We start from the raw sequence: 260,785 nt of genomic DNA on the forward strand, positions 1-260,785 counted from the left end.
CAAGGAGCGCCACCACCTCTGCACCCGCTATTTTTTCATTAGGTATGTTTACCATATATTTGAGTTTGATGATTTGTATAGGATATTGGGCATGTGTTTGGTTACACATTAGAGCGGCACCAGAAAAGCACCCAGCAAATTGCCAAGTGCTGGTTGCACTATATTGATTGATGAGGGTATGCTCTGATCCTATTTAGTCTGTGGAAAGGCCTATACATCCCTTCTTATTTGTTTTTTGAGGGAGCTACAGAGATGGTGTGCGGATGTTGTTCCCTGCCATCACGTTATATTATTGCAATGTCATGATTATTATCTTTTAATATTGTATCAAATAAAAATATATTTGTAATTATTCAGGTGTCTTTCGCACTCCAATTTTTGTAGTGTTTTGGTAACCAATTATAATAGTAAAAGGGCACATGGAAAAAATGGTGCATACCAAAAAGTCACCAGATTAATCCCAAAGTTTATTGATATTCAAAACATGATCACAAAGTTAAAAACAATTACACAGGAATCATGTGGCAAGAATAATCAGTAACCTGCACCTCCCACCACCCACACAATAAACCCCTGATATGGTAATGTATTAGGCCTCATGCACACGACCGTTGTGTGCATCTGTGGCAGTTGTGCCGTTTTCCGTTTTTTTTTTTCGCGGACCCATTGACTTTCAATGGGTCCGTGGAAAAATCGGAAAATGCACCGTTTTGCAGCCGAGACCGTGATCTGTGTATCCTGTCCATCCAAAAAATAGGACCTGTCCTATTTTTTTGACGGACAACGGTTCACGGACCCATTCAAGTCAATGGGTCAATAAAAGAACACGGATGCACACAAGATTGGCATCCGTGTCCGTGATCCGTGGCCGTAGGTTACTTTCATACAGACGGATCCGTCTGCATAAAAGCTTTTTCAGAGCTGAGTTTTCACTTCGTGAAAACTCAGATCCGACAGTATATTCTAACACAGAGGCGTTCCCATGGTGATGGGGACGCTTCAGGTTAGAATATACTAAAAGAACTGTGTACATGACTGCCCCCTGCTGCCTGGCAGGTGCTGCCAGGCAGCAGGGGGCAGGCCCCCCCCCCCCCTGTAGTTAACACATTGGTGGCCAGTGGGCCCCCCCTCCCTCCCCTGTAGTTAACTCTTTGTTGTCCAGTGCGGCCGGCCCCCCCTCCCTCCTCTGTAGTTAACTCGTTGGTGGCCAGTGGGCCCTCCCCCCTCCCTCCTAATTAAAATCTCCCCCCCTATCATTGGTGGCAGCGGAGAGTACCGATCGGAGTCCCAGTTTAATCGCTGGGGCTCCGATCGGTAACCATGGCAAACAGGACGCTAATGCAGTCCCGGTTGCCATGGTTACTTAGCAATTTGTAGAAGCATTATACTTACCTGTGAGCTGCGATGTCTGTGTCCAGCCGGGAGCTCCACCTACTGGTAAGTGACAGATCATTAAGCAATGCGCCGCACAGACCTGTCACTTACCAGTAGGAGGAGCTCCCGGCCGGACACAGACATCGCAGCTGGCAGGTAAGTATAATGCTTCTACAAATTGCTAAGTAACCATGGCAACCGGGACTGCAGTAGCGTCCTGGTTGCCATGGTTACCGATCGGAGCCCCAGCGATTAAACTGGGACTCCGATCGGTACTCTCCGCTGCCACCAATGATAGGGGGGAGATTTTAATTAGGAGGGGGAGGGAGGGGGGAGGGCCCACTGGCCACCAACGAGTTAACTACAGGGGAGGGAGGGGGGGGGGGGGCGGCCGCACGGGACAACAAAGAGTTAACTACAGGGGAGGGAGGGGGGCCCACTGGCCACCAACGAGTTAACTACAGGGGGGGGGGGGGGGGGGGGCGGCCGCACGGGCCACCAATGAGTTAAAAACAGGGGGGGGGGTCTGCCCCCTGCTGCCTGGCAGCACCTGCCAGGCAGCAGGGGGCAGTCATGTACACAGTTCTTTAGTATATTCTAACCTGAAGCGTTCCCATCACCATGGGAACGCCTCTGTGTTAGAATATACTGTCGGATTTGAGTTTCACGAGCTAACTCATATCCGACAGTATATTCTAACATAGAGGCGTTCCCATGGTGATGGGGACGCTTAAAGTTAAAATATACCATCGGATTGGAGAAAACTCTGATCCAATGGTATAAAAGGGACTCCTGACTTTACATTGAAAGTCAATGGGGGACGGATCCGATTGCAATTGCACCATATTGTGTCAATGTCAAACGGATCCGTCCCCATTGACTTGCATTGTAATTCAGGACGGATCCGTTTGGCTCCGCACGGCCTGGCGGACACCAAAACAACTTTTTTTTCATGTCCGTGGATCCTCCAAAAATCAAGGAAGACCCACGGACGAAAAAAACGGTCACGGATCACGGGCCCCGTTTTTGCGGACCGTAAAAAAAAATGGTCGTGTGCATGAGGCCTTATGGTGAGACCCAGGTACCTGAATCAGGCTAAAAATTTTAATAAGAAATGACTAAAGTAACCAGTACATGAGAAAAAAATCAACATGGGCAAAAGTTAGTGCTACATGAAATAATATAGAAATTCCTACCTGGTCATGACAATAGATACCGGTCTCACCAGTTAAGGTGGAAGGAACAAATCCCTATGCGTATAGCCAATGCCTGCGGCTTCATCAGGGGTACAGATACCAGTGGGACCGCACGCAGGGCTGTGTTCAGGCGCCCTGTGCGAGCTAATCTTGTGCCCCCCCTTGTTCACTTAAACATACACAAAGTGGAAAACTATTTTTGCAACAAACAGTTTTTTTTTATTACAGATAATTTAAGTGCAAGTGCAAGCAAGTACAATCTTATACCCAGTGTCACCCATAGCCAGTCTCCTGCCCGCCTTAATCATACCCTGTCCCCTTTGCCCAGTCCCCTGCCCCCCATAATCATATCCTGTCACCTTTACCCAGTCCCCTGCCCTTCTTAATCATACTCAGTGTCACCCTGACCCAGTCCCCTCAATTAGACCCTGCCCCCCTTACATTAAGGGTGACAGAAACTGGATATGATTAAGGGGGCAGGGGACTGGATAAGGGTGACACTGGGTATGATTAAGGGGAAGGGGACTGGCTTTGGTTGACACTGGTTATGATTAAGGGGGGCATGGTCTAATTGAGGGGGTTTAGATCCTGCCCACATTTAATAAAAGCTATTTGGTTAAAACAAAAACAATAAGAACAGGTACTCACTATTTGATGTCTTCAGCTCCCTCCCTATCTGCAGAGCACCGGCCGCCGCCCTCACACATTGAGCGGATCCTTCCGCGGCTCTCTGTGAAGGCGCAACACTTGGAGGCTGCGCCTGCGCCCCTAAGCTCCTCCTCCACCTGGCAGCGGAACCTGACCTGGCAGCTGCAGCGGCTCAGCTCGCCAGGCTCGCCTCACACAATCTCGGGCCGGCCTGCTGTTAGAGACCGACTGCGATCTGTGTCGGCCTCCCCCTGTTGCCACGGCGCCCTGTGCGGCCGCACAGCTCGCACACCCCAAAGGCCGGTCCTGACCGCACGGTAATGGTGTCAGCTAGATCACAATGCAGTTGCGCAATACATGCTACAACAAGGCTTGAATCATAAGTCAGGCGATTATTGATATATGCACATATACACATATCCAGAAAGAGGCTTGAATAAACAGTCAGGAAATTACAGCACATGCGCAGTGACATGCCATTGGTTGCCAAGGCGATAATCAACAAAAAAAAAGTGCAGGCGCATTTATAAAGTGATAAGTAAAAAGTAAAACATTGTATAGCGGATGTGCTTGGCATGGCAGCTCAGCCCTGTTAATTTGAAGGGGCTGAGCTGTGCCCAGGTCACATGACTGATGAACGTGACGTCGCTGGCCTAGGGTAAGCTGCGAGAAGGCCACGGTGCTCACAGAAGCGTCGGCACCTTCACAAGCAGCTGATTGCCAAGGGTTTCCAGTTAAAGGGATTCTGTCACCAGGTTTCACCCCTGTCAGCTAAACATATGCTGATGTTCAGGGCCTCATCAGGATTCCCAATGTGGGCTTCTAAATGTGATCCGTAGCCTTATTTTGCTAAAAAACAGGTTTTACTAACCTGTCACTCAAAGAAATAAGGTGCCCAAGGGGATGTCAAGGGATGCAAGGTGCCCGCTGCACCCACCGCCGTTCGTGCCCAGCGCCGCCTTTCCAGACTTCTGCACCACCTCCTAATCCTCTGTGCCGCCTCTCGCTCTCCCTCCATCCCCCCTCCTCCTGCTGTAAGATCTCGCGCGTGCGCACAGGGCTCTGCCTGATGCGCTCCGTGTGGACTTCTCGATTTGTCTTCTTAAAGCGAAGTGCGCATGCGCCAGCACTTCACTCAACCCAGGTATGACCTGCACTCTGGCGCCAGCCTCTGAGCCCTGTGCACACGCGCGATATCTTACAGCAGGAGGAGGGGGAGGGAGAGCAAGAGGCGGCACAGAGGATTAGGAGGCGGTGCAGAAGTCTGGAAAGGCGGCGCTGGGCACGAACGGCGGTGGGTGCGGCCGGCACCTTGCATCCCTTGACATCCCCTTAGGCACCTTATTTCTTTGACTGACAGGTTAGTAAAACCTGTTTTTTAGCAAAATAAGCCCACAGATGACATTTATAAGCCCACATTAGGAATCCTGATGAGGCCCTGAACATCAGCATATGTTTACCTGACAGGGGTGAAACCTGGTGACAGAATCCCTTTAAAAAGTGTTAGAAGACCTCTTTAATATTTTTTTTTATATTCCTGGTCATGAACACTGCATCAGCCAATCAAAGCCAAATGTTTTGGGGTTTCTGGTATTAAAGGGGTTATCCAAAGTCAAAACACATGCCCCCATATACATTATACTTACCTGCTCCCAGTCACCAGCGTCGCTCCTGATCCCTGCATGGCCACCGGTGAATCTCCTCGTCATGCGGATCAAAACATCCGGCAACGCGGGGAGCAGCCAATAGCAGGCCATGACGGGGACCAGCCTCCCTAGCATTGCGGGTGACGCTAGGGAGATGCAGCGGTGGCCGTGCAGGTATCAAGAGCGATGTGGGTGCTGGGGTAAGTATAATCTATATGAGGTGCCTGGGCACTGGGGCGCATGTGTTAGCCTTTGGATAACCCCGCTGGTGCTGAGTTTGGGCTGATGCACACAAATGTAAGGGCCCACCAGAGCGTTTAGCTTAGGGGACACATGGGGGCAATGACCCCATATTTTATGGCAAATTTATTAGGTAGTTTATGTTCTCTACCCCCTTTCTCCCCCTTTTCTTCCCCTTCCCGCCTTATTTTTTAGGTGAATTTACCTCAAGAAGATGAATCCGGTTAAAGCTGGTTCTGTTTAAGTTTGATTTTCTGGATAGCAACTGAAGCCGAGCTGTTAATTGGTTGCTACCCTGTTGCTGGGGGAGATTTCCAGCTCTGTGATTTGTTCCTGCCCGCAAGGCGGGAAATTTGTCCCCTTTATATTTCCAGGTTCGCCGCTACCTCAGGGCAGTCGTCGCGGATCTGGACAGGGCCCGCCCTTTCTCCCTTAAATTTTGTGCTACCTGTCGCTGTGCTTTATTAGAGGGGCTGTATCGCTCAGCTGATGCTGAGTGGATCTTGGTCTATATGGATGGTTTGAAATTGGTATTTATTGTTATGGTTGATGGTTTTAATTATTAATTAATTTATTAAATTATTTATTGGTTTTAATTTTGGTTACCTTTAATAAAGCACTTCGGCCATTTCTATTCCACTAAGAAAAATGTTGTCAGTGTTTTTATTTATCTAATCACATATGGTTGAGAGGGAAGTGGTGTCATTTGCCTCCATGTATTTTTGGTCCTCATCCTCAAACAGAAAGCCAAAACGCCAGTGTGAAAGTAGCCTTAGGGGCCGTCGGTTCCATTCCATCCTGTGTGCAGGAGCCTGAGGAAAGGCATTGCACTTTTGATGACATAAAAGGATTGTTTTGGGCTATTGTGAAGTACAGCAGAGCCGTTGATATCTCCACACAGTGAGGTATTTCTCACACCCTCTCCCTGGAGCTGAGGAGGTGGCAGCCCTCTCCCTCTCTCTCATAGCAGACTGCAGCCCCAGCCTCGCTCTCACAGCAGCAGCACACTGCCCCCATCCCCGGAGAACCTGCCTCAGCAGCAGCAGGCTCCACACTGCCCCCATCCCCGGAGATCTGCCTCAGCAGCAGGCTCCACACTGCCCCCATCCCTCAGCAGCAGCAGGCTCCACACTGCCGACATCCCTCAGCAGCAGCAGGCTCCACACTGCCCCCATCCCCGGAGATCCTGCCTCAGCAGCAGCAGGCTCCACACTGCCCCCATCCCCGGAGATCCTGCCTCAGCAGCAGCAGCAGCAGGCTCCACACTGCCGACATCCTGCAGCCCCAGCCTATCCCTCCCAGCCCCCTGCACGGGCACTGTGTGGGAGGAGGAGGAGACGAGGGATGCATCTTGTGCTCTGCTGGTAGCAGCCTTCTCCCCTCCTATTGATAGCTCACAAGCCTAGGTGCATGTTTGGCTGCCAGTGCACCCACCACACGGGGAGCATGAAGATGATTCGCCTGAGGACCCCCAGCATGAGGTCCTTAAACGTGGAGATGAGGTGCACGGTGCGCCTGCCGGACGACTCGGAGATCTGCTGCAGCATTCAGGTAGGACGCGGCGTTAAAGTTGTGACAGGAAAGTTGTGTGTGTGGCATTGTAGGTGGGCACTGGTGTGGTACCCAGCCGCTGGGTGGGAGCGGGTGACATTTCTCCTCGTACGCATCACGTCTATTGACATCCGTATTCCCCACACGTGAATGTGCCTCCCGCTGTCTGCCCTCCATCACACGGGAGGCACGGCAGGCGAGGGGTTAGTACTCTTCCTACCTGTGAGGTGTGTTCACACTTAGCAGCCCTGGCATCCAGCTGGTAAGCCACAGGATCCCTGGTGCCTAGCAGTCAGTAATAACCTGTCCCTGGGGTCCTGTGAGTTCACCTCATTCTCTTCCCTGGCGTCTAGGGAGTTAATGTTTCTACCCCACTAGGGGGGCCAGTATAACCTACCGGTGGCCCAGGAACAGCTGGAGTGGGATCAGATGCCATGGGAGTGAGAAACCGTCAGCAGGCAGAGGCGGTTTTATGTCACTGTGTCAGTTTTCTGGTTTAGGACATGTGATATACTAGATGGCGGCTAGTTACCGAGCACTGGGAGGACTGGTCAGTATTCTGCTACAACTGGAGTCATGTGACCATTGCTACCCTTTCTGAAGGCTTAGGGCTCATGCACACAAATGTATTTTCTTTCCGTGTCCGTTCGGAACCATTCATTTCAATGGGTGTGCATTCTGTTTCTGTATGTCCGTATTTCCGTTCCACAAATTCCAATTATTGTCTGCATTACGGACAAGGTTAGTACTGTTCTATTAGGGGCCAGCTGTTCCGTTCTGCAAAATACGGAATGCACAGGGACGTCATCCGTATTTTTTGTGGATCCGGTTTTTGTGGACCGCAAAATACATACAGTTGTGTGCATCAGCCCTAATTTACGCCCTTTTTTTAGCGTCAAAGGCATGTATAAAACTTGTATCAGTACGTTATGCCATCAGCATTGCTCATCAGTCTTTTATGGTGTGTATGGAGAAGTCAGGCCAACACTTTCACGGGATGAGTGTCTGATCGGCGGGGGTCCAGCTGCCGGTTCCCCCACCCACCATGAGAACGGGGTCGGTGTTCCTCCACAGACACACATGTGCACCGCCGCTCCATACATCTCTATTCTGCTGATCAGACACTTATCCTGTGGATAGGGGATACGTTGTGATATCTACTGTGTTTCGGACCACCTTTGTAGCTATTTACTAAAATCACATGGACTGTAAATGAAAACAGCCTAACAGAGCACATGTAGTAAGTTGGCGATGTAGTCAGTGTTAGGTCAGGTTTCTAATATGTCGCCACATATCACATGTACAACCTATGACTTCCCATCCACTCAGTATAGCGGTCTGCTCTGATCCCCTGGGCTGACCTCTCGCCAGTCCCGGCCGTGACAGTTGTAGCCAATCACGTGTGCGAGAATAGTGCATTCCTGCTAGTGACCGCAGAGGCCGGTGATTGTCTGCAGCCGTCACATCACCAAGCCAGTTCTGGTCCAGTGGGAACAGGTTGCAGACAGGTGAATTAAAAAAAAATTGGGCATAGGTTATGACCTTTGGAATTGTGGGTTCCTCGACTGGACAACCCCTTTAAATTCTTAGCACTAAAGCATTTAGGGAGGCATACACATTAGATGTAAGTTGGCCGGATTTGCCAATATCAGTTGAATGGACTGACTATCCCCACGGCAGATGGGTGAAATAAGGATTGGGCTTGTTGGTTTTTTACATGTTTGATCCTTTGTTTCTTGCTGTAGGTAGGTTGGACATGGGTGAGGCAGTCTGGAGGAATAGCTATTGACTAAATTAGCGTTGGTCTACCAGCTGTCTGTATGGGATCTTTACTGGATTTTCTTGTCTCAAGCCGGCCATAGACGTGATATTCCTCCACCACCACAGACAGATCTGTACATATGACACCGGCTGGCATGTTACATGTGAAGGCATCTGTGTTGGTGCCATGTTCATATGTGTCCGCATTACTGAGAAAAATGAAGTTTTAATATATGCAAATGAGCCACTAGGAGCAACGGGGGCGTTTCCATTACACCAAAAGGCTGTGCTTTCTCTGCCACTGCGGTGCCCTCTCCACTTGGATTGGCAGGACCAGGCAGTGTAAAAGTGATCACAGCTGGCAATGTCAATAAAGTGCAGAGAGAGCAGAGCCTCTAGGTGTAATGGTAACGCCCCCGTTGCTCCTAGCGCTCATTTACATATATTAAAACATCATTTTTCTCAGCAATGCCGACACATATGAACATGGGACCAACACAGATGTCTTCAGCTGCCAAGCGCACATGTAACAGGTCAGTGTCATAGGTACAAATCTGCTGACAGATGCCCTTTAAGATGCCTACACCCTATAGACAGCTGCTGAACGAACAGCACCAGCTTATTTCCTGCAGGAATCATGGACTTGGCTTGCTGAAATCCAATGTTTTTTCTGACTGATGTCAGGAGAGGGGCTAAAACCACACAAATTCAGGCCATTAGACCATTGTGTGCTAATGTCCGTTTAATATTTAATGTGCTCCATCTTTTACATTCTTGTCCTTGACTTATAAGAACAATCGAGCCCACGTCTTCCATATATTATTTACCGGGGCGAGCCTGTTTACTTTCAGCACTGGTTAGTTCCGATTCTAAGCAGCGGTGATAAGTGATGGGTGAGGACATGCTGTGTGCCTGATGTGGGACAGGGGTCCCTCCAACATGTCATTATAGGACGACCTCCAGCCGGTGTGAAACTACAATTCCCAGCATGGCTGTAGTGTAAGAACAGCTGGTGTTCCTGAAGTTGCTAACCCCAGGCCATACAACTCTATAGGAACTGCACAGTGTGATGGTACTTGTCATACGTGCAGTATCCAAATGGATGATATTGATTGATGATCACAAGCATGATTAAAAAACCCTCCAAAATCGTCAAGCTTCCCGAATCCTGTGCCATAATATACAGGTGAAACTCGAAAAATTAGAATATCGTGCAAAAGTCCATTTATTTCAGTAATGCAACTTAAAAGGAATTGCATTAATGCAGCTTAAAATTAGAATTTTGTGAAAAGGTTCAATATTCTAGGCTCAAAGTGTCACACTCTAGTCAGCTAATAATCCATACCCCCTGAGCAAAGGATACCTCAAAATTGGGACTTTGGGGTTTCATAAGCTATAAGCCATAATCACCCAAACTATAACAAATAAAGGCTTGAAATATCTCGCTTTGCATGTAATGAGTCTATCTCTTATGTTAGTTTCACCTTTTAGGTTGCATTACTGAAATAAATGAACTTTGCACGATATTCTCATTTTTCGAGTTTCACCTGTACGTTACTCACCAATAATGCCACCATCTGTAGTAATGCCAGGGTATGTTCTGGAAGGAGCTTCTACCACAAAGCTCCAGAAATAGCGTGACATTCCTTTTTCACCTCCTTAATGCCTATTGATCCAGTTGGGTGAATGGGCAAATTAGATTGTGACTGGTTTCAGGAACTGGTATAACTGGAAACATGTAGCGCTACTATATGTGACGGGTGCTTCTCTTTACTATGATGGTATGGTATGGATGGCATGTCCAGTGAGGCTGCATACACCTCTTTCCGCCCAGAGCCAGACACAACTGATGTGCTAGGGCTACACAGCGACATGTGTCGCACGAGAGTCTATGGTGTCGCACTGCGACATGCTGCGACTGCAAAACGACAGTTAGATTTTTGTGTGACTGTCACAGTATGTTACACGCGGCAGGGGAACACCATTGACTATTATTACGATAAAAGACGCTGTGGTGCGATATGAATGTCGCGCGATAAATGTCAGTGTAGTTCCCTTTTTGTCGCGCAACACATGTTGCCGTGTAGCCCTGGCCTTAAAGAGGACCATTCATGGGCTTGTAGTAAGTGAGATAAATATCTGTACCTGCCCGCTGTGCTGCCACCCTGCCCGTTTTTTTAAAATAGCGCTCCTGAGCCCCGTTATGGCCCCTTGCAAATTTCACTCAGTATACTAATACTGAGCATTGGAGCAATGAGGAGGAGACAGTCTCTCTCTGTGGGCGTCTCCTTCTCCCCTGGCTGTAGCGCTGTCCAATCGCAGCGGAGAGCGTCACAGCCTCGGACATGTTCTATTTTTTTTCGCGGGGCTACGGAACGGACATACTGATGCGGACAGCACATGGTGTGCTGTCTTCATTTTTTGTGGACCCATTGAAATGAATGGGTCCGCATCCTATCCGCAAATAAAACGGAACGGACACGGAAACAAACAGTGGGCATGATGGAATATAATAGATTTGAAATAAGCAATGCAAATATTTCACACTTTAATATTTCAGTCAGGATGAGAAAAGGGGATGGCAATTTTATGCTTTGTAATTGACTTTCACAAAGAGATGTGCCGGAACCTGGAATTTAGGGGGTCGTTTATTAAGACCGCTGCGCCGCAATCTGCCTAATATAGGCTTATTTCAGGCGAATAAATGACCCCCTTAGTCTTTACCCGATATTATGTTTGTCTTGAGGTGCTTTGGCGTCCATATACAAGTTCTGTTGCTGATCGGCAGTCAGATATACTGCAGCAAACCCGGCCTGTGCTCTGAATAAAGCAGTCCTGTTATCCCGGTCACTGCAATGGGCTTTAGGATGCAATGAATTTTCCATTATTTGTGTCTAATCCCGACTTGATGTCAGTGATCTCTCCAGCTGTTGTAAAATTGCATTTCTAAACAGGATGTCAGGGGATGCTGGGAGTCGTAGTTTTGCAGTGGCTGGAAAGCCACTAGTCGGAGATGACTGCTGTAAATGCTCACTGATGTTTCCACTAGACCATATAAAAGTAGCATTTCTTTCCTTGCACCAAGTTTATAAACAGCCACAAAATTGTAAGAATAGTTAACGTGTTGGAGTATTCTCGCTATGTTCATATTTGCTTTGGATCCTGAGTTCAGAGCCTCCATTGCAAATTCTAGCAGATTGCCAGTGAGAGTAGCGCAGCATGTAGTGCTATCTGGTCAAAGTGATATACACCACAATGGATCCTGATGGACCCTGTTATAAGTCAACGATGGACCGAGCACTGTGCTGCGTGTAGATACTTGTAAACTCCCCTGGTCAATATCATTCTCTATTGGAGAAGACAATCCTATGAAGACAACAGCTTTCCTTATTGATGAGAAGCCACAACTATAGTGTGTGTAGATACTGGTAACCTCTCATGGTCCATGTCATTCTCTGTTGGAGAAGGCAGTCCTATGAAGACAATAGCTTTCCTTACTGATGAGAAGCCACAACTATAGTGTGTGTAGATGCTGGTAATCTCCCATGGTCCATGTCATTCTCTGTTGGAGAAGGCAGTCCTATGAAGTAGGGCTGCAGCTATCGACTATTCTTTGTAATAGAGTATTCTACCGATTTAATCCAATGATTAATTGAGTATTTTAATAACCAAAAACTAATTAAAAGAACATTCTCTATAAAAACTCATGAGCCCCTGTGCCATGAGCTTTTCCCCCCCATACCATCAGGCTGCCTCCCCCAGTGCCATCAGCTGCCCCCCAGTGCCATCAGCTTCCCCCCCCCAGTGCCATCAGCTGCCCCCCAGTGCTACCATCCCTCCCCTAGCCATGTCCTCAGCGCCATTGAAATAAAATACTTACCTTTCCTGTAGGGGCGCCCCTCCACAGCTTGTCCATCTTCTTCTTTACGCGCTGCACTGTCCTCCTGACATCACACGTCAGGTCATAGTGCGCGCTTACGTGCACTATGACCTGACGATGTGTCAGGATACAGTGCAGTGCGGTGCGGGCTAGCGGGTGACCACGGAGTGTGAGTAATAGCAAGCGCTTCACTCACGCTCCGTGGTCACATGACACAAACTAATTCTCTCTTATCGAAGATTTTTTTGTGTCGAGTTACTCGATTCAATTGAGTAATCGTTTCAGCCCTACTATGAATATAACAGCTCTCCTTATTGCTGAGAAGCTACAACTATAGTGTGTGTAGACACTGGTAACCTCCCATGGTCCATGTCATTCTCTGTTGGAGAAGGCAGTCCTATGAAGACAACAGCTTTCCTTATTGCTGAGAAGCTACAACTATAGTGTGTGTAGACACTGGTAACCTCCCATGGTCCATGTCATTCTCTGTTGGAGAAGGCAGTCCTATGAAGACAACAGCTTTCCTTATTGCTGAGAAGCTACAACTATAGTGTGTGTAGACACTGGTAACCTCCCATGGTCCATGTCATTCTCTGTTGGAGAAGGCAGTCCTATGAAGACAACAGCTTTCCTTATTGCTGAGAAGCTACAACTATAGTGTGTGTAGACACTGGTAACCTCCCATGGTCCATGTCATTCTCTGTTGGAGAAGGCAGTCCTATGAAGACAACAGCTTTCCTTATTGCTGAGAAGCCACAACTATAGTGTGTGTAGATGCTGGTAACCTCCCATGGTCCATGTCATTCTCTGTTGGAGAAGGCAGTCGTATGAAGACAACAGCTTTCCATACCAATGAGAAGCAGTGTTTACTTTCTTCTAATCTCTATAATTTCTGTGTCACCCATCACAGCTTCTAAAAGACTACTTTTAGTATTTAGGGACACATCCAGCTTTCACCACACCCCTGAACTAATATTATAGCCAAAATACCAATGCTCATCACATCTGATTGTCTCCTAACATTTATAAAGAAACGTTAAAATAATGGCAAATTTCTTGAAATCTCATAGCCTAATATACATTGTCAGTTACAAGAACAGCTGGGTAAGTGTGCATACTGGTATTTTTTGACTTTTTAAACTTTTATTAGCAGTCTGTGGCACTTGCTGAAAAAATCATATTCACCTGCTGCCTTGCCCTTACCTGTCCCGAGGTCATGTGCACTGCGCAGCCAACGTCTGGCCTCATAGGTTACGTGTGCCCAAGCAGCATGTGACCCAGCAGTGATGTAGCACTTGGGGACATCACCACTGAGGCAACTATTGCAGTGACGCATGTGACCCCATCCATGAATATTTCAGGACAGGGATTAGAACATGATTTTGAAAGGTATGATTTTTATGTTTAAACAGTTTTTTATTTAATACTGATGCATGCGACATGTATACATAGCATTTGTTCATACATGTGAATTGTATATATAACAATAAAATAAGTATTCAATAACGGTACAGCCATATTCAATAAATTCTGTGTATCGCGGGGTATATCCCCGATTTCTGTCTTCATAAGGCAGTGACTGTCATAGATGAACATGAACTTTTAAGTTGTCAAGATAAAGGTAAGTATATAAGCAGTTGAGGAGAAGAGAAAGGAAAGAATGAAGAGAAGATAGAGCTAGCAATAAAGGAAAAGAGGGTAAGGAAAGGGGAATGGGCAAGAGGGGAGGAAGAGAAGGACAAGGGGGGTGAATGTCAGTGAGATCAACCCTTCAAGCTGCGAGCACAGATAAGAGATCTGGGGATTCTTAAAAGTCAATCCATTGTGACCATACCTTGTGATATTTGATCGATTGGGTAGAAACCTCTGCTGAGATCTCCTCCATTCTAGCGATATGCAACATTTCCTGATACCATTCTCTGATATTAGGCACATGTGTGGTGCGCCAATGCCTGGGTATCACGGATCTAGCTGCAGAAATACAGAATCTTAGAATGCTTTTTTTCTGAGATGCAATGGAGCCTGGCAGGATGGAGAGGAGCGCTATCTGAGGGGTGTTTTCAACTGATTTCTTTGTTATCTTTTTGTATATTTTGAAGACATTATCCCAAAATGGTTGGACCATGCTACATTTCCACCAGACATGAAGCATAGTTCCCTTTTCTATTCCGCATCGCCCACAAGATTCCGGAACAGAGGGGAAAATCCTGTGGAGTCTAGCTGGGTACCTGTACCATCGTGCCATAATCTTATAGTTCTTCTCCTGAGCTGAGCAGGCCATTGACAATCTGTGAGAGAATAGAAAGGCTTTTTGTTGGTCCTCTTTTGGTATAGAGGTTCCTAGTTCCTGTTCCCAGCCCAGGATAAAAGTCGTTGTGCCCTTATAAGAGTCCTCTAATAAATTCTGATATAGCGAGGAGATCAGGTGAGAGGTATGATTTTTGAAAAGGCTGCTGGTGATAGTTAAAAAATTCCAAAAAGCTGGACCCCATTACGTCCTTGATATGCCTAAGTTATTTAGCGGCTCAGGCCTCTACATAACTTAGGTGCATTTTACGGCGCTTCTAAATTTAAGACAGCTCCCTTGCTGACGTAGATCTAGATCATTTTGTACGCCTAAAACAGGCGTAGAAAATTATAAATAAGACGGGCCTGCCAGCCCGCCCCCTTCCCCTCCCATGCCACGACACCTTTTTTAGATCTGGGAAAAGTAGTATTTGTCCAAAAATGCCATGTTTTCTTTGTCAGCATTTTTTGTAGCAAAAAAATTAAGTTGGCCAATTAGAAATTATAAAATGCCCTAGAAATGCTGCCTTTTATATGGCATTTTAAGACACTTTCCTTGCATTTTTTTGCTCTCTTGGCATTTTTAGGAAATTGCAGCATTCTCTGGTTGTGGCATTTTTTCAGACATTTTTCCTTATGATAAAACCACATGGTCAGGGCCGTCTTTAACGCGGGGCAAAAGGGGCAGCTGCCCCGGGCCCAGTTGCTCCTGGGGGGCCCAAGGCAGCTCAGTGTCCCGATCCTATCGATCACTATGCGATCGGCATGGCTCGCATTGTGATGGACTTACTTGCTTGCTCCTCATGCCGACCTCCCCTGCCCTTTGCTTACGCCAAGCCACATCCTCCCACCTCGACTTGCAAAGGTAAGCGAGGCTGCGTCACCTCTATGGAAGTCGCTGGAGTACTGGCATCTGCCATATGTGTACTGGTCCTGTGAGGCAGGGGTGTCGTCACATGACCCTGCAGGGTAGTCCCTGCAGCACAGGTTGCTGCTGACAGGAGCTTGTAGCCACTTCATACAGTGCTGGTGCCTCATATAATGTCCCACACCCACTGCATTTACCTCAGCACTCTTCTGTTACTCCTTACTGGGGTCCAGTCCTTCTGACCTGTACCATACTTACCTTTTGCACCTTTCTTCATGTGTTACTGGTGTATAAAACTAGTGCACAGAAAGGAGCGCCATTGCTCCCAGCGATTGGACAGCGCTACAGCCAGGGAGACTACTCTGTGGTGTGTGGATTTTGTGTGTGTGTTGTGGTAGAGGGCGTGATTGCATGCAAGGGTGTGGGAAGGCGGGATCCAGGGGGTCCAAGTAAATTCATGCCCAGGGTTCAATGAATATTAAAGACGGCCCTGCACACGGCACGCTCTTGATCTGGTTGGGTAGTGGCCAGTTGCAGTCAAGAGCCACGTGGCCATTTAGGCCACAGCTGCCTGATATTTAACTAATGAAGACCTCACTGTATAGGCGATGTGAATTCATAATGGCTGTGCGGTATTGAAGTTAAAGGGGTTGTCCGGGTTCAGAGCTGAACCCGGACATACCCATATTTTTACCCAGGCATCCCCCCTGATGTTAGCATCGGGCTCTTTTGTTTACAATAACACACTGCCAAAATTGTGTTTGGTGACGTCACCGGCTCAGATTGGCGTGCTTTAGCGCTGCCCTAGCCGTCACCGGGCTTCTTGGCAGCCCCATGGAGAGCCCAGTTCATCGGAACTCCTGAAAATGTGTCACGACGGGGAATGGGGATAACCCCCACCGGGCAATGTCAGTGGCTGCAATGCCAGATAGCAGGGAACAGGGAGCAGGTCACCTCCTAATGTAACCCTGAGCTCTCCCTAGACTCCTAGCGCATGAGCCGCTTCAGAAGGTAAGGGGGCTCATGCTCACCAACCTAGGACCCTGCTATCCCTGCTATGCCCTAGGCCTGATGACAGAGCAGAGACCACCCATTCATCCTTCACCATGGATGAATGGTGTCTCCAGAGGCCCAGTAGGAGACAGGATGCAAGACCATGGGATAAACAGTATGGCAGGTAAGTTACATAGCAACATAACAATGCTATCCACACTTACCTGCTGCAGCCGTGATGGAAGGAGGCTCCAGGCTGGGAAACCCACAGTCTTGGTTTCGCTTAAACCCCTTTCGGGAAAGCAAGCCCCTTCCGGGGCAACACACCACAATCAAACCTCCAGGCAAGACCCACACCATTACTATATACAACAGGTGGGGGGGGAGGAGTGACAGAAACACACCGGAGGGGACACACAGACAGCGCAAGGTAAGCAAAATAATAAATAAGAGTGGCTCACACAGACCAAGACATACAGCCAGGGAGCAGAGCTCCAACACAGACTGACAACAAAATCAAACTGACCACAGGCTCCAACACACCAACATATAAGGAGGCCTGAGGTCACACCCACCACACCTAGCAGACACACCTTAACCCCGTGCAAACCAAAATGGGAAAATACCACATCCAAGGAAAAGTGCCTCACATGCAAACCACGTTGCCAAAGGCAACCGCATGTGCAGACACAGAGTCACGACCTAACTAAGGGTTGTGACAAAATGCCTTTGCCCTGCGCGATTTAGTGCAGGGCAAAGGAGAGCATCGGAGCATGAACTCAAGTCAGGGGGGCTGCCTGGGTGAAAATGGAGGTATGTCCGGGTTCAGCTCTGAACCCGGACAACCCCTTTAATTATCAGGAAGTTGCGGTCTAATTGGCCGCACGGTTCTTGACTGCAGCAGGCTGCGACCAGACTGGATCATGACCGCTCCGTGTGGTCTTACCCATAGATTTCTCTTTGGAAAAAAAATGCTGAAAAATGTTGTGTGACTAAAAAACGCCACAAAAAAAATATAAGGCCTCTTTCACACTTGCGTTGTTGGGATCCGGCATGCACTTCCGTTGCCGGAGGTGCCTGCCGGATCCGGAAAAACGCAAGTGTACTGAAAGCATTTGAAGACGGAACCGTCTTCCAAATGCTTTCAGTGTTACTATGGCACCCAGGACGCTATTAAAGTCCTGGTTGCCATAGTAGGAGCGGGGAGCGGGGGAGCGGTATACTTACAGTCCGTGCGGCTCCCGGGGCGCTCCAGAATGACGTCAGAGCGCCCCATGCGCATGGATGACGTGATCACATGGATCACGTGATCCATGCGCTTGGGGCGCCCTGACGTCACTCTGGAGCGCCCGGGGAGCCGCACGGACGGTAAGTACACTGCTCCCCCGCTCCCCACTACACTTACCATGGCTGTCAGGACTTTAGCGTCCCGGCAGCCATGGTAACCACTCTGAAAAAGCTAAATGTCGGCTCCGGCAATGCGCCGAAACGACGTTTAGCTTAAGGCCGGATCCGGATCAATGCCTTCCAATGGGCATTAATTCCGGATCCGGCCTTGCGGCAAGTGTTCCGGATTTTTGGCCGGAGCAAAAAGCGCAGCATGCTGCGGTATTTTCTCCGGCCAACAAACGTTCCGTACCGGAACTGAAGACATCCTGATGCATCCTGAACGGATTACTCTCCATTCAGAATGCATTAGGATAATCCTGATCAGGATTCTTCCGGCATAGAGCCCCGACGACGGAACTCTATGCCGGAAGACAATAACGCAAGTGTGAAAGAGCCCTAAGTTGGTAAAAAAAACATAACTTTTGTGTATCAAAAATCTGAAACTTTTCCCCACTCACTCCACTTTTCCATAGTTGCAAGAAAAGTGGTCATGGCATGGGTGGGGAATTGGGCGGACGGCAGGCCTGTCTTATTTATCATTTTCCACGCAGTTTTTTTCTACTCAAATCTACGCCAGAAAGGGGGCTGGCGTTGACTTAAGTCTGTCGCACAGCCTGCCGGAGGAAGCACCAAACTTGTGTAGAGGCCTGTGGCTCCACCTTACTTTGGTGCTTTCTCTGGCAGCACAGAAGGACTCATTAACACGACCATTGTGGATCTGCAAAACACGGATGGCGTCCGTGTGCGTTCCTGCAATTTGCAGAAAACATAGCCGTATGGTTTCCGTATATGATCCGTTTTTTGCGGATCGGAAACGGAAACAGTAACTTATTAATCACCAAACACATGAGCAATATGTGCTGGGCATAGCATTTCTACAGTATGGATCCGCAAAATACGGATGACATACGGATGTGTTCCGTGTGCGTTCTGTATTTTTTGCGGCCCCTCTGACTTGAATAGGGCCTCGGACCGTGATTTGCGGACAATAATTGGACATGCACTACTTTTTTGTGGAACGGAAATACGGAAACGGAATTCACACGGAGTACCTTCCGTTGTTTTTTGCGGACCCATTGAAGTGAATGGTTCCGCCTATGGTCCGCAAAAAAAAAAAAAGGAACGGAAGCGGAAAGAAAATACGTTCGTGTGCATGAGCCCTTAAGACCGGGTGGAAAACGCTGGTCTTAATAAATGTCATCGTAAACGTTTGAAAACAAAAATCCCCTCAAAAATGCTTAGAAAAAAGCATGAATTTCATGTACCCTAAGGGCTTGTGTGAAGCCCATGCTGTGGACCGCAAATTGAGGTCCGCAATGCACGGGCACTTGAATGGGTCCGCGATCCGTCCGTTCCGCAAAAAGATAGAGCATGTTCTATCTTTTTGCAGTGGGGAGGCACGGAACGGAACCCCAGGAAGCACTCTGTAGTGCTTCCGTAGTGTTCCATTCCGTGCTTCTGTTCCGCACCGTTCCGCATCCGTGATGCGGAATGCACACAGAACGGTGCCTGTTTATTGCAGATACGCAAATGTGGGCCGCAATATGGCAACGGGCAGCACACGTTCGTGTGAATGAGCCTCATGCACACGAACGTTGTTTTGGTCTGCATCCGAGCCGCAGTTTTTGCGGCTTGGATGCGGACCCATTCACTTCAATGGGGCTGCAAAAGATGCGGACAGCACTCCGTTGCTCCGTTCCTTGGTCCGCAAAAAAAATAGAACCTGTCCTACTCTTGTCCATTTTGCGGACAAGAAAAGGCCGTTATATTAATTGTTGTCTGTGCAATTCTGCAAATTGCGGAATGCACACTGACGCCATCCGTGTTTTGCGGATCCGCAATTTGCGGACTGCAAAACACACAACGGTCGTGTGCATGTAGCCTAACAAAAGGTAAGCCTACATAACATATGTTAATTGGCTCTAAATTAGGAAACGTGAAGGGGGCTGTACACAGGATGACTCCCACAGATCTCACTTTCAGTGTGTTTCTTGAGGGCATAAGTGCTGTGTAGAAAACCTCTGTGCATTATTTCTAGAAGCAGCTGCAGTAAATGAATACAGAAACCACCCACACGCAGCCCTAACCACAGTGATAAGCTACAATTATAGTGTTATCATAGATCATCCTTCATTAAGATATTGCTGTGGGTTTTTCTGCCTACATCCGGAGTGTGTTTACTGTAGTTATCAGATTGGATGATTGCAAAAAAGTGTCATCAAAATATGATGGTTGTACAGTTCCATGATGCATTTTCTTAGAATCTTAAAGGGGCTGTCCAAGATAATTAAAAATCTTGGACAACTCCTACAATGACCTTGCTCCAGTGCTTCGCTGCGCCTTCCGGTACTCCAGTTGCTGTTGGTTTACAAATATCAGTGGTAACATGTCGGGATACCACACATGACCTCTGCAGCCAGTCACTGTCCTCAGCAGTCTACATGCATCATGCCCCCTTCTGCCTAGTATGTGCATAGTGACTCAGATAAGGATGGCATGGCTCCTTCATGAGGTCTTGCGTTGAGAAGAGGGCACATAATAAGCACATGGAGTAGGGCGAGTTTGGGTGAGAAGGGTTAAAAGGAATTGCCACTTTGTTAAAAATATAGAAACATAGAATGTGTCGTCAGATAAGAACCATTTAGCCCATCTAGTCTGCCCAATATACTGAATACTATGGATAGCCCCCGGCCCTATCTTATATGAAGGATGGCCTTATGCCTATCCCATGCATGCTTAAACTCCTTCACTGTATTTGCAGCTACCACTTCTGCAGGAAGGCTATTCCATGCATCCACTACTCTCTCAGTAAAGTAATACTTCCTGATATTACTTTTAAACCTTTGCCACTCTAATTTAAAACTATGTCCTCTTGTAGCAGTTTTTCTTCTTTTAAATATTCTCTCCTCTTTTACCTTGTTGATTCCCTTTATGTATTTAAAAGTTTCTATCATATCCCCTCTGTCTCGTCTTTCTTCCAAGCTATACATGTTAAGGTCCTTTAATCTTTCCTGGTAAGTTTTATCCTGCAATCCATGTACTAGTTTAGTAGCTCTTCTCTGAACTCTCTCCAAAGTATCAATATCCTTCTGGAGATATGGTCTCCAGTACTGAGCACAATACTCCAAATGAGGTCTCACTAGTTCTCTGTAGAGCGGCATGAGCACCTTCCTCTTTCTACTGGTAATTCCTCTCCCTATACACCCAAGCATTCTGCTAGCATTTCCTGCTGCTCTATGACATTGTCTGCCTACCTTTAAGTCTTCTGAAATAATGACCCCTAAATCCCTTTCCTCAGTTACTGAGGTTAGGATTGTATCACTGATTTTATATTCTGCTCTTGGGTTTTTACGCCCCAGGTGCATTATCTTGCACTTATCAACATTACATTTTAGTTGCCAGATTTTTGACCATTCCTCTAGTTTTCCTAAATCCTTTCCCATTTGGTGTATCCCTCCAGGAACATCAACCCTGTTACAAATCTTTGTGTCATCAGCAAAAAGACACACCTTACCATCGAGGCCTTCTGCAATTTCACTGATAAAGATATTAAACAATATGGGTCCCAGAACAGATCCCTGAGGTACCCCACTGGTAACAAGACCATGGTCTGAATACACTCCATTGACTACAACCCTCTGTTGTCTGTCCCTCAGCCACTGCCTAATCCATTCAACAATATGGGAGTCCAAGCACGTGGGACAGTATCAAAAGCCTTACTAAGGTCCAGATAAGCGATGTCTACTGCACCTCAACCATCTATTATTTTAGTCACCCAATCAAAAAAATCAATAAGATTAGTTTGACATGATCTCCCTGAAGTAAACCCATGCTGTTTTTCATTTTTCAATCCATTGGATTTTAGATGTTCCTCAATCTTCTCCTTAAGTATGGTTTCCATTAATTTCCCCACTATTGATGTCAGGCTTACTAGCCTATAGTTGCCCGATTCCTCCCTACTACCTTTCTTGTGAATGGGCACAACATTTGCTAATTTCCAATCTTTTGGGACGACTCCTGTTACCAGTGATTGGTTTAATAAATCTGTTAATGGTTTTGCTAGTTCACCGATAAGGTCTTTTAATAGCTTTGGGTGTATCCCATCAGGCCCCTGTGACTTATTTGTATTAATTTTAGACAGCTGACTTAGAACCTCTTCCTCTGTAAAGACACATGCGTCAAAAGATTCATTAGTCTTCCTTCCTAACTGAGGTCCTTTTCCTTCATTTTACTTTGTAAAAACTGAAGATAAGTATTCATTGAGGCAGTCAGCTAGTTCTTTATCTTCTTCCATATACCTTCCTTCTTTTGTTTTTTAAATTATGAATGTATCTTACAAGTTCTATATCATTTGGACAGTTTTTGAGCCATGCCCCCTTTTAAACCAAACCTTCTAAACCCTACCACACACCGCTCCCATTCTGAAATAGAGAGGAATGTGATATGATCCTGTTGTCACATCTAATTAAAACCCACTGTGTCTGTGCTAGTTTCCTGCACGTTAAAAAGCTGTGCAAGCGCAGATGACAGCTGGCTGCGGGCCGGGAGCAGCATGTGGTTTGGACAGAAGATTTGGCTAACAATAAGGCCTGTATTAGACCAGTACATAAGGCTGACGATTGTCAGGAAGGAAGCGTTTCTTCTTGACAATCGCCTGCTCGTCAGTGGAGGAGACCATTGCATTTACATGCAGCAATGTCCTCCACAGTATGGGGAGGAGTGATTGCTAATGTCGTCGCTCACCCCCATCAGCAGACTGATTAGATGGCACGATCTGCTGCCGGCAAATGATTTTTTAGTGTGCTTAAAGATTGCATTTTAACGCTTGTTAATCGTGATCTGGCAGTGTAATCGACGGCAGTATTACAGTATTACACTGCCAGATCATTGTTAACGAGCGTTCCTACAAATCCTTGTTAGCGATGACCCGCATGACTATCTCCTGGTCTAATACATCCTTAAGGCATGGTTTCAGGGAGTCTCAAAACTACACAGAACTTATAATAAAGATCTACAGTATTAGTAAGTTGTTAGTAACATAGAAACATAGAAACATAGAAACATAGAAACATAGAATGTGTCGGCAGATAAGAACCATTTGGCCCATCCAGTCTGCCCAATATACTAAATACTATGGATAGCCCCTGGCCCTATCTTATATGAAGGATGGCCTTATGCCTATCCCATGCATGCTTAAACTCCTCCACTGTATTTGCAGCTACCACTTCTGCAGGAAGGCTATTCCATGCATCCACTACTCTCTCAGTAAAGTAATACTTCCTGATATTACTTTTAAACCTTTGCCCCTCTAATTTAAAACTATGTCCTCTTGTAGCAGTTTTTCTTCTTTTAAATATTCTCTCCTCTTTTACTTTGTTGATTCCCTTTATGTATTTAAAAGTTTCTATCATATCCCCTCTGTCTCGTCTTTCTTCCAAGCTATACATGTTAAGTTCCTTTAATCTTTCCTGGTAGTAGGGTTTCTAACACATTTGACAAGATTATATGTAAAGCAAGCCAAATTCTTTAAAGGGGTTCTCTGGGAATTAAGAAAATGAAACTACCTAAATATTACTTTATTATAAATATATTCCAAAATACCTTTCATTAGTTATAATGCCTCGTTTTGTCTGGGGAGCAATTATTAGGAGAAATAAAATGGCCCCCACCCTATTAGTACACACAAAACCTGTCCTAATCACACAGCAGGACACAGCCACATCCCCACCTCCTCTCTGTACTTCATGTCTCCTCATGAACTCCATTCCTACAGCTTAAGTTGAAGATTATATTAAACTGTATTCAGGACCATAACCCCTGACAAGCAGAGCAGAGAGTAGGATGAGGCAGCTCTTTACCTCAGTGCTCTGAAGTAAATTGTCCTCCTGCGTGATTAGGACAGGTTTTGTGTGTACTAATAGGACGACAGCCATTTTATTTTCCTAATGATTGCTCCCCAGAGAAAACAAGCCATTATAACTAATGAAAGGTATTTGGGAATTTATTTATAATAAAGTAATATTTAAGTATTTTCATTTTCTTAATTCCTGGAGAACCCTTTTAAGGAGGAGAATGGTTTTTCTCTTCATTGTAAAAAGAAAATCTCCTTTCATACGGCTTCTCTAGCAACTCTCTATTCCGCCCAATCTGACATTGGTCCTGGATAGACTTAGCAGCCTGCCGGGTGGGACAGTTGCTGAGGTAACCATCCAAGGTTCACCAAGTATGGTGCACAGGTCTTATAAATTAGAATAGGACACGTGCACAATGGCTTGCGACCATCTATCAGTGCTGAATGCATCTCTAGGAGTATGAAAGGTTGGGGACTACTGCCTTAGTACTTAAAGTGATTATAAAGTTAATAGTCTAGCTATGAAGGACTTGTCACATCCCAAACAACCCCCTTTAGTATGAGAAGGTTGATTTTGTTGAGGGAAGTTTCCTTAGACTGCTCATTTATACGACAGAAGCCACTGAAATGGAAATCTCCTTTTAAAAGCGGCCATAGGGCATAGAAAGCTAGAAAGGGATTATTTCGATGGGATCTTATAGGAATACCTTGAAATACTCATGGGTGAGATAACTTGATGGAACATTTACATTGTTACAGAACATGGTGGCTCACTGGTTAGCACTGGTGTATGTTCTGCTCATGTTTGTGTGGGTTTCCTCTGGGTACTCCGGTTTCCTCCCATACTTTAAAGACATACTGATAGGGAACTTAGACTGGGAGCTCCTCTGGGGACTGAGAGTGATGACAATGACTGTAAAGCGCTGTGGAATATGTCAGTGCTATATAAATAAGTAATAAATAAATTTAAAAAATTAAGTTGCTGCAAACAGTTTGTATGTCTCTAAGGGGATGTGTCTCTGATATCAAGAACCTCCAGAAGCTTTTTTCCTTTGAGGTTATGCTACACATTAAGGGTCCATTCACACGTCCGTAGAATGGGTCCGCATCCGTTCCGCAAATTGCAGAACGGGTGCGGACCTATTCATTCTCTATGGGGCCGGAAGAGATGCGGACAGCACACAGTGTGCTGTCCGCATTTCCAGAGCACGGCCCCAATCTTCTAGTCTGTGGCTCCGGAAAAAATATAACATGTCCTATTCTTGTCCGCAATTGCGGACAAAAATAGGCAGTTCTATGGGGGTGCCGGCCGGGTGTATTTCGGATCCGGATATGTCAGCAGGATTAACCCCAATAAACCTTGGCCTTAGCCTTTCAGGGGTCATCAGCGTTCTCTCTCCTCACCCTGCAATCCTGCACCTGCGCAGTGCGCCACGTCATTTAAAGCCTTTTTGTCAGTGCTTTAGCAGCTAGCAGGAAAGGCTGTTGTAACACCCAGCATGGTATAGTGACTTTTGTAGTTAGTTTCTTTTGCTACAGTAACCATCAGTCAGTCTTCACTGGTGTGCCGCGAAAAGTTGTAAATGACTTTTTATGATTTTGGATTTGGTGTCAAAGAAGGAAAATTTAGCGATTTAGCACCTAAATTCAGTTCTTTACTCACTGATGGTAGGCAGTAATGGGAAGTGACAACTGCTTTATTATAGATTTATTTAATATGATACCTGAATGCCTTATTATTGCATTTAGTGGTAGTGTTGCTTTTTTATTTCAGAATAATTTGTTGAAGAGGCTGCATTGCCTGGCCTGGGTTATAATAGTAAGTTTAGCCATTATATAACTTACAGTGTTGTGCTTGGTATACTGTGGAGGAGGCTGCATCACTCCTCAGCACCGTGGCCTTTTCAAACGGCTGATCGTGGCAGTGTCGGGTGTCAGACATCCCCTGATCTATCCGGAGGATCAGTATTGTACGTCTGGAAAACCCCTTTAAAGTATTTTTTTCCTTTATCACATATAGCCACCAAGCATACATACCAAGCACAGCGCTGTTCAGTATTGTAGCCTGGCTCATTTATCTGAATGGGACTGAGCTGCACATAGGCCACGTCATCAGTGACCGTAGTATCTCTCATCTAGGAAGAGCTCACTGGAGCGCCACATAGCCTCTTCAAACAGCTGGTCAGACCCCCACCGATCAGATATTAATGATGTATCCTGAGGTTAGGACATCAATATTTTAGTCCCGGAAAACCCCTTTAAAGGTAGAACGTGGGCTCATTTATTCATTAATTAATACATTCTGTGCTCGGATAAGGTCTCCTCATTTGGTGGAATGAAGGGAGCTGTCAAGGTGCTTCTGTTTTATGGATAGGTGGGGATTCTGGAGGTGTGAACCCCCTTTATGTCTGACATTGATAGCATGTACTGGGGATACAACAGAATATAATAAAATAGCTACATAGTATATAAGGCTGAAAAAAGACATTCGTCCATCCAGTTCGGCCTGTTATCCTGAAAGTTGTTCCAGAGGAAGGCAAAAAGAAAAAACTGTGAGGTAGAAGCCAATTTTCCCCACTTAATTCCTTCCCGACTCCAATCAGGCAATCAGACTAACTCCCTGGATCAACGACCCCTCTCTAGTAGCTATAGCCTGTAATATTATTACACTCCAGAAATACATCCAGGCCCCTCAGGAAGAGAGTTCCATAGTCTCACTGCTCTTACCGTAAAGAATCCTCTTCTGCGTTTGTGTATAAACCTTCTTTCCTCCAGACGCAGAGGATGTCCCCTCGTCACAGTCCTGGGGATAAATAGATGATGGGAGAGATCTCTGTACTGACCCCTGATATATTTATACATAGTTGTTAGATCTCCCCTCAGTCATCTTTTTTTCTAATAACCCTAATTTTGATAATCTTTCAGGGTACTGTAGTTGCCCCATTCCAGTTATTACTTTAGTTGCCCTCCTCTGGACCCTCTCCAGCTCTGCTATGTCTGCCTTATTCACAGGAGCCCAGAACTGTACACAGTACTCCATGTGTAGTCTGACCAGTGATTTGTAAATTGGCAGGACTATGTTCTCATCACGGGCATCTATGCCCCTTTTGATGCAACCCATTATCTTATTGGCCTTGGCAGCAGCTGCCTGACACTGGTTATTACAGCTTAGTTTGCTGTTCATTAAGATTCCTAGATCCTTTTCCATGTCAGTGTTACCCAGTGTTTTACCCTTTAGTATGCACGGGTGACTTGCATTATTCCTTCCCATGTGCACAACCTTACATTTGTCAGTGTTAGGGCTCATGCACGCGACTGTATGTATTTTGCGATCTGGAAAACACGGATCCATGGTCATCTAAATTTGTTTGATTGAACTATGTCACCTTAGAAATCTGTAAAATAACATTGTTTCCAGTATGGTATATAAGAAAACTCCACTGGAACCTTTTACTGACATTTTCCTCTCTTCATGATAGATCAAAGACCCTGAAAACTATTTCCTCACAGAGCATAAATCTCTGGCCATTAAAAAATAAAAAATGGTGGCACACAACCTAAAAACGAGAACTAGGACAGCCGGTAAATGGGATTATTTATCTCCTGGCTCGAATATATTCATGTTCTATCGACTCTTTTGTGGTTTCCTGGGAAACACATTATTTTGCTTTATCTGTATTATTATGCAGCAGATGGAAATGTTATGACTTGTGTGTCTGTCCTTTTTCATTTTCTAATGTATTCTGAACTTCCTGTAGCTCATTATTCTGTAATTCAATATCCTCATGTATCATTAGAAACAGTTTTTTATGCATTGCTTTATATTCAAAAAAAATCAAGTTATGTGTTTTCTTAACAGTGAAATGCAATCTTTGCCAAAATTCTCTATATGCATATGCAGAGTGGATATATAGGTATTAAAGGGGTTGTCCGGGGAAAAGAAATGTTTGCTAAAAGAGCCAGTATGACTTAAAAAAACATGAGTCCACAATCCCCTGCTGTTTGCCGCTGCTCCCCGATCCCCTCCGATCTCTGCTTCCTGATCCCAACACTGTGGATTGCATGAACCCCATCTCTAAAAGGTTTAATTTTTACTTATGGTTATTGACCATATAACAAATACATAATTTTATGTAGACTTTTCCCGTTACAAACGTATAACAGCAGGATATAAATCTGTAGTATGCTTTAGAGTTGTTGCGATACCAAATTTTTGATTCGGTTTCGATACCATGAAAAAGTATTGCGATACTCGATACCATTCGATACCACGCGAAAAAAATAAACAAAAAAAGCCACGTGCATTCCTCATTTTTAAAAATGGCGAATCGCGCAGTTTTTATTTTATTTTTTCTGTTCCGGCATTCACCACCTAGATTTTTTTTTTATATTTTAATAGTTTGGACTTTTCTGACGTGGCGATGTAATATGTTTATTTATATATTTTATATGTGAAATTGGGAAAAGGGGGGTGATTTATACTTCATATTTTAGTGTTTTTTTTTTTTTTCACTTTTTATTTAATAACTATTTCCCCCCTTAGGGGCTAGAACCTGGGATCTTTCATCCCTTTTCCTATTCACCCTGATAGATCTCTATCAGGGTGAATAGGACTCCACACTGTCCCTGCTGCTCTGTGCTTTGTGCACACAGCATCAGGGATGTTACCATGGCAACCAGGGCTTCTGTAGCGTCCTGGCTGCCATGGTAACCGATCGGAGCCCCAGGCTTACACAGCTGGGGCTCCGATCAGAAGCTGCCACTGCACCACCAATGAGGGGGAGTGGAGAGGTCCCTGTGGCCACTGCCACCAATGATTTTAATACTGGAGGGTTGAGAGGGGCCGGCGCACTGTGCCACCAATGATTTTAATGGGATGGGGGGATTGAGGGGGGGGGCACACTGCACCACCAATGATTTTACCCCTTTATACAGGAGGCGGGTACTAGCAGATCAGCGGCAGTTAACTGCCGCTGATCGCAGCTCCCTGTCAGGGGCAGGGTGCCGGCAATGCGATTCTGCTGCCGGCACCCGCCTCCTGTATGTGTTAAAGACTGACTACTGTATATGAGTCCAGACTTTCACTATTAGGCCACACAGAGCGGCGCCCAGCGATGTCTCAGCACTCACCATTTAGTCCTGGGCGCCGCTCCGTTCGCCCGCAGTGCCCCATTACTGTCTCCTCTCCTGCTCCACATGCTGCTGATTACTATCGGAGCGATGGGAGGAGACATCAGCTTCACTAGTGGGCGTTCCTTCTCCCTGGCTGTAGCGCTGTCCAATCGCAGCGCAGGGAAAAGGAACGCCCACTAGTGAAGCTGATGTCTCCTCCCATCGCTCCGATAGTAATCCTATCATTGGGGGCGCAGTGCGCCCGCCCCTCCTCCGCCCCTCTCTTCTCATTGCCGCCCCTCCTCCACCCCCTCTCTTCTCATTGCCGCCCCTCCTCCGCCCCTCTCTTCTCATTGCCGCCCCTCCTCCGCCCCCTCTCTTCTCATTGCCGCCCCTCCTCCGCCCCTCTCTTCTCATTGCCGCCCCTCCTCCACCCCCTCTCTTCTCATTGCCGCCCCTCCTCCGCCCCTCTCTTCTCATTGCCGCCCCTCCTCCGCCCCTCTCTTCTCATTGGTGGCAGCGGCAGCAGCACAGGGGGAGGGAGGACAGCTTCCTTCTCCCCGTGCTGCTGAGAGAGAACATGAGCGCGCCGATAGCAGCGCGCTCATGTTCAGAGATACTAGACTGCGCAGAAGCACAGCCCAGTATCGAAAAAACGGAAATCCCGGTATCGTATCGATACCGGGACAAAAGTATCGATTGGGTATCGAAATTTCGATACCCGCAACAACCCTAGTATGCTTTCAAGCCATGTACCTGGTTAAAGAAATTTCAGCTACATTTGTTCACGCCAGTGCTGTGGCGTCCGTACAACTCTTCCAGATCAACCACGTGGAAGACACTGGTGTTGACAGACAGTGCCCGCCGATTTATAATTGGGTTCACTAAGATAAGGGACAGTTGTCACAATCCGCCTGTGCCTTAACGATAATTGGTCAGTGTGAATGCAGAGGCAGATTGATAGTAGGGCTACTTTCACACTAGCGTTTTAGTTTTCTGGTATTGAGATCCGTCATAGGGGCTGTGGGGATTCGCTCTGGTAGTTAGGATTAGCGGGTGCAGCACAGAGGCAAAGTACGTTCTTGATTCAAAACATCAGTGTTTATTCACATGTGAAAGCAAAACAAAAATCGTTCACACACATGAAAAGTTCATATACAAAACAGTCACCTTTTCTCCTGGGTGTTACTTCACACCCTGTTGGAAGTTCTGCCTTGTCAAGTCCACAGGCAGGCGTTAGGCGGCCTCTTCACCCTCACAGGGGTCTGAGCCCTCCAGCCGCGGATCCCAACACAGCCCTCAGATCACAGCACACAGACCTCCTGAGCTCCACTGTCAGACTGAGGTAATCCTCCCCACCTGGCAGTGCTCGCTGGTTTTATGCCTGGCAATACCCGGCCTGGAACATGGGGAGTAGTCACCCACCCAGCACTTTAACTACTCCTAGCAAGAGACATCCCGGATCAGCTATACAACCATACTTAGTTTTAAGGTGTCAAACAGCAACTGCTGCTGACACATAAAAACCGGCTCTTACTCCACCGAGGCCAATAACCTCGGTGACACGTACCTATCATCCACAATGATTCCTTGTACCTTCTTACAGGGCTCAATACCGGAAAAAAACGCTTTTGTTTTGTCCCCATTCATTGTCAATGGGGACAAAACGTAACTGAACAGAACGAAATTCTCCAAAATGCATTCCGCTCCGTTTAGTTGCGTTCTCATATCGGAGAGCAAACCACAACATGTTGTAGTTTGCTTTCCGTCCTGACACACAATGCAAGTCAATGGGGACGGATCCGTTTTCTCTGCCACAGTCTGCCACAATAGAAAATGGATCCGTCCCCCATTGACTTTCAGTGGATGTTAAAGATAATACGACCGGATCCGTTCATAACGGATGCAGGCGGTTGTATGATCAGTAACGGAAGCGTTTTTGCTGAACCCTGCCGGATCCAGTAAAAACGCTGGTGTAAAAGTAGCTTAAGGCTGTTATCTATCAGGATGGATGTTTTCTTGAAGAAAGTTTGTAGCATTCGCATGGGAAGCTTTTGAAATATATAATTATGTGTAGAAGGGATCGGACCTTTCAGGAGACAAATGGTGCAGAGCAGAATTAGACACAAGTAGCAGTTTCTCTCAGAAGAGGGATATAATTTAGTTTAGAAATATTTGACTAATCACCACTTATATTGCTTAGAGATAGGCGGTGTACTTCTATATTGTTTTTAGACCAGAGAGTGGTATATTTAGACCAATAGCTTCAGATTTATCTAGGGTTATATTCAAGTTAGAAAGTGAACCACGTTGTTCGAATACTTTCAGAACTGCAGTAAAGGCCATCATCAGGTTGGGTTGTATAACGAGTATATTCTCAGAAAATGCCCCTGCGCTATGCTGCATGCCCTTCAGTTTTATATACTATATAGAGAAAAGTATTGGGACGCGACTCTTAATCATTGAATTCAGGTGTATCATTCAATCCATTGCCACAGGTGTATAAAATCCAGCCCCTAACCATGCAGTCTGCCTTTACATACATTTGTGAAAGAATGGTTCGTTCTAAATAGCTCACTGAGTTCCAGCATGGTACTGTAATAGGATGGCACCATTGCAACCAAACAGCTCTCAGGGTACTTTCACACTAGCGGCAGCACGGATCCGGCGGGTGAACAGCCTGCCGGATCCGTGCGCGCTGCCAGAGGACTGCTCCGGCCCCATTAACTATAATGGCAAACATGACAAAAACCGCAGCACGAGTGATGTGAGTGGTATTATTGCAAAGTGAAAGCGTTTCCAAGAGCCTAAACTTTTTATTTTTCCATCCATGTAGCCATAAAAGGCGTTGCTTTTTGTGGGGCAAGTTGTAGTTTTTAATGGCACCATTTTGGGATACACATAACTCGTTGATTAACTTTTATTAACTCTTTCTGGGGGGGGGGAGAAAAAAAACAGCTATACCGCCAATGACTTTTTATGTTTTCAAATTTGTCATTCACTTTGTGACATAAATAACAATAATAACTTTATTCTCTATCAGTACTATTACAGAGATACCAAATATGCATAGTTTTTAAGTTTTATACTGGAGTCTGTTTCTTGTGCTTTCCCTGGGGCAATGAACAAGGATTTAGATTTTCTTCCTGTATCTCATTGCATTGAACCAGAAAACTTTTATTGCTGTATTTAAAAGGATTTTCTGAAATTTTTCAAAAGTTGACCGTGAGCAGTGAGCTGCATAAGATAAAGGAAAAACTCCTTACTCCCCTTTTGTGTCCCGCCACTCCAACGCCATGCTCCTGATCACAGCAATGATGCCCCTTCCATCGTTCACATGACTGCTGCTTCCAGGCACTGGCCTCAGTGGGTACATGCCGTTCATAGTAGGTATGTGAACTATGGGGAGTGGAGGAACATATACATAGTGATTAAAGGGGTTTTCTGAAAGGTCTCTTTAAACAGTTGATTGGTAGTAGTGCAGGTTGTCGGACCCCCACCAATCAGATATTGATGACCTATCTAGTCATAGATCATCAGTATTTCACTACTGAAAATAAGAGGTTTTCTTTTATTTTCTAAGGCCCCCACTGTGGGCTGTTTTTTTTTTTTTTAAACTCCCTTTAATTAACATTAGTGCTATTATTGGATGGTATTATTATTTAATGGAATTCCATCATCATAGGAAATACATTTGAGCTAAAAGGTGATTACATGTGTAAGGTTGTGGGCACATGGGGCAGATCCTGCTGCGATTCTGCATGAAAATGAGCAGTGGATTTTGATGCCGATTATACTCTGCATTGCAAAGGGTTAAATCTGCAGGGAAAATCAGCTGCATAACGTGACATGCTATGCATAAAAATCCACCCTACAGGTCGGTTCATGCAGTATGGGGGAGATTCTTAAAGGGACACTACCATCAAACCTGTGTTAACAGCCTATTGTCTCATGCACACAACCGTTGTTCTGGTCCGCATCGAAGCCGCAGTTTTTGCGGCTCGGGTGCGGACCCATTTACTTCAATGGGGCTTCAAAAGATGCGGACAGCACTCCGTGTGCTGTCCGCATCCATTGCTCCATTCCGTGGACCACAAAAAAAATATAGCATGTCCTATTGTCCGTTTTGTGGACAAGAATAGGCATTTCTACAATGGGCCGCCTGTTCTGTTCTGCAAATTGCGGAAGGCACACAGGCGGCTCTCGTGTTTTGGGGATCCGCAATTTGCGGACGGCAGAAAAACGGAACGGTCGTGTGCATGAGGCCTAAATGTGAGGATGGTTTTCTGAATATACTTTTTTTTACGTCACCCCATGTATTCTACATCCTGTCCTGGCTCTATAACTTCTTCTATGTTTGGCCTTTTAGCATGACAACCATCCACAGTGACCAGAGAGGGAAGGTGGATGAGTTCCACTGCTAAATGCAGTGCTCTTCTCTGGGCCTCAGTCTATAAGCCTATGGTGCTGCACACTGATCTCCTATCCCTATTAGAAGGAGCTTAGGCAGGCTGCTGAATCTCCCTAAAGAGACCAGTCCTGTAGGGAGACTTACTGGCAATGCACCATGGGAAACAAATATGCAGAGAGGTATCTCCCAGCGCCACCTATTGGAGGGATACCATTCAGATATATTCCCTCAAAGCAGCAGTAAACTGACTACGGATTATCTATCTCTCTGTGATGACTGCTACCAAGGGACAATATTTTATATTTAAAGAGGACCTGTCTCCTCTCCTGACATGCCTGTTTTAGTAACCACTTGCATTCCCCATGTAATAACAATTCTGGAGCATCTATTCTTATGGCTTCATGTTGTGCCATTCCTGTATTATTTCTACTAGAAGTTATGAATGAATTGCTATTAGCCTTCAGTAAGGGTACAGAGGGGCGGTAACCAGTTGGGGGTGTGTACCTGCACAGTCTGACAATGGCAGCACTGATTGGATAGAGTGAGACTGTGCAGGTACACACCCCCAACTGGTTACCTCCCTCTGTACCCTCTGTTACATTCATAACTTCTAGTAGAAATAATACAGGAATGGCACAACATAGAACCATAAGAATACAAGCTCCAGAATTGTTATTACATGGGGAATGCATGATGTTATTAAAACAGGCATGTCAGGGGAGGAGACAGGTCCTCTTTAAATTTTCATTGGTATAGTACTGCCAAAATAAAAAATAAAAACAGCTAAAAATTCCCCAAAAAATTATTGAGTTTAAAAAACAGAACGGTCCCTTTAAAATCTCTTCCACTTTTATGATACTGTAAAATACTGCAGATTCTCCATTTCATAGCTCAGAGCTATGTCTCCCAAACCTTCCAAGCTTCCATGGGTACAAGGGACAACCTCTGGCAGTGGCTTATGTCTCCAAAATCAAAACCATTGGGCAGTTGAAATCAGAGAATAAGTTCTGAAATATGTATGACCCCATGACCCCTGCTTTATCTTCAATATTTCCAGTTTTGTTAACATACGGTATCTATATATCTACGGTCTATCTACCGTGAATAATCCTTGAGGGGGAATTTAGACGGTAAAATATGGCCCATTATTTCCTCTTTTGTCATGGTAATTGTAGCTGGTCTTCCGGCCAGCATTCCACCAAGTATATTAGTTATATTGGGGATACATTTGTAATGTGTTCATATATTTCATTCTGATTTATCCCTTCCTTCCAGTTTAACCATTATACTATACATTCACGGAGTTCAGGGCTTTCCCTGTGTGAACCTCATGGGGGAGGAATACATTTCCACTAAATGACCCTTATAGAAGATTGTGTGTGAACCGATGGGTTACGCTGCATGTGATGCAATCCATGTTTGTGTACTGCTCCACCTCATGGTTTATCCTAGGCTGGCCTATAAATGTCCCATTGCCTGCAGCATTGTGCAGAGGAGAAGTATGTGACAGCTCGATGGCTTCATTTCTTTTTCTCTTAGGAAGTAGGATTTGAATTGCAGGTAGGTGGTGAAGGCGGCTTATAGTCTGTTCCATCCTTGTAAAACATTTCACAGTGTTGGATCACCATGTATTGCTATGTCTTAGCCCATCCCCTCACCCCTAAAAATGTGTTGTCCCTAATGGCAGGATCCCTGAGCACCCTGTGGCTGGAAAATCAATCTGTACAGATGAGTTCTGTAGGAAAACATCCCGCTTATGGGGGCACTTATGAGACTGGTGCTGAGTGCAAATGTGAGCTGGACTGTGTTGGAGTAATAATAACTAATAATGACTGCTTCCTAAAGGAACAGAACTCAAAATTTGCACCAAAAAACCCTGCATCTTCTTTTCATCTCCTCCTTCCCTTGGTCCTATTTTGTTTCATGTTATAGTTGGAACTGAGAAATCTTTCAAGAAGTCGTATCTTTGTCTCAGAAGGTCATCCATGTCCCCTCTCCACCTGCCCTGTGACAAGCTGTAAGACAAGTGGCCGGAGCAGTAGCCTCCCTGCTGTGGCATGCTTGCAGTAGAATAAACTGTTAAGGCCTCTTTCACACTTGCGTTGTCCGGATCCGGCGTGTACTCCACTTGCCGGAATTACACTCCGGATCCGGAAAAACGCAAGTGTACTGAAAGCATTTGAAGACGGAACCGTCTTCCAAATGCGTTCAGTGTTACTATGGCACCCAGGACGCTATTAAAGTCCTGGTTGCCATAGTAGGAGCGGGGAGCAGGGGAGCGGTATACTTACAGTCCGTGCGGCTCCCCGGGCGCTCCAGAATGACGTCAGAGCGCCCCATGCGCATGGATGACGTGATCCATGCGATCACGTGATCCATGAGCTTGGGGCGCCCTGACGTCACTCTGGAGCGCCCGGGGAGCCGCACGGACGGTAAGTATACTGCTCCCCGCTCCCCACTACACTTTACCATGGCTGCCAGGACTTTAGCGTCCCGGCAGCCATGGTAACCACTCTGAAAAAGCTAAATGTCGGATGCGGCAATGCGCCGAAACGACGTTTAGCTTAAGGCCGGATCCGGATCAATGCCTTTCAATGGGCATTAATTCCGGATCCGGCCTTGCGGCAAGTGTTCCGGATTTTTGGCCGGAGCAAAAAGCGCAGCATGCTGCGGTATTTTCTCCGGCCAAAAAACGTTCCGTTCCGGAACTGAAGACATCCTGAACGTATTTCTCTCCATTCAGAATGCATTAGGATAATCCTGATCAGGATTCTTCCGGCATAGAGCCCCGACGACGGAACTCTATGCCGGAAGACAAGAACGCAAGTGTGAAAGAGCCCTAAGCCCCACCTCTTCTGTTGCAGAAAGTGGTGCAGTCTGACAATCATTGGGGCAACTATATTTCTATATTTTACCATTAATTTTTAGATTTAGTGTTCCTTTATGAGAAGCCAATTCCCAAAAGAGGTGAGGTGTAGAAATTCTCACAAATGAAATCTTGTTATATGCCCTTGTATGTTATTGGTAATAAATAAAAGGGGTTGTCCGAGTTATGTAAAAAAAAAAAAAAAGCACTGTAAATCGAATTTTTTTTATAGGGATAGTGACATAGATTTTTTTTAAAAAAAGCACCAAAAATTAAAAATAAATATGTTTAACATAAAAATAGGATTTAAACAATAAGTCATTTTCTGATGACACATTCCCTTTAAAAAAAAATTGCATCGTGGCTGTGCTTCTTTGTACGAAGGAATAGGTCTATTTGGGGGTTCTGTAATGTCTTTTTCAACTTAATTATTCCCCTGTACAGCCAGATGCATTTCTCTCATGAGCAGGGGGTGTCTCCCTTCTGTGGAATCGGCCAGCTGTGGTGTCCTTTCCCTTACTTCCCACTATGTTTTTAGCTCTGGGGCTCACAGAAAAGAGTACCCAAGCAATGGCTCATAAAGAAACAAACTGAAGGTTTTTGAGTGGCCAAGTAGAAGTCCTGACTTGAATCCCATTGTGATGCTGCGGTAATACCTTAAAGGGGCACTTTATGCTCCAAAGCTGAATCAAAACACCATTTTCCACAGTGATGTAAAAATAGTAATCACAAGTTATCCTAAATGACTGCAGTTGGTTCTGCTGCAGGAGGAGCAGTTACATATTCACATGCATGACATAGGTTTTGAATAAATCTTTATCTTCAGTAAATGAAGTAATCTTTGAAAAGTGGCATTTTGTGTTTACTTGCGCTGTCTTTATTATATATTAAAATTAGTTGGATGACTTCAGTTACATAAATGGGACAAAAAAAATAGAAGAAATCAGTTGGGGGCAAATACTTTTTGACAGCTCTATATGAGCCTTCTTTTCCTGACGACCCCCTAGCACATTACGTAGTTGCCCCATTCTGCTGACTTGAATCTCTTGTGTATGGCACACTTATTGTGTCTGATCCTTCAGAGCAAGTTATTAAAGTGTGTGCCAGTGTAACCATTTATACCAGATCAAACAACAAGTGTAATTATGTTTAGTTCTCTATTGCGGTATTGCATCTTTAGTGGGAGTCACCTTGTCATTGCATAGTGTCAGGTAGTGCCTGTACAGACGTTTAAACCGCTGCTTCTATTAGCAGAAAGAGTAGTTCGGAGCATGGAGGGCAGGCCCTCTCCGCACAGTTGTTTCTTCCCTCTGCATACTAAGCCGCTCTTATCCCTTGGTGATTGACACTACTAGCCATCTGTTCTTGCCTGGCTGCATAATTGTGCATCTGCACCAGCTTTTCGGCACCTGCGCAGCGTCTTTTTGGGGAGAAGTATATTGCGCATGCGCTGTAATTCTGGAGCATGATGCACAGGCGAGTTTACGCGGCCAGGCAAAAGCAGTTCTTAGAAACCTGATCCTGTCAATCATCAAGGAATAGGAGGGGTTTAGTGAATAACCGTGCAATGAGGGGAAAGGGCACGCCTACTGCTCTGAATAACTGATTTTAATATTCGTTCAAACTACTTTTTCTGCTGCTTGAAGCATTGGTTTATAAAAAAAAAGGTAACAATTTAAATGTCTTTACTTCCACTATATGCCACTATGCTAAGTTTAATATGCAAAAGTAAGATGACAGACTAGTCTTGAATTGTACGGAGAGCAGTCTCTTTTCAGTGCACAGTGACAAGAATCAAGATTATGAAATTTGTCTTCAGCAGCTTTGAGTATAGCGAGCTCTTTGAGGATCTGTGAGCCCTTCAGATTTGCCTTTAATTTCCCCCTCAAAACACACTTCTGGAGCATCTTTTCTTAGAGCTCAGCCTTGAGTCGCTAATGTAAATAAATTGACAACTGGGTGTTCTGAGCTAGGGTGTGTCCTTATACACTGACACTGTCTAATCATTGCCAAATTGTGCAAGGACCGACCCTTTGACATGGGAATGGTATCAGCTGGTTGTCAATTTATTGGAAAATATTAGAGGAATAACAGAGAAGCGGTAAAGCAGATTTGTAAGAAAAGATGCTTCAGAATTGTTATTCCATAGGAATAAAAGTATTTACTAGAAAAGTCTGTTAGGCCTCATGCACACGACCGTTTTTGTGTTCCGTGTCCGTTGTTCCGTTTTCCGTGATTTTCTGCGGACCCATTGACTTTCAATGGGTCCGTTGAAAACTCGGATAATGCACCGTTGTTCATCCGCGTCCGTGATTTTCTGCGGACCCATTGACTTTCAATGGGTCCGTTGAAAACTCGGATAATGCACCGTTGTTCATCCGCGTCCGTGATCAGTGTTTCCAGTCCGTCAAAAAAATATGACCTGTCCTATTTTTTTCACGGACAACGGTTCACGGACCCATTCAAGTAAATGGGTCAGTGAAAAAACACAGAGGCACACAAGATTGTCATCCGCGTCCGTTTTTTTCCTATCATTTGCAAGGCAAACTTGACTTAGATTTTTTTTTTCACTTTCCTTTATGTCTGGTGATCCTCCAAAAATCAAGGAAGACACACGGAAACAAAAACGGAAACGGATCACGGAACACCGAAACCCTGTTTTGCGGACCGTGAAAAAATACTGTCGTGTGCATGAGGCCTCATGGTTATCTCCACAACGACCAAGCATTGTAGATACACAATGCTTGGTGCTGGGCTTTAATCTGGGGCGCTGTACATTTACGGTGTGGGATTAAAGTTTCTGCTCCCGGAGCAAGTCGGGGGCCCAGCTGTCAGTGACAGCCAGGGACCTCGAGGAGAATACTGCTTCTGCCTTCCCCCTTACTTGCGCATAGCACACAGTGAATAGGAGAAGTGACTATGCTGAGATCCAGCAGCGGAGGCCATGCTTGCACACTATAGGAAAAGTCACTGGTCTCTCTGGTGTCTGGGATCGTTGGAGCACACATAGGTATACATGCACAGAAGCTCTCATCCCGGCCACCTCTTATCTGTGCTGCAGCAGTGCTCATAACCCTTGGAAAAAAGCAGTATCTAATGCAAATGGAAAATGAATCAAGCCAGCAAAGGAAGCAATATGGACAATTACAATACATTAGTGCTTTGTAGTAACTTTCTCTACATGACATTTGCTGAAGTGAGACAACCCCTTTAAAAAATAAGTAAATAAATGACAAATTAAAAAAATGAAAATGCACACTACGACAAAATTAATGCCAGGAGCGGTTGGATCGCACAGGCGCAGGCAGTAGGCGGTACTGCGCCTGCACGAGATTTCAGATGGACGAATTGAAGATTCCAGGTGCATGGCTTGGGGAGCTCTTTAACTTGTCCTCCTGTGTAATTAGGACGGGTTTTGTGTGTACTAATAGGACGGCGGCCATTTTATTTCTCCTAATGATTGCTCCCCAGACAAAACGAGCCATTATAAGTAATGTAAGGTATTTGGTAATATATTTATAATGAAGTAATATTTAAGTATTTTCATTTTCTTAATTCCCAGAGAACCCCTTTAACTGTCAGTTTGCATTTTTTAAAAGCTAAAAAACCTATAGTTTGAAAACAAAAGTACAGTTTTCCCCCAAACAGAACAAAAAAAAAAATCTCTAAAACATATTAATGAAAAGCCATAGTTGCCACGTGAAAAAAAGTTGCAAAAATAATTTTACCACGTGCACTAAATCCCTGGTCATTAAGGCCATTTCAGGCCTGGTCATGAAAAGGTTAAAAATACTATCTTCTGTATCTGGTCAATAAAGTTGGGTGGTGTACAGTGTATGTTTGCTAGCGCTTCGCTTTTTTTTCCCATCTGAAGAAAGTATATATGCCATATGGTGTACCTGAAAGGAATGCACAGAATATACTGAATCATTTCACACTTGGCCTTGAAGTATTGCACTCATGTAGATATCAAGTTGGAACTGGTAGTCTCATCTCTCACCCTGCAGGTCTACAAGAGTTAAAAAGCCATTATCTGCCAGCCTAGCAAACTGAACCACGCTAGACCAAACATCTCATGTGACAACTGCTCCATTTAACGTGTTAAATAATTGAACAGTTGCCGCTTTTCAGACTCCTTGTAGACTCTTGGGGGTCATTTATCAAACTGGTGTAAAGTAGAACTGGCTTAGTTGCCCATAGCAACCAGAGTCCACCTTTCAGTTTGGACAGCTCTTTTGAAAAATGAAAGGTGGAATCTGGTTGCTATGGGCAACTAAGCCAGTTCTACTTTACACCAGTTTGATAAATGACCCCTTGGTATCTATTTGACATGCAAATTCTAATGAAGAGAAATAAAAACTCTTGCACAGACATGGACTTCCCTGATGGACCTTGGAAACGATGTGCCACCAGAGCATTGCAGGGAAGGCATTAGAGCATTCAGATCATGGAGATCTGCCTTTCTCACCATGGGCTGTGGCTTTTCAACAACAGGAATATCTTCAAGAGGTTTTATATTCTAGAGGGCTCCTTTATGCATAATTTTAATGGAAGACTTCAGTTTAAAATATAAAATACAGAATTACTTATATAAGACCCTTTTCAAATGCCATAATATGGCAGCATTTTAGGGTCCTGCACCCAGACCTCATGCTATTCTACTGAACCATTGGACTCTTGTGGTCTTTTATTCTCTTCCTTCATTCCGTTCAGGTTTATTCAGTCTCTTCTCAGAGATTTGGATGACATCAATTCTGAGCACTTTGGACAGCCAACCATCCATATGTTCACAGACAGTCTGCAGATTTGAGTTTTCCACCCCTGTGTCGCCATGTTTGTAGCCTTGTATATTATATGTATCAGTTTACCTTCTTCACAAGGGTGTGAACATACTGTAGAAATTATGCAGAGAAACTCGATTTCATTTTACTGCTATACTGTTGGGGTGACCAAGCCAGCTCCATAGACAGTGATGTCTATACCTGCCAGTGTCTATGTCCGCTAATAATCTATGTGTCAGTATTATAATTACTAGTAACAAGAGTATGTCGCTCATATAGCCAGGAGTATGCAGCCAGCTCCTCTCCTTTGATTTTCTTCTTTCGTATGTCTCTATGGTGAAAACAGGCATCCGTTTATTATTGGCTTCCTATCCTGATTTTGTAGCATGACATGGCAGCCCTTCAAATAAAAAGCCAGCCATTAGAGGTGAGAGAATTGATTCTATAGAATCAAAGGGAGGGAGAGACCAGAATGTCATTCACAGCTTTTAAGGGAGATTAAAGCACTGTCCATTAGGATCGATTCAGGTCCAATTAAAATCGTATGCCTGATCGGACAAATTCCATTTCATGATTTTTTGTACATATATTTTAACATTTTATTAGTTATGCGATTAGCCTCACTAACCACAATGGTTCTGATGCTATAGTTTGCCCAAGGGACACCCGCTCATTCAGTCCCTGGTGACACTGTTTTGACACTCTTCCACATCATCGCCTCATGAAGTAAGCCGAAGTTGAGGACGGTGGTGAATTGTGGCGTAGCCACGCCTCCTGCCCTCCCATATGCCGGTTTAGAGGCTCGATCTGTAAGATGGGAGAGGCCTCCTCTATATAGTTCACACCTATCGGGCGCCGCGTTAAGCCCATTCTAGCGCTAATGGCGGGCAGCGTGCATGTTGTTTGTCTGTGTTAAAAGATACCCGGCACTCCTGATGAGCTTTCATAGCAAAACGCATTGCCTGTACGCGAGGGTATAGCTAGTTATATTTATGTCACAAATGAGGCGCAAATAGCTGCTTTACTGCTATTGTTGTGTGGCATATGTATGAGCGTGTATAGGAACAGGGGGACATACAGTGGATAGAAAAAGTCTACACACCCCTGTTAAAATGTCAGGTTTCTGTACTGTAAAACAATGAGACAAAGATAAATCATTTCAGAACTTTTTTCCACCTTTAATGTGACCTATAAACTGTGCAACTCAATTCAAAAACAAACTGAAATATTTTAGGTGGAGGGAAGAAAACAAAAAAAACTAAAATAATGTGGTAGCATAACTGGGGATGTAGCTGTGTTCAGAATTAAGCAATCACATTCAAAATCATGTTAAATAGGAGTCAGCATACACCTGCCATCATTTAAAGTGCCTCTGATTAACCCCAAATAAAGTTCAGCTGCTCTAGCTGGTCTTTCCTGAAATTTTCTTAGTCGCATCCCACAGCAAAAGCAATGGTCCACAGAGAGCTTCCAAAGCATCAGAGGGATCTCATTATTAAAAGGTATCAGTCAGGAGAAGGGTACAAAAGAATTTCCAAGGCATTAGATATACCATGGAACACAGTGAAGACAGTCATCATCAAGTGGAGAAAATATGGCACAACAGTGACATTACCAAGAACTGGACGTCCCTTCAAAATTGATGAAAAGTCGAGAAGAAAACTGGTCTGGGAGGCTACCAAGAGGCCTACAGCAACATTACAGGAGCTCCAGGAATATCTGGCAAGTACTGGCTGTGTGGTACATGTGACCACAATCTCCCGTATTCTTCATATGTCTGGGCTATCAGAAAGCTGAACATCAAGAGGAACTTCATCTTTCAGCATGACAACGACCCAAAGCATACATTCAAATCAACAAAGGAATGGCTTCACCAGAAGAAGATTAAAGTTTTGGAATGGCCCAGCCAGAGCCCAGACCTGAATCCGGTTGAAAATCTGTGGGGTGATCTGAAGAGGGCTGTGCACAGGAGATGCCCTCGCAATCTGACAGATTTGGAGTGTTTTTGCAAAGAAGAGTGGGCAAATCTTGCCAAGTCAAAATGTGCCATGCTGATAGACTCATACCCAAAAAGAAGAGTGCTGTAATAAAATCAAAAGGTGCTTCAACAAAGTGTTAGTTTAACCACCTCAGCCCCCAGTGCTTAAACACCCTGAAAGACCAGGCCACTTTTTACACTTCTGACCTACACTACTTTCACCGTTTATTGCTCGGTCATGCAACTTACCACCCAAATGAATTTTACCTCCTTTTCTTCTCACTAATAGAGCTTTCATTTGGTGGTATTTCATTGCTGCTGACATTTTTACTTTTTTTGTTATTAATCGAAATTTAACGATTTTTTTGCAAAAAAATGACATTTTTCACTTTCAGTTGTAAAATTTTGCAAAAAAAAACGACATCCATATAGAAATTTTGCTCTAAATTTATAGTTCTACATGTCTTTGATAAAAAAAAAATGTTTGGGTAAAAAAAAAATGGTTTGGGTAAAAGTTATAGCGTTTACAAACTATGGTACAAAAATGTGAATTTCCGCTTTTTGAAGCAGCTCTGACTTTCTGAGCACCTGTCATGTTTCCTGAGGTTCTACAATGCCCAGACAGTACAAACACCCCACAAATGACCCCATTTCTGAAAGTACACACCCTAAGGTATTCGCTGATGGGCATAGTGAGTTCATAGAACTTTTTATTTTTTGTCCCAAGTTAGCGGAAAATGATGATTTTTTTTTTTTTTTTCTTACAAAGTCTCATATTCCACTAACTTGTGACAAAAAATAAAAAGTTCTATGAACTCACTATGCCCATCAGCGAATACCTTGGGGTCTCTTCTTTCCAAAATGGGGTCACTTGTGGGGTAGTTATACTGCCCTGGCATTCTAGGGGCCCAAATGTGTGGTAAAGAGTTTGAAATCAAATTCAGTAAAAAATGACGAGTGAAATCCGAAAGGTGCTCTTTGGAATATGGGCCCCTTTGCCCACCTAGGCTGCAAAAAAGTGTCACACATCTGGTATCCCCGTACTCAGGAGAAGTTGAGGAATGTGTTTTGGGGTGTCTTTTTACATATACCCATGCTGGGTGAGATAAATATCTTGGTCAAATGACAACTTTGTATAAAAAAATGGGAAAAGTTGTCTTTTGCCAAGATATTTCTCTCACCCAGCATGGGTATATATAAAATGACACCCCAAAACACATTCCCCACCTTCTCCTGAGTACGGAGATACCAGATGTGTGACACTTTTTTGCAGCCTAGGTGGGCAAAGGGGCCCATATTCCAAAGAGCACCTTTCGGATTTCACTCATCATTTTTTACAGAATTTGATTTCTAACTCCTTACCACACATTTGGGCCCCTAGAATGCCAGGGCAGTATAACTACCCCACAAGTGACCCCATTTTGGAAAGAAGACACCCCAAGCTATTCCGTGAGGGGCATGGCGAGTTCCTAGAATTTTTTATTTTTTGTCACAAGTTAGTGGAAAATGATGATTTTTTTTTTTTTTTTTTTTTCATACAAAGTCTCATATTCCACTAACTTGTGACAAAAAATAAAAACTTCCATGAACTCACTATGCCCATCAGCGAATACCTTGGGGTCTCTTCTTTCCAAAATGGGGTCATTTGTGGGGTAGTTATACTGCCCTGGCATTCTAGGGGCCCAAATGTGTGGTAAAGAGTTTGAAATCAAATTCAGTAAAAAATGACGAGTGAAATCCGAAAGGTGCTCTTTGGAATATGGGCCCCTTTGCCCACCTAGGCTGCAAAAAAGTGTCACACATCTGGTATCCCCGTACTCAGGAGAAGTTGAGGAATGTGTTTTGGGGTGTCTTTTTACATATACCCATGCTGGGTGAGATAAATATCTTGGTCAAATGACAACTTTGTATAAAAAAATGGGAAAAGTTGTCTTTTGCCAAGATATTTCTCTCACCCAGCATGGGTATATATAAAATGACACCCCAAAACACATTCCCCACCTTCTCCTGAGTACGGAGATACCAGATGTGTGACACTTTTTTGCAGCCTAGGTGGGCAAAGGGGCCCATATTCCAAAGAGCACCTTTCGGATTTCACTCATCATTTTTTACAGAATTTGATTTCTAACTCCTTACCACACATTTGGGCCCCTAGAATGCCAGGGCAGTATAACTACCCCACAAGTGACCCCATTTTGGAAAGAAGACACCCCAAGCTATTCCGTGAGGGGCATGGCGAGTTCCTAGAATTTTTTATTTTTTGTCACAAGTTAGTGGAAAATGATGATTTTTTTTTTTTTTTTTTTTTTCATACAAAGTCTCATATTCCACTAACTTGTGACAAAAAATAAAAACTTCCATGAACTCACTATGCCCATCAGCGAATACCTTGGGGTCTCTTCTTTCCAAAATGGGGTCACTTGTGGGGTAGTTATACTGCCCTGGCATTCTAGGGGCCCAAATGTGTGGTAAGGAGTTTGAAATCAAATTCTGTAAAAAATGACGAGTGAAATCCGAAAGGTGCTCTTTGGAATATGGGCCCCTTTGCCCACCTAGGCTGCAAAAAAGTGTCACACATGTGGTATTGCCGTACTCAGGAGAAGTTGAGGAATGTGTTTTGGGGTGTCTTTTTACATATACCCATGCTGGGTGAGATAAATATCTTGGTCAAATGACAACTTTGTATAAAAAAATGGGAAAAGTTGTCTTTTGCCAAGATATTTCTCTCACCCAGCATGGGTATATATAAAATGACACCCCAAAACACATTCCCCACCTTCTCCTGAGTACGGAGATACCAGATGTGTGACACTTTTTTGCAGCCTAGGTGGGCAAAGGGGCCCATATTCCAAAGAGCACCTTTCGGATTTCACAGGTCATTTTTTACTGAATTTGATTTCAAACTCCTTACCACACATTTGGGCCCCTAGAATGCCAGGGCAGTATAACTACCCCACAAGTGACCCCATTTTGGAAAGAAGAGACCCCAAGGTATTCGCTGATGGGCATAGTGAGTTCATGGAAATTTTTTTTTTTTGTCACAAGTTAGTGGAATAGGAGACTTTGTATGAAAAAAAAAAAAAAAAAAAAAAATCATCATTTTCCACTAACTTGTGACAAAAAATAAAAAATTCTAGGAACTTGCCATGCCCCTCACGGAATACCTTGGGGTGTCTTCTTTCCAAAATGGGGTCACTTGTGGGGCAGTTATACTGCCCTGGCATTTTCCAGGGGCCCTAATGTCTGGTAAGTAGGTAAATGACCTGTGAAATCTGAAAGGTGCTCTTTGGAATGTGGGCCCCTTTGCCCAGCTAGGCTGCAAAAAAGTGTCACACATCTGGTATCTCCGTACTCAGAAGAAGGTAAGGAATGTGTTTTGGGGTGTCATTTTACATATACCCATGCTGGGTGAGAGAAATATCTTGGCAAAAGACAACTTTTCCCATTTTTTTTATACAAAGTTGGCATTTGACCAAGATATTTATCTCACCCAGCATGGGTATATGTAAAATGACACCCCAAAACATATTCCCCAACTTCTGCTGAATACGGAGATACCACATGTGTGACACTTTTTTGCAGCCTAGGTGGGCAAAGGGGCCCAAATTCCTTTTAGGAGGGCATTTTTAGATATTTGGATACCAGACTTCTTCTCACGCTTTGGGGCCCCTAAAATGCCAGGGCAGTATAAATACCCCACATGTGACCCCATTTTGGAAAGAAGACACCCCAAGGTATTCAATGAGGGGCATGGCGAGTTCATTGAAAAAAAAAAATTTTGGCACAAGTTAGCGGAAATTGATTTTTTGGATTTTGTTCTCACAAAGTCTCCCTTTCCGCTAACTTGGGACAAAAATTTCAATCTTTCATGGACTCAATATGCCCCTCAGCAAATACCTTGGGGTGTCTTCTTTCCAAAATGGTGTTATTTGTGGGGTGTTTGTACTGCCCTGGCATTTGAGGGTCTCCGCAATCATTACATGTATGCCCAGCATTAGGAGTTTCTGCTATTCTCCTTATATTGAGCATACGGGTAATGAGATTTTTTTTTTCCGTTCAGCCTCTGGGCTGAAAGAAAAAAATGAACGGCACAGATTTCTTCATTCGCATCGATCAATGTGGATGAAAAAATCTCTGCCAAAAAAAGAAAAAGGAGGGGAAAGGCGTCTGCCAGGACATAGGAGCTCCGCCCAACATCCATACCCACTTCAGCTCGTATGCCCTGGCAAACCAGATTTCTCCATTCACATCAATCGATGTGGATGAATAAATCATTGCCGGGATTTTTTTTTTTATATATACAAAGTGTTTGCCAAAGTATATGAACACCGCCACCTCCTCAGCTCATATGCCTCGGCAAACATATCTTTTACTGCAGAGGAGAAATCTCGTCTTGCAGCGCCGCATACACCGACTTGCGTGTAATCTGACAGCAGCACAATGCTTCTGTCCGAATGCACATCAGTGCTGCAGCTGGTCGATCGGTTGGTCCACCTGGAAGGTAAAAAAAACAAAACAAAAAAGAAAAAACCAGGCCGCAAAGCAATAACTTTATTAACTTTAGAACAGAACATATTAACTTTTTTAAACTTTTTTAACTTTTTTACTTACCGGTAATTTTTTTTTTGTTTAGTTTTTTTTACCTTTATAGAACAAACCTCTCCTTCCCCATGGGACAATGTGCAAAGCGCAAATCGCCCAAAGATGTGGCGAAGTACGTTATGCACTTTATCCCAGGTGAAAGGAGAGGTTTGCAGCAGCTGAGAGTAAAAGGGCCCTAATAGCCCTGTGTGCCTGTCCTGTGAGATGCAATCCCTATGCTAGGTGTACCTGTGTGTGGTACTTCCGGAAACACTCTCCATAGCATAGGGCAGGGTGGTCAGCACAGTCAGGACAGAAATAGCGGGTGTCACGCCTTATTCCACTCCTGCTACAGACACGACATCTTTTTCGGGGTGACGGTTGGGTTGAGGTACCAGGAACGACACTGGGGAAATGTCGCTCGTGTAGACGGCTAACTACACTGGGGGATGGGGCCACGGAACCTCCTGGGTAAAGGAGGTTCTCGATGATCTCTTCCTGGAATTTGAGGAAAGATCGTGTTCTCCCAGCCTTACTGTAGAGAACAAAACTATTGTACAGCGCCAATTGAATTAAATATACAGACACCTTCTTATACCAGCGTCTGGTTCTGCGGGAAACTAAATACGGAGACAACATCTGGTCATTGAAGTCCACCCCTCCCATGAGCGCATTATAGTCGTGGACACAGAGGGGCTTTTCAATGACACGGGTTGCTCGCTCAATTTGGATTGTCGTGTCTGCGTGAATGGAGGAGAGCATGTAAACGTCACGCTTGTCTCTCCATTTCACCGCGAGCAGTTCTTCGTTACACAAGGCAGCCCTCTGCCCCCTTGCAAGACGGGTGGTTACAAGCCGTTGGGGGAAGCCCACGCGACTAGTTCGCGCGGTGCCACAGGCGCAAATCCGTTCTAGAAACAAATGCCTAAAGAGGGCCACACTTGTGTAAAAATTGTCCACATAAAGATGGTACCCCTTGCCGAATAAGGGTGACACCAAGTCCCAGACTGTCTTCCCACTGCTCCCCAGGTAGTCAGGGCAACCGACCGGCTCCAGGGTCTGATCTTTTCCCTCATAGACACGAAATTTGTGGGTATAGCCTGTGGCCCTTTCACAGAGCTTATACAATTTGACCCCATACCGGGCACGCTTGCTTGGGATGTACTGTTTGAAGCCAAGGCGCCCGGTAAAATGTATTAGGGACTCGTCTACGCAGATGTTTTGCTCGGGGGTATACAAATCTGCAAATTTCTGGTTGAAATGGTCTATGAGGGGCCGAATTTTGTGGAGCCGGTCAAAAGCTGGGTGGCCTCTGGGACGGGAGGTGGTGTTGTCGCTAAAATGCAGGAAACGGAGGATGGCCTCAAATCGTGCCCTGGACATAGCAGCAGAGAACATGGGCATGTGATGAATCGGGTGCGTTGACCAATATGACCGCAATTCATGCTTTTTTGTCAGGCCCATGTTGGGGAGAAGGCCCAAAAAAATTTTAATTTCGGAAACTTGGACTGGTTTCCACCGGAAAGGCTGGGCATAAAAGCTTCCCGGGTTGGCGGATATAAATTGTGTGGCATACTGGTTGGTCTCTGCCACGACTAAGTCCAAGAGCTCCGCAGTCAAGAACAGCTCAAAAAATCCCAGGGCCGAACCGATTTGAGCCGTCTCAACCCGAACTCCAGACTGGGCGGTGAAAGGGGGAACTACAGGTGCGGCTGAAGTTGGTGACTGCCAATCAGGGTTTGCCAGCACCTCAGGGATTCTAGGGGCTCTACGGGCCTGTCTTTGCGGTGGCTGCGACGGGGTAACTAGTGCACGTGCCACCGTACCAGCTTCAACTGCCCTTCTGGTGCTCGCCACGTCACCATGTTGTACGGCAGTGCTGGTACTAGGTCCAGGGAGGGCTGCGCTGCTGGTGTATGCCTCACCACGTGATCCGGCAGCGACAGCCCCACTCTGCTGCTCTTGAAGCGGATCCTGCATAACCTGTGGTCTAGCGACATGGGGCCGGGTACGCCTGGTGCTGCCAGGGACCTCCACCTCCTCGTCCGAACTTTGGGTCAGAGAGCCACTGCTTTCCACAGGTTCATATTCTGACCCGCTAGATTCATCAGATGAGGGTTCCCACTCCTCATCCGACTGGGTCAGAATCCTGTAGGCCTCTTCAGAAGAATACCCCCTGTTTGACATTTTGGACTACTAAATTTAGGGGTATTCCCTGAGACTACCCAAGAAAAAAAGCAAACCTGTCTTACAAAGGGGAGGCTAGCGAAGTACCGGAGGCCGCTGCGGTTGATAAAAAATATCAAAACTGATTTTTTTATCGCCGCAGTGCGTGTAAAATGAATGTGCAGTGATCAAAAAATATATATTTTTTGTCACTGCGGTGGGGCGGGCGTGGGTGAACGCACGTGTGGGCGACCGATCAGGCCTGATCGGGCAAACACTGCGTTTTGGGTGGAGGGCGAACTAAAGTGACACTAATACTATTATAGATCTGACCGTGATCAGTTTTGATCACTTACAGATACTATAAAAGTACAAATGCTGATTAGCGATACGCTATTCAGCGAATAAAAGTGACTGCGGTGCGGTGGGGTGGGCGCTAACTGACGCTAACTACCTAACCAAGGGGCCTAAACTATCCCTAAAACCTAACAGCCAATACTAGTGAAAAAAAAAAAGTGACAGTTTACACTGATCACTTTTTTTCCTTTCACTGGTGATTGACAGGGGCGATCAAAGGGGTGATCAAAGGGTTAATTGGGGTGCAGGGGGGTGATCTGGGGCTAAGGTGTAGTGTTGGTGCTACTCACTGTGAAGTCTGCTCCTGTGCTGGATCCAACCGACGAAAAGGACCAGCACAGGAGCAGAGAAGCCATATAACAGATCATATTTACTAATATGATCTGTTATATGGCTTGTGATTGGATTTTTTAAAAATCGCCAGCCTGCCAGCCAATGATCGTTGCTGGCAGGCTGGTGACTAACTTGTTCTTTAACTTTTGCCGGCCCGCGATGCGCATGCGCGGGCCGGCTTGGAGCGAAATCTCGCGTCTCGCGAGATGACGCGTATATGCGTGACTGTGCGCAGCGCTGCCACCTCCGGAACGCGAATCTGCGTTAGGCGGTCCGGAGGTGGTTAAGGGTGTGCACACTTATGCAACCATATTATTTTATTTTTATATTTTTTCTTCCCTCCACCTAAAGGATTTCAGTTTGTTTTTCAATTGAGTTGTACAGTTTATAGGTCACATTAAAGGTGAAAAAGTTCTGAAATGATTTATCTTTGTCTTATTTTTTTACATCACAGAAACCTGACATTTTAACAGGGGTGTGTAGACTTTTTACATCCACTGTATGCACCTCGGGTGGAACTACTCGATAATGGGGTTGCTTAACGAAGTCTCCATTTCATGTTCATAATTTGCAACACGTTAGCAGAATCCACAGTTGAACATTGACACAATATAGCAGCGGAGTATCTACTTGGCTAATGGCGCTACAGTGTACAAGATATATACGGTATCATACAGTCTGCTGTTTTTATGTAGGCGTATATGTTGTTCAACTGATGGTAATTATTTATTTACCTGGTTTCTTATAAATAATTACAAGAGGGTACACCCTGGAGGATTGTTTTCTATAACACCCCGGGAGGTATTATTACTACTTGAGCAACTGCAGGTATTCATTTAGACTTGACACTTTTTGGTATATAGAGTTATTCCTTCCCATTAGTTTTAATCAAGATTCCCAATAAAGATTAATTGTTTTAGCCCACATTTATATGCCCTAACAGGACAGGGGTTGCCTTCATACGACAACTATTCCATGAGGAATACAAAGTTCAGTCCGCTCATTCAGCAGAGCAAATACAGTATTTGAGGGACCGGAGTCATTGTTTCAGAAAGTCCTGAAGACAGTAAAATAAAGAAGCCTCCTTGACTTCACAGCTTTTGGCTGGGTTTAAAGGGAACCTGTCACCTAGAAAACGCATTCTAAACCGCCAGCAGTACCTGATTACAGCCTGTAGCATGATTATAAAGGTGTCTGTGTCTTTTCTGTGCAATGTGCCAAAAGTCTGTAAAAAGACTTTTATTCAACCGGCCGCTCTATGTAAACGATTGTCTTGAAGTCAAGGGGGCAGCGGCTTTCTCACCTGAAGTCAAGCGTGCCCTGCCCCCTTTCCCGGCCTTTAGCGTTTGATTGATAGGGTATCCAGTTCCTTCACTATCGGGCGCCAGGACGTAGTCTGTTACAATGGTGGCATCCTATTATAGTACCATTCTTTTACAAATGTTTGTATAGGCAGAATGCATGGCTAGGGACTGGATATACACCTCTGGCAATGGAACTGAACACTTTTGTCCGTATAGTGTATGTCAGATATTGTTGGCATGCTTTACAGTTGCATTATGTTCCAAATTCTTTGCAAACGCATGAACATAAAACACTGGCGCTTGCTTCTGTGCTGGGTGACTACTTTTTATTCATCTGTGCCTTGTGGCCTTTGATGCCGTATCAACATGCTGTGCCATCATTGCAGATGCCATCAGTGTGTCATCGTGGAACCGGACAACTCTGCTCCTCCCCAAACAATTAATAAATGCTAAGAGGAGTCAGCATTGTACTAGGAAATAGGGACCGTGACCCCTGAGGTAACAACTAGTGGCAATACACATGTGGCCTGGTATCACTCTCCCTCCAGCTTTATAGTATCCATTTTCTCGCTTTGGGCTTGTTAACATCTGGGTTGGAGGCTCCGTAGCAGATTGTGGCAAAAAGAGTGAGCAGAAAAGTCTTGCATGCAGGAGCCCCCAAATGGAAACTGAACGGACCCCATTATAGTCAATGAATTCTGTTTGTATCAGTTATATGCAGAATCTTGGACTTCTGTTATTTTGGTTGTTCTGCTCCTCTAATGGAGGAGAACAACAGAAACTGTGAACGCCGGGGTGAACATAGCCTTACTGTCATATGTTTTTCATGCTTACCTGGTGTCATGCATTTTTCACATTTAGGAATATTTACTCATTATATTAGGGAGTTAATGTTTGTCATTTCATTGGTGCATTGTGCTTATTCAGACCCTGCACCATGGTCTGTATATACACCTATGCAAAAACAATGTTGTAATTGGATTTATGTAAGTAGTATTTTCTGTGTAGTCAATGATATTGGTAAACTTTAATATATACTGTGGATGTGCCATTTACACACCTACTTTTCTCTGTTCCCTAGTTATCACGTCTGATATGGCAGGTAACAGATGTGCGGGGCAGAGGGGAGGGAAGGGGAGTACCCTACCACTAGGGAGAGGGAGGAGTGGTGAGCCCTAGCTCGCCTGGCACCTGGCTGGCCTGACTTCCCTAGACGGGCTGCTAACCCGTACGCCGATCACGTGCCTCGTCCCTGGCTTACCCTGGAAGAAGCCCTAGGTAGTGAGTAGGGCAGTGGGAGCACTAGTCCTCACCAGTGACACCTAGGGTAACAACAGGGAAAGGACAAACACCACAAACACCACAAACAATCCCTGAAGGGAGACAACAACAGGAGTCAACTGGAGATCCAACAGCTCCAGTTCCAACGGCTCCACAGCAACAGTTGTCCACCTCAGATCAGAATAGAAGATCTGGAAGGAAGGTCTATATCTGGCAACAAGGGAAGCAGAAAGGGAGAATATAAAGTAGCTGGGAGTGACAGAGAACAGCTGAGAGGAAAAGCTACAGATTCCTATATGGGACAAAAAGGATCGCAAACCAAAGCAGGAAAACCTGGACCGAAATCCATTCCCACAACTAGGTCATGGAGCAATCCCTTGAAACCGAGCGAGTTTTTGACCCCAGGCACAACAGGGTCAGCGATAGGTCGTGACACCCTCGTGACACTAGCGTTTATTTTTGGGTGTGGAAAGTCATAAACGTGACTAACTTTCTGTATTACTGCTAAATATTCCAGATGTGTATTATTTAGTGACCAACTAGATTATAAAATTTTAGCTTCCTAGTATTTTTCCTACAACCTTACTGTATATGCACACGATGCAGATTACACATGGATTTTCATGCTGAAACTCTGCAACATAATACAGTTACCAGCAAAGTGAATGAGACTTGCCAAATCTCATGTACATGGTGCTTACGTGCAGAAATTAAACTGCGATGCAGCTTTTAAAATCCGCAGCATGTCAATTGTTTGTTCGGCTCTGCAGCTGATGTATTGTGGTGTCTCCATTGACTTTGATGGAGTTGTTAAATCTATACCAAAAATATTACACAAAAACTGTGATAAATACAGATTTTCTACATACAAATGCACACCATGTATAGGTACCCATACTGTTCTGTAATATTATTTATATCTTATTTTGCCGTTTTTTTTACTCATCCGCTGAAATATTCTACTTTGAGCTTCCAGACAAAAACGTAATATAGGTGTCAATGAACATAGTGAGCTCTTTCAGCACAAGCCAAGCTTTTCCTTTGCCTCCAGCAACTTCTCATGATTTCTGGCACCATGAATGAATGAGTCACTGAACCATATTTGAGTCTTTTTACATTTAGTCTACTTTCATACGAAAAGTATCCGCTCAGAATGCATCAGTTTGCATCAGTTCAGTCTCCATTCCGCTTTGAATCTGGACACCAAAACGCTGCCTGCAATGTTTTGGTGTCCGTCTGATGAAACAGCCAAACGGATCCGTCCTGACACACAATGTAAGTCAATGGGGACGGATCATTTTTCACTGAGACAATCTGGCACAATAGAAAACGGATCCGTCCTCTATTGACTTTCAATGGTGTTCTGAACGGATCCGTTCTGAACGGATGTAGACGGTCGTATTATCTGAACGGATCCGTCCATGACGGATCTGCACAACACGCGAGTGTGAAAGTAGCCTTATTAGTTGTTCCCCGACTAATATAGGCGTATTTCTACATAGTAAATTACCCCATATGTGTTTACAAACGCTGGGTACTTGAGTCACATTCACACACAGGATTCTTTCAGGATTTAGGTACGGATTCCGCTGATGTCTGCTGGCAAATATTCAGGAAAATATCTGTGTAGAATAAGGAACACTTTGCAGATTTCAAAATACTGCATTCTGAACTGAAAATCTGTTGGTTGGCTCTATTGAAATAATGCAGGTGCAGTCTCCCACTGCAAAGCAGCAGTGCACTGCAAAAAAGGGGGTTAAAAGTAAATGTCTGTACAGGTTCTTCTAAAAAAATTTGCATATTGTGATAAAGTTCATTATTTTCTGTAATGTACTGATAAACATTGGACTTTCATATATTTTAGATTCATAACACACAACTGAAGTAGTTCAAGCCTTTTCTTGTTTTAATATTGATGATTTTGGCATACAGCTCATGAAAACCCCAAATTCCTATCTCAAAAAATTAGCATATTTCATCCGACCAATAAAAGAAAAGTGTTTTTAATACAAAAAAAGTCAACCTTCAAATAATTAAGTTCAGTTATGCACTCAATACTTGGTCGGGAATCCTTTTGCAGAAATGACTGCTTCAATGCGGCGTGGCATGGAGGCAATCAGCCTGTGGCACTGCTGAGGTGTTATGGAGGCCCAGGATGCTTCGATAGCGGCCTTAAGCTCATCCACAGTGTTGGGTCTTGCGTCTCTCAACTTTCTCTTCCCAATATCCCACAGATTCTCTATGGGGTTCAGGTCAGGAGAGTTGGCAGGCCAATTGAGCACAGTAATACCATGGTCAGTAAACCATTTCCCAGTGGTTTTGGCACTGTGAGCAGGTGCCAGGTCATGCTGAAAAATGAAATCTTCATCTCCATAAAGCTTTTCAGCAGATGGAAGCATGAAGTGCTCCAAAATCTCCTGATAGCTAGCTGCATTGACCCTGCCCTTGATAAAACACAGTGGACCAACACCAGCAGCTGACATGGCACCTCAGACCATCACTGACTGTGGGTACTTGACACTGGACTTCAGGCATTTTGGCATTTCCCTCTCCCCAGTCTTCCTCCAGACTCTGGCACCTTGATTTCCGAATGACATGCAAAATTTGCTTTCATCCGAAAAAAGTACTTTGGACCACTGAGCAACAGTCCAGTGCTGCTTCTCTGTAGCCCAGGTCAGGCGCTTCTGCCGCTGTTTCTGGTTCAAAAGTGGCTTGACCTGGGGAATGCGGCACCTGTAGCCCATTTCCTGCACACGCCTGTACACGGTGGCTCTGGATGTTTCTACTCCAGACTCAGTCCACTGCTTCCGCAGGTCCCCCAAGGTCTGGAATCGGTCCTTCTCCACAATCTTCCTCAGGGTCCGGTCACCTCTTCTCGTTGTGCAGGGTTTTCTGCCACACTTTTTCCTTCCCACAGACATCCCACTGAGGTGCCTTGATACAGCACTCTGGGAACAGCCTATTCGTTCAGAAATTTCTTTCTGTGTCTTACCCTCTTGCTTGAGGGTGTCAATGATGGCCTTCTGGACAGCAGTCAGGTCGGCAGTCTTACCCATGTTTGCGGTTTTGAGTAATGAACCAGGCTGGGAGTTTTTAAAAGCCTCAGGAATCTTTTGCAGGTGTTTAGAGTTAATTAGTTGATTCAGATGATTAGGTTAATAGCTCGTTTAGAGAACCTTTTCATGATATGCTAATTTTTTGAGATAGGAATTTTGGGTTTTCATGAGCTGTATGCCAAAATCATCAATATTAAAACAAGAAAAGGCTTGAACTACTTCAGTTGTGTGTAATGAATCTAAAATATATGAAAGTCTAATGTTTATCAGTACATTACAGAAAATAATGAACTTTATCACAATATGCTAATTTTTTGAGAAGAACCTGTATATTCGTGCACAAAGGCTTTAATAGGCCACCTCTGGATGGGGCTCTATTTATAGAGAAGTATCATTCTAGAGAAAGAATATTCAGTTTTAAGTCTAGAGACAGAGGAGCACATGCAGAATGAGATAGTTGACAAGTTCTCTTCTAGACTGGCCCTGGCTGGCACCTTATCCATCCCTGGATTAGGTGCCAGCCATGGCCAGGCTAGAAGAGGACTTGGAAAAGCAGGCCAGATTAAAAGAGGAGGTGTAGTGAGAAGTACTTTGGATAATTGGTGCCTGGAAAGGACACTCAATCTCCCCTCTATTGCCACATATTCAGGAATTCTCTTCTGGTGCCCGGACTCACATAAAGCAGATTGATCATAATATCATTTAAAAAATCCACTTTCTGCATGTGTATGTTGTAAGCACAGCAACCTGTACAAAAAAGATTCAGAGCACACTCTGGCATTAACGTCCGCCTGGAGGTTGTATTACAGAGAACGTAGTGTTTCCTATTCTAAGTCAGCTAGAGAAGTGCAGTGCGAGAATTGTTTTAAAGAGACACCTTGGCCTATTAACTGTGTATGCAGCCATGTAACCTGTAAGAACTGTGAAAGATACATTTATGTAACATCTGCCAGTGCATGCATGCTGAGAACTGTAAATGATGTCTTTCAACTTAAATGGGTGTATGGGACCCGCACCTACACCGAGAATTGAGCGGGGAGAGGTGGTGGAGGGCGCACTGCGCAAGCGCTGGCACGGCTATTTCCGCTGGCCCCATAGAATTGAATGGGAGTGGTAGCCGCGCAAGCGCGGTGTGCTCCCATTCACTTGTATGGGGAAACCAGGGGTCCTCCAGCCACCACTCTCCCTGCTCCTTTCTCGGCGTAGGTGCAGGTCCCAGAGGTGATACCCGCACCTATCAGAAAATGGGGGCCTACCCTTTAATTCTTCAGAAATGTTCTGCTGTTAACCTGGCGTTATTATTTTCTGCACCTCTAAACTGCACGGACATCTACAACATCCAGGGAGGCATCAGTGATCTTAAATAGACAGTAATGCACATAGGAGTGATGCAAGGAGGCATGATCCGGAAATGGGGGAATGGTTTAAGACTGGGGTGTCTTATGCCAGTCTTAATAACAAACCCTGCTGATGTAGAATGAGCTAGATTTATAAGAGGTAATAGTTCTGGAGCATCTTTGATTGTTCTGTGCGTAAGAAAATTAAATTGTAAACTGCTCCCGGTGCCCTGTAGATCACATTTACTATATCCCAGACATATCTTTTTATTTAGCTTTATCGATCTTTGTTTCCCCCAAATAAGATCTATATTCTGATATACAAATTAGCGGAAAAGAGCCCCAGGGGCAGTACCCTTTGACATCAGAGCCCAGCCACTCCAATTAGAATTGAGGCCTGCTCCCCCCATCTGCATCTTTTCTACACCTCCCTCCACTCCTGACGTCAGAAACCCAATGCTTGAAATCTCATGCAGGACCATATCACCCATGTGTTTGCGCCTGTGCCGTCTGCTCCTTTCTCTGGGCATTGGCGTCATCAACTGTGGTGCGCATGCACCAGAAGGGTTAATGAAGCCAATACCACCGAAGGGAACAGACGGCGCAGGTGCAAACAGATGGGTTATATGGTCCTGCATGAGATTTCAAGCACTGGGTTTCTGGCATCAGGAGCAGAGGGAGATGCATAAAAGATAAAGATGGGAGGAGCAGGCCTCGATTCTGTTGGCAGTGACTGGGCTCCGATGCCCTAGGGTACTGCCCCTGGGGCTCTTTTCAGCTCATTTGCACATTAGACTAAAGATCTTCAGGGAAAACAAAGATAGATGTATCTAAAAGGTATGTCTGAGATACAGTGTAAGGCTACTTTCACACTAGCGTTCGGGGTTCCGCTTGTGAGCTCCGTTTGAAGGCTCTCACAAGCGGCCCCGAACGGATCCGTACTGCCCCAATGCATTCTGAGTGGATGAGGATACACTCAGAATGCATCAGTTTGGCACCGTTTGGCCTCCGTTCCGCTCAGCAGGCGGACACCCGAACACAGCTTGCAGCGTTTTCGTGTCCGCCTGGCCGTGCGGAGCCAAACGGATCCGTCCAGACTTACAATGCAAGTCAATGGGGACGGATCCGTTTGAAGTTGACACAATATGGTGCAATTTCCAACTGATCCGTCCCCCATTGACTTTCAATGTAAAGTCTGGACGGATCCGTCTGACTAACTTTCACACTTAGAATTTTTTCTGAACTATAATGCAGACGGATCCGTTCTGAACGGATCCCAACGTTTGCATTATAGGAGCGGATCCGTCTGTGTAGATACCAGACGGATCCGCTCTGAACGCTAGTGTGAAAGTAGCCTAAAAAGGTGGTGGCAGACTCCCTTTAAATGTACGCCAGCAAGGCAGGTGCCATGGATTTCAGGTTTTCAGACACACATATGTTGCAGAAGACCTGTCAGCTTCCCTTTCCCTCCTGCTTTTGCTCTGTCTACTTTTTATAAACGTGTTGAGGGTGGCGGAGAAGAAGAAAAAGTCGAAAACTTTGAAGCAAGTCCACTCACAGGCCTTGTTCCAAAATGTAGGATGTGTATTGCTTTCAGATTAGGCTACTTTCACATTTGCGTTTTTGCTGGATCCGTCTGCATCCGTTCAGAACGGATCTAGTTGTTTTATCTCCAGAATTAACAAGACGTGTCCGAAAAAGCAGATCTGGCACCATTGACTTACATTGTGTTTCATGACGGATCCGTCTTGGTCAGTATCCCATGCTGTACACAAAAAGCTGCTTGCAACGGTTTTGTGTGCATCATGGGAACAAAATGAAATGAAACTGAATGCATTCTGATCTCGTTAGGTTTTGTTCTCATTGAGAATGAATGGGGAGAAAACTGAAGCGTTTTGCGGTAGCCTTACCTGACTGCAGTCATAAAGTATGCTGATTACCAGGATGTGCGTTCTTCCACTGCAACTGTATGCCAACCATATACTAAATGTTTACATAATTAAGGATGGGAGGGGCAATGGCGTGGATGATGACGGCAGTTGCACTCACTGTGGCAGTCCTCACTCTGGTGCTCCCTGGGCCATACAGTGAAAGAAGGGGGCTCACAATTTCTTTCACTTGGGGCACACTCTGGTTTTAGAGGCACCCTGCCTGGTGGATGTTGGGATGTCTTTGGTTTTGGTGGGCTTTGGGGCACGAACTGAGAGAAGAGAATGCCATGATGAGGCTGTTCTTAGTAAAACAAGTCAACTGGACTTTACTGCAGCAGCTCAGCAGATGGTATATACAGGCCCTTGCAAAGGTTACCACTTTTCAAGGCTGCTAGGAAATGAAGTGGTTCTCTTTGTCATTTTCCAATTAATCTGAGCAATCTTCCCAATTCAGCCAAGATGTGCAATATATCTATCACTTTTCTTTCAGTAATTCTACAATTCCCACTGTGAGGTGTAGACATTGAACAGATTGACAGTCTGTCTCTCAAGTATGGTAGGGGACCCTGAAGCTTCTAATCCAACCAAATGCAGTGAAGTCCACAACCATGGCTGCTAAATCTTCTGTTAAAGGGCTTCTGTCATCCCACTAAAGTCATATTTTTTTTTTGGGCTAGTTAAATTACTTATATTGCGATATATGAAAATATAATGGTGTTACTTACTTTGATTCAGCAGTTTCTTCTAAAAACGAAGTTTTATAATATGTAAATTAGGTCTCTACCAGTAGGGCGGCTACTTGCTGGTAGCAGCTGCAGAAAACCGCCCCCTCGTCGTGTTGATTGACAGGGCCAGCCGGGATCTCCTCCTCCGGCCAGCCCTGTCGGCATTTCAAAAATCGCGCGCCTGTGTTCATTCGGCGCAGGCGCTCTGAGATGAGGAGGCTCGCCTCCTCAGAACTCCCTCAGTGCGCCTGCGCCGATGACATCACCGAAATAGAAGACGTCATCGGCGCAGGCACACTGAGGGAGTGCTGAGGAGGCGAGCCTCCTCATCTCAGAGCGCCTGCGCCGAATGAACACAGGCGCGCGATTTTTGAAATGCCGACAGGGCTGGCCGGAGGAGGAGATCCTGGCTGGCCCTGTCAATCATCACGACGAGGGGGCGGTTTTCTGCAGCTGCTACCAGCAAGTAGCCGCCCTACTGGTAGAGACCTAATTTACATATTATAAAACTTCGTTTTTAGAAGAAACTGCTGAATCAAAGTAAGTAACACCATTATATTTTCATATATCGCAATATAAGTAATTTAACTAGCCCAAAAAAAAAAAAATGACTTTAGTGGGGTGACAGAAGCCCTTTTAAGCTCTATGCTTCCTCTCTCAGAAGTTGTTACAGTTACCTTTCTGGTTGCTCTTGAATCACAGGGTTGGTGTATCCCTGTCTGCTGCTTCTTCTTCAGACACAGACAAGACCATTACCTCGAGGCATAACACAGGAAGGCTGGGACCTGCTCACACCTGACAACTGTCTCTAGGGCCTGGTCATTAACCCTCTTTCTCCTATATACAGCCTTTTAGATACAAAGTGCATAAAGTACAATTTAGCCATCGGGTCACTGCAGTATGAGCGTAGCTGCTTGACAGGGAAGACACTCACATTGGTCCCTCAGAATCTTAATTCACTCATGTACATACATTACAATCACAAAGGCCAATATTATAAGAAGCCTATTACCAATCATGTTGAGAAAACCTATTTAAACCTCCTCGCAGAGGTTGGAAGGTAAGAAGCTAACCGTACTGGCCTTTGAGCCATAATGCTCCTCTGTCATTTGCATTGTTTGTTTTTTTTCATTTCCTTGAACAGAGACTCTTGTTGTCATTATATTGTGCTTTATCTAATATATAAAGCTGAGTGAGTGTATGTGTTTGTGTATATGCATGTCTGCTAATGGAATCCGCACTGACACATTTACAATCACCAAATTTGGCACACAGATACATCAGGTGTCTGTGAAGGTTTTAGACCAGGTCTCCGCTCTCTAGGACGTGCCGTTCCTGAGATATTCCCAAAAAATGTATTAGCCAATAGAAGCTTGGTCACATGACCCTTATCAGCCAATAGAAGCTCGCAGGCCGTTAACCTCCACATACACAGTTTTACTCCAGGTTTCCATAACAACCCAGCCATTTTTCTTCACTGCTGTAGGTGAGCTTTAAAGAAAATCTGTCCAGTATAATCGCTATTGAAGTAAAGCCATGGCCTAATAGCACTTAGTACCTTATTTCAAGATGTGCCTTTGTTCCAGCAATAGATGTTTTTAACCTCTGAAAATCTAGTTGATATGGTATGCAAATGAGCCAGTAAGGTGCCCAGAGGGGTGTCACTCTTTCAGGAAGGAGCCCAGACACGCCCCCTGCCACAATCTGTCCACCCTCAAAAGACTAACCTAAAACCCCGCCCCAAGGTCCCGCTAAGCCACGCTGCTGATCCAGTTAGGTCACTACCACTCCTCAGCCGACGGGGATTGAAAAAATAAAGTTAAAAATAAACTTTTGTCAGCTGCAGGGGTGGGAGGGATGGTGACTTTCTCCCTGCAGCTCACACTCAGCACAGTGCTACTATCTTAGAGTGAGCTGTTCAAAAGGACACGCCCGATCTGGTTAGGCCACGCCCCCTCCCACTCCTTAGCCGACAGGGATTGAAAAAATGAAGTTAAAAATAAACTTCTGTCAGCTGCAGGGGTGGGAGGGACGGTGACTTTCTTCCTGCAGCTCCCACTCAGACAGCACAGTGCTGCTGTCTGAGAGTGAGCTGTTCAAAAGGACATCCTTGTGTCCGTCCAGGCCCTGCGCCAGACAGAGGAGAGGGAGTCTGAAAGACTGGTAAGGGGGCGGGCCCCTGTGGAGGTCACTGTCAAGGGGGTGGTGTGCTATGAATTTCACTGTTAAAGGGTAAGGCTGCTGTAAAGGTCAAAGTTAAGGGGGTGGACTGCTGTGAAGGTCCAATTTTAAGGGATGGGGCACTGTGGGTGGGGGGCTGTGGAGGTCACTGTTAGGGGGCGGGGTGCTGTAGATGTCACTGTTATAGTGGATAGTGTTGATACAGTCCTGATCAAAAGTTTAAGACCACTTGAAAAATGGCAAAAAATCTTATTTAAGCATGGCTGGATCTTAACAAGGTTCCAAGTAGAGCTTCAACATGCAACAAGAAGAAATGGGAGTGAGACAAAAAATGTTTTGAGCATTCAATTTAATGAAAACAACGAATAAACTGAAACAGGCTGTTTTTCAGCTGATCAAAAGTTTAGGACCACACCTCCAAAAAAAAACGAAACCCCCCAAAACTGAAATCCAACTTCCAAACATGAACTCAGTAATGAGTAGCTCCGCCGTTATTGTTTATCACTTCCAAAATTCGTTTCGGCATGCTTGATGAAAGCGTTTCCATGAGGTGAGTGGGAACATTTCTCCAAGTGGTGAGGACTGCCGCACGAAGGCCATCTACTGTCTGGAACTGTTGTCCATTTTTGTAAAATTCCCTTGCCATCCATCCCCAAAGGTTCTCCATTAGATTTAGATCAGGGGAACACGCAGGATGGGCCAAAAGAGTGATGTTATTCTCCTGGAAGAAGTCCCTTGTCCTGCGGGCATTGTGTACTGTAGCGTTGTCCTGTTGAAAAACCCAGTCGTTACCACACAGACAAGGGCCCTCAGTCATGAGGAATGCTCTCTGCAACATCTGGACATAGCCAGCGGCCGTTTGACGCCCCTGCACTTCCTGAAGCTCCATTGTTCCACTGAAGGAAAAAGCACCCCAGACCATTATGGCGCCTCCTCCACTGTGGTGCATAGAAAACATCTCAGGTGGGATCTGCTTGTCATGCCAGTAACGTTGGAAACCATCAGGACCATCAAGGTTAATTTTTTTCTCATCAAAGAATAAAACTTTCTTCCACCTTTGAATGTCCCATGTTTGGTGCTCTCTTGCAAAGTCCAAACGAGCATTTCTGTAGCGTTCAAGGAGATGAGGTCTTTGAAGAGGTTTTTTGCTTTTGAAGCCCTTCAGTCTTAGATGCGTCTGATGGTTATGGGGTTGCAGTCAGCACCAGTAAGGGCCTTAATTTGGGTCGAGGATCGTCCAGTGTCTTGATGGACAGCCAATTGGATCCTCCGGCTCAGTGAAATTTTTTGGGGTCTTCCCATTGACTTTTTTGTCTTACTGCGTCCCACCTCAGCAGCGATGGCGCGCTGTGAGAGACCCTGCTTTTGCAGTTCAACAACCCGACCACGTTCAAAAAGGGAGAGTTTTTTTGCCTTTGCCATCACAACCTGTGACTACCTGAAAGAAAATTACAATGAATCTACATCTTTGCACAGATTTGGCCTTTTAAAGGCATGTGGTCCTAAAATTTGGATCAGCTGAAAAACAGCCTATTTCAGTTTAATTGTTATTTTCAATTAATTGAATGCTCAAAAAATTTTCTCACTCTCATTTCTTCTTGTTCCAGGTTGAAGCTCTACTTGGAACCTTGTTAAGATCCAACAATGTAAAATAAGATTTTTTGCCATTTTTCAAGTGGTCTTAAACTTTTGATCAGGACTGTATCTTTTAACGACACACACAAACATGAAATGAAATAGATTAAATATACCTGAGCAAAGCCGGGTCTTTCAGCTAGTTTTCATATATTGTTCATCATGCAATATAAATGTCGGCTTTGGTGCTCTGTGGATTGGTAATAGTCCCCATATCGTTTCTATGACATGGGCTCCGTCATATTGACAGCTATGATCTTACTCCTGATTCTTTCTTCTAGAAGATGAAGAAGTTGATAGCACAGTGCTAGATTGATTTTTGTTTCGGTAAGCCTAGATAGAACTCATCCATTAGTAATGGGATCATTAAAAATGTATCTTGGTTTCAGCAACTGGTTGAGAGTCAGAGATGTGAAGGAAATTGAGTACTGTAAGTTTCCTGTGTTCCGACCTGGGAATTCAGTATTGTTTTCATCTAGATCCTAAAAATAGGCTCACTGCTGCTAGTGTAGACTGATGGGCTAAACCGAAGAAAACAGCTCCAGAGTCTTAGGAGAATGAATGTGATTGGTTTGAAAAGGAGGACACTGCGGATAATAGATGAATAGGGAAGCACAACAAGCCGAACATTCGTATTTTGGCGGAGAAACTGAATGACTTGGATTGTGAAACTACAAAATAGTAACATTGTACTGTCATCTGACATTATAAATGTAAGGTTTTACGAGCAATTACCAGTATTGTACATAATTTTTTTACATTGTTTTAATTATGGTAGAGCACATCTTTTTTGTCAAAACTGTTTATGAATGAATTTTTCTTTTCAGACTCATAAATATATATTGTGAGGGGTTATGCTCGAGATCGCCTTTGCTGGGGTCAAAGGACACTTGTTGTTCCATCCAATTCAGATCAAGCACCGAGGTATAAGTTTTAAGCTGACTTCTAGCCAGGTTTATTAATAAGGTTGCAGATAAAATAACAAAACGGCAAAAGAAAACCTCGCCTGTCCGGCACTTACTATACATAAGACGTCCCTGTCTACCTGCTGGAGGGCTTCTCCCTGTCAGCTCACAAAACAAGACTTTCAGCAACCTTTTACTCACATTCGGCTCACACACACACACACACACACACACACACACACACACACAGACAGACTTTGTGTCCCCAGGCAGAGAGAGACTGACTGACCTCCTGGCTCTGTTATATCCCCACCCTCTGTGCCGTGTCATTCATTACCTCATAGATGAGAGTCTTCCACCTGCTACTTCACATAGGAGAGGAATCTTGGAGAAATATATCTCCCTTCCACCACCAATCCTGCATTGGTGTCACTATATATATATATATATATATATATTGTGGGTATTCGCTCTGGTGGACAGGGTGTGCGGACGCAGTACAGAGGCAAATTACCAGTTCTTAAATCAAACTTCAGTGTTTATTCACACATAAAGCAAAAACAAAACGTCACTTTGCAGTCTTGGTGTTAGTTCACACACAATGGAAAGTCCACATTGGAACAATCACCTTGTTGGCAGTTTTGCCTCCAGCAGTCCATAGCAGGCTTTTAGGGGGCTTGTTTCCCTTACAGACAGGTCTCAGCCCTCTAGCACGATCCTTTTTGTCCTATTTAGGAATCTGTAGCTTTTCCTCTCAGCTGTTCTCTGTCAGCCACTCCCAGGTACTATATATTCTCCCTTTCTGCTTCCCTTGTTGCCAGATATAGACCTTCCTTCCAGATCTTCTATTCTGAACTCAGATGGACAACTGTTGCTTTGGAGCCATTGGAACTGGAGCTGTTGGATCTCCGGTTCAATCCTGTTGTTGTCTCCCTTCTGGGATTGTTTGTGGTGTTTGTCCTTTCCCTGTTGTTACCCTAGGTGTCAGTGGTGAGGACTAGTGCTCCCACTGCCCTACTCACTACCTAGGGCTTATTTCAGGGTAATCCAGGGACGAGGCACGTGAACGTCGTACGGGTTAGCAGCCCGTCTAGGGATGTCAGGGCAGCCAGGTGCCGGTGCCAGGCGAGCTAGGGATCACCACTCCTCCCTCTCCCTAGTGGTAGGGTACTCCCCTTCCCTCCCCTCTGCCCCGCACATCTGTTACCTGCCTAATCAGACGTGATAGGCAACTTTAGTGGCAACCATACTGAAACCTATGGAGAACAATCTTTCGTCACCTAACCACCTACCTTGCATGCAAGTTCATTCTTTGCACTGTGTGAAACGGAATCAGGACCCTCAGGCTCACTGTGAGTCCAGACAACATTGAAACAGCTTTTAACGTGAAATATTGAAGCAAACAATTGAAAACTCTTTGGTGAAGATTTATTAGCACTAGCGTTTCTAATGACAGCCTTGATCTATGTGCGGTGGTGTGAGATGCCCCAAAAGAGGCGTACGCTCTTGATCATTTTGGCACATCTTGGCAGGTCCATGAGCCAGAATCTGGACTCTGGTAAAAAAAAAAAAAAAAGTGCTTGATGCATTCTCAAAGTGGCGGGTGTGGCAGAAAAGGGTAACTTTTGAGAGCTCCAGCGAAAGGAGGGGGCACCTCGATTCTGTGGCTCCTGCTTGATGGTAGCTTTGGTGCCCATGATGATATTAGGTCGTGTGGAGTGCAATGGCCAGTTTATGATGCTGGTCAGTAACCAGGCGAGATGTAGCAGAATGAATGTCTGTTTACAGAAGTGCAAAATAGGAGTTGTAGTACATCCAACGATAGCAAAACACAGTTACAACTGTACACAGTGCAATTCTTCCCAGATATTGATGTATGGATTTAGGCAAGGATGGGAGTTATGGAGTTATGGCCCTCTTTCCTCTCTGTCTCAAGTGTCTCCCTGCAGAATCTATGGCGGGCAGTTGTACTTTTATAATGGTGGCTGCGGGATACAGGGCTTTAGTGATATACCGTAACTGGTCATGTCCTGGTGTGATGGCTGTCTTAACAGTGTCCCTCACAACACCACAGTCTTAACAGCTTTTGGTAGCAGGTTACCTTAGTGTCTGCAGTGCTTGGCCATGCAAATTCTAGCATTCCCACTCTCTTCTTTGTCTTCCGTTGTCTCTCTATTTTAGAGATCAGCGAGTCTCGGTAGCGTAAGGCCTAAGAAGGAGGAGCATGGGTCACCTTCTTCCCTCCTCTAACAACTCCAGTCTAGACTGACCTATATTAGGGGAGGGACCATCCCAGATCTAACCTCCTAAAATGGCTGAGCCAGTATGGTTAACCCCAGCTATGCCATCCATGCATAGTTATGCTCGGTACAGTACATAGCATGAAAATACATAACCAGTGCATTACATAGATCATTTTGCAGATACCCTCTGCTGTGGGGTACTACACATGCTAAATCTCTCCCATTATGCCTGAAGTCTTCAACCCTGCCACCAATTAATTAGTTGCAGAACCACATTAAAATGATACATGTAAAAATACAGAACTGATGTTTTATAATCATAAACTTCTGCATTGCATTAGCCCCTTAGGCCCAGATTGATATAATCTCCATTGTCTGCTATGACAAAAATATTGGAAAATTACTGCTGTATTTAAAGGAACATGAAATCTAGAAATGGATGAGTAAAACGGGGAAAAATAAATTAAAAATTTGTCAGTGAATGCAGTAGACCAGCTTCATCTCAAGAGCCACTAAATGTTGAAGATGCGTCTACAGATGGGAATGTTTACTTTTGACCATATGCACTTTAACTGTGCAGTTGTAGAAAACGCAGTTTGCAAGACAAGTTATGAAATTGGTTGTGCAACCTGTTCAGTACGCAGCCCCCATTCTATCCTACTGGCCTTCAAATACTCAAGTAATCTTCAGTAAATAATTCTCAGTTGCCTAGACAACTCATGATCCTTATGTTATGGGTTTCATCTTGCTTAAAAGGAAAATATAATTAGTTCTATTTGCAAATCAGGCACTTTCAATGCATTCCTTTAATTGGAGATTAGTAATTGGTTGCAATGTTATGATTGCCTTTAATAGTCAGATTCTTAGTATGGAAGCAGTCTGCTGGAACTGCTACTATTTGGAATAATTCAAAGGCATTTTATGGGCCACCTAATGTGGTCAGGGTAGTAGAGTGACTGCATCATATTTATATGGCATTTGGTTCTATGATTAAGGCTACTTTCACACTAGCGTTCGGAGCGGGTCCGTCTGATGTTTCATCAGACGGATCCGCTCCTATAATGCAGACGTTTGTATCCGTTCAGAACGGATCCGTCTGCATTATAACTTCTAATTTCTAAGTGTGAAAGTAGCCTGAACGGATCCGTCCAGACTTTACATTGAAAGTCAATGGGGACGGATCTGTTTGAAGATTGAGCCATATAGTGTCATCTTCAAACGGATCCGTCCCCATTGACTTACATTGTAAGTCTGGACAGGTCCGTTTGCCTCCGCACGGCCAGGCGGACACCCGAACGCTGCAAGCAGACTGATGCATTCTCAGCGGATCCGCGTCCACTGAGAATGCATTAGGGCTGGACGGATCCGTTCGGGGCCGCTTGTGAGCCCCTTCAAACAGAGCTCACGAGCGGACACCCGAACGCTATTGTGAAAGTAGCCTTAGGCTCTTAAAAATAGCAAAAACTCATTATTATGGAGGTCCAGCTACTCATTGAATGTGTAACGTTTCATCAGAAAAATTATTATAGGGATTTTTTATGTGAATAAAGTTCTCTCCACCATCACACCAATGTCTCTTGATGTACTCCATCATAGAAACTGTTATAGTCTATGACATTTTTTGTCAAACTCATATTCATTGAAGTTGCCATAAACTACACAAACAGAGCTAAACTGTCTATAAAGACAAAGCAAGATGAAGTGTGTTTATTTACTATAAAGCCCCATGGGAACTTAAAAAAAAATTACAATTAAAAAGCCTTCTGTTATGACCAAATATTTAACATTTTCAAATTTCCTTTAATGGCTACAGTGAGACCTGCAAAATTTTATGTTCTTTGTTTAAATATAGATAGTGACATAGTTTCAATTTCAAAGATTTAGTCATTTAGTCTTACCGGTAAATGGGTTTCAAGGAGTCTGACATGACAGCACCCACTGGAGGATGTCCTATTGGTCTCTGTAGGGACAAGAACAAAGACAGCACCCGCTGGAGAACTACCAACTCAGACAGAAACGGGGCGGGGGGGGGGGGGGGACCACTGCCTGGAGGACATTCCGTCCGAAAACCAGGTCTTGGTTGGCTAGAGCATCTAGCCTATAGTGTTTAGCAAGAGTCAGGAAACTAGCCCGTGTTGCGGCCTTACAAATCTGATCAACCGATCCCTCGGCTTTCTCTGCTCACGTTGCTGCCATGGCTCTGATTGAGTGGGCTTTTATGGTTAAAGGGCAGACTATATTCTGAAGTTGTAGGATCCTCTGATAGGAGTCTCTTTTATCCATCGTGCTAAGGTCTGTTTTGAAGCCTTGTTGCCTTTGTTTCTTCCACCGAATTGGATGAAAAGATTAGTCGATTTCCTCCAGGATTTAGTCCTTTGAAGGTAAGCCAGAATAGTTATTCTAACGTCCAGACAATGGAATCGTTCCTCCTGTACATTTTTTGGGGAGGCACAAAATGAGGGAAGCATTATTTCCTGTTCCCTATAAAAAGGCGAAACCACCTTAAGAAAGACGGATCCAGTTTCAGTATTATACGATCATCTAGAATTTTTAAATATGGTTCCATCATTGAAATGGCTTGAATCTCCCCTATTCTACGAGCTGTAGTTATCGCTGCCAGGAACACAGCTTTTAGGGACAACAATTTATTCGATACTTGATCTACTGGTTCAAAAGGGGGACTACAAAGGCTATTTAAGACTATGTTTAAATCCCAAGTAGGAACCGTCTGTCTAAATGTAGGTCTCATCCTGGACACTGCCTTTACAAACCTTTTTATCCACTTTTCTGCCAATAGGGTGTCTAGAAAACAACCTAATGCAGAAATCTGGACTTTTAGGGTACTGGGTTTTAGCCCCATATCAAATCCCAACTGATGGAAATCCAGTATGCAACCTATTGAAGGTGAAGTGTTATCTGGATGAGTAAGAGACAACTATGAAGTAAACTTGTTCCATATTTTGGGATATATGGCTGAAGTTACAAGTTTGCGACAATTTTGCAATGTCGATATTACCTTGTCTGAGAGGCCTTTCTTTTTTAATGTCTGCCCCCAGGATCCAGGCTGTTAGATTCAACTTCGAGATCCGGATGTTTGACCTTGTAGAAAAAGATCTTCTCTTCGGAAGGGATATTGGATCTGCAATAGACATCTCCTTCACAATTGGGAACCAGCCTCTCTTGGGCAAGGCTGGTGCTATCAAGATTAGAGTTGTTGAACTTGTTCTAAAGACCCCAGGAATCAGAGGTAAAGGTGGGAATGCATATCCCAGGTCTATATTCCACTCCTGAGTTAAAGCATCTACTGCCATTGGATTGTCTCTTGGATTTAGTGAATAGAAATAATCCAGCTGAGAATTTTCTCTTGACGCAAAGAGGTCTATTTGTGGATAGCCCCACCTGTGACAAATCATTTGAAATACCTCCTTGTTTAGCTTCCATTCTCCTGTGTTGAATTTGTGTCGACTCAGGATATCTGCTGTGGAGTTAAAAGCTCCCTTTAGGTGAATAGCTGAGATGGAAAGGATGTTCTTTTCTGCCCATGTAAATATTTGGTTTGTCACATTCTGAAGGAGAGCGTTTCTTGTTCCTCTCTGATGCTTCAGATAGCAGACCGTGGTCATATTGTCTGAAAGTATGTTGATATGTTGTCCCTGAAGTAGATGCCGTTAGCGTCTTCAGTACCGCCTTCAATTCTCTGAAATTTGATGACTTTTGGCTGTTCTGTATGGACTATTTTCCCTGAAAGAAGCAATCTCTCAAATGGGCGCCCCAGCCTCTCTGACTCGCATCCGTGGTAATCACTATTGCTGGAGACATGTTCCAGGGAACTCCTTTCTTTAGGTTTTGAAGGTTCAACCACCAAGATAGGGAGTTCAGTTGTGCACCATGGAGGTCCAGATGTCTGTAAAGCAGGAGGCTGGTACAGATTCCCCCGTACTGGGTCATGTAAATCACTCTACATGCCCTGTTTGTCCAGTGTTATAGCGAGTTCTATTTGAACCTAGCTATATCTCTCTCTCTCTCTTAAGCCTCAGGCTGAGAAAGAGACAGGACACAAGTCCCATGGGGATTAAAAAAAGAAAGCTAAAAAATGTGCGACATGTCCAAAAAAAATACTGGAGTCGTATAAGAAATATCTATGTCTGCTTGTCTAAAATTCTTAAAGAGAAACAACCTTCCTTTATGTCAGAATTGAGAGCTATAATAAGAGAAGAGGTCCAGACGGCGGGATTAAACCAAATCGCTACCCAAGTCCCCTCTCCACCACCCTCCAAAACGATTCAGGGCTCAGATGGACTCTGATTCTGAGGATGACTGCTTATATTACTCAGAAGAGATGGAAGAAGAACATCCCCCTTCCTCTCTCTCGGTTGAACCAGGAAGATACTTTTTTTCTGGGGAAGACTTAGATCCCCTCCTAATAGCGATAAGACAGACTATGGCAGTCGAAGAGGAGGAGCAGGCCAAAACCATTCAAGATGGAATGTTTGGGGGCCTGAGAGAAAAAAGAAGAAACTTTTCCCAGTGAATTCAAATCTGAAGGAATTAATAAAAGACAAATGTGAGGAAGCAGAAAAGAACTATATGTACCATGTGAATTTAAAAGCAGACTTCTTTTTAATCCGCAAGAGACAAAATTATGGGAAGAGATCCCTAAAGTCGATTATTCAAGTGGCAAAGAAAACCAAAATTCCATTTGAAGATTCATCCCAGCTGAAGAATCCGATGGATCGAAAACGGCTTATTAAAAAAGCATGGGAGTCTTCAGCTGTGGCCATTAACACAAATATTGCTGCCACATCGGTGGCCAGGGCAATGATTTTGTGGCTCGAACAACTGGAAAATCCTCTCAAGCTAAAAACTTCCAGGGAAGAAATTTTGGAGTCACTCCCATTATTTAAGATGGCTACTTCTTTTATGGCAGATGCCTCAGCAGAATCCATCTAGTTTTCAGCAAGGAATGAGTCACTAACCAATACAGCAAGATGAGCGCTCTGGCTTAAAGCACTTTCAGGGGATTTAGCTTCCAAGAATAGATTATGTGCAATCCCCTTCACTGGCTCTTACCTATTTGAACCAGACCTGGATTCTATTCTGGAAAGTGCAGCATATAAGAAAAAAGGCTTTCCAGAGGAGAAATCAAAGAAGCCGCAGCCCTTTCAGAAGCCCTCTAGACAGTTTCAAAACACAACAGCTAGAGGGAAATGTAAGACCGGGACAAGGAGATGGAGCTACCCTAAGGGAGTAAGAGGATTTCTCTTTAACTCAAATACAGGAAAATAATGATGCCAGGCCGGTGGGGGGAAGACTGCGCTACTTCTGGCAGAGATGGTTGAGAGTCACACAAAACCAATGGATTCTAGACTCCATACGCAAAGGATTTAGAATAGAGTTCCGTTATCTTCCTCCCCAGATTTTTCAGATCACAGAATTTCAGACCAATTCTCTACAGAATCAACTTCTGGCAGACATACAAAAACTTGTCAGTCTGGGAGCAATAATTCAGGTGCCTCACCCGCAGGAATTCAAAGGACACTTCTCAAAGCTGTTCTTCATAAAGTAACCAGATGGGTAAATCAGGACAATCATCAACCTAAAATTCCTGAACAAATGGGTGGTGTATCACAAATTCAAAATGGAGTCAATAAGATCGACAACTCCGCTAATAACTCCAGGTGCGTTCCTATGCACCATAGACTTAAAGGATGCTTACTACCACATCCCCATACATCATCAGCATCAACAATATCTAAGAGCTGCGATCAAATGCAAGGGAAGAATTTACCACTACCAGTGTCAATGCCTTCCGTTCAGGATATCCTCAGCCCCACACATATTGAGAAAGGTGATCACAGAAATGATGGCCTATTTATGTCAAAACCAAATAGTGATAGTACCTTACCTAGACAATTTCTAACTCATAGCAGAATCAAAACAACGTCTGGAGTATCACATTCAGCAAACTCTATCCCTATTAAGAGTTGGGATGGATTATAAATTACAAGAAATCGGACCTGCATCCGGACACCAGGAAAAAATTCCTGGGAAACCTTCTACATTCAGTAGAGCAGCATTCCTATCTCCCAGATACAAAACAAGAAAGGATAAGAGGAAGGATAAAATCCTTCATAAAAAAGGTAAATCATACCTTAAGTGAGTCCATGCAGATCCTGGGTCTAATGACATCATGCATCTCAATTATACCTAGGGCACAGTACCACTCAAGAACATTACAAGATGCAGTGCTCTCATCATGGGACAGAGACCACCGCTCCCTCAACTCCAGGATAGTCCTCACAGAAAAGGTAAAGAACCCTCAGCCATCATCACTTAAATGGACTTACCCCATTTGGTCCGTCCCCCCCTGCCGCCACGCAGCTCTGCCTCATTCCAAGGAAGAGTCGAGCCCCATGCGAGGCCTCAGCTTACCAAGGCCTCCAGCATGCGATGTGCGCTGCCATCTTCTTCTGGCAAACGTGCACTTCTGGTCCCGCAGTCCGGCTCGGCAATCATCCACCACTATGCGTCTAGAGGAGCACAGGAGCCGCAGCCGATCCCAGAGCTCCCTGAGCAGGAGAAGCAGCGTCAGCCTCCCCGATACCGCTGCAAACTTGAGGCTTGTAGAAGGTGTCCAGGAATGGTCCCAGACCCTCAGGTATCGGGGAAGAGCTAGGGGACCCCTTCCCAGAGGGGTGCTAGCTTAGGCTACAAGAGGCTGAGAGGAGAGGCATAACCCCCCCCTACCCAGCCTCAGCCTCTTTATTACCCATCTTCCTTCTTCATCCCGAGCAGGGACTCCTGTATGTATCCCTGTATGGACAGGAAGAACACTGAAGAGTAGGGGTGGGGAGGGGCCTTTAATCTCTCTCACTTCCTGTCCCTACAGAGACCAATAGGACATCCTCCAGTGGGTGCTGTCATGGAGGGACATCCTGGAAAATAACATTACCAAAAATGATTTAAAAATATGTTAAACATTTGGGGGCCATGTTCTGGAGATGGGAGCGAGGTAGGACCTGCACCTATTTGACATTGGTGGCATATCCTAGCGATATGCCACCAATATCTGAGAGGGATATAACTGTTTACATTTTGAGAAACTACACTGGGGGTGAACAACCATTGGCCCAAGGGCCACAGGTGGCCTGCAGTAACCATCTGTGTTCCCCCCAACCGTCTGGTCACTTGTTTCCAGTATAGAGAGCCTTGAATGTAGAAAGGTCTTCTTCTTTAAATAAAATAAAGAAGACCTTTCTACATTCAAGACTGTCTATACCGGGTTTTTGAGCGCCGGATCAGGATCTTTGTCTTTCTCTTAAAGCACATTTTGGAGGGACTGGAGATCCCTCTCCAAAGGAACTACGACCTGCGGCAGCACACCCGACAACAAGCTTTCAGTAGGGTTGTGCCTATATTAGCACAACCCTACAAGGTGAGCCTCCATTGCACATTTTTTATATTATAAACACCATTTAAAACGTACTACTCTATTGTGCGCTTTTTTACTGTGCTCCAAATATCTAGGCACTTCCATAATTCCAAAGAACAGCATAATGCGGGACAGGCAAGTACCAATGCTACACCAAGGATCATTAGGGACACCTTTCTTATACAGTATCATGCAGACTAGGAAGGAAGACCACTTCTGAACAATATGTGTATGTGTGAGTTTTAAATAAAAAAAAAGGTAGAAAAGCGCAAATTTACTCAGCCTTTAGCAACAAGCGTGTATTAGATGTTGGTAAGAAGCCCACTAACTGTTTCCATGGCAACAAACTACTATCATGCACCCAGTGATACATGACCAAAAAGCATGCATTGGAATTCTAATAGAAGTTAACTCTGTCTGGAGCGGCAAATATCAAGAGTGATGTGGCTACAACAAAATATACCATCTTACATGCTTACCATTACACAGTGTGGTAGAACATAATGTCACTTGTGCGCAGAATATACATGCTTTAGATATCCTTAGCACGTTGTGCGTGCAATCATCTGTCAAGTGCAGTGAACTATTTCTAATAAATAGTTAATGTATTTTAGACCACAAATCGTTTTGTACTATAGAATGTTATACACGTTTTGCCCCCTTTTTCTGTCAAGCAAAATGGCAATGAAATATTGCGGGTACAGCTCGTCTTAGCCTTCCTTCCTCAAATGGCTTGTGCCATAGTCCAAAGTACCCTTGCTCCAGGGCACTACATGCTGTCTTTGGGAGCTGCAATTATATACTGGTTTACATCTTGGCGGTAAGTCACAATTAGTAAATACAGAACTCCCGACTTTTCAAAAGCCCAAGGAGGGATAACAGCAGTTGCATGCACATTTTGTTCGCCACTCCTGTAACTGCACCCAGTGCCTACCTATACACACCCAATCCCTCGCAGTCTCCTTTGTCCCCCCCACACAGTAGTTGTCGCCCCTTAGCATCCCTATTACAGTAGTGCTGCTCCTGTAGTGTTAATAAAATGAAAAAAGTTATACTCACCTAGCCCCTTTTCCCAGATGAACAGAACACATCATGCTCTCCCCAGCAGCATGCGCAATACAGTGATGTCATTGTGTCTGATGAACTGAGCAGGAGATTGCACAGGCCGGGGGATAATCAGCTCAGCAGGTGCGATGATGTCACTATATTGTGCCTGTGCTGCGGAGAGCACAGGCAGGGGAATGGTGGAGCGGGGAGCTGATGTCTTCCCTGCTTCAGAAATGCATTCCACTATATGTTCATCGTCAGGACATTCTGCAGCCTTCCTCAGGACCAGGGGACAGCAAACAAAATCTGCTACTATCCCACCACCAGATCCAGGATGGTTGGGAAGTATGGTAAATGTGGCAAATTGTTTTAATCTGCATTCTTTCCTTACAATGCTTAAAGCATTAGTGTCAGGATAATGACTACCGTCACACACAAACAAGGATAGTGCAGCCCTCAGCTGCCTGGACCCGCTATCCCTACCTACCTGCACGGTCACCCTAGAAAGTGACCCACAACTGGGCGACAGGCCCTATACTGCAATATGTGAAGGGTGGCACACAAACAGGGAAAAACACACAAACAAACACAATGAGACTAGTCGTATGGAAAAAGGGTCAAAAGCCAGACTACCAACACAGTACAGGTTAGCCAGAAGCAAAGGAGAAAACAAAAACATGTCAGTCAGAACCAGGAGATCAAATATGATACCAAACACCAGAAGCCAAAACCAAGTCCAATCCATAAATCCAAGCCAGAGGAAGGGGTCTGCATTAATTACTGTGACCAGTAGGGTAGCCAGAGTACCAAAAAAAGTCAGTTGCCGGCCTTTTATACTAGGGAAGAGGCAGCTCACGCTGGCGAGCCCCGACTCACATCCTCATTGGCCCGGGGCCAGCCCGGGGTCAGTGAGGGCTGGCCTAAGTTTCTGGTTCCCCTGGTAACTGTACGGAGGCGACAGCAGCCAGGAGGACCATGACAATTAGCTCAGGCGCTGGAAGTTGATGCTAGAACTATACAGGTCATTCTACTTCTGTAGTGTAATGGGAGCGCCGCTGCAATAACCAGCTCTTTCCACTGCAGAAATGGATGGAGCTGTGTAGCTCCAGCAACAACTTTTGGCACCAGAGCTACTGAGGATATTGTAGAACAGCTGATCGACATGGTGGAAGGGTTTTGGACCTCTGCCAATCCAATATTAGTGGCCTATTCTATGGATAGACCATCAGTATTAAGCCTCTTGCACACGACTGTATGGCTTTTTCAGTATTTTGCGATCCGCAAAAAATACGGATGACGTCCGTGTGCATTCCGTTTTTTGCGTAACGAAACAGCTGGCCCCTGATAGAACAGTACTATCCTTGTCCGTTATGCGGACAATAATAGGACATGTTCTATTTTTGAACGGAATGGAAATACGGAAACGGAATGCATACGGAGTACCTTCCGTTTTTTTGGGCGGATCTATTGAAATGAATGGTTCTGTATACGGAACGCAAAAAATGGAACGTAAATGGGAAAAAAAAAACAAGAAACGTTTGTGTGCAAGAGGCCTTAAAGAAATGGAAAACACCTTTAAGGATGTGTGAACTACCAGTAGTGATAGTTCCATTCATGCGTTTCAAGCAGGTTACATATAGATTATTATTTTTATTTAACCCCTTAAGGACCGGGCTCATTTTCACCTTAAGGACCAGGCCATTTTTTGCAAATCTGACCAGTGTCACTTTAAGTGTTCATAACTTTAAAACGCTTTGACTTATCCAGGCCATTCTGAGATTGTTTTTTCGTCACATATTGTACTTCATGACACTGGTAAAATGAAGTCAAAAAAATTATTTTTTTTGCACAAAAAAATACCTAATTTACCAAAAATTTGAAAAAAATTAGCAAATTTCAAAGTTTCAGTTTCTCTACTTCTGTAATACATAGTAATACCCCAAAAAATTGTGATGACTTTACATTCCCCATATGTCTACTTCATGTTTGAATTGTTTTGGGAATGATATTTTATTTTTTGGGGATGTTATAAGGCTTAGAAGTTTAGAAGCAAATCTTGAAATTTTTCAGAAATTTACAAAAACTCAATTTTTAGCGACCAGTTCAGGTCTGAAGTCACTTTGCGAGGCTTACATAATAGAAACCACCCAAAAATGACCCCATCTAAGAAACTACACCCCTCAAGGTATTCAAAACTGATTTTGCATACATTGTTAACCCTTTAGGTGTTGCACAAGAGTTATTGGCAAATGGGGAGGAAATTTGAGAATTTCATATTTTTGTCAAATTTTTCATTTTAACCCATTTTTTCCACTAACAAAGCAAGGGTTAACAGCCAAACAAGATTGTATCTTTATTGCCCTGACTCTGCCGTTTACAGAAACACCCAATATGTGGCTGTAAACTACTGTACGGCCACACAGCGGGGCGTAGAGTGAAAGGTGCACCATATGGTTTTTGGAAGGCTGATTTTTATGGACTGGTTTTTTGACACCATGTCCCATTTGAAGCCCCCTGATGCACCCCAAGAGGAGAAACTCCCTAAAAGTGACCCCATCTAAGAAACTACACCCCTCAAGGTATTCAAAACTGATTTTACATACGTCGTTAACCCTTTAGGTGTTGCACAAGAGTTATTGGCAAATGGGGATGAAATTTGAGAATTTCATTTTTTTGCCTAATTTTCAATTTTAACCCATTTTTTCCACTAACAAAGCAAGGGTTAACAGCCAAACAAGATTGTATCTTTATTGCCCTGACTCTGCCGTTTACAGAAACACCCCATATGTGGCCGTAAACTACTGTACGGGCACACAGTAGGGCGTAGAGTGAAAGGTGCGCGGTTTGGTTTTTGGAAGCCAGATTTTGCTGGACTGGTTTTTTGACACCATGTCCCATTTGAAGCCCCCCTGATGCACCCCTAGAGTAGAAACTCCATAAAAGTGACCCCATCTAAGAAACTACACCCCTCAAGCTATTCAAAACTGATTTTACAAACTTTGTTAACCCTTTAGGTGTTGCACAAGATTTAATGGAAAATAGAGACACAATTTCAAAATTTCACATTTTTGGCAGATTTTCCATTTTAATATTTTTTTTCCAGTTACAAAGCAAGGGTTAACAGCCAAACAAAACTCATTATTTATGGCCCTAATTCTGTAGTTTACAGAAACACCCCATATGTGGTCGTAAACCGCTGTACGGGCACACGGCAGGGCGCAGAAGGAAAGGAATTCCATACGGTTTTTGGAAGGCAGGTTTTGCTGGACTGTTTTTTTTGACACCATGTCCCATTTGAAGCCCCCCTGATGCACCCCTAGAGTAGAAACTCCAAAAAAGTGACCCCATTTTAGAAACTACGGGATAGGGTGGCAGTTTTGTTGGTACTAGTTTAGGGTACATATGATTTTTGGTTGCTCTATATTACACTTTTTGTGCAGCAAGGTAACAAGAAATAGCTTTTTTGGCACGTTTTTTTTTTTTGTTATTTACAACATTCATCTGACAGGTTAGATCATGTGGTCATTTTATAGAGCAGGTTGTCGCGGACGCGGCGATACCTAATATGTATACATTTTTTTTTATTTATGTAAGTTTTATACAATAACTTCATTTTTAAAACCAAAAAAATGTTTTAGTGTCTCCATATTCTAAGAGCCATAGTTTTTTCAGTTTTTGGGCGATTATCTTGAGTAGGGTCTCATTTTTTGCGGGATGAGATGACGGTTTGATTGGCACTATTTTGGGGTGCATATGATTTTTTGATCGCTTGCTATTACACTTTTTGTGACGTAAGATGGCAAAAAATGGCTTTTTTTACACTGTTTTTATTTTTATTTTTTTACGGTGGTCATCTGAGGGGTTAGGTCATGTGATATTTTTATAGAGCCGGTCGATACGGACGCGGCGATACCTAATATGTATACTTTTTTTTTATTTATGTAAGTTTTACAGAATGAGTTCATTTTTGAAAAAAAAAATTCATGTTTTAGTGTCTCCATAGTCTAAGAGCCATAGTATTTTCAGCTTTTGGGCGATTATCTTGAGTAGGGTCTCATTTTTTGCGGGATGAGATGACGGTTTGATTGGTACTATTTTGGCGTACATGCGACTTTTTTGATCACTTTTATTACCTTTTTTGGGAAGTAAGGTGGGCAAAATTTCAATTTTCTCATAGTTTTTATTTTTTTATTTTTATGGCGTTCACCGTGCGGGGAAAGTAACATGACCATTTTATAGATCAGGTCGTTACGGACGCGGCGATACCTAATATGTGTAGTTTATTTTATTTTTTTAATTTTTATTCAGTGATAAATGTTTTTTTTTTTATCTTAACTTTTTTCACTTTTTTTTACATTTTTGTGACCCAGACCCACTTGGTTCTTGAAGATCCAGTGGGTCTGGTGTCTGTATAATACAGTACAGAACAATATATATTGTTCTGTACTGTATTTTACTTACACTGAACAGATCTGTGCTTTTAGCACAGATCTGTTCAGCACCATGGACAGCAGGACGCCTGAGCAGGCGTCCTGTTGCCATGGGAACCCTCCCCGTCTGCTCAGAACTTCGCAGACGGGGAAGGGTAAGGACGGGGCTGAGGGGGGCTCTCTGGGGGCTCTCTCCCTCTCCATCGGGGGGCTGCAAAGCCACAGCAGCCCCCCGATGGAGAGGGAGGGAGCTCCCTGACCAATGACAGTTAACTTTTTCCATACAGCGGTCCGTACGGACCGCGGTATGGAAAGGGTTAAACGGCTGACATCTTCACAGATGTCAGCCGTTTATACCAGGGTGCCAGCAATGTGCTGGCACCCTGGTATACCCACTAGAAGCCAACGATCGTTCATGGGGAGGCGGGCGGGGGATCGCGATCCCGCCTGCCGCACCGCCCGCCTCCCGCAATGCCCCCACCGCCTGCGACACCCCCCCCGCACCACCCTCCGGCATAAAATCGTGCAGGGGTGCAGGGGGGGGTGAAAAATAATGATTTTAGCCACTCTAAAGTTTCTGATCCCCGCGGTCAGGGACCGCGGCGATCAGAAACTGCAAAAAGCGCAGCAAACCGCAGGTCTGAATTGACCTGCGGTTTGCTGCGATCGCCGATACGGGGGGGTCAAATGACCCCCCCCTGCGTTGTTACGGGATGCCGGCTGAATGATTTCAGCCGGCGTCCCGTTCCGATTAACCCCTGCGGCGCCGGAATTCCGAATTTAAGTCAGGACGTACCGGTACGCCCTTGGTCCTTAAGGACTCGGGAAATAGGGCGTACCGGTACGCCCTGCGTCCTTAAGGGGTTAATTTACTTACATAGCACTAACATACTATACAGATATTGTAATCACTGCTTATATATACACAGAGGTGATATACCGTAATTATAGGCAGGATTAGAATGACAGATAGGACAGGATCCACCATTTACAATAGGTGATTGACAAATCTTATCTATTCTTTCCTTGTACAATGACCTCAGTACAGGTCACAGAGCATGCCTACAAGACTCTCCCATAGAAGTCAACGAGGTCCCCTCCTGACCATTGTGTCAATGGCCCATGGGGCTGCCATAAAGCAATTTTCTACTAAATGCTAATAACAGCTCAGACAAGATGGCCGCCCCTATAATCGTGTTCAGGAAATAGACTTATCAAATCTACAATTAGAAAATAAAAACAGATTAAGCTACTTTCACACTAGCAGCACGAACCTCCGGCAGGCTGTTCCGACATGTCCGACATTTATTCCGGCAGCCTCTCGCCGTCCCTCCACTGGAACTCCGCCCCCATTGTAGTCAATAGGGACGGAGCAGCAGTCTGGGGGCACACGTTAACTAGCAGCAGGACGGATCCGACAGGCTGTTCACCCAACGGAACAGCCTGCCGGAGGTCCGGGCCGCTAGTGTGAAAGTAGCCTTAGAAATAGAGGATATGTGTTGCGATCTGGTTTTAACTGGCAGAAAAACTGAAAAAAAAATGTGGTGACATTTCTTTTAAGGCTTTCTTCACATCGCTGTTCATTTTTTTCCGTTATTCTGCTCTGTTACTTGAGCAGAGCAAGTAAAGTAACAGAAGAACCATTTAATTCAAATGATGGAAACAATCAGTGCCCAACACTCTCCTTTGACTATAAAGGAGTCTGTCGGGTTTCCATCAGCAAGCTCAACATTTTGTCCAGAGAAAATCGGAGAACCTGATGGCAAATATAGGGAGTGACTTTTTTGTGGTCTTTTTTATTTTTTTTATTTCTACAGTTAGAGGTTTAAGCTGTTAATGTTTTTGTCAGATTGCTTTTACTGTAATATGGAGGGCAGCGAGGCAGGTTGCAGAGACAGCCCAGATGGTCAGCTAAGATCCTCTTTTCCTTTGCCATCTGCCAAATCAAAATACATTTAGCTTGCAAATGTTGCTTGATAAAGCATTTCACTTTTCCCAAAGACTTTCTTCATCATTTTGCTGTATGTGGTGTGTCAGTATATGCCTGGCCCTGGATGTCTGAACTGCTTCATTGCTGAACTGTAGAACTTGGTACATGATAAAAAAATAAAAATATATAAAAAATTGATCCACATTAACCAATGTCATTGCACCTAGAATTTGGGGTCAAATTTGACACTTTCGTGGTGCATAATGTCATATCAGTATAAACAACTGCCTCACGTGACCAGGAGGCATGGATTAGAGGAAAATGTGCCTGTACCTTAGTGGACAGGGGCCAGACTTTAGATGCTACAAGTACACCCAAATTTAGCCACAAAATGTTGGTGAAAAAAAAAAAAAAAAAGAATTGGTGTAAACTTAGATAAACATGTCTAGCCGTGCATCATAGTTATCATCCAGCATGAGCCACTGTGATAAATTTGGCGCATCTTTAGACAGTCTAAGGCCTCATGCACACGACAGTGAAAAAAAACGTCCGTTAAAAACGGACACACTGTCAATTTTTTATGGCCATTTTGCATCAGTGTGTGCATCCATTTTCTGTCCGTGTGTCCGTTTTTAATGTCCGTTTTGCATCAGTATTTCATGTCCGTTAAAAACGGACATGAAAAATGGATGAATTTGACCCACCCTTCTGAGAACACCCATAGGACGGTAGGCCCCCAGCTAAAATAATGTCCCCCATACTGTAGAATTTTTTTTTTATGCTGCCCCCAGCTTTAATAATGCCCCCATGTAAATGTCCCCCACAGTGTATATAATTTTTTTTAACAGCCCCTAGCTTTAATAATGCCCCCAATGTAGGGCCCCATCTTAAATAATGTCCCACATAGTCTTTTTATTTTTTTTTAAGTGCCCCCAGCTTTATAATGTCCCCCATGGTTTATATAATGCCCCCCATAGTGTCCCGCAGCAAAAAAAAAAAAAAAAAAAATGACATACCCTCACCTTATCCACTTGCTCGTGCTGCAGCAGTCTCTTCTCTCTTCACAGAACGGGACCTGCCGAAGGCGCACGATTACATCACTGCGCGCTCCCATGGGGTTATGTCACCACGCAGGTCCTTCGGCAGGTCCTGCTCAATGAAGAGAGAAGAGACTGCCACACCGCGAGCAAGTGGATGAGGTGAGTTGTTTTTTAACCCCTAAATTGCCCGTGTACCCGTTTTTAACGACCAATAGACGAGTGCACTCCTGTCAATTGGCCGTTAAAAACGGTCCTATTGATTTCAATGGGGCCTGTCCGACCGTGAAAACGGGCAAAAATAGGACGTGTCCTATTTTTGGACGGACGCTATTCACTGGCCGTTGAAAGAACGGCCATGTGAATATCCCCATAGATTTTCACTGGTGCTAAAAATGGCCGTGTGACGGCTGTTACTTAGACGGCCATTTTTCACTGTTATGTGCATGTAGCCTAAGTTTACATGGTCTATTTAGTGCATAATGTCACTAGTGCATAATGTAACATAGTATATAAGGCAGAAAAAAGACATTTGTCCATCCAGTTCGGCCTGTTATCCTGCAAGTTGATCCAGAGGAAGGCAAAAAAACAACAACTGTGAGGTAGAAGCCAATTTTCCCCACTTAATTCCTTCCCGACTCCAATCAGGCAATCAGAATAACTCCCTGGATCAACGACCCCTCTCTAGTAGACATAGCCTGTAATATTATTACACTCCAGAAATACATCCATGCCCTTCTTGAATTCTTTTAGTGAACTCCCCATCACCACCTCCTCAGGCAGAGAGTTCCATAGTCTCACTGCTCTTACCGTAAAGAATCCTCTTCTATGTTTGTGTACAAACCTTCTTTCCTCCAGACGCAGAGGATGTCCCCTCGTCACAGTCACAGTCCTGGGGATAAATAGATGATGGGATAGATCTCTGTACTGACTTCTGATATATTTATACATAATGAAGGAAAGCGCAAGGGGCCGATATGTGTCACCGAGGTTTCTGGCCTCGGTGAGGTAAGAGCCGGTAATTTTAAGTGTCAGCGGCAGCTAGTGCTGACTGACACTATTGGTTATTTAGTGTGGCTGTAAAGCCGATCCGGGCAGGCTCTTATTGGGAGCAGGCAAAGTGTAGGGTGGGTGGCTGTTCCCCATGTTCCGGGCCGGGTTTTGGTTAGGGATATATCCTCCATCTGACAGTGGAGCTTTGCCAGTCTGTGTTGGGGCCTGAGAGTTTGGGCCGGGATTAAGGCCTGCTATCTTGTTTAGATGAACGCACGTGGACTTCTGTTTCACCCAAGGACTTATGTGTTGCTGCCTGGTGTGAACAAACACCAGACTCAAGGTGACAGTTTTTTCCTTGAAACTGACTTTGTTGTCACTTTTTCTTATGTGTGAATAAAACACTGAACTGTTTAAGTTAAAGACGTTGTCGTTGCCTCTATACTGCGTCCGCAAGCCTGTCTACCAGAGGAAATCCACACAATAGTAATTAGATCTCCCCTTAGTTGTCTTTTTTCTAAAGTGAATAACCCTAATTTTGATAATCTTTCAGGGTACTGTAGTTGCCCCATTCCAGTTATTACTTTAGTTGCCCTCCTCTGGACCCTCTCCAGCTCTGCTATGTCTGCCTTGTTCACAGGAGACCAGAACTGTACACAGTACTCCATGTGTGGTCTGACTAGTGATTTGTAAAGTGGTAGGACTATGTTCTCATCACGGGCATCTATGCCCCTTTTGATGCAACCCATTTTCTTAATGGCCTTGGCAGCAGCCGCCTGACACTGTTTTTTACAGCTTAGTTTGCTGTTTATTAAAGTTCCTAGATCCTTTTCCATGTCAGTGTTACCCAGTGTTTTACCATTTGGTATGTACTGGTGACTTGCATTATTCCTTCCCATGTGCATAACCTTACATTTGTCAGTGTTAAACCTCATCTGCCACTTCTCTGCCCAAGCCTCCAATCTATCCAGATCCCTCTGTAGTAGTATACTGTCCTCTTCCATGTCAATCAATTTACACAGTTTAGTGTCATCTGCAAAAATTGATATTTTACTGTGCAAGCCTTCTACAAGATCATTAATAAACATATTGAAGAGAATAGGGCCCAATACTGACCCCTGTGGTACCCCACTAGTGACAGTGATCCAATCTGAGTGTGTACCGTTAATAACCACCCTCTGTTTTCTATCATTGAGCCAGTTACTTACCCACATACAGACATTTTCTCCCAGTCCGAGCATTCTCATTTTATATACTAACCTTTTATTTACAGTGTTAAATGCTTTGGAGAAGTCCAGATATACGACATCCATTGATTTGCCGCTCTCCAGTCTAGAACTTACCTCCTCATAGAAACTGATTAAATTAGTTTGACATGACCGATCCCTCTTGAAGCCATGCAGATATGGCATTATTTGCTTATTTTCCTTGAGGTACTCCAAGATAGCATCTCTCGGAAAACCTTCAAACAGTTTACCCACAACAGATGTTAAACTTACCGGCCTATAGTTTCTAGTAGGGTTGTCCCGATACCGATACTAGTATCGGTATCGGGACCGATTCCGAGTTTTCTCGGCGGTACTCAGCCGCCGATACCCCGCCCCGATACATAAATAGAATACTATGGGCGTAACTATGGGCGGGGCCCGGTGCAGTCACTGTACTCTTACACCGGGCCCCGCCGCTCACCGAAGTATTTATAAACGTGAATCCTTATCCTGTTGTTAAGTTGAACTAACGCTGCCCTCTCCCATGTTCCCCTGTATCCCCCTGTATCCCCACAGCACTTACTTAAGCTTCCATAGCAGGCAGAGCAGACGGCAGCAGTAACGTCACTCACTGACGTAGAGCGCCTGCTCCGCCCACTTTATGAGTGAAGCAGGCGGAGCAGGCGCGCGACGTCAGTGAGTGACGTTACTGGTGCCGTCCGCTCTGCCTGCTATGGAAGCTTAAGTAAGTGCTGTGGAGATACAGGGGGATACAGGGGAACATGGGAGAGGGCAGCGTTAGTTCAACTTAACAACAGGATAAGGATTCACGTTTATAAATACTTCGGTGAGCGGCGGGGCCCGGTGTATTGGGGGACACTGTTATGAGGGGGATCTGTGGATGACATATAGCAGTGTCATCCACAGATCCTCCCCATAACAGTTCCATCCACAGATCCCCTATAACAGCACCATCCACAGATCCCCCACCAAATAACAATGCCATCCTCAGATCCCCCCACCCCATAACAATGCCATCCACAGATATCCCACCCCATAGCAGTACCATCCACAGATCCCCATAACAGTGCCATCCACAGATCCCCCATAACAGTGCCATCCACAGATCCCCCATAACAGTGCCATCCACAGATCCCCATAACAGTGCCATCCACAGATCCCCCATAACAGCGCCATCCACAGATCCCCATAACAGTGCCATCCACAGATCCCCCATAACAGTGCCATCCACAGATCCCCCATAACAGTGCCATCCACAGATCCCCATAACAGTGCCATCCACAGATCCCCATAACAGTGCCATCCACAGATCCCCCATAACAGCACCATCCACAGATCCCCATAACAGCGCCATCCACAGATCCCCCATAACAGTGCCATCCACAGATCCCCCATAACAGCGCCATCCACAGATCCCCATAACAGTGCCATCCACAGATCCCCCATAACAGTGCCATCCACAGATCCCCCATAACAGTGCCATCCACAGATCCCCATAACAGTGCCATCCACAGATCCCCATAACAGTGCCATCCACAGATCCCCCATAACAGCACCATCCACAGATCCCCATAACAGCGCCATCCACAGATCCCCCATAACAGTGCCATCCACAGATCCCCCATAACAGTGCCATCCACAGATCCCCCATAACAGTGCCATCCACAGATCCCCCATAACAGTGCCATCCACAGATCCCCATAACAGTGCCATCCACAGGTCCCCCATAACAGTGCCATCCACAGGTCCCCCATAACAGTGCCATCCACAGATCCCCCACATGACAGTGCGTCATCCACAGATCCCCCAAAACGGTCACATGACATTTAAAAAAAGTATCGGTATTCGGTATCGGTGACTACTTGAAAAAAAGTATCGGTACTTGTACTCGGTCCTAAAAAAGTGGTATCGGGACAACCCTAGTTTCTAGGCTCTGTTTTTGGACCCTTTTTGAATATTGGCACCACATTTGCTATTTGCCATTCCTGTGGGACATTCCCTGTCAGTATAGAGTCTGCAAATATCAGAAATAAGGGTCTGGCTATGACATTACTTAATTCTCAGGATACGGGGCGGGGGGTGATTTGAAACTTTTCCTATAACAGCATCTTGACTGCCATCCTTGCAAAGTTGTATGTATGCAGTGACCCATTGGATCACTGCAAAGGGCCAATATTGTGTTTTATTTTTATACAGTTAATACTCAGGTTTGCCATTTCTTAATGTTTATTGTGATGATTTGTGCACTGTAAATCCCAACAGGTAATATAATATATGGGAGGAAATCTGGCATTCTTAGGCCTCTTTCACACGGGCGTCATGTTTTTGGCCCGGATAAGATGCAGGTGCGTCGTGGGAAAATTGACGATTTTTCCGTGCGAGTGCAAAACATTGTAATGTGTTTTGCACACGCGTGAGAAAAATCGGCATGTTCGGTACCCAAACCCGAACTTCTTCACAGGTGGGTTAACTTCTTGGGTTAGGTGTTGTGTAGATTGTATTATTTTCCCTTATAACTTGGTTATAAGGGGAAATAATAGCATTCTTAATACAGAATGCATAGTACAATAGGGCTGGAGGGGTTAAAAAAAAAGAATTTACCTCACCTTAATCCACTTGTTCGCGCAGCCCGGTTTCTCTTCTGTCTTCTTCTTTGAGGAATAGGACCTTTGATGACGTCACTACGCTTATCACATGGTTCATCACATTATCCTTTTCCATGTTGATGGATCATGTGACGGACCATGTGATGAGCGTAGTGACGTCACCACAGGTCCTTTTCCTGTGCACAGCAAAGATGAAGACAGAAGAGATGCCGGCCTGCGTGAACAGGTGGATTAAGGTGAGTTAAATATTTATTTATTTTTTTAACCCCTCCAGCCCTATCGTACTATGCATTCTGTATTAAGAATGTTATTATTTTCCCTTATAACCATGTTATAAGGGAAAATAATAATGATCGGGTCGCAGATGCTTGCGATAATTACTCAGCCCCGTTCACTTCTATGGGGCCTGCGTTGCGAGGAAAACGCACAAAGAGGAGCATGCTGCAATTTTCACGCAACGCACAAGTGATGCGTGAAAATCACCGCTCATCTGCACAGCCCCATAGAAATAAATGGGTCCGGATTCAGTGCGGGTGCAATGCGTTCACCTCACGCATTGCACCCGCGCGGAAATCTCGCCCGTGTGAAAGTGGCCTTAGTGTTACTGGCAGTGGATTTGGACCTGCTTTACCAATCAACTGGTTTGGCGTAGGGCTAAATCTAAGGCATTATCCCCTAGTATTCAGCCTTTAAACCCTAAACAGGGATCTAGACTTCGCTGCGGGGAAGCTACCAGGCCGAGACCTTTTGAGATAGTCTGAGTGTGGTTGAAGGCTAACCCACAAGCACCTAGAGGTCAGACAGTATGTGTATGTTTATGAGAAAAGATAAAGAATCTACATTTTAGGACAGGCTGCTGGAATTTTCTACGTTTTCCCTTGCTTGCATAGCGATACAATTTCTGAGGCTTTTTCCCTTGCATTGTCCACTATTTGGAATCTGGACTTGTTTGCAACTAAGAGTGAGTTGAACTGGTCTCCTTCAGTTTTTGTAGTAGTCTGAAGATGGACCTAGGTCAGCACAGGCAGCGTACAAGAGTATCTGTGAGACAAGTCTGGACCGGCAGCAGTAGGGCAATCTGAAAAACAGACTAAGGTCAGGGCAGTTGGCTAGAAGTCAGAGTTGTTACAGTTGCCACTGCCGACATCTCTGCAATATACTTGTATTCCTGTAACTTTGCTTAACCTTAAGTTGTGCAGTTTCTGTTATTCTTCCTGAATAATAATAAATTGATAACTGGGTGTTCTCATTCTCCCTTTCAAAGCAATGTGTCCTTACACAGCCTGGCACACCCCCATCTGATAACACCAAGCTGTCCATTTATTTATAAACTTCTAGCAGGAGTAACACACTGCAGAGTTGGGGTCCATTCACACGTCCGCAAATGGGTCCGCAATATCAGGAACGGGTGCGGACCCATTCATTCTCAATGGGGCAGAAATGGATATGGAGAGCACACTATGTGCTCTCCGCATCCGCATTTCCGGAGCGTGGCCCCAAACTTCCGGGCTTCGGCCCCGAACTTCAGGGCCGCGGCTCCGCAAAAAAATAGAACATGTCCTATTCTTGTCTGCAATTGTGGACAAGAATAGGCAGTTCTATGGGGGTGCCGGCCGGGTGTATTGCGGATCCGCAATACACTACGGACGTGTGAATGGACCCTTACTGCTTAAGGAATGATGCCCCAGAATTCTTATTTCACAAGAAGCATTTACCACCACGAGGACGTATTCCTAGAGCTGCTTCTGAATTGTTGCACTGCAGACAAGAAGTGTGAACGCAGTTAATACTATTACCAAACGGCGGCCTCCTCTGTGAACGGTGTAGTCTTCAGCTGCTCTGACAAGTGTTACTTTGGTATTGCAATGATTGGTGCTTACAACTGTGTTATTCATACCCATCAACACGCACAGTCTTGTGTGATCCTCAGGAGGATGTGGAGACAGGCGTAAGTTACAAGTGTCTTCAGACTTTACCAATATCATACCACTTGACATTTTCAAACACATGCACCTTGACGGACATTTATCAAAGTCAGAAAGTCGCGAATCATTGCTTGTCAGTTGCGCAATAATGTACAACATTTCACTTCTCTAGCTCCTTAAGTGTCACGAAAATGGACCCTTATTAGAAGGGGGTGTGGCCTCCAGTGGCCCCAATGGAATAACTATCATTTGCACCAGTTCAAATCTACACCACCTCATAGCTGGGGTAGAATTGAAAGTCAGGGGCCTGGAAAGAGGCCTGTGCCTTGTAAACAATGAAGAGGCCACATTGGTTGCGCGAGCGCCGAGACCCCTTCAAACTGCTGATTGGTGGCGGTATTGAGACTGGCTCCCTCACTGGTCTGACATTGATGGCCTATCCTGATGATAAAAAGCTGTGTTATCAGGAATGTGCTGCCTATAATCAATACAGCTGAATGGGGGAGGAACAATTGCAGTAGCAACCGTTCCTGTCCCATATATTGTAGGGGATTATTAGTATAGTAGACAGATGTAATCAAGCACCGATTAATGTGTTTATTGACGATCAGCTCTGGTCCTGCAGGAATCGGGTAGTGTAATACAGCCCTTAGGCTAAATGCACACGATCAGGATTGCTTGCAGATTTTCTGCGCAGATTTGCATGCGGAAAATCCACACTGTAGATCATTATATTCTATGAGAATTTGAAATTCTCATGTACACGATGCAGATTTTGACCTACGGTGCGGCTTTAAAAATCTGCAACATTAAAAAAATTTCCTGTCTGGATTTTCTCCATTCACTTCAATGGGGAGAGTAAAATCCGCACCAAATCTGCATCAAATCCACATGTAAATCCGCACCAATTGATGCAGATTGACCGCACGGATTTCACTGCAGATATTTGCAGATTTCAGTACGGATTGTCCGCACATAAATCCTGAACGTGTGCATTTACCCCTAGTGGCACTATCCTTAAGGCTACATGCACACGAACGTTGTTTTTTTCCGTGTCCGTTCCGTTTTTTTGAGGATAGGATCCTAAACGTACACAATTAAGAGCGTAAGCACAAAATAATGCCCTAAAGGGATACTCAAAATAAATGAGGACTGTGCCTGTTGTCTCTGCCCTCCATCATGTCTCACGGTATGTTGTGATTTCCATCAGATATCCACGGATGAGTTTTGCTTACAGCCCTCATGAAGGTCTGGTCCATGGGGTCTCATTTATTTTGAGTATCCCATTAGGGCATTATTTTGTGCTTACGCTCTTAATTGTGTAAGTTTAGGATCCAGCACTTGAGTCTCATCCTGCGGTTATGCACTTAGGTGATGATCACAGTTAATATGATTTTTTCAGTGGTTTGTGCATTATATAACCCTTTTTTTTTCTGTGAATCACCATACTGCATACTTTATACACACCTGACATGTGCTCCATCTTTTGGTGGGTCACAGAGACATCAGCCGGGGGACTGCGGCATCCGGAGTTTTCTGCTGACTTTTCTAATCTTTTCGTTATTATTCCAATTATTATGTATTGATTATTACCATGAAATAAAATATATATTTTTTTTAATACATTGGGCATCCATTTGTTTGTTGGACAACACTTTAGGTTTATATAGTTGTTTTTCTTGTGTGCCCTTGATTATGGTATTATAAGTGAGGCCTCTTTCTTGTTTGGTTTTTATATGGAACGTCATCCTGTTTTTTTGCGGACCGCAAAACGCATACGATCGTGTGCATGTAGCCTAAGATTCATACAGTTTTCCTACCAGGTAGTGTGAATCGCTGCTTGTCAGTTGTTTGGCTGAATCAGGGTTCACAGTCAACGTGACCTGTGAATTGTACTTTGCGGTACAAGTAATGGCTGGGCTTTTGACAGGACCCATTGTTAGCTAAATTACACTCCTATTATGTCTTGCATGAAGATTAGACTGTGATGTTCGATCATGTAGGTTATTGTGATACCTCGATAAATATAAAAGGTGTCAGATTTGTCAGAAGTGTTATGTCATAAATTCAGTAAGTACATTACACACTTTTCTTCCTTACACCACCTCATGGCTCACCTTGAAACCAATATTTTTGCATACTTAGTCAACTTGTGCCCCCCTTTCTTAAGCCTCTATTACACTGGTTGATATTTTGTCCGATAATTGCTAACGAGTCTTGCAGTGTAATACTGCCACCGATTGCCCGATGAATGAGCCAACGCTTGCCGGTCTTATAGTGATCCAGTAGACCGTACGGGGATGAGTGATGGCATAACGATCGCTCCTCAGCATGCTACCTAGCAAGCGATTGCCAGGAGGGGAACCCTTCCCTCCCGACAATTGCTTGCTGATCTGCCTGTGTAATACAGGCTTTAGACACTCTTCAAAACTTCTGAGGTAAGTTTAAAATGTGTCTAAGCAAATAACTCTGCAGATGAGGTGCTGGCTTATTTAATATCCAAGTCATGTCTTAGTTAAAGTGCAGAACATTGACTTATAAGAAAGCTGCCTTACATCTGGTGGCATTAGAGGCAGGGGTTGTTAAGAGCTCATTTGCATTCCTTTTCTCCCAGAATTCCAGAGGAGCATGTATGCCCTATAAGTCTCCTCACACTGATTAAGGTGCTCTCTCCCTAAGGCCTCATGCACACGACCGTTGTGTGCATCCGTGGCCGTTGTGGCGTTTTCAGTTTTTTTTCGCGGACCCATTGATTTTCAATGGGTCCGTGGAAAAATTGGAAAATGCACCGTTTTGCAGCCGAGACCGTGATCCGTGTATCCTGTCCGTCAAAAAAATATGACCTGTCCTATTTTTTTGACGGACAACGGTTCACGGACCCATTCAAGTCAATGGGTCCGTGAAAGAACACGGATGCACACAAGATTGGCATCTGTGTCCGTGATCCGTGGCCGTTGGTTACTTTAATACAGACGGATCCGAAGATCCGTCTGCATAAAAGCTTTTTCAGAGCTGAGTTTTCACTTCGCGAAAACTCAGATCCGACAGTATATTCTAACACAGAGGCGTTCCCATGGTGATGGGGACGCTTCAGGTTAGAATATACTAAAAGAACTGTGTACATGACTGCCCCCTGCTGCCTGGCAGGTGCTGCCAGGCAGCAGTGGGCAGCCCCCCCCCTGTAGTTAACACATTGGTGGCCAGTGCGGCCGCCCCCCCTCCCTCCCCTGTAGTTAACTCATTGGTGGCCAGTGGGCCCCCCTCCCTCTCCTGTAGTTAACTCTTTGTTGTCCAGTGCATCCGGCCCCCCTCCCTCCCCTGTAGTTAACTCGTTGGTGGCCAGTGGGCCCCTCCCTCCCTCCCTCCCCTGTAGTTAACTCGTTGGTGGCCAGTGCGGCCGGCCCCCCTCCCTCCCCTGTAATTAACTCGTTGGTGGCCAGTGCGGCCGGCCCCCCTCCCTCCCCTGTAGTTAACTCGTTGGTGGCCAGTGGGCCCTCTCCCCTCCCTCCCCCTCCTAATTAAAATCTCCCCCCCTATCATTGGTGGCAACGGAGAGTACCGATCGGAGTCCCAGTTTAATCGCTGGGGCTCCGATCGGTAACCATGGCAACCAGGACGCTACTGCAGTCCCGGTTGCCATGGTTACTTAGCAATTTGTAGAAGCATTATACTTACCTGCGAGCTGCGATGTCTGCGTCCGGCCGGGAGCTCCTCCTACTGGTAAGTGACAGGTCATTAAGCAATGCGCCGCACAGACCTGTCACTTACCAGTAGGAGGAGCTCCCGGCCAGACGCAGACATCGCAGCTCGCAGATAAGTATAATGCTTCTACAAATTGCTAAGTAACCATGGCAACCGGGACTGCAGTAGCGTCCTGGTTGCCATGGTTACCGATCGGAGCCCCAGCGATTAAACTGGGACTCCGATCGGTACTCTCCGCTGCCACCAATGATAGGGGGGGAGATTTTAATTAGGAGGGGGAGGGAGGGGAGAGGGCCCACTGGCCACCAACGAGTTAACTACAGGCAGCAGGGGGCAGTCATGTACACAGTTCTTTTAGTATATTCTAACCTGAAGCGTCCCCATCACCATGGGAACGCCTCTGTGTTAGAATATACTGTCGGATTTGAGTTTCACGATCTAACTCATATCCGACAGTATATTCTAACATAGAGGTGTTCCCATGGTGATGGGGACGCTTCAAGTTAAAATATACCATCGGATTGGAGAAAACTCCGATCCTATGTTATATTAACTCCTGACTTTACATTGAAAGTCAATGGGGGACGGATCCGTTTGAAATTGCACCATATTGTGTCAACGTCAAACGGATCCGTCCCCATTGACTTGCATTGTAATTCAGATCTGTGGATGACACTGTTATGGCATGGGGGATCTGTGGATGATCATGCTATGGGGAACGGAAAAGCTGCACAACGGCCGTGTGCATGAAGCCTTATTGTCAGCATCAATTACTGGATGTACAGCAGACAGGGCTTTTCCTGCAGTCAAAAATAACCAATGTTTGACGGAACTAACAAAAATTTATGCAAACTGAGCACAACTGATGCCTATTCAAAAACATGAGGATCAAAACGGATCCTTTTTTTCCCTATTCTTCAGATCAGAAGAATGGAAACCTCAACACGTTTGAACACAGCCTTACAACATGGTGGAAAATGCATGTGGTTGATGCTCGGTTAATCTTGTTATAGTCCACCTATACAAGAGTCTGTGAAGCATGAGTGTTCAGCCAGTGAATAATTCAGATGTAATTCCTAATCTTTTATTAAACAGAAATTATTCGAGGAAAAAAAGAAGAAACCTTAGCTTTATTTTCCACAAGAGTTTATTGGCTTTTTCTGCCTTCTAGAAAGCCATTACCTTTCCTTCATCTGAATTAGGATTTTAGATTAGTTCAGAATATTTGTGAACAAATGTACAAATAAAGCTCTGAGTTTATTGGAACATCTATTCATATCATCGAGTTTATAGGTCATTGTTATCTTTACTTTTGGCATTGTACCTCATATTGGACCATGAAGTCTTCCAGTCTGCATCAACATCCTCTAAAATAATCATTTATGAAGGTAGACGTAATTTTGCAGTGTATTTCTTTTCCCTATTTTGCGCCTATGTTCCGTTCTGGGCTGTGGTCACATGACCATGTCCATGCAGCTCTTTCTTTATTTCCTGTGATGTTATGTCCATGGGCGTGTCAGTGATAGAGGAGTGTCTATGTAACCACCTGGGTGGGAGGAGCTATACACTATCTGGACATTGTTAGGGGTGGTGCTGGAGCTGTGGCAGAGAAAGGAGAGGTGCATCATGGGTTTGGTTGGATACAGCTACATGGAGTGCTACATACAGGATGTGAAGGAACAAGAGTGATTGGTTTATATGGTAAAAACGGGTCAGAAAACTAAATTAAAAAGAAAAAAATCATAGTACATGAGGTAAGCAACTTTATAGGCATGGATGAGCCCATGGATGCAGAGGATGACGGGTGAGTATGTTTACCAGAGCAACCAGGGGCCTCCATTAGGACAGTCTGTAGATTGTATATGGCATTTTGACCAATTATATTGGAAATTAGCCAACCCCTTTAAATGGTTATACCTTCTTTTTAATATGACTCAATTTTTCAGTCTGCTCAGTAGTGATGAGAAGGTACTACTTTAGGACAAAACCATGGAAAGCATCCTAAACACAGAAAATGTATACTGGGAGCATTTATGCATCTTCTACCCTTTTTGCGTGCACTCCTGGTTTTGATTAGAAATACCGATGGATGTGAAAGAGGACTGGAGGATCAGGCCTCCATATGGAAGGAATGCCGCAATGGCTTGTAATTACAATTGTTAGGTAGTTAAAAGTATACTTTTAGGATATAACCACACCCTTAGTTCACATGTCGGCTTTTACTGCGGAATCTTGGTATAGACAGCTTATTCCACTGAAAACTCGTCAGCGACCTCATCTCAATAGGAGGCTGCACTGAGGATCACAGAACGACAGTTTAAAGCCGCGCCGAGAAGGGTCATGTTCCTTGACCCACAATCCTCACTGCTGCCTCCCTATGAAATGAATGGGAGACAGAAAGGACGTGGCCGCCAGCAGGTTTTCCGTGCCTAAATTCCGCTGTAAAATATGTTGTGTGAACCTTAGGCCAGGTTATCACTCTGCGGTAGCGTCACAGTAGTGTGCAGTGCGGCTGAGAACCGCAGTGGTTTACTACAAATGTCTTCAGTTTCACAGAAGTATAGGTGAAACACACGAAACCTGTGCGATAGCCAAGCATCACAGTACCAATGTGGCAAACCAGCCTCAGGCCACTTTCACATCAGCATTTGGCTTTCCGTTCTTCTGATCCATCAGAAGAACAGAAAAATGGGAAAAAAAAATGGATCCATTTTGAGCATCAGTTATGATCAGTTTGCGTCACTTCTATCAGAGATCAGTTATTTTGCATGCAGGACTTTTCCTCCTGTCAAAAATAAGTGATCTCTGATAGAAGTGACGCAAACTGATCATAACTGATGCTCAAAATAATGGATCCATTATTTATTTATTTTTTTCTGTTCTTCTGACGGATCAGAAGAACGGAAGGCTAAACGGTGAAGTGAGCCCAGTCTTAGCTGAAACCAGGAGTAGAACCTACAGAGGATAACTAATGGAGAAATTTATACCCATTTCATGTTTTGGACCAGGGGTGCACAGCGTTTTCTGGTTGGGGGCCACATTGCCAGACTGAGCCAATGATGAGGGCTGAAAATAAAATTTAAAGGGGTATTACCAACTGAAATACTGTATTTATGGCACATTGAACACAGAGTATACACCATTAATGTCTAGTTACACTTCTAGAACTTCCATCTAATGGGCGAAATACATGAAGAATGTATGTGAGCAGCCACAAGACATAGTCATACATGTCTGTTACCAGATGGTTGGGGGGGCCACACGGAATGATATCAAGGGCCGCATGTGGCCCCTTGGACGCAGGTTGTGCACCCCTGTTTTGGACCAATGCCTGCTTTTGGCTTACAAATACTGATGCAAAATACTGACCAAAATGCACAAGTGTGAAAGCGGTCTAAGTATGTGAAATAAACTACCTGTGCTGTAAAATACAGCTGGACGTAAAGGGGTTAACAAGCGCCACTGTGCTCTGTTAGATTGCTATCCCTTCGGTTATACTGTGCAGTGTTTGGGTGCTCCTGATTTTGATGCCTGTTTACACGAAGTGAGCGTTTCTGGGGGTGAGAAAGAGCCACTGTGTGGACTCGGGACAGCAGTGACTTTCCGAAAGTGATGAATTACTACTGAAAAATGCCGTGGGAGTTAACGCATTCCTCAAAAGAACTGGGACATGTTCTGCATTGGAAAGCGCCTATTTATTAATGTCATTAATGTATGTTCAGAGCACACCAGACTGGCACTTGTTCAGCACGCACAGATTGGTATGCAAGTAGGCTTTCTAATAGCTTGTGGGCAGCAGAAAGGGCACTGTACATTGTCTGCAGATTACCCACTTCACTACGTGTATGCCTTGTGGCTTTCTTTTTATTTCATCCCTTGTGTTGTTCTGTTTCTGCATACCAGGAAGGGATCTCCCAGAACTCTTTCTTCATAATGTCACACAGGGATATGAGATGGATATGTATGCATTAAAGGATATTGTTAGGGTACGCCATGCGGTCAGGTTTCTGCTTGGGAGCCAAAACCAGGAGTGAATTAAAAAAAGAGAAGTCATGTCTTTCCTTCATACTTTTTCGTCTATTGTGATCCACTTCTTTTACCGTGTGGCCGCACCCTAAGTCTTCAAGGCTGACACCTTTCTGCATTTTGATCATATTTGCCCACAATCTGCACTCCTATCTATAAATCTTAATGCCAAAATGAGTGTACTGGCATCGGAAATGAGGCCTAGTTGAGACCCGTTGGCATTAGTCCCATAATATCTGGTTCAGTAAAATGACACCTTTCTTCTGACCCTGTAATCTAGAGGCTGCACTGCTACTGCTACAGGATTGGTGCATGTGTAGAACCTATTGCATATTCACCCTTGGTGTCCAGAGCTGGGGGGATCCACGTCATGATCATGACCACAACTCGGGACATCAGAGGTAGCCGGGAGGATGCTCTGTGCATGGACCGGTCTGGACATCAGAGGTAGCTGGGAGGATGCTCTGTGCATGGACCGGTCTGGACATCAGAGGTAGCTGGGATGAATCTCTGTGCATGGACCGGTCTGGACATCAAAGGTAGCCGAGAGGATGCTCTGTGCATGGACCGGTGTGGACATCAGAGGTATCCAAGAGGATGTTCTGTGCATGGACCGGTGTGGACATCAGAGGTAGCTGGGATGAATCTCTGTGCATGGACCGGTCTGGACATCAGAGGTAGCTGGGAGGATGCTCCGTGCATGGACCGGTCTGGACATCAAAGGTAGCCGAGAGGATGCTCTGTGCATGGACCGGTGTGGACATCAGAGGTATCCAAGAGGATGTTCTGTGCATGGACCGGTGTGGACATCAGAGGTAGCCGGGAGGATGCTCTGTGCATGGACCGCTCTGGACATCAGAGGTAGCTGGGAGGAATCTCTGTGCATGGACTGGTCTGGACATCAGAGGTAGCTGGGAGGATGCTCTGTGCATGGATCGGTCTGGACATCAGAGGTAGCCGGGAAGATGCTCTGTGCATGGATCGGTCTGGACATCAGAGGTAGCCGGGAAGATGTTCTGTGCATGGACCGGTGTGGACATCAGAGGTAGCCGGGAGGATGCTCTGTGCATGGACCGGTCTGGACATCAGAGGTAGCCGGGAAGATGCTCTGTGCATGGACCGGTCTGGACATCAGAGGTAGCCGGGAAGATGCTCTGTGCATGGACCGGTCTGGACATCAGAGGTAGCCGGGAGGATGCTCTGTGCATGGATCGGTCTGGACATCAGAGGTAGCTGGGAGGATGCTCTGTGCATGGATCGGTCTGGACATCAGAGGTAGCTGGGAGGATGCTCTGCATGGATCGGTCTGGACATCAGAGGTAGCCGGGAAGATGCTCTGTGCATGGACCGGTCTGGACATCAGAGGTAGCCGGGAGGATGCTCTGTGCATGGACCGATCTGGACATCAGAGGTATCCAAGAGGATGTTCTGTGCATGGACCAGTGTGGACATCAGAGGTAGCTGGTAGGATGCTCTGTGCATGGACCGGTCTGGACATCAGAGGTAGCTGGGAGAATGCTCTGTGCATGGACCGGTCTGGACATCAGAGGTAGCCGGGAAGATGCTCTGTGCATGGACCGGTCTGGACATCAGAGGTACCTGGGAGGATGCTCTGTGCATGGACCGGTTTGGACATCAGAGGTAGCGGGAGGATGCTCTGTGCATGGACCGGTCTGGACATCAGAGGTAGCCGGGAGGATGCTCTGTGCATGGACCGGTCTGGACATCAGAGCTCTCTACATGGACCGGTCTGGACATCAGAGGGAGGCGGGAGGATGCTCTGTGCATGGACCGGTCTGGACATCAAAAGGAGACGGGAGGATGCTCTGTGCATGGACCGGTCTGGACATCAGAGGTATCCAAGAGGATGCTCTGTGCATGGACTGGTCTGGACATCAGAGGTAACCGGAAGGATGCTCTGTGCATGGACCGGTCTGGACATCAGAGGTAGCTGGGAGGAATCTCTGTGCATGGACCGGTCTGGACATCAGAGGTAGCTGGGAGGATGCCCTGTGCATGGACCAGTCTGGACATCAAAGGTAGCCGGGAGGATGTTCTGTGCATGGACCGGTGTGGACATCAGAGGTAGCTGGGAGGATGCTCTGTGCATGGACTGGTCTGGACATCAGAGGTAACCGGAAGGATGCTCTGTGCATGGACCGGTCTGGACATCAGAGGTAGCTGGGAGGAATCTCTGTGCATGGACCGGTCTGGACATCAGAGGTAGCTGGGAGGATGCTCTGTGCATGGACCGGTCTGGACATCAGAGGTAGCCGGGAGGATGCTCTGTGCATGGACCGGTGTGGACATCAGAGGTATCCAAGTGGATGTTCTGTGCATGGACCGGTGTGGACATCAGAGGTAGCTGGGAGGATGCTCTGTGCATGGACCGGTGTGGACATCAGAGGTAGCTGGGAGGATGCTCTGTGCATGGATCGGTCTGGACATCAGAGGTAGCCGGGAAGATGCTATGTGCATGGCCGGTCTGGACATCAGAGGTAGCCGGGAGGATGCTCTGTGCATGGACCGGTGTGGACATCAGAGGTAGCCGGGAGGATGCTCTGTGCATGGATCGGTCTGGACATCAGAGGTAGGCGAGAGGATGCTCTGTGCATGGACTGGTCTGGACATCAGAGGTAGCCGGGAGGATGCTCTGTGCATGGACCGGTCTGGACATCAGAGGTAGCTGGGAGGAATCTCTGTGCATGGACCGGTCTGGACATCAGAGGTAGCTGGGAGGATGCTCTGTGCATGGACCGGTCTGGACATCAAAGGTAGCCGGGAGGATGCTCTGTGCATGGACTGGTCTGGACATCAGAGGTAGCCGGGAGGATGCTCTGTGCATGGACCGGTCTGGACATCAGAGGTAGCTGGGATGAATCTCTGTGCATGGACCGGTCTGGACATCAAAGGTAGCCGGGAGGATGCTCTGTGCATGGACCGGTCTGGACATCAGAGGTAGCTGGGAGGATGCTCTGTGCATGGACCGGTCTGGACATCAAAGGTAGCCGGGAGGATGCTCTGTGCATGGACTGGTCTGGACATCAGAGGTAGCCGGGAGGATGCTCTGTGCATGGACCGGTCTGGACATCAGAGGTAGGCGAGAGGATGCTCTGTGCATGGACCGGTCTGGACATCAGAGGTAGCCGGGAAGATGCTCTGTGCATGGACCGGTCTGGACATCAGAGGTAGCCGGGAGGATGCTCTGTGCATGGACCGGTCTGGACATCAGAGGTAGGCGAGAGGATGCTCTGTGCATGGACTGGTTCTGCGAGCAGTGGACCTGTCAATAAATCGGTAAAGGGCTCGCCCATCTGCGCTCTAATAAGCTAATTTGCATAAAAATAAGTTTTACTCGGTAACTTTTTAATCTATATAGTTTTTGAAAGTACGACTACTTTTGCTATCTTTCTTCTTTTTTTTTTTCTGTTTCTTTCTTTCTTTCTTTCCTTCCTTTTTTCTTTCTTTCTTTATATCATTTAATTGGAATAAACACAGCTACTGTAGAATAGTCTTCGCCAAATACAAAGAATGATCTGTAAGAACTTGACTAGGAAAACAGAAAATGAAATATTCTTTTGCAGTGACTGGTAGGTAGTAAGGGTGCCTGCTCCCGGGAATGATGCATATTTTACATAGTCTTCTCTGTTAGAAGCATCCTGTATAGACAAGGCGCAATACTTTCCATTCTTGATCACGCTGTCAGAATAACCTTGGATTTGACTAGGCGTGGAGAGTCAGCAGCCTGTTAAATCTGTGTGCTTCCCTGTATTTTCCAATAAAACAGACTGTTTTTGTTGCTGCGTGCCAGTCATTTAGAGTTTGCTCTATTTCCATGGCAACGGAAGTGACAATTTATTTGGCCATTCCGTGTGCCAGCCTGTTTCACGTTCAGTGTCTCGGTGTTCTCTGTGGCAAGTTGGAGCTGCACATCCAGCAAATATTTGTTTTCACTAAGAAACCTCTAATAACTGCTCCTAAAATACAGAGATTATGAGCATAATAAGGAAAGTATGTGTGCAAATCTAAGGCTATGATCAGAAGGCCGTTATTAGAAGCACAGATGCATTATTTTACAAAAGAAAACTCAGATTTAATGAAAATGTGCAATATCTGTAAATAACTGAGCAGGCCAAGTCATAGTCCATTTTGTACTATTACTATTTCTAGACTAAAAATACTGAGAATCACAGACTATCCACCACGATGGCTCTGTAGATATCAGCAGACACGTACAGTCAGGTCGCAACTCCATCGTCAACTGGCATGGTTAGGGCTTAAAAGGGTTCTCCTGGCTTTCTAAAAATCATGTTGTGTGCTGACTTATTGAGGAAAGACAATCTGCTTGGGACTTACCCCTCCATTGCCCCACCGATTCCGCAGCCTCTGCTGTGCTCATGATACCACCGGGATCGGATGCGGACTCTTCCGCTCATGTCCTGACCGGGTGTGTTCCTGAGTCTTCCTGTTCAGTTGCATTCATAGTATTTGCAGTTGAACAGGAAGAAAAAAAAAACTCATCCAGTTCCGGCAGTCATGTGGGCCAAGCGAAGACAGCAGAATCGGTGGAGTAACAGATGGGTAAGTGCAACTTCCCTCCATAGGTTAGCACACAGCAAGATTTTCAAGAAAGCCTGGAGAACCCCTTTAAAAAGTCAAAGTAATGGACCATCCTTTCCTAACACGAAAGAGAAGAGGGAAAGCAAAAAGTGTCCGCTCGCTGGGAAACATGTAGGCCGTTTTCATATTTTTATTTTAAATTTGTCACATTTTAGGCAGTTCATTGCAGTTTTACTGACTAGGTCTTTTATATAATAATATAATCCATGGTCAGTATTTGTATGTAAAGAGCGCTGTTGTCAAGCCCCAAAGCTTGGTATAAAGCATCCCGTACGACACAGCATATTTCTGTAACATACAGTGAAATAGAAATGTACATATTTTATGAGAACTGTTGTCCTTACATGCTCCTAAAACCAATCATGCATTTAAGGAAGATGATGAAAATGCTGCTTGCTGAACCCTTCTGTAGCAAGGTAATTGAGGCAATCAGAAAAGAGAGTAGCCTACCTATGGAAGAGTTTACTAGCGGCCTCTGGAGAGATACCATGAAACGTAATGAGCCATCTGACAAACCGGGTCTTATGTTCCAGAATCCATTACTCGTCTTCCTGGATCTGTGTTACATCACAGGCGCATTTATTTATTTTTACCTCCAAGCAAAGTAGAAGTCAGTGCTGTCGGAAGTCAGTTGAGTAGCAGATCAATAAAAAATAAATTAGTCTTGTGTCATTATCTTTGCATGCAGCGCAGTAATTCCGGTCATTATCCCGCTTCTGGATGGCAAATGGATTTAGCAAGTCTGCTGAGCCAGTACAATATATATTTGCACCACTCAGTCTATCTCTAGCTTGAAACATTTTCTACGGAGAAACGATGAAAAGAATGTGTTTGTTTAATTGGGGGGGTTCTCCGGGAGTAGAACATTAATGACTGATCCAGAGGATAGGTCATCAATACCTGATTCATGGGGGTCCAACTCCTGGCACCCCAGCTGATTGCAGATGCCTTGGTGCTCTGGTGAGTGCTTCTGCCTCTTCCTCGGCTAGTGATGCCAAGTGCATGTGCAGCTCAATGCCATTCAAGTGAGTGAACCTGGGCTGCAGTGCCAAGCACAGCCGCTATAGAGCTTGAAAGCTGTAAGTAGCAGTACCTCTACCAATCAGATATTGGTGATCATCAATATTCCACTCCCGGAAAACCAATTTAAGATCAGTCAACTGAAATCCTGAAATATTTATTTGCAGATTATACAGTTTTATGTTGAATTTTTTGGCACTAAGATAATTTCTTGCCTTCACCTTCACAAACACTGTGCTGCCACTTTCTGCAGCAAGCGGGGCTGCAGGAGGCGTAGTGTCTTGAACTTGAGGGTGGCTGTTGTCCTCACGGTGACTAATCCCTCTCCCCAGTTCCCTGGGGAGTTCGCACATGCACAGCAAGGGCAAAGGCTCTAGTTCGGAGCTGTGACTGTGCAGGCGCCGCTCCTGAGGATAGGCCATCAGGATTAAAATCCTGGGCGATCCCTAAGCTTACAAATGAAGATAGTTGGCTTCAGCTAGTAAAATGAATACATATTTCTAAAACAGGTACTTTCTGTGGAATTCCTTTAAGACCAGATTCTACATTTGTATCTGTTAAAATCTTTTTTAATCCTCTCTTAGTAAGACTGAATAAAAAAAAAAGCTTAAAGATTGAGCTAATAGGCTTGTAAGTTATATTGAATTAATTACATTATGTACCATACATAATTACTTCAAATGAACCTAATTAGATTTGGACTTGGTTAAATGTGGATTTAAATAGATGCCCATGTGCGCTACATTTTCTTCTTCTACCATGGGACCTGATCATTTCAATGCATCGAGTCGGAATTTTTTTTTAAAGTCCAGTCACAAAGGTTCAAAATTGAAAGGTTACATGGTTAAAGATGTAAAAAAGTTCAGGCTATTGTGGAATTAGGTGTTTGAACTAGCGCAGCCCCCTAAGTAGCCTATAACTTCCCTTGTAGGAAACAGTCCTCCGCATTTGCTCTATACATCACAATTAAGGGGAATCTATCATGTATTTAATTTTAGTTTCATTTAAAGGGACACTGACAGGCGAAATCAGCATATATAGTTAGATATATCACATTACAGGTCTTATAGAGTCTTTTAAAAGCATATAACTATCCCCCCTGTCCACCTTATAAAGAGCGAAATATAAAGTTTTATAACCTGCATCTGCGGTCAGCAATCTGCCCAAGGGGCGGCGTTTCATGTGAAAATGCGCTCAGCCAGCCTTCCCAACTGCCGTTCTTAAGCCCCGCCCAGCTCATCATTATTCACTTCGCTGGGCGGGGCTAGAACTCTCCCCAGTCCCGATCCTGCGCCTGCGCAATTAAATCCTCCGGGCATCGTTCATGCCCAATCTTCTGCGCCCCGCCGTGCCGTCGGACGCACTATAATTAACCCCTTATATGATGTGAGTGAGCAGCGCTCTGAAGCGCTGCTCTGAACAGTGCATGGCTGAGGCTGCAGCTGCAGGTTTAATAGGGTCAAAATAGGTGACAGATTCCCTTTAACATGCCCGCTGTCTAATGGTGCAGTATTGGGCATGTGAGAACATCCCTCTGTGCATTGACACAATAGCTGACCACTGTTCTTACTCTGCCAGTCTTTTGGATTGTGAATGGAATGGTAGTCATTAGAGATTAACGAATTTCTCAAAAAGATTTGATTCGATCTGAATTTATTTGTGATGAATCGCGTTAAAAAACAAACGGCTATTTCCTGGCTGCAGAGAGCCTGTATAGTGGTGTAGAACACTGTGCCTTGCAGTAACATGCATAGGGAGTCTGCTGTGGTAGTGAAACAATACTGTGAGTGAGTATGACATGCAGATGACAGGCATCGCTCTTAGAATCACTGCACACTGTTTAATACAACCTAAAATCTGTAGTATTAGATCACTTTTAGTAACCCCAATTAGTGCAGCAAAGTGTGATAGAATAGCTCCTATTACCCAGGCATTACACACTTCTATTGGTCCCTGCTCTCTCCCTACAGTGTGGATAATGCCTCCCTATCCTTTCCCTACACTATGAAAAATCTTTCCTTAACCTGCTCAATCTTTAAAGTCTTTCCTGATCACTGTCCCTAGCGCCTGTAACGTCTCTCCCTGCACTAAGTTCTGTGTAAAATGGCGGAGACCAGGCATGAGGAGGCTTTTTATAGAGCTGTGTCATCACAGGTGCTGGCTATCTGCTGAATGGCTGTTTGCATGGAATTGTGGGTGCTCCCTCATTCCCGGGCTTCTTACTTTCACTTTGTTACATATGCAGCAGCCATTTTAGAAAAAAAATGCAATTTGTTCCCACGAAGTGCGAGGAAATTTGACTTTGGGACGAATTGATTTTTTCCTGAAATTTGGATTTAATTTCACTTAGTCAACTTTGATTCGCTCATCTCTATTGATCATGCATGTGCACTACTGCTTCACTCACACGGGGAGTTTTGGGACCCCCTCTTCATGATCAGAGTTATTCCAGCAGTCGAGCCTCCCAGAGATTATACATTTTATTACTGTGGGGATTCGCTCTGGTAGTTAGGATAAGCGGGCGCAGTACAGAGGCAAAATAAAAGTTCGTAATTCAAACTTCAGTGTTTATTCACACATGATGCCAAAAACAAAACATCACTTTTGCAGTGTTGGTGTTACTTCACACCCAATGGCAAGTTAATAAAACAAAAGTCACCTTGTTGGAAATTCTGCCTCAGAAAGTTCAAATACAGGCTTTAGGCGGCCTGTTTCCGTTACAGACAGGTCTCCGCTATCCAGCCCAGCACAGGCCCCAGATCCCAGAACAGACCTCCTGAGCTCCACTGTCAGACGGAGGTAATCCTCTCCACCTGGAACAGAAAGTGAGCCACCAATTTTTTGCAATCCTCTCCACCTGGCAGTGCTGGCTGGTTTTTATGCCTGGAAAAACCCGGCCTGGAATGTGGGGAGTAGTCACCCACCCAGCACTTTGACTACTCCCAGTAAGAGCCGTCCCGGATAAGCTATTACAGCCATGCTAAGTACCAAGGTGTCAAACAGCAACTGCTGCTGACAAATAAAAACTCTCACTCCACCGAGACCAGGAACCTCGGTGACATGTACCTATCATCCACGATGATTTCTTGTACCTTCTTACATTACCTATAACCAAGTTATTTTGTTTAGAATTCCCCTGTATGTATGGTGTAGAATAGTGCAGGATCTCTGGTAGAGGAACACTATAGCTAGTAAACAGGAAAGTTGGCTGGTGGGGATGAGGCTTCAGTATGTGGACAGGTTTACAATGCCTGGCCTCCTGTTAAGTGGGAAATGGCACCTGCTGCTACCAGTTGCCCTATGAAAGAGACAGATCTGGTTTAGAGTCTGAAATATATTTTTGTGATAAATGCCACTTACAATGTAAATCTGTAATTGAGGAAAATGAAAAGGCTATGCCATACAGGTTATTTTGTTCATGCTTCTATGCCAGCGATGCCATTAATCAGACTAGAGATGTACCACATTTCAGCACTCAGTATAAGGGTCCATTCACACGTCCGCAATATTTTTTTCCGGATCCATTTAGGATTTTGCAGACCCATTCGTTTTTAATGGGGCCGAAACGGATGCTATGTGCTGTCCGCATCCGCATTTCCGGATCCGCAATTCCGTTCCCGAAAAAAATAGAACATGTCCTATTCTTGTCCGCAATTGCGGACAAGAAAAGGCATTTTCTATTATAGTGCCGGCGATTAAAACACCTACGGACGTGTAAATGGACCCTTAGTCAATGTTTACTGGAGGACCATTGCAGCTTTTTAATTCACTGCTAAATCTTGTAAACAGTACAGAAAGAAACAAATGGCAAAATCCTGTTAATTCACTCACCATATGCTCACGCCGTGTTTAAGGGATTTGTGAGATGATTTCAGCAGTGCATTATATGTGAACCATTAATCAGTCAGAGGATGAGATAGACTCCTGTCAACTGATCGGCTTTCATCCTCCAGAAACTTTTAGTTTCTTGTAATTCCATGGGTTTTCTTGGTCAGTTCTTCAGAAAGCCTTACAGTTTGAGAATAAATACTAACGTGTACAATTAAATCTGCTATAAGGACGGGATTAATAGAAAAGTTGAATGTTCATGAAAAATAATCTTTGTTTTTTTAATATTGGTTTCAGTTGAATACCACATAAGACGTGACAGAGCAAGGATTTGCCTTACCGACCTGTCCCAGGCTGGCATTGCTCCATGTGACCTCTGTTCTGACTAGCAGATTCACAGAGCATCCTTAGTGTGCACCCGAGGTCAAGCTCTCTGTTCATTCCTATGAGAATTTCAATGTTACTCTCATAGAAACGAATCGAGACTCTGACTTCTGGTCCACACTAATATGCTCTGTGAATTGGCTAGTCTACTAATGTAGCCACCACTATGGAGTGTAACAACAGCTAGCTCTGGACTCTAAACCTTGCCTCTTTAGTAAGTACTGTCCATCACTGCATGTGGCTGTTACCCTACTGGAGAACAATTTATTTACCTTCTAAACATTTTATTGTGAATGTATTGTGTCTGAGTTATTAAAAAAATGTACCCCAAGGCAGCAATTCAGATAAAATAATAAACCGACACCTACCTAGTTCAGCCCCCTCCCCGCTTCCAGTGCTGCCTATTGGCTGCAGAGATGACATGTCTGTATTTGGCTGCTGCAGACAATTACTAGCCTTCTCTTATGAGTCCTATCAGGATTTACTTATAAATACTGCTCCAAATCATATAAACCTATATACAGTTGCAAGAAAAAGTATGTGAACCCTTTGGAATGATATGGATTTCTGCATAAATTGGTCATAAAATGTGATCTGATCTTCATCTAGGTCACAACAATAGACAATTACAGTCTGCTTAAACTAATAACACACAAAGAATTAAATGTTACCATGTTTTTATTGAACACACCATGTAAACATTCACAGTGCAGGTGGAAAAAGTATGTGAACCCTTGGATTTAATAACTGGTTGAACCTCCTTTGGCAGAAATAACTTCAACCAAACGTTTCCTGTAGTTGCCGATAAGACGTGCACAATGGTCAGGAGTAATTCTTGACCATTCCTCTTTACAGAACTGTTTCAGTTCAGCAATATTCTTGGGATGTCTGGTGTGAATCGCTTTCTTGAGGTCATGCCACAGCATCTCAATCGGGTTGAGGTCAGGACTCTGGCTGGGCCACTCCAGAAGGCGTATTTTCTTCTGTTTAAGCCATTCTGTTGTTGATTTACTTCTATGCTTTGGGTCGTTGTTGCAACACTCCTCTTCTGTTGAGCTTCAGCTGGTGGACAGATGGCCTTAAGTTCTCCTGCAAAATGTCTTGATAAACTTGGGAATTCATTTTTCCTTCGATGATAGCAATTCGTCCAGGCCCTGACGCAGCAAAGCAGCCCCAAACCATGATGCCCCCACCACCATACTTCACAGTTGGGATGAGGTTTTGATGTTGGTGTGCTGTGCCTCTTTTTCTCCATCCATAGTGTTGTGTGTTTCTTCAAAACAACTCAACTTTGGTTTCATATGTCCACAGAATATTTTGCTTGTACTGCTGTGGAACATCCAGGTGCTCTTGTGAAAACTGTGCAGCAATGTTTTTGGACAGCAGTGGCTTCCTCTGTGGTATCCTCCCATGAAATCCATTCTTGTTTAGTGTTTTACGTATCATAGATTCGCTAACAGAAATGTTAGCATATGCCAGAGACTTTTGTAAGTCTTTAGCTGACACTCTAGGATTCTTCTTCACCTCATTGAGCAGTCTGCGCTGTGCTCTTGCAGTCATCTTTACAGGGCGGCCACTCCTAGGGAGAGTAGCAGCAGTGCTGAACTTTCTCCATTTATAGACAATTTGTCTTACCGTGGACTGATGAACAGCAAGGCTTTTGAAGATACTTTTATAACCCTTTCTAGCTTTATGCAAGTCAACAATTCTTAATCGTAGGTCTTCTGAGAGCTCTTTTGTGCGAGGCATCATTCACATCAGACAATACTTCTTGTGAAAAGCAAACCCAGAACTGGTGTGTGTTTTTATATAGGGCAGGGCAGCTGGAGCTAACATCTCCAATCTCATCTCATTGATTGGACTCCAGTTGGCTGACACCTCACTCCAATTAGCTCTTGGAGATGTCATTAGTCTAGGGGTTCACATACTTTTTCCACCTGCACTGTGAATGTTTACATGGTGTGTTCAATAAAAACATGGTAACATTTAATTCTTTGTGTGTTATTAGTTTAAGCAGACTGTGATTGTCTATTGTTGTGACTTAGATGAAGATCAGATCACATTTTATGACCAATTGGTGCAGAAATCCATATCATTCCAAAGGATTCACATACTTTTTCTTGCAACAGTATTACGGAGCTCAGCTCTCCATCTATCATGTGCTATGCTCAGAATTCACTGCATTACACCACCAAGGATACAGTAATGAATCCCTCTCACTGACTACAACCATATACTGACATTAAACCCTTCATTGCCAAAAACCACTAGGGATTCTAAAATGAACACCTTCACTGCCGTAGGCCATCATACTATAATTAACCCCCTACTGGATAAAAAACAACAGATGTACAAAGAGTAACCCCATCACCATTCAGGACTACCAGAAATACTGGAATTACCCTCTTAGATCTGACCACTTCTTCACTGGCCTACACCACAAGGGATACTGATGCTAACACCTTCACTGCCCTAGACCACCATGAATATTGACATTATCCCTTGCCCTAGATCTCTAGGGATGCTAACACTAACACATTTTCACATTGCTTATATGTAAATGTGCCACGGATCACCAGACAGACCAATGTTTGAGATTGCATCTTTTATGCTGCAAATAAAATCATCCTTTTCTGGCAGTAGATCATCCTGTGTAAGCAGGGATGTGCTGCCATCAAACAATGAATCTGTATGGGGACTAGTAATTTCAATAGCAATAGTTTGTCTCTATATAGAGAGAGGATGATTACTGCATGCAAGTGCACCTCTCTTCTCCTCTCATGATCAGATAGTTATTGGGAACTTTCACCTTGTTCACAATAATTGCCTGTGCATTACCCTATATAAAAGGGCCCTTAAAGTGCACCTGAATTTAAAGAAAAGTTTGCATAATGACTGTGCTTCTTTGTACAATCCTAACTGTGAAGGAACTGTTACTATTGGGCTTCCCTAATGTTTTTTCAGCTATATTTTTGCCGATTCTGCCTGCACAGCTAGGTGCATTTTACTCAGAAGCAGGAGTATCTCTCTGCTGTGGAATCTGCCAGGACTGTACTACTGTGACATGCTTTCCCTTACTTACAGTACTACTATATATATATATATATATATATATATATATATATATATTTCTTTTACTTCTACGGAGCTCAGAAAGCTGATAAGGAGGGATAAATCACATTTACAGAAAGGCAGGCGGCTGCTGTGATGTTCAGGAGTGTAGAAGCAGTTGTTTTATTTGGCTCACTATCTCAGCTAGCTCTGATACCCCCGACGTCCTCTTAGCTATCTTCTGAGTCTCTGTTACCAGGGACAGATCTTGCCTGAAAACTTAGGTGGAAGTAAGATCCCTAGTGGCCATGACTTTGCAGCTTTTTTTTAAGGTAGTTGAAGGCATATTTTTTTTTAATGAAGTGATATAGAAATGTACTAGTTCCACCATTCTCTATTGAATAAAATGAAATTGTGTCAAAGTACAGTGACTCTTTAAGGGCGTTTAGACAACCGTCTATTGTGTTGTCCTAGATCAACTAGCATGGTTGATTATTATCTATTATAATATATAAATCTCAATCTGACACTTTCACTGTACCTGCTGAGTCTCGAATAAATATGTCTGCTTGACTTATGTGTTAAAGAGACAGGTCATTCATTCAGTTTGGCCATGGAACAAGAACAGGCTCTGGTTGTACAACATGTAAGGGTGGGTTCACACTAGCGTTAGGGATTCCGTTATAGCTTTCCGTTATAACATGGTTATAACGGGAAATAACGGAATGCCCAGACAGAATGCAAAACGGAAGCCTTTAAAAGGCATTCCGTTTGCTTTCCGTCCTAATAGAAGTCTATGGGAAAGCATAACGAATCTGTCTGGGTCCCGTTGTGCAAGACGGAAAACAAAGTCCTGTCGACAGGACTTTGTTTTCCGTCTTGCATAACAGAACCCAGACGAATCAGTTTTGATTACCATTGACTTCTATTAGGACGGAAAGCAAACAGAATGCCTTTTAAATCCTTCCATTTTGCATTCCTTCATAATACAAGTCTATGGGCAGAAAAACGGATCCGTCCCTCCATCTTATGGATTCCGTTATTTTCCGTTATAACCATGTTATAACGGAAAGCCATAATGGAATCCCTAACACTAGTGTGAACCCACCCTAACAAGTTTAGGGCTCTTTCACACTTGTGTTGTCCGGATCCGGCATGTACTCCACTTGCCGGAATTACACTCCGGATCCGGAAAAACGCAAGTGTACTGAAAGCATTTGAAGACGGAACCGTCTTCAAAATGCTTTCAGTGTTACTATGGCACCCAGGACGCTATTAAAGTCCTGGTTGCCATAGTAGGAGCAGGGAGCGGGGGAGCGGTATACTTACAGTCCGTGCGGCTCCCGGGGCGCTCCAGAATGACGTCAGGGCGCCCCATGCACATGGATGACGTGTCCAATGCGATCACATGATCCATGCGCTTGGGGCGCCCTGACGTCATTCTGGAGCGCCCCGGGAGCTGCACGGACGGTAAGTATGCTGCTCCCCCGCTCCCCGCTACACTTTACCATGGCTGCCAGGACTTTAGTGTCCCGGCAGCCATGGTAACCATTCAGAAAAAGCTAAATGTCGGGTCCGGCAATGCGCCGAAACGACGTTTAGCTTAAGGCTGGATCCGGATCAATGCCTTTCAATGGGCATTAATTCCGGATCCGGCATGGCGGAGAGTGTTCCGGATTTTTGGCCGGAGCAAAAAGCGCAGCATGCTGCGGTATTTTCTCCGGCCAAAAAACGTTCCGTTCCGGAACTGAAGACATCCTGATGCATCCTGAACGGATTTCACTCCATTCAGAATGCATTAGGATAATCCTGATCAGGATTCCTCCGGCATAGAGCCCCGACGACGGAACTCTATGCCGGAAGAAAAGAACGCAGGTGTGAAAGAGCCCTTAGTTATGCAAAGACACTTGGCTGATTGAATACTTCCCAGTAATTATCATAAAATACATATAGTATGCCAGAAGCTGTCAATATAATACAGTGTAATAATGGATTTTGCAGCCTGCATCCTATTTTCAGTGATCACCCATAGATTAATGAGAACATCAAACTTAAGAGCACTATCTGATAACACTAATCTCTATGCTAAAGCCTTTCTACCTCTCTGTGGTATAAAAATAAGGTACAAGGAAGCGGCAATGTTATTTCATGTCAGTACTGTACTGGGTACAAATCCAGTATGTTTTCAGTATGCTGCTGGATCATGTTCAAAGTCTAGTTTGTGGATACTGTAGAAATGTATTCACAGCCTACCAACAGGCCTTCAACTCAGACTGTACACTCTTGTTAGTGCAGAAGGTCTAGCGAAGAACACAACTCTTTGAAATAGACAATGATCAGCTTATCGCTCCGCTCAGTAAAATACAGGCTCCTATCCCTGTACAGACACTTGAGGAAGCAGTCCAATACATATAGAAAAGAAGAAATTTAGAACTGGATTCAAGACTTTAGTAAAATATCTTCAAATGTATCGATACAGGTCTATGCATTTGAGACTAGCTATTCATGACCCCCAACTCTTTCGATCTCTTTGTCTTTCGAGATGAGTTTGGCCATCAAGTGAAGGATAATGGCTTTTTAGGCATGAAAAGGAATTTCTTTTTGTTTACGGTAATTGTTGGCGGAGGGACTGCAGGATAGCTTTCAAATTTCAGAAATGCTACCCCTTCCACTAATATGAATCAGGCTTGTAACCTTTAATTGGGTCCATGTATCTGTTCTATTTCTGTCACTTTATTTTGGAGCAGATTGTACAGTGATACAGAAGATATTATTATATTGTATTTTAAGTCTTGTATGGAGGTATGAAATATGATATGAAAGTGTATTTTTGGTATAGTTTAAACTTAACCCCTTTAGACACTTTTATGTACATGTATCTCACAGGTAGGAGAGGAGTGTATGTAGTTGAGCCTGACAGCTTGGGTGGAGGAATGGCAAGCGGTGCCGGCTGCGGCTGTGTTACACAGCTAACACCTACCTGCTTTTACTCAGATGAGTGGTCAGACAGAGCGAGGGAGCTCTCTCTGTTCCCAATCACCCCCACTTTCCCATTAGGTCTGACATGTTGGGTGTAATAGAATGCAGAAGTATTGCAGTGTATTTTACATGTAATGAAGTGATCATAGGTTCCAGTCCCCTTGGGAGACTAAAAAGATAGTAAAATATTTAATAATTGTTAAAAAAAAAAATCTAAAACCTCAAAAATATTTATCAAATAAAGAATAGTTAAGCAGTTTTTATCCCCATATCCAGAAATTTCCGAAATGTTAAATGATCACATTATTTATCTTGCAAATTGAATGCCTTAAAAAAAATATAATGCCAGAATTGTTATTTTTTGTCACCTTGTCTCTCAATAAAAATGGAATAAAAAATTATCAAAAAGTCATATGTATCAATGAAACCTAATGGCAGCAGCAATTTAAGCAACCTGGCCTAGGTCTAGTATCACTACCATCCTCAAGGGGTCTGTAAACAAACATAAGGCACCAATACTAGTAGTGTAGTGCTGCACATGACCGCTGAGACCACTGATTGGCTGCAGCGGTCTCAGTCGGGGGACTTCCAGGACATCTGCACAGCATCTGTGAGGTATTGGAAAGGTAAGTAGTATTTTTTCAAGGGCTGCTTAGAATTGTTTTCAGAAGTTGGGTGACCCCTAACATAAGTGATGGCATTTAACTAGGATATTGATAGAGGTGATCCAATGATTCTTCACTGAACAGTGACGTTCTTGGCCACCAGGTCAGGTCATATTCTTATACTAATAAGCACTTTTTATTTCTTGTAGAAAGAGACCAAAGGCCAGTTTCTCATCGATCACATCTGCAATCACTACAGCTTGTTGGAGAAGGACTATTTTGGAATCCGCTTTGTTGACCCAGAAAAGCAAAGAGTATGTATTCTCATTTATCCATACATTCTTTATAGAAATGTAAAGGGCTGTTAAATGCTTAAAGGAAAATCAAAATGCAGCCGTAAGACACACAGCTCTTGGTCTGTCCAGGATACAAAAAACTGGGTTGCTTTTTTTCCCAAAAACAGCACCATCCCCGTCCACAGCACTTGTGTGGTTTTAAGGCTCATCCCTATTTACTTCAAAGGAGCTGAGCTGCAATATCAGACACAACCCGAGAAGTGCGGACTGCTTTTGGAAGAAAACAGACAGGATTTTCTAATCTTCGACAACCCTTTTAAAGGGAACCTGTCATTAACTTTATGGTGACCTCACTGAGGGCAGTATGAAATGGTGACAGAAGTGCTGATTTCAGCGATGTGTCACTCATGAGCTAAAAGTAAGTGGTTGCTGAGAACCAACATCATAATCATTGCAGCACAGGCCTGGAAAAGAGTCAAATCTACTTGAGAAGAGTCATGGTTATTCATAATCTCCTGCACTCCACCATTCTGCTGATGGTTGGCAGTTCTCTCCTAGAGAGAAAGGGAGAAAACTAGGTAGGAGACTGTCAATCATCAGCAGGAGAGCAGGAATCCATGAATAACCAGGACTCTTCTCAAGTGGCCGTGACTCTTTTTCAGGCCCAGTCTGCAATGATTGTGATGTTGGTTCTCGGCAACCACTTTTAACTTTTAAATGACAGAGCGCTGAAATCAACTCACCTGTCTCTACTTTATACTGCCGTTAGTATGGGCAGCATAAAGTTGAAGACAGGTTCCCTTAAAATTTTTCTCTCAATGGACTCCTTAGTGCTGATACATATATAAGCAAAAATACTTACCTGGAAACCCCTGGCTTAAAAAAGTTATGGAGACCTCTACAGCAAAATTAAAGTTTTGGATTTGGTAATAAATCAGCATAGAAGATTTTCCAGGATGGGTGATAGAGAACTGGAGCCTGAGCCGTCACATGGGCAGTGTGATGAATTTGCTAGTAAACATCTTTCTGCAGTTCGCAGTGTAGTGTATATACATGCCAGCTGTAGAAACCAAACAAACACACATTTTTTATTAAAAGGGTTGTCCTATGATTAAAGGGGTTTTGCAAGGATTTTATATTGATGACCTGTCCTCAGGATAGTTAATCAATATCAAGTCGGCGGGGTCCGACACCCCCACTGATCAGCTGTTTGAAGAGGAGTGGAGCTCCATGCAAGTGCTGCTTGCTCTTCATTACACTACGCATATTTTCCTTTGCAGCTGCATCTTGTATTTACAATTCAAGGGAATGAAGTGACTTCTTGTAAATATACTCTCTTCTGGGACAACAGGCAGTGTAATGAAGAGGAAGTGGAAAAATTGTAAGGCAGCTCTCACCTGCAGTGGTTGAATCACCTGTGGTGCACGGATGCCGCACCTGGGTGCGGTAAAATCCAAAGAACAAAGAAGAAAAATCCGGCTCACTTCAGGTGAAGTATTATAACTTTATTCCAGCGTAGTACCGTATACAAGTGTACATAAATCAATCAACGCGTTTCAGACCTCTAGATATGTTTGTCATGAGGAAGGAACCACATATCTAGAGGTCTGAAACGCGTCGATTGATTTATGTACACTTGTATACGGTACTACGCTGGAATAAAGTAATAATACTTCACCTGAAGTGAGCCGGATTTTTCTTCTTTGTTCAATGAAGAGGAAGTAGTGGTCGCATGGAGCTCTGCCTCATCTTCAAACAGCTGATCTGTATCCTGAGGATAGGTCATCAAAATAAAACCCTCGCACAACTTCTTTAATGTAAAAAATATCACATAGTACATGACAGCCCTGTACCTCACATGGATCCAGAGATCTCTTCATTCATTGTTCCAGTTCTGCTAGATTTATATCAAGCTGGCACGTCAGGGGAAGGGGAGTGTCCTTTCTGCTGTAGCTCTCTCCCTATAACAGCTCAGGAGGCAGTTGGAACAGAGCATGTGCGACAACCTCAGAGAGTGGGACAGAGAAAATAGAAACAAAACAAACAGAAGGTGGTGTTATACGGATTTTATTAAATAATAGAGCAGTGAAGAAGTGACTGACACAGCGAGCGCATATCAGCACTGGACAAGTGAGGTGGCGGTGGGCATATAGTGCAGGACGGCAGCTGTTATTCAGGACTTCAGTCATCAGAACAGTGTCTGTGTGAACGGCATGTCCTGAGGGCAATGCACGTCTTTCACCAGCGCATAGAGTACTGTGATTTTTCCAATCTCTGCTCCCCGCTTTCCTCTAGATAGTGTTGTCTGAGGCAGCCACCTCACCTCGCCTCATTAAAGGTGAGCTACTGGCTACGGGTGCTGCTACACATTCAGGGCATCGGAAACACTTCTGGTGTTGGATTCAAAAACTGCATCAAGTTCGTCCTTAATTACAACTGGAAATAGAAAGCTGGGCATCCTCACCTTGATGCCTTCTGTACCAAGATGGTCAGTGGTTATTCCAGGAAGATTTCCTTGAAGAATCCGTGTTTAGTTCGTGTGTCTGTTTTTTGCCCTCCATGTGTCATCCGTATTGGACATCCGGATGCAGAAAGCCCACGGATGATCCTTGATCATCAGGACGGATACAACATAGAGCTAATTCTTAGAGCGGACCACAGACCCAATGAAGTCAGTGGGTCTGCAAAAATGCGGATGCAACGTGGACCGCATCTGTATTTTGCGGATCTGTGATTTGCAGACCACAAAACGGATATGGTCGTTTGCATGGGGCCTTAGGCCTTCATATGATACTAATGTTTTTTTGCATTACCTGATGTTAGCATGAGATTTGTAGAATTAACTTTGCTAGTATTGTATCACGCTGTGGTGTTTCTGCACAAAAATCTGCATGGAAAAAACATGCAGGGCACATTTACTAAGCGACTTGCGACTATTTTAGGCATAAAATAGTCACAAGTCCCCTTTTGTTGTGCCATTTCCACCAGCTGGGCAGGGTGGGGGCATGTTGGGGGCTGTGCCAGGGCCAGGCACAAGATGATGCATCTAATATATGACCACGTCATAAAATAGATGAATGTAATGGCAGCGCAAGGTTGAAACTAAGACCAGAGTTAAAAGCTGGCCTGTAAATGTGCCCCGCAAAGTTTACACTGTGTGCAGGTACCTATAAACTGACACTAAGGGCTCATTCAGACGGCCGTAGTGTTTTGCGGTCCGCACTTTGCGGACTGCACATGGCCGGCACTATGATAGAAATGACTATTCTTGTCTGCTATTGTGGAGAAGAATAGTACTTGATTTATCTTTCTTGCAGGGCAGCAGAACGGAACTACGGATGCGGACAGCACGCGATGTGCTCTCCACATCTTTTGCAGCCCCATTGAAATGAATGGATGCGGACCCATTCAGATGGTCATCTGAATGAGCCCTAAGGTAAAGACTGTAAGGGTATATACACATGGCAGTGTAGTTTATGTCGATTTTTGTGCTGTTTTCAGTGCGTGTCCGCACCAAAATCTGCATGTGTTATTTTCAGATTTTGTCATGAATTTTGACACAGATTTGCCCCTAGATCTCACCATTTGCATTGCACAGGCTAAAATCTGCAGGGAAAATAGAATTGTCTTTTTGGATTTCATTGGATTTCAAAATCTGCATGGAAAATTTCCACCACGCATACATAAGATTTCCACATCATGTTCGTGAGATTTTGAAAATCTCATCCAGTTTAGCTGTATTGTGCTGCGGACTTTCTGCACTGAAGTCTGCATGGAAAATCCTTGTGTAATACGCACTGTGGGGGCCATTTATTAAGACTGTCCATTTAGACACCGGTCCCTCTGTGCTGCCGGTGGATGCACCAAAGTTATGTGGAGGTGCAGGCGTGCGACATACCAAAATCGACACCAAAAAACTGACAGATAAATGAGATGCCAATCATCCCACTTTTGTGCCCATGTCATCACTATGCCATACATCTATGCTGCTCATCCAGCAACCTTCTTGCGCTGTAAACTTATGTTGTGTGGCATCAAGGGGTTAAAGAGCTCATAAGTAAGGACCCTGTAATGTGGGGTTCAGATTCAAGTGTAGCAACAGCTACTTGGGCAGCAGCGTTCATACGGATTTGCGTGCGTTCAGCTTTCCATCTGATTATGTCTTCCAGTTGCCAATCCTGATTAGGGATATGCTTATGTAACCACAGTAATCCTGACATAACAGCTGCTGGAGAAAGGGATTTCTTTTATTCTGCATGCAACGTGCCCATGGAGAGGGATAACTTAAGTGATGTATTCAATTATGTTTTGCAGTAGGGGGTTATTATCCGCTGCAAACATTCAGCAACTTTAGGGTATATTCAGACAGAGTTTTTTGGCACTGGTTCCAGTTCAGAAAACTGCGCTGAAACTGCCTTCCATTGTTTTCAATGAGAGGCTGCGCCACAGTTCATGCGGCTGAGGATTTTTAGGTGCGGTTTTCCGGACTGTACCAAGATTGTACAGTCCATTCCTGGCGTTGTTAATGGGCTGAGGATTTTTAGGTGCGGTTTTCCGGACTGTACCAAGATTGTACAGTCCATTCCTGGCGTTGTTAATGGACTGAGGATTTTTAGGTGCGGTTTTCCGGACTGTACCAAGATTGTACAGTCCATTCCTGGCGTTGTTAATGGACTGAGGATTTTTAGGTGCGGTTTTCCGGACTGTACCAAGATTGTACAGTCCATTCCTGGCGTTGTTAATGGACTGAGGATTTTTAGGTGCGGTTTTCCGGACTGTACCAAGATTGAACAGTCCATTCCTGGCGTTGTTAATGGGCTGAGGATTTTTTGGTGCGGTTTTCCGGACTGTACCAAGATTGTACAGTCCATTCCTGGCGTTGTTAATGGGCTGAGGATTTTTAGGTGGGGTTTTCCGGACTGTACCAAGATTGTACAGTCCATTCCTGGCGTTGTTAATGGGCTGAAGATTTTTTGGTGCGGTTTTCCGGACTGTACCAAGATTGTACAGTCCATTCCTAGCGTTGTTAATGGGCTGAGGATTTTTAGGTGCGGTTTTCCGGACTGTACCAAGATTGTACAGTCCATTCCTGGCGTTGTTAATGGGCTGAGGATTTTTAGGTGCGGTTTTCCGGACTGTACCAAGATTGTACAGTCCATTCTTGGCGTTGTTAATGGGCTGAGGATTTTTAGGTGCGGTTTTCCGGACTGTACCAAGATTGTACAGTCTATTCTTGGCGTTGTTAATGCACGGAGACCTCAGGAAGCTGCTGCGGGAGCCTGCTCACGAGGTCAGAATCCATCATGTGAACATGCCCTTACTAGGACTTCTGTTTTTTATGCCACTTTTAGTCTAAAGTCCATTGAAGTAAGATGAAATAAGCTCACACCTCTTAATAAATTTAGCGCATCTTTGGGTAGCTTGTGTTGCAGAAAATCAAATCTATGCCACCTAGACTGGAATACATTTGAGGTATACAGTTCTGCCCCTGCCGCTAAGCCCCATCTACTATTTTCTCTAGAGAAATATAAAATGATATTTTCAAGAATTCTAGCTGAAAGTGAGCTACAATTCTGTCGCTGAGGCCATGAACCACATTTGTTTAATAAAGGGTTTGTTCCATACCAACATTTGTGGCATATCACTAGGATATGCCACAAATGTCCTATATCCTGAATGGGGCCTTCAAAGAGAAGGAGAACACACTGCGCATGTGCAGCATTCCCTCTATTCACTTCTGAAAACAGCTGAGCGAGTGCTATTCTTGAAACTCCCATAGCGGTGAATGGAGGGTGGCTGTGCATGTGTGGTTGGTCTCCCTTCTCTTTGGGGGTGCCGTTCTGAAGATAGGAGCAGTTCCCAGAAGTGGTCATATGTCACAACTGTTGAGATGGGAAACCCCTTTAAGTATTACAGACTCTTTTTTCCCTCATCCGATAATGGAAGTGAAAGGGGGGATGTGGCTTAGCAGAGATGGAGTGTGGCTTTAGATGCACAAAAAATACATCAAAATTTAGATGCATGATCTGCCAAAAAGTAAGCCACCTAATCGGTGGTAAAACGTAGACTAGACAGTAACAATGCGACAGTGTATGTCTGAAATGTTCCTGACAGATAGATGAAGATGAAGCCTTGAGCCTTCTACAGACACTGCTGTGAAGTGACAGAATACCTCTAAGCCACCTCTCACCAGACAACCACTAGTATCACCTAAGTGCTGAATCGCCACCAACCTACCTGCCTCAGTATCCTTGCTGGTGCCAGAGAAGAATTGCACTGAAACCTGCTGCTACTGTATGTATTTCAAGTTCTACCTCGCACTTTGCTAAAAGGACTTTGTTACGTTCAGCTCTGGCCTCATTCTTTAGTGCTATAACTTTCACTGCAATGGACCCCAGAGAGAGACGACCTGACGTAGGACACTGTGACCTTAAAAGACTACATCAGGTCCACTACAACTCTACATCAGCTCCCATGGGGGCTTCCTGCAAATATATTACACAGCGGAGGAAGTGCCCCTTGCAACCAGATTCGACCTTTCATTTTTCAGAGCTACTTCGGAAAATTAAAGGTGGAATCTGATTGGTTGCTATGGGCAAGTAAGCCAGTTTTCCTTTACACCAGTTTGATAAATATCCCCATGTCACCCATTGACATCTGCTGCAAAGAAATGTATACTGTACAGTATACATATTTTTACCGCATCTACAATGCTGTGAACAATATTTGCCCCTCACCTGATTTCTTAAGTTTTTACTAATTGGCCACATGTAAATGTTTCAGATCATCCAATTCATTTCATTATAAGATCAAGACTGATCATTCCATTTATTGAAGATAAAGATTTATTCGAAACCTGTATCGCCCATGTGAAAATGTAGTTGCCCCAAGCCTAATAACTGGTTGTGCCACCCTTGGCAGTAACAACTGCTGTCAGATGTTTGTGATTCCTTGAGATCAGTGATGGTCAGTTCGCAGTGTTCGCCAGCGAACACATGCGGGCTACCATCTTTAGTAAGGTAGACTCACCCGTCCGGCGATGCACTGGTAAGCCCTTACCTGTGCCTGTGCCGCGAGCCGGTCTGAAATCAAATGCGGTCACCGGGGGTAGGCAGTTCCGAGAACAGTCTGATGAAGGCCCCCGGCGGCTGTTCTCCGAACTGCCTGCTCCCGGTGACCGCATTTGATTTCAGACCGGCACAGGTAAAGGCTTACCTGTACATCGCCGGACGGGTGAGTCTACCTTACTAAAGATGGCAGCCCGCATGTGTTCGCTGGCGAACACTGCGAACTGACCATCACTGCTTAAGATGAGCCTTTTACATCTGTGTGGAGAAGTTTGGCCCACTCTTCTTTACAGAATTGTTTTATTTTGGCTACATTGGAGGGTTTTCAAACAAGAACTGCGCATTTAACATCTTACCGCAGCATCTCAGTGGGTCTCAAGTCAGGATTTTGACTTGGCCACACCAAAATCTTAATGTTGTTTCTTTTGAGCCATTCAGAGATGACTTGCTTGCATGCTTTGGATCATTGTACTGCTGCTTAGCTCACAAACTGACGGGCAGACATTGTCCATCAGGATTTATTTGTGATAGAGAGAAGAATTCATTGTACCATCAATTATAATATGTCATCCAGGTCCTGCAGGAGCAAAGTAGGTGTAGACCATCACCACCATGTTTGACTGTTCGGATAATGTGCTTATGGTGGAATGCAGTGCGGGCTATAAGCAAGATGTATCAGGACCCCTGTAAAGTTCCATCTTTGACTCAACAGTCCACATAATATTATCCCAAAAGTCTTAGGCGTTATTTATATGTTTTTTTTTGGCAAATGTGAGATGTTCTTTTTGGTCAGCAGTGTTTTGCTTCTTGCAACTCTCCCATGAATACTAGTTTTGCATATTATATTTTTTATTGTCCGGTACGTTGATCTTTAACTGAGAACAGTGAGGCCTGTTGTTCTTTACATGTTCATCTGGGTTCTTTTATGACCTCCTGATTGAGTTATTGGTGAGCTCTTGGTGACATTTTGGTAGACCTACCACTCCTGCAAAGATTCACCACCCTTCCAAGTTTTCTTCCTGTTGATAATGGTGCTCACTGTGGTTCGCTAGAGTCCCAGAGCCTCAGCAATGGCTTTGTAATTCTTTCCAGACTGGTAGATTTCAAGCACTTTGTTTGATATCTGTATTTGAACCTCTTTAGGACGTGGCATCATGTGTTGCCTTTTGAGACCTTCTACCCTGCTTCACATTGCTTCACATTGCTAGACAGGTTAGATTTAAGTGATGCTTATATCCAACATGTCTGGCAATAATAACGCAGCTAGTGTGGCTAGTGAAAGCAAACATAATTCTCAATTGAATTTGGTTAACTGGTTGATTTGAATATAAATCACATCTAGATTACATTTATAATCTGTAGTGGTATTGTTGGATGCGCTATAAAGAGGAATGTACAAGGTCATGCAGAATAATTGAGGAACACCCTGCAATAGGAACAGTATAGTTAAGAAGGCAACAACAAATATAAAGAAGCTATTCACTTCCAGAGAGGAATGATTATTCCTTGCATGACAGTCACACTGTGCAGAGAAATACAGAGGCCTGGATAGTGGCTACATATTTATGGCCTTCTACTTCTGGATCCTTTATTTCCCTCATTTTTCTTTCTCCACAGATCGTACAGTGAAACAGTGTACGGTAATTGCACATATAGATACACATATAAAATGATTCATCCTAAGGCCTCGTTCACATTTCCGTTTTTTCACTGATGTGGGTTTTCCCCATTTTCTGCAGACGGCACACATACCTATTGAGTTTAATGTTTGTTCATACATCAGTATTTTTTTACTGACCGTAAGTCAGTGAAAAAAATCAGAGGCATTCACTAGTTTGCTCAGAGATGTGGACTAAACACGGTCATTGAAGTCTATAGATCTATGAAAAACCACTGATAGAATGCGAATGGCATCTGCTTTTGGTCCGTTTTTCACTGACCTCTGGTAGGAGACGTTCTGGAAATACTTTTTAGTTGAGAGCGTCCATGATGACACACGAAAGGAAAAAAACAAGAGACGTGGACCATACACGGATTCTTCATGGACATCTTAACGGATAAAACACGGACATATTTTTTCACTGACGTCAGAAATGTGAACGAGGCCTTAAACTGTTGTAATACTTGTTTTCTATTTTATCATTACATATTGTTATCTTTCATATGGCCATGCCTGTCCCTCTACTGTGCCTAATAGTGCGTACCTACATGACTAACTTCTGCTTTCTCTTTTCAGCACTGGCTCGATCCCAATAAGCCCATTTCCAAGCAAATGAAATGTAAGTCTGTGGTCTCCTTCATATGCATCTATTGTATTCACCATGTTATTTTACACTAATGATTGTGTCCTTGCCAAATAAAGCTAAAAAGTACTATAAGGTGTGTAAGAAAACATATAGTTTAGATGGTAGTTTAGACAATACGACTCATTTGTGATGGCCAGCTATTGGGAAGAATTACGGTAAATAATATTCCATCAAAGGCAGCATGTTTGATAATAGGAAGAAAACCAGCAAGTTGGGCGGGGGGAATGTTTTGTCTTTGCCTGTGCTAGGCAGTGATAAGTTTGCTCATAATCATTTCCACAGCATTCGTTATCGCTCTGCCACGCGGGCATGGCTGGCCTATGCTCATCAGCATGAGCCCTTAGGGTGCTGGTTTGTGTGCAGAAAATTTTCAAGAAATCTGCATTCAAACTACTTTTAAATCCGCACTATTTATTGCAGTTTTGGTGCATTTTTTTTTATTTTATGTGGGTTTTCGTGGGGATTTTTTTTTTAACAACCCCATTGAAGTCAATGAGAAAAAACCCTCTGCAGAAGGTGTGTAATTGCACAAACAGTTGACATGCTGGGGATTTAAAATGTCTAATCTCATACACTTTGGTGGTACTGTATTACACATGAAATCTGCACGGAAAAAAGTGCGTAATCTGCACTATGTGCAGCCACCCTTAGACTTTCGCTGCATGGTGCGGAAATGAGCAGAGGTTGTTCAGCATGAGTGTTATTGCACAGAAAATTTTTTTTTTGCAGTTTAATTATACTGAATGTTAAAGAAGGCTTCTAAGACTTTTCTTCAAAGTGAAGCATATTTTATAAATTATATGGAACGACTCCGCAGAGTCACAAGCGGAAAGGCAAACACGGTAAGGTGAAGAACAGCAGCTCTGCAATTACCTTCCACGTAAACAGCTCAGAAGAGGTGAGCTGTGATTACAGGGAGGGATTGCTGCCCTCAGAGCTGCTTTGTTCTTCCCAGCCTTAAATATAACACCCGGAGAGCTGCGGTAACTGCCTCCTACCAGAAAGGTTTCTCCTGCTATTCCAGTGACCGGTGTGCTAAAATGACACTGCAAATTACAGCACTCTTCCTGTGCGGTGCCCACTGTGGCGTCTTCCTTGTTACTGTGGGGTATCTGGGTGTGTAGCTGACAGTAACAGTACTGTTTCCTTTGAAGTACTTTGCATGCTGGCTTACAACATGTATAGTGAGGCTGGGAAATATCTAGTAAAACAGTGCCATAGACTGGAGCGAATGTTTGCACAAAGAGAATCTATACATATATTGGGGGTAGTGTCTGGAGGATGTGCAGTTACATTGTACCATTTATTAGGGCACCTATAGACAGGAGATACTGTACGTATACTGTATAGAGATTTAGGATTTTGAATGTAATAGGGAACATTTTGATACTGAAGCAAATTATGTCAATTATGGTTAAATATATTTTTGTTTGCAGCATTTCTTAGATCTGCTTTATACATTATATTAGCAAATTGTATTAGAGTAACTCTAACATACAGCTGTGAATTTAGGTATAAACTGTGATTCATACCTCTAAAGATTGCCTATGATGGTTTGTCCAAACTAGAGTAAGGGGTGTAGAGTGTAAGTGATGCTGAGCCCAGTTATGTCAGTTTATCTTCATACTCACTTGCATTTCACAAACCAGCAGTGAAGTACATCCTTCTTGAGTCCTCTCCATTATGTGTGTGAGCTCAGGAGTCCTGTAAATGCATTTTACTGCTGGATTGTGGGAACTCAGCTTCAGAACGCAAATAAGATAAAAATTACATAACCAGACTCTGCGTCACTTAGGCCTTCATATTTCTACGTCTGTTGCCCATCCGTGAGACATCCATGAAGATATCCGTGTTTGGTCCTTGTGTCTGTTTTTTAACCTTCGTGTGTCATCCGTAATCCATGGACACTGCTCAGGTGAAAATTTATTTCCAGAGCATCTCTGTTATGCCCTGCTCAGGCTATGTGCGGAGGTCTGCCAGATTTGCAGCACGTGTCTAGCCTTTTGTTTTGTTTTGGAGTCAAGCTAGATCCGCCTCCCTTCAGGTGCACTGGGTGGGGTCGTTGGTTTCAGTTTGAATCACACCCACTCCCAGTGTTCCCTGTGGGTTATAGCTTCTGTCTGGCTCTGTGTATGCAAGGAAGGAAGGATTGGCTGTTCCTGCTCAGAAAGATAAGTTGTTTTTTTGTTCTCTTGTGGTTTGCTGTCTAGGCTGTTAGAGAGACGCCTGCCCCTCCAGGTTCAGAGGGAGCAGGCTGTCTCTATTCCCCTTTCACCATCTTAGGGTTTTTAGGGTATTTTCAGCCCAGGCACGAGGACACGTTATTTCCACCTTAAGGGTCTGAACGTGGGCATAGCAGAATAGGGAGAGCTGGTAGGTATTTGCCAGGAGGTGACCTTGATCCCCAGCTTCTCGCCTAGAAACTTGTTTGTTCATCTTTCTGTGTATCTTATACCCTGTCCGCCGTGACAATCTCCTATCAGTCTTCAGTGAAAACCAGACACGGATGCAGCATGGATGCTATCTGTGTTGTGTCCATGATTTTCACAGACCCATAGACTTCAATGGGCGTGTTTGGTCCGCATAACAGACCAAATTAGTGCATGTCTCCATGATTTTTTTTTACTGACCCAAAGTCAGCCAGTCAGTCATTCACCAGACAGTACTAAAGCCCACTTCGGATTCCTATCGTAAAATGTTTTTAAATACGCATATGGGAATACAGTAGTATTTCACCGAAGTCTTGCGCACCAAAGTTTGGTTACGCGGAGCCAATACATTTTAATTTTAATTGGATCTATGATCCGAAGCTTGATCCGCTCAAGCCTACTCACAACCTCCTCTGGCAGGCTGTTACATAGTCTCACTGCTCTTACAGTAAATAATCATCACCCACTGTATGTTGATCCTTCATTCTTCTAGACGTAGAGAATATCTTCTTCCCTAGTTACAGGCCTAGGTATAAAAAGATCATCAACAAGATTTCTGTACTGTCCATTCATATAACTGTAAATCTCCTCAGCCATTTTTTTCCAGCCTAAACAAACTCAAGTTATGTGAGAATTGGTATCAGACATGAATCTGGAACAGCACAGGACAAATGTTCATCCTCTGAAAGCAAACAGTATGCAGTAGGTTACCATTCAATAACTACAAGCAGAGATCTTGATATTGGTGAGAAATGGATACAATATATTAGAATTGCATTCCTTTGCATCATTACACTTATCAAAATGGGGCCCAATACAAGTATGATCCTAAGATATATAACACTGCTACACAATTGTATAGAAAAAGAGACCGTTATTGAGTGCACGTGATTAAAAAGAACAAGTACATGATATCGACAGTCAGAACCACTTGGAGGTGCATAAATCCTGGTCACTTTAAAATAGTAAAAAATATAAGCAGTAAATAAAGAGTAAAAACCACACCGTGGTACTTACAACATAGTATGAGGAAGCTGACGCAAAACACCTGTTGGGGTGTCCCGTGGAGGTGCTTGTCTCTGGGTCTGTATATTGTGTTGTAAGTGTTTTTGCAGTGCGGTGTTTACTTTTTGTATTTACTGCTTATATTTTTTACTATTTAAATGTGACCAGCACCTCCAAGTGGTTGTGACTGTCGATATTGTGTACCTGTTCTTCATAATCATGTGCACTCGATAAAGATCTCTTTTTCTATATAACTGTATAGCAGTGTGCTAGTCTGTGGTTTATCGGTATACCTTTGCATCATGCAAGGAATAAACTTTGAAATATACCCTGTTAAGTTTTTGAGAATAATGCGGACCTGTGTATTCAGCCTCTCTCACAGAATCTGCTGCAGCTTCTCGCTGTGACGAGAGTGATATTTATGGATGTGGCTCTCATTTCAACCTCATACAGATATCATCTGTAGCCAGTGCCTTTTATAGTTTGCAGTGTAGCAGTGTGTTGGTTTTGTTGAATGATGTATCATATCCTTTATATCCTGCATATTCAGTTATTCTCATGATATACACGGCAAGGGTCAATAACTTTGATACAGTGATGTTAAAGTACAGTTTTTATTGTGTCCACAAGATCTTCAATATGAGCATGCTATTGAAAAAAACACAATTCCTCCAAGTCGTGCTAGGAAGTAGCTATGCCACAGTTTACATGGAATGCATTGCAGTGACAAAGTGTGGGTGGCTAGGGGGGCAGTTGTCCCCGGGCGCCAAACTACCAGGGGGTGCTCTGTCACCAGGTCAAGACAATAGCAAGGCCTGGACTGCTGAAAAAAAATTGCACTAATGATGCGAACCCTGCTCATTAGTGCAGGTCAGAGGCTTAGAAAGAATGCTAAAGGACCTGTGATGTCCTGGACCTTCTAAGAGTAAAGAAACTGCACTGTCAATGATGTAGTTCCAAGGTTAGGAGGGTGCAAATGCAGGACCTGATGACATAATCATAGGTCCTTCACCCCCTGATATTATTGTCATGGCCTCTGTTGTGTTTGCCGTGACACGGTCGCCGTACATGCTGTTGCCAGCGGCAACGTGTGTTTGTTGCAGCGTGTTGGTGCCTGCCCCTTTTAGGCTACTTTCACACTAGCATTCGGGGCTCCGCTTGTGAGCTCCGTTTGAAGGGGCTCACAAGCGGCCCCGAACGCATCCGTACTGCCCTAATGCTTCTGAGTGGACGCGGATCCGCTCAGAATGCATCAGTCTGGCAGCGTTCAGCCTCCGCTCCGCTCAGCAAGCGGACACCCGAACACTGCTTGCAGCGTTCGGGTGTCCGCCTGGCCGTGCGGAGGCAAACGGATCTGTCCAGACTTACAATGTAAGTCAATGGGGTCAGATCCGTTTGAAGATGACACAATATGGCTCAATCTTCAAACGGATCCGTCCCCCATTGACTTTCAATGTAAAGTCTGGACGGATCCGTCTAAACTACTTTCACACTTAGAATTTTTTCTAAGCTATAATGCAGACGGATCCGTTCTGAACGGATCCAAACGTCTGCATTATAAGAGCGGATCCGTCTGTGCAGACAGCAGACGGATCCGCTCTGAACGCTAGTGTGAAAGTAGCCTTATCCTGCTTCCCTTCCCTGTTTGGTGCTGGAGGAGTTAACTGTCTGACTGGTGGGGATCTAGGTGTGGCCTCTTGGCTCTTTATATCCTGGTGTTGTGAGTCTGAGGTCAGTTGCCTTCCAGCCTTTGTGTGAGCTGGAGTGTTGCTCCTATCCTGGATATACCATCTGTCCAGTGGGAGGGCCAGGATTAGGGCGGCATTAGGAGGTGACCTGCTCCCTTTTCCTGGTGTCCAGGTCTAGCTGCTTCCCGGTTTTCCTACTGTCACGGTGGGGAGTGGGGGAAAACGGGGAAGCAGCTAGGCCTGGACACCAGGAAAAGGGAGCAGGTCACCTCCTAATGCCGCCCTAATCCTGGCCATGACTCCTAACCGTATGAGCAGACCCAGAAGGTAGGTGGGCTCATACACAGGAACCTCGGACCTTTAGTCTCCCTGAAGATCCCTGCAATGAGGTTAGGAGCAGGAGAAGACCTGTTCATCCCAGACCCCGATTGAACAGGAGTCTCCACTGACTTAGGTACAAGGAAATGGACAGCCAGTAAACAGCCACAGGATCGGCAGGTAAGAGCCTAGAAACAACATGCACTTACCTGCCGCGGCCACAACAACCACCGGATTCCCATGCAGACAGGAAGCATGGGGGCTACAGGCAGAGCTGCTCACTGACTTGTGATTCCCCCTCCGGGGAACCCAGAAACCTCTTTCCGGAGGAACGACAGATAGACTGTGGAAATGTCTAGCAACCATGCTGGAATTCAACACTAAACATACCAGACATGGAACACCGAACTATACATAAACACACACCCAAAACACCAACCACACCAAAGAATACAAGTGAGGATGGGAAAAGGACAGAGGGAACAAAAGGGAGACATAATGGTGACATCGATGTCTAACTAGGAGGCCCTCCCACTGGACAGATGATAAATCCAGGAAAGGAGCAACACTCAAGCTCACACAAAGGCTGGATGGCAACTGACCTCTTACTCACAACACCAGGATATAAAGAGCCAGGAGGCCACACTCAGGACACACCTAGATCCCCACCAGCCAGATAGTTAACCCCTCCAGCACCAAACAGGGAAGGTAGGCAGGATAAAAGGGGCAGGCACCAACATGCTGCCACAAACACACGTTGCCGCTGGCAACACCATGTACCGCAACCATGTCACGGCAAACACAACAGTGGCCGTGACAATTATATAGTAGAACATAATGTCTAAACTCCATGCCCTGTAAGGACCTTGTAATGTCACATGTGTTTGAAGTAGCCGTAGAATGTAGCAGCAAGATAATATCTACAGCCCATGCACTGTGGTAATACAGATTAGTAATATAATACAAAAATAATAATAATTAACCAAAATGATGGTCTTTAGGGTGAGGTGAATGGTCAGTTTGAAATTCAGCCTTTTAATATTATGTGACTCTGTGACAGTGGCGTAGCGTGGGTTACCAGCACTCAGGGCAAGCCAAGTATTGCTCCCCCAACCTGTGGCCACGCCCCTTTTGACAGATAATGTAGTAGATATCACTTGCAGTCATAAGTAACACCACAGATAACACAGTAATAACTCTCTGAGTACAGATAATGTAGTAGATGGGTGTGAGCTCCCAGATTTCAGAACACACACAGTGTGACCTGAAGTCTGGGGCCAGGCTGCTACAGTGTGGGCCAAATTCTATATCAACCCTCCCATCACTACAGAACATACAGGGTAATACAGCGCCCCATACCTCTTACATCCAGTGATGTCTCCTTTGATGTAGATGTTCTCTTTCCTCATCTTCTCCTTTCAGACCTTCATACCAGACCACCATTTTTCAGACATTTCTCGTCTCTGCAGTTTGACAAAAAAAATCTTAGTTTACTACTTTTCCATTATCCTCCCATCTTCAGGACAAATCATCCTACCACCCCCCCCAATACTGTGCCGCTGTGCTCCCCAATATTATACTGCAGAAACAGATAAATCCCCTTATAATACTAGTACCACACAGATAATGCCCCCTTCAATAATTATTGGCACTCAGTTCCCTAAAATAACTGCGACCAGCAAATAGTGCCCCTGACACTAATAGTGTAAACATAACGTCCCCCAAAAATAATTGTGGTTAGCTGATACTGTGCCATGGTGCCCCCACAGTAATAGTGTTCCCCAAAGTCCCACCAATAGGAATAATTCTCTGCTAGAGCACACATGGTAGTAATAGTGCTCCAACAGTGCCCCCAACATGTCCCCACTGTGCCCCAGAAGTAATAATGCTCCCATAGTGCCCATACTAGTAATAATGTTCCCCCAATAATGTTCCCCAAGCCCACCATAATGCCCCCCCAGTAGTAATAATTCTCCTTATGTGGCAGTACAAAAAAGCCCCTTTATAATGTGTGCCACTGCAAAAAATACTCCCTTTTAATGCCCCCAGTTGAGCTCATGTCCCCATAGTGCCCCCATAATGTGCCAGTATAAAATACCCCTATATAGTGCCCCCAGTAAATGCCCCCATAGTGATCCTCTCCCGCCTTCCCCCTAGTGCCCTCCATAATTTACCAGTATAAAATGCCCCATATATAGTGCCCCAGTAGATGCCCTCAGTGTCCCCCATAATTTGCAAGTATAAAATACCCCTTCTTAGTGCCCCCCCGTAGATGACCCCATAGTACTACTCTCCCCCCTTCCCCATAGTACCCACCATAATGTGTCCCAGCATAAAATTCCCCTATACAGATCCCCCATATAAAATACCCCTTCTTTAGGGCCTCAGTAGACGCCCCCATAGTGCCCCTCAATAATGTGCCTGTATGAAGCGCCCCTATAGATGCCCCCACAGTGCCCCAATAATGTGTCTGTAAGAAGTGCCCCCATAGATGCCCCCCAATAATGTGCCAGTAAGAAGTGCCCCCCAATCATGTGCCAGTAAGAAGTGTCCCCCCATAGATGCCCCCCAATCATGTGCCAGTAATAAGTGCCCCCACAGCACTCCTCTCCTGTATTGTACCATATTAAAAAAATTAACACATATACTTACCTCCATCAGGCTGGCAGCGATATCATGCAGGCCTCTTCCGGCCTGTGTCCCGCACTGTACGGCTCAGGTGGCACGATGATGTCATTGCACTGCCTGCACCGGCCTCCAGTGCCTGCAGCCTATCAGAGGAACGGGGAAGGGAGACACCTCTCCCCTGCCCTGCAGCATCTATATGTATCGCTGTCCTGAGGATGGCGATACAATTGACTATGAAGATGAGCGCTTCCACAATGGAAGCCCTGCCGCCGCCCCCCACTTGTCACCAGAGCCGCGCCGTCTGAGGCAATCGCCTCTCCTAATTGGCGGTGTGGCCCTGCTGGCGCCCCCTACAATTTTGGGTCCGAGGCAACACCCCCCCCCAGCCCCTCCCCCACGCTATGCCACTGCCCTGTGATGTCACAAGGTCCTTATGACGCATGGAGTTTAGACACTACCATACAAGAACTGCAGGAGAAGCTCACTCCCTCACTAGCTTTGAACCCTAGACCCTAACCTAAATCCTAACTCTAAACCCTAACCCCTAGTCCTAACCCTAAACCTTAACCCTAGCTGCAAATCATAACCCCTAGCCCTAAACTCGAACTCTAAACCCTAGCCCTAAACTCCTACCCCTAACCAGCTGCATTCAGGCTAAAATAAGCATTTATGCATGCCTAAAACCACATGACCATTGGCGATATGTGACCAGTGACATCATGCCTCCTTATACCCACTCCATTCTAGCTTCTACCTTCTCTCCAACTCCAACCTCACTGCTCCTGTCCTGCATGTCTTCAAGAGAGGTGAGACACATGAAGACAATACTGTTGCCAGGGGGATGTGTGGTCAAAGTGCAATGCTGCTGACAGCATGGGAGGTGTTGCATGGGAGAATACAGCAGCCAGTGTGGGAGGGGTTATCAGGGGACAATACTATAGTCAGCTGGGTATTGCTGATGTGCTAGCAGCCATCTAGCAACCCGTGTCCTCAGCTCTATACCCCAAATCCTGGTGACAGGTTCCCTTTAAGCAAGTTGAAGATGAAATGATCTCCAAAAGGCATAAAGTTAAAGATGACACATTCCCTTTCTATTTTAAGCAAAAACTATGGGGTCATTTTATAAGACCGGCATTTTAGACCTAGTAGCACCCCATTTGCCAAGTATCACAGCTTGTAAACATTTTTTGTAGCCAACCAAGAGTCTTTCAATTCTTGTTTGAGGGATTTTCATCCATTCTTCCTTGCAAAAGTCTTCGAGTCCTGTGGGATTTCTCGGCCGTCTTGTATGCACTGCTCTTTTGAGGTTTGTCCACAGATTTTCAATAATTTTTAGATCAGGGGATTGTGATCATTTTTTAAAATGTAATTAAGAGATGGCAGCTAACAAGAACATTGGAGGTCAAGCGAAGGTCCAAGAAGACTAAGAAAATTTTCAGATACAAGCAGTCATAGGATTGCTAGAAAGGCAAATCAAAATACCCGCTTGACTGCAAAAGACCTTTAGTAAGATTTAGCTTTCTTAACGTTTCACAGTAACAGTAATTTTAAGGGGTGACAAAACTTTTGCATGCCACGGTATGGCGCTTGGTGGTTAATCCGGAGTGCGGCTGTGCCGCTTCCTCCAGTGGACCCAGTGATCTTGACATGTCGCAGGTTAGGGAAAGCAATACTTGGCTTGACCCAGAAACTGGCAACCCACTCTATGACACTGGTACATTGCAACATAGAGCTCACTTAGCACTCTATTACATAATAATATCAATAACATTTTAATTACTTTTTGCCTGTTTTTCATCTATAAGAATATTGTATTAAAGATATTGTTTTGAAGGGTTATTACTAGGGATCGACCGATATTGATTTTTTAGGGCCGATACCGATACCGATAATTTGTCAACTTTCAGGCCGATAGCCGATAATTTATACCGATATTCTGGGTATTTTTATTTTTGAGAAAAAAAAAAAATTTCCTACACAAATCTGCTGAAAATAAATGTTTATTGTTAACGTGTATTATTATTTTCTTTTTTTTGTAAATCTTTTTCATTTATACTTTAATATTTTTGTGTTTTTTTTTTTTTTTACTAACTTTTAGCCCCCTTAGGGACTAGAACCCTTGTCCTATTCACCCTGATAGATCTCTATCAGAGTGAATAGGATCTCGCACTCTCCCTGCTGCCCTGTGCTCTGTGCACACAGCAGCATGGAGCTGACTATGGCAGCCAGGGCTTCAATAGCGTCCTGGCTGCCATGGTAACCGATCGGAGCCCCAGGCTTACACTGCTGGGGCTCCGATCGGAGGAGCAGGGGAGAGGGGATCCTGTGGCCACTGCCACCAATGATTAGAACGGGTGGGGGGGGGGGGGGGCGCACTGCGCCACCAATGTTTTTACTATTGGGATGGGGGTGGGGGGCGCACTGCGCCACCAATGACTAATACTAGGGGGCTTGGGGGGGGGGGCCCACTGCGCCACCAATGTTTTTACTATTGGGATGGGGGTGGGGGGCGCACTGCGCCACCAATGACTAATACTAGGGGGCTTGAGGGGGGGGGCGCACTGCGCCACCAATGTTTTTACTATTGGGGTGGGGGGCTCACTGCGCCACCAATGATTAATACTAGGGGGCTTGAGGGGGGGGGGGGCGCACTGCGCCACCAATGAAGATACCTCTCTTTCACATACAGGAGGCTGGAGCTGGCTGCAGAATCACATAGCCGGCTCCCGACCTCTATGAGCGGTAGCTGCGATCCGCGGCACCTAAGAGGTTAACTACCGCGGACCGCAGCTGCCGTTCATAGAGGTCGGGAGCCGGCTATTTGATTCTGCAGCCAGCTCCCGCCTCCTGTATTTGAATTAATGAAAGACTCATCTTCATTGGTGGCGCAGCGGCCACAGCCCCTCCCCTCCTCTTGTCTTCCGTCCTGTCATTGGAGGCAGCGGCAGCAGCATCACAGGGGGAGGAGACACTGCTTCCTTCTCCCCTGTGCTGTGGAGGGAACACAGAACGCGCTGAGAGCAGCGCGTTCTGTGTTCCCAATACGTTATCGGTATATCGGCAAAATAGATGCCGATACCGATAACGTTCAAAATCCTCAATATCGGCCGATAATATCGGCCAAACCGATAATCGGTCGATCCCTAGTTATTACCATCTCAGACATTTATCACCTACTGTATTCACAAGGTAGTGAATGGAGAGAGCCACACATGCGCAGCCACCTATCCATTCACGGCAGCCATGAGTCTTGGGTTGGAAGACCGGCAGTCTTGAGATAAGTGAATGTCCCAGAGGTGGGAACAGCATCTAAAGGACATTTATAGCATATCCTGTAGGTAAGCCACAAATGTCCAAGATGGGAATAACCCATGTTCATATTCTGGCCAAAGCTGAAAAACAAACTTTAGTCAAGACAATGCTAACAACTCTGTATGTGAACTCTAAATTTACTATTTACATTTCACAGTCAAAAGCTAAGCACAATTTCATAGGAAACCTTTAGACTTGCTTAGTCCTCTGAAGATTTAATAGATAACTTTTGCAACACGCATCTCCTGAGCCTTTCACTGAGGTTAATAGGAGCTACACAAATCTAGTAGATCCCTGAAACCTAATTCATCACAGACAAAATTACGTTGCAAATTTATCAAGCCATGCACTCCAGAATTCTGGCTTCAAAAACATAAAAAATAGGGCTTTGTTTCTATTTGGGCTTATTTACCCCAAAACATTGTGACCTTGTGCATTTTTACACTCTAGTTTAAAAAATTGGTTGGGAATGTGGAGGTGGTTAGCCTGTCAAGCTGATTTAGGCCAGATTTATCAACTGTGACTTTTTAAAAAGTCACAAAAATGTCACAATCTACCCCAGTAAATGGGCAGTGTAGAAAGTGGAGTAATATCTTAAGACAGAAGTATTAGACTTAGGGAGCATTCACACGATCGTGTAAATGGATTCGCAGTGCGGACCCATTCATTTCAATGGGGCCGCAAAAGATGCGGACAGCACACCGTGTGCTGTCTGCATCCATTGTTCCGTTCCGTGGCTCCGCAAAAAAGATAGAGCATGTCCTATTCTTGTCCACGGTTGCGGACAAGAATAGGCATTCTCTATATAGCGCCGGCCATGTGCGGTCTGCAAAATGCGGAACGCACACAGTCGGTATCTGTGTTTTGCGGATCTGCAATTTGCGGATCGCAAAACACTTACGGTCGTGTGAATGCTCCCTTAAAGATACACCAAATGTATCAAATATTGTGAAACTTTTGATAAATTTGGCACAAATTACTGCAACAAAGGCCCTGATTTATCAACAGGGGACATGTTAAGGTTTGCCTTCACAATTGTCTATTTGTATAAAGGTAACGGCCCGTGCGCCAAAATTTATGTGATACTTGTAAATTTAGTATCGGAAAGCTATCACATCCTGACTTATTTTCACCTGCCATAGCTACCGCAGGTTGGGAGTGGAGAGCAGTTGACGTAATTTTTTGGGACTTCTCCAATTGTCCCAATGATAAATAAGTCCAAGACCGACATACTCCACAGGAACTCCCACAAAATAGCTGCATTTCAGAAATTGTCTTAGCAGGAGAAAGAAAAATAACTTTGGCCTGTTACAGACTTGAGATAAATTGCTCTTACAAGTAAAAAGACAGAAAAGTCACAATTTACTCCAAAATAAAAGACAAAGCCAGTTTGATAAATCAGGGCCATTTTCTCCTGCAAAACTGACCTTAAAAATACCCCTTGTGATAAATGTTCCGGAATCGTTCAGACTGACTTGTAGATTGGTATCTCTTAGGGTAGGATCATAACTTTGGACTGACTAGTATATATTTTTTATAATGACCTCTATATTTGGTGAAATGTGGCTCTCATGTAGGAGGTACTGGAAATGATTGCATAAGCAAAGTCATGTTTCACAACTGCTTTTGACATTACATATTGATCACAAAAGAAATCTGCAAACTCATTGAGATTTTTTTTTTTGTTGCATGTTTTTATCTCCTGCCCTGGCGTGGACTACCCTTAAAGCCATCTCATTTATTATAAAGAGACCTCTCCTGCATTTTCATCAAGCAAATATGCCCTGCACTCTGTTCTCATGCTTTTTTTTTTTGTTTTATAACGTTTCAGCTCATCCACCATACACCATGTGCTTTAGAGTGAAATTCTACCCTCATGAACCTTTGAAGATTAAAGAAGAGCTCACCAGGTATTTTATATGTGTTTGTGTGTCATGACCATTTGGTATGAGGCAAGGAACCAAGACAATCTTTGGTGAAAATCGTACAGCATGGTGCAAATCCATTTTAAACAAAGGGCTGCACAGATGCATATCTAATGCCAGTTTTGTTTTTGTGCACTGTCCTGAATCCATAGCTGATCAGAGAAACTTTGCACGTAGGCATTTCCCTATGTAGCTCATGGGGACATAACAACTGTTTCCATAGGACACAAACATATCTCATCATAAACTGTTAGATCAGTGTAGACATCAGTTTCCTTTAGGTGCTTTCATACTACAGACTGGAGGGAAAAGAGGACAGAAGGCTGGACATATGTGAATGGCCCTTAGTAAGCGAAACTGTAAAAGGCTGGCTACACAAGCCTTTGTCTGCTATGGAAAATGTAAAATACCCCTGCTACATTATCGGATTACTCCCAGCGTTAAAGGGAGCTAAAGAAAACAAAGCAGACACATACACGCTAATATTGTTTGGTTCCACATCCCTTATGTGTATTAATGTGAGCTTTAGTGTTTGTGGCTTTGATTGGTGACATGAAGCTTTATGTGCACAATTCTTTATATAGTTTGTTTGTATGGGCAAAACTTGAATTGTTAAAGTATAAACCAGTTGTCAAAAAATTGACTGTATTTGTTTATAGTAAAACATGATTTTGTACTGGTGCTATAATTGGCTGACTTGTTTTGTGTATCCGAGCCCTGCAGATATAACAGGGCACGATCAGAGCAAAAATACTTCAGTGACATCATAACCTCCAAAATTAAGATGGAAATCTGCCTAAAAACTTCTGACAGTTTCCATTATTTCCATGACTGATGTGTCAACATCATCTGTGACAGTGCTGAAGATTAGGTCCATAAAAAAATTGGTTCTCTGCTATCCTTGTTCCCTAACCTCCCCATAATCGGGCATGCTCAGATTGAATTATACTGTAGGGAAGAAGGAGGCAACCCACTGCTTAATGGCCTATCTCCCAGCAGATGAAATCTAACATCCCGAGCTCCTGTGACCATGAAAAGCAGTGCCATCTGCAGGCTCAAAACAGGCCAAAAAATTAATAAAAAATGTGCATGTGCCAGTCCTATGCTAAATGGCGCAAACAAGATATTTTAATTGCAGTGTGGATGACATAAAAGACACATCAGTCCAAAGAGGGTCTCTCTAATTTGCACAGATAAGGCAAGTAATACAGCCAGTTGCCTGGAAGAGAGGCCGGGACCAGCGCATGCAGAGAAAAAAGTTGATTCCTTTGCCCAGAACAGGCCACAACACTGTGCATGTGCCGGTCCTAGGCTGTACGGTGCAAACAAGAAGTGCTGTGGTAATAACATAGAAGATACATTAGTCAAAGGAAGAGGGGCAGGTTTAGCACAATTTTAACAGGCAGTATGCATTGTCCAGGCATACCCAACGGACTATGGTGTACAAGTTTTTTTCAAAGTAGCCAGGGCTGTATGAGGGCATCCTGGGCAACAAATTATTGGGCATTTTCTAATCTATCATGCCCAATACCTTTTCCCCAAGACCTGTCACCTGGGGAAGTTTGGGATACTCCCATACACATCAGATAGTGATCCAGTCCGGGTGGTGGAAGACATACATCTAATGTGTAGGGGCACCCAAAGATTGTGAGCGAATCTCCATGTGTATGGACAACTTTACAAAATATCTGTACGTGTAAACAGCCAACTCAAACCAGTTATTTGTATTGATCTGAACTTTGTTTCAGTAACTTTTCAAATACTTTACAATGTACTAATAATACTTTACTTACTTACTTCACATTTTCAACCATATTCTTTCATACATACAAATTTGTGCTGGTTATTACTTAAAATTTGACATTTTCTGACAGACGTGCCCATATACTTAGCTAAGCAACATTGTATACTTTACTGCACTCTTACATTTCCTAATCATTAGTGTTGATCGAGCACCGTAGTGCTCGGGGGCTCGGGCCAAACACATCTGAGTATAATGGAAGTCAATGGGAGAACCCGAGCATTAAACCAGGTACCCCCTGCTCTGAAGAGGGGAGGGTGCCTGGTTCATAGCAAAATGTCAGAAATTTATGAAAACACCACCGAAATGGTTCTGGAGCAGAATGGGGAGGATGTCTGGATGCATCTTGTACTCGCAGGTCGCTGCTGGGAACGATGTTGTCCGAATAGTACGCCACTTTTACAGACTGACAATAATGCGCTCAAAACCGAAGATAAAATCGAATTTAGAGGAAAAATTGATAGAAAACATTATTTTCTGTATATTTACTTGTATATAAAGTGCAAATGCTGCCAAAAATTACAAGGAAGAGGCACTCCGATACAACCTGTATATCACACAAAGGAGGGCCTCATTCACATTGTGGTACAATTGTTCAGGTAGTGGGACTCCTACACTCATAATGCCTATGCACTAAGTGAAAGGGCTGCCAAAAATTACAAGTAAGAGGCACTTCAATACACCCATTGTTACACATAAAGGAGGATATCATACACAGCCTTGAAAAATTTTGATTGATGGTCTGCTGGTGAATAATATAACAAAAACAAAGACAGGTGCACTCTGCGGTCTTACTAAGCCCTCAAACTGGTGTTAAAATTGAGAGATTAGCCAACATGTCTTACGTGAGGATATGTCTGAGCCCGAGCACCGCGCAAGGTTTCTCAAGTAGCTCGGGACCTAACGCTAAACCTACCGGGGCCGTGTGGGCAATACCAGGAGCCAGTGGGCGAATTACAGGAGCGCAAGGCCTGCTGGTGACCCTCAAAAACATTAGGAGCAAGGGCCTGCTGGTGAAACTCTAAAACATTATGGGTGAGGGCCTGCTGCCGCTTTGGTGACTCTAGATAACCTGGGGACGATCGCACATCCCCGTGATGGCGACGATCCATTCGGATGTCTGCCCTATCAAGTTTCAATGTTATTTTCAGCCCAACCATGTAGACCAAGGTTAACGGGGGAATCATGGTTGGATTATGGATAGGGAGCCTGAGAAACACCTATGGCTACCACATCCAAGCAAAGCAGCATGCGCACAAATTACCTATTAGGTATAATTAGGTGAGGGCCTGCATGTGAGCTGACCCTATAAAAGATTTTAGGTGCGGGCCTGTATGTGAGCTGACCCTGTAAAAGATTTTAGGTACGAGCCTGCAGGTGAGCTGGCCCTGTAAAATATTTTAGGTGCGGGCCTGCAGGTGAGCTGACCCTGTAAAAGATTTTATGTGTGGGCCTGCTGGAGAGCTGACCCTGTAAAATATTGTAGGTGAAGGCCTGCTGGTGAGCTGACCCTCTAAAAAATTATATGCAAGGGCCTGAAGGTAAGCTGACCCTGTAAAAGATTGTAGGTGAGGGCCTGCTGGTAAGCTGACCCTATAAAAAATAATATGCAAGGGCCTGCAGCTGAGCTGACCCTCTAAAAAATTATATGCGAGGGCCTGCATGTGAGCTGACCCTGTAAAACATTATATGCGAAGGGCATATATGCGAGGCCATTATATCTGACGAATAAGCATGTTTGTAACGGCACCCCGGACATAAAAGGGGGTAAAAGCCATTTAAGAGATATTCCCTTTCCAGATGCAAAGGCAGCTACTAAAGACACCAATCTCCAGAACTGGAAACCATATGAATGCTGCATACAGCCGAATTGGAAAAAACATATGAAAGGTTTACACTCCTAGCAGTCGAACTGGAGCAGTATACAATCCCCCGAAGAACGAGACCAAGCTCTGTGTTGAGGGTAAAGCAGTGGACAGCCAGAGCTGTGTGTTTATTGTTCTTATATACACATTCTTACACATTAGTACCACCCACAGGGTTTTGTAAAACAACCAGTAACCCCGTAGAATACACTCGGACTCTCCCACACAAAATCCTCCCCTCTGCGTGTGATACAATTACCTTACACAATGGGTTAATGTAATTATCACAGGCAGGAGAATACACAGTTTTACACAATGTCTTCTGTCCTGGAGACAATTGGGAAGTAATCCAATTTATCTCCAAGGGTAGAGGCAAAACTCCATTAGCCACATGGTAGCAAAAGACAATAAAAGACATAAGAATATTTAACTGTGCAACTATTGCATAAAACATAGACATTTAACATATCCCCAGATAGCTCAGGTCTGAGTGCATATTATTAGGTGAATGGCACTCAGACTACACGAATACAGTTCAATTGCCATGGAGCCAAATTCTTTCACATAGTCTTTGCAGGGGAAAATCAAGCTTTTCAACATGGGGCCATAGTCTAAAGGAAGCAGGCGGGCAACCAGGCTTCTCCAATGCAATGGGGCGAGATTGGTCTCGTCACAATGTTGATATGATGGAAGAGGAGGAGGATGAGAAAAGGAAGATTCAACCATATACCCTTGTTTGTGGTGGAAGGGGTGCATGGGAATATAGTGTATTCAGTACATTATAAACAACACATTTAAAGTGCCTTTATGTTCATCAGCCGAGTCGAGAAGTCATGGTCAATCCAGGCCTTGTTCATTTTTATAAGAGTCACCCTGTCAGCATTTTTAGTTGACAGGCGGATACGCTTATCTGTTATAATGCCGCCAACAGCACTAAATACCCGCTCAGAAAAAACGCTGGTGGCAGGGCAGGCCAGCACCTCCGCCTTGGTAGAGTGCTAGTTCGTGCCACGTGTCCAGCTTGGACACCCAATAGTTGTAAGGCACTGAGGGATCATTGAGGACGCTGACATGGTCTGCTATGTACTCCTTCACCATCTTCCAAAATGTTTCCCTCCTTGTGACACTAGGCCGTGCATTAGGGTGAGGGTGCTGGTGGGGTGTCATGAAACTTTCCCAGGCTTTGGAGAGTGTTGCCCTGTCTCTTGGAACTGCTGTGTGTTCCCCTTGTCTCCCTCCTCGATTGGCCAAGGAACTACGGACTCTGCCGCCAGCGTTGTCAAGTGGAAATTTTTGGATCAATTTTTCAACAAGGATCTTCTGGTATTGCACATTTTTGCTTGTCCTCTCCACCAGTTCTCTTTGTAGCGGGGGTCGAGAAGGGTGAACAACCAGTAATCCGTGTTGTCTAAAATGTGTATAACGCGCGGGTCGCGGAAAAAGCAGCCTAACATGAAGTCAGCCATGTGTGCCAGAGTACCAACAGGCAAGACTTCGCTGTCGTCATCAGAGGATCACTCTCAATCTCCTCCTCCTCTTCTGCCCACCTACGCTGAATAGATGGAATTAAACTTCCATGGGTACTACCCTCTGAGGCAACCATCTCCTGCTCCTCCTCCTCCTCTTCATCGTCCAATTCGCGCTGAAAAGACGAACTGAGGGTGGTCTGGCTATCACCCTGTGTAATGTCTTCCACCATTTCCACCTCTTCCACATGCAAAACGTCATCCTTTATTTTGAGCAGCGAGCATTTGAGTAGACACAGATTTGGGATGGTTACGCTGATAATAGCGTTATCGCCGCTCCCCATCTACGTTGATTCCTCAAAGTTTCTTAAAACCTCACAGAGGTCAGACATCTATGCCCACTCCTAGCTTGTGAATAGCGGAAGCTGACTGAAAAGGCGACGACCATGTTGCAGCTGGTATTCCACTACTGCCCTCTGCTGCTCACAAAGCCTGGCCAACATGTGGAACATTGAGTATCAGCGCGTGCTCACGTCGCACGACAGCCAGTGAGCTGGCAATTTCAAGCGCTGCGGCAGCGTTGAAAGGCCGGCTGTAGCTGTCGGTGACTTGCGGAAATGTGCACACATGCGGCACACCTTCACCAGTAGCTCAGGTAAATTTGGGTAGGTTTTGAGGAACCGCTGAACAACAAGGTTGAACACATGGGCTAGGCATGGGATGTGTCTCAGCTTGCCGAGCTCCAAAGCCGCCACCAAGTTACGGCCATGCCTGGCTCTAGGTTGAGTGGCGAGAGCCACAGCTCAGTCTGGTCTCTTATCCCCTACCACAGCTCTGCGGCAGTGTGCTGTTTGTTCCCTAAGCATATCAGCTTCAACACCGCCAGTTGCCGCTTCCCCACTGCAGTGCTACACTGCTTCCATCTACCAACTGATGACTGACTGGTGCTGCACGTGGATAATTCGGAGGTGGAAGTGGTGGAGGAGGAGGAGAAGTGAGGGTTGGAGCCACTAACGTAGGTGCTGGCGGAAACCCTGATCGACGTAGGGCCCGCAATCCTTGGCGTCAGTAGTACCTGTGCCATCCCAGGGTACAACTTGCTCCCAGCCTCCACAACGTTCATCCAGTGTGCCATCAGGGAAATGTAGCATCCCAGGCCGAATGGACTTGTCCATGTGTCCGTGGTTAAGTGGACCTTCCCAGTAACTACGTTGGTCAGGGCACGTGTGATGTTATGGGACACATGTTGGTGTAAGGGGGGCACAGCACACCGTGAAAAATATTGGCGGCTGGGGACTGCGTAACGATGTACGACCGCCGACATCAGGCTGCGGAAGGCCTCAGTGTCCACAAGCCTAAATGGCAACATTTCCAGCATTGGAAAGTTGCGCATTTAGTGCTATGGCCGGTGGGTGGCTGGGTTTTTGCACTTGCATTCAAATGCCTGGGGTAAAGACATTTGTACGCTGCGCTGGGACACGGAAGTGGATGTGGTCGCTGATGGTGCTTGCGAAGGACCAGGTGCAGGGCGGGATGCATCCGGGCCTGCGCCTTCGACAGGGGATTGGCCAGCATGTATCACAGGGGAAGAGGAGGCAGTGGTGTGACCCGCAGACACAGATTGTGGACCCGGGCCTTTGTGCCACTTATTACGGTGCTTGGATGCCATGTGGTGGATCATGCTGGTGGTGGTGAGGTTGCTAGTGTGTACGCTCATTTTCGTATGGCACAGATTGCAAACTACTATTCTTTTGTCGTCCGCACTTTCCTCAAAAAAGCACCAGACTGCAGAACATTTACCCCTTGGCAAGGAAGATTTCGCAACGGGTTGCTCCGTGGAACAGTTGCTGGCCTTAGTGGTGTGGCCCGCCTTCCCCCTTTTGCCACCCCACTGCCTCTTCCAGCCTGTTGCGGTGCTGCAGATCCCTCCCCCACTGTACTGCTGTCCTCGCTCGGCTTTCCACCTTCCCAGGTTGGGTCAGTGACCTCACCGTTCACCACCTCCTTTTCCACTTCCTCACTCTGATCATCCTCCTGATTTGTTGACTTAAGCACAACCTCAGTGATTGACAACTGTGTCTCATCCTCTTCACCAACCTTTTGAGACAGTAATTGCGTTTGACTCATTGGCAACTGTGTCTCATCATCATCCACCTTATTAAACACTAATTGCCATTACCCACCGTCATGTTCTTGTGACTGTGGATGTTCAAGAGGTTGGGAATCAGGGCACAAGATCGCATGTCCCTCTTCAAGCCTGCTTGCCGAGAGGGCCAAATCAAGTAATGGCGATGAAAAGAGGTCCTCAGAATATCCAAGTGTGGGATCACTTGTTTGGCTAGACTGCAAGTGGTGGGAGGAAGGAGGATCAGGGTGAGGATTGTGTTGACCAGACTCCTGGCTACTAAGACTGGACTTGGTGGAAGACAGGGTGGTACTTTACTGACTGGAAGCATTATCTGCTGCAATCCAACTGACCACCTGGTCGCACTGTTATGACTTCAAGAGTGGTGTCCTGCGCCGCCCTGCAAACTAGGACATGAAGCTAGGTATCTTGGATGATTGTTTTTCTTGTGCTCTGGCAGCAGGCACTGTTTTTCCGCGCCCAGGGCCGCGGCCTCTGTGTGCACCACCAGCATCACGCCCACTTTCCCGTCCCTTACTGCTCGCCGTCTACGGAAAAAGTGTACTGGATGTCACTGATCTTTTCGGGATGTGCACACTTAAAACAGATGTGGCGCGGATAATTTAACCAGGGCCGGCGCTACCAGTAAGGCGACTTAGGAAGTCGCCTAGGGCGCTTCCTGAGCGGCTGAGCGATTGCCGCTCTAATTTGAATCTCCGGCCGCCGGCTCATTGCTGCGCAGCCTGCCTGCGCCTGCTGTGTCTGCTCTGTGCTTTTGTTAATGTAGCGTGGCCGAGCTCTGTTTGGTCCGCGGTACAGGAGCATTTGTTTCCTGTACCCGGTCGGACTAACAGGAAGTGCTCACTTAGTGTGCACTTCCTGTCAGTCCGGCCGGGTACAGGAAACAAAAGCTCCTGTACCGCGGACCGAACAGAGCTCGGCCACGCTACATTAGAGGTGGGGGGGGGAGGGAATAATGAGATTGACGAGGGGGGGGAGGGGGGGAATAATGAGATTGACAAGGGTGGGGGGGGGGAATAATGAGATTGACAAGGGTGGGGGGGAATAATGAGATTGACAAGGGAGGGGGGGAATAATGAGATTGACAAGGGGGGGGAATAATGAGATTGACAAAGGAGGGGGGGAATAATGAGAGTGACAAGGGAGGGCGGGAATAATGAGAGTGACAAGGGAGGGGGGGAATAATGAGAGTGACAAGGGAGGGGGGAATAATGAGAGTGACAAGGGAGGGGGGGATAATGAGATTGACAAGGGAGGGGGGGGACAATGAGATTGACAAGGGAGGGGGGGATAATGAGATTGACAAGGGAGGGGGGTAATGAAATTGATAAGGGGTGGATAATGAGATTGACAAGGGAGGGGGGGAACAATGAGATTGACAAGGGAGGGGGATAATGAGATTGACAAGGGAGGGGGGGGATAATGAGAGTGACAAGGGAGGGGGGGGAACAATGAGATTGACAAGGGAGGGGGGGATAATGAGATTGACAAGGGAGGGGGGGATAATGAGAGTGACAATGGGGGGGATAATGAGATTGACAAGGGAGGGGGGGAATAATGAGAGTGTGTCAGATTTGCAAAAAATGGCCAAGTCCTTAAGGTGAAATAGGGCTGAGTCCTTAAGGGGTTAAAAGGACTTTTGGGTCTCTGAAAAGTTTTTTGTTTAAAAATCTTCCTACTGCAATCCCTACACTGTCTGTCCCTTCCTATGCACAGCTCTCCCTAACACTGAGCAATTTAGCGCAGGTTGCGCTACAAACATATATTGCTGCTGTCACACACAATAGTCCTTACAAGGACTTTTGGGTCTATGAAATGTTTTTGTAGAAAAATTCAATTCAATTACACTCCCTGTCACACTCCCTTCCTATGCTCAGCTCTCCCTGACTTAGAATGAGCCGAACACGCGTCATCGGGTGCTATATAGCACCCGATGACGCGTTCTAGCCATCCAATCGCTGTAATGCCAGTAACCAACATGGCTACTGGCATTACAGTGAGGGCATTACTTACCTGCATGTTTATTGGCTGCTTAGCAGACGCGAAACGTGCGGGAAGGAGACTCGAGCGTTGCACTTGAGCACATGCGGTATTCGGCCGAGTACCGCCGTGTGCCGAGCATAGCGATGCTCGAGCCAATCTGGTATTCGGCCGAGCATTCTCGCTCAACACTACTAATCATGTTATTGTATGTTGCCTTTTGTGAACATTTTTTACACAACAATGTAAGTACCAGCAAGGAACTGCAGAGAATGTGAAGGCCATGGCAAGAAGATACCAGCTAAAGTGTGAATTAAGCATTTGGTGAGAAATTCTTATAACATAGATATGAGTTGGGTTGTTGCGGGTATCGTAGGGTTGTTGCGGGTATCGAAATTTCGATACCCAATCGATACTTTTGTCCCGGTATCTATACGATACCGGGATTTCCATTTTTTCGATACTGGGCTGCGCTCCTGCGCAGTCTAGTATCTCTGAACATGAGCGCGCTGCTGTCAGCACGCTCATGTTCCCTCAGCAGCACAGGGGAGAAGGAAGCTGTCCTCCCTCCCCGTGCTGACGCTGCCACCATTGAGAAGAGAGGGGCGGAGGAGGGGCAGGCGCACTGCGCCACCAATGATACGACTTTTCCTACACAGAGCGGCGCCCAGTGATGTCCCAGCACTTACCATTATTCCTGGTCGCCGCTCCGTTCACCCACTGTGCCCCATTACTGTCTCCTCTCCTGCTCCATATGCTAATTATTATCGGAGCAATGGGGAGGAGACATCAGATTCTCCAGTGGGCGTTCCTTCTCCCTGCGCTGCGCTGCGATTGGACAGCGCTACAGCCAGGGAGAAGGAACGGCCACTAGAGAAGCTGATGTCTCCTCCCCATTGCTCCGATAATAATTAGCATATGGAGCAGGAGAGGAGACAGTAATGGGGCACTGCGGGCGAACGGAGTGGCGCCCAGGACTAATAGTAAGTGCTGGGACATCGCTGGGCGCCGCTCTGTGTAGCCTAATACTTAAAGTCTGGACCCAGGAAAAGTAGACTTTAACACATAATACAGGAGGCGGGTGCCTGCAGCAGAATCGCATTGCCGGCACCCTGCCCCCCTGACAGGGAGCTGCGATCAGCGGCAGTTAACCCCTCAGGTGCGGTACCTGAGGGGTTAACTGCCGCTGATCTGCCAGTACCCGCCTCCTGTATTAAGGGGTAATTATCATTGGTGGCGCAGTGCGCCCTCCCCCCCCACAACCTCCCACCCCATTAAAATCATTGGTGGCACAGTGCGCCGGCTCCTCTCAACCCCCCCAGTATTAAAATCATTGGTGGCAGTGGCCACAGGGTCGCCTCCCCTCCCCCTCATTGGTGGTGCAGTGGCAGTTTCTGATCGGAGCCCCAGCTGTGTGATCCTGGGGCTCCGATCGGTTACCATGGCAGCCAGGATGCTACTGAAGCCCTGGCTGCCATGGTAACATCCCTGATGCTGTGTGCACAGGGCAGCAGGGAGAGCATGAAGTCCTATTCACCCTGATAGAGCTCTATCAGGGTGAATAGGACAAGGGATGAAAAAAAATCCCAGGTTCTAGCCCCTAAGGGGGGAAATAGTTATTAAATAAGAAGTGTAAAAAAAAAAGCAAAAAAATAAAAATAAAAACACCAAAATATTAAGTATGAATCACCCCCTTTTCCCAATTTCACATATAAAATGTATAAATAATAAACATATTACATATCGCCACGTCAGAAAAGTCCAAGCTATTAAAATAAAATAAAAATCTATGCGGTGAACACCGGAACAGAAAAAATAAATAACTGCGCGATTTGCCATTTTTTAAAATGTGGAATGCACGTGGCTTTTTTTTTTTTTTTGCGTGGTATCGAGTATCGCAATACTTTTTCATGGTATTGAAACCGAATCAAAAATTTGGTATCGCAACAACTCTAGATATGAGTGAATCAATTCTAAATGTATCACGCTTGTTACAAATTTCACAAAAATTCGTACTTCAAACGAATCCAAAGTTTTGGGGGTTTTCTTTCGAGAAATAATGTAAAAGCAGCACCCAAAATTGGTGGGAAAAGTTAGAGGAAGGAAGAAGATGGAGGATCACATGACCCTGGGAGGGAGAGGGGAGAGCTTGCCCTGACTGACAGATAGCCTGATCAGCCAATCAGAGGACAGTATTAAGCCAGATCCTTCTGTTCAGAATGAGCGAGATGCCATTCTGCTCTCAAATGTGGACGTGATAGGATGTAGTGTGTCTGTGTCTGGGAAAAAAAACGATTGCAGATACAAGCCAGTTCTGACTTATTGCCAGCACCACAATAGCATACATTCTGCTGCAAATGCTGAACAATTGCCCCTTTTTTGTTTCTAAAAAACATTCTGTGCATTATTAATTAATACGTACTAGGGCTGCACGATATGGGAATTTTGTGCGATTGCGATTAGGGCTAGAGGTCTATTTGCTTGGATTTTCAAGGCAAAAGCACACAGAAATTACTGATAATGCTGAAATGTAGTTATGCTTAACTCAAGAACTGAAATGCACAGTGTTTTTCAAAATAAAACATCTTTTACTAAATTAAATAACATATTTGCATTACTGCAAAAGTACAAAATACAAAACTTGCCATTTTCTTAATAGCACTGCACAGAACAGATAAACAGAACAAATAGAACAACATTTGTTCATTAAAATAACGACTTGCCTCCAGCCCCTCCTCCCTCCCCGCACTGTAACTGATGTATCGCCGGCCGCGCTGTGCAACATAGCGGCCGGCGATACATCCGTGTCAGCCACGTAAAAAAGTCAACCATCGCTTTATAAGACGCACTGCCATTTTCCCCCCCAAAAAGCAAAAAATATGGTAATACAACATTTTTGGGTCGGCCAATTGGCGATTGCGATACGGCGATTTATTGCGATTGCGATTGCTTTGGCGATATATTGTGGAGGCCTAATACGTACCATGCTGCAGTGTTTTACCATGAATTCTAAGATACAGGAATAAGACTTAACAAGGCTTAAGTGAATACAAGTTTACTAAACAGTGTTAAAATACATACAGATCACGTACAGATTAAAACATCACATACAGATTAAAAGTAAAAATCACATAGCCTGCAACAATGGGGGAGCCCCCTGTTAACCATCTACCAAAATGGAACATGGCTGACACCCCAAAGAAAGAGTCACAAGACATCATGTTACCTGCTTGATGCCATCAGTGGAGCTGAGCTCTTTGTTGCATGCTAGCTCAGTGACTGGTTTGCAGTGTGCAGTACGCATGTGCAGTGTCCTTAGCCCTTAGTAATGCGGCATAGTACCGGTTACCAGTTCTGGCAAGTTGTAGAACAATAGGGCCTATATTTGCTCACTACATTAAACAAATGTCCCTAAGCCTCTAACATTAACATCAAAGGGTTGTAATTAAAGGGAAAGAACAATTCAAGGAAATCCCCACATTATGAGGTAACCTTGCAACACATGCAATAATAGCATTTATATAGCAGTTTCATTCTATGCATTGTATTACCATTGTAAGTGATCAATATCAGTGTGCAGTGTCTTTGTAGAAGGGAAGGGAAATTCAATTGCGTCTCTAGTTTAAATGACAGAAAAATACACATTCAATTTTGCTAGTACCGTTTAACAATTTATGTACCAAATCCATGACTTTTCATTCATACATCTCATAATAAAATGTCTGATAAATGGAAGAGTGGAAAACAAAAGACCATGCCTCATCATTTGAGAGTCAGAATGTGCGTAGCAGTTCAAACAGCAGGAGCAACACCAGTCATTCGTCCAGTAGTAGTAGTAGTAGTAGGCCACAATTCTCAGTAGCTTCTGATAGGTGCCACATTGTTATTGAGAACAAAGAGGATAAGATTGTGGACTGCATGGCTCACTCCTCCTCTCAATCACAGCAGCATGATTTGGATGCCACCTCTGAGTCTGACACAGTGTCTTGGAGCCAAGGGTCACAGCATTCCTCCTGCACCTCCTCCTTGTAGCCCCTTAAAAGCCTTTTAGTTGCACTTCCTAGTGGACACCTTTTTTCCTAAGAAGAGGCAATAAAACTCCACATGCGATGTAAGATACTCAAGTTAATCTTCTTGTTGATGACCTATGTAAGAAGTGACAACATTTAGACTGCCATGAGGAGGAGGTTATGGTGGAGGTGAGGGACCCCATGCATAGCTGTGTTGGTGGTAGTAGTAGTGGTAGTCGCACTTGTAGTCACAGTGTTGCAGGTATGGTCAGTGGTAGTGACAATAGTACTCTGGACAAATACAGAGGAGGGATTTAGTAGGGGGCCAAGGAGCACACAGGGTGAGAACTATGATGAGAATGATTGTGTTTGGACTAGCCCAGGGAGCTGGATCGGGGTGCTGATAAGGAGGAGACATCAGAGGAGAAGGGTGGTGACTGTAGTGGCAATAAAGAGCAATATACACCCAAAACCTCCAAAAGAATTGTTAGGGCCAGATATGCTTCTATTGTGATCATCTATGGAACTGGTGCTGCTGATACTGTGGGCGCAGGCTCAAAACATCCCTGACCTAGGACAAGCACTGCTGAAGCTAGCTATGTGTGTATCTCCCATATGGCAGTATTTCTCCACGTCTGTCCTCATTTTCATGGTCTACTTTGTGGCAGATAGGCCGCATCCCTTCTTTTTCTCCTGCTCAGATGCCTCATCCTTCTTGTCCTCTGCTTTATCGTGAAACATTCATGGCCATGAGAAAATGATTTGTGACAATTAGCCTATGTAGAAGCTGATCTCCCACTTTGCCAAGTCTTTGGCGGTGCAGTTGCTGCCATACTAGTTAGTTAGTGGCAAATGTGTTACCATGCAGTACCATGCCTTCACCCAAATTTTATTCACGCCTATTGTATTACTATTTCTGGCTGTTGGTAAAAATTGTCTAGTTTTTAAAAGATCATGCAGTTTCTTGCACATGAGGTGGCATCACAAGATCCAGTGGTAAAATAGAACTGGCTGCCAATCAGATCAAGTCTTTCCTCCTTCTTCTGGTTTTCTTTGTGGCAGCCAGACCACATCCACAACCAGTATAGTATCCTTGTCATAGTCCTCATCAGTTACTTGTTCTCCTTCTCCTCCACCACTCTGTCATCAGTCAAAGTTGTGAGTTGTGTGAATTCTTCTCTATGCCATCAGCTGCAGTTTTTGCCATATCCATCTGTTGGACTTTTGGCATCCATAGTAGCGCTGTTCAACGTCTTCACCAAAATCTAAATCTTAAAAAAATGGAATTCTTCTGTATGCCATCAGCTGCAATTATTGCCATTATCCCATTAGTTGGACTTTTGGCAGCTCTGTAGTTACACACCTTCCCCCAAATTGTATCCTTCTCTAAAATGTAATTCTTTTCTATACTATCAGCCTCAGTGTTTACCATATCCCCTCTGTGCCCACAGTGGCACAGTTCCTCGCCTTCACCAAAATTTAACTTTGTTGTATGTATATTTGTACTTCTGCCCAGCTGTCTATTTTTCCCCCCAAAAAATGTGTTACAGTTGTCTTATTTTCTAAATGACTGTGGCCTTCTCCTGCACATACCATTTCCCCTAACCCCATGGACTACTGGGGAGGTCTATTGGGACAGTGGCCGGAACTTGGCCAGTTTGCTCTCATTGTCCTGTCTTGTTCAGTCTTCAGTGTCATCTCACACCCAAATGAACAAAGTTTTCATCCACCAGTGTACAAAACATCACTTTTCTCAAAATGAATCAGGCATTGATCCATGAGGATTTTCACATCCCTCTGGCTGAGGGCGATGAATAGATCTGCCATTGCTGATGGTGGCGGTTGATCGCTGGCCCCATCATGCTACCGCCACAGTTGCTACTGCCATTACTGTTACCCCTACTCAGCTGGCACTACTATGACTACTACCCCAACACAACCGCACACAGTTCCATGATGTGCTGGTACTACTATCGCTGGCTGTTATTACCCCTACACAGCTTATCTTTTCCACATCCACATTGTACTGCTGCTGCTCCCAAAAAGGTAGAATTTTTTCAGTCTTGTTCAACTTCAGTACAAGCCACTGTTTGTTTTGAAAATGAAAACTTCTCTGTGTATAAATACAGTCAAGCATTCTGCCCTCGATAATGCATTATATTTTGGTCCCAACATGCCACAGTTTTTTTTTCTGATAACACCAGAAAAATACCATCAACACCATTAACCACCATAAGGGACAATTTTTGGAGGGTTTCTAATATAAAAAAATATGACAAACAAAGAATGTTTTAAACAGGCTGTTTGTTAACAACGTCAACTATGCATTGACCCATGGCTATTTATGTCAGTATCACGCTGACATTATTTGCTACTGCTGTCATTGCGTTCAAGAGCTTAAAAGGGGAAGGGGCAGAAACAGTAGTAGTACGCAAAAAAAAATTAAAAAGAGAAAAACGACAAGGTGTAAAAAATCCTAGAATTTGATTTGTATAGAATTGATTCAGTCACAAATCACAAATGTTTTGAAAAATTCAACAAACCAGACTTTCCTCTCTAGTATAATGTAAAATGGCATTTAGTGCAAGACATGCAGAAACTCAAGATCAGGACAAAGTTGGTAGAAGACTACCAATCTATATACAGGTGAAACTCAAAGAATTAGAATATTGTGCAAAAGTCCATTTATTTCAGTAATGCAAATTAAAAGGAATTGCATTAATGCAGCTTAAAATTGGAATTTTGTGAAAAGATTCAATATTCTAGGCTCAAAGTGTCACACTCTAGTCAGCTAATAATCTATACCCCCTGAGCAAAGGGTACCTCAAATTTGTGACTTTGGGGTTTCATAAGCTGTAAACCATAATCATCCAAATTATAACAAATAAAGGCTTGAAATATCTCGCTTTGCATGTAATGAGTCTATCTCATATGTTAGTTTCACCTTTTAAGCTGCATTACTGAAATAAATGAACTTTGCACAATATTCTAATTTTTCGAGTTTCACCTGTAGTAGACTATTGTATCTACTGTAAATCAAAATCACTCTTTTGATGCACTGATATATTGACTGGCTTGATTTTTTCTCTGTGCTTACACTTTATATTGTTACAGCATACTACTATGCTATAGTAAAGCGTTACATCTTTAAAAGATACTTGGTATATACTCTAATAGCAAGTGTTTTAAAGCTGTATATTCCCTATAAGTGTGCAACAGGAAAGAAACATTGGGCTAAAAATATACCTAAAATCTGTTATTTCCTGACATCTGGATCATATGTGGTGTTCTAATTTTTAATCTTTTGGCCTCTTTTCAAACGCAGATTGCAAAACCAGCTCAAGCCAAGAGCACTAAAGCAGAAATACATGGCCTTCAGCTTCATCTAAAGATACTAAGAAATGAAACATGAGAACCCTGTATACAGTTGCAAGAAAAAGTATGTGAACCCTTTGGAATTATATGGATTTCTGCACAAATTGGTCATAAAATGTCACAACAATAGACAATCACAGTCTGCTTAAACTAATAACACACAAAGAATTAAATGTTACCATGTTTTTATTGAACACACCATGTAAATATTCTCAGTGCAGGTGGAAAAAGTATGTGAATCCCTAGACTAATGACATCTCCAAGAGCTAATTGGAGTGAGGTGTCAGCCAACTGGAGTCTATTCATTGAGATGAGATTGGAGGTGTTGGTTACAGCTGCCCTGCCCTATAAAAAACACACACTAGTTCTGGGTTTGCTTTTTACAAGATGCATTGCCTGATGTGAATGATGCCTCGCACAAAAGAGCTCTCAGAAGACCTACGATTAAGAATTGTTGACTTGCATAAAGCTGGAAAGGGTTATAAAAGTATCTCCAAAAACCTTGCTGTTCATCAGTCCACTGTAAGACAAATTGTCTATAAATGGAGAAAGTTCAGCACTGCTGCTACTCTCCCTAGGAGTGGCAGTCCTGTAAAGATGACTGCAAGAGCACAGCGCAGACTGCTCAATGAGGTGAAGAAGAATCCTAGAGTGTCAGCTAAAGACTTACAAAAGTCTCTGGCAAATGCTAACATCCCTGTTAGCGAATCTACGATACGTAAAACACTAAACAAGAATGGATTTCATGGGAGGATACCACAGAGGAAGCCACTGCTGTCCAAAAAAAACATTGCTGCACGTTTATAGTTTGCACAAGAGCACCTGGATGTTCCACAGCAGTACTGGCAAAATATTCTGTGGACAGATGAAACCAAAGTTGAGTTGTTTGGAAGAAACACACAACACTATGTGTGGAGAAAAAGAGGCACAGCACACCAACATCAAAACCTCATCCCAACTGTGAAGTATGGTGGTGGGTGCATCATGGTTTGGGGCTGCTTTGCTGTGTCAGGGCCTGGACGGATTGCTATCATCAAAGGAAAATTGAATTCTCAAGTTTATCAAGACATTTTGCAGGTGAACTTAAGGCCATCTGTCCACCAGCTGAAGCTCAACAGAAGATGGGTGTTGCAACAGGACAACAACCCAAAGCATAGAAGTAAATCAACAACAGAATGGCTTAAACAGAAGAAAATACGCCTTCTGGAGTGGCCCAGTCAGAGTCCTAACCTCAACCCGATTGAGATGCTGTGGCATGAACTCAAGAAAGCGATTCACACCAGACATCCCAAGAATATTGCTGAACTAATACAGTTCTGCAAAGAGGAATGGTCAAGAATTACTCCTGACCGTTGTGCACGTCTTATCGGCAACTACAGGAAACGTTTGGTTGAAGTTATTGCTGCCAATGGAGGTTCAACCAGTTATTAAATCCAAGGGTTCACATACTTTTTCCACCATTACTGTGAATGTTTACGTGGTGTGTTCAATAAAAACATGGTAACATTAAATTCTTTGTGTGTTATTAGTTTAAGCAGACTGTGATTGTCTATTGTTGTGACTTAGATGAAGATCAGATCACATTTTATGTGCAGAAATCCATATCATTCCAAAGGGTTCACATACTTTTTCTTGCAACTGTAAAAAACCCTAAAAAACGTAGTTTTATTGGTATGCAAATGAGCCTCCAGGTGCTATGGGGGCGTCTTTTCAGCACCTAGAGGCTCCGTCCACTCACCATTTCTGCCGCCCAGCGCGCTCCAGCCCGCCCATCTCCTCTAGATTGACAGCCTACTTCTCTCCATCTCGGCCGAATTCTCGCGCCTGCGCCGTGTGCTTCTGTATTCGGCACAGGCGCAGTGACTGTCTCCCTGCGCCGGCATCTTCACTGCGCCTGCGCCGATTACGGCGCAGGGAGCAGTCCAACAGTCACTGCGCCTGCGCCGAATACAGAAGCACACGGCGCAGGCGCGAGTAGGCTGTCAATCTAGAGCAGAGGGGAGGGCTGGAGCGCGCTGGGCGGCAGAAATGGTGAGTGGACGGAGCCTCTAGGTGCTGAAAAGACGCCCCCATAGCACCTAGAGGCTCATTTGCATACCAATAAAACTACGTTTTTTAGGGTAAACGCTGCAGAGAAAGGAATTACAATAGCATGGTTAGGTACAGCAGACACTAGCAGATCGCTAGTGTCTGACAGCTAATTAGGTCAAAATGTGGTAGTAGAAACCCTTTAAGGGGTGGGGAGAGCCCTTGTATGAAGGGTACCATAGAAATCCTTTCTGGCCACAAACAGCGCAGTTAAACATGTAAGTGTTCACAAACTGCTTCACTTTAAGGCTACTTTAAGAGAAGGCAACTTATGGGACCTTAGAGGATCCCCTTAAAATACACCAAGGTGTGTCAGGTGGGTGAGATTGGCAGAAGACTGGAGAACCCTGTCGGCCTGAATGTAAGTACAGGATCAGCGGGAAAATCTGATTAAAGCTCATTCTTCTATTAACATTCTAACATGCCTGTCCCTTCAACAACAAATGGGTAAAGACAGAAGATGTTGTGGCCACAGTTTATGATTTGTAGTCATTGCTGTTTCTATGTGTTCCCCTGAATGAATCTAAGTATATTAGTAATGCAGTATGGACTCCCAGTGATTCAGGAATCAAGTGTGGCTTTGCCATCAAAAGGAATATGTATTATAAGCGCGTACCATATAAAATGTATGAGAACCTACTGCCAGGCTCTTCAAAGTGGAGTGAAGGTCCCATGAGAAGGTGAATATATAATGCCGCTTTCTCAACTCATAGTCCGTAGCATTACAAGAGGCTATTTTAACCATATTGCTACTTTACTCCATGCGATTGGACAGCATAGCTAACCTGAATAACAGTTTAATACAAAGAACTAGATTGCCTTTTTTATGTCTATGTTAAAGGGGTTGTCTGAATACTATACCTGACTGTATCTGATCGGTGGGGGTTCGATTTCCAGTATCCTCACTTCTTCCTAGGGGAGTTCATTGGTCACATCTAGGTGCAGCTCAGTCCGATTCAAGTAAATGGGGCTGAGCTGTAATGCCAAGCACATTCGCTGTCCAATGGTCCAATACTGTGGACATCTTTGGAATTTAATAGAAAATTAATAAGAGAACCTTCCAGCAATCCAGTTTCTCAGATTTGTGCCCGCTAGAGAAGCTATGATCAGACGTAACTTCATTGCATATAAGTCATCTGTCATTGTTTACAACTAGGGATGAGCGAATCGACTTCGGGTGAAACATCCGAAGTCGATTTACATAAAACTTTGTTTCAATACTGTACGGAGCGAGCACATATCTGGTGCGATGAAGCATCTGGAAGTTTGTTGGACAAAACTGGCTTTTGCAGATGCCAGGAGAAAGATTCCTGTCTGAATGCAGCTCATGTAGGGTTTGGTTCTTATTGCCCAGCGAGTGTATAGAGACCTATTTACAGGCAGTGCTTCATGGGAACAAACAATATGCAAAATTAGCTCATGTCAGCCAAACCAGAGGCCATTCCTAAACGAAGAGCGTCTGTATGTCTGAATACAGAAAATTGTTTGCTACTAATCTTGTAGGATTTTATTTTTACAGTAAGACAAGCACTGACTGCACAAAGTGCGGACCATAAAAATGGAGTGCTCAGCCTGACATTTAGATCAGACAGTCCTAACCTCAGACAGTCTTAACCACAATGGGGCTGGACATCTGTGGGATGAAGTAGATCCCTGAACTATGGGCCTGGGAACTTCATCCCAAACATCAGTGCCTGAACTTTTGCTCTTGTAGTTGGTTTGGAATGATACTTTCAGCATGCTTATGTCAGACCCAGCTGCCCATGTACTTTCACCCATGCAGTAAAGTAAATGAAACAGATTTGTTTACTACTGTAGTTCATAGCTAGTAAGGCTACTTTCACACTAGCGTTTTACCGATCCGTTTGAAACGGATTGGTCACACAAATAAAATAACGGAGGCGAATGGAAACCATTTAAACTGATCCGTTTAAATGGATCTGTTGAAGCGGATCCGTTTTTAAGGAGTAGGCGTGTCTCAAAGTGTACACCCATTTTTACAGTGTATTTAAGCAGGGAAACCTCCATTTAGGCTCTTTGTGTTTTCGGACCATGTTGCCTGCACACTTATGTCTGCGATTGAGGTTACTAATCCTGAAAGTGAGATGGAAAAGACGTGCCCAGGAAAGAAGACGCCGCCGATATTGGGTCCACCCGATAACATCCAAACAGATGACCAGAGACGTTTTTTCCGTCCTATATTTGGAGCTTCATGCGCATCCAGAATTTTTTTTCAACTATATGCGCATGGCTGTCGAGAGTTATGACCAGCTACTGCAGCGCATTTCTACACGCATCGAAAGACAGGATACCTGCTTCAGAAGGGCAATTTCTCCTACAGAGCAGCTAATGGTGACAATAAGGTAAGGATTGTCCGATTTGTTTTTTTTTGGTACAGCTGTTTATATTATTTTTTTATATTTATTTATATTTTTTCGCAGGTTTCTTGATACAGGAGAAAGACTCTGATTCCTGCATTACCAGTATCGGATGGGAATTTTGACGATCTCTGGTATAGTCCACAATACTTGTCGTGCCTTGTGGGAGGTATTGCGTGAGGATTACATTCCACATCCAACTACAGAACAGTGGCTTCAGAATGCGTCGGAGCTGTGGATGGGAAACACATAAGGATTGTAAAACCTTCCGGAAGCGGCTCTGAATTCTATAACTACAAGAAATATTTTTCAATTATCTGGATGGCCATTGCAGATTCCAATTATCGGTTTGTCGCTGTTGACATTGGCATCCAAATGTGCGAGAACCTCATCAAGCCGTACTCTAGCCGTTACTGCTAAGCGTGTGTTTAACTACAGACTGACACAAGCTAGATGACTGGTGGAGTGCACCTTTGGCATTTTAGACCGTAGACGATATAGTCAAAGCTTGTGTAGTTCTACATAACTAACTGTTATCGGAGGAACCACTGCGCCTGGACCTGCAAGAGGTTGATTGCGCACTCACCAGGCTGCAACATCTGGGATATCGTTCAACCCTTGCCGTGGCCCGAATGAGGGACAGTTTTGCCGATGACATTGTTTCTGAAGCGGGCAGACTGAGTTGGCAGAATAATGTTGTTTAATGTTTAATCTGATCTTTTATTAAAGTTTTTTTTTGTATACACCTTGTGTCTTCTTCTTTTGTACTCAGCACTAGTGATATATTTTATTTTATTCACACAAGCTAATGCCATCCCATAGTTCAAGTTGCAGCATAACTCTTGTGAACATGCACACGGTCCTGATCCTCATGGGTGGCATTAGCTTTTGTGAAACAAACGTGAACGGTAGTAGCCACACATATGGTTATTAAAGGGGTTGTCTCATCTTAGACAATTGGTGCATATTGCTAGTATATGCCCCACTTATAGGTGCGGGTCCCAACGCTTGGACCCACACCTATATCGGTGACATATCCTCACAAGGTTTTGTCTGTTGGACTCTGGTCCGGCCACCACCCAACGCTTCCTTTATAGAAGTCAATGAGAGTGCACCGCACATGACCGGCCATTGCTCCCATTCACTTCTATAAGCCCGATGGAAACAGCCTATCCAGCGCTCGGCTACTTTTAGAGGACCCATAGAAAAAGAATGTAGGGAGGATGTTCCTGAGCTCACCCCTTTAAGCTATTGTCCCTTACTCAATATTGCATGGCACCATTGTGTTTTTGTTGTTTGACAACATCACACAATCTACCTTGTCACGAACAGTAATGCTAGTTAAAGGGGTTATTTGGGTTTACAGCTGAACCCAGACAGAATACCCATATTTTCACCCAGGCTGCCCCAAAGATGAGCTGAATCGCGTTGGCTAAAGTCATTTTTTGGCGATCTGGCGACGTACCGGGCTCTCCATAGGACTGCCAGGCGGAGGCTTGTGCCCATCAGTGAGCCCCGTGAGGTCACCAGAACTGATGGGTGGGCTTTAGCGCTGCCCTAGCCTTTAAAACAGCTATGGCAGCGCTAAAGCAGGGCCATCAGAAAAGGTGACGTCACCCATCACACTGCTTGGCAGAAGCCTCCACCTAGCAGTGTGTTATTGTAAAGAAAAAAGGAATTGTTCTGCCCAATCCTGCTCAGGGCAAGGGATAGCATTGGAGCTTGAAATGTTCTGTTGCTAACATCAAGGCGGCTGCCCGGGTGAAATTCTGGGTGCATTCACACATCTGTGTGTGTTTTGCGGATCCGCACATCGACGACACTATAATAGAATATGCCTAATCTTGTCCGCAATTGCGGACAAGAATAGGACATGTTCTATTTTTTTCGGGAACGGAAATGCGGACCCGGAAGTGCAGGTCCGCATTTTTCCGGATCCGGGCAGCACATCGTGCGGCCCAATAGAAATGAATGGGTCCGCAATTCCGTTTCGCAGAATGCGGAACAGAATTGCGGACGTGTGAATGGACCCTTAACAGCAGCGTGTCCCTTGTGCTAATCACACTACTTATGTGAGAGCGTCATCTGGAAATCACTAACTAAAGAGCGAAATTGAAATTCAGCGCTCTGTAGCTAATGAATTCAGGATGATGCTGATTCACATGGACCATGACTCCCACAAGGGCTCATGTGAACAAGCACAAGATTGACTGATGAACAAGCATTTTCTTGTTCATGTGCCAATCATAGGGAATATGATAAATAAGGAGCTAAAAGATAGCCCGTTATTGATCATGCAACATGAAATGTTCAAGGTTCAGCCTCCTTTGGCACTACTGCCGTTTTGAAACGAAAACTCCCAAGGGCGTTATAATAAACGCAGAGTAGTAAGCTGATGGGAGTTTTACTTTCACAGCAGCTGGAGTGCCCAAGGTTGCTGATCCCCTGTACTGGACAATTAAAGGGAGTCTGTCACCTACCTGACCGGTTTCAAACAGGTTACATTGTTCAGTGGGGGACAAAGACATGACACAGATGTTACCCATAGTTAGTTCTTCTGATGCTTCAAATCGCCCAAAAAGTCGTTTTTATAATATGCTAATGAGCGGTCGCAAGTGCCCAGGGGCGGAGAGTTTTCTGAAAGTGCCCAAGTTCCTCCGCCTCACTCGCACCTAACTCCGCCCCTCAGTAAGCTCAGGCCAGCCCTGTGGCTCTGTGATATCATATTTCCCTGTAGACTGTTCGCGCATAACTGTGGTCAGAGGCACAGAGATATGCAGTGCGCATGCGCCAATTTCACGCCAGTAACTGGTGCATGCACACTCTATATCCCTGTCCCTCTGCCCACAGTGGGCAGAACACTGCGCACTAGCATATCTCTCATTAGCATATGATAAAAACAACTTTTTGGGCGATTTGAAGCATCAGAAGAACTTACCACGGGTAACATCTGTGTCATGTATTTGTGCCCCACTGAACAATGTCACCTGTTTGAAACCGGTCAGGTAGGTGACAGACTCCCTTTAAAAACAAACAAAAAAACTACAACTGTTGAAACTTGGAAGGGGAGGTGGAATGGCATGGTGGTCGGGAAGGTTGCCGTGAATGGGAAGGTTGTCGGAAAGGGGATGGGGGGTAGGTGTCGGATGAGGGGTAGGTGTGGGATGGGGGGCCGTTCAAGATTTCCCACGACCCGTTCTCAACTCATGCACCTGCTCAGGCGACATTTGGTCCATCACAGGGATTAAGGTTAGCACATAAAGGTGGTGAGGGCTGAGTTGACGCGCCGACTCCGCTCCCTCCCAGCGGCGTATCAAGTCATCCCTCATTAACTTTATTTCTTCTGCAAAACCTTCTAGAGATTCAGACACGATCTCTACAAGGTTCACAATATCACTGTGACAGCTCCTACCGGTTCTCTGGCTGTTCAACAGGGCTCTCAAATTCTGGCGGAAATTTAAGAGCCTCTGTTCAACATAGGGACCCATTAGGGGACCGGGATTGTCCTGAGCAGGTGCATGATGGACAGAAGGGCTGGGGGTGGCGGTCGGTTCCGGGTCCGCCTCAAGAGGTGGGTCAGGCGCCCGAGTGCTGCTGGCAGTCCTGTAGGTAAAAAAAAAAAGTTAATAATTGGCCTTCAAATACTGCATCCAGGTTCTATACTATGGCTACCTCCGACCGTAGGGGGCTGCCCGAAACAGAGGGGCCAAACGCTCCTCTGTCTCAGACAGCCCCTTGCACTCAGAGGGAAAGAAAAGCAAACGCTTTTTCCAGTCCCCCTCCCAAAAAAAAAAAAATTACCTTCTTAGTGCCAGCACCGTCTTAGGAACCCCAAGGCCGCATGATACATATATGGCGGCCTTGAGGGTGCTGCGGATCCACTCGGGACACCACTGAGGAAGAAGTCAGAACTCATAGGACTTCGAAACGCGTCTGGGAGGAATCTGGACCCTTTAATACCACCATTTCTGCGTACGCTGGAGATTACTTGGACTTGTACCTCTTTTCCATCTGCTGTTTAAAAACAGACTCGTCCCGTGCTTGCTAAAGAACTCCCTGGAGCTATATCGTTCCATTCCACTTGATCGGAACAAGCCAGGATTCGAGCACGAGAGACGCTGAAGTAGCGGAGATCAGAGGAAAAAGCCGTACTTCGCTTTGGAGGTAAGGTAGTAGTACAGCTCATAAACAGGTGGGACGCCACCAAAGAGCTGGAACCCCGAATAATTCAAGCTGCGATAATCTTGTGAACTATTACACAGAGTTTCTATTACGAAATATTGACTTTGTGAGCCGCCGAATATATGGTGTTGGACCAATACAACATCTGCAACTCACAGCCAATAATCGAACCGAAACTAGTTTCTTTTTTCTGTGAAAATCATACAAGTGTATTACAATGTATTAATCAGCGATCGCTCATATCGAATATCCGGTGATCACCTGATCGAAAATTCGGCTCGAACGACCATTATATTCGCTAACCAGATTATATTGTGGTGGACATACTAATTGCAGATATCGAATATTCGGTGATTACTTGATCGAAAATCCGGCTTGAACGATTATTATATTCGATAACCAGATTATATTGTGGGGGACATACCAAAGGCTTATGCGATTAACCAGTCATCCTATGCCTCAGTGATTCTCACATTGAATCGTCATTTTAGTGATGTTTTAACCATTTTGTGTTTTATTTTCTGTACAATTTACGTATCTTGTATGACTATTTTAGACTTATGACCTTTTTAACAATTATGACCTGTGGAACATTATAATATCTGAATTCAATAAAATCTAATGTTTGAGCAGTCCTCCAGATATATGAGTGCCATATCTTCCATAACTATCTCTCTAATAACAATATGAATGTGGTAAAAATACATATTGCTGTACTTACCACATTGCCTCTGAGCTGCCGTGGTGAGATCCCCCCAGGTGGTGAATAAGGCCTTACCGTTCTCCCTCCAGGTCCCATAAAGCGGGACGCGTCTCCACCAGTTGAATAAGGAGTTCATTATCAATGTGAGGGACAATGAACTCCTCATCTTCCCTGGTGGACCCTGAACTCTGGAATCCTGTAAGAAAAATAAAAACAAAATTTAGTGAAAGTCAAAAACCAAATGCGAGGAGAGGCATATGGCGGCTGATGAGAAGCATGGGGTCTGATGAGAAAAATGTGGCAGTTATGAGGCATGGCGCTCTAAAATGGGGGCCATTCACATTAGGGTCTGAGCAGAGGTCTGATTGTGGGTCTGATCTGAGGTCTTGTAGGGGTCTAGCAGAGGTCTGATTCTGGGAAAGGGCCTCTTGGGTAAAAAATAGGTTGTTTAGCTATCTATATTTGTATATATATTAGGGCTGCAGCTATCAATTATTTTAATAATCAAGTAATCTATCGATTAATCCAACGATTAATCGAGTACTCTAATAAGAAACAACTAATAAAAAAGAACGTTTTCCTTTATAAGTCTCCAAGTTTCCAGTCCTCAGTGTCATCAGCTCCCCCCCATGCCATCATATCCCCAGTGCCATTAGCTCCCCCCAGTGCCATCAGCTCCCCCATGCCATCATATCCCCAGTGCCATCAGCTCCCCCATGCCATCAGTTCCCCCAGTGCCATCAGCTCCCCCATGCCATCAGCCCCCCCTCAGTGCCTACAGCTCCCCTATGCCATCAGATCCCCCATGCCATCAGCCCTCCCCCCTCAGTGCCATCAGCTCCCCCCAGTGATAGATAGATAGAAAGAGATAAAGATAGATAGATAGACAGATAGATAGACATTAAAACTTTCTATACTTACCAGCTTGTTTATCTTCCAAGATGGCCGATCAGAATGGCTGCTGGGGGAGGGGACCATTCTTGAGCATGCTCAGTGGGCAAAATGTTTAGAAACTGATCCGCCTCAAACGGAGCCATTACAAACGGATCCGTCACCTATTGACAATCATTATATTGGATGGCGGCAGCGTTTTGTTGTCCGCCTCCAGAGCGGAATGGAGACTGAACGGAGGCAAACTGATGCATTCTGAGCAGATCCTTTTCCATTCAGAATGCATTACGGCAAAACTGATCCGTTTTGGACCGCTTCTGAAAGCCCATGACGGATCTCAGAAACGGAAAGCCAAAACTCCAGTGTGAAAGTAGCCTTAGGAAAAATATCTTTGATGATGAGAAAGGAAAGCAATAGAAATTCTGAAAACATGTGACTCCACTATTTTATGTAGGAATCTTGGTAACAGGATTAGATTTATGAAAAGTCAACTTTTTTCTTTTTCTTTGTAAAAGCAAAAGCGATTTTTGAAAGCATGGTGTAGAAGTTAATTGTGCTATTTGTCTGCCACCTGCTCATCACACTCTTCCTTTGTAACATTCATTTCACACTGAAGATCACTGGGGCGCCTGTCAAAATGTTATTTTGTGTTGCTCTGGAAAATCACCAAATGAAGCATCATGCCGTGAATAGATCTTATTTAAAGCGCTGCTACGTGTCCTTTTCTAGTTAAACTGTCACCAAATGGGATGCTTTAAGGGGTAGTCGGACAATACTTGTAATACACTAATTGAAAAAGACTAAATCCACCAAGAAGGAATTGCAATGGAATAAAACTTTATATGTGTGAATATAATGATGATATACTGTATGTAAGTGATTACAATATTAGAGAGAAAGGATCATTTTACTGGGGAAACTGTATATTTGAAAGGAAGCTCTAGTAACCTGCTGAGCCACCTCTAGCCTGGATACAGGATGAGATATTGTTGGGCATGGAGGCACACAGGTTCCATAAGGCACATTTGTCCACAGATGTTACAGATGGGCATGTAGTTTTCGCACTTGTAAGTTGCCAAAATTGGCTTTCCAACTGGTCCCATAAATGCTCAATTGGAGATACATCTAAGAAGCAGGCAGGCCAAAGAACTGTTGTAATTTGGTGCAGACATTCCTGGCAAACCCTTTGTGTGGCGAGCATCTTGCTGAAAAATGCCTGTTGGGAGCCCTGCTACGAGGGGCAACACATGTGGCCGCAGGATGTCTTGTACATATCGTTGAGCTCTTAGTGTTGTGTGTTGAGTAGCCATAGCAACCAAGCAGCTTCTGTGAGCTTGTCACTGTGCTCCCAGTAAATGCCTGCTCAGATGCTGTGGTCGCAACTGAGCACCACATCTGAGGGGTTAAAAATCTGTGATTGGAGTTGTCTCCAATTATGGACTCATCCACCTGGTTGTCTGTGCAACATCAGGAGCAAGCAGAGAATGGGAGTGCTAGTAGCTCTACCACACGGATTACAGTGGCAATCCTCACACCAATATCCCTCTAGGGCCGTGCAGTGACAAGAGGTTGCACCCCTTCTTCCCTCGAGGCACACCCTGATGCTGGGGCTCCTGCCTGATGGCAGTTTTGGTACCCTTGGTGTTCTGGCAGGGTGCAAGACAGAAGTGTAGATGCAGGTGCAAAGATGAGCAATTGATGTTGGAGTCAGTGACCTGTACAGTTGGTGCCAAATAGGTCTCCTAAATAAAGTGAAGAATAGAAGTAATAGTATGTACATCCAGCAGTATCAAGGCACAATTCCAACAGCAGTTCACAGTGCAATTCTTTCCCAATAGCAATAAATGGATGGATAGCAGTAATGATGGAGGTTGAAGTACCCCTGCTTTCTGTCCTTCTAAATTCTCTCTGCAGAACCTTAGGCATACAATTGAGGGTTTTGGTGTAGATTCTGTAATACCGGACTGAGTGGCTCAGATTTAAGATATGGCTGCCAAACCGTCTGAAAATGTGGAAGGGTGTGCTGGCAGTATTCCCTCTCACAGCAGCAATGTCTACATCAGCCTTAAACGAGCACAGTACTCTGCTGACTGACTCTACTGCATAGCCTTGCAGATTCTGAACCTTCTAACCTTCCTTCTTGTTCTCTCTCTCTCTGAAGCACTTTAAATAGCTGTAATTGTCTCCGAGATGGTGGTTCTTTGGGACTCAGGCCTAGTACTAAGAAGTAAGCAGACATGTGTCCTCTTAGTAGCACAGCTAGGCTGGAAACTCACTACTGACTAGGGGAGGAACCCGGTCTATCTCCTAGCAACCTAAAGTCGCGTTTGTTAACCCTGACCTATCTATACAGTACTATTGAGTACACAAATACGAACAATAAATCTCAGCATTTCACTTAACAATTCAACATCAGAACAATTAGCCTTTTTGTAGTGACCATGTTCTAGGGTTCTGTATCTGCAGAGTTGATCTACTGCTGCTTCCCGGGCAGCACAGATTCTTGACTACACAAGTTATGAGACACCGAGCCATTGGTGCAGTCTTGAGAAGAAGAGATATCTAGCCCAGTCAATCCAGGGGAAGGGGGGAATAGCCATAACATTGGGGGGATTACAAAACTGGTGCTCAGAGGGTGCAATATATAGTGTGCTCTCTCTAAATTCATTTGAGGCCTACTGGCACAGGGATAGGTAGCACACTTGCGGCAAATTTAATAAAACTGAGTACCATCTTTATAAATTTGGCACAGATGCAACTCCAATCTAAAAAAAGCCTCAGACACACCTACAATTATAAATTCTCCCTTATATTTGCAGAGTGCTGTTACGTTCTGTTTGCTTTTACTTTTAATGGACAGAGAAAGCCAACCATTTTGGTACATGACGTATTTTTTAAGCAACGTACCTTTCCCCACAGAGCCACACTCTGTCTGCTAAGTCACGCCAGACAAGTGGCAAAAAGTGCCTAAAAATGTCTAAATCACTTGGAGCAAAGTATGTATGTCAGTTTTATTGAACAAATTACACCAGAATTCTGGCGCATTTTTATTAGTGTATTCATAAATGTGAGTGGGTTGTCTGAATGCGGTGTAGAACTGACGGACTAATTCTTCTTTGTACTAGAACAATGGAAGGTTATGAGAAGTAACAACTAATCACATCTACAGCTCACACTGGATTTTAATTCTGCACCCAGCCGTCAAATGGAATTTCACTGTGGCAGCAGGAGTGCTCAAAACCGAAACTGACAGGTTACCCTCATGACTGCTATATTTTATAGCTGAAGTCACAGATCATGAATGTAATCGGTATATTTGGGCCACAAACCAGAAAACAGTTTGGACTTTTCAGGAAACATTGTTCATTAATAGGGTTATTCCATGAATTTAATTTAAAAAAATCTGGACTCTGGAGTAAGGGCTCATTCACACGACCGTATTTATGTGTCCGCATTTGTTTTGCAATTTTGCGGACTGGATGTGGACCCATTCATTTCACGGGGGCCACAAAAGATGCAGACTGCACACGGTGTGCATGTCTTCCATACCGCGGCCCTGCAAATAAGATAGAGCATGTCCTACTAGGCATTTCTATCATAGGGCTGGCTGCTGGTATCCATGTATCTGTGTACTCCGATTATGACGATCCGCAATTTGAAGCACCTAGCTTGTTGGGGGGTGGGTGACTTTACATAATTAGGTGTGACTTACCAGGAAAGTGTAAATAACTTCTAAGAAGGTGCAAACAAGTTTTAAACCGGCCATATACAATAGATATATGGTGGCCATGTCGACTTTGTCCTTTTACATGGGCAGATATTCTGCTCAGTAAAGATTGTTGATCGATGATAACAGCATGTTACCTGCATTTATATGCAGCAATTATCACTAATTTGGAGACAACTGATCAGGAGTTCAATGGTCTGTCCCCATACAGGTTTCATTTGTCAGCAGCACATCCCCTGTTCACGCTGGGCAATGTTCTGATGATAAACGAGCACTTTTAATCCAGTATAAGAGATGTGATCACCTTAAAAACGAGTGCTCAGCCGCATGCTTCCACGGGGCAATGATTGGGTGAACAACAGTTGTAGGAACATTCTTTCCTATCATGGGCCAGTGTAATAGGACCCTAAGAGATAAGTGCCACCAGAGGCTTATCTCCCTTTCTAGGTTGAAATAAACATGTATGCTTAGGCTGTATTCACATCTGCATAGCCAGATACTGCCATGCACTGCTGGATCCCCATTTACTGTAATGGGATCAGGCAGGGATCTGGGCACTTTCCCACCTATATGACGGCTTTCGGCCGGGTAAAAAATGCTGCATGTAGGATATTTTTTCCGGCTGAAAGTCAACATAAATGCCAGATACAGTGACCGGAACATATTGTCGTAATTTACAACGCAGATGTGAACCCGGTCTTAGACTAACAGCAGTGACAGGAGAAATATGTGCTTGACCATAGCTTCCCCAGATCAGATCAGTTGAGTGCCATTTAGAAATGGACTTGTCCACATAGGACCATCTCCTTAGGGTGCCTTCACACATGGCAGATTTTATTTTTGGAAATTTTCTGCCACTGAAAATCAGCTCCATTCACCAGAATAGGGCTTACAGAAATCCATGTGCATGCTACCAAAACAACCCCATTCAGTTGAATGAAACGGATTTCCAGTCGCAGAAATTTCTGCAACAAAATCTGCCACATGTGTATGCACCCTTAATATTGAATATTACCGTATATCCGTCATACAAAGTTAGCATGTTTCCATCTATACTGTATATTTAAATGCTTTGTTTTCCTGTCTGTCAAATTATTCTCTTTGTCATTCTAGATGTCCAGTATGCTTCACCCCGATCTTTTAAACATGGACATTACAGGTTGTGTTTGTCTTGTGTGTTCCAGGTATCTTTTGTATCTTCAAATAAAAAGGGACATTTTCCATGGCCGTCTGTTGTGTTCATTTGCTGATGCTGCATACCTAGGTGCTTGCATTGTTCAAGGTAACTATACAAAACGCACATTAGAAGAAAATGCTGAGCCTCATAGAAAGGTTTTGAAAGAGCACTTAGTCTTTGGATTTTGACCACAAATTTACCGCTTTGACCCATTGAACAAGCTCTAATACAGAGTTCGCCTAGTGGTCCTTCTCTGATCTAAGACTTAGGCCTCATGCACACGACCGTTGTTGTGTTCCGTTCCGCAAAATGGGGTTCCGTGATCCGTTTCCGTTTTTTGTTTCCGTGTGTCTTCCTTTATTTTTGGAGGACCACCAGACATAAAGGAAAGTAAAAAAAAGTCTAAGACAGGTTTGCCATGCAAATGATAGGAAAAAAACGGACGCGGAAGACAATCTTGTGTGCCTCCGTGTTTTTTAGCGGTCCCATTGACTTGAATGGGTCCGCAAACCGTTTACCGCTAAAATAATAGGACAGGTTATATTTTTTGGACGGACTGGAATCACGGATCAGGGACGCGGATGGCAAACGGTGCATTAGCCGAGTTTTCAACGGACCCATTGAAAATCAATGAGTCCGCAGAAAATCACGAAAAACGGCGCAACGGACACGGAATAAAACAACGGTCGTGTGCATGAGGCCTTATTCACTGATGGTGTTTTATTTGCCTTCACTTGTTTTCACCTTTGCTATGTAATTTCGCAGGTTCCATTATTTCTGCCCCATATGCACAAAAATCACAGACAAACACATGGACTGTTTGCCCATGTTTGTCTAAAAACAGGAGTTTGTGTGATGTTTTTGTGATTTTTATTTGGAAGCTAAGAGTCACAAAAATTGGGACTTTTCCACTTTTTACACCATGCACAACAGTTTCTTTAAAAAAAAAAAGTCTGTTATAGGAGAGAGAATACTGTGCTTTGCGATAGTATTTGCCCTCTCCCAATCTACAGTACTTTTGCCAATTTGTCAGACTTGAATATTTCAGAAAGTAATTGCCCCCTTAGCAGCTAAACCAACCAATTAGCTGAATTCAATTGACAATTGGGTTCAGTTTCACTAGCCACACTCTAAACATCCCTGGTTTAGAAACTGTGTGGCAATGTGAAGCGGGCTAGGTCTCAAAAAGCAGGACATGATGCCACCTTCGAAAGATGTTCAAATATTCCAGTCTGGAAAGGGTTACAAAGCCATTGCTAAGACTCTGGGACTCCAGTGACTCATAGTGAGTGCCATTATCCACAAATGGAGAACACTCAGAATAGTGGTGAACTTTCCCAGGAGTGGCCTTCCTACCAAAATTTTACCAACAGAGCATTGACAACTCATCCAATAGGTCACAAAAGAACCCAGATGGACATCTAAAGATCTGTATGGCCTTACTTGCCTAGATTAATGTCCACAATTCAACAATAAGAAAGACGTGGGGCAAAAATTGCATATTTTAAAGAGTTTTCTGGTGCTTAGATATTGATACCCTATCCTCAGGATATGTAATCGATATCAGACAGGGGCATAGTTAAAGGCTCATGGGCCCTGGTGCGAGAGTTCGACTTGGGCCCTACCTTCCCTTTGTGGCAAGGGGCAGGAGTGTACCTAGCCTTTCTTCTGCCTGAGGTAAAAATTAAAACGGCAACCCCCCCCCGTGCCAAATTCCCAACCTAACCCCTTCCTTCCAGCCCGACTATTAAAGACATACTTGGAAAACATTACATAAAGGCTACAAAATATACAGGGTAATACAGCGCCACATACTTTTTACACCCAGAGACGTCTCCTCTGATGTAGATATTCTCTTTCCCCATCTTCTCCTTTCAGACTAGACCACCATGATGATTTATTTCAGCCATCTCTTGTCTCTGCAGTGTTTGACAAACAGACATCTTAGTTTCCTACTTTTCCATCATCCTCGCACCTTCTCAACATCCCATCCTGCCACCCCAATACTGTACACGCTGTGCTTCCCAATACTTTACTGCAGAAATAGTCCCCATGAAAATACTAGTACCACACAGATAGTGCCTCCTTCAACAATTATTAGCACACAGTGCCCCCAAAAATAACTCTGCTCAGCAAATAGTGTCCCTGACACTAATAGTGTAAACATAATGTCCCCCCAAAATAATTGTGCTAAACTGTGCCAGGATGCTCCTACAGTAATGGTGGTCCCAAAAGTCCCTCCCATAGTAATAATTATGTCCCAGAGTGCATAGCGTTAACAGTGGCCCCCATAGTAATAATGCCTCTATTGTGCCCATTATAGTAATCATGTTCCCCATAGTCCTCCAGTAGTAATAATTTTCCTTATAATGTGTGACAGTAGAACAATACCCCCTAAAGTGTGCCAGTACAAAATTACCCTCTTATAATGTGAGCCAGCACAAAAAATACCCCTATAGTGTGCACCAGTACAAAAACTATCCCCCTTATAATGTGCATCAGTACAAATACCCGCTTACAATGTGCACCAGTACAAAAAATACCACTTGATATTGTGCGCCATTACAAAAATACCTCCTTACCTTTCAGACCAGATCCCCATATTAGATTCTCAGCTCAGACCCCCATATCAGACCTCAAATTAGACCCTCATATCAAATCTTCAGATCAGACCCTCATATCAGATCTTCAGATCAGACCTCAAATCAGACCTCCATATCAGACCTCAGATCAGACCCCCATAACATATCCTCATATTCTCAGATGAGACCCCCATATCAAACCTCAGATCAGACCCCCATCAGACCTTCATGTTTGACACCCCCCCATATCAGACCTCAGATCAGACCCCCATAACAGAACTCAGATTACACCCCCATTTGACCTCCATGTCAGACCCCCCCTCATAATATCAGACCTCAGATTAGATCCCCATTAGACTTCCATATCAGACCCCCTTTAGTTCTCCATGTGAGACCCCCACATAAGACCTCAGATCAGGCCCACTTTAGACCTCCATGTCGGACCCTCACTTCAGATCTCAGATCAGGACTCCTTGTCAGACCCCCCCCATAGCAGACACCCTTTAGACCGCCATGTGAGACCCCTATATCAGACCCCCTTTAGACCTCCATGTGAGACCCCCATGTCAGACCTCAGATAAGACCCTAAAATAAATAAATTGATGTACCTCTCATGCTCCTCTGCTACTCTCCAGGTCCAATGGTCAACCCTGCATTCTTCGCTCCCTGATCTTCTCTGGGCCCACGCTGCACTGTCACCTGACTGCTTGCAGTGATAGTCATAGTGCGCACACTACATCCTTAGGTCTCTTTCACACTACCGTATTTTTTTTCCGTTTTGTGGGTCGTTTTTTGCGTTCCGTATACGGTCCGTATACGGAACTATTCATTTCAATGGGTCCGCAAAAAAAAACGTAATGTACTCCGTATGCATTCCGTTTCCGTATTTCCATTCCGTTGAAAGATAGAACATGTCCTATTATTGCCCGCAAATCACGTTCCGTGGCTCCATTCAAGTCAATGGGTCCGCAAAAAAAACGGAACACATACGGAAATGCATCCGTATGTCTTCCGTATCCGTTCCATTTTTTTCTGAACAATCTATTGAAAATGTTATGCCCAGCCCAATTTTTTCTATGTAATTACTGTATATGCCATACGGAAAAACGGAACGGAAACGGAAACACAACAGAAACAAAAAAACGGAACAACGGATCCGTGAAAAACGGACTGCAAAACACTGAAATAGCCATACGGTAGTGTGAAAGAGGCCTTATGCTGTAATCAGCCAGGACAGTGCAGTGTGGGCCCAGAGAAGATCAAGCAGGGAGACTTGAATGCTGACAGCACTTCACTCCCCCCGCCTCCTGCAGACTAGTGAGCGCTTCCATAATGGATGCAATCACATTATATATATTTTTTTTTTCAGCTGAGATCGGAGATTATGATCCCGATGAACATCCTGACAACTACATTTGTGATTTCAAGATATTTCCCAAACAATCACAGAAATTGGAAAGAAAAATTGTTGAAGTTCATAAAAGTGAACTCAGGTATGTGTTGACTGCCAAAGATTAGATTTTGTTCAAGGGATTCTCTGGAAATGGCCGTAAGCTGTCAGCTCTTCCAACATGTCTGTTTTAGTAAGTGTTTGTATTCCCCATTGCAACATTGCTGGATGCCTTTTTCTTATAACTTTGCCTTGTGCTGTTCCTCTGTTATGCCTCTGGAAATTCACTGAAATGTTAGCTTGTAGTTATCATTCATACACTTTCAGGAGGAGCAACAGAGGAATGGGAACAGCACACAGCAGATCTGTAACAAAAGATGCTCCAACATTACTTCTTGGGGAAAGCAAGTATTTACTAAGGCTCCTTTCACATCACCGTTTCTCCTTTCCGTTCTCCGGCTCTGTTGAGGAGCAGGAGAACGGAAAGGACGGATTCTGCAGATAACTGAGACCTAACGGAGCCTAAAGACCCCATAGACTATAATGGGGTCCGTTCGGTGTCCGCTCAGAACATCATTTTTGAGCGGAGACGAAATTCTTGCATGCAGGACACCGAACGGACCCCATTATAGTCTATGGGGTCTTTTGGCTCCGTTATGCTCAGTTAGGTCTCAGTTATCTGCAGAATCCGTCCTTTACGTTCTCCTCAACGGAGCCGAAGAATGGAAAGGAGAAACGGTGATGTGAAAGGAGCCTAAAACTGTTAGGAGAGCTGAAAGGTTCTCTCTATTACCTAGGATGCCTGGGGAACATATTACAAATTAGGCTACATGCACACGACCGTTCCATTTTTTGCTGTACACAAACCGCGGATCCGCAAAAAACGGAAGCCGCCCGTGTGCCTTCCGCAATTTGCGGAACGGAACGGGCGGCCCATTGTAGAAATGCCTATTCTTGTCCGCAAAACAGACAAGAGTAGGACATGCTATATTTTTTTTTGCGGAGCCACGGAACGGAGCAAAGGATGCGGACAGCACACGGAGTGCTGTCCGCATCTTTTGCGGCGTCATTGAAGTGAATGGGTCCGCACCCGAGCCGCAAAAACTGCGGCTCGGATGCGGACCCGAAAAACGGTCGTGTGCATGAAGCCTTACACTTACCTTACGCAGTAGAGTACTTTTTTCTCCATACCCTAATTTTATGTATGCCTGAGACTTCAGCACCGTTCCCTGCTCCTATGTCATGAGAGAATAGCTTTCAAAAGATTTATCATGGCAAAGTCTCTCTAAGGCCCCTTTCACACGGGCGAGTATTCCGCGCGGATGCGATGCGTGAGTTGAACACATTGCACCCGCACTGAATACCGACCCATTCATTTCTATGGGGCTGTTCACATGAGCGGTGATTTTCACGCATCACTTGTGCGTTGCGTGAAAATCGCAGCATGCTCTATATTCTGCGTTTTTCACGCAACGCAGGCCCCATAGAAGTGAATGGGGTTGCGTGAAAATCGCAAGCATCCGCAAGCAAGTGCGGATGCGGTGCGATTTTCACGCACGGTTGCTAGGAGACGATCGGGATGGAGACCCGATCATTATTATTTTCCCTTATAACATGGTTATAAGGGAAAATAATAGCATTCTGAATACAGAATGCATAGTAAAAAAGCGCTGGAGGGGTTAAAAAAATAAATAAAATAATTTAACTCACCTTAATCCACTTGCTCGCGCAGCCGGCATCTCTTCTGTCTTCATCTTAGCGGTGTGGAGGAACAGGACCTGTGGTGACATCACTCCGGTCATCACATCGTCCATCACATGATCCATCACCATGGTAAAAGATCATGTGATGGATCATGTGATGACCGGAGTGACGTCACCACAGGTCCTGTTCCTCCACACCGCTAAGATGAAGACAGAAGGAGATGCCGGCTGCGCGAGCAAGTGGATTAAGGTGAGTTAAATTATTTTTTATTTTTTTTAACCCCTCCAGCGCTATTGTACTATGCATTCTGTATTCAGAATGCTATTATTTTCCCTTATAACCATGTTATAAGGGAAAATAATACAATCTACACAACACCGATCCCAAGCCCGAACTTCTGTGAAGAAGTTCGGGTTTGGGTACCAAACATGCGCGATTTTTCTCACGCGAGTGCAAAACGCATTACAATGTTTTGCACTCACACTGAAAAATCGTGCGTGTTCCCGCAACGTACCCGCACATTTTCCCGCAACGCCCGTCTGAAAGAGGCCTAAGGGTCTGTTCACACAGCAGCTTTTGCAGTCAGATTTTGGCATGAATTTGAAACCAAAAAGTAGCTGGGTGGCCGCACAGAATCCGCCTTCTATTACTTTCAGAGGAAGGCAGCAGTTTATGGCCGCCCCAAGTAATGGCACGTCATTTCTTGGCACAGTTAAAGCCATAAACCATGGACGCATAAACAGCAACGCAGGCTCCCATTAAAAGCAATGGGAGGCAGAGTCAGCATGGTCGCCTGGCAAATTGTGACTGCAAAACAGCCCCTATGATTGATACATTTTTCAGTTTTTAGAGTTTAAGAATGCGTCAGAATACTACTTTAAATTGATACCGTGCACCACATTTCTTAAGTATTTTAGTAATATTTTGCACGTCAATCAGCAAGGGGCACAGATTAGAGAGAAAGGGGGCATGTCTTAAGATGTAACATTCTGCGCCAAAATCTTGATGCAAAATAAGCAATGCATACAGGTAGGTGGTGTTAAAGGGAACCTGTCACCTGGATTTTGGGTACAAAGCTGAGGACATGGGTTGCTAGATGGCCGCTAGCACATCCACAATATCCAGTCCCCATAGCTCTGTGTGCTTTTATTGTGTAAAAAACCGATTTGATACATATTCAAATTAACCTGAGATGAGTCCTGTATGTGAGATAAGTCAGGGACAGGACTCATCTCAGGGTAATTTGCAGATGTATCAAATCGTTTTTTTTTACACAATAAAAGCACATAGGGCTATGGGGACTGGGTATTGCGGATGTGCTAGCGGCGATCTAGCGACCCATGTCCTCAGCTCTATACACAAAATCCAGGTGACAGGTTCCCTTTAAGTTAGACAGTAGTGTCTAAAGATGTACCAAATGTATCATACGGCAGGCGGCGCTTTGATACATTCACAGACTGTCTAGTTATGCTAATACAGTCCTGATTAAAAGTTTAAGACCACTTGAAAAATGGCAAAAAATCATATTTTACATTGTTGGATCTTAACCACCTCAGCCCCCAGTGCTTAAACACCCTGAAAGACCAGGCCACTTGTTACACTTCTGACCTACACTACTTTCACCGTTTATTGCTCGGTCATGCAACTTACCACCCAAATGAATTTTACCTCCTTTTCTTCTCACTAATAGAGCTTTCATTTGGTGGTATTTCATTGCTGCTGACATTTTTACTTTTTTTGTTATTAATCGAAATTTAACGATTTTTTTGCAAAAAAATGACATTTTTCACTTTCAGTTGTAAAATTTTGCAAAAAAAAACGAGATCCATATATAAATTTTGCTCTAAATTTATTGTTTTACATGTCTTTGATCCAAAAAAAATGTTTGGGTAAAAAAAAAAATGGTTTGGGTAAAAGTTATAGCGTTTACAAACTATAATACAAAAATGTGAATTTCCGCTTTTTGAAGCAGCTCTGACTTTCTGAGCACCTGTCATGTTTCCTGAGGTTCTACAATGCCCAGACAGTACAAACACCCCACAAATGACCCCATTTCGGAAAGTACACACCCTAAGGTATTCGCTGATGGGCATAGTGAGTTCATAGAACTTTTTATTTTTTGTCACAAGTTAGCGGAAAATGATGATTTATTTTTTTTTTTCTTACAAAGTCTCATATTCCACTAACTTGTGACAAAAAATAAAAAGTTCTATGAACTCACTATGCCCATCACGAAATACCATGGGGTCTCTTCTTTCCAAAATGGGGTCACTTGTGGGGTAGTTATACTGCCCTGGCATTCTAGGGGCCCAAATGTGTGGTAAGGAGTTTGAAATCAAATTCTGTAAAAACTGACCAGTGAAATCCAAAAGGTGCTCTTTGGAATATGGGCCCCTTTGCCCACCTAGGCTGCAAAAAAGTGTCACACATCTGGTATCTCTGTATTCAGGAGAAGTTGAGGAATGTGTTTTGGGGTGTCTTTTTACATATACCCATGCTGGGTGAGATAAATATCTTGGTCAAATGCCAAGTTTGTATAAAAAAATGGGAAAAGTTGTCTTTTGCCAAGATATTTCTCTCACCCAGCATGGGTATATGTAAAATGACACCCCAAAACACATTCCCCAACTTCTCCTGAGTACGGAGATACCAGATGTGTGACACTTTTTTGCAGCCTAGGTGGGCAAAGGGGCCCATATTCCAAAGAGCACCTTTCGGATTTCACTGGTCAGTTTTTACAGAATTTGATTTCAAACTCCTTACCACACATTTGGGCCCCTAGAATGCCAGGACAGTATAACTACCCCACAAGTGACCCCATTTTGGAAAGAAGAGACCCCAAGGTATTCGCTGATGGGCATAGTGAGTTCATGGAAGTTTTTATTTTTTGTCACAAGTTAGTGGAATATGAGACTTTGTATGAAAAAAAAAATAAAAAAATCATCATTTTCCACTAACTTGTGACAAAAAATAAAAAATTCTAGGAACTCGCCATGCCCCTCACGGAATACCTTGGGGTGTCTTCTTTCCAAAATGGGGTCACTTGTGGGGTAGTTATACTTCCCTGGCATTCTAGGGGCCCAAATGTGTGGTAAGGAGTTTCAAATCAAATTCTGTAAAAACTGACCAGTGAAATCCGAAAGGTGCTCTTTGGAATATGGGCCCCTTTGCCCACCTAGGCTGCAAAAAAGTGTCACACATCTGGTATCTCCGTACTCAGGAGAAGTTGGGGAATGTGTTTTGGGGTGTCTTTTTACAAATACCCATGCTGGGTGAGAGAAATATCTTGGCAAAAGACAACTTTTCCCATTTTTTTTATACAAAGTTGGCATTTGACCAAGATATTTATCTCACCCAGCATGGGTATATGTAAAAAGACACCCCAAAACACATTCCTTAACTTCTCCTGAATACAGAGATACCAGATGTGTGACACTTTTTTGCAGCCTGGGTGGGCAAAGGTGCCCAAATTCCTTTTAGGAGGGCATTTTTAGACATTTGGATACCAGACTTCTTCTCACGCTTTGGGGCCCCTAAAATGCCAGGGCAGTATAAATACCCCACATGTGACCCCATTTTGGAAAGAAGACACCCCAAGGTATTCAATGAGGGGCATGGCGAGTTCATAGAAAAATAAAAAATTTCGCACAAGTTAGCGGAAATGGATTTTTTTGATTTTGTTCTCACAAAGTCTCCTTTTCCGCTAACTTGGGACAAAAATTTCAATCTTTCATGGACTCAATATGCCCCTCAGCGAATACCTTGGGGTGTCTTCTTTCCAAAATGGTGTTATTTGTGGGGTGTTTGTACTGCCCTGGCATTTGAGGGTCTCCGCAATCATTACATGTATGCCCAGCATTAGGAGTTTCTGCTATTCTCCTTATATTGAGCATACAGGTAATGAGATTTTTTTTTTCTGTTCAGCCTCTGGGCTGAAAGAAAAAAATGAACGGCACAGATTTCTTCATTCGCATCGATCAATGTGGATGAAAAAATCTCTGCCAAAAAAAGAAAAAGGAGGGGAAAGGCGTCTGCCAGGACATAGGAGCTCCGCCCAACATCCATACCCACTTAGCTCGTATGCCCTGGCAAACCCGATTTCTCCATTCACATCAATCGATGTGGATGAATAAATCATTGCCGGGATTTTTTTTTTTATATATACAAAGTGTTTGCCAAAGTATATGAACACCGCCACCTCCTCAGCTCATATGCCTCGGCAAACGTATCTTTTACTGCAGAGGAGAAATCTCGTCTTGCAGCGCCGCATACACCGACTTGCGTGTAATCTGACAGCAGCGCAATGCTTCTGTCCGAATGCACATCAGTGCTGCAGCTAGTCGATCGGTTGGTCCACCTGGAAGGTAAAAAAAACAAAACAAAAAAGAAAAAACCAGGCCGCAAAGCAATAACTTTATTAACTTTAGAACAGAACATATTAACTTTTTTTTAACTTTTTTAACTTTTTTACTTACCGGTAATTTTTTTTTTGTTTAGTTTTTTTTACCTTTATAGAACAAACCTCTCCTTCCCCATGGGACAATGTGCAAAGCGCAAATCACCCAAAGATGTGGCAAAGTACGTTATGCACTTTATCCCAGGTGAAAGGAGAGGTTTTCAGCAGCTGTGAGTAAAAGGGCCCTAATAGCCCTGTGTGCCTGTCCTGTGAGATGCAATCCCTATGCTAAGTGTACCTGTGTGTGGTACTTCCGGAAACACTCTCCATAGCATAGGGCAGGGTGGTCAGCACAGTCAGGACAGAAATAGCGGGTGTCACGCCTTATTCCACTCCTGCTACAGACACGACATCTTTTTCGGGGTGACGGTTGGGTTGAGGTACCAGGAACGACACTGGGGAAATGTCGCTCGTGTAGACGGCTAACTACACTGGTGGATGGGGCCACGGAACCTCCTGGGTAAAGGAGGTTCTCGATGATCTCTTCCTGGAATTTGAGGAAAGATCCCGTTCTCCCAGCCTTACTGTAGAGAACAAAACTATTGTACAGCGCCAATTGAATTAAATATACAGACACCTTCTTATACCAGCGTCTGGTTCTGCGGGAAACTAAATACGGAGACAACATCTGGTCATTGAAGTCCACCCCTCCCATGAGCGCATTATAGTCGTGGACACAGAGGGGCTTTTCAATGACACGGGTTGCTCGCTCAATTTGTATTGTCGTGTCTGCGTGAATGGAGGAGAGCATGTAAACGTCACGCTTGTCTCTCCATTTCACCGCGAGTAGTTCTTCGTTACACAAGGCAGCCCTCTCCCCCCTTGCAAGACGGGTGGTTACAAGCCGTTGGGGGAAGCCCACGCGACTAGTTCGTGCGGTGCCACAGGCGCAAATCCGTTCTAGAAACAAATGCCTAAAGAGGGCCACACTTGTGTATAAATTGTCCACATAAAGATGGTACCCCTTGCCGAATAAGGGTGACACCAAGTCCCAGACTGTCTTCCCACTGCTCCCCAGGTAGTCAGGGCAACCGACCGGCTCCAGGGTCTGATCTTTTCCCTCAAAGATCCGAAATTTGTGGGTATAACATGTGGCCCTTTCACAGAGCTTATACAATTTGACCCCATACCGGGCACGCTTGCTTGGGATGTATTGTTTGAAGCCAAGGCGCCCGGTAAAATGTATTAGGGACTCGTCTACGCAGATGTTTTGCTCAGGGGTATACAAATCTGCAAATTTCTGGTTGAAATGGTCTATGAGGGGCCGAATTTTGTGGAGCCGGTCAAAAGCAGGGTGGCCTCTGGGACGGGAGGTGGTGTTGTCGCTAAAATGCAGAAAACGCAGGATGGTCTCAAATCGTGTCCTGGACATAGCAGCAGAGAACATGGGCATGTGATGAATCGGGTGCGTGGACCAATATGACCGCAATTCATGCCTTTTTGTCAGGCCCATGTTGAGGAGAAGGCCCAGAAAAATTTTAAGTTCGGAAACTTGGACTGGTTTCCACCGGAAAGGCTGGGCATAATAGCTTCCCGGGTTTGCGGTTATAAATTGTGTGGCATACCGGTTTGTCTCTGCCACGACTAAGTCCAAGAGCTCCGCAGTCAAGAACAGCTCAAAAAATCCCAGGGCCGAACCGATTTGAGCCGTCTCAACCCGAACTCCAGACTGGGCGGTGAAAGGGGGAACTACTGGTGCGGCTGAAGTTGGTGACTGCCAATCAGGGTTTGCCAGCACCTCAGGGATTCTAGGGGCTCTACGGGCCTGTCTGTGCGGTGGCTGCGACGGGGTAACTATTGCACGTGCCACCGTACCAGCTTCAACTGCCCTTCTGGTGCTCGCTACTTCACCAGGTTGTACGGCAGTGCTGGTACTAGGTCCAGGAAGGGCTGCGCTGCTGGTGTATGCCTCACCACGTGATCCGGCAGCGACAGCCCCACTCTGCTGCTCTTGAAGCGGATCCTGCGCAACTTGTGGTCTAGCGACACGGGGCCGGGTACGCCTGGTGCTGCCAGGGACCTCCACCTCCTCGTCCGAACTTTGGGTCAGAGAGCCACTGCTTTCCACAGGTTCATATTCTGACCCGCTAGATTCGTCAGATGAGGGTTCCCACTCCTCATCCGACTGGGTCAGAATCCTGTAGGCCTCTTCAGAAGAATACCCCCTGTTTGACATTTTGGACTACTAAATTTAGGGGTATTCCCTGAGACTACCCAAGAAAAAAAGCAAGCCTGTCTTACAAAGGGGAGGCTAGCGAAGTACCGGAGGCCGCTGCGGTTGATAAAAAATATCAAAACTGATTTTTTTATCGCCGCAGTGCGTGTAAAGTGAATGTGCAGTGATCAAAAAAAAATATTTTTTTGTCACTGCGGTGGGGCGGGCGTGGATGAACGCACGTGTGGGCGACCGATCAGGCCTGATCGGGCAAACAATGCGTTTTGAGTGGAGGGCGAGCTAAGGTGACACTAATACTATTATAGATCTGACCGTGATCAGTTTTGATCACTTACAGCAAGCATGTCAAACTCAAAGGCTAACATGGGCCAAAAAAAATATAATTTAAGTTTATGTGGGCCGCATCAAAAAAAAAAAAATTTTTTTACAATATAATGCAGACGGATCCGTTCTGAACGGATCCACCGTCTGCATTATATGAGCGGATCCGTCTCAGACGGATCCGCTCTGAACGCAAGTGTGAAAGTAGCCTTAGGGGCGAGAACCTGGGATCTTTCATCCCTTGTCCTATTCAGCTCTATTAGGGTGAATAGGACTTCACACTGTCCCTGCTGCTCTGTGCCTTGTGCACACAGCATCGGGGATGTTACTATGGCAACCAGGGCTTCTGTAGCGTCCTGGCTGCCATGGTAACTGATCGGAGCCCCAGGCTTACACAGCTGGGGCTCCGATCAGAAGCTGCCACTGCACCACCAATGAGGGGGAGGGGAGAGGTCCCTGTGGCCACTGTCACCAATGATTTTAATACTGGGGGGGTTGAGAGGGGCTGGCGCACTGTGCCACCAATGATTTTAATGGGATGGGGGGTTGAGGGGGGCACACTGCACCACCAATGATAATTTTCTCCTTTATACAGGAGGCTGGTACTGGCAGATCAGCAGTTAACCCCTCAGGTGCGGCACCTAAGGGGTTAACTGCCTCTGATCGCAGCTCCCTGTCAGCGGCAGGGTGCCGGCAATGCGATTCTGCTGCCGGCACCCGCCTCCTGTATTGTGTTAAAGACTGACTCTTACTATCAGGCCACACAGAGCGGCGCCCAGCGATGTCTCAGCACTCACCATTAGTTCTGTTCGCCGCTCCGTTCGCCTGCAGTGCTCCATTACTGTCTCCTCTCCTGCTCCACATGCTGCTGATTACTATCGGAGCTTCACTAGTGGGCGTTCCTTCTTCCTGGCTGTAGCGCTGTCCAATCGCAGCGCAGGGAGAAGGAACGCCCACTAGTGAAGCTGATGTCTCCTCCCATCGCTCCGATAGTAATCAGCAGCATGTGGAGCAGGAGAGGAGACAGTAATGGGGCACTGCGGGCGAACGGAGCGGCGCCCAGGACTAATGGTGAGTGCTGAGACATCGCTGGGCGCCGCTCTGTGTGGGAAATGGGAATAGTCCTATCATTAGTGGCTCAGTGCGCCCGCCCCTCCTCCGCCCCTCTCTCCTCATTGGTGGCGCAGTGCGCCCGCCCCTCCTCCCCCCCTCTCTTCTCATTGGTGGCAGCGGCAGCAGCACAGGGGGGAGGGAGGACAGCTTCCTTCTTCCGTGCTGCTGAGAGAACATGAGCGCGCCGATAGCAGCGCTCATGTTCAGAGATACTAGACTGCCGGGCCGCATGTTTGACACCCATGACTTACAGATACTATAAAAGTACAAATGCTGATTAGCTATACGCTAATCAGCGAATAAAAGTGACTGCGGTGCGGTGGGGTGGGCGCTAACTGACGCTAACTACCTAACCAAGGGGCCTAAACTATCCCTAAAACCTAACAGCCAATACTAGTGAAAAAAAAAAGTGACAGTTTACACTGATCACTTTTTGTCTTTCACTAGTGATTGACAGGGGCGATCAAAGGGGTGATCAAAGGGTTAATTGGGGTGCAGGGGGGTGATCTGGGGCTACAGTGAAGTGTTTGGTGTACTCACAGTTCAGTCTGCTCCTCTGCTGGATCCAACCGACGAAAAGGACCAGCAGAGAAGCAGAGAAGCCATATAACAGATCATATTTACTAATATGATCTGTTATATGGCTTGTGATTGGATTTTTTGAAAATCGCCAGCCTGCCAGCCAATGATCGTTGCTGGCAGGCTGGTGACGAACTTGTTCTTTAACTTTTGCCGGCCCGCGATGCGCATGCGCGGGCCGGCTTTGAGCGAAATCTCGCGTCTCGCGAGATGACGCGTATATGCGTGACTCTGCGCAGCGCTGCCACCTCCGGAACGCGATCCTGCGTTAGGCGGTCCGGAGGTGGTTAACAAGGTTCCAAGTAGAGCTTCAACATGGAACAAGAAGAAATGGGAGTGAGACAAAACATTTTTTGAGCATTCAATTAATTGAAAATAACGATTAAAAGGCCAAATCTGTGCAAAGATGTGGATTCATTGTCATTTCTTGTCAGGTAGTCACACGTTGTGATGGAAAAGGCAAAAAAACTCTCCCTTTTTGAACGTGGTCGGGTTGTTGAACTGCGTAAGCAGGGTCTCTCACAGCGCGCCATCGCTGCTGAGGTGGGACGCAGTAAGGCCTCTTTCACACTTGCGTTGTCCGGATCCGTCGTGTACTCCATTTGCCGGAGGTGCCCGCTGGATCCGTAACACCGCAAGTGAACTGAAAGCATCTGAAGACGGATCCTTCTTCAAAATGCGTTCAGTGTTACTATGGCAGCCAGGACGCTATTAAAGTCCTGGCTGCCATAGTAGTAGTGGGGAGCGGGGGAGCAGTATACTTACCGTCCGTGCGGCTCCCCGGGCGCTCCAGAATGACATCAGACCGCCCCATGCGCATGGATGACGTTATCCATGCGATCACGTCATCCATGCGCGTGGGGCGCCCTGACGTCACTCTGAAGCGCCCCGGGAGCCTCACGGACGGTAAGTATACTGCTCCCCCGCTCCCCACTACACTTTACCATGGCAAACACGACTTTAGCGTCCTGGCAGCCATGGTAACCATTCAGAAAAAGCTAAACGTCGGATCCGGTAATGCGCCGAAACAACGTTTAGCTTAAGGCCGGATCCGGATTAATGCCTTTCAATGGGCATTAATTCCGGATCCGGCCTTGCGGCAAGTGTTCCGGATTTTTGGCCGGAGCAAAAAGCGCAGCATGCTGCAGTATTTTCTCCGGCCAAAAAACGCTCCGTTCCGGAACTGAAGACATCCTGATGCATCCTGAACGGATTTCTCTCCATTCAGAATGCATTAGGATAATCCTGATCAGGATTCTTCCGGCATAGAGCCCCGACGACGGAACTCTATGCCGGAACACAACAACACAAGTGTGAAAGAGCCCTAAGACAGTCATTTAGAATTTCTTAAATGATCCTGAGGGTTATGGAACAAAAAAGTCAAGTGGAAGACCCAAAAAAATGTCATCAGCACTGAGCCGGAGTATCCAATTGGCTGTCTGTCAAGACACTGGACGATCCTCGACCCAAATTAAGGCCCTTACTAGTGCTGACTGCAGCCCAGTGGTGTAACTACCAGGGAAGCAGGGGAAGCAGCTGCTTCGGGCCGGGCTGACAAGGGGCCCGAAGCAGTAGTAAACAGTCAGACAGGCCACACCCCCCTCTACACTCACTTCACTGCTGCTTTAGAACGTCCTCGGAGCAGAGCAGGGAGCTAAGCCCCGCCCATCAGCACGGACCATTAATAGAGGAGCCTGGCTGCTTAATAGTGCAGCCAGGGCTCAGTACAGTGTGCTACAGGGAGATCCTGTCTCCCCTCCCTCTCCTAACTATTAGTACAGCCCAGCTTCTGCTACAGAGACTGCTCTGTAGTCGGCAGTAACAGGAGGGAGAGGGGAGACAGGAAGTGCTGCTGCAGAAAGAAGAGCCTGTGCCTGTCACTATCAGGAGCCCATACATTCCAGGCTCATCCCTGCCAACCCTAGCTGTCCTGTATCTCATGTAGCCCCCCCCCCAGCTGCATTCATCTGCTGTCCTTTGCCCCCCCCCCAGCTGCATTCATCTGCTGTCCTTTGCACCCCCAGCTGCATTCATCTGCTGTCCTTTGCCCCCCCCCCCCCAGCTGCATTCATCTGCTGTCCTTTGCCCCCCCCCCCAGCTGCATTCATCTGCTGTCCTTTGCCCCCCCAGCTGCATTCATCTGCTGTCCTTTGCCCCCCCCCCCAGCTGCATTCATCTGCTGTCCTTTGCCCCCCCCCCAGCTGCATTCATCTGCTGTCCTTTGCACCCCCAGCTGCATTCATCTGCTGTCCTTTGCCCCCCCCCCCCAGCTGCATTCATCTGCTGTCCTTTGCCCCCCCCCAGCTGCATTCATCTGCTGTCCTTTGCCCCCCCCCCCCAGCTGCATTCATCTGCTGTCCTTTGCCCCCCCCCCAGCTGCATTCATCTGCTGTCCTTTGCCCCCCCAGCTGCATTAATCTGCTGTCCTTTGCCCCCCCCCAGCTGCATTCATCTGCTGTCCTTTGCCCCCCCAGCTGCATTCATCTGCTGTCCTTTGCCCTCCCCCCCCCCCCCCAGCTGCATTCATCTGCTGTCCTTTCAGAAGCCCCCCCCCCCCCCCCAGTCCTGGGCCCCCTACTTATCTGATGCCCTGCCCTCTAGGCCCCCTATCCATCTGATGCCACACTCCTCTGGGCGCCCATGTGCAGCTAGGGGACACCAGTATGAGGCCAGAATGGGGACTGGAAGATCACGGAGCGGCGGGGAGCAGGCGAGTATGGTTTTTTCAACAACTGTACAATGCACCGCTAGTTCACATCACATTTTTGTCCCACATTTAAGGCTGGGTTCACATCACGTTTTTCCCATCCGTTTAATATGTACAAAAAAATGTATTCGGATGCCTCATACTGATGCCACGACAGTGACATCCGTTCACCATAGAGTTTCATTGCAAAAAAAAAAAAGTATCCATTTTTTTTACCGGATTGTGCAGGATACAAGAACGTGGAGTACTGCATTTTTGTATCGTGTACGTCATAGTCCAGTAAAAACACATGTATGTTAAAGAATCAAATGCCACTGTATGACGCCTGCCTGCCCGTCTAAAAATTTGCTGTGGGGCCCAGTCATTTTTAGCTACTCCACTGGTTACCAGGGGCTCAGGCCATGGGGACAGACTACAGTCGGTGTCAGCCCTGCAGCAATACATAGAATGGGCGCCTATCCTACAGCAGGGGTCATCCTGTGCTGTACATACAGTGTAGGGTGATGTCATGTTCACCTCTCCAAGTATATTACCCAGGAAAGCACAATTCTGCAAAAAGGACATGTACTATCTTTTGGTGGAACGGAAGTGCGGAATGGAACCCCACGGAAGCACTGCGTAGTGCTTATGTAGTGTTCCGTTTCGCACCCTTCCGCATCTCCGGATTTGCGGACCCATTGAAGTGAATGGGTCCACATCCGTGATGCGGAATGCACACGGAAGGGTGCCCATTTATTGCTGATCCGCATATGCGGTCCGCAATACGGGAATGGCTGGCCCCTTTCACACGAACAATATGGGTTGGCTCCAGATGCGTTCAGGGTGCATTCAGTGAAACTCGCACCTTTTTTCAAGCAAGTTCAGTCAGTTTTGTCTACGATTGCGTTCAGTTTTTTCTGCGCAGGTGCAATGCGTTTTGATGCGTTTTTCATGCACGTGATAAAAAACTAAAAGTTTACAAACAACATCTCCTAGCAACCTGGTGGTGAGCGTGGTGACGTCGGCGCAGGTTCTGCTGAATGAAGATAGAAGATTTCTATCTTCATTCAGCAGAACCTGCTCCGACGTCACCACTCTCACCACGTTGTGAGCGCGGTGACGTCACCAAAGGTACTTTTCCTGCCAGGTCCTGAAAGAAGACGAGCCTGGCTGCGTGATCAAGTGGATGAGGTGAATAATTAAATATTTTATTATTTTTTAACCCCTCAAGCCACATGTTACTTAGCATTCTGTATTAAGAATGCTATTATTTTCCCTTATAACCATGTTATAAGGGAAAATAATAAAGTTCGGGTCCCTATCATCTCCTAGCAACCATCCGTGAAAATCGCATTGCATCCGCAATGCTTGCGGATGCAATGCGATTTTCAAGCAGCCCCATTCACTTCTGTGGGGCCTGCGCTACGTGAAAAACGCAGAATATAGAGCATGCTGCGATTTTTACGCAACGCACAACTGATGCGTGAAAATCACTGATCATGTACACAGCCCCATTGAAGTGAATGTGTCCGGATTCAGTGCGGGTGCAATACGTTCACATCACGCATTGCACCCGTGCGGAAAAGTCGCCCGTGTCAAAGGGGCCTAAGACTTTGACCCGGCCCCCACAACAGTATGATAGAATGACCCTAGATGACAGATAGAGTGTGTGTGTGTATGTATATAATATATATATAGTAGGAAAAGGATGGCGTGGCAGCCTGGTCTGGTCTAGATTGTGCTGCAGCCCCATAACCATCAGACGGCATCTGAGACTGAAGGGCTTCAAAAACAAAAAACCTCTTCAAAGACCTCGTCTCCTTGAACGCCACAGAAATGCTCGTTTGGACTTTGCAAGAGAGCACCAAACATGGGACATTCAAAGGTGGAAGAAAGTTTTTTTCTCTGATGAGAAAAAATGTAACCTTGATGGTCCTGATGGTTTCCAACGTTACTGGCATGACAAGCAGATCCCACCTGAGATGTTTTCTACGCGCCACAGTGGAGGGGGCGCCATAATGGTCTGGGGTGCTTTTTCCTTCAGTGGAACAATGGAGCTTCAGGAAGTGCAGGGGCGTCAAACGGCTGCTGGCTATGTCCAGATGTTGCAGAGAGCATTCCTCATGACTGAGGACCCTCGTCTGTGTGGTAACAACTGGGTTTTTCTACAGGACAACGCTACAGTACACAATGCCCGCATGACAAGGGACTTCTTCCAGGAGAATAACATCACTCTTTTGGCCCATCCTGCGTGTTCCCCTGATCTAAATCCAATTGAGAACCTTTGGGGATGGATGGCAAGGGAAGTTTACAAAAATGGACAACAGTTCCAGACAGTAGATGGCCTTCGTGCGGCCGTCTTCACCACTTGGAGAAATGTTCCCACTCACCTCATGGAAACGCTTGCATCAAGCATGCCGAAACAAATTTTTGAAGTGATAAACAATAACGGCGGAGCTACTCATTACTGAGTTCATGTTTGGAAGTTGGATTTCTGTTTTTGGTGGGGGTTTAGTTTTTTTTTGGAGGTGTGGTCCTAAACTTTTGATCAGCTGAAAAACAGCCTGTTTCAGTTTATTCATTGTTTTCATTAAATTGAATGCTCAAAAAATGTTTTGTCTCACTCCCATTTCTTCTTGTTGCATGTTGAAGCTCTACTTGGAACCTTGTTAAGATCCAGCCATGCTAAATATGATTTTTTGCCATTTTTCAAGTGGTCTTAAACTTTTGATCAGGACTGTATTAGACAGGATTAGTAATTCTGCCCTGCTGGTTTTCTTAGGCTACTTTCACACTTGCATTTTGGCTTTCCATTTGTGGGATCCGTTCAGGGCTCTCACAAGCGGTCCAAAATGGATCAGTTTTGCCCTAATGCATTCTGAATAGAAAAGGATCCGCTCAGAATCCATCAGTTTGCATCAGTTCCGTCTCCATTCCGCTCTGGATGCGGACACCAAAACGCTGCTTGCATTTTGCTGTCCGCTTGACGAAACTGAGCCAAACAGATCCGTCCTGGCACACAATGTAAGTCAATGGGGACGGATCCGTTTTCTCTGGCACAATAGAAAACGGATCCATCTCCCATTGACTTTCAATGGAGTTCATGACGGATCCATCTTGGCTATGTTACAGATAATACAAACGGATCCGTTCATGATGGATGCATGCGGTTGTATTATTGTAATGGATCCGTTTTTGCCGTTCCATGACGGATCCGCCGAAAATGCGAGTTTGAAAGTAGCCTAAGGATGTGAAGAATGTGACATGTTGCAGTGCTGATCTATTGATAAGGCAATAAGGCTAAGTTCACATCTGCATCAGAGACTCTGTTAGGCCGCATTCACAAATGCAATGTGAACTCCGACAGTCTGTTCTGGTGGAGGAACAGACTGCCGGAGTTCACTGTCTCCGGCATAGCCAGATACCACCATGCGCCGCCAGATCCCCATTCACTGTGATGGGATCCGGCCGCTTTCCGGCATGATGCTGCCTGTAGTGTGTTTGTCCAGCCAAAAGCTGGATACAGTGCACTCTGTCAGTCTGTTCCTCCACCGGAACAGACTGCCGGATTTCACAGCGCATATGTGAATGCCTGTGTCACAGATTCATAAAAAAAATAAAAAAAAGCAGTAGACAATAGCAGTGTCAGGCAGAGTTTGTTTCTGCCATATAACCAATCCGGCAGTGCTGTTTTTTTCTTCCAAGAACAGAACCAAAAAGACAATAAGTGGAGCAGATATGAACGTAGCCTCAGACTCTCCGTGTAATGTTAATGCTTGAGGCTAATCTTGTGAGACCACTTGACCAGTGCTTTTGACTATGTAAAGAAGTTCTTTTTTTTTTAACTAATAGGGGTGTCTCAAACGACATTAATATGGCTGCTGAGAAGTGTTATACATAAGTCTATTATAACGTATCTATATCACTTGACAGCTTGCTAACAAATAATTTAAGAAAATGTGAATAGCCAGTCAGGCAAAGCACAGTGTCAGAAGGAGAAGATCACAGCCTAGCAGGAGTTTCTTGGTATAAAATGTGCTGCTATATTCACCAGACACAGGTAGGGCAGCCTGATGGAACGTTGTACACCATGGAATTCCTGCAATGCTGTCATCTTCTGATTAAGGGTTGGTTGAGTGATTTTTATCATTTACTTTTGTAATTATCCTGAATGTATGTAATTGTTTTCCTTGAAGCCTAAAAAACAAAGAAAATGTGAATTCTGCACTTGCTTTGCTTAGCATGTAAAAGATTTAATGACCCTCTTCTTCCTCCCATTTCAGAGGTCAGAGCCCAGCTGTTGCAGAATTTAATTTGCTGTTGAAAGCACATTCCCTGGAAACCTATGGGGTTGACCCTCACCCATGCAAGGTACCACAGCTGTTCCTAGCCAGCTTTCTAAAAAGCTGTCGGCTCACAATAAGCACTTGACTGATGGAGCAGTGTCCTGTGAACTGAGGTCATTTGCTGGTTTAAGGGGTGATGAACCTGGTCTGTGTAACTAACATTATACATTGTTTAAAATTAAACAGACTACGTACTGCTTGCCAAGTGGCTGATTGCAGGTTCTGCATCTTAGAAAACCAGCTATCACCTTCATGAATGCACTTGTAACTTATAGTTACATAGGATGAAAAAGACATATGTCCATCAAGTTCAACCTTTCTCACATCAATTAATTGTTGGATGAATTATTGCCCTCAATGCTGTTTGCTATTAGATAATCATTTAGCCCTTGTTTAAATGCTGACATAGCATCTGCCATTTACTACCTCTTGGGTACGGCATGCCATAGTTTGACTACTCTAACTTGCCTCTTACAGCAAGTATACAGTACATGTGGTTTTTGGAGCTAAATAATAAACTGCGCTATTCTGCACATACAGTAGGTGTCCTCCTAGAGGTAGGACCCGCACCTGTAGGACATATTTGGCATATCCCTTTTTAACGGGGTTGTCCGCCCGGCAATGTGTTATGATAAACAAAAGAGCCCATGCCCTGCGCGATTTAGCCTCAGGGGGCCTGCCTGGGTAAAAAGAGGGTATGTCCGGGTTCAGCTCTGAACCCGGACAACCCCTTTAACCCCTTCCCGACCTTTGACGTACTGTTACGTCATGGGAACCACTGAGTTCCCGCAATTTGCACGCGCGATCACTGAAGGGCCCGGCAGTCCGTGGTAGCCGGGCCCCTGCTGTATCCGCCGGCATCGCTGTAAAAGCCGATGCTGGCGGATTAACCTCTTCTATGCCGCGGTCCGCGCTGACCACGACATAGAAGAGGTTTGTGTCGGGTGAACGATCACATCGAGTTCCCGCGCTGCTGTGGCGGGTACCCGATGCGACACAAGGCAGCCCGATGCCGTGCAGAGGCTGCCCAATGCCTTGCATGGCATCGGGAACTGCCTTCTACGGGAGCCGAGGAGATCCAGCCTCAGGCTGGGTCTCCTAGGCAACCTGTTAGTGTATGACTCAGTGTCATACACTAACAGGCAATGCATTACAATACAGATGTAATGCATTGCAGAGGGGATCAGACCCCCAAAAGTGAATGTCATAAATAAAGTAAAAAAAAATGTGTTTTTAATAAAATTAATAAAGTAATACAATTAATAAAGTAAAAAAGAAAAAAAACGCCCCTTTCCCCTTATTTTATAATAAAAAAACTGAAAAACAAAACCCACACATATTAGGTATCGCCGCGTCCGTAATGACCAGCTCTATAAATATATCACATGATCCACCCTGTCCGATAAACACCATAAAAAATAAAAAAAACTGTGTAAAAAAGCACCATTTTTGTCACCTTACATCACAAAAAGTGCTATTATTGTGCTAAAGTGAAAAAAAAAAAAAAGTATACATATTAGGTATCTCCATGTCCGTAACAAACAGCTCTATAAAAATATCACATGACCTAACCACTGAACGGTGAACACCGTAAAACAAAAAAAAACTGTGATAAAAAAGCTATTTTTGTCACATTACATCACAAAAATTGCAACAGCAAGTGATCAAAAAAGCGTATGCCCCCTAAAATAGTACCAATCAGACCGTCACCTCATCCCGCAAAAAAATTTGACCCTACCTGAGAGAATCGGTCAAAAAATAAAAAAGCTATGGCTCTCAGACTATGAGACACTAAAATATGATTATTTTTTGCTTCCAAACTGCTATTATTATGCTAAAGTGAAAAAGAAAAAAAAGTATACATATTAGGTATCGCCAAGTCCGTAACAAACAGCTCTATAAAAATATCACATGACCTAACCACTCAGATGAACACCATAAAAAAAACTGTATAAAAAAATTGCAACAGCAAGTGATCAAAAAGGAGTATGTCCCCCAAAATTGTACCATTCAGACCGTCACCTCATCCCGCAAAAAATGAGACCCTACCTGAGAGAATCTGTCAAAAAATAAAAAAGCTATGGCTCTCAGACTATAAGACACTAAAGTATCATTATTTCGGTTTCAAAAATGCTATTATTGTGTAAAACTTAAATAAATAAGAAAAAGTAGACATATTAGGTATTGCCACGTGCATAACGATCTTCTCTATAAAAAGTCACATGACCTAATCCCTCGGTTAAACGCTGTAAAAATAAAAAATAAAAACGGTGCCAAAACATCCATTTTTTTTGTTAACTTGCCTCACAAAAAACATAATATAGAGCAATAAAAAAATCCTATGTACGCAAAATAGTACCAATAAAACTGGCACCTTATCCCGTAGTTTCCAGTATGTGGTCTTTTTTTTTAGTTTCTACTGTAGGGGTGCATCAGTCGGGCTTCAAATGGGACATGGCATCTAAAAACCAGTTCAGCTAAATTTGCCTTCCAAAAACCATATTGCGTTCCTTTTCTTCTGCACCCTGCCGCGTGCCCGTACAGCAGTTTACAATCACATGTGGAGTGTTTCTGTAAACCGCAGAATCAGGGTTATAAATATTGAGTTTTATTTGGCTGTTAACTCTTGCTTTGCTACTGGAAAAAATGGATTAAAATGTAAAATCTGCCAAAAAAGTGAAATTCTGAAATTTCATCTCCATTTTCCATCAATTCTTGTGGAACACCTAAAGGGTTAACAAAGTTTGTAAAATCAGTTTTGTATACCTTGATGGGTGTAGTTTCTAAAATGGGGTCATTTTTGGGTGGTTTCTATTATGTAAGCCTCACAAAGTGACTTCAGACCTGAACTTGTCCTTAAAAAGTAGGTTTTGGAAATTTTCCAAAACATTTCAAGATTTGCTTCCATAATTCTAAGCCTTCTAACATCCCTAAAAAATATAATGTCATTTTCAAAATGATCCAAACATGAAGTAGACCTATGGGGAATGTAAAGTAATTACTATTTTTGAAGGTATTACTATCTATTATAAAAGTAGAGAAATTGAAATTTGCTAATTTTTTAAAATTTTTGGTAAATTTTGTATTTTTTTATGAATAAAAATGTTTTTTTTTTACTTATTTTTACCACTGTCATGAAGTACAATATGTGACTAGAAAACATTCTCAGAATGGCCTGTATAAGTAAAGGCGTTTTAAAGTTATCGCCACATAAAGTGACACATGTCAGATTTGCAAAAAATGGCCTGGGCAGGAAGGTGAAAACAGGCCCGAGTTGAAGGGGTTAAGAAGGGGGTTCTCTGTTGCACTTAGCCCTTTAGACTGTATAAACGTTACTGATTTCTTATCTCTCTGGAGACACAAGTTCATAAGCAGACAAGTTATTTTCTAAATGCTAATGCTCTGTCTTACTATATTTTGCGCTTCTTAGGATTCTACAGGGACCACAACATTTCTTGGGTATACCGCTGCAGGGTTTGTTGTTTTCCAGGGTAACAAGAGGATACACTTAATAAGATGGTAAGTAGACTTTATATAGTCTTCCTTTGATATAGATAGGAAAGACAAAGAAAAATGTGAATACATCTGTGGGACCTTTCTTCTTGAGAGGCATTGTTACAGAATACGAGACAATGGATAATCTATAATTGGGTTGTCCCCTAAAGACAAAAAGCCTCCATATGCTCTACTAGAAGATATGAATGTCATGGAGGGTTGCTCTGGACCACCCTCTGTAAGTCAGCATGGAGGACAATTGCAAACAGCGGCTCCTGCTTTAAAGGACTCTACTACATGAATTTGAAATGTGTGGCCGCACAGAGCTGCCCCAGCAATAGCAGCTGACTGCTAGAGGCATCTGCAAGTGAACATGATGTCCTAATGGAACCAGTTCTTTAAGAGTGTGCTGGTGCTAGGAAGCATATTACAGGTTGTAGAAAAATACCCAGAAATCCAGTCCATTAAAAAAATGTTTGTACTTTTCAGGTGACCTCTAATATTACACAAAATGTATTATACAAAGGAAATCTGAGTAACCTACAAAAATGTTTGAATTATTACAGAATTTATTGAGTTCATCAGTCATAGAACACGTAGCAAGGAGCAAAAACAACAGCAATCATGGAATGTACACTTTGTATATGGGTTTAAGTTTTAGCTTCCAGTAAGACATTTTGGGGCATCCAATGAACTTGCAATAAAAAAGAGTCTGAGAAAGGTAACAGCATGATTGGAAGCCCTATCCAGGTGTAACCTCAGTGCCTCATACTTGATTAAAAATACATTTTTGAATCAACCAGGACCCATTGTAAATTGTGCAATAAAACTATCACACCATCAGTCATATATGTTGGTGGTTAAGGGTACTTTCACACTTGCGACAGAGTGATCCGTCAAAACGTATGCCTGTCGGATCCGTCAAAACGTATGCCAACTGATGGCATTTGTAAGACTGATCAGGAGCCTTTTTTTCGGTGTGCGCATGCCTGATCCGGCACTAATATATTCCTATGGAAAAAAATGCCGGATCAGGCAAGTGTTCAGTTTTTTTTGTCCTGAGATAAAATCGTAGCATGCTGCGGTATTATCTCTGTCCTGAACAGTCAAAAAGACTGAACTGAAGACATCCTGATGCATCTTGAACGGATTGCTCACCATTCAGAATGCATGGGGATGAAACTGATCAGTTCTTTTCCGGTATTGAGCCCCTAGGACGGAACTCAATGCCGGAAAAGAATAACGCTAGTGTGAAAGTACCCTTAGCCATTCCGTTGGAATACTTTGCTGCCTTTGGACTTTCCTAAATGTAATGTAATGTTAATGTGTCCAAAATACAAAAGCAAATCTGAAAGACTGAAGAGAAAAAAGATGAAACTTTTGGATTGGCCTAGTCTAAGACTAGCACCAAGCCATCTTTGATAACCTACTTTTGTGTTCTGGAATGAGGAGTGGTCTAAAACAATGTAAAAGTGATGTTAAAGAGTGATATTGAAAAAAGAAAACGAATTCCAGCTCTTCACAATAAAAGGCTTCTTTATTCCACTTCTTTAAAAACAGACATCAAATGCAGAGTAGTATGCTGTGACGCGTTTCGGGCTGTTATATCTTAGCCCTTCATCAAGACTTGATGAAGGGCTAAGATATAACAGCCCGAAACGCGTCACAGCATACTACTCTGCATTTGATGTCTGTTTTTAAAGAAGTGGAATAAAGAAGCCTTTTATTGTGAAGAGCTGGAATTCGTTTTCTTTTTTCATTTTGCTCCAGACTGAGTCCAGGTCTGTACATCCGTGCTCTGCTTAGTGTGAGGTGAGAGCTGCAGCAATCTCTACATTTGTCTACCCTAAAGAGTGATATTATATTTATCCACATGATATGCTGTAAATGTCTGATAGATATGGATCTGGACCTATCTCTAGAATGACCCTAACCTTGTCTTGCTGAGATGCATCGGGCAGAGGTGGGCAGAACTATGGAGACGTTATGGAGATGTTACCTTATTTCCATGGCTCCTATACATGTGAAAGGTAGTTACAGGAACAGAATGGCACAGCCTACTCAGATGTTTCTGCAGTCCAAACTACCCCTGGCTGCCGCCGTGGAAAATTGGTCATTCTGAAGTAGAATACCCCTTCTAAATATAGGACTTGGGCAGGTGCAATTGCAGTGACAGTGGATCACTGCTAAAGGTTAATTGTTTGCAAAAAGTTAAATGTTATGATTTGCTAAAAGCACTCATCTCTCTATCATTTTAGTGGAGATTTATCATTCAGCTTGCACCAGAAAAGTGGTGTTAAAATGTAGCAAACTGCATGCTTGCAACTTTTTAAATGCGACTTTTGTAAAAATAGTCACAAGTGGTGTTTTTTTATGCCGACCCTGCAACGTCTCTGAATGAGGGCATGGGAAAGGGGGCATGACCAGCCGCCTCCACAAACTTATCTTCTTTTTTCACCAGTTTTCTGTTGAAAATGAAGCCAGAAATCTACTGCAGTTCAGAGCTGCCATACATTTCTGTTTAGGCGCATGGACTGCCAGAGCATGCGTCTAATTTATGACAAGGCCTGTGTATCATCATAAATTAGGAGCATCCTAAGGCAGCGTAGAGGATATGAAACTGTTAACACTGGCAGTCTTGGTTAGGTTGCTGGTCTGGCCTTCTCTGGTTAGTTAGTGAGTCTTAGTTGAACAAAAGGAGACAAGACCTTAAATGTGTGAAACCTGCCAAGTAGGTCCACAGAGAAGCCTCAACCAAGAAACACCATTCCTGAGGCTGAAGAGGCTGAACTGAGAGACTACCCCTGGGGGAAAGAGAACCGATATCCACAAAAGGATTAGAACCATCAAGGTCATGCACTGGATTCAGACAGTAAGGTACCGCTCGTTTATGGCAAAAGACTTTACTGCTGTGGAAAGGGTATATTGCTATGGCACACAAATTTAAGATCTGCTTCTGCAGCATGGGAATTGTACAAAGAGTTAATGAGAACAGAATTGCACAACTGTGGTTATTTGGAAAGATTGCAAAGTGTCTTTAGAGTGAAACTCAGTGAGGACTACTACTACCATCATTGCTACCGCCTATATGCAACTATTGGGAGAATCCTACTCTCTAGCATACCTCAGAATTGTGCCTTTTGCTACTGTATGAACTACTAGATCCCTTTATCTATTCAGCAAAGAGAAACTTTATTTATTGCAACTGAATTAGCCTGGTCATTGACTCCATCCTTTTGATGGCCCTACACTTGCCTTGCATCCTGCCAACCATACACCAGCAAGGGCACCCCAACTATCACCAAGAGTTAACCCTCTCTTCACTGCCACATGGCCCGAGGAAGCTCCAGAGTGAGGACAGCCACCGTGAACCACTACTAGTCCAATGTGTGTCACTACTACCACTCTCATCCTCCTCACAGCTCTGCCCCAGTGGGTTGCTGCACAATTATTGGTCGTTTGCAGCTACTTAAATCAATGAGATCACTTGGATTCACTGCTATATCACGTTCATGTCATAAAATGCTCATGCAACTAACCTAGACATAGCAGTGGTTCCTCCATCAGGGATTTTGTTTGCACATGGCTCTACTAGAGCTGCAATAGACGTACATGAGCTGTCTACTGTACCAATTTCATATGGATACTGTATGCATACGTCTAATAGGTATTCTCCTTCTCTAGGAGACATCTCTAGACACATGGAGTCACTCAGAGCCTGTACAGCAGTGTATGAGGGTTGTATGACTCTGTACTAAAGGAGCTGTACAGGCTCAGTGCCAGTGTGAATAAGTTCTTACATTAGGTCTTGTAAGTAGAGGCAGAAATAAAAGCTCAAATCAAAGTTTAAAAGAATAGCTTAAGTTTCATAGTTTCCTTCACTAAGTGTTTGAGTGGACGGTCACAAACTCTGTATCTTGGATGGAGAGCAATATACTCATCACATGTTGCTTTCCCTTCTGAGAATGGCATATTGTTTGTCTCGTATATTGGACATAATGTCCAGTGTAGACAGCAGATAAATGACATAAGAAAAGGGCCGGCTGCCGTGCACCTTTTAGAATGAGAGTAATTCCTGTCATCTGTGGCTCACAATGCCTTCATATGTTTTACAGGCCAGATATCTGCAAAATGAAATTTGATGGGAAAACGTTCCACGTTGTTGTAATGCAGAAGGAGGTAGGAACGCTACATCATCTACAATTTCCTGGCATACTCCTACAGTATTTTGTACAATATAGCTGGATTGATGTGCTTCATGATTAGGGCTTATCCAGACGACCATAGTGATTTGTGGTCTGCAAATTGCGGATCCGCAAAACACGGATACCGGCCCATGTGTGTTTGTGGACCGCACATGGCTGGCACTGTGATAGAAATGCCTATTAATGTCCGCAATTGCCGACAAGAATAGGACATGCTCTATCTTTTTTGCGGGGCCGCGGAATGTAACTACGGATGTGGACAGCACGCGTTGTGCTGTCTGCCTCTTTTGTGGCCCCATTAAAATGAATAGGTCCTCACCCATTCCGCAAAAATCCCTTTCATATGGTCGTCTGAATGAGCCCTTAGATGGATGCTTCTTGAATGATCAACGGTTAGGCCTGAGCACCTTATAGAAATGTTATGCATGTAGCTATACACATGTAATAGATTGACCACCTTTATTTATCTATTTGTTTTGCCATCCTCTTTATAAACAGCTAGGTCTTAAAGGGGATGTTGGGGGGTTTAATATTGATACCCTATCCTCAGCATAAATCATCAATATCTGATCAGTGGGAATTGGACACCCGGCACCCCCGCCAATCAGCTGTATGAAGACAATGCGGCATCCCAGTGAGCTCTGCAGCCTCCTTAAAGCGTACCAAACATAATGCTGTCTTTTGTATAGAGGCTGTGCTTAGTATTACAGTTCATGCCTGTTCACTTGAATGGGACTGTGCTGCATATAGGCCATGTGATCAATGAATGATTAGATCTTGGACAACCCCTTTAAGCTTGTCATACACAGTAGATGTATGTCAGTCATACTCGCTGATTTCGACTAGACTGACTGACCATCTAATGTGTATAGGGGGCCTCCCAACTCTTCCCCTGATGAAATGGGGGAGATTAGAATCGGGCAATTCTTTGGGACATAGGCTGCTGCCAGACTCCTCTCCTTCTTCCAGCTGAGAACGCAGTCTAGTTTGTCGAGCAGGCATATGTATGGGAGGATAGGGAGTTCTTTTTGTTGGCTGAACAAGTGATCAACCAACAGCCATCTTTTGTGTATGGCCCGCCATAGAAATGATGCACTGTGTAACTATATATGACTAGCCAGAGGCAGGATAAGCTATCTCACTGCCCAATACAGCAGTTTTAAAATGTGCTGCCACCTGTCCCTAAAGTGGAACTTGAGGGTATGACCAAACTGGGTGGTACTAACGTGGCTGCGATGGTATTACAATAAGCCTTCCGGTTTTGCGGTGGATCAGCTGTTTCATGGCAAACAAGCATCCAATTAACATTCTGTATAGAGTTGTTGCGATACCAAATTTTTGATTCGGTTTCGATACCATGAAAAAGTATTGCGATACTCGATACCATTCGATACCACGCGAAAAAAATAAACAAAAAAAGCCACGTGCATTCCTCATTTTTAAAAATGGCGAATCGCGCAGTTTTTATTTTATTTTTTCTGTTCCGGCATTCACCACCTAGATTTTTTTTTTATATTTTAATAGTTTGGACTTTTCTGACGTGGCGATGTAATATGTTTATTTATATATTTTATATGTGAAATTGGGAAAAGGGGGGTGATTTATACTTCATATTTTAGTGTTTTTTTTTTTTTCACTTTTTATTTAATAACTATTTCCCCCCTTAGGGGCTAGAACCTGGGATCTTTCATCCCTTTTCCTATTCACCCTGATAGATCTCTATCAGGGTGAATAGGACTCCACACTGTCCCTGCTGCTCTGTGCTTTGTGCACACAGCATCAGGGATGTTACCATGGCAACCAGGGCTTCCTGGCTGCCATGGTAACCGATCGGAGCCCCAGGCTTACACAGCTGGGGCTCCGATCAGAAGCTGCCACTGCACCACCAATGAGGGGGAGTGGAGAGGTCCCTGTGGACACTGCCACCAATGATTTTAATACTGGAGGGTTGAGAGGGGCCGGCGCACTGTGCCACCAATGATTTTAATGGGATGGGGGGATTGAGGGGGGGGGGGCACACTGCACCACCAATGATTTTACCCCTTTATACAGGAGGCGGGTACTAGCAGATCAGCGGCAGTTAACTGCCGCTGATCGCAGCTCCCTGTCAGGGGCAGGGTGCCGGCAATGCGATTCTGCTGCCGGCACCCGCCTCCTGTATGTGTTAAAGACTGACTACTGTATATGAGTCCAGACTTTCACTATTAGGCCACACAGAGCGGCGCCCAGCGATGTCTCAGCACTCACCATTTAGTCCTGGGCGCCGCTCCGTTCGCCCGCAGTGCCCCATTACTGTCTCCTCTCCTGCTCCACATGCTGCTGAGCTGATTACTATCGGAGCGATGGGAGGAGACATCAGCTTCACTAGTGGGCGTTCCTTCTCCCTGGCTGTAGCGCTGTCCAATCGCAGCGCAGGGAAAAGGAACGCCCACTAGTGAAGCTGATGTCTCCTCCCATCGCTCCGATAGTAATCCTATCATTGGTGGCGCAGTGCGCCCGCCCCTCCTCCGCCCCTCTCTTCTCATTGCCGCCCCTCCTCCGCCCCTCTCTTCTCATTGCCGCCCCTCCTCCGCCCCTCTCTTCTCATTGCCGCCCCTCCTCCGCCCCTCTCTTCTCATTGGTGGCAGCGGCAGCAGCACAGGGGGAGGGAGGACAGCTTCCTTCTCCCCGTGCTGCTGAGAGAGAACATGAGCGCGCCGATAGCAGCGCGCTCATGTTCAGAGATACTAGACTGCGCAGAAGCGCAGCCCAGTATCGAAAAAACGGAAATCCCGGTATCGTATCGATACCGGGACAAAAGTATCGATTGGGTATCGAAATTTCGATACCCGCAACAACCCTAATTCTGTATGAAAATTGCAGCAACTACATGGCACTGCAGTTTTTGGATGCAGTGACAAGCATGTTTGGATTTGCTGAATACATATGGTATGTATGTGATAAAGCCGAATGCACACGGCCATGAGCGGTCCGTGGTAACCCGGCCTGGATTCCTGCTGAGAGCAACCAATGACGCCGTGCGCTCCTGCTCTCAGCAGTAATCCAGGCCGGGTTACCACGGACTGCTCACGGCCGTGTGCATTCGGCTTAACACTACACATATGCTCTGCCGAACACCACGTGTGCTCGAGTCAGTGTCTTTAAATCTAATTTAGCCTATATGTCAGAAGATTGTTGTACAGTGGGGGAATCTCCCAGTGTGAGTCTGTGCCTTAGGAGTTCCTGCTCTGACTCCATATATAGCTATGTCCACATATGGAGTCAGTGCTTGGGGACACCCAGCGTATTTAAATCTAATTTAGTCTGTATTTCAGAAAATTTTCTGCCGGGATTTGAACTCACAAGCTTCTGCATTAGAGGAAAGCATCTTAACCACTGGGCTATACAACCCAATGATAAACTGTGCTGTAAAAACCTCATGGTAATTTCTGTATCACCAGATAAACTGCTGTATGACCAAACGGCAGGGCGCAGAAGGAAAGGAACGCCGTATGGTTTCTGGAAGGCAGATTTTGATGGCCTTTTTTTGGCACCATGTCCCATTTGAAGAACCCCTGATGCACCCCTAGAGTAGAAACTCCATAAAAGTGACCCCATCTAAAAAACTACACCCCTCAAGGTATTCAAAACAGATTTTACAAACTTTATTAACCCTTTAGGTGTTCCTCAACAGTTTATGGCAAATGGAGATGAAATTTCTGAATTTCTATTTTTGGTAACCTTGCCTTACAAAAATGTAATATAGAGCAACCAAAAATCATATGTACCCTAAAAATAGTCCCAACAAAACTGCCACCTTATCCCGTAGTTTCCAAAATGGGGTCACTTTTATGGAGTTTCTATAGTACCACACGGCACACCTTTCCCTCTACGCCCTACCGTGTGTCTGTACAGTAGTTTACGGCCACATATGGGGTGTTTCTGCAAACTACAGAATCAGAGCAATAAATATTGAGTTTTGTTTGGCTGTTAACCGTTGCTTTTTTACTGAAAAAAATGGATTAAAATGGAAAATTTGCCAAAAAATTTAAATTCTTAAATTTCATCTCCATTTGCCAATAACTCTTGTGGAACACCTAAAGGGTTAACGACGTTTGTAAAATCAGTTTTGAATACCTTGAGAGGTGTAGTTTCTTAGATGGGGTCACTTTTATGGAGTTTATACTCGGAGTGCATCAGGGGGGCTTCAAATGGGACATGGTGTAAATAAACCAGTCCAGCAAAATCTGCCTTCCAAAAACCACATGGCGCACCTTTCCCTCTACACCCTACCGTGTGCCCATACAGTAGTTTACAGCCACATATGGGGTGTTTCTGAAAAGTACAGAATTCGGGCAATATATATTGAGTTTTGTTTGGCTGTTAACCCTTGCTTTGTTACTGGAAAAAATGGATTAAAATGGGAAATGTGCCAAAATTCACGAGGCTGTCCGGCACAGGAGGAGCCGCCCTGGAAACCGCTGCAAAGTATTCCCAAAAGACCTCAGCTATACCCTCCAAATCTCGCACGATCCTACCATCAGGCCCACGAATGCTAGTTGTTTCCTTCCTCCTATTCTCTTGTTGCTTAACTATCCGTGGACGCGTATCTGGATGGTCTTTCTTTTCCTGTTCTGTCAGAAAGCCAGAGGAGCCTCCTGGAGAGGGAGATTACCGTCCAGGAGATCCATTTGGCCCTTGGGTCAATATGGGGTAGTTCGTCCCCGGGGCTGGATAGCCTTCCGTATGAATTCTACAGGAAATATGGGGATCTAGTCCTCCCGTATCTTTCAGAAGTATTTACAGAGGGGTTGCAGGGAGAGGGCCTCCCGACCTCCATGTATGAAGCACTGATAGTTCTAATTCTCAAAAAAGATAAAGATATTTTGGAGATGGGTGCTTATAGACCTATTTCTTTACTTAACACTGATATTAAGCTGCTCTCCAAGGTCCTGGCCAATAGACTTTCCAAGGTGCTCACATCGTTAATTCACCCAGACCAAAATGGGTTTATGCCTGGGAGGGGTACCCATTATAATATACATTGCTTGTTTGCTAACATTCAATCCTCCGGGGAGACTGCCCGCTCGATCCTGTCATTAGATGCCACGAAGGCCTTTGACAGGGTCGAGTGGAGCTTCCTCTGGAGGGTGATGGGAAGAATGGGATTTGGTCCAAGGTTCATAGCCATGGTCCGTCTGCTTTACAAATCCCCTTCAGCCAAGCTCAGGATTAATGGGACCCTGACCAGGAGTTTTATGTTGGAGAGAGGCACCCGCCAAGAATGTCCTCTCTCGCCACTCCTATTCAATATATATATTGAGCCTTTGGCTATAAAAATCAGACGGGACTCGGGCGTTCTTGGATTTGGGACTGCGGGAGATCATGATCGGATTTCTCTATATGCAGACAATATTCTGTTCTTCATGCAACAGACCAATACTACCCTGCCAAAAGTTATGGAGATTGTAGAATCGTACTCCAGGTTTTCGGGCCTGGAGGTAAACTGGTCCAAAACCACCCTCCTCCCTATAGATAAGCCACAATGGTCAGTGGAGAATCTACCTCTGGACCTGGGGGTCGAGGATTCCATGAAGTACTTGGGGATAACTATCTCCGCTAATATCCAGGATTATGTTCAATTTAATCTACTCCCGGTCATTATGAAGATTAGGTCTAAAATTAAAATATGGCATCGGTTCACCCTTTCGAGAGGAGATAGGGTCTCCTTGGTGAAAATGATAGTTCTTCCCCAACTGCTTTATGTTCTCGGAAACTCTCCGGTCTGGATAGAGAACAAATTCTTTAAACTGATAGAGAAGATGATTAATGATTTGCTATGGGGGAGAAAGCGGGTAAGGCTGAAATTGGATTATTTTTCAATGCCTCTGGAACGGGGGGGTTTGAACCTCCCCAGCTTCAGGGGATATTTTATTGCGTCTCAGCTATGTCTTTTTCATGAGTGGGAGACCAGCCCCCTATGTAAAAAATTTGTGGACCAATTTGGCTTTCTTGACTTCTTTACTCTATTAGAGTCAGGATGCCTACTGAGTCGGAGGCAGGAGTTTGGAAGTTTCGTTAAGCTGGTTACCAGGGCCTGGACATTGATCAGGAGCTGGCTTTCTATTACATCCTCACTGGTTTGCACCCCACTATGGCAAAATCAAAGACTTCCAATGCTGGGGGACCCTGATTGTCAGCAGTATTGGAGGGCTAAGAATATTCACTATATAGCGCAAGTAGTTGGTGATGGTCGGATCCTTGCTTTTGAGGAGATCGCGCAGAAGGAAAACACAGGTGAAATAGTTTGGTTTAGATACTTTCAGTTACGATTGGCACTCTGTAGTATTGTTTTTTGCACAGTCTAATAAAGAAAAAGAACCACGTAAAGGTTAAGATAGCTTACTGTTATAAACACTTAATTAGGGCACGCTTTTTGGATTGTCTCTCGCCTGGAAAAAAGTCCTGGAGACTTACTTACCCTAACTTATCTTCTGAGGGTTGGCAAAGTGTATTGAAGAATATGGGTTTAGTTTCTTTTAGTTTTAGCCACATAGTTGTTCAGTTTAACATTATGCACAGGATATATGTAACGCCGGTGTGGCTTCAGAGGCACGGATTACGAGATAACTCCAACTGCATACGTTGTGGGAGCCCGAACGCAGACTATCTTCATCTGTTTTGGGATTGCCCCCTTCTAGATGGATATTGGGGAGCAATACAATAACTTCTTGCTCAGCGACTGCAGATGGAGCTCCCTCACCAGCCTGAGCTGTGGATCCTTGGGGATCTGTCCGCTTTAAACTGCCAGAAGCCAAAACAGTGCTTTCTGATTAGGGTGATGTTTTTGGCCCGTCTCCAGGTCCTGGTTTGCAGTCACCCCTCCTCACGTCAACCAGTGGCTGAAACTAGTCAATAAAATCAAAGACTACGAGGCCATCTTGTACAGGCAGAGAGGCTCATATGATAAATGGCTTAGGGTTTGGGCAGTATGGAATCGGTGAAGGAATAATTGGAAAAGATCTTACGGTGACTTATTTTTCATATATATATATATATTTTTTTTTATTTATTCTGAAATGTCATCTCCATTTGCCAATAACTCTGGTGGAACACCGAAAGGGTTAACGATGTTTGTAAAATCTGTTTTGAATACCTTGAGGGGTGTAGTTTCTTAGATGGGGTCACTTTTATGGAGTTTCTACTCTAGGGGTGCATCAGGGGGGCCTCAAATGGGACATGGTGTAAATAAACCAGTCCAGCAAAATCTGCCTTCCAAAAACCACACAGCGCACCTTTCCCTCTACGCCCTACCGTGTGCCCGTACATAGTTTACGGCCACATATGGGGTGTTTATGCAAAGTACAGAATCAGGGCAATAAATATTAAGTTTTGTTTGGCTGTTAACCCTTGCTTTGTTACTGGAAATAATGGATTAAAATGGAAAATTTGCCCAAAAATTTAAATGCTGAAATTTCATCTCCATTCGCCAATAACTCTTGTGGAACACCTAAAGGGTTAACGACGTTTGTAAAGTCAGTTTTGAATACCCTGAGGGGTGAAGTTTCTAGAATGGGGTCATTTTTGGGTGGTTTCTATTATGTACGGTAAGCCTCACAAAGTGACTTCAGACCTGAACTGGTCCTTTAAAAAGTGTTTTTTTGAAAATTTCAGAAAAATTTCAAGATTTGCTTCTAAACTTCTAAGCCTTGTAACGTCCCCAAATAATAAAATCTCATTCCCAAAATGATCCAAACATGAAGTAGACATATGGGGAATGTAAAGTAATAACTATTTTTGTAGGTATTACTATGTATTATAGAAGTAGAGAAATTTAAACTTGGAAATTTGCTAATTTTTGGTAAATTTTGTATTTTTTATAAATAAAAATGAAATTTTTTGACTCCATTTTACCAGTGTCATGAAGTACAATATGTGACGAAAAAACAATCTCAGAATGGCTTGGATAAGTCAAAGCGTTTTAAAGTTATCACCACATAAAGTGACACCAGTCAGATTTGCAAAAAATGGCCTGGTCCTTAAGGAGTTAATGTCTATTTCTGAAATGTTTCTGCCAGGATTCAAACTCCCAAGCTTGTACATTAGAGGCAATGACGTTAACCACTACACTATACAGCTACATGTTAACCTCCACAGAAATATAAAATAAGTCTTCTGTTGAATAGGAATACTCACTAAATCAGAAAGTACTATGAGGTTTAAACTGACACAGTTTAGCATTCAGCTTTATAGCTGAGAGGATAAGGTCCTTGCCTCTAATAGACAAGCTTGGGAGTTTGAATCCTGGCAGAACCTTTTCAGAAATTAAATTTAAATACGCTGGGTGTCCCCAAGCACTGACTCCATATATGGATATAGCTATATATGGAGTCAGAGCAGGGACTCCTAAGCCAAACTAGAGTCCTGTATCCCCCCCCCCCCCCGCCTCTTCAGAGCAGGGGGTGCCTGGGGTTCTCCTATTGACTTCCATTGTGCTCGGATGCTCAGTAGAACACCCAAGCATCGCGAAGTGTTCTAATCGAGCACACAAGCACTTTGGTGCTCGCTCAACACTAATGCTTATGAAACCTTCAATATACACCTATATAAACAGTACTACATCCTCTTCACTGTGCCTGATACTGCAGTCCTTTACTATTCATTCACTTGGGACCAAGCATCAGGCAAGCCATTTCTTTTCTGTTGATTAGCAAGGGTCCTGGGTGTTCGGGTGTTCACAAATCAAACATTAAGGCAAATATATGCCCACGTATTCAGCTGCAGTACAATATTCCATAGAATGTAAAGTGATTATACAATATATGATGGTGATGTTCACCCCAAAACACAGCAATGGCTAATCGGTCATGTGAAATCTAACGACAATTTATGATCTTTTTTTCTTCTATACATCTAGAAAAAAACTGTTTTAACCTATCATACCTCAACACCAGCAGCCTGTAAACATCTGTGGAAATGTGGGGTGGAAAATCAGGCCTTCTACAAGTGAGTCTTTACTGGAGTCTGAATGCAGTCATATCTTATAGGGATATTCCAGATTCAACAAACAAATGGTTTTTTTGCATAATGAAAAGTAATTAAATATTCCAATATATTTTCTACATAAATTTCCATTCATTTAGGACTTTCATTAATTACTTGTAGGAAATAGAAAAAAAAATAAAATCTCTTCACTGGTCACGGTCACATGTCACATGACCCAGAAAGATTTTTGTCCACTGGAAGTAAAGAATAAAGTTTCCTATTAAAGGGGTTTTCTGGGATTTTATTATTGATGATCAATCAGGTCATCAGTATTACATTGGCGGGGGTCCGACACCCCTACCGATCAGCTAGTTGAAAAGGAAGGCTCTGTGCAAGCGCTGCCTTCCCTTGTTTGTGTAACTACAAGCCGTCCTATTCACCTCTATGAGATAACTCGTTCCTATTCAAGTGTATACTACAGAGCCATTCTATAGAAATGAATGGGACAGCTTGTAATTACACCTGATCACCTCTGTGATTTCGATGGTAAAGGGAAGGCAGCACTCACAGGGAGTGTGGCCTTCCGTTCAACCAGCTCATCAGCGGGGGTGCTGGGTTTCAGACCCCCGCCAATCTGATATTGTCGACCAATCCTGAAGATAGGTCAGCAATATTAAAATTCTGGAAAACCCCTTTAACTTTGTTCTCTGACACTCTAATACCAGTTTAAAATATGCAGAAGAGGAAGAAGACCTAAGTGGATAGATAGGGGAGCAGTGGGTAAAGAGAGGAAAGGAAAAGTAAAATATAACAAAGAGGGGCTTGTAGGGGATACAAGTATATGTAGACCCTGGAAAAATGGGGCCAGATGAACTGCAGATGAATTCTTCCTTCCGGAGGTGGTCAGCTGTTCCATATAATCCACTGAGGGAGGAAGTGATGGAGGATTTGAGTAGTACTGTGGATTTATTTGACATTTTTGGGAATCTATCTATCGATCTATCTATCTATTATCTATCTATTATCTATCTATCTCATATCTATCTAATATAATACTAGTAAATCAGAAGTTTTTGAATCTTATTTTATTTACTTATTGAGATATGGACATTTTTCTGTTTTCTTATGACAGCGGTTTTTTACAGCAGAATATACAGCCATATTAATTGTAACCTTTTCGTAGAATTGTCATTATTGATTCAACTTGCTGACAAAATGATCTTTTTTTATTTTGAGAAAATGATATAAAAGTGTCATCCAGTATGACTGATCTTTTACTGTCACAGCAAAACATGAAAATGCCAAGTCTGTCTATCTATCTATCTATCTATCTATCTATCTATCTATCTATCTATCCTTCTATTGTCTATCTATCTATCTATCTCCTGTCTATCTATCTATCTATCTATCTATCTATCTATCTATCTATCTATCTCATATCTATCTATCTACTATCTATCTATCTATCTATCTATCTATCTATCTATCCATCTATTGTCTATCTATCTATCTATCTATCTATCTATCTCATATCTATCTATCTACTATCTATCTATCTATCTATCTATCTATCTATTTATCTGTCTGTATCATATCTATCTATCTTTCTACTATCTTTCTATCTATCTATCTATCTATCTATCTATCTATCTATCTATCTCCTGTCTATCTATCTATCTATCTCCTGTCTATCTATCTATCTATCTATCTATCTATCCATCTATTGTCTATCTATCTATCTATCTATCTATCTATCTATCTATCTATCTCATATCTATCTATCTACTATCTATCTATCTATCTATCTATTTATCTGTCTGTATCATATCTATCTATCTTTCTACTATCTTTCTATCTATCTATCTGTCTGTATCATATCTATCTATCTTTCTTTCTACTATCTATCTATCTATCTATCTATCGATCTATCTATCTATCTATCGAATATCTATCTGTCTGTCTATGTGTCTATCTATTTTGGCTGCTGCTCTAATTTCTTAATTACCGAAGTACTCTAATGGCATTTTATGTTTTCGGTGTTTGAATACAGTGACATACATTTTCATAATAATTTGCATTCATTTTAAAAGATTAATATTTTTTCGAAATTATTTTTTTTAGGTATGCAAAATCAAGCCAAGTAAAAAGAGTGACTAGTAGCAATATATTTTTTAAGGGGAGACGGTATCGTTATTGGTAAGTAGTTTGAATTGATCATATTTCTTATGCAGTCACTTCAGAACGAGTGCTCAATCAGCCAGATTCCTTCTTTCTTGTTCCCTCTTCTCATATAAACATTTAAATTATTATTATCAATGACATTTAAGCTTCTTATTCCTCTATCAATACCTGTGTTTCTATCCTTGTTAGCTACTTTATCAAAAGTATAATCATGTGTGTCAGCCTGCATATATATTGCCTAAAATGTCAGTGTCTGTTTTAAGAATGATTGTAATGTGCAATGTGACCACCAGATGGCAGCAAATCAGATACTGCACTACTGTTTCATAATGTTAGGTCGGATTCACATGTAAAAATTGTGTCCGGCCAGTTCTCTTTTGCTGGGCCGATACAGAACTAATGACAATTGAGCTGTGCACCTATACTGCATCCAGGATAGGACAAAGAAATGTTGTACACGAGGTTTATGTGTCTGGCTCAGATGCCATCAGACACAAAACTAACCCAGTAGAAAACTAGAGGATCAGTTTTGTCTTGAGTTTTCTTCCATGACATTTTGGACTGTTGTTGTTTGTCTATTGTTTTCAATGAGGACCTTGACATCTGATAGATAGATCTTTGGCCATTAGCGATGTATCCTTAGATGGCTAATACGGCCTATGTTAGCATTAAATGTTTTGTTGCATACTGAACAGACAAATATAGGTGTTTTTGTTTCAGCATTTGCATTTGCAGATTTATGTTTACGAAGTGTACGCTTATCCTGTGCTAGGATTGTCCTTCTGGATTCGTATATCTGGCAACCCTGATGGATCAGGGAATGCCATGTATAACGATCATGCCCCAGAGATTCCCACGAGGTGATGTTGATATCCAGGGACTTTAGAGAGGCTTTCAGTGTATCTTTGTATTGCTTCTTTTGCTCCCCAGGCGATCGCTTACCCTTGGACAGCTCACCATAGAAGATCTGTCTAGGGATGCGATGGTCTGGCATCCTTACGGCCAGGCCTGCCCAGCGCATCTGGGCTTTCATCAATAAGGTGTAAACTGATGGTAAGCCTGCTCTGGAGAGGACTTCTGTATCTGGCAACTTATCCTCATGATTCTACGGAGGCAAGTCATGTGAAAGTGGTTCAGCTGTCTAGCATGTCTTCTGTATACTGTCCAGGTCTCACTAGCATACATCAGGGTGGTTAACACTACAGCCTGGTAGACTTTAAGCTTTGTAGCAAAGCTTATTCCACAGTGTTCCCACGCAATGGTCCTCAGTCTGCCGAATGCAGAACTTGCCTTTGCAATTCTGCAGTTGACCTCGATGTCAATTGTCACTGCACGGGAGAGGCTACTGCCAAGATACGTATATTGGTCCACTGCATGAAGCTTCTGTCCTTTCACTGTGATGGTAGGTTCTTGATATTGGGCTTTCGGAGCTGGCTGGTACATTACTTTGGTTTTCTTCGCGTTATTGATGAGGCCAAAGTTGTCACATGCTGCTGCAAATTTGTCCATACTGGCTTCCATTTCTTGCTCTGATTCCGCATTAAGGGCACAATAGTCAGCAAAAAGAAACTTGCGAAGCACAGTCTCCTTTACCTTGGTGACAGCCTGGAGTCTTCGTAGGTTGAACAGTTTCCCATCGGTTCTATACCTCAGATTGATTCCCAGTGAACTGTTCTGAAAGGCATCTGACAGCATGGCTGAAAACATGCTGAACAGGTTTGGTGCGAGCACGCACCCTTGTTTCACGCCATTTGTGACAGGGACGAGCCACCATACCATCATGGAATTGCCGTACCATCAGGATGAATCTGTCTGGGCATCCATTTTGTACTATAGGGAGGACAAATGTTTCAGAGTTCAAGTTAATTTTTATCATTATTATAGCACTGTAGATTAAAATGTCCTCTGCCACACAATGTAGAAATCAGAGAACACTTTAATCTGCCTGTCCTGCTGGATCTACTTTGCTGCCATGATCTGTAAAAATGCTAGAAACAAGGGTATTGTAAGGGTTTTCATGTACAGTAAATGTATGCTTCTGGAGGGAATTGTGACACCCTGAACCTTGATGATATAAACGGTTGTAATTTTGTGTGTAAGGCCCATAGTTTGTTTTCAAAATGGATTCAACTTTAAAAATGCCCTGGGTATGTATTCACAGTCTTTTACTTATGTTCATATTCAGTGGGAAAGTTGCAAAAGAAGTTGTAGAGGCAAGCTCAAAAATCCAGAGGGACCCACCAGAAGTTCACAGGTAATATGTGGTAATGATAACCTAATACCCAAGTAGGCAACCAGTAGATCAAGGTCTACTGCCAGATCTTTAAAGGGAATGTATTACCAGAAAATGACCTATTGTATAAATTACGTTTTTACGTTAAACATAGTTTTTCGTACTGATTTTCGTTTTAATTTTCCATTTCACTATTTACATATCTATCTTTAAAAAAAAATTTAAAATTTTTTTTTTCACTAGGCCTAATATGTCAAGACTTTTCAGTAGCCGCCTCATTATCATCATAGGCTGAATTGCAATGACAGGTATCACTTATATAAAGAGATCACATTAGATATCACAACATCTGCTCCCTCCCAATCTCTGCACAGGTCACAGTGCATGCCCAGAAAATTCTCCCATATAAGTTAATGAGGTCCACTCCTGTCCATTGTGTCTGTGCTCTATGTTGTGGATCTCAAAGAACAGGAGGTCTTGACATATTTTTTGGCCTAATGATTTTAGGATTTTTTAAATATAGAAAGTATTATGGAAAAAAAAATCACCCAAATTCTAGAAAAATATGTTTAATATAAAAGTCTGATTTAAACAATAGGTTGTTTTCTGATTACATCTTCCATTTAACTGGTCCTGAGTAGATCACTGAGCTTAGTTTGACACGGAGGACAGAAATCTGCAGTCTTGAACCCAAAGGTCATCACAGAAAGGTTCTGTTCATATTATGTTTGACTCTTCCATGGTAAAACCTCCTGACGATTATCTCCGAAACGAAATACTGCAATCTATAGCTGTCTACTGGCGTACAGTGGCATACATTGTCAATAAGTTCTCCTTGGTTTATTATTCTCTGTATGCAATAGCATGGTCTTCTACACTATTCTATGCATTAAAAAAGATGTGCTAATAGGATTGGGTAAATGGAGCTCTATAGATACATTTACAGTGTGCATCACGAGATCACAGATGTGATATGAACAAAGCCTAAAGCGGATGGTGATGAAATTGACTAAGGCTATATTCACACGACAGTGAAAACTGTTTTCAGAACAATTGAAGTCTATGGGGGTTATTTACTAACAGAAATACATCTATATTAGATTCTTTGCGCCGCAATCTGTAACTTTTCCCCGCTCATGCCAGGTCTACAAAAGTAGGTGTGGCGAGGAATGGGCAAGCCCGTCTCATTCATCATTTTCTACGCCTGTTTTAGGCGTTGAAAATTGTCTAAATCTACGCTAGCAAGGTAGCTGGCATAGATTTAGAAGCGGCGGTGGATCTGCCAAAGTTATGTAGAGGCCGGCGCCTCTACATAACTTCGGCAGATCCACCGCCAGCACAGGGCCTGGTCTTTTTGCAGTATATATTTTTTGTTAATGTAAAGTACCGTGCAAACGTTTTAGGCAGGTGTGTAAAAAATGCTGCAGAGTAAGAATGCTTTCAAAAATAGAAATGGTAATACTTTATTTTTAGCACTTAACAAGTCAAAACAGCGTCAATTCTTCTAGGTGGACTTGCACACAATTTTTCATCATGTAATCCCAGACAGAGTTGAAGATGTTGAGATCAGGACACTGTGGAGGTAATGCATCACTTCCAGGACTCCTTGTTCTTCTTTATGCTGAAGATAGTTCTTTACTACATTGGCTGTATGTTTGGGGTCGTTTGTCACGGATGAAGTTAGCAGATAGCTGGAACATATAAATAAACGAGCGACTGGCTTGATCCCAAACTAAGGAGCTTATAGGTGAGCCCTATAAAACCCAAAGAGCTCTCCCTGACTGCTATGCACATGCAAGGGTCTGTAATGGTAGACGATTGCATGCCCGCGTACCTAATACTGTGTGACACCTGAAAACCCTATAATAGGGAGGGGACACGACCACCGGCTCCCTGCACTTAATACGTACGGAGTCAGGGTCACCTAGAATCAAGCCGGCAAGGAAACGCAATAAAGTAAATGACTTATCTGATCTGAACAAACAGCAGAAGCAGCCTCCAGCAGTGAACACCTCATCCAGGAAGTAGTATAAACCGCAAAGTGAGGCAGTATGGGAGGGATTATAAAGGAAGACAATTAGTCGAAATAAGTGACAACTGGCAGAAGGAAAGGAGATGAGAAAGTGAAACCAAAACAAAGAACATCATACAAGAGGTAGAGAAGAACGTCTGCCAGATCTTCTCACAGAACTGGCGGTGACAGTACCCCTCCCTCTACTGGTGGACTCCGGACACTCAGAGCCCACCTTCTCAGGATGAGACCTATGGAAAGCCCTGATGAGACGAGTGCCCTATATGTCCGCCACTGGGACCCACATCCTCTCCTCAGGACCATAACCCTCCCAATGAACGAGGTACTGAAGAGAACCGCGGATAATGCGAGAATCCACAATCCTAGAGACCTGAAATTAAAGATTACCATCAACAATAATCGGAGGAGGAGGCAAAGAGGAGGGTACAGTGGGTTGGACATAAGGTTTTAATAGGGACTTGTGAAAAACATTATGGATCTTCCAAGTCTGAGGAAGATCAAGACGGAAGGCAATGGGATTGATGACTGACAAGATCTTCTAAGGCCCAATAAACTTAGGACCCAACTTCCAGGAGGGAACCTTCAGTTTGATATTCTTTGTAGACAACCACACCAGATCACCAACATTCAGGTCCGGACCAGGCACACGTCTCTTATCCGCCACACGCTTATATCTCTCACTCATCCTCTTCAGATTTCCCTGAATCTTTTGCCAAATAAATGACAAAGAAGTGGAAAATCTCTCCTCATCAGGTAAACCAGAAGACCCCTCTCCAGAGAATGTCCCAAACTGCGGATGAAACCCATATGCACCAAAAAATGATGACTTATCAGAGGACTCCTGGCGACGGTTATTTAAAGCAAACTCAGCAAGGGACAAAAAAAGAATACCAATCCTCCTGATTCTCCGCCACAAAACAGCGCAGCTATGTCTCCAGATTCTGATTGACGCGTGTGGTCTGACCATTCGACTGCGGGTGAAAAGCAGAAGAGAACGACAACCGAACCCCCAAGCGAGAACAGAAGGCCTTCCAGAATCTGGAAAAAAATTGCGTGCCCCTATCAGAAACGATGTCTGAAGGAATGCCATGCAATTTAACAATATGATCAACAAACGCTTGCGCCAGCGTCTTAGCATTGGGTAACGGTCCACTACCACCAGAATCACAGTCTTCCCCGAGGAACGAGGCAGGTCTGTAATGAAGTCCATGGACAGATGCGTCCAAGGACGGGAAGGAATGGGTAACGGGAGGAGAGAACCCGATGGCTGTGAAATGTGACACTCTTCACCGCTTATCTGCAAGAGACAAACGCACCAGCAGTCCTGGCAAACACAAGCATGGACAGGAGTAGCAAATGAACCGGAACTCAAACATACCAGAACACAGGACCTTGTTCCCACCAGACATAACCAAAAACACAGGAAGCACTGACATGGAACTAAGAGATGTCTGGACCCTATGCGAACACTGCTATATGGCGGTCCCAGGCAGAGCTGCACACAAGGACTAGGCCAAGACAAGGATACCGAACAATCAGGACATAGACAGAGTGGCAAAGTGTGCATAGATCCTGTACCCAGCAAAACTGGAGACAGACTCCTAAGGCACACAGCTCACAGGTATTAAAAAGCTGAGTCCAGAGAGCACCTGACCTGGTAAACCCCACAAGACAAACAAGAACATAGAGCATCCATATACACTGGCCCATGTTCACACACATAAGGCCACAGTCAGCACGCATCACACAAACCAGCAAACATGGGAAAAGCCCACAGCCAGTACGCAGTGTGCATGCAGCCAGCCTGCACGGAACAAGTGTGAAGAACTACACAGTGATATGGACACAGGGAGCATGCGTACATAAGCCACAGTTCACACACCGGAGGCCGCAAACTACACATTGCCCAAAGCAACCAGCCTACGCAGGAAGAGCCTGCAGCCATTACACCAGAGCAACTAAAGCGAGTACACACTGCAACCAGTGAACTGCACTGTGACAACCAGTTCCAGTGTTCTTGTGCATAGTTGAGTTGCTTGGCCTTGTTTCCACTCATCTAAGCACAAAAGCATAGGAATGGGGTGCAGAAAAATGCGTCCTCAATGCAGACCGATACTTGTCCATCATGCATTACATTCAGGGAGTCGTGTGCTTTAAATTTATTCTGCAGGATAACAATTCCAAACATACTGTCTATGTCATTAAGAACTATCTTGAGCTTAAAGAAGAACAAGAAGTCTTGGAAGTGATGATATGGCCCCACAGAGCCCTGATCTCAACATGAGATTACATGGAGATACAGAAGGATTTTAGCAAGCCTACATCCACAGAAGATCTTTGATTAGTTCTCTAAGATGTTTGGAACAACCTCCCTGCCGAGTTCCTTCAAAAACCGTGTGCAAGTCTACCTTGAAGATTTGATGCTGTTTTGGAGGCAAAAGGTGGTCACAGTAGATATTCATTTGATTTACATTTCTCGTGTTCATTCACTTTGCTATTTTTGAAATCATTCTTACTTTGCATTTTTACCTACCTGCCTAAAACTAGCACAGCACGGTATATGGCAAATTCAGTTCCCTTTGCCCCCATATGCAATAAGCAGGTGGTCTCACATGTACAGTACCTTTTCTCTCTAATATGGTATACAAGAGACAAGGAAACATGCTGCTGTCTTGATGCTGCTGCTGCTGTTGTGTGAGCAGCTAATATTTGCATGTCGCTTTTTAGTCGACCCCTAGAACGAATTTTACTGGTGGGCCCTAGATACCCCAGTCCGACACTGTATGGAAAGGATGCAGCAGCATACTGGGGGAAATCTGTGTGCTTTAGATGCATTTGATTGCCAGCTAATAAAGCCAAAGACACGGGACCACAAATAGCAATTAATATCGAACCCATATAAAGGATTGAACACAAAGCTCCCACTTACAGAGGTCAGTAACACGCTGCTTATATACAGTGCCGACCACATGTGGCCCATGGAGTGCAGCCACATGTCACTCATACATGTGGCAGCCTATTGCCCCGTATCTACATGCTTCCCATCCTCCATGTAGAATACTCATTTACCTGAGCCAAAGCCATGACTCTCAATACGAACAGTGTGCCAAACTATCATGTGAAGTCTTCGCACTAGTTTATTGTGAGAGTATTATAAAATGTGTTCTACAGTGTGAAGTGATTTCCCATGGCGGTAGTGAGATATTTCTGGCATGGCTTATCACCCATGATGTCAGTATTGTATCCGTCTACAGCATAGCTAGAATGTAAGGCTGATGTCATGGTTTTATATAAAACAGTAGCTGAAAGTATATAGAGCTGTACATTTTTGGTTGTCCTGATGTATAATCAGTATTGTTTCTTTTCTATTTAGATCTCTAATCCCGCACAGTCGCAGCTCCTATTCCTTAAACAAGCAGCTTATCATTAACATGGAACCACTTCAGCCACTCATTCCATCTCCAAGTGAGGAGGAGGAGGAGGACGTGGAGGCCTCACAAGAGGAAAGTAAGTGCATAGTTGGTTTATCTCATACTCTCTTTCATTTATATAGTTTGTTATTTCTGCTTGGTTAGTTTTCTTGTTGATAAGGGTTTGTTCACCTCTGTGTCACAGGCTCGGTTCGGGGCGCTCCATCACAGATTCTTTCAAAAAGAGTGATTTTTGTCCAATAAAAAAGCAGACTCCTAAAAAGAACAGACCCCATTATAGTTGATGGGGTTTGTTTTGCTCCGTTCAGTTCAGTTATGTGCTGAATCCACCATTTCCGTTATTTTTATTGTCATTTATGCTGTGCTGCGAAATCATTGTTTGTTGGCAGCACATCGTCCTGTATAAGCAGGAATGTGCCGCTGACAAACAATGAAACGATGATTGCTGCATGTAAATGTAGCCAAACAAGTGAGCACTTATTTCCGATCATTGCCCTGTGTATCTGCATTGTGTTTGCTTTCAAAAAATCCCATTCAAATAAACGGAACAGTCACAGAAATTTCTGCAACAAATGTGCCACGTGTGACTACAATCTAAAGCTCCATCTCTTGTCAAAATCACTGCACACCTCTTTGTATGATCTCCATCTTACCTCTTCCAAGGACTGAAATCAGATGCTAAAAGGGGATTCACATTGTACTTCTGTGCAGTGTAATCATGTCTAATAGTTAAGCCTCATGCACACGACCTTATCTGTTTCACGGTTCACAAACCACAGATCCACAAAATACAGATACCTTTTTTGTGCACTCCGCATTTTTCTTACTCCCATCTAAAACAGACAAGAATGGGACATGTTCTATAATTTGCGGAACGGACATACGAATGCAGACAGCACACAGATGTCATCCGCAAGATGTCTGTTTTTTGCAGACCCATAGAAATTAATGGATCCATGTGCAATCTGCAAAAAAAAAAAAAAAGATCGGATACTGATGCAAAATACAGTCGTGTGCCTCCTTGTACCAAAATTCTGCCCACACTTTGGCAAAATGTAGGCCATTGCCCTTTCCGCTACACCCCCTTTCTATCAAGCCATGCTCATTTGCTGAGTGAGGCACAAAATGTTTCTAAGATACTTAATTGTGGTGCATGGCATGTGCGCAGAATTCTGGCACATTTTCATTAGCAACTCTGTTCCATTGTGTTTTCTTATGCCGGGCATTAAAGGGCTTGTGCAGTGCTATGATATTGATGACCTATCCTCAGAGCTGATAGCCGACACCCCTGCCGATCAGATATTTAAAGGTACCACGGTGCTCACGTGAGGCAGGGAGAGTGAAAGCTGGGTGAACCCCTCTCTGGACCCCTCTGGGATGAGCTCGTCTGCCATTAATGCCAAATAAAGAGATAAGGAACTAAATATATAATATTCTCAACCTATAAAATGAGACTGCTATATTTGGCCAAAATGGCGCCTGTACTATATAATAATTATGGTTAAGGCGCCATTTTGTGCTACAAGAATACAGCGCTCTTGATTTTTTTTCATTGGAGCGCTATTTCTGTAACTTACCCTTAAGTCAATTATATGTTTTACCAAATATAGCAGTCAAATTTTTAAGTTGAGAATTTAGTATGGCCCACGAACGATGTTACAAATATCCAAATGGCCCTTGGCAGAAAAAAGGTTCCCCACACCTGATTTTAGTGGCAGTGCAGTGTAATTACAGCTTCCTTGTTGGAAAGGAAGGAGTAATTCCATTGCACCTCTGCTACAATGTAGACAGTGTGCGCAGGTAAATTTTGAAGAGAGTGTAATTCTTGAACGCCTTGGTCCCTTAAAATTGCTGATCAGCTGGTTGGATATCATGGCAATGCACAACCCTTTTAAGGGGATTTGCTATGTGTCATCATAAAAACACAGCACCAATTCCACAGAAGGTTGCACAGTTGCAAGTTGGCTGCATTTTTTGTCTGCTGATCATCTTAGTGAGTCTGTCTCTACAATAGAAGGCAGTGGCGATGCTGAGTGCCGACTGTACTATTAGGGCTAACTAGATCCTTCATAGACCTGATTGTAACATGGCAAAATGGGGATAACCAAGGTGGCATATGGTGGTATATGGAAAGAGCTGTTCTCATATGTACCCACTTCACTATTCTCTGCCTGGATACAGTGATTAGCGATTGACTCACCAGGGAGATCGTGGACCCCCATTCTCTACTGGTGACCTGCATGTGTTAGATACTGATGGCATACACTGTGGATATGTAAAAAAAAGTCCAACTATGAATTTCTTAGTTCCTAGGGATCTTGGCTTCCTCTTCTTGCTCTTTTTACTGCGATTTTTATAGAGATCTTGGCTCCCTTTTCTTCCTTTTTTTATAGCAAAATTTATAGGGATCCTAGCTCCCTTTTTGTGCTCTTTTCTTCACACAGCCATTGAATTTAATAACAGTTCTGTGTGGATTTGACTGAAGACAGGGTTATATTATCATTGCTACTCTAGTGATGGCTACAGGCACTCAGAACTTCAGAATTTTATAGTAGAGATGAGCGAACGTCTTGAAATTCGTTTTGTGTCCAATTTGTCACATTTATGAAAAAATTTGATTTGTGCCATCACATGTGTTACGCTTTTTCATATTAGAAACCTTCCAAAAATTGTTCCTTATTAGGGGCAGATGGTGTTTACACAAACACAGTGTTATGGGAGAAAAACAGTGGTTTGTTTGGAACAAGTGTCCAAAAATGATGCCTTGATAGGATGCCTGCTCCTGTTTATATATATATATAAATACACACACAACTGTTAATGTGTCAGAAGAAAAGTGGCTTTTTGTGTACAAGCCTGAAAAAGTCTCCCTTGTATTTTGGAGCAGTAGCAGTACAGTGTGGATGTAGAAAGGGTTGCAGCAATATTAGCCGCAGCAGTAGCAGCCCACAGCATGGAACAGACAAGATATTAGATGTATGTGCAGCTGTTTTAGGTTAGTAGAGTAATAGTGGTGGCTGTGTAGGCGTAATGGTAGTGGTAGTAGGGGGATTAGCAGCAGGGAGTAGCAGCTGTGGCAGTGGCGGTGGCAGCCATAAGGTACGGAACATGATAGTAGACAGGAGGACAACGGCAGTGGTGTGATAGGGCTAGCGATCAATAGCCACTGTCAGCAATCGCAGATCTATTCAGTGGCCTCAGCCATAGGTGTGGTAAAATCCCATGCCTGATTCATTTTGACAACATTTGGGTGTGACACCGCCAGATGCTGCACTGAAAACTGTCTCTTAGATGACACAGAAGTGAGAAAATCATAAGCAGAATAAAATTTTGGTGAAGGCACGGAATTGCACCACATTTCCATAATGACAATTTTTACGGACGGATGGCGTACTGAAGAGTTCAATTATTGAAAAGTATAAAATTTTGGTGAAGGCACCGAACTGTGCCTCTATGGACACCTGGGCAAAAGTCAGTTTGATGGGATATGGCAAAAACTGTGACTGAATGCATACAGAAGAATTCAATTTTTGAAAAGAATTAAGGGGGTCATTCATGATTAGATATACACCACTTTTTGGCATATATCTAATGCAGATTTTGGCCAAAGGTTATTTTGGCGGCAAAATCTGCGACTTTTGACCTTTTTATGTCGCTCACACCAGTGCTGAAGAAAAGGTGAGTGGTGTGGGCGTGTAGGAGGGTGGGCTGAAAGGCCCATCTCATTGATCATGCCTGCACTTTTCTTTCAGCGCATTAGGGATATTTGAATGCCAACTTCACTCTGTGGCATATGTTTGATGCTTTCATAGAGGATCTTTGTTATTCTCTTATGTTGCCGCTATATTGTCTTTATATTTCTTTGCCAAACGCGTTTTGAAACCTGACTGGTTTCTCCTTCAGTGGCCAAAAGTATAATTTAAAATGAGGGACAAATTACTCCTTATATTAGGTCAGTATAGTCCTTAAAACCCGAACCAGACTATATCGGGCTAGTATGATATCTCAAAACTTGGACCGGGCTACATTTGCTATTTATCTCCCATTCACATGTTGCGATATCTTAACTTGCTCATAATACTTTTCTTTATTGTTTCATTGCTATACAGCAAAAGAACATCTTCACGCATAACCATATATAAAAATATAGCAAATAGTCAAATATAAATGAAGAAAGAAGAGAGAGAAAAAAAAGGTTTGGTGCTTTCAGAATAGTACATATATACACTGCTCAAAAAAATAAAGGGAACACAAAAATAACACATCCTAGATCTGAGTTAATTAAATATTCTTCTGAAATACTTTGTTCTTTACATAGTTGAATGTGCTGACAACAAAATCACACAAAAATTAAAAAATGGAAATCAAATTTTTTAACCCATGGAGTTCTGGATTTGGAGTCACACTCAAAATTAAAGTGGAAAAACACACTACAGGCTGATCCAACTTTGATGTAATGTCCTTAAAACAAGTCAAAATGAGGCTCAGTAGTGTGTGTGGCCTCCACGTGCCTGTATGACCACCCTACAACATCTGTGCATGCTCCTGTGGAGGTGGCGGACGGTCTCCTGAGGGATCTCCTCCCAGACCTGGACTAAAGCATCTGCCAACTCCTGGAGTCTGTAGTGCAACGTGACGTTGGTGGATAGAGCGAGACATGATGTCCCAGATGTGCTCAATTGGATTCAGGTCTGGGGAACGGGCGGGCCAGTCCATAGCATCAATGCCTTCGTCTTGCAGGAACTGCTGACACACTCCAGCCACATGAGGTCTAGCATTGTCTTGCATTAGGAGGAACCTAGGGCCAACCGCACCAGGATATGGTCTCACAAGGGGTCTGAGGATCTCATCTCGGTACCTAATGGCAGTCAGGCTACCTCTGGCGAGGACATGGAGGGCTACCCTACACCATTACTGACCCAATGCCAAACCGGTCATGCTGGAGGATGTTGCAGGCAGCAGAACGTTCTCCACGGCGTCTCCAGACTCTGTCACGTCTGTCACATGTGCTCAGTGTGAACCTGCTTTCATCTGTGAAGAGCACAGGGCGCCAGTGGCGAATTTGCCAATCTTGGTGTTCTCTGGCAAATGCCAAACGTCCTGCATGGTGTTGGGCTGTAAGCACAACCCCCACCTGTGGACGTCGGGCCCTCATATCACCCTCATGGAGTCTGTTTCTGATCGTTTGAGCAGACACATGCACATTTGTGGCCTGCTGGAGGTGATTTTGCAGGGCTCTGGCAGTGCTCCTCCTGTTCCTCCTTGCACAAAGGCGGAGGTAGCGGTCCTGCTGCTGGGTTGTTGCTCTCCTACGGCCTCCTCCACGTCTCCTGATGTACTGGCCTGTCTCCTGGTAGCGCCTCCAAGCTCTGGACACTACGCTGACAGACACAGCAAACCTTCTTGCCACAGCTCGCATTGATGTGCCATCCTGGATAAGCTGCACTACCTGAGCCACTTGTGTGGGTTGTAGACTCCGTCTCATGCTACCACTAGAGTGAAAGCACCGCCAGCATTCAAAAGTGACCAAAACATCAGCCAGGAAGCATAGGAACTGAGAAGTGGTCTGTGGTCACCACCTGCAGAACCACTTCTTTATTGGGGGTGTCTTGCTAATTGCCTATAATTTCCACCTGTTGTCTATCCCATTTGCACAACAGCATGTGAAATTGATTGTCACGCAGTGTTGCTTCCTAAGTGGACAGTTTGATTTCACAGAAGTGTGATTGACTTGGAGTTACATTGTGTTGTTTAAGTGTTCCCTTTATTTTTTTGAGCAGTGTATATATATTCATGGATGTTTTGGAGCCAGTGGGAGGATGCAGGTTACATTTTAGCATACAGCAGCAACTGCACTGTCAGCAAATTGACCAGGTGGGAGTTCAGCTTGCACACAAGCTACTATTCTGGTTGCGAATAGTTTTCTCATGGCCACACATTCTGTTATGGATGTCTCACAATGGAGAAGAAGGACAAGAAGGAAGAGGAGAAGTCTTAGCAGGGGAAGAAGCAGCTGATGATGATGACAAGAACATTGTACTGCTTGGGTATGCAGCCTCGCTGCCACAAAGAAGATTGTGAGAAGGAGGACAGACTTCTTCCAATTCAGAATGCTGGACAGTTCTATTTTTTCACACAATCTGGTGACACCGCTTCATGTGCTCTATTAGAGCCCTGTACATATGTTTGTGTTTTAAGGTCCTCAGTTTTGTGTTCTGGCCGTGTGGAGAAAAACACCGTATGAGAGACTTGCACTGAGCTAGCGTCAGCCGAGCTTGGCCTAGTTTTTTTTATGAGCCTGCGTCCACAGTATTTGTGGGATCACCAGTTCCCAAGCTGACCACAAAGAAGCAGATCTAGCTTTACTAGTTCTTTTGGAGGATTTGGCCATATGTTGCCTCCACTCTTTTTTGCCACTGTGGCCACCAGTCTTCTTCTCTGATGTGTCCTCCTTCTGCTCAGCACCCTGATCTGGCTCCCAGGGCCTGCCTAACACACAATTATCATCATAGTCCTCACCCTCCCTACCACTTTTATCAGACTGTGATATGTCATTATGGGCTCCTTGGCCCCCTTTCCAATTCCCTGTTATGTATTTGCCCCAAGTGCCACTGTTGCTAACTGTCTCTACTGTCACCACCGTGGCTACAAGTGCCACTATTGCCACCAACAACAATAACACAGCTAGGCATTGTGTCTCCTGCCTCTGCCTTAACCACCTCCTCATGGCTGTCCAAATGCTGATGCCTCTTACATAATTCATCAACAGGAAGACTCTCTTGAGTATATTCAATAGGGTTTTGTGGCCTCTTCTTAGGAAAAAAGTAGGCGCCCCACTAGGAGTGGGCAATGAAGACAGAAAGGATGTAACTGAAAGGCTTCTCTAGGGTTGCAAGTAGGAGAAGGGGGAGGAATGTTGTGATACCTGGCTCCAAGGGACGGTGTCAGACTCAGAGGTGACATCCACATCATCCTGCTGTGACTGAGAGGAGGAATGAGCCATCTGGTTCATAATTTCATCCTGTTAATATTGTGGCACCGATCGGAAGCTAGGGAGAACCGTGGCCTACTACTACTACTACTTACCAGACGGCTGGTGCTGCTACTGCTGTTTGCACTACTATTCACATTTTGTTTACCATTATTAAACGGTACTAGAAAAAAAGGCAAGTGTTTTTTTTCCAGAGGCATATTTAAATGTCCCTCCCCTTCTACATTTACAATGGTAATAATGCAGTTTTTACAGTAAAATGTGTTTGCTGTAACACTGAATGGTATCTTGCAGTAATATGCAACACATTAGGTAACACGGGTATAATAATGGCATTACTGCAATATTGCATTTGCTATTACACTGAATCGTACCTTGCAGAATTATACAAAACTTTCAACAACATGGGTATAATAATGCTGCTGTTGCAGTATTGCTTTTGCTATAACACTGAACATTATCTTGCAGAATTATACAAAACGTTCAATAATGCAGTATAATAATGGCCTTATTGCAGTAGTGCTTTGGCTGTAACATTGAATTGTATCTTGCAGTAATATACAAGGCATTCAATAACACAGATATAATAATGGCGTTATTGCAGTATTGCTCTTTCCATAATAAACTGTAATTACAAACAGTAAATAGAAACTGGTTTTTAGAAAAAAAGGGGGAAATTCCTTTGGGGTGCTGGCAATAAGCCTATGTACTGTAGAAAATGTTTACAAAACAAGAAAAAAAAATGGCTTATTGTTCCTTCAGAAAAATATCTGAATGATACTGTAGTGTAGAACTACAAAAAAAAGGGGGTCAGTCAGCACATCCCAATGTGCAGGTGCACGCTGCCATGGCTAGAAACATAAAGAAAAAAAGACAATGCAGCAGGACTCTGCAAACACAAATAAAGTACAATAATGCTATAATTTTAGAAAACATTCTGGTGCTAATGCTACGCTTATTTTGCAAATTTGAGATTCTTGGCAAATACATTTTGTACAAAATTATTTGGGCCCGTCTGCCAAACGTCAAGGCGATCTCTATAAGACGGGAACCTAGCACTAAATACTACCTGTTATGTGCCATAATGGCCACCATAAAATTCAGGGAGTGCAGGTTCCACATGCATGCTGGGTCCACTCTGCTTTTTACCATTTTTGGTGCCATAACAGCCTCCATTAAATCCAGGGATGCAGGTACCAACATGCATGCTGAGCCCACTGTAGTGTAGAATTATCTAGCATGCTGCATTAAAAAGCTAGGACAGTGACCAGTACCTCACTTACTCTCTATCCCTGATTAAAAAATCTAAAATCTAGCCAATTTCAGTACATCTCCAATTTTCTCTCCCTATAGTGCCCCTAACTGGCTTTTGTCTGCAGTAGTTTTTTGCAAACACAGCCACAACACATCCTATCAAATCTTTGTGGATTTTAATGATATTTAGGCTACATTCACATGACCGTATGAATGAGTCCGCAGTGTTGCGGAACGGATGCGGACCCATCCATTTCTATGGGGCCGCAAAAGATGTGGACGGCACACAGTGTGCAGCCCGCATCCGTTGCTTTGTGCCACGGCCCCGCAAAAAAATAGAACATGTCCTATTAAGAATAGGCATTTTATATGACAGCCCCGGCACGTGCAGTCCGCAAATTGCGGAACGCACATGGGCCGGTGTCCGTGTTTTGCAGATCTGCAAAACACCACATTCGTGTGAATGTAGCCTTATAAGTAGGATGTTTGTAGTGTATATAATAAATTATAAAAGATATGGCACCCCATATTCTCAGGTACAGATTATACCTTACAGCCTCATGTTCCATCTTCAGTCAGGTTCATGTTTTAATGCAGCTTTCAGAACAGGTTGTTTTTCTGACCCAGATGAAATCCAGGATCAGCAGGATAACCGCATATATGAATATGGACAAGTAGCCTATTTTCTCCACACAAGGCTTTTCCAGTATAATATTGTTACTTTTTATTGTTCTTCTTTGTCTTAAAAACAATATTCCAAATATCAGAAATGCAATACATGCAGAGTTTCTAAATATAAAGGCGCGATATGAGTATTACATAGGTGAATTACAGGCTTCAAAGTAATGAATTAATCCACAGATAGCTATAAGATTAGTCAAGGATTTATTGCACTGCATCGCCTGCACGTAGTGCACTAGTTTATTTTTTAGTGCAGTCCTAAATCTGTGCAATCATAGTGTTCAATGTTTGCAATTTGCGAGCTGAGCCAGGCTCTGTTCACATTAACTGTTTTTTTACAGGATTTAAAGGGGTTGTCCAGTCTCAGTAGTAAACCAAACGACACATGTGATCCACTTGCAATAAAAGAAAGATTATTACTTACCTGACAGCTCCCACATTGCCGCCTGTTAACCCGGATGCAGTTGTGACATTCATGTTGACAGTGCACCAAAGAGGCCAGTAATTGGCTGCAGTGGTGACATGTTGTTGTTGCTGCAGGCGGGTAAACAGAGCCCTACCGGGAGAACTGGAGAGACATTGCAGGATCTGTTGGGTAATAAGTGATCTATTCTTTACTGAGGGTGGATTGCATGTGCTGTTCAGTTTCCTCCTGAAACAGGACAACATCTTTATGTATTCATGACTTTACCTGAGGATAGGTCATCAATATTTAGTTGGTGGGGGTCATAGTCCGACACCCCTGCTAATCGGCTGTTTACATGTCTTTTCTGCAGCTCAGTCCTTTTCAGGTGAATTTGATTGTGCTACAATACCAAGCACAGCTATGTGTATGGCGCTGTACTTGGTATAGTATGAAGAGATGGACCAGTGCTCCAGATCCTTGAAACAGCTGATCCACTAGGATGCCACTAGTCAGACCTCACCGATCAGATATTGATGACCTATCCTCTGAGACTTTAATACCTATCCTCTGGATATCCATCAGTTTCTGATTGATGGGGGTCTGACACACAGGACCCCCGACGATCAGCTGTTTGAGAAGGCAATGATGCGCTGCGGCCTTCCTTCAGCTTTCCCTAGGCCAACGATGACATGTTGATCAGTCACATGGCCTAGCCACAGCTCAGCCCCATTGAAGTGAATACCAAGCACAGCCACTATACTATGTACGGCACTGTGCTTGCTAAGCAGGCAGAAGGCCACGGCGGTCACAGGAGCACTGGTGCCTTCTCAAACAGCTGATTGGCTGGGGTCCCATGTGTCTACATGTGATATCTCCTCAATTCAAATACACTGGACCTGCCATCTCTACTTGTTTTGTTGTGAATTTAGTGCATGTGCAGTGTTTGACTGCAGGAGACATCACATGGAGGTGACTTGTCTGGTCACATGACCCTCCATCAGCAGCCATCTTATGGACAGGACCTCTGTGTGGAGAGCACTAAAGACTCTGTAAACAAGGGAGTATACCTTATAAAATATAGAAAATGGTGCAGAATTTCACAAAGTCTATATTAGTAAGTGCCATAGTCGTCATCTTACATACGCATTGGTCAGCAGTAGCCAGAAAGTGGCCAATCCCTTTAAAGGGCAGCTGTCAGAAGTCCATAGTAAATTTCCAGATCACCTTTAGTAGATTTAATCAGCCCCCAGTGCACGGAACCGGTAAGTAAGTCCTTTGGTAGCAAAACAATAATAACTGAAGTTCCAGCACTGCAAAGTAATTGTTGTGTCGCTTGTCTCTTTATTCGTGGTAGCAAAATGACACCATGTGGATGAAAACCTCACACTCCAACACCAGTTGACGCGTTTCAGACACTTAGTCCTTAGTCATAACAGTTATGACTAAGGACTAAGTGTCTGAAACGCGTCAACTGGTGTTGGAGTGTGAGGTTTTCATCCACATGGTGTAATTTTGCTACTACGAATAAAGAGACAAGCGACAAAACAATTACTTTGCAGTGCTGGAACTTCATTTATCATCTGTCAGAAGATTTGTAGCTATGAAACTGGCTGACCTGTTGCATGTGCTCTTGGCAGCTGAAGGCATCTGTGTTGGTCACATGTTCACGTATGACCGCATTGCTCAGGAAAATGATTCATTGTATGCAAATGTGCCTCTAGGAGCAAGGGGGCCTTGCCGTTACCCCTAGAGGCTCTTCTCTCTCTGCATCTGCTGCACACTCTCCACTTTATGTGACAGGACTAGGCAGTGAAAACATTATCACGTCTGGCCCTGGCAGTCAAAGTGGAGAGGGCATGTCAGATGCAGAGAACGTGAAGCTTCTAGATCTAATTAGCTAATTATTTCTATTGGCCGCTGTTTCATAATAATATAATAATTATCATTGATCGGAAAGGATTTTATATAAACTGTAAAACCACTTTGAAATGTTAAAGAGGTTTTCCCACTAAAAATATTCTACAGTTTTGAAACCAGGACCTGGATTCTTTTGTAATTGCATGTAATTAAAAATTTAGCATAGCCACTGAGTTATGCAATAAAATGTATCTGTATAGCGCCACCTGCTGTTTGTTCTTTTTCCTTATTTCTTTGTCCTGCTCACTGAGAAGGCCGCACATGCTCAGTTTCATCCTACAACTGAGTTGTGATAGGGAGAGCATGGACATGCCCCCTTGACCTGTCAGCTTGCTATAAATCTAGCAGAGCAATGAGTGAGGAGATCCCTGGATCCATGTGAGGTACAGGGCGGGTTCTAGTTTTGTTAGAAAGAGATTGTTATGTGCTATATGATTTTCATAATGACTTGTTCTGCATGTACTCATGCAGCGGTATGGGAATGTTCCGCACATATTCTCTTGCTGTGGTAACGTACCATCTTTCTGTGTTTAGGAGTTTATAGGGGTATGTTATTTCAGAGTATGTTTTGTATGTTTCATGCTCTATCCTGCCTTAGATCCTCAGCCTCATCATCTATTTGAAAGCTTGGCCATTATTAATATATCAGACATAATGAAATAGTGGAATATCAGATTGCAGAGATCCTTTGTTCCTTAGATTGAGGTACATAACTAGTGCAGCAATGGGCATGTAAATATGATCATAATACAGAAACTTTTGAGAGGCTCCCTTTGAACTCTGTAGGGCAGGGTTTCTCAACTCCGGTCCTCGGGACCCACCTACCAGTCATGTTTTCAGGATTTCCTTAGTATTGAGCAGATATAATTAGTGTCCATGCATCAGGACTTAACACAGGTATTCATTCTGTGGGATATTCTCAAATCCTGACCAGCAGGTGGGTCCCGAGGACCGGAGTTAGGAAACCCTGGTATATGGTAACATAGAAATTTGTTGGAAGTTTTATGCTAGTAGCATCAAGTAGTGTACTAGACAATCCAAAGGAACGCAGAAAACTGCGCCTGACCTTTCAACTTTTTTTCCGAGCCTCACAGAGAAAGCCTGCACGTGAGCAATGGACTTCCTTCCCAGGCTAGAAACTATACGAGTGAGTTTAGGTTTTATTATTTGTATTCTCCTCCTTAACTATGGCTTGAACTTACTACTGCTGTAAATCTGCTGTCAATGTGTTATATTGTCACTGTCTGGACTTCTTTTCTGCCTATTCAGCTGCTAGGTCTTCTGCATCCTGCTTGCCTCGTACTTTAGCTGGCATCTGTGTGTGTGCAATGCTGTGAACGTGCATCGTGGCCCTTTTCACAAATCTAGATTTGCATCTAATATGTGTGCTTAATTTCTATACTTATAATACTGTACACTTGTCTAGTACCACCTAGCAAGCCAGATATCAAGGGATGAAAAGAGTACTTCGCCTCATCAAGCACAGAACGGTACATTTCCTGCACATATAAGCCAGCATGATGGGACTGAACTGTTTTGAGAAATACTAAAGCTTGGCCATACATCAGAGATTTTGGATGGCAGATTTAGGTTGACCAGCTTTCGTGATAGGAACAAGCATGACAGATGCCGACCGACAGCAGATATCTGTAAAGGTTTTCTATTGTATGGAAAGTTTCACCCATAAATACCAAGGCTGGGATTCTACGGGCTGCCACAACCTCATTGACTAAAGGGCTATACCTCTGTTAACCAGCAAATTTGTGAGGCCATCGGCTGCCATGGTTTGCCGAGATTGTGGCCACAGTGTCGTGGCCAACTGGTAACACCTACACTGGATATGTAGATGTTAATAAGGCAGAGTATTAAACGGCTGGGGGTTATCCTCTTTGGAAACCATTTTACATTTGCCATAAAGGGACACATTAACTAAATTGATGGGCCTCCCTTCACTGCAGTGAAACTGACAAGTCAGGGGCTGCCTTCCCTGGATTGCCAGGGGTCCCAGTAAGATCTTATTGTTGGGGATTAAAGAGAGGACAACTCCTTTAAAGGGTTTCTGTCACCTGAAAAATGGGTATTAAGCTGGCTGACATTAGCGATGTGCTAATGTCAGCTGAACATAACTATATTAGTGCCATCTCACTGCCTAAAGACTTTATTGAGAAAAACAAACTATTATAATATGCTAATTAGACTCTAGGAGCGGGGGTGGGGGGTGTTGCACCTGCTCCTAGAGGCTCAGTTTGGCCACCTTTTTTCATGCCCTTCTCTTTATTGACAGGGCCAGGGCAGCGCTGCTCTCCTCCCGCTGGCCGTGTCTGCAGTGTAAATCTCGCGCCGTTTAGTATTCGGCGCAGGCGCAGTGAGGGATGGACACTCGGCGGCTGCTGGCTTCCTCACTGCGCCTGCGCTGATTACTGAACGACGCAGGATATACACTGCCGACACTGCAGACACGGCCGGCGGGAGGAGAGCAGCGCTGCTCGGCCCTGTCAATCGAGAGAAGAAGGGTGTGAAAAGAGGTGGGCAAACGGAGCCTCTAGGAGCAGGTTCAACACCCCCCCGCTCCTAGAGGCTAATTAGCATTTTATAAAAGTTCGTTTTTCTCAATAAAGTCTTTAGGCAGTGAGATGGCAGTAATATATTTATGTTCAGCTGACATTAGCACATCACTAATGTCAGCCAGCTTAATACCCTATTTTTCAGGTGACAGAAACCCTTTAAGATTTTAATAAGCTATTTATGTACTCAAAATAAAAAACTAAATGTGTAATTACCCTTATAGTGGACTCACATAGGGACATACTTTGATGCAACAGAAAAATCCTCTGTAAACGTTGCAACTTACAGATTTTGATGGCTTTTACAAATCTGCAGTAAGTCTGTGGTGTAAAATTATGGGTAACCAGATGGTGACCACATTGTGGGTAACCACACATATGCACTTTCGTTGCATTTAAATAAATGCATTCAGATGCTGCTTTTACCAGCGCATGTTATTTGTGAGTTTTTAATTTATGGTGCTTTATAATTACAGTAAGTCATTGGATTTTTGTGCTTTCATGTGTGCCGTTGTGATGCAGGTTTTGAAGCCATTATCAGGAGAAGATGGTAAGAGAGGGAAATTGCATAAGAAATATTCTACTCCTTTTTTAATCCACTTCTAGTTTTGGCTTGAAAAACCGTATCGAAATGGCATGTGTGAGAGCACCCTTAGGCCTCTTTCACACAGGCGTGCCGGATTTGCTCCGGATGCGTCGCGTGTGTATTGCAGGAAAACCGCGCGAGTAGGCACGCAATTGCAGTCAGTTTTGACTGCGATTGTGTTCCGATGTTTTTTTCCGCACGAGTGCAATGCGTTTCGCACACGCGTGAAAAAAAACTGAATGTGGTACCCAGACCCAAACCCGGACTTCTTCACTGAAGTTCGGGTTTGGATTAGGCATTGTCTTCTTGCTTCTTCTTTCAGGACCTGCAAAAGGACCTTTGATGAAGTAATCGCGCTCACCACGTGGTGAGCGCGGTGACGTCAGCGCAGGTCCTGCTGAGTGAAGATAGAAGATTTCTATCTTCTTTCGGCAGGACCTGCGCTGACGTCACGTGGTGAGCGCGATTACGTCATCAAAGGTCCTTTTGCAGGTCCTGAAAGAAGAAGCGCGATCAATTGGATGAGGTGAGTTAATTTTTTTTATTTTTTAACCCCTCAATCCACATTTTACTAAGCATTCTGTATTAAGAATGCTGTTATTTTCTTTTATAACCATGTTATAAGGGAAAATAATACAGTGAATACACTTTAATGGGGTCCGGGGTTGCTTTCATCCTTATCATCTCCTAGCAACCATGCGTGAAAATCGCACCGCATCCACACTTGCTTGCAGATGCTTGCGATTTTCACACAGACCCATTCATTTCTATGAGGCTTGCGTTGCATGAAAAACGCAGAATATAGAACATGCTGCAATTTTCACGCAACGCACAAGTGATGCGTGAAAATCACCGCTCATCTGCACAGCCCTATTGAAATGAATGGGTCCGGATTCAGTGTTCGCATCACACATTGTACCCGCACGGAATTCTCGCCCGTGTGAAAGGGGCCTTACCACTAATTGCTGGAACACACTTGGACTCCCCGTGTGCAACAATGGAAAGTCCAGGTGCAGTCGACAGTTAGCAGTAAATCGTGAGCATTACTCATGGCTGGTAATACACACGTACAGTAGTACCCCTAGTAAGACACAGAACAACAAGTTTGCTCAATAACATAATAAAAACCTAATTAATCAAAAAGTAACGTGAATTAAATCATGCACCAAAAAAAGCATGTGTTTTTTTAAAATCATCATCTGCATGTGTTTTTTTAAATGTATGAAAACTACACCATTTCACTTAGGCCTCATGCACACGACCGTTGTGTGCATCCGCGGCCGTTGTTCCGTTTTCCGTTTTGACTTTCAATGAGTCCGTGGAAAAGTCGGAAAATGCACCGTTTGTCTTCCGCGTCCGTGATCCGTTTTTCCAGTCCGTGAAAAAAATATGACCTGTCCTATTTTTTTCACGGACAACGGTTCACGGACCCATTCAAGTCAATGGGTCCGTGAAAAATCACAGATGCACACAAGATAGTCATCCGCGTCCGTGATCCGTGTCCGTTTTTCCTATCATTTTCAATGCAAACTTGACTTAGTTTTTTTTTTCACTTTTCATGTCCGTGGATCCTCCAAAAATCAAGGAAGACCCACGGAAGAAAAAACAGTCACGGATCACGGAACAACGGAAATCCGTTTTGCGGACCGCAAAAAAAACGGTTGTGTGCATGAGGCTTTAAAGGGGTTCTCCAGGAATGATTTACACTGGCCACCTGTTCTAGAATGTGAGCAGGACTAGTTGCCACCACTTGTAGAGCAGCCTAAGGGGGGTGAGGTGGCACCCTCAATACAATACAATAAATTGTAATGACGCAAAAAATAAGTGAAACACATCAGATGTGTATAAAGGGAATGTTACCCAGTGATGGAGCTTCACGTGGACTCCATGAATTCACTAGATTATATACTCAGTGAGATAGGATACAGTGTTGAGTTCCACAGTGTGTATTATTAGAGTGGTGGATCACTTTATCCCCCTTTAAATCACTTGGCTTTGTTCATGTGACCTTCCTATTCTCTTGCTTGCTATAAACCTTTCTGGCTCAGGCACATGAAAGCTATTCTTCTTTAGTACTGATACAAACCAGTGCATGACCCAGCTAGGAGAGGAGCAGTCATGATGGTGAAGTGCTTGGTTAAAATCAAGACTACAAAAAGCATTTATTTGCGTATGGTAAATCACTCCAACAAAGAGATTTTCATTCGCCTGCTGAAGTTTGGATCCAGGATCAAAGTGACAAGCGCTGGTAAAACTTTTCGTCTGTAACCTACATGTGCAGGGAGCGTCAGATGTTGGGGTGAGGAGCACAGGTGGATAGTGCTGGTAACTAACATCACAAAAGTACTGGTATACTGATTGACCAGTTATGGAAACATGTAAGAGGAGAGATGTGGAAACTTGGGTCAGTTTTTATCCTTTAGTTTCACTGTGGCTTCCAATCCTGAAGTTCATAAAATAACCTGCACTAACTTTCTTTTGAAAATGAATAGATTCTTACTAAACCATTAAGCTTTGTGAGGTTCACTTGAGAAGCATTGATTGCAGGAATCTACATCTAACCTTCATCAAAGTGCATCGTTTTTACCTTTCTTTCCTTTATCTCCAATTTGTAGACATTTTTAGGTTCATTGATAAGGTGTGCTTGAGATCTAGAGACCTTATACTCTTTAATGGATGCTTAGGTGGCTGAAGGACTGTGACACCCTGATCGACTGCCAGTATTTCAGTTTTTCATGTTTGTTTTATCATGGATGCCTTTCTGAAAAACAGCCATCAATTGTATGGGGGCTGTTGGGTCATGGAAACAGACTAAATAGGACAGGTCCTATTTTTGATGGCCAGTATTCATGGTACTTCAAAAAACAGAAGTGCGAATACACCCATCAACTGTGATTGTTTGGAAAACATCTGTTGAAAAAAGGCCACCATACTCCCATTTTTCACTATTGTGTGAATGCACCCTAAAGGGGTTGGTCCAGGTTCCACATTGGTGGCATATTGCTAGGATATGCCACCAGTTTTAGATAAGTGTGGGTTCCTCCTCTGGGACCCACACTTATCTCTAGAATGGGGTGGCCAAAACGAAGGAGAATGCACCGCACATGCGAGGCGTGCTCGCCATTCACTTCTGTGGGGCATCTGAAAAGAGCCGAATGCACTCAGCTACATATCATATCTCCTAGCGATATGCCACCAATGTGTGGGATGGGCCAACCCCTTTAACCCAGTCTTAATTTCTAATTGAACAGACTATCTCCGTAGGTTGTATTGAAACAGTGTTGACAGGATTTAGTTGGTCAGAAGAGTTGCTTGTATTGCTGTTCTTATGACACTGTATGAAATTTCAAAATGCTATTGTAAATATTAATATAGAGGCACGTGGTATATTGAATAGTTTTGGGGGCAAAGCAATAGACGTGTAACATGCACTGAACTTTCCTGATTCACAAAGACAGATCAATTATTATCTCTCAGTGTTAAACTGCCATGGAAAATCAGATTATGTAATTAGACAGAGGTCAGAACACCGTAAACACAAGAGGTCCCTAAATGAAAAACCAATTAATTCTGTCTCATCATAGATGAACCTTCTCCCTAATGCGCTTGACTTCTTATTTCCGGTTCTCTATGACCGAGGTATTAATATTACAGGTTATTAATACATGGTTCCCCTACCCGCTCCTACGCCTCTCCCTGTTATCTTATGTAATTTTGATTCTTGCAAATATTTCCAGTGTCAGCAGTCTGGAAATACAATTTTTTTGCATTTGTAACCTTTAGCACTGACATGATGAATGAGCACTGAGATTCCAGACAGTATCAGTAGTTTTATTCATTGGAGGAAGTCCTTCTTGACCCCTTTATAAGTGAAACACTGGTAATTGACATGAACGTACAGGAGTGACAACCACTTGCCAGGGACCGATAGAAGAGTGGTCTGCACCCCCTCCCCCCCTTTATTGTGGCTGCTGTAGCTCAATCCAGTTGTCGTTACCAGGGCTGTGGAGTCGGAGGCAATTTTGGGTACCTGGAGTCGGAGTCGGCAAAAATCGACTCCGACTCCTACTAGATTTAAATTGGAATAAAAAATAAAAAAGTTTTAATGTCCCAATTCACAAAAACTTATAATTAATTACCGTATTTTTCGCCCTATAAGACGCACCTAGGTTTTTGAGGAGGAAAATAAGAAAAAAAATATTTTTAACCAAAATGTTTGCTTTTGGTGGGTTTTGAACTAATGGTGGTCTGTGGATGGCAATGTTATGGGGACATCTGTGGATGGCACTGTTATGGGGGCATCTGTGGATGGCACTTATGGGGGCATCTGTGGATGGCACTGTTATGGGGGCATCTGTGGATGGCACTGTTATGGGGGCATCTGTGTATGGCATTGTTATGGGGGCATCTGTGGATGGCACTGTTATGGGGGCATCTGTGGATGGCACTGTTATGGGGGCATCTGTGGATGACACATATATAGCATCTTATCTTATGTGTCATCCACAGATCCCCCCCATAACAGTGTCCCTGTGTAGTGAATGGGGGCCGGCATCTGTTTCTCTAATGGCAGCGGGGCCCGGTGCCGGCTTCATTCATAAAGTGCGCGGAGCAGGCGCGTGACGTAGTGAGCTACGCTACGAGCGCCCACCCGGCCTCCTGACTGCCAAGAAGTTAGTAGTAAGTAGTACAGCGCTAGATTTAAGATGATTGGAATACTTTAACAATACCCACAAGTTAGATATGATTACCGTATACTACAGTGAGCGGGGCCCGGTGTAGTAGAATACAGTGACTGCACGGGCCCCCAGCCCCTCCTCCCTCTCAGCCTATTCACCGGTTGGTCGCAGCATTCGCCCAATAAGACGCACTGCTATTTTTCCCCCACTTTCGTGAAAAATACGGTACTTCTCTACTGTAAGAATAAAGGCCAATGCATGCAGTGCGTCACGTTACCACAAAACGAACACGTTAAGTGACCATGAAGAAGCATGCTTTTCATATGCTTCACTATATGGCACGCAACGCACAGTTAAGGAGCGGCAATACCTATACTTTCCATTGTGTTGTGTTCCGCTGTTACAGGGAACGCATCGCCCATGGTTAACCTAGCCTCTCACTGATAACTGATTAAGTAAATATGTTTTTTGCAGGACTAGACACTTGTATAAGTGACGGGAATGGATAGTCAATAGCTCAAGACTGAAGCTGTAAACCATTTGAAAAACTGCTGTCATTTAGCTAAGGCTACTTTCACACCTGCGTTCAGGTGTCCGCTCGTGAGCTCCGTTTGAAGGGGCTCACAAGCGGCCCCGAAAGCAGCCGTCCAGCCCTAATGCATTCTCAGTGGACGCGGATCCGCTGAGAATGCATCAGTCTGCCAGCGTTCAGCCTCCGCTCAGCGAGCGGACACCCGAACGCTGCTTGCAGCGTTCGGGTGTCCACCTGGCCGTACGGAGGCAAGTGGATCCGTCCAGACTTACAATGTAAGTCAATGGGGACGGATCTGTTTGAAGATGACACTATATGGCTCAATCTTCAAACAGATCCGCCCCCATTGACTTTCAATGTAAAGTCTGGACGGATCCGTTCAGGCTACTTTCACACTTAGAAATTTTTCTAAGTTATAATGCAGACGGATCCGTTCTGAACGGATGCAAACGTCTGCATTATAGGAGCGGATCCGTCTGATGAAACATCAGACGGACCCGCTCCGAACGCTAGTGTGAAAGTAGCCTAAGGCTATAAAAACTTGTAAACTTAGATTGTTAGCTTAAACTTTAAACATGACTATGGGATTCTACTAGGGAAATCGTGTTTTACAATAAATGCCCCTTCCCGGATCCTCCCACTGCCCTATCTTCAGCAGAAGATCAGCACACAAAGGAGAAGGCAGCAGCTTCCTAGCAAGTAGTTCTGTGGTAATGACATATATGTTGCCTTTCTTTCCTTCAAGGAATGTATAAAATACATTCGCATATTAAAAACTGAGGAGTCGGAGTTGGAGTCGGAGCATTTATCTACGACTCCACAGCCCTGGTCGTTACTTGATAGTCTTCTTACTGCGGTTTTGTTTCTTGCAGTTCACAATAATTGTATCCTTGCTGTAATGGATATTGGTTCTCTGTGAACTTCCTCCTTCTGCTTTTACATAGTCAATGTGAGCCCACAGAGCTGAAGTGTAAGGGCTCATGCACATGGCCATAGCCATTTTTGCGGATACGCAAAACACGGATACCGGCAGTGTGTGTTTTTTGCATTTTCCGGAGCAGAATGTCAGGCCCATAATAGAACAGTCCTATCCTTGTTTGTAATATGGACCAGAATATGACATGTTCTATTTTTTTGTGAGGCCACGGAACAGACATACGTATGCGGACAGCACACAGTCTTTTGTGGCCCCACTGAAGTGAATGGGTCCACATCCAACCCGCAAAAAAAACAACTTATCGGATGCAGACAAAAATACGTTTGTGTGCATGAGCCCTAAAGCAGAGTGGATAGACATTCCAGACACCCTCAAACGTCCAACACAGTTTAGATTACTAAGGAACTAAGCTACATTTATGGATTATAGCCATGCTCGAACAGATTAGGGCTCCACAGTATATTGTAGGTAAGTATCACTCAAATTTAGGACTGAGTATTTGTAAAGAGCACCTTTAATAAGGATCAACCCTATTAAACTAGGTGCTGCTACAGTTGATCCTGCTAGTTAAAATGATACCTGTCCTATGTAAATCTGTTCCAGCCTTCCTAAGAAAAAGGCTTTTATTCTTTATGCAAGTAAGGGCTTCAGTGCACCGAGGGCCACACCCCAAAGAATGAAAGTCTGTTTTCTTGGGAACCCCACAAATAGTATTCACAAGACAGGTATCATATTAATCGGTTGTATCGACCCTACCTGACAGTATGCTTGGTTTATTAGGGTTGTTTCTTCTGACAGGTCTACTGCACATCCTCTTTCAATTGTGTGGGTACAGATGTTCCTGTGGAGAAGGCATCAAAGGAAGTCTGTTTACTTTGGCCAAGTTGTCAGAACCATCCAGGCGTGTCTTTTTAAGTAATCCCAGTTTTTAGTGTTTTTACATACAGATATTCTTCATTACGATGCCTTGTAGACTGTAAGCTCTCGTGGACAGGGTCTTCTCCCTCTCTCAACCAGTCTGTTACTAAGTTCATGCACATTGGACTTGTACAGTGGTGCGGAGAGGGAAATGCTTTGTACAGTATGTTGGTTTAATGAGGCTGAATCATTATGTGAGTAACCGGTTGAGGGAATGACAGAGAGGAGATGTATCGGGAGAGCATACAGGGGCGAGTGAAGAGATTTCTGGTTAGATTTCAGCCCAGAGCTTCATAAATGTTTACTTAATGTGACACAGTCAACAAACCGCCACTGCTAACCAAATAAAGTTATGTGCTGCTAACAGTACCGTCTCCATTAAAACCTGCGTTGTCCACTACTAGTTGATGTCCAAGTGACCATTAGCTTATGCAGGAATCCTGGCAATTAATTCTTCTTTCTTCTTTTCTTTAGGTATCCTGCTTTCACAGCAAAATGATGCTCATTCTTCCCCTGTGCCTGGCAACTCCCCAACTAGGGATATTGAGGTGATGCCAGATCTCCGACACAATGAAGAGGACAGCATAAAAGAGGAGCCTTTAACTATTTCAGAGCAGGTGTACAACCCCAGTGCTAGCTTGCTGCCCACACCAGTAGATGAGGGGGTTGAGATGCTCTTTAACAGCTCGCTCAGAGCAGAGGCTGAAAGGGACGATGCTGATTCATTTGAGGAATTTGATGTAGATGAACATGCATTTTTGATTGCAGAGGAAGAAGAAATGAAGGAGGCCAGGAAAGCGCTAAGTGTGAGCTACAATTTCCTGATGGGAAACATGCAGCTGAATGCGTTTCTGAAAAGCTTCTCCCGGCTGGTGTTGGTAGCTTTGGGGTTGCTCTTGGTATTTCTACCATTGTTACTTGTCCTGCTGGAGTCAGACATTGACATTTCCTTTCTACATGACATCCGACAGACTCCAGAGTTTGAGCAGTTCCACAACCAGTACTACTGCCCTCTTAGAAAGTGGCTGGCATGTAAAATTAGCTCGGCACTTAATGTTGCCAACAGCTCTTAAACTATTGCAATATTCATACCTGAGGTTTATATCCAGCAGATGGTTCTCTTCCCCATCATATTTTAAAGCAGTCTTCTCAATCCTTAACAGGGTTATTGATACTGTTACCAAAAATACAGAACTACATAATTACATTGTAAACTGTCTAGATTCCATTGTTTTTTACTATATAGTGAGGTAATTATGGAAATATCTCTATATTTTTAGCAGTTAACATAATGAGGTGTATAAAGTAGGATGCATTCGACTTTCACCTGTTCCTGAAGAGTCACTGTGAATATAAACCTCGGTATAATTTACTACAACCCCTTCCTGCCATAGTGGACTGGTACTATGAAGTGCGGTGCAGTCACCCCTGGCAGTGGAATGGGTAACCGATGCCTATACAAGCAACATTTTTTTGCTGGTTTTATTTTCTTACCTTTTTATGTGTTTCAATATTTTGGTAAATTTGTAGTAAAGAAATATGTCTTCTTAACTTATTTAATTGTACAGACCTAAAAGTTGAATGCACAAGCGCATGTTGAGAAAACTGTTTTTACGTGTCTCTGCAATGTTGCTTTTTCCCAATGTTTTATTCTTATTTAGTCTATGCCTCGTGTATATTTTTTTTCATTTTTTAAAACACAGATGATAATTGCACAGCACATGAAAGATGTTCAGCAGGTGTACTGGTGGTGACCTAAGCCAGGAACAATGCAGTTTATGTGTAATACATGCAAAAAGTGTATTTTCCTATTTAGTCAGGGTATATAGTTTGTATAAATTGCACAAGCCTCATTTATATAGAAACGGGAAGTCAAATTTATAATATTGTTTCACTTAAATGAATTAAATATATCCCAAGAAAAAAAAGAAACTCTTGTGTAAATTTGATGAATTTGACAACATTTTTCCACAAATCTCACTTTGACATGTCATCCAAAAAAAATCAGTGCTAGAAATAACTAAAGTGTCACAACCATTCACATGTTCAGATCTTTAAGTTAGCCTTGTTTAAAGGATCTTTCATGAAAATCGTGTTCAGCTTTTACTGGCTGAGCTTAACTGAACACAATGATACAATGCCATTGTTATTCTTTGTAAACTGAGAAATTAAAGGGATTGTCCAGTGGAGCAAAATTTTGTAAAGAGATCAAAGTGATCACTGATGCTGTTCCAATGCTTCCAATGCCCACAGGTCTTAACCTGATATTTTATGGTTTGGAACCTTCCACTTGCACATTTCAGACTTTAGATGGATACCATGTTTTCTTTTCCTCTCCTCCTGATTTTCTAAGTGCTAAAGTAATGTATGTAAATAATGTGTTTGCTCTGGGGTTGCCTTGATTGCATGGACCTGCTCTCATAAAAACCCTGCATCCAAGTACAGAAGACCCTACCGAATTTGGTGGTTTTCCAGACAATCTCATTATCTGCTTGATCCTCTGATGGCTGAGATTAAAGCAAGCCTCTGGCTTAAAAAAATAATAATTCACATTACTTGGGGTAGGAGCTTACATGGTGACCTCAGTTTAGCTGCAGGTCTGTCATTTCCTGGACTCCTCTTTTGCCATCCAAGATGGCTGCTCCACTTCCCAGACTACCTGGTGCTTACTGTGCATTTGGTAGCCCAAGACACTTCCTACTGCCCTTGGATTGGACAGAATTGCTCATGTGAACAATGCTGGCCAATCCAAAAGCAGGGCTGGACAAGTAGGAAGTGTCTTGGGCTACCAAATGCACAATGTACATCAGACAGTCTGAGAAGGTGGGCGGCCATATTGGATAGCAGAAGAGGAGCCTGGGAATTAGTGGATTGACAACTAAAAGATGAAAAGGAGGTCACCAGATAAGTTAAATGTGACCTTTTTGCTTAAATGAAGAATCAGACTAGACAGCACTAGTTTATCCCCTGCTCCCTATTGAAATTAATTAATCTGTCACCAGGTTTATGCTGCACTATCTGAGGGCAGCATAAAGTAGTGGAAGACAGCCTGATTATAGTGGCAGTCTGTATTTTTCATAAAAGCACACTTTGTTAGATGCATGACAAGCTGAGCCACCAGTCCTCTCAATGATGTGCACATAATTTAGAATACTCGATATCCATTAGCAGCTTTCTCTCTATGCACAGTAATAGGGAGGGGGCTGTCAATCAACTGCGGAAGAGCGGGTTAGCCTGTCGCTTATGAATACGAGGACTCCACCCTTAGCTTGTGCTGTATCTAATTGTGATGTTATAGAAACTACGGCCAGAAAACAAGTACTGTGACACACTGTTATAAGGCAGTATAAACATGGCGACAGATTCCCTGTAACATGGATGTTCGGAGTACCTGTTGGTATTTATATTTTTAAAGCAGGTAAAAGATCTGGAAGGACAGAAAAATAAAACAAGGTGTTTTAGGGCCATTATTCTCAGCTGAATCTCTACCGAGCTCCTACATTAAAGCTGTTACAATATGATTTGACGCTAATACCGAAATTGAAAAACAGTTCACCAAATCATTGATTGTCACATTCTGAGAAAATTGTTGTATCTCTTGTTGTCAGTTGTGAATTATTAAGGCAATTAAATCATTTCTCATCTTATTTGGCAACATCCAAATCAGGGATCAGTGACGTCATACACATAAAGTTATAAATGTTTGCACTGCCCAGTGTTCGAAGAAATCTGTGAATTTTCAGTTTTAGCTATTTATTCTTTGTATTATGTGTAATATAAATTGTGTAAATTATTTCATTAGAAATATACACATATATATTTATGTATGTCGGCTATGTATGGCAAAGTCAATAGTCTTTGGCCATAAGACAACCATATTTATGCACCCGTATTACGTCCACAGCACCCGAACTGTCCATGATTGTGTGGAACTGAACTTAGATCACCATACAACCTTATCGTAATCTGGGTTCGGTTCAGTAGAACCCCAGGGCTGTAGTTGTTGCAGCTCATATTATGTGGTATTATGACCACATTGCAATGACACATAATACATTTAACATCCTAATCCACATTGTGTTTCTATGCATACGAGGTTGGTTTAACTGGAAATGGCTCTCATCAGATATTTTACACTCACACATTAAAGATTTAAAGTGACCCTCAGGTTCCAGGGAAAAAATAATCACATTAACCAAGGAATGAACAGAAGACTTATCTGTGACCTCCTTTTCACCTTTTTTGTCAATTCCTGGGCTCCTCTTCTGCCATCCAAGATGGCCATTCCACTTCTCAGACTACCTGATATACTGTGTGTATTTGGTAGCCTAAGACACTTCCTGCTGCCTTTGGTTTGTCCAGAATGTGATCAGTGCTGGCCAATCCAATGGCAGGGCTTTATAAGTAGGAAGTGGTTTGGGCTACCGTTGTGTAGTATGTATTAGAGTGCGGTGCGGCCATCTTGAATGACAGAAGACGAGCTTGGGAATTGATGTGGATCTGCAGCTAAAAAGATGAAAAGGAAGTCACCAGGTAGGTGTTCTGTTTATTCCACGTTTTTTCTTGAACTGGGGGTCATTCTGATATCTAGCACAGTTTACTAAAGGGGTGAATTCATCTTTTGTTTTTTTTGGATACAGGAAGTAACATTTCAGAACTGAAGAGAAAAAAGGAGGTAATTGGCTGCATTGCTTAATGCGGAGCTTTATACTCACTGCAATGTCCCATATATAACAGCCTTTCTTAAAAATAACTTACTGATGCAATGCCTTCTCTGCTGGCGTGTCCATTCCCTTCGCTGCCCTCCCGTTCCAGGGTCCTGTCCTTCCACACCAAGTATATTCAGATGTGGATGTAGTTAGGAGCCCTGTATAATTGTAGCATTAGGGGCTTTTTTTACACAAACATAGCCAAAATGTGGAACCGTTTTACTGAAAAAGTGTGAGCAAACAGGAATGTTCATGTAATTTCATTCATCCAAGAGATTAGATATTGTGTGTCATTCTGAGAACCGAAGGGCTTAGTGTAAGGTCAGATTTAATCTGAGTATACAGTATTTGTGTGTAGCTGCTCATGATTGCAGATCTAGGCGTCCCATACGTCTCTCTGTTGCTGGTGATCTGTCATGTCTTGTGCAGTTTGGAAATGTCACTTTTTTCCTTCAATATTAGGGTGAAGGAAAGTTGTCATCAAGATACATTGTAATGCAATATACGTGTGACATCTGATTTCCATTTATTTCCATATTATTTCCGGCGTCAGTACCGCTGCTAGTACCTATGAAGGTGTCGAAATTTAACTTCTATATGCAACTTCAGTAGAATATCCTAGTACCATAGAACATTTTATACCATTGGGAACATTTGCAGATGAAGATATCTTGATGACGGCTATCCTCCCAAATGGCCCATGTGTAGAGGCCCATACTTATTCATTACAATGTGTGAATTGTCATATTCTCTGTATGTACTTTATTTAGCTCCTGCACTCCATGAATTGCTGAGCAGGGCTCTTTGTTCATTAACACATAACAACACCTTGTTTCAGTGTCCAATTGTGTAATATTTGTCCGTTAACATTTTATGACTAGAAGCAGGTTAAAGCAAGTGCAAAGCTTGATTGATGAAGGTGGATGGATTCCTTGCAAGTGACATGAAATATAAACTGGTAAACTTTACCAACATTCGAGGGAAAATTGCTAACAAAAAAGGTATAAATCATTTTCTAGATTTATTACAGAGTTGGAAAATGAAAGGATGGACAAGTCCTCCATGTTTCCAATCAGTTTTATATTTGTCTCCCAGCCAATGCATGTTGCACACAGCATATGAGGAGACAGGATGGTATAGAAGGTAGTGGGTAAAGAAAGGTAATCCCTAACGATGCATCATTTCCACTCCTCCATTACAGGGGGTAGTCGATATGCTGCTGACGTCACAACACAGAAGGACACATTATTGCATTAGGCTTCATATGTACAATATAAATAATGATAGCAGATTTCAGTTGTTCACATTGTCCCTACCTCGGTGAACTACAATGTAAGCACCATAGGGCTAAGCAGTTATCAGGTTTGTACTATACATTATGCTTTATTGCTCTGGCCTGTTGTGGTACTTTTTTGCCAGGCATCATAGCATCTAACAGTTGTTAAAAATAATAAGGGCCATTAATTCAACCAGTAATTGGACATTACATATAATGTCATCAAATTGTTTAAAAAATGGGAGTATGCCACCCTAGAACTAGTCTGTGTGACTATCTTAACAAGACAAGGGTGGCTTGTGTAAAGGTGGCCATACACATTAGATGGAAGTCAGCCATAAGGGAAAGGTATGGCGAAAGAAGGATCGAGCATGTCAGATTTCCAGATGCCTGATTCTCAGGGAAGATAAGCCGTCTCTTTCTCCCCTATACCCATTGAAAACACATACATACTTTGCATACATGCATAGCTTTTGATTGACAGCTATCTAAACTGTATGGCCAACTTTATGCAATAGCATTGTCTTTGACCTATTTTATGAAACTTAAAGAGCATCTGTTAACATTATCAACAGATCATGGTGACTAACATGAGCCCTTTTTCTCAGCAAATGGTATTACCAATGTAGAGAAATTCTTACTTTTAGTAATATCTAAATGAGGTGTTTGGGCCACTGAGGGGCTGGACTGGCCCCTTGGAGCACCATTTCACCTCCGCCTCCCAGTGACACTGACATGGCCAGGCACCCTTATTATTCCAATGCCTGGCTCTGAAATCTCCTGCTTAGCCATTTGTCCCTGCTCAGAGATCTTGACTGGACGTGCGCCAATGGTACAGCTGCCTGCTTATGCACAAGATCTCAGGGCCAGGCATTGGAGCAACGAAGAAGCCTGGCTCTCTCAGCCTTACTGGGAGGGGGAGTGGCAGTGAGTTTAAGTGGTGCTCTGAGTAGCTAGACCAGCCCCTCAGTACTCTGAGCACCTAATTTGCATATAACTATAAGTTAGATTTCTTGGCAACAGTAATACCGATTGCAGAGAGAAAGGGCTTTCGTTAGTCACCATGATTCTGGTTTAATAGGGTTGATCATGGTGACAGATGCTCTCTAATATCAGAGTTCCTATTCACTTCTATGGAAGACAAACCGATACAAAAATGAATCGGTCTGCCTCAGTTCAGGCAGGATTTTTTTTATTACAGGGTACTGTGCTTTGCCTTTGTGACCTACTGTACAAATGCAACATGATGTGTGAAATCTGATTGAAAATGTGATGCAAATGGATATTTTATTTCTAAGATTTTTTTCTGCAAAAATGTTGGCATCTAGCAATCCTAAGGCCTATTTCAAACTGTGATACAGGCTTCATATTATAACCCCTCACATGCACCCCCATAGTGTTCTACATTCAGTACAGTAAAACCAAATGGGTCAGGGTGTTGCAGTCATATGGAGTCTGAATCAGAATTTTATAACCAGATGATTTCATACAAAGCATGCTACATTTCTTCACAGTTGGCCAGAGCTAGCATTTGTTTGCCCCTCATCTGAAGTGCAGTTGGACCTTGGAATAAAGTACGTCATATGCTGGGTTAGAAGCAGCAGGCATATCCAGAGGTTTGTTTCCATGTATCCCTTGACTAATATAAAATGTGAGCTCTGCTTTAAAATAGCATTTGCCTTTCACCCTGGGATTAAAATGTTGAAAAGGGAGACAAATGAAAACCATGGCGGAGCTATTATTACTGGTTGTTAATTGTCATTTGACAGCTGTGAGAGATTTGGTGGGCTCCGGCGTTGCTGGAAGTTAAGGTGGAACAGGAGTCCAGGGCTACAACTGAGTTTCTGTGATTGTGATATTTCATGTATTATGTTTGTACAGTAGAGGTTATGTATAGCTGGTTGATGATGATGGAATAGTGCTATGTGTTACTGTATGTAATTACAATGTACTTCTTTCTGTGGATCGTCTTACTCAAACACAACTCTGGGAGCTCATATTAAAGCCTATGTGTATAACTTTCTGTTGTAAAATAGGAGAAATTCTACCTGTAATTGCAGCCTTATTATCTTTGTATGATGTAAATTTCACATTTCTATGTCAACATCCAGATTGTTTTGTATGGTAATCTTCAGACAATCCCTAATAAAAATCCTACAGATGACTACAGCAATTTCATGGAATCCAGTTGATTTTATTTAATTTACATTTATAAATTTATATACGGTAATTTAAATAAATAATTTAAAGGGGTTGTCCACTCCTTTTTATATTGATGGCTTATCCTCAGGATAGGTCATCAATATCTGATAAGTGAGGGATCCAACACCCGACACCCCCGCTGATCAGCTGTTCAGGTTGTCACAGGTATCTGTAGCCATGTTGACTGTAGTGCATCCCGCAGCTGCTGGAGGGTCCGTGGGGGAAGATCCATAGAGCGAATGTGACAATCGAGGTGGTCCCACAGATGCTCAATTGGGTTCAAGTCGGGAGAATTAGGGGGCCAGGGTAGTACTTGGAAGTCTTGGTCATGCTCTTCTAATCAATGTCAGACATTTCTAGCTAGTTGCATTGTCTTGCTGGAAGAACACATCTGCCCCAGGGAAAACAATCAGTATGTATTGGTGTACATGATCTGCAAGGATGGATGAGTGGGTCCAGAGAATGCTGCAAAAATATTTCCCAGACCATAATGCTGCCACCACCAGCTTGTGTTCTTCCAGCAATGGTTGCATGGTGTTTGTTCTCTGATCTTTATCGCCTGACACACCAATATCCATTTGATGAATCAGAAAATGTGACTCTTCGGAGAAGGCAACCATTTGCAAACCAGCGGAGGTCCAATTCCAACACTGCCATAAAATTTGATGCCTTTTCTGCCAATGCAACTTCTTAGTAGAGGTGCAGTGACCATCAGCTTTGGGGCCCTATACGCAGTAGGGTTGACTGAACTGTTGTTTTAGACACATCTGGTAGCCCCCTGTGTCATTTTGATGGTGAGCTGCTCCACTGTATTGTGTTGGCCCACTCTCGCGCACCTTTGTAGCCAACGCTCACCTCTCATATTAATAGCTCATGGTGCTCCACAGTTTGTACATTGCTTATCTGCAATAGTGCCTTTTTGTCCACTCATGATACACTTTCACAACAGCAGCATACCAACAGTTCACAAACGAGGGATATGTATGCAGACAACCTATTGCAAACCTTATATACCCAACCAAGCCAGCTCATGACATGTGACTTGCTTCATGAGCTATGTGCTGCTGATGTTGAAAGTGGTCATGATAATGTGACTCGACTATGTATAATGGAATACCATATAATCAGTCCTTACAATCTTAGATCGTTTTCTCCCTAAGTAGCATTGCTCATGGAGGCGCCATACAGCAACACATGGAAGCCAACATATCTGTAATACATGGAGGCCACAATCACAAGGGAGTGGGCTGATCAGCATTTTGCATCAATGTGTAAGCCAAAACCAGGAGTGGGTCCAAAACAGAGAAGAGGAGCACATATTTTCATTATACTCTTTCCCTTGTTGGTTTTGCCCAGAAAATACTCATGCAAAACACTGACCAAAATTCTACCCTGTGAAAGAGGTCTTGGTTGGAAGAGACTGAGATCACTCAGTATTACTTCTATATTATCACACTGTTGTATTGCTCTAGATTCCAAACTCATCTGCATAGTAGCAAACAGTTTTGAATTTGCGTGGACTGTCCCTAATTTTTAAAGCTAATCCTGGCAAATTATGGCTGTCCCTGGCTAAACATAATAACAGTGACATCCACAATGCTCCCATAACAGTGACATCCACTGTGCTCCCACAGTGATCTCCACAGCATCCCACCGCCTTAACAGTGACCTCCACAGCGCCCCACCCCCTTAACAGTGACCTATAGTGATGAGCGGCAGGGCAATATTCGAATTCGTGATATTTTGAGAATATTTGGGCGAATATTCGCCATATATTTGCGAATTCGAGAATTTGTTATCTCCAGTCATTATTTTCTTGATTGCAAAAATCGGCAACTGAAAAATTTGCAATAAAAATTTGCATTATGAAAATTTGCAATCAACACTACTCCTAAAGTCAAAGATATTGCAGCCTTCTTATTGGCCCACAAGCTAGAAGCAGGGAGCTTGATTAAAAAAAATCTTGAATATTCGAAATTACGAATATATATCACTATATTCTAAATACTCGCGAATTCTCGAAGTGCCGATATTGGCGATAAAAAGTCGCAATTCGAATATTCGTGATCAACACTAGTGACCTATAACAGTGAAGAAAAATGGCTGAGTTGTTATCTAAACCTGGTGTAAAACTGTGTGTATGTCAGTGAGGCGAAGACTGAAGGACCTGCAACTTCTATTTCCAATAAGGGTCATGTGATCGTATGTATGTCAGTTAGGATATGACTGAAGGACCTGGGAGCTTCTATTGGCTAACACGCGTCATGTGAAGATGCCATATTTGCATTTTTTGGGAATATCTCAAGAACTGTATGTCCTAAAGAGCTGAGTTCTAAGACCTTTCTAAACACCTGATTTACCTATATGCCAAATTTGGTGCAGATTGGTCCAATCTTTTGGCAGTGCATAAAGAACAGGCAGACAATAGACAGACAGAAATTAATTTTTATATACAGTACATAAGACATAAAAACGTGATTTCTCAGTAGTGCCCTTCTTATAAAGTTCTCATCTACAAAGCTGAACAACGCAGACAATGAAATCTTAAGGGGGTTTTCCAGGACTTACCTAATAATGATCTATCTATCATCAATATCATATCAGGGTTCAGTTCTTTACACTACCTGCAGAACCAGGACAGGAGCCAGACATTGGAGCTCAAAGCTCCGTACACTATGTAATGTTTGATAATAAAGAATTCATCTAGGTCTAGTTCTATCTAAACAGTGAATAGAAGCACTTTCCATTTTATCTTCATAAAAAGTTAACATTACTCAGCAAGTCTATTTGATTTTGTACTACTCTCCTTTTTGGAATATAGTTTGGAGTTTATCTGCAGGCTTGTATTTCCAGTCTATATACAACAGCAAAAACCCACTGGAAATGGGATTCAGTTCTTGAACAGTTCCACCATCTAGTGGTCAAATTGGGCAAAACAAGAAAACCGCAGCCTTCAAATACAAGTTAGGTCCATATATATTTGAACACTGACACAAATTTGGTTTTTATTACCTGTTTACTAAAACATATTCAAGTTATTTAATGGACATAAAGTCTAGACTTTTAGCTTTCATTTGAGGGTATTCACATTAAAATTGGATGAAGGGTTTAGGAGTTTCAGATCCTTTACATGTGGCACCCTGTTTTTAAAGGGACCAAAAGTAATTGGATAATTGACTCAAAGGCTGTTTCATGGGCAGGTGTGGGCAATTCCTTCATTAGTTCATTCTCAATTAAGCACATAAAAGGCCTGGAGTTGATTTGAGGTGTGGTGCTTGCATTTTGAAGATTTTGCTGAAAAGAAAACATGCGGTCAAAGGAGCTCTCCATGCAGGTGAAAACAAGCCATCCTTCATCTGTGAAAACAGAAAAAAACTATCCGAGAAATTGCTACACTAATAGTAGTGGCAAAATCTACAGTTTGGTACATCCTGAGAAAGAAAGAAAGCACTGGTGACCTCAACAATGCAAAAAGACCTGGACGCCCACGGAAGACAACAGTGGTGGATGATCGCAGAATAATTACCATGGTGAAGAGAAAACTCTTCACAACAGCCAACTAAGTGAACAACACTCTCCAGGATATAGGTGCATCAATATCCAAATCTACCATAAAGAGAAGACTGCATAAAAGTAAATACAGAGGGTTCACTGCACGGTGCAAGCCACTCATAAGCCTCAAGAATAAGAAGGCTAGATTGGACTTTGCTATAAAAAAAAACATCTTAAAAAACCAGCACACTTCTGGAAGAACATTCTTTGGACAGATGAAACCAAGATCAACCTCTACCAAAATGATGGAAAGAAAAAACTATGGCAAAGGCATGGTACAGCTCATGATCCAAAGCATACCACATCATCTGTAAAACACGGTGGAGGCAGTGTGATGGCTTGGGCAAGCATGGCTGCCAGTGGCACTAGGTCCCTAGTGTTTATTGATGATGCGACACAGGACAGAAGCAGCTGGATGAATTCTGGTGTTTTCAGAGACATACTGTGTGCTTAAATCCAGCCAAATGCAGCCAAACTGATAGGTCAAAGTTTCATAATAGAGATGGACAATGACCCAAAACATAAAGCCAAAGCAACCCAGGAGTTTATTAAAGCAAATACGTGGAATATTCTTGAATGGCCAAGTCAGTCACCTGATCTAAACCCAATAGAGCATGCATTTCACTTGTTATAGACTAAACTTCAGACAGAAAGTCTTACAAACAAACAGCAACTGAAAACTGCTGCAGTAACGGCCTGCAAGAGCATTAAAAAGGAGGAAACACAGCGTCTGGTGATGTCCATGAGTTCAAGACTTCAGGCAGTCATAGCCAACAAAGGGTTTTCAACCAAGTATTAGAAATAAAATTTTGTTTACAATTATTTAATTTGTCTAATTACTTTTGAGCCCCTGAAATGAAGGGATTGAGTTTAAAAAATGCTTTAGTTCCTCACATTTTTATGCCACCATTCTGTTCAACCCACTAAATTAAAGCTGAAAATCTGAACTTCAACTGCATCTGAATTGTTTTGTTCAAAATTCATTGTGGTAGTGTACAGAACAAAAATTAGAAAAATGTTGTCTGTGTCCAAATATATATGGACCTAACTGTACATTAAAGAGGTTGTCTCACTTCAGCAAATAGCATTTATTATGTACAGAAAGTTAATACAAGGCACTTACTAATGTATTGTGATTGTCCGTATTGCTTCCTTTGCTGGCTTCATTCATTTCTCCATCACATTATACATTTCTCGTATCCAGCACAAGCAGGAACTGAAGACAGCTGCAGTAGAGGCCTGGCAGAGCATCACCAGGGATGAAACCCAGCGTCTGGTGATGTCTATGCGTTCCAGACTTCAGGCTGTAATTGACTGCAAAGGATTTGCAACCAAGTATTAAAAAGTTAAAGTTTGATTTATGATTATTATTTTGTCCCATTAGTTTTGATCCCTTAACAAGTGGGAGGCACATATGCAAACTGCTGTAATTCCTACACCGTTCACCTGATTTGGATGTAAATACCCTCAAATTAAAGCTGGCAGTCTGCAGTTAAAGCACATCTTGTTCGTTTCATTTCAAATCCATTGTGGTGGTGTATAGAGCCAAAAATTTTAGAATTGCATCAATGTCCCAATATTTATGGACCTGACTGTACAATCCATTAAGTCTGGAATTTTTGGGACTGTCATATCGCAGTCGCAGCAACACCATTGACAATCATTAGATCTAATCTTGCATGACACATAACTGTATAGCCCCAGCCTCATGGATGCAAGTAAAATGGACTTGGCATTACTCCAACTATACCTTATCTCCAGTGTTGGACTGCGGTACTTAGGGCCCACCAGTGTAACTGATTCTGGGGGCCCACCTTAGGGCTCCTGCACACTAACTTATTTTTTTTTATGTCTGTACCGTTCTCTTTACTTCAATGGGGCCGCAAAAAAAAAAAATGACTCTGTGTGCATTCCGTGTCTGTATGTCCGCATGGCCGTTCTGCAAAATAATAGAACATGTCCTATTATTGGCAGCATTACAGACAAGGATAGGACTGTTCTATTAGAGGCCGGCTGTTCTGTTCCGTATAATGTGGAGTGCACACACCCGGTATCCATGTTTTGCGGATCCGCAATTTGCAGACTGCTAAACATCCAACGGTCGTGTTCATGAGTACTTACAGTGATAACAGAAATATTAAAGATGAAGTATGATGGCAGACATTCATAGCAAAATGCACAAACATACATGTGGCAGAATTTACACACATATGGATATTTTGCACTTAAGTCAGAAACAAGACACATGCAGCGCACACCTGTCACTCATTGGACACATGTGGCACACATCATGTAGAGAAAGTTAATACAAGGCACTTACTAATGTATTGCGATTATCCATATTGACTCTTTTCCATCACATTATACACAGCACGTATCCATTGTTTTGACCACTCTGCAATCAGTGGCGGATCCAGAGCCTGGTCTCGGGAGGGGCACTTCCAGATTATTTTCTGTCCGCCGCCACCACAAAACAATGGTGCTTATAGGACAGACTCCACAGTGTAGAGGTATACTGTATATTGTGTGGCACAGTGTATGCTATATGTGTATAACAAACATATTTCACATGAAAACTTACAATTACTTGGCTTGGGGGTCTCGGACGCCACTTCAACACTTTGGCTGGGGGGCTTGGCAGAGCTGATGTGTTTTATCCTAATGAGAAATAAGGATTTGGAGAAGGGGCAGTGGGGTTGCAAAGCATGGAGAGGATGGTGCTGCTACTAGGGGGTCATACCATGGGGGAGTAATAAAGCCCACCATAATGCCCCCCCAATAGAAATAATTCTCCTTATAATGTGACAGTGCAAAAAATACCCCCTTGTAATGCCCCCAGGTGAGCTAATGTCCCCATAGTGCCCCCATAATGTGCCAGTATAAAATATAGTGCCCCCAGTAAATGCCCCCATAGTGCTCTACTCCCCCTTCCTCCTAGTGCCTCCATAATGTACCAGTATAAAATGCTCCAGTAGATGCCCTCAGTGTCCCCCATAATTTGCAAGTATAAAATACCCCTTCTTAGTGCCCCCCGTAGATGACCCCATAGTACTCCTCTCCCCCCTTTCCCATAGTACCCACCATAATGTGTCCCAGTATAAAATGTACAGAGCCCCCCATATAAAATACCCCTTCTTTGTGGCCTCAGTAGATGCCCCTATAGTGCCCCCAATAATGTGCCAGTAACAAGAGCAACCCCCTCCAATCATGTGCCAGTAATAGCGGCCCCCCCATGTGCCAGTAATAACAGCCCCCCCATGTGCCAGTAATAACAGCCCCCCCATGTGCCAGTAATAACAGCCCCCCATGTGCCAGTAATAACTGCCCCCCCAAGTGCCAGTAATAACAGCCCCCCATGTGCCAGTAATAACAGCCCCCCATGTGCCAGTAATAACAGCCCCCCCATGTGCCAGTAATAACAGCCCCCTCATGTGCCAGTAATAACAGCCCCCCATGTGCCAGTAATAACAGCCCCCCATGTGCCAGTAATAACAGCCCCCCATGTGCCAGTAATAACAGCCACCCCATGTGCCAGTAATAACAGCCCCCCATGTGCCAGTAATAACAGCCCCCCATGTGCCAGTAATAACAGCCCCCCTTGTGCCAGTAATAACAGCCCCCCCATGTGCCAGTAATAACAGCGCCCCCAGGTGCCAGTAATAACAGCCCCCCCGGTGCCAATAATAACAGCCACCCATGTGCCAGCAATAACAGCCCCCCAAGTGCCAGTAATAACAGCCCCCCCATGTGCCAGTAATAACAGCCCCCCATGTGCCAGCAATAACAGCCCCCACATGTGCCAGTAATAACAGCCCCCCATGTGCCAGCAATAACAGCCCCCCCCATGTGCCAGTAATAACAGCCCCCCATGTGCCAGCAATTACAGCCCCCTCATGTGCCAGCAATAACAGCCCCCCCATGTGCCAGCAATAACAGCCCCCCCATGTGCAAGCAATAACAGGCCCCCCCATGTGCCAGTAATAAAAGCCCCCCATGTGCCAGTAATAACAGCCCCCCATGTGCCAGTAATAACAGCCCCCCCATGTGCCAGTAATAATAGCCCCCCATGTGCCAGTAATAACAGCCCCCCTATGTGCCAGTAATAACAGCCCCCCCATGTGCCAGCAATAACAGCCCCCCCATGTGTCAGCAATAACAGCCCCCCATGTGCTAGCAATAACAGCCCCCCCATGTGCCAGCAATAACAGCCCCCCCATGTGCCAGTAATAACAGCCCCCCATGTGCCAGCAATAACAGCCCCCCATGTGCCAGTAATAACAGCCACCCATGTGCCAGTAAAAGTATTGTATATATTAAAAAAAAGAACACTTATACTCATCTCCACGTCAGCGATGCGATGCAGGCCTCTTTTGGCCTGTGTCCTGCGCTGTACGGCTCAGGCGGCGCGATGACGTCATCGCTCCGCCCTCTGATAGGCTGCCAGCCTAGTGCCTGCAGCCTATCAGAGGAAGGGAAAATGCCTCTCCCTCCCCTGCCTCAGCACAGCCATCTGTATCGCTGTCCTGAGGACGGCGATACAGATGACTATGGAGATGATCGCTTCCACAATGGAAGCGCTCATCTCCCTGTGCCCCGCCGCCGCCAGCTCAGGGAGGGCAATTGCCCCGTTGCTCCCCCCCCTGGATCCGCCAATGTCTGCAATCCAGCAGCGGTGGCCGTGCTTGAAAACTATATGCAAAGGTGTTGGCCTATGAACACTTCCAGCCTTTCCCTATAGTGTGTAAGCACGGCCACCACTGCTGGATTACACAGTGGTAATAAGATACGTGCTGTGTATAATGTGATGGAGAGGAGGCAATATGAACAATCACAATACTTTAGTAAGTGCCTTGTATTAACTGCATGATAAATGCCATTTACTGAAGTGAGACAAACTCTTTAACCCCTTTAAGCATAAATGTCTGGCATGAAATTGACCAAGTCTTAACCTCCTCAAATTGCACATAATCTACAGTATAATTAAAAGGGTTGTCCTACCATAATGACCTATCGCCTATCTATAGGATAGGTGATAAATATCAGATTGCTGGGGTCTGACTGCTGGAACACCCACTGATCATGGATAAAGTGGTCCTGAGACATTCAATTACATTATTACCAATCTATCTACACAAGGGTCTAAAGACCACATTCCCTGTTGGACTTTTTCCACATTCTCTATACTTCTTTGGGTGTAAACAACCAAAAATTGAATAAAATCTGGCCCAAAATATATGTCAAACTAAAATAGAAATGCTCGCCTGTTAAAGGACCTGTGTCCACTTTTCTAGTTATTCTCTATCCACAGGATCGGGGATAAGGAAGTGATACGTGGGGGTCTGAATGCTAGAGCCCCACTGATCCCCCTTCTTGATTGGGGTGGCAGGTCGAGCATATGCCCTGCCTCTCCATCCATTCTCTATGGGGTCGCTGGAGATGGCAGAGTACAGTGCTGGCTATTTCCAGTGGTCCCAAAGAAAATAAATGGAGCAGCAGGGCATATGTGTGGCCTGCCACACCATCAAAAAGGGGCAATAGGATCCATTCCTGGTATCAGCGGGGGTCGCAGAATTGGACTCCACAAATCATATAGTTATGCCCTATGGTGTGGAGAGGATAATTTGAAAACCTAGACAACCCCTTTAAATCCTCCACCACTCCACTACCAGTATCTCTTTACATGGCAGCAGTGATGCCTGTAAATACAGAATATTATCACTACCGCCATGTAAACCATACGTGTCAATACTGGAGAAAAAGACTCACTGTGTAGAATTTTTCATTCATAAGTCCAACCCCCTTTGCAGGTCATAACCTTTTCCTTAACAAAGCCTAAGCAAAGGTGCTAGAGAAGCAACGTGAGCAAAGGGCAAAAACGGAGGGTCATAACTGAAACAGAGACATTAGGGTTACCTGAGGCACGGTAGTAGTGTGGATCCTGGAGCAGGGGTAACTGGAGAAGAGGCAGTGCATTTAGAGTGGGGACATCTGGAGCTGGGGCACTTATGAGGGTTGCACCTAAGGCAGAGGCATTAGGGGGACCTAGGGCAGGGTCCCCCCAATGCCACTCTGAACTCTGCAGAGAGCAGCACACATACACAGATCTGAGTCTACTATAAACACATCCCCTAATTCCCCCCTACAGTCTCCTACTGCTCACTACTGTCACACACCTGAGAAATCAGCCCAGCACCGCAGAGGAGTCCGTCTCTCTAGCCACTACAGTTTTCTGACAGCAGGGAGGGCAGGAGGATGGCCAGACATGTTCTCTCCTCTTTTACTGCTAGCAGCCCGGGAGGTTTAGAAGATACTGCGGGGCCTCTTGTACAATGTACACCAGTAAGAGGCTGCATCACTGTGCGATACTGCCACCTAGTGGCTACAATAATTATCGCTCCTGAGAAACAAGAGAAATAATTACTCCTCCGTCTTATCTTCAGGTGAAGGAGACTGGGGGCCTACCGAGAAATCCCCCGCCTCCCCGGTGGGCCAGTCCGAGCCTGCTTATCTCAGTCATATTGTAAAAATTTAGGTACAGAACCTCTTTGAACAACTGCAAGGATATCAAATCTGACCAACCAATACTATCAAATCTAATCTAAAAAAAATTCTGAAAGGACATCAAATACAAGGATGAGGTTTGGACCTGGAAACATGAAAGCAAATCACCGTGGCCCAGACTTACTAATGTGTCTGCGCCTAGAATCTGTCTAAAAAGTGGGACAATTTTGGTGCAACTAGGACTTGGTAGGAAGGGATGTGGCCTAAGATGCAACATTTTGTATCAAAACTCTGTCTCAAAATAAGTCAACCAATAGTTGGTATAGAGTCAGAGAGAAGTGTCTATCCCTGCACCAGATTTATCACCCAGCCTGAGCCCCTGTGATAAATCTGGTGCTGGTCTAGACAGCCTAAGGCTACTTTCATACTAGCGTTTTTGCTGGATCCGGCAGGGTTCAGCAAAAACACTTCCGTTACTGATAATACAACCGTCTGCATCTGTTATGAACAGATCCGGTTGTATTATCTCTAACTTACCCAAGACGGATCCGTCATGAACTCCATTAAAAGTCAAAGGGGAGGGCGGATCCGTTTTCTGTTGTTTCAGAGAAAATGGATCCGTCCCCATTGACTTGCAGGACAGAAAGCAAACCGCAGCATGCTCTCCAGTATGAGAACGGAATGGAATGCATTTTAGATAATTCCGTTCTGTTCAGTTACGTTCTGAACCTATTGACAATGAATGGGCACAAAATGGAAGCGTTTTTTTCCGGTATTGAGACCCTATGAGGGATCTCAATACCGGAAAATATTAACGCTAGTGTGAAAGTAGTCAAAGGGTTGTCTGGCTTCTTAATAAAGTAGCCTATCATTAGGATGGATTGTGGATCAGAACAGTGGGGGTCAGCTTAATTTCAAGTGAACGGAGGATAAGCTGCAGCAACCTGGCCCGACCACTATGCAGTGAATAGAGTTGGGCGTCTGGCTGATTCCTCTGTGTTTATTTTTTGAGCCAACGACTGCTCAGAACTGGTTTGGGGGGGACCGGCACCACACCGACCACCTGTTCTGAGGAGTGGCTGGCTGTGATTTTTCTGACCTATCCTAAGGCTAACTTGACATGAGCATGTGTAGTCTGGGAAACACGCTACATGTGGTTGTGGCTGCATTTTCCAGGCCAAGCACTACTCTTCTAACCTGAATTCATATATAAACCTAATATACTATAAAGGATATGATAATTATGTATTCAAATAAGGTGCAATATATGAGCAACCGAGGAAACTGAACAACAGTCTGAGGCCTCTTGCACACGAATGTGTGCTGGCCGTGCCCCTGCTGCGGACCGCAAATTGCGATCCGCAATGCACGGGCACCGAGCATGGGGATGCCACTTGAATGGGGTCCGCGATCCGTCCGTCTCCCAAAAAGATACAACAGGTTCTATCTTTTAGCGGAACGGAAGCACGGAACGGAACCCCATGAAAGCACTCCGTAGTGCTTCCGTAGGGTTCCATTCCACATCTCTGGATTTGTGGACCCATTCAAGTGAATGGGTCCGCATCCGTGATGCGGAATGCACACGGCCAGTGCCCCGTGTATTGCGGACCCGCCGTATGCGGGCCGCAATTCAGCCACAGGGGGCACAAGGTCGCGTGAAAGAGGCCTGACTGCGGGCAAAATGTCAAACAGAGAGCTGAGGATAGCTGAGTGAAGTTTATCCCTAAAATAGAGGATTAGCAGACACGACAGTAGAAAAATGACCCATTGGCAGTATAATAAGTCATGATGATGCTGAGTTGCGGTAAGAGGAGGAGTGTTCGGCCTGGGAAATGCAGCCATCACACAGAGTGTGTTTCCCTAACATCTTTGTGTGAAATTAGCCTAGAGAAAGGGCATCCACATCTAGAACCCAGACAACCTCTTTAATTATCATATTTATCATAATTCATTACTTATGACATCAAAAGAGACCATTAGGATATCATAATGCATCAACACCAGTATGACATCATGATGTATTCATTACTGCACCAGTCCACAATGCCCTATGACATCATACCATTTGTTAATTAGAAATAAATATATAAATCTTATATCCCATAAAGGATATAATAAATATGTATCAAAACAAGCTGTAATATTTGATCAAATGAGAAAAATGTTTCTCTGCTAATCCTCTATTTTAGGGATAAACTTCACTCAGCTATCCTCAGCTCTCTGTTTGACATTTTGCCCGCAGTCAGGCCTCTTTCACGCGACCTTGTGCCCCCTGTGGCTGAATTGCGGCCCGCATACGGCGGGTCCGCAATACACGGGGCACTGGCCGTGTGCATTCCGCATCACGGATGCGGACCCATTCACTTGAATGGGTCCACAAATCCAGAGATGTGGAATGGAACCCTACGGAAGCACTACGGAGTGCTTTCATGGGGTTCCGTTCCGTGCTTCCGTTCCGCTAAAAGATAGAACCTGTTGTATCTTTTTGGGAGACGGACGGATCGCGGACCCCATTCAAGTGGCATCCCCATGCTCGGTGCCCGTGCATTGCGGATCGCAATTTGCGGTCCGCAGCAGGGGCACAGCCAGCACACATTCGTGTGCAAGAGGCCTCAGACTGTTGTTCAGTTTTCTCGGTTGCTCATATATTGCACCTTATTTGAATACATAATTATCATATCCTTTATAGTATATTAGGTTTATATATTAATGTGAACATTTATTTCTGGATAAGTGACATCATTTTAGCATTTGTGATAAAGAGTTTACATCACTTCTTCCATCATCCATTAAAAGTATGGCTATTGCCAATTCAAACTTGAGGACCTGAGGAAAAGCTTGGTGCAACTTTGAAATGATTAGAGCAGTCTGTTTTAATAAAGCTTTTATAGTATCTTAGTAGCATCGTCCTGTAATCCTGCTTTTTATACGTTTATTGTTTTGGATACTGAAAAGCATTATTATGACGTCATAAAACACCATTATGATATCATTATTTTATAGCTCTTTCCTGATAGCTGCCCCGTGTAAAAGGTGCCACAGATCACTGGATGAATGAGCTCAGTCACGGCATCTGGTATGCTGCACATAAGATCACTGTTTGCCAGCAGTAGATTGCCCTGTGTAAACAGTGTATCTGCATGGGAATGAATGACCACAGTAGAGATTATTCATTCCCATGCAGAGGAGATTATTGTGCAGTGAGCCAGAGGCCACCACTGAAGATGAGACTTGACTTAATGTCGTGTATAGCCATGCAAGTTAATATTATGCTATGTTTTGTAGTCTGCAGTTAAGTAAAACCGTGTTATTTCTTATTATGTTAAAGGGGTATTCTGCTAGTGCTGGTCGCATGTCCAGACTCCAACATTACACTCTACTGGCTGACTAACAGGAGACCAAGCCCAGGAAGCTGGGCCTGCTGGGAGATGCACCAGCCAGATACTGGATAGGTCATGAGTATCTGATCAGCGGGGTTAGACACCTGGGACCCCCCACCGTTCAGCTGTTTGTAGCTCTAAGTAGCGCCATCCATTTGATAGTGGCTGTGCTTGGTATAGCAGCTCACTTCAATGGGGTTGAGCTGCTCCTAGGCCACGTGACTGATGAACGTGTCGTGACTGGACTAGAGAAAGCTGCAAGAAGGCCGCAGGGCTACTGCGAGCGCCGGTGCCTCCTCAAACAGCTGAACGATCAGATACTGATGAACTATCTGGAGGATAGGTCATCACTTCAAAAATCTTGGAATCCCCCTTTTACTTCTGGCTGGTGCATCTCCCGGCAGGCCCAGTTCCCTGGGCTTGGTCTCCTATTGGTCAGCTAGTAGAGTGTAGTGGATGTAGTCCAGCACCAGCAGGAACCTGAATCCTGTGTGGAAAACGGACAAGAGATCGAGGCTTGAAAAAAACTTCCTGCAACCCACCCACTTTGAGAGTACAGAAAGCAGCTCTACTGAAGGTTGAGCAGCCATATTGGTCGGTGTCAGGACTGCTGCCTGTGAGGATAATGCATGTATTTTGGCTTATGGACTGCACAGCATATTTGACTAGGTCCCTAGTCACATAGGAGAGAGACAGAATATAGGTCTGTTAAAGGGGTTTTCCCATTTCAGAGAATAGGGGCATATCGCCAGGATATGCTCCCATTGTCTGATAGGTGCGGGTCCCACTGCTGGGATCCGCACCTACAATGAGAACGGAGAGGGGAAATGAGCAGCGCTTGGTGGTGGACGGACCCCGAGGTCCTCCAGCCACAGCTCTCCCCGGCTCCATTCTCGTTGTAGGTGTGGGTCTCAGCAGTCGGACTCGCACCTATCAAACAATAGGGGCACATCCTTGCGATATGCCCCCATTGTCTGAGATGGGAATACCCCTTTAAAGGTCTGCACCCTGCAGTGGGCGTTACAGAACCACCTTTTGGGAGATTATTGCACCACCAGTCTGGATTAGGCCTCCTGCGGCCCACAAAATGCAGGCCGCAATGCACGAACATGCAGTGGATCGCGGACCCATTCACTTTAATGGGTCCGCGATCCGCCCATTCCGCAAAAAGATAGGACATGTTCTATCTTTTTGCGGAACAGAAGTACGGGACGAAACCCCACGGAAGCACTCCGTAGGGTTCCGTTCCGTGCTTCCGTTCCGCATCTCCGGATTTGTGGACCCTCTGAAGTGAATAGGTCCGCATCCGTGTTGCAGAATGCACACGGAACGG

The 260,785-nt window shown here is 44.2% G+C and overlaps 1 protein-coding gene across 2 annotated transcripts; it reads left to right on the top strand.

Moving 5' to 3' along the window:
* The first annotated feature begins 6,373 nt into the window (after nt 1–6,373).
* Nucleotides 6,374–241,375, top strand: FRMD3 (FERM domain containing 3). Of its 2 annotated transcripts, none has more exons than XM_040417038.1 (14): nt 6,374–6,655; nt 113,920–114,024; nt 123,310–123,352; nt 136,591–136,669; nt 168,481–168,578; nt 172,425–172,548; nt 189,764–189,851; nt 193,257–193,345; nt 197,437–197,500; nt 206,423–206,511; nt 208,612–208,686; nt 210,857–210,925; nt 216,310–216,443; nt 238,307–241,375. In XM_040417038.1, the coding sequence occupies exons 1-14, from the start codon at nt 6,515–6,517 to the stop codon at nt 238,903–238,905; spliced, it is 1,797 nt and encodes a 598-aa protein (XP_040272972.1). In that variant the 5' UTR covers nt 6,374–6,514; the 3' UTR covers nt 238,906–241,375. The 2 variants fall into 2 exon arrangements, with proteins under 2 accessions (XP_040272972.1, XP_040272973.1); XM_040417039.1 differs by having other exon boundaries at nt 238,601–241,375.
* Nucleotides 241,376–260,785: the final 19,410 nt, after the last annotated feature.

This window comes from Bufo bufo, chromosome 2 (assembly GCF_905171765.1).
Source record: "Bufo bufo chromosome 2, aBufBuf1.1, whole genome shotgun sequence".
In the NCBI taxonomy this organism is placed as follows: domain Eukaryota; kingdom Metazoa; phylum Chordata; class Amphibia; order Anura; family Bufonidae; genus Bufo; species Bufo bufo.

Excerpts from the sequence above, each read along its gene's own strand:
- FRMD3 (XM_040417038.1), top strand. The coding sequence starts at position 6,515 with ATGTTTGGCTGCCAGTGCACCCACCACACGGGGAGCATGAAGATGATT. Across the intron at positions 206,512-208,611 it reads GAAAATCAGGCCTTCTACAA|GTATGCAAAATCAAGCCAAG; the intron begins GTGAGTCTTTAC and ends TATTTTTTTTAG. Across the intron at positions 216,444-238,306 it reads GGAGGCCTCACAAGAGGAAA|GTATCCTGCTTTCACAGCAA; the intron begins GTAAGTGCATAG and ends TCTTTTCTTTAG.